This window comes from Thermobia domestica, chromosome 2 (genome assembly GCF_964235325.1).
Source record: "Thermobia domestica chromosome 2, izTheDome1.hap1.1, whole genome shotgun sequence".
Lineage (NCBI taxonomy): Eukaryota > Metazoa > Arthropoda > Insecta > Zygentoma > Lepismatidae > Thermobia > Thermobia domestica.
This window is the reverse complement of record NC_137455.1, coordinates 368,751,532-369,039,889: the sequence shown is the minus strand read 5'-3', so window position 1 is coordinate 369,039,889 and position 288,358 is coordinate 368,751,532. Positions and strand designations below refer to the sequence as shown.

At 36.6% G+C, this 288,358-nt stretch overlaps 2 protein-coding genes across 2 annotated transcripts; one reads left to right on the top strand and one right to left on the bottom strand.

Moving 5' to 3' along the window:
* The first annotated feature begins 9,831 nt into the window (after positions 1-9,831).
* On the top strand, positions 9,832-62,870 carry LOC145679893 (uncharacterized). Its single transcript, XM_081750409.1, has 3 exons — positions 9,832-10,031; positions 35,848-36,784; positions 62,637-62,870. Exon 2 carries the CDS (start codon positions 35,854-35,856, stop codon positions 36,775-36,777), a length of 924 nt encoding a protein of 307 aa, XP_081606535.1. The 5' UTR covers positions 9,832-10,031; positions 35,848-35,853; the 3' UTR covers positions 36,778-36,784; positions 62,637-62,870.
* Positions 62,871-75,334: 12,464 nt separating this feature from the next.
* On the bottom strand, positions 75,335-265,171 carry LOC145679616 (immunomodulatory peroxidase-like). Its single transcript, XM_081750192.1, has 13 exons — positions 264,601-265,171; positions 258,560-258,803; positions 215,098-215,303; positions 211,071-211,244; positions 195,704-195,900; positions 175,610-175,799; positions 172,256-172,453; positions 163,403-163,547; positions 129,435-129,597; positions 125,361-125,531; positions 84,909-85,107; positions 79,511-79,616; positions 75,335-75,675 (listed from the first exon to the last, which is right to left on the bottom strand). The coding sequence occupies exons 1-13, from the start codon at positions 265,169-265,171 to the stop codon at positions 75,606-75,608; spliced, it is 2,634 nt and encodes an 877-aa protein (XP_081606318.1). The 3' UTR covers positions 75,335-75,605.
* Between the last annotated feature and the right edge of the window lie 23,187 nt (positions 265,172-288,358).

Here is a 288,358-nt window from a genome sequence, read left to right as displayed (position 1 = left end):
GATGGACCTAGTAAGAGGTCAGGAAGTTAGGTGGGAAGGAAATGTATCTGTGAATTCCGGAAATTTTACGTTTTTTTACGGGGAAGGAAATAAAAATACCCGTTAGGAACAGGGTTTTTCGTTCATAAACGTATATTTGCCAGCAATTAAACGGGCTGAATTTGTTATTGACAGACTTTCTTTTATTACTCTTAAAGGACGGTGGTGTGATATTATTGTTTTAAATGTACATGCCCCAACTGAAGATAAGGATGATGATATAAAAGACAGTTTTTACGAAGAAGTGGAACGGATATTTGACCAACTCCCTCGATACCATATAAAATTCTATCAGGGGATTTCAATGCGAAGGCAGAACGAGAGGATATTTTCAAACCGATTATAGGGAACGAAAGTTTGCAAAGGGAAAGTAATGACAACGGTGTTAGACTCATGATCTTTGCAACATCCAAAAACCTATTCGTGAAGAGTACAAAATCGCGACGTTCATAAATACACTTGGACATCACTAAACGGGAAAACACATAATCAAATTGATTACGTTTTAGTAGATAGAAGAAGACAATTTAGCATAATTGACGCCCGGTCGTTTAGAGGGGCTGATTGTGACACTGATCACTACCTGGTAGTAGCGATAATACGGGAGAGATTATCGTTGAATAAAGGTAATATTCAATGTCCGAAAACGAAGAGATTTAATTTAAAGAAATTAGAAGAGAGCCAGATAAGAGAGAAATACCAGATTGAAGTTTCGAATAGATTCTCGGCTTTAAAAGATTCGGAGTGCACTAGTGTTGAGGATACCTGGATTGAAATTAGAGATAGCATTAAAATTTCAGCAAAAGAAAAATTGGGACACGCGGAAATACGTAGGAACAAACCATGCTTCGACCAGGAATGCATAAAACTAGCAGAGAAGAGAAAACAGGCAAAATTACGCTGGCTACAAAATCCGAATCAAATAACTACACAAAATTTCGCAGATATCAGGCGGGAAATTTGCAAAACTTTTAGAACAAAGAAACGCGATTTTTTGAAAGCTAAAATTAAGGAACTTGAAGATAATAGTAAAAATAAAAACATCCGGGAGATGTATAAGGGAATCAACGAATTTAAGAAAGACCTCGTGCTTATATACAAAAGAAATCTGACGGTACAGTTCTCACTGACACGGATAGCATATTAATTAGATGGAAAGATTTATTTGACGATTTGCTTAATACGCAACCAAAAACTAGTGTGCTTGGAGAAAAGGAGATACACACCGCAGAACCGTATATTCCAGAACCCAACCGAATAGAAGTGGAAGCCGCTATAAAGAAATTAAAGAAACACAAATCTCCTGGTGTAGATGAAATTCCGGCTGAGTTAATTTTAGCTGGAGGCGAAAAATTGTGGAACAAGATACACAAACTCTTCTCCTTATCTGGAACAAGGAAGAATTGCCACAAGAGTGGAAAGAATAAATCATTGTTCCAATTCACAAGAAAGGCGACAAAAGTGTCTGTAATAATCATCGAGGCATTTCTCTTCTGTCAACATCCTATAAAATCCATTCAAATATTTTATTAGCAAGACGGACCCCGTACGCAGATGAAATTATTGGAGATTATCAGTGAGGATTTAGACGAAATCGATCAACTATCGCCCAAATATTTACCATTCACTAAATACGCGACAAAAAGTGGGAACAAAATACCCCAGTACATCAACTATTTATTGATTTTAGAAAGGCGTACAACTCGGTTAGGAGAGAAATAATATACAACGTTCTTACAGAACTTGGAATACCGAGAAAGCTAATTAGATTAATTAAAATATGTTTAAATGAATCCCAAAGTAAAGTCCGGGTAGGAAAATTTTTGTCCACGAACTTTCACGTCAAAAATGGCCTGAAGCAAGGAGTTGCGTTGTCGCCATTATTACTTAACTTCGTTCTGGAATACGCTATAAGGAAAATCAAAGATAGCAACCAGGGCCTACTGTTGAACGGTATTCACAGGTTATGGCATATGCTGAAAATGTAAATTTAATAGGAGAAGATAGGAGAACAATAAAAAGAAATGCAGAGATCTTATTAAACGCTTGCAGGGACATGGGTTTAGAAGTAAATGCAAAGAAAACTAAATACATGGAAGTGCGTCGGGACCGGAATACAGCAAATTATGGACGCGTTAAAATATTAAATAATACTTTTGATAAAGTGGATAGTTTCAAATATCTAGGATCAATATTAACAGAAGAAAATCATATTCACGGAGAAATTAAATGTCGACTAAGACAAGGGAATTCGTGTTACTATTCGGTTCAAAATTTCTTGTCGTCACGAATTCTGTCGAGGAATTTGAAGCTTAAAATATTTAAAACGATAATCATGCCTGTTGTTCTGTATGGTTGCAAAACATGGTCACTTACTCTGAGGGAAGAACATAGACTGATAGTATTTGAGAACAAGATCCTGAGACGAATATTCGGACCCAAGAGGAACGGGAATGGGTAATGGCGGAAACTTCATAACGAGGAACTACATAATTTATATGGTTCATCCAACATTGTTAGGGTCGTCAAGTCTAGGAGGCTTAAGTGGGCGGGTCATGTAGCTAGAATGGAAGAAAGTAGAAATGCTTTCAAAGTCTTGACTGGAAGACCAATCGGAAAAATGAAATGAAATCTTTAAGTTTTACGTCCCACGGTTATGCCGGTTAGGCTAAAGGAGACGGTGATGATGAGTAATGAATGAAATGGTGGAATGAAGAAAGTGGGAGTAAACGGGAGAACCCCGAGAAAACCCACGCACACGGTGTTTGTCCACCACAAAGTTCACTTGGCAGGGGCTGGGATCGAACCCGGGACCCCAAGCACCAGAGGTGAACGCTCTACCACTGAGCCACCGCGGCACCAAAAGAAGACCAATCGGAAAACGACATTAGGAAGACCTAGGCGCAGATGGGAGGACAATATTAACTAGAGATTACTAACCCTTTTTACATTGTATTACTAACTATGCGTAAAACTGACGCATATATCCAATGTGTGTTAAATATAAGGCAAAATGGAATAATAAAAAGATATTAATATTGAATGTATTTTATTGCATTACAATACTAACGTAAACAACTTACTGTGAGATATGCATAAGCAGTTTCTTTGATTTATTGTTTACACTATGTTGCCATACAAAATTGTGCGTTGAGTTTAGAAGCTAATTTAATTTTATGCTGATATCACGTACACAAAATTTTCTACGAAAACAGAAATATTTGTTTTACATTAAAATGAAGATTTTCAGGCTACCCATACATTGTTATGAGTTTCACTCACTCTTCACGGTCATTTTAACAGTTTGGATAACATTTCCTTTGTTGCTCACCACATATTGGCTTCTTGCATTTTGTGTATGTTGGAGTGAATCGCCGTTTCGAGTAATGACACAGAAAGCAGTATTTGAGGTTTCCTTTTCCAGTGACTGGCTCGGCTTACTGTTCTTCTGTTATCCCCAAGAACTTAGTTATTGTAACTTTAAGTTCTCTGCTTATAGACGGTGTAGCAAATCTTTGCTCTTGCCAAGGTGCAACCAATTGCTTGTGTAATTCTATCATGAAATGCAGTTTTGAAAGAGGACTTGTAGTTTCTTCTTTGGGTCTTCGGAAGAACTGATGACAATGTATAACATAAGTATTAATTCCTGCAATATTATGTGGTCAAATGTGTCTACTGACCATTTTGTTTGGTTATATGTCAGTATTATTTCAGGTTTGTTTGATGTCTTATCTATGGACGGTCCGTTGTGCATAGTTGACAGTTACCTATTGATTCCTCTTCCTGAAGGCATAGAACCGTTGAAGGACTAACTCCATCCAATTGTGTTGAACTAGAAGACTCGTCTTTAGAAATTTTCTTATTCTTTACATTGCCACGAGTTTCTACACTTTGCTTCATGGATCGCTCTGCCTCACGAATATTCTCCACAGTTATGTTTTCAGTTTCTGATTCACTCGGTACGTAAGTCGGATCCACATCAGTATCGTCAGACAAAAATTATTCTTCAAGACAATCCTCCTCGCTTCCATCACCGTCATCTATTTCATCAAGCATACGAATTATTCGTTCTTCCTCACTCATAGTCATTCGGTAATCTAAAAAATTAAAAATGGAAAGGCCTCATAATTATAGTATTCTTTTCAACTCATGTGAGGATGTTGCGCCTGTTTTACGCAGAAAGATTCACTGTTAATCATATACTTGCATAAACATTATGTATTATTTATAACCTCTTAGAACTAACCATGAGTAAACTATACATACAACATTTTTCTATAAATACTAACCATGCGTAAAATCGACGCATTAACTTATAAATAAGCTCCTGTTGCGAACTATCCCGCTGCAAAAACGAACCATCACTTGCACGAACAGACAGCCAAATGAACGGAGGTAGCATTGCTAAGAGGTTAGTAAATTGAGACATCAGGGTGGGAAACAACACTAAAATTTTAGTGACTATGCGTAAAATTTACGCAGTGTTAGTAATCTCGGGTTAAGATGGATCTCGCAGAGATTGGAATACAAAGAAGAAACTAGATGCAGTTAGCTAAGGATAGAAGTCAGTGGAGGACTTTTGTGAACGCGGCATTGAACCTCCCGGTTCCATAGGCCATAGAGTTAGTTAGTTAGTTAGAGTTAGTTATACATATAGTATATAAAAGTGCAAACGATAAGTTACTGGTAACGACCAGAAGGCTCATTACAAATCGGGAATTACAGATGTGCTCACTGACAAAAGGAGAAGACAAAAGGAGGATATATTTGAAATAGATTCAGATAGCCTGTCGTATACTAAAGGCACAGGAACAAGTCACTAGATAAGAGGAAAGGGCTATTAGGTAAGATCTAGTCCTTTTTCTGATATCACATACACTTAGACAGAGCTACATTCGGACATGGATTCCGCGAAATTTTAAGCTGAGTTTGAGTTTTTAAGTGTTAGACAATATTCATATTTCATTACAAAAGTTAATGGTTTAAGCTTAAATTACGAGCATTTATCTGTTACATTTCTTATCCTGCACTGTACAAAATAAAATACCATTTAAACACTTTTAGCACAGATGCTGAGGGGAAAATTGATAAAACAGTGTTTATAAAGTGTTTTGCTTGTGTTCAAAAGCGTTAACTCTCAAACAATAGTATTTAGTATCACATATTTAAAACACTTCTTCTCGGCAAACAGTTCGAAAACAAAGTGATGACATATTTTGCAAATACATCTGGAACATACTTGAAAAAAAAAGTATCTAAAAGGGGTTAATATGTGTAATCTGGAGGTGTTCAAAGAGCGTTGGTATTTGTAAACTGTCGAACAGTGTCCAAAAGTAGTTTCTTTATTTTTTGCAGTGAATTTATATGACATTCATTAGTTTTTCATTTAAAAAGCAGCCTACTTTCTACGTTCTAATACATATTTTTTCTAATTTTTGGTTAATTTCATGTAGACATACAATTATTTTTGCTACATTACTTACACCTGTAAGAGGACACAAGCTTAGTGGGAATTTTGCATTTCATTTATACTCTGAAACTTTGCCTTGGTAAAATCAGTCGCTAGTAGTTGTGTTCAATGAACGATTCTTACGTACGTGTGTAAGCTGGTCCATCCCAATTAAGCACATTTTTTCAAAGCAGTACCGAAAAATGTGCTTCACAAAATACATTTAAAAAATGTGCTCTTCATATTAGCCAGAAATTAGAAGATTAATTTGTGCTTCACGCTGGCCCAGCCTAACCAACACTGGGCCACCAAACTAGTGCCGTAGAAGCAGGGTTGCCAAGTTGGGGGCAGAGTGTAGCTAGTTTCGCTCACCCAATGGGTGGCCACCAAACTAGTGCCAAACAGCAGTGCTTAAAATGTGCTCCCAGAAAAACATCAAATCAAGAATTGTGCTCAATTTTTACTTTAGAAACAGATTTGCCAAATTAGGGACCAACGTGAAGGTAGCCCAGGCCAAATTAATAAAATTCCTCGCTAATTTAAAGCGCACATTTTTAAAACTTTTGCATTTTGTGAAGCATATTTTTTGCTATTACTTTTAAAGAATGTTCTCAATTGGGATGGACAAGCTTCACGCACGTATTTTATGCTCATTTGGATAGGGACATTTGTTACCAACCTCGGTAATATGTATTTTTTAATTACCTCTAATTATTCGATTGTAATCCCTATATAGCATTCGAATTTACTATTGCTAGGCACAAAAGTTTACTAAGACTACTTCCAAAAGTCAAGTATATAAATATGCGACACAAAAGTAAAGATGATACATTTTTGAGTCAAAATGAGAAAGAATCTCTCAAGAATTCAGAAGAGACCTATAAAATTTGCGACTCGAGATGAGAACCCTTACCCCATATCACTACCGACTAACACAGTAATGTGATATGTTACTAGTGATGATGCCAGCTAGGGATGCGCACGAGACGAGTCGAGAAAGGATTTTCCTGACAAAATTCGAGTCGAGACACGGCTCTTCCAATAGAGAAATATACCTTTTTCGAGTCGAGACATCACTTTTACAGCACATTTTCGAGACGAGACAGACACAAATCTTGTCTCGTGCGCATCCCTAATGCCAGCCTTATTTTCATGGTAGGGGCAATCGGAGGGGCAGACATTTCGGGAGGGGCAGAGCTTCTTTTTGCGTACCGAAAATAGTTTTGTATTAACTCACATTACAATGCAACATGCCTGGGGCAGATCCGTAACTAGGGTGAGGCACACGGGGGTGTTCTACCCATCAAAAATAATAGATTGATCGTGCTCTCCAAATAAAAGATCAAACACAAATTGGTTGACAAGTTTTTTTTATTACTTTTATTAATTTGCAAATATCGTTCATCGATCGGTGCTAGTTTTCATCATTTCGGAGCTCAAACAGAGCGGACAAAAGTTGAAGTAATGGGGGAAGTGGGGGTGCAGCAAGAAACCAAAATCTAAATAAGACGGACTTTTAACCTAATTTCAACATTATTCACTGATATTTACACCAGGAGTGGTTTAACTGATGAAAGCCTTTAGAATAAATTGTACAATGTGTTACATTAGAACAGTATATAAATATTCTGAATTAATCATTTTATATTTTATTTAGCTGTCCCTTCGAATCTCAATAGGTCACATTGAACATGTAGGTAAAAATATTTTTGGTGGTAGGGGTGTTTCTAAACCAACCTTAAAAATAACTTCATTCCTGATTAGGCTACTGAAAATTTTTCCTTTCATTTTTAAATGGATATCCCACATTTATTTCTGCATAAAGATAATGTGTGATTAAAATTATATTACAAATAGCTACTGTTTAGTAGTTTTATTAGAGCATATTAGAGGGCGCAATAGTGTAAACTTTTGGTTGAAATGTACCGGTATTTTAACTCTTTAAATAAACAGATTTTTGAATTAATAGATATTACTGTCAACAGAATTGTGTACCAATTTAGAAAATTCTTAATTTGGAATAAAAAACTAATGTTATCTAAAGAACAATTCTTTCAAATACCCATGGTATTTTATTCATATCGGTGCTTATATTAGTCCGAAGAAGGTAAATATTTGACAGTTGTTGAATACTGGACATTTGATAAAGGGTGATACACACGATGAGAGAAAACATAGAAGTTCTTTTCTCATGATATTTATAATAACACATTTTTCTATTTGAAATTTTCAGTGGGCTCCCCAGTTGAGAGAGAAAAGTGTATTATCAATTCACTGCGCTCTTCCACAATTCACTTTTTTGCTTCATTTGCCTATGTTCAACCGTTTAAAATGTACAGGCATTGGACGTTTTATCTGCCTGTGAAACAACTGACATTTAAATGGTGACCATTCCGGAAGCGGTGCCTCACACAAAAGAGTTTCTCCTACAAAAGTATTTTTCTCGTGGTCTTCCAATCACATGCCTTCTTATTTAAAATTTTCGACTGACCTTCCCCAATGCTCCATGATAGGAGACTCTGTGGAAAAAATACTACTCTCCATTGAATGTGCCCTATGGCTTTCCCTAGTTCACTTTTGTCTTTCATCTTTGTATCTTGAACCATTTATAATTTGCAAACACAGGACGTCTTATCTGACCATGCAATGGTGGACTTACATTTAAATGCTGGTCATTTCGGAAACGGTGTCTGACACACAAACAGATGTGCCAAACTTGTTTCTTTTTCGTTATCTTTTTAATGATATATCAAATAACATAATTACATTTCCATTAAAAATTTTCGAGTGACTCCCCGGTGCCCCATGACAGGGGCCCTGTGGAAAAAAAAACTATTCTTCAATTATTGCGCCCTATGACATTTCTCTGATTCACTTTTGTTTCGTATATCTTGAATCTTCGTCAGTTTATAAGCTAACCTAGACGTGTATATGGGTAATTGTTGGACACACCCTACTCCCGGAAACCAAAATATACTCGTTTTATTATTATTATTATTATTATTATTATTATTATTATTATTATTATTATTATTATTATTATTATTATTATTAGAAATTGAGTCTTTTTGGAGTTAACTGCTGTATCGCCGGACCAATTATAGGAAATTTACGTGGCTAATTGGAGAATTTATTTTTTTTGTGAGGAAAATTGAGTGAATATCAGGTAAGAGGAACATTTGAAGTTAAGAAGGTGGTTGTTATTATTGTTTTTCTTTCTTTCTTTCTTTTCTTTCTTTTTTTGTTGTAAGCGAAACTATATGTGCAGACGGAGAGGAATATTTGATGGAAAGGTACACTTGTTATGATTTAGTAGAGGGAAAGGCAATGTGGAAATGCTCCATAGATCAAGTACAATATTCCAGCGCTGAGGAGGAAGGAAGAGCATTTCGAGGAATATTTAGCGAAGTATGCTTAAGGAAACCGGAGTACCCTTCCCCGAAACTATTCTACACGATTTTTTACTCTAAATTCGAAAAGTTTACACGCCTCTGTTTTGAATGTAACTTCTAACTCAACCTAATCTAACCTAGCCTAACGGAACCTAACGAACCTAACCTATCCTAATCTAATCTAACCAAATGCAGTACATTTTGGTACATACTTTTTCTCGATTTTCCTGTGGTACGGCGATAGAGTAGAAATACCTTCTTTTGTGCTTGGAATCCTTTGTCAGTAACCGTGTCACTGCACTAATTATCCAGAAAGTGTTGTCAGGTGTGACTAGATATACAATAAAATTCAAAGCAAGAAGCAGATTGATAAATCTGGAAGATAAAATGAACTTTTCGCAATTATTGGTTAAACCAGATATGATACTTTTGTGCTTTTGCATGAATTAACTTTTACAAAGAAACAAAGACCCATCTTCCATCAGGATTATCTAGTATGATAATTTTATGCATAAAGTTGACTGATAATGACGTATTGTCTAACATTGTCATTCATATATCATCTTCGTCGTACAATGCAGTAAAGGAACTTCTAGTTTAGCCCACTGGATGATTACACGAACTCTGTTTTATTTTTGACATCATTAAAAGATACACAAGATTTACGAATTCCAATTGCAGCTTTCATCATATTCTCAAAGCCATTATTACTTTCCACAAAAAAAGGACTTTATAGCTTCATTAAGTTCACAGACTATTAAGAAAGAATAATGATTCCTGATGAAGATGTTGTCAACGAGAGCTATTTTGTACGCGTGGCCATCTTGTAGACTTCAATTCGAAATAAAACATCACAATTATCTGGTAACGCTACGATTCGCCTCTTCTTAAAATCGTTAATACGCTTTTTTAAAAAATAAGCTTTCACATGATTAAGTTCACGATTAAGATTTGTGACCAGTTAACACTTGCCTGCAAAGGATATATTAAACGTATTAGAGGTCATACGTTAAATTGTTTAACCGTATTTTCATCTATCGACTGCTAGAAAATATTTTGACATTTCAACGTTAGGTGTTACTGTTTGGAGAAAGAAGATTTAATGAAGCGGATTTAATTGTCAACTGAGAAGTTCAAGTTGAAAGACATTGGTAAGTTCTTGTATTATCGTTTCATTTATGTAATAAGTTGCAATATCAATTTTATTTGTTCAAATATCTATATATCAAAATGCTTGTTTATATGTTTGTGGTCAAGAAAAGTCTATATATTTGTGGTCAATCTTTTCGACAATGAGATCTCGAAAACAGCAAGTGCTAGAAACGTGCCGTTTTCGCTGGTCGATTCCATATTTTGTAGGTTTGCAAGTTGTCATTCAAAGTTTTAAAAAACTTGTCTTTATTTTTTCTATTCCACATTTAGGCGTCGTTTTGATCCTATCAGTTTAATATTGCTACTAGGACGTTGATACCCTTGTGATAGGCAACCAACAGAGGAGCTACGTATAGCGGGTTGATGGACATTTCAGGCGTTTTGTTTCAATCTGAATGACAAAACCTATCGCAAGCTGGCAACTTCGAAAGCTTGTGGACCCACAATGAGGCGTACTCGGATATGGAATTGTAAGAAAAATATTTGCATTTGGTATCATCTATTACTTATCCAAGTTTGCCGCAAACTTACTCCAACATTCTGTAATGGACCCGTTTGATCTCCATTACAGTATAAGATTATCTTTCATTTTATGCGCCCTTATTGCTTATTTTTACCATTAGTAAGAGCTTATTAGTTATTGTTAATATACCATTTATGCAACTATTTCCCTAATTTCGTTGTAAAAGTTAACGTTGGGTTAAAATGAATCTGTACTACCGTTGTACTGGCGCTAATGGCCGAGAAATTATAGCTAGTTACCTTCGTTTTATTTTGTTGAATTGAGGCTTTCTGCTGTTTATGCAGCCGAACGAGTCGGCTCAGACCATCGGCTCAATTGAGCCGAGCCGATGGCTCATCCCAACCGAGCCGGCTGGAGCTGTTTGCTCAGTAGAACCGAGCCGAGCCCGTTGACATCAGTACCCGGGTTGGGCTTCTGCTTAGGTTCAGAAATACGATCGTGCAGGTCTCATCCTTGATGGTAAAAACTAGAGTATATACATATATTGGTGCTCACGACATTTGAGGCTGTCCTTTTATTTAAAAAAAAAATCTATTGTGGTCTCGTTATCGAGACGAGATGAGATGCAAACAGTGTTCCCTCTCGTGAGCAACACTAAAAGTATTCCACAGTACGGCTTACATTTCTCATGGCTTTCGCTTTACAGTTTAATCAGGCCATGATTTCAAATCGATCTAAAACGAGCTAAACGAGCGAGCCATGTACCAGACTCGACTCGACTCGAAACTCGATCTCAAAAACAGTAACTCGGCTCGAAACTTGACTCGAGAAAACAACCTTTGGCACCCGAATTCGAGTCGAGTTTCGAGTCGAGTCGAGTTTCAGCTCGACTCGTGCCCATCTCTAGTAAAAATGATCGAAAACGATCGATGTTATTTAAGAAAAAAAATCAGATACAAAAAAATACAGTGCTTGGCTTCATATATCCATTGCTTTCTGTTATAATAATTGCTGAAGCTTATGTTTACGGTATTGTATGGAGCGCTTACAGCACAGGGCAATCAACCCATAAAGTTGTGAGAAAAATAGGCATAAAATTTGTACTGTAAGCTTAATTACACGGAACTTTTAAGTTTGGATTGTACGCATAATTGTATGGAAAATTTTACACTTTTTTCCCCTTTACGTTGGTCTACTTACTCTGATTTGGAACTTTGAAATTTCATCCTTTTTTCAACTGAAAATTATTGATAATCCAACAAGGAAATAATTATATTATGATAATTTAATTTAAATTCATCGTAATTTGGAACATGGCAAACAGCAGTGTGGTAATTGAAGGGGAAGGAGGGAAATTCCCATTCACCTCTGAACACTTTCCAGGAACCTCGTTTCCTTTCGCTTTCTAGAAGAAGGAGGAAACTTGGTAATGGTATCAAACCTTCATGTGTAACTACAAATAATTAAATTTATAAACAAATAAGAAATCATCAGTTTATCAGGCTTTAATTGATAATTTATTCACAAGATTCCCTATCAAAGGCGTGGTAGATGAAGTTTCTGTTCTACATGGGTCGACATTGCCAACTGACATGGTCGATATGGAAAAGATGTTGTATGGTAATGGGGAGATTATACTTCTTGCTGAGTATTTCAAACCTGACCAAGAAAAATCGTTATCAGACTTAAGTCTAACAAGTAGATTGTCGATGAGAAGTTGCAGAAATCGGGTAGAAGTATTATCAATTTCCACGACAGAGTGCGAACAGGGATTTCCCCTTATGAATTTACAGATTACTGATATTAGAAATAGACTAAGTGCTCAAACATTTTTCTAACTTGTTGCTCATCAATGTTAATGACCCACCGCTAGACAAGCTCGAAATAGACCAGCTAGTTATTTTTTGGCTGAAGGATGGACATCATTCCGCTGCGGACGATTTACCACGAAAAAGTTACCAACAGGAAATAAATCCGATTTCAGATTTGTTTTAAGGTGGAAAATTACGAGTTACGGAAAATGTATACTTGTATTACTAATGGCTTATTTATGTTATTCAACTTTGTACCTAATTTTTAATAAGTTTCTTCTTTGCTTTAGGTAAACTACTTTTGAATAAATATTCATAATAATTAAAATTATGCATATTTGTAACTTAAATTTAACGTTGTGTATTAGTGATTACACAAATTACAATTATGAGCATGCTTTATGGAAATGCTTTCACATAGGGTACCAGAGCACCTTTATACACTATGAAAAACTGATTTTTCAAGTTTTTGGTGAGAAAAATACTGTAAACTGAGAAACCATAACCTTTTCCATATTGTACAGGGAGATTTTCCTGCGAATAGAAGTTTCTTGGGGGATGCGTTCAGAAATTAACACTTGCAAGAACACTCTCTTAGTACAAGTATATTTTAGGCACACACTAATTTCCCCCCACCTCGAACTGTTTCAATTTCCTTACTGACAAACACTTTAGCATTTTATATTGTAAAGGTCAGATCCACCGTTATTGTATCAGAGTGGTGCTTGAGCGATTGACTAGAAATTCAAACTCCGATTAGTGACAATTTCACAGTCTTGTTTTATTACAAGTGTAAACTCTTTAGTCAGTTCAGAAGAGGCCGTGGATCGTGTTCAGAGTTGATGACGATGGATTTTGGTGAGTGAGAGTAGGTCAAAGTTAATGAGAGTGGTTCATGGTGGGTGATAGGTCACGGTGGGTGGTGGGTCAGTGGGTCGTGGGTCAAGTTTTCATTGACCTACGCCAACTACGTGATTAAAATAGAAATAACTATGTATATAGTAGTGTTGATTAAGAGAAGAAAACATGAATTTGTCGTAGTAGTTTAAATAGTCTGGAATCCGTGGGGATTCCGTAACTCGATAGTCTTCTCTCCTGTTTATATATATATATATTATAACGACTCACCAAAGGTAGTCATCAACCCGGTTCGGCTAATAATATCAGTAAGTCTTGAGTGGTAGTATCGTGATTACATTTACTGGTATTCTCACCTTTTATATTGAAATTACAAAATGATGATACGTTTTAAACAATTTTATTCGTTGATTCTCGTTGAACGAATATGCACATAGACTGTATTACAATCGTACATGTTAGCTAGGTATCTATCAACAACAACCTAGCAACCAACTATATAATAACGTCTATTTCTTACATATATTAAAAACATTCTTCTTTTTTATTTTTAAATTAACATTATATCTGGTATAGTGCTTATGTAGAAGCACTTTCTGCCCAAAAATACAACTAATTATCAATTTATACAAAGTATCTCGTTGTATAAAAATGTCGCCCGACGATGGGACTGAATATAAAAGTTACAAGGGAGCTTGGTTTTTTATATTTAAGAACCACTGGTCCGTTTATAAGAACGATATTCCATTAATTATATTCTATACATTTTGATCGATCCTCGTATGTATATATAACATTATTTAGTTTTCTTTACATGAATACATTTATACTAAATCTTTTATTCCATCAATACTTATTTTTGACAATAAAGTTTCAACACAAATTAATATAATGTAAGCAATTTTTGTGTTTAATCAATCATGAATTAAATTATAATCCTTCACATTAATAAGAAAGAATTAAAATCATTGGAAAATTATCGTTGGTTAATGAAAATCAAAGAAAATTAAATTGAATAAAAATCAAGAATTAAACGCAACCTACGTTCGAGCGAACAAAAGGAAGAAAATAAATCTATTTCTACACAAACAGAAGACACCCTTTTATATATATATATATATATATATATATTTTTAGTTTCCCTCATTCTTATGTATTTGAGCAAGAATGTCAGGCGCGACTAACTTTTTCACTAGACGCATCCATTTTTCTTTTGTATACTGGGTAGGTTTCCAAACCTTCAACTCATCTATATTACGAAGTCCAATTGACGTACCCGTTTTAGCGTTCAACAATTCAAAAACTTTAGGGTTTATTTCCTTAAAACATAAATAAGGACCTGAGAAAATGTCACAAAATTTGTAAATCTTCTTTAACAACACATTACTTTGTGGATGTTGTTTAACAAAAACTAAGTCATTGACCTTGATCCGATATTTTCCTTCTTGCAAAGACTCTACTTGAGAATTACGTTTGAGAAATTTGTTATGTCTTCGGATTTTTACCATATTCACTAAATTGGAAGAATCTACGATTGTTGAATCTTCTAACTTGACATTAAAATGTCGTTCCACAGGGAAAATCAAATCAGAACTGTTATGTACATTAGCAGGAGACACGCCTAAAGTGTCTGATATAGAATGATTCAAAAGGTACGTGATTTGACTGACATGCTTGATCCATTCGGCGTGTTTATCTTTACAAAAGTGTCGAAACAACATACCAAAATTGCGATGTACATTTTCTACAACAGAGCTACTAGGATGGTACGGAGTTACAAAATGAATTTTAATATTAGCCTTGTTCATAGCTTTGATAAACACATCACTTTTGAACTGTGAACCATTATCACACAATATGTGTTCGATAGGACCACAATGTGGAATATATACATTCAAGATTTTATTTATGATAGCAGCGGAAGTTGCTCTACGCAGAGGATAAGCTACTACATAACGTGAAAAGATATCCATGGTTGTAAGTAGATAAGTTTCTTCAGTAGCTGCTCTTGGTAAAGGTCCATATAGATCGATAGACAGAAACGAATGTGGTCTCTCTGGCGTTATTGAGAGCATTAGTTTTTGTACAGCCTGGTAGTTATGTTTAATTCGCATGCACTCAATACAGTCCTTGATATGATTCTTGATTTGAGCTCTCATTCCTCTCCAATAAAAGGATTTATTAATCAAGGCACATACCTTTACATAACCAAAATGACCGAAATCGTCATGATAGGCCTTTAATATGCGTGTTGTCAGCGTAGGTGGAATGCAAATTTTGTTTCTAGATTTGAATTTAAAATCTTTAATAAGGAGAATTCCGTTGGATAATTTAAATCTGGAATTCCAATGTTTGGGACAATTACATCCCTCACTGCATGAAGACAAATGTTCCATGATTTGTTTATATTCATGATAATTCATTTGATGTTCTCGTAGATCTTCTATTGAAATGGTAGCTATTTCATCCTGTAAGATCTTAAATTCGTTGATGGACAAGATATGTTGTTCTTCTCCAGGAAAAAGACGTGACAAGGTATCTACGGGTCCATTATCTACTCCTCTTATGTGTTGTACTTCAAAGTCATAAGATTGAAGCTCTAACGACCAACGAAGTAGTCTGTTATTATATCCCTGTATGCTGTTAAGGTATCGTAATGAATTATGGTCGGTAAGTACTGTAAAATGGCATCCGCTGAGATATGGAGCAAATTTTTGTATCGCAAAACGTACAGCCAAAAGTTCGATTTCAGTCGTGGTGTATCCTTTCTCAGCTTTCTTTAAAGTACGGCTAGCGCAATGAATAACGGCCGGTTCCTGAATGGTTGGATTAGGTTGCCAGAGTACTGCAGAGATTCCAAGTTGAGAACCGTCACACTGAACATAGAAAGGAACGTCATATCGAGGGTGATTCAAATGGATGTTTCGCTTCACGCATTCCTTCAACTTATTAAAACTGTGTTCTTGAATCGGACCCCATTGCCATGGTACTCCTTTCTTTATAATCATAAATAAAGGCTGGGCTATCTCAGCAAATCGCGGGATGGCCTTGCGAGACCAATTGAAGAGCCCTAATACTTGCCGTGTCTGTTTCACATTTAATGGGGCAGGCAGATCTTCTATGGCTTGTACTTTAGATTGACTGAATTGTAAACCAGAGGCATCAATTTGGTATCCAAGAAATTCTATAGAATTCTGCAGAAATTTTGATTTTTGTAGGTTGATAGTAAGGCCCGAACTTTCCAACCTGTCTAAAACTAACAAACACAGTGTGCGTGGGTTTTCTCGGGGTTCTCCCGTTTCCTCCCACTTTCTTCATTCCACCATTTCATTCATTACTCATAATCACCGTCTCCTTTAGCCTAACCGGCATAACCGTGGGACGTAAAACTCAAAAGATTTCATTTCCTGTCTAAAACTATATCTAAATACTTCAAATATTCATGCGGATTTTTTCCCATGATCAAGATGTCATCGGCGTAGGTTATCACGTTACTGCGTAAGTCTTAACCCAAGACTTTATTTAAGCAGGATGCTAACGCCGCACTGCCATTGATAAGCCCAAAGACTACACGGTTGTATTCGTATAAGTGACCTTCAAAACTAAATGCTGTGTACGGTTTCGAATCTTCATGCAGTTCGACCTGATTATATGCCATTACTAGATCTAAATTTCCGAAAACTGCATTCCCTTGTAAAGAGGCTAGTATTTCTTCCACTGGAGGATACCTCACTTGTTCCAGATCAATGTGACAATTCGTGCGTCTCAAATCCAAAACCACACGTAGAGAACCATTTTTCTTTGGAACAACATGTAATGGATTAAGGTGAATGCTTCGTGAAGGCCTAATGATCCCATCTCTTAACATATCTGTAATTTGCTGACGTACATTTTCCCTGTATCTATATGGAATTATATAAGGCTTGGTTACAATGGGTTTGTCTGTTTTAACCTTAAAAGAATAAACAAAATCCTTGCAACGCCCAGGACGTTCTGAAAAGATATTTTTATGTTTACATAGGATATCCTTAAAGTCAGCTTTTACTGTATTATCTGTAAAATCAAGACTACTTTCGAGGGACATAACACGCTCAGAAAACAATACATCGTCTTTTGAATCCATCAAATTTTGGATGTCTTTCGTTCGTTGATCATTTAATTTACCACTTTCTGAACTAACAGAAACATTATTCAATACATTAGGAACATTATTATATTGACAAGCAATATCATCTAATTTTGGAAGCAGTTTCTGAACGATTTCCTGAGGTAGGCCAGGTATAGTCAACGTTTGGTTTCTAAAATCGAGCATGACACGCAATTGAGATAATAAATCTAAACCCATAATTAATTTTTCATTCAGTTCCTTTATTACTAGAATAGGGATTGATATTTCAAAACCTTGAATAGCTATTGTCACACGAGTAATTCCAGCTACTCTCTTTTTATGTTTACCGGTAAAATCAACTATAATAAGATTCTCAGCCTTTTGTAACTTAGGATTCGAATAATTACTAGTAATTGTTTTCCATAGCGAATACGATAATAAAGAGGCGTTTGCTCCTGTGTCAAGTAAAGCTTCAGTGCTTAACCCATTGATTTTGACAGGTATTTTAGCTGTACTGTATGATTTTAAAAATACAAAATTTTCTTCAACTTCAAAACCATCATTGACAGTATCATCTTCGAACCAACAACGATTTACTACAGGCATAAATTGGTACTGACATCTATTAACTGCTATTTTCGAATAATTATTTACAGATACGTCATGTAAAAGGTCGTTTTCATCATTAACATGAACATGTAAGTTGGAAGATAAATGTTCATAATAGCTGACGTGTGTTTGACGTTATCACATAAATTTGAAGATAAATGTTCATGAGAATCTATAGCTGATATGGGTTTAACCCCTACCACACCAGCTGCAATTAGTTTAAATTCATACTCGTGTATGGTTCCAATAAAGTACATTGTACAGCACAATCGTGGTTATGTCCCGTATTACTGTTCTGTACAGGAATTGCATCGATATCTGGATTTTGATGCGAAGTGCCATCTCTTGACCCCCGATTACGTCAACCTTATAATTTACTGTATTCCTGGAATTTCGCCATGTATTTCGTCTATTTTTTAACCTATTTTGGGTATATGGTCTTACATAAGGATTGCCACGACTAATTAGGTTAGGCAGATTCCCTACATAGCTTTGCCTATTTTGCTCATTCTGATGGCTTGAATTTACTCGGTTTAGGTTGTGTTCCGTATCGTTCACACTACGGATATTTAAGTTCCGAACAGGTACAAAATGATCTGAATTATTTTTACTTTTACCTACTCCAGCTTGTTGATTCAGAGCATGGTATTGAGTTTCATAGCATTGAACAAGCATTAATAAATGGTTAAAACTCATACACTGGGTAGAAAACAGGATCTGTTGTAACTTAAACGGTAGTAAATTTCGAATTGATGCTATGATTCTAGATTCTGATTGCAATGGATTTACGACTTTTAATTCGTTGTATGTATTTACAACAAACTTGACAACAGATTTGTGCAAACGAGGATTGAAATGTTGATTTCTAATTGTGGCATCTCTATTTGCAAGCAAAAAGTCATTTTCGTAATTTGCGATTAGCGCTGCTTTGAAGTCGTCATACGTATTGACGTGATCTCGCACTGCTTTAAACCATAAAGAACATGGTGGGAGTAATAAATGAGGGATTAGTTTCATATATTGTGATTTATCTATACACATTATATTGCATTCGTCCTGGAATTTTTCTAGGAAAGAAGTAGCATTCTCATTACATTTACCACTGAACTTACTCATAGCACGTATTTCACTCATCTTTACACTTAACTTTACCTTCCTTTTATCATTCCGTGTTCTTGTTGAGTGACAATTCCTACCTATGGCGTGATGTGTAGTTGCACCATCTCTTTTCTGTACATCGGTACTCCTCGAATGAATTTCTTCCAAAATAATGTCCTCATCAGATACGGGTGAAGGCGAAGTCATCTCTTGTGAACAAGGGAATTCTACACGATCATTAACCATGATGTTGTGGTATGTGTTGTCCTTGATCTGTAGTGTCCTGATTTTCTCTTGTAAGGTAGCTATCAACTGAGTATTCGCGCGTATCTGGTTGGAGTTATCCGTGACCTGAAGCTTTTGTTGCTGTACAGAAGATTCTATTACTTCCAAATCCCTTTTTACACCACTGACTTCTTGGATGAGATGGTTTTGATTATCCTGGCAATCCTCAGATATTCTTTTTAACTTTTCATCAAACTGCGCGGTGATGTCATTCATCGCCTGTATAATAAATTGTTTCGTCTCTTCTGACTTCTGCTCCAACCGTCTGTTGGATTCCTCGGACTTCTGCTCCATCGTCTGTTTTAATTCCTCATATTGTCTGTTGAATTCTGTGGACATCTGAACCAAATTTTGTTCTAATCGCTTCATGGCTTCCGAATCATCTTTTCGACATTGTTCTTGCCGCTGTAAGGCTAGCAAAATTCGGTCTTCTAATGTCATTCCTGGTGCTGCACTTTGTTCACCGCTATCACAATCACTGGTTTCCTTCTCCATGGCCTCACAGTTCATTTTTCGTGTGATTATTCTACCACTTCTAAGTCTTGTCAAGTTCGTAATCATTAACCTTATTACAGAAGTAAATTCACCCTTACTTTACTTCGGGATATGAATTTACAAGATTCCCGGGTTCCGGCAAACCAAACTTTTATAACGACTCACCAAAGGTAGTCATCAACCTGGTTCGGCTAATAATATCAGTAAGTCTTGAGTGGTAGTATCGTGATTACATTTACTAGTATTCTCACCTTTTATATTGAAATTACAAAATGATGATACGTTTTAAACAATTTTATTCGTTGATTCTCGTTGAACGAATATGCACATAGACTGTATTACAATCGTACATGTTAGCTAGGTATCTATCAACAACAACCTAGCAACCAACTATATAATAACGCCTATTTCTTACATATATTAAAAACATTCTTCTTTTTTTATTTTTAAATTAACATTATATCTGGTATAGTGCTTATGTAGAAGCACTTTCTGCCCAAAAATACAAGTTATTATCAATTTATACAAAGTATCTCGTTGTAATATATCTATATCTATATCTATCTATCTATCTATCTATCTATCTATCTATCTATCTATCTATATATATATATATATATATATATATATATATATATATATATATATATATATGACATCTTTCAGATCAGGATGAATAGAACATCTTAGAAGTTAATTACAAATAACAATTCGGATGCCTGTACAGATACGATAGCGTAGTCGTTTTATTATTATTGTGTATGCCATGTCAAATGATTTAGTTTGCTTCGTGTGCTGAGTAATTTTGATATCTTGATTGCTTTTCTGCAATACTTCAAAAATCAAAACCTTTAAAGAACAAACGTATTCAAAGATTTTTTTCTTATTTTATGAAACTAAGTAGTCTATTAATGTTATCAGAGCAACTTGCACCATATGCTACCTTTCTAATACTGTCTGGTTCCAGTATATAATAAAAGTTAAGAACAATAATTTTTGCTATGAAACTGTGCAATTAAAATCCTATGCAATATCCTCCTTACGGGTCAGAGTAGAGCAAAGAGAACTAGTCGATCTCGGGGTCTTCTTCAAGTCGATCATTTGAAGTATCTGGAAAGTATTTTGACGAGAGACGCTTACTGCTTAAAAGAGATTAGGTTAAGAATAGCCATAGCCACAGAAGCATTCAAAGTAACACCACTCTTAAATAGCAGGCTTACTATCGGACTAAGAAAAACGTTGGTCAAGTGCCATAAATGAAGCGTTGGACTATATGGTTCAGAGACTTGGAAGTTAGAGAAGAAATATTCAGAGAACTTCAAAATGTGGTGTTGGAGGAAGATGGAGAAGATAAATTTGACAGAGAGAAGAATAAACGAAGATGCTTTAAAACGGATAGGAGAGAAGAGGACACTTTTAGCCAGCTTCCTTCGTAGGAAGGCCAATTAGATTTCACACATATTGTGAAGTAATTGTCTTCTTCATACCGCCATAGGAGGAAAGATGGAAGGAAAGCGAGGGATATGAAGAAGAAGAAGAACACAAGTGATCTATGATTTGAAAAATAGAAGAAATATTGGGAATTAAAAGGGGAAGCTGAAGATCGAGAAACATGGAAGAAATATTTCCTGGCCTAAATCTAAAATTAAAAAAAAAAAAAAAACAACTCATTAGTCCCGGGATCTGCCAAAAGGCATAATAGTTAATAACAATGTCATATTAATTAAGAATAAAAGTATTGATGAGATGAATGATGATGCGGAAATGAAAAACATGGGTGGAAACAGGAGAACACCAAGAAAATTTACGCACATGGTGTTTGCCCTCCAGAAAGGTTATTTGGCAAGCACTGTGATCGAATCAGATAGGGATGCACACGAGACAAGATTTGAGACTGTCTCGACTCGAAAATATGCTGTAAAAGTGATGTCTCGACTCGAAAAAAATATATTTTTCTATTGGAATAGCTGTGTCTCGACTCGAATTTTGTCAGGAAAATTCTGTCTCGACTCGACTCGAATGCATCCCTAGAATCAGATACTCTACGCACTAGAGGTGAGCGCTAGGAAAAGTAAAACAAATTGTAGAGTGTGTGTGTATGTGGTGAGAGTTCTCTTGTTTTGTTTGTAGAAGCGTCACTTAAGTAAAAAAAGTTATAAGATGGGTACAAAGGTATATGATATGTACAAAGTAATAAATATGATAAAGTAAAAAAGACGTGAAAAAAAGTAAGGTCACAATCGAAAAAAAGTCAAATCAGGAGAGACGTATGACACAATAGGGTAAAGGTCAAAATCGGGAGAGAAGTTCGAACAGTTAAAGAGAGCTGAAGGCCAAGATGGACAAGGGAAAAGGTAGAGAAAAGTGGGAGTGTGAAATGAATGGGAAAAAGTATTGAAAAAAGAAGGGAATGTATGAACGTGTAAATGGAAAAAGAGTGTAAGTGTAGTGTAAATGTATAGAAAGGCCCTCTCGTCCTCACAGAGCACACAAAAGACGATGCACTTGCTGGAACGGCCACTGACGAACTCCGAGAGTTCTCTTACAGAAAACACTATTAGAAAGTAGGTGCGTGAGGCCAAAGCAAAGTGAACGACTGCGAAAGCTGAGTTCTAGACGTCCAAAAACAGCATCAACTGACACTAACATTGCCCATGTTGAAACTTTCATCATAAAACATAAACATGTCGCCGGAGATTTATAATATACTGGGGTTAACAATGAGATGTTAAAACTTTCATTATAAAAGAGAAACGTGTCGCCGAAGATTTGTAATATACTGGGGTTAACAATGGAATGATGAAACTTTCATCATAAAAGATAAGCGTGTCGCCGGAGATTTGTAATATACTGAGGTTAACAATGGGATGTTGAAACCTTCATCATAAAAGATAAGCCTGTCGCCGGAGATTTTAATATACTGGGGTTAACAATGGGAAAAGCAGATCCAATAATTGAAAAAGAAATTAATTTAAGGAAAGTTTTTTCTTGCTGAGTTCCACGAATGCTTAACGACGACCAAAAGGAGGGAAGGAGTCGATTAAGTATTGCAAATTTGACCCACTTCAGAACAAAGGAACACTTTCTCGGAAAGTGCTGTAACAATGAATGAACTATAGATGCCATTATTTAACCCAGCACAAAAGGGCAGTCAATGAGGGGAAAACCACAGATTCAGCCCCACTCAAAAGTATTCCGTTAGGTGGCACCCAATGTAACTGTATGTTATTTTCTTAGATTTCCAGGGAGTGATATTGTCCCACCTTGTTTCTAAAAGTCATACAATTACGGGCGAGTATTTCTGTACACTTTTGGACACCGAAATTGACTGAGAAACGACCACAAATGGCAAATGGTAGTTTCATCATCCATATATACAATGCACCGCCACAACCTGATAAAATTGTGATTCCATTTTTAGCTGACCAAGGAAAAAAAAAACTTCTACTATACCCACAAACTCACCAGATTTATCCCAGAGTGACTTTAGGTGTTTCCAAACCTCAATGATTCTATTCGTAGACACCATTAGATCATCTCTGGGAAGTACTATTTTCCAGCCACTGAAACATACCCCCCAAAGATGGCTATGCATATGCTACACAATATGGACGGAGTGATGACAACTGTGTATCAATAAAGAGGAAGAGTTTGTTCAGAAATAGACACAGCTTGGTTCCTTATATCTCTATCACTAGTTTTTATTGGGGACCCATAAAATGAGTAAAAATTAGAAAGATCGAAACAGGAAAGATCATATCTGCAATGCTAACCTTAACTTCTTAAAGAAACCTTGTATGGAAATTCTAAGAACTCTCTTTCTCTTCGCAGGCATATACATATATGTTTGTATATGTGTGTGAGTCGTCTGCAATGAAATCACCTAGAACTCCTTATACGGCGAAAAAGAAAGAAAATCGTTTCTCAGTGCATTCCAATGAACAGTTTCACTGTTAATTGTAGCCATCTTATTAGTCAGTTGCGCTGTAAGTTAAAACTGCAATTTTCCCTTTGGACTGAAAAAGCAAGTCAGTCGGGCGACTGGACTCAAGCGAAACGGGAGTGCGAAAACGCACCCATAGCAGACGCACCCTATCAGTGAAAATTTGGTGGGTCAAACGTCTTAATTAGTATTGATAGTTAATAACCGTCTGGACTGCATCCCTGTTGAAAGCGAGTGATTAAGTACCGTTCTTTGATTGTGAAAGTGTAAAAAAGAAACTTTGCCGATTAATGCTACCTAGAAAAGTTCCGAGTGCATTGATGTGATTGAAATAAGAGACATCAGCTCAGAGTGCATTGATGTGATTAAAACAAGGGACATCAGCTCAGAGTGCAATGATCTGATTAAAATAAGGGACATCAGCTCAGAGTGCATTGATCTGATTAAAATAAGGGGCATCAGCTCAGAGTGCAATGATCTGATTAAAATAAGGGACATCAGCTCAGAGTGCATTGATCTGATTAAAATAAGGGGCATCAGCTCAGAGTGCAATGATCTGATTAAAATAAGGGACATCAGCTCAGAGTGCAATGATGTGATTAAAATAAGGGACATCAGCTCGGAGTGCATTGATGTGATTAAAATAAGGGACATCAGCTCGGAGACGTTTCGCGAAACTGGCGCTACTCTGGATTTCGTATTACAGGAATGGTTTGCGTTCCTCTCCAACCGCGTATAATCGTCTAGTGTGAACAATAATGGATTCCAAGTTTAGTACACAACTAGACCTCATCGTGAGTATAATACGGATAGCATGTAAAGCCACCAGTTACTACAAAAAAAAGAAAGATAGTATGTTGAGCTTTAGATAAAAAGTGCAGTATTAATCCTTTTCGTACATTGTAAAACTTTGTAATATGTAATTATTTGTATTGCATGTCCAAGATTGCATGCAATCTATACTTTAGAAATCTATGTATAATTTAGAAAATTTAATCTAATCTAATAAATCTAATATATTATCCAACTACGTCATTGGGTATGACTGAAATGCCGAGCAAAATTCTGAGTACATAATTTATAGTGATTTAAACACAATAGTCGTTAAATATTGACTAACGGTGTTTATATCGAATTCATTGTGCCCCAGATCTCGGTGGAGAAGATGTAAATATGTAATGAGAAATAGTTCGTTGTGGCAAGCTGGTAGGCCGGTAGCCAGCCCAAAAATGTAGGGGGGCCCGGCTGAAGTTAGGGGGGGTGACCCGAAAATATTATAGTTCCTCACCATATTATAGTTTATTTGCAAGCCTACCGTGAAAATTTTAGGGGGGCCCGCAAAAATTTAGCGGGGCGGCCCCCCTAGACCCCCCTGGATACGGGCCTGCAAGCTGGGAATATCTGCCCTTCAGCAACACGAGAGAGAGATAATGAGAAAATAAAAACAAAGCGGGATAGATATTTTTTACAGTGTTCGGAGTTTGAGTATCATTCCGTTCATTTATGTTAATAGAAACAGTCACAACAAACTACGTAAAACGGTGCTAGACAGGTTTTGGACTAGTTTAGATGTGTACACAGGACACTTTCTGCAACCAATGAATGATACTATTCTCATCATAACAATAGGTATCTAGGCTATCACATCCACTACTAAACCTAAGTCTCTACAAGTAAGTTTAGGCGGGAATAAATTAAGAAATACCGGTCAAAGTAGCCCCGGGGGTGGGGCTACTTTGACATCTTATGTATTTGCTGCATAAGGTCAAAGTTACTCAACGTATGGAGTTATTTTGACATGGAATTTATGGAAAGTGTATAAAATACGGTTTTGGTCATATTTAAGGTACAGTATGGTACCTCGTCTCCTTGTTCTTGGAAATTAGAACGAAAAGGCACATGCAACTCGTAAATAGTTGTTTTTAGTGATGAATTATTGAAAGCAAATTTCATAACACAAATGATACCATATTATCTGAAAAAGAAAAACTGTTCTATGTAACACTCTACTAAGGAGGAGGGCGGGAGGAAAGTCTGATCCGAATCAGTCATCATGCTACACCACTAATTGGTAAAGTTTTCCTACCAAGTGAAAGAGGAAAAATAATTTAACACTCTAGTAACGAGGGCGGGAGGAAAGTCTGATCCGAATCAGTCATCATGCTACACCACTAATTGGTAAAGGTTTCCTACCAAGTGAAAGAGGAAAAATAATTTAACACTCTAGTAACGAGGGCGGGAGGAAAGTCTGATCCGAATCAGTCATCATGCTACGCCACTAATTGGTAAAGTTTTTCCCACCAAGTGAAAGTGGAAAAATAATTTGAATATGTCCTGGGCATCACCGCACCCAATAGGCAGAGAAGTGTTTGCATCATATAAAAACTACACACACTTACATGAGTGAAGAATCTTTCATGCATTATATTGTATACTAATCTGATATGAAATTAATATTCTCTAGATGACTCTTAGTTTGTTACCTTTATTTATTTAGCAATACCATACGGTAAAACACACTATTGCATCTTAATTATTTATTAAAGTACAGTACAAAAAGCTCGTTTACAGATCACATGCGGAATTACATATACTGTTTTACGAAAAAGTGTTGTTTAAATGATCTCTTCACGCGCTTGGAGAGACACACACAAGTCTACATAAAGATTATATAAGTGTAAACCAAAGAGTGGAACCTACATATCCGTTCTGTCAGATAAAACGAATCAGTGAAATTTAATCAACATCTAGTTGAAATTAGTTCCTGTCAGTCAAAAGTCGGATAACATGAACTTTTTTTCGAAATGTTGAAGGGATTTTTTGGTTCGTACTTTTGATAGTAGTTTCTCGCAGAGGCGGATCTAGGAGGTGAAACGGGGGGGGGGGGAGGTGTTCAGCCAGAAGCCAGACTATGATAGTTATTCACAAGTTTACAATAAACTTTCCAAAATATATAAATAATAGCTTCAATTATTTCTCCCTCAAAAAACTGTGGGCCAAGGCCCACCGGCCCCAGGCTAGGTCCGCAACTGGTTTCTCGAGAATTGAATAGAAGATTGAAGAAGAACATATTGTTTTTCAAACAAACAAATGTATATTTTATGATTTTATGACAGAATATACATATTTTATATTTGTCCAAAAATGCATTAACTTTACATCTCAGCAGAGATTGTTGAGTTGAGTTGAATTTGGGTTTAACGTCTCGTTCAGCAACGAGGCTATATGAGACGTGGACCTACTGATTAACGTGGAGTCCAAACCGCTTAGCCACGGAGGAGCTTTCAGCAGAGATTGTGTCCACTTTTTCGTAGACACTGTCAAACAAACCAACCCAATTGTGATTTCCCATCACTACATACATCCCAAACAGAAGTTTAATGTTCCATAAAAAATGTATGTAATGTTGGTAGCGATATATTTCATATTTTGAGGCTAACGATTTTTTCTTTTAACTTGGGAATCGTAAAATGTTATAATTATTGAAACGAAAGCCGTTGTGCACATCGTGCTTAAAGCATGTTCAGTACCAAGTTCACAATTTCTCCAATAGATGGCAAGAGCTTCACTTTCTCTTTATGCCCTCTCATGACACTGGCAGCACCTTTGAAGAAATCATTCTTGACAGACATTTCAAGGAAAAACATAAGGATTTGGTGTCATGGTACAAAACACTAAGCAGGGGCGCCGGAACCGGGGGGGCAAGGGGGGCAGTTGCCCCTCCTGAAATTTTCAAAGGGGGCAAGATACTCGTTTTGCCCCCTCACTCTCAGACTGTAAAAACATCACACAACACTGATTATATGAACTAAGTTTTGCTTTTTATAGTAATGTGAAAAAAATATCTATTCCAGATTCACCTTTCTCTTTGAAACAAGGGACCGGGCGCTTTTTCTGCCCCCATGTTAGACAGAAAGATTAGGAAAAAGAATTGAAAATTCTCTTTATTTCCATTGGTGTACATTCTCAAAACACTGTAAATTTTATAAAAATTGTTGTTTAAGTAATCGTAAGTCTGCAATATGAAACGAGTAGTCAAGCGAGATTTTAAAGTTTAAAAAATATAACAGTTTAAATGAGTAACAGGACATTTAGGGCCTAAATACATTTTCCATAAAGTTAAATTAATGTTCTTACAAACAATATGCAGAGTGCAGTAAGTTTTATAGTGAGGAAGAAAAATGTATAAGGCACGATTAATAATTCAGAACATATGAAAAATGCGAAATCTATTGTCGTTCCGTTCGTTTAATCCTTTCACTACCATTTTTTCGGAGTGAGAGACATTAATATATGGCTATTATAAGTTGTTTTCAAACTTATATATATATATATATATATATATATATATATATATATATATATATATATATATATATATAAACATTTTCCACCGTTTCGTTTTTTGACGTGGGAAGGCTGGGACATTATGTACCCCTCTGATATTTTTACGTGGGACCTATATGTCCCAGTGGTATTTACATGAATGATCATCTTGTATTTTTAATTATGAAACGTATATTGTCAGAAAAACAATTGGGTCATATTTATGATTACAAATATTTTACATTTCGGCATCCTTTTCCAAATTACAGTACATGAAACCACTGCTTTATCACTAGCACATTGTTCCTCACTTTCATCTGTTCCATTATCACTTTCATTGTTTACGTTCACTTCCACTACTGTATATTTGATAATGTTAATAAGAATTCTGTGAACCATTAGCAGGCTTCTCTTTACCAGTGGAACATCGATTCATAGCAATAAAATGTGGTAAATTACCAGGAGTCCTCTGAGAATGTATCGTGGGACACATATGCCCAGTGGTAGTGAAAGGGTTAAGATATGAATGCAGAAACAGAACACCTGTTTCAGCTCTCCTTTCAGACCAAGTTTGTAGACATGAATAAGGAAGACAGACAATGTTTATAATAACTAGTAGTGTTAGATATTTAGCTCGCAGTGGTCAAGCAATCAGTGGACATTTGCATAGTACGGATAATTTGATGTCACTCCTGGATGAAGGAAAAATGGATGTGCCTGTTCTCAATCAATGGATTAATCGACAGGATAACTGGCTTAGTGCTGATTGAAAGAATGAATTTTAAAGATTATGGGACATGCAATATAGAGAGTCTCCATTTTTATGCAATCATAGCCGACTCCATGACTGATATTTCAAAGGAAGAACAGTTGTCTCTGTGTGCGCTGTATTGACTCTGATTCATCAAACCCAACAAAATATTTATGGAAATGGTCACCCCACACAGCACAAAATCGGAAACAGAATTCAGGATCAAAGATATTCTAACGAAACCTAACCTGAATGCAGAAAATATACGCGAACAGTGTCATGATGGCGCAGCTAATACATTCATTGAAATAATCATGCATTAGATCTTCTATTGCAGGAAGTAGCACGAAAATGCGAACCTTTGTGTGACGTGCGGGTCATAGTGAAAGACGTTTGAAACATCAACCTGGATTCTGCAAAACGATGGACAACATACGCACGCCCACATTGTTCTTGAACCCTGTAAAACTATCATCGAAAGTAATCCTAAACATTTGCTGCCTATTTGCCCTACACGCTGGAGTGTTAGGCGAAAATCTCTAATCAGATTTCAATCTACTACAAACGAATTCAAATCACGTTGGGAAAAATTAACAGTAATACAAGTGGTCCAAATGATGATCAAAAAATAATTCTAAAAGGGTATTTGAAAATAATGAACAAATTCGGAATGATATTTTTTTCTGATAGTATACATGCTTTTGTACCTTGCGGACAACTGGTGAAAGTGCTTCAAAATTCTGAAGCTTCTGCTTCTGGAGCTAAAAAGCAGCAGCGACTCTATCTAGAGGACACTCTGGGAAACCTACGAACGGACAGTGCATTTAAAAACATCTATAAGGAAGCAAAGGAAAATGCAGACAGACTACACTTAAAATTGCCCACTTCATCAAGATCAAAGAGAACACCAATTAGGTTGGAGGAGACTGATAATCCTTCTATAGCAGCTACCCTTCTATAGAACCTGTATCAGATGTTCCAAAAATTTACTTCGAAATCATTAACTATTTGTTGAATGAAGTGCACCGTCGTTTCAATCAGTCAGGTCTCAAATAACTCATAAACTCTAGAATATACTTTCTGAAGGAGCTATATGTGCTGGTGGGCCTCGCTCAAGAGAATATTTGAAGCAGAAATTGGGAGTTCACTCACCGGATTTTAACCTGGATAGATTATGAGCCCAGCTCAGGCTGCTTCCACCTACTTTGATGACGACTGAGTCGCTGACGACCACCTGAATATTAAAAACTATTAGTGCTGAAACCCCAACTGTTCGCAGCCTTCTCGACCAAGTTGTTCGTTTAGGGACTTTCGTTCTCACTATGCCAGCTTCTTGAGCATTTGCGAAAGATCATTCAGCTATTTGCGTCGTCTAAAGAAATATTTGAGGACATCCATGACGCAGGAAAGATTGGCTCATCTGCTGTTGTTGCGTATGTGTAGCGACCAGACTTAGATTTAAACACCATTGCAAGAGGATTCATATCAAAGACAAGCGAAAGAAAAAGATACTATTGGTCAATTTTGAAAAGAAATAAATGTAGAATTACGTAAGTGAAAATATTATGCGTATTATAACCAATTATTTAAATTACAAAATAGCACTTAAAATTCAATATAAACTTGAATTATTTCTTATTAATTGTGTCGTACTTTATTAGTGTGAAGTGAAGTGAATATAATGAGATTAGGAAGCGAGGTGAATGTAATAAACTGGATATACTGAATTAAGTGTAGTAAAATATATAAATAACTCTGGCTAATTAGTGTAATTGAATTTTATATGTAAATTTTATGAAGTCTTTAGTGGAAATTCCATTTTTCCATTTCTGGTACGAAGTCAAGTACGTAGAAAAATATTTTTTCTTATTTTTTTTTTTACTTAATTATGTGGCCTGTTTTATAATGTACAAATTAATTTCTACTACAAGGTGCTACAAAGTTTGTAGTTCTAAATAGCAATTTCTAGTATTACAGTGTACTGCAACATCAGAACTGGATTTTTAAAAATATAATTTATTCATTTCCAAGTGATTTAAGTAGCTTTTAGATTCTTTAATAGTGTCCGTGTGACTATGTCCAATACAGTTAAAAATATGTACCAGTATATAAAATGGTAAAATTTGTACTTACAGTCATTGTGAGCAGTACAAATTTTACAATTTTATATGTTTTTAATTCTGATTTCAGTGGTTGAAAATTTCTGCACCAGACCAAAATCCAGCACAGAACTGACACGGAATTAATTAATCTAAAGATGTAAACTAAGATGCCTCTAATATATGGAAATTTCACTCTCACGAACTGTTTACAGCTTCATTATATTATTATTATTATTATTATTATTATTATTATTATTATTATTATTAACCAATCAAATCAAATTATTGTTACATTACAAACATATATTCGTATTATCTTACCTATGTTACATTCCCGTGTCTGTTTTCAGTTTGCCCCCCCAGCTGAAAAATACTTCCGACGCCACTGACACTAAGGCACGAAAAGATGGCGTAAAGTTTTGTTTGCTGATGAGTCAAAATATCAGTGTTTTCCTAATCGAATACACGGGCTTGGACGACCACCGACTGAGCATTCTTGCCAGAGTGTCTTGCACCTCGTGTTAAAGGTTTGCACGGGCTGTAAATTTTAGCCCGAGACCGGTTCAGCCCGTGAATTTATAATGTGAGGCCCGGCCCGTGTCCCAAATATGTTTTAGCCTTAGGCCCGAACCCGACCCGAGTTCGTGTGAAAATCAAATGAGCCCGAAATAAGCCCGAACTACAAAAACTTCATAATTAACCCAAAATTGTATTTTTTATTTACAGCAATTTGAGGTTTAATTTTGCAGTTCTCCAGAAAGAACAGTACAATAAACATCGTTGTGTAGTATATTAACATAGTAAGGTCCGAGAAAATGATTGTATATTTAAATATTTACGACCCTGGCCGGAAGCAACATATGCCTTGTAGGCCCGAACCTGTGAAGACCTCTACCTCGTGTTCAAGTAAGTGATGATGTAGCAATAGTGTTGGCTTATTACGGTTCATAGACGGTTCCATGGATTCCAATGAATACAATTCTGTAATGACAGAAAATATGCTTATTTCTTCCCAGATATTGCTCAATGATTCCTTTCTATGTAAGCAGGACATTGTGCCATGTCACAAATCTGGACGATCAATCAAGTGGTTTGATGACAATGAAATTCCTTTGTTACCATGACCAAGTAGAAGTCCCGACCTGAATCAGATTGAGACCCTCTGGAACATGATCGGAGCAAGAGTGACAGAAGACCGACAAGCAAACAAGAGTGAATTAATGGAGAAAATAGAAGTGTGGAATGACATCACATTTCAAGACTGTTAATAATTGGTTGGAAGTATGCCTAACCGTTTGAATATGTTTGAAAACCTGTGACGGTACTACAATATATTGAAGTATATATACTGAGTGCATTACGTTGCAAACTGTAAATACGGAAACATTAATATACAGGTTAACTTCACAATATGATTTGTTTCTTCATGGTCAAACTTTTCACTGCCATGGTCAAACTACTTGTGCAATATATTTTCTTTAAGTTGTATCCTTGGTCTTTTAAACTTTCATAATGGTATAAGATATTGTTTAATATTAAAAATTCAACATTAAAAGAAGGAGACTTCGGAATGACCCTATATTGATAGAACATAGAAAAGATGGAAATGTAACATCATCAGTGAGGAAACTTTAAATTCAGTCCCCTTTCCCGCCAATATTCTTCTCATAGTATCTTATTAAAAAAAAAAAAAAAACAGTCCTTTCAGGTTTTTTCCAACACAGACATTTGAAATCTGTCGATGACAGACACGGTGTGAACTAGAGACCTGCACGGACCCGAGTCCAATCCAGCCCGAATGTACCTAGGCCCGGCCGAGCCCGGGCCCGAAAAGTTTTGCGGATTTTCAGCCCGAGACCGGCCCGGCCCGATAAGTTTTTTTTAAAAATTCTTGGCTTAAGTCCGGTCAGGGTCCGATAAATTTTAAAAGTTTTTGGCCAGACCCCGGCCCGATAAATTTAAAAAAATATTAGCTAGAGCTCCAATCTTTCTCAATTTAGTATTAAATTTGACCTAACCCTCAGAAACATTTTCTAAACTCTGGTTCACAACCTGACGCTTGCCTCCCGAATGGTATCATTGCCTTCTAGAACTTTGCCTGCCATCGAGAGAACAAAAACTCCATTTACTGTAACAAAAATCTAACTTAAGTGAAGATAGCAATATTGTTTAGCGTGAGGCAAAACTTTCCCACCCCTTCTTGTCATATTTGGGGTTCAGTGTAGGTCATGGTCAGAGCTCAATTTACCGCTCAGTGCCTGCTCTATAGTAAAAGTGGAGCCGCTAAGCAACACACACTGTTCACGCTAGGCCCAAAGGGTTTTTCACTTGTAGTTCCTACACTAATGAAGCACTAACGTTAGGGTTGATACACTAAGAAGTACTAACGATGCACTAACCTTTGCACTAAAAGAGATATTTAGTGCTTTTGAATTTGGCGGTAATTTAACGCAATGAAAAATTCCCCATGCATTTCTTATGGGAGTTTCGTGACTTACAATTGGCTATATCTACACTAATAGTGAAGCACTAACGAAACTATTAGTATTTTCTAGAAGCACTAACGATATACTAGCGAATGGCACTAATCTTTTCGTTAGTGCTCAAAGTGGGGGGGGGGGCAAGTTCACGCTAGGCCCAAAGGGTTTTTCACTTGTAGTTCCTACACTAATGAAGCAGTAACGTTAGGGTTGCTGCACTAAGAAGTACTAACGATGCACTAACGATTGCACTAAAAGAGATCATTAGTGCTTTTGAATTTGGCGGTAATTTAACGCAATGAAAAATTCCCCATGCATTTCTTATGGGAGTTTCGTGACTTACAATTGGCTATATCTACACTAATAGTGAAGCACTAACGAAACTATTAGTATTTTCTGGAAGCACTAACGATGCACTAACGAATGGTACTAATTTTATCGTTAATGCTTGAAGTGGGGGGGCAGCGTGAACTTGGCCCCCCCAAAAGTTTTTTTTATTTATAACTCTTACACTAATGAAGCACTAACGTTAGCGGTTTTTGCAGTAAGAAGCACTATCGATGCACTAACGATTGCACTAGCAGAGGTCAATAGTGCTTTTGAATTTGGCGGTAATTTGACCGAATGAAAAATTCTCCATGCATTTCTTATGGGAGTTTTGTGACTTATAATTGGCTATATCTACACTAATAGTGAAGCACTAACAAAACTTTTAGTATTTTCTAGAAGCACTAACGATGCACTAACGAACGGCACTATTCCTTTCCTTATTGCTTGAAGTGGGTGGGCCAGCGTGTACCATTGTCTTGGCTCTAGAGCCTACACTAATAAAGCACTAACGCCACGGGTTGGTGCACTAGGAAGGACTAACGATGCACTAACGAATGGCACTAGTTATTTCGTTAGTGCTTGAAGTGGGGGGCAGCGTGAACTTGCTCCCCCCAAAGGTTTTTTGCTTGTAGCTCCTACACTAATTAAGCACTAACGTTAGGGGTTGGTGCACTAAGAAGCACTAACGATGCACTAACGATTGACACTAATTTTATCGTTAGTGCTCAAAGTGGGGGGGCCAAGTTCACGGACGTGATTAAAATGTACGCCAATTCCATGAATATTCGTTAGTTTCCTAAACACTTAGCAAACATAATGCTTCGAGAATCTACTGCAAAATTTTCTCATCCTTGAAACAATAAAAGTCGGTCTTTTCACCGAGAAAAAACAGAAAAAAATCGTTCCGATCTTTCTTGTGTGCAGTGTGTAATAACTGAGAGGTTCAACTCTGTTTCTTCCCCTCCCTCCTGTCGCACATGCTACTTTCCAGCCTATTTAATAAGCACAAGCTTCACTTGGAAAGTATTCATTTTAGAATACTAGGAAGCACAAGTAGGAACACAACTTCTCTTCAACGTTCAGTGTCACAATGACACAGTCAGGATGATGCTATTATCGTTAAAATACTTGGGAAAAATCCCAATATATGTCGCTGGCAACCATTAAATCAAGGACAATTTCGTTGATAGTATTTTTTCCCCTGAAAATTTAGTTTCTTTCTGGACAGATCTCGAGTTTCCAAAAGCATTCTTTCAGCAAATGTACCGAAATGCCTTGTTGATGGAGGCAGCAAATGTACCGAAACTTCTAAGTAAATACATTCTAGCAAAGAAGGATACTAAAATTTACGCACCCATTGTACAATAGCTACATATTTGCTTCCTTCACAAGCGACACTTAAAATAAATAAATAAACTGCAAAAACGGCATTAAAATACTGAACACTACTTTTGAATGAGTGGGTCGTTAACGAGATCCCAAAAACATCGAAGGAAACTGAAGAGAATTTAGGCTTATCGATTCTTCTTAATAGAAGGTACAGCCTTGTTCAAAAAAATCCTCATCACCCATCTTGATTCAAAGTTCCATATCTTGGTAACCGTTCGTTGGAAACGCTAATACTTATGGTCGAAATAAAGATCTGAACTGATCAATGAAAATTCACATTTGTTTCATTTAGTTCAAACTATATTTGAGAGTGCATGGCTTTAAAAAAGAGAGATTGTGGACCAGAGTTTCTTTCTTTTTTGTAAGAAAATTGTTCAAAGAAAATACGTGAAATTCGGTCTGAAACATAACCCAACGCATAACAGTGTTTCATAAAATTTCAGTGTTTTACTTTAAAAATTCCCTTTTTCCTTATTTTTAAATTGTTGCACAAAATTCCCTTATATGCGGGAAACTTCTTCTACACTAGAAACACTGCCCACATATCTAAGACTTGACCCATCCTTTTAACTGCAGACACCACAGTGAAAAAACTTATCAATCATTGCTTTTTTTAATCTTTTCATGATCTCAATAGTTGTTTTAGAGATTATATTTACACAATTCTCTTGGCTATTTTGATGAATATTTTATTGTATTTTATAAAATAGGAACCTTATGTCAATACCTTGTGTACTGAAGAAAAATAAATATCTTTCTCTTTGCAGGTCACCATGCATCTGATTTTCGTTGGAATTATAAGTTTCCTCTCCGCACGGACATCATTAGGATTTGACTCTAATACTTTCCCCTTCTCTATGTCCCTTTTCCCTAATCCTTTCGATCCTAATCTGTTCAACCAAGCAGGAAATCTTCGTACGAATACACAAGTAGCTGTTCAGGACAATACTCGTGGTGGAGGGAGTAACAGACTTGTACAAACCAACGCTGGACCTCGTTCCTTCAACGTTCCAAATGCTTATCCAGGTAACAGACATAATGTTCAAGTAGCACAGCAAGTTGGACACGGTAACGACATGGTGCAAGTGAACAAAGGACGTAATGGTCAGAATAGGCAAGACGGTCGCCAAGTTAACTTGGGTGGGGGAAGAAACAGAGTTGTTGATATCAATCCTGGAGATATGCCTAATAGATCTTCCTTTGTAGACCAACTCAGTTATCCTGGTGGTGGACATACTTACAAAGAAGTCAATTACGGAAATGGACGGCATAGAATAGTAAGGAAACATAATCCTCCTCTCCACCAATCATTGTCTCCACAAAACGCGGGAATTAGAACAGGTGCTTCTGTTGTCCAATTAAATTCTGCCAGCGGTCCAAGTGTACAGAGAGCGACTCAGACTGGGGGACATGGTGGAACTAACTTCATGGTTCAAAGCAGCACCGGAAATGGACCTAGCGTGCAAGAAGGACTTCAAATTAACAGTGGCGGAAATAATGTACATATACGTGAAAAGTTAGGAAGTGGGCAGAGCCTTCAACAGGGATATCAATTGAACTACGATCCTTACGGAAGTAACTACGCTTCTGATATTTACCATGGATATCCTGATTATTATCAATCACAGGCTCAATTCCATGGACCTGGTGGTGGTTCTGTATACGACAATTGGTACATACCTTATTATGGTTACTAGGATATTGGTAAGTTTTCTTATTTATTTTTGTGACATCATAACCAAGTAGAATATTCCAAAAATATTGGTTCAACCGTTGCAAGCTTTAACATCTTTTTTAACACCCTGGTTATATGAGGTAGGATATCTTGTTTTTAGTTGGATCCAAATCACTCTTCAAATTTTGTTCGGGCAAGAACTCCCGCCGAATCTAATACAAGAATTTATGCACAGCTTATGTTGTTATTTATTGGAACGTCGGCAGGGGGTATCTGTAACAGTAACGAATACATGCATACATCTTGAGGCGTAAGTACATATAATGCTTCACGCAAACCAATGTTTACTTACTTATTGATCTAACATTTTAGTATTTAATGTAAATATCTTAGTTTAGCATTTGATATGAGTACACTACAGTCACGTTTAACCCCCTCCCCCAACATAAAACTCGTGCTTTAAATTTTTACAAGAAAATAAACCCAGATAGCACAAATACTTGCGGCAAATTTTTGCTTCGTTTAGTGGAGCAAAGAATCTGAAAGTTTGCGAAGGCAAAATTTCTTAATAATTATTAAAAGCTTTCAATATGATCTGCAAATTTTCGCTGATTTGTAAAAATAAATTCACCACTGCAATTAACTTGCATCTTTTTTGAAAATATAGCGTTGAAAGTTTGCCGTCGCAAACAGTTTGCAACTCTGTAAAAGACTTGTTTCGAAAAACTTGCTGAAAGCAAATATGTGATGATATTACCGAGTGCGCGCGCATCGTACCCAGAATTCACTGCGCTACATCAACTATGACAAAACAAGCGGGAAGTGAGAATCGAGAAAAACCAATACACCAGAGGACTCCAGAATAAACTCACTGGTCTCTTATCAGATGTTTTTATTGACCCAGGCAGCCTGACGTTATTTTGTGAATGTGTGTGAGAGTAAGCACAGGGATATGATTGTTGAGGAAGTAGATAAATTGCGATATCCTTTGTCTGTGCGTTTATCGTTCGTAAGTTTCTTATCTTTGGCCAGTAGCTAAAGATGTTTAATGCTTGCCACTAAGAAAAGACGGATCCACATTATAAAAATTTTGATGTTTCATAAAGTTAGGTTTCACTTTATAAATTTGCAGCAAACATTACCTGATACATTTGCAGCAAACATGATCTTGCGATTGTGAAAACAGTTTCTGCAATGTTGCTGCAAACCTTTTAATATTTTCACCAAATTTATCAGCTCATTTTCGGAAATTTTGTCAAAGAAAATTTGCACAAAATATTTGCAGCAAAGTCCTGGCAAACTTTCTTGCTGTGCAGTCGCAAACATTTCGTTTGTATTGGCAGATGTTTTCATTTTCTGAGGCAACTTTGCTGCAAACTCAGCCAGCGTCAACTTCGTTATTTGCATTGAACTTTCGGCAAATTTTCTCATTTGAAAAGGCAAGTTTTTTGCAAACTTTTTAGTTTGCCTTTGCAAATTTTTAAACATTTTTAAAAAATTTTTCTGTGCTATCTGGGAATCCTCGAGGGTGTTCAGGTATCATCTTTGTTGAACCGTACAAATGTAAAGGCTCGAAAATGATAGTTTGCCCACATTTCTGACGAGAATACTCGATTTTTTTGTTAAAGAAAGATTTTAAGGTTACGTATATCATTGTTGCCTTCATTAAAAATAATTTCATTATTGCCATTAGATTTTTCCGTCAGTGACTGTTAGAATGTAGGAATAAAAAAAAAAAAAATAGATGAAAATTGAAACGCTCTTTCAGCGCGTTAACCAAATCGATAAATAAAGGAGCCTTTACTATGGCGTGACTTTTATTTAAAAACACCAACCATGAGTACCTAAAGATTTTTTTGTTATATATATTCCTGATGTGTGAACTCGACAAGCGCCAATAAAACACACAGAGGGAAACGAAAGAAAATAAAATAAACTTATCGGAAAAAGGACGAACGTGCCACTATCGAAGGAGAGAATTGTATATTGAGTTGAGTTGATTTTGAGTTTAACGTCCCGTTCAGCAGCGAGGCTATATGAGACGTGGACCTACTGATTAACGTGGAATCCGAACCACATGAGCTCCCGCCGGGAGACTTGTATATTGAATTACATATATTCACAGAATCTTTGGTAACTGACCAACTATCGTTGCCATGGTAAAGATGGAAACAATACTTTTAAAAGCTGCAACAGAATCAAAGTTAACAACAATGAAAAGTGTCAGAAATCCTAACTATTTGTATATATAAAACTACATACACTATGTGATCAAAAGTATCCGGACACCCCCTAAACATACGTGTTTCATATTAGGTCATTGTGCTGCCACGTACTGCCAGGTACTCATTATCAGCGATATCAGTAGTCATTAGACATCGTGAGAAAGCTAAAGGGGCGCTCCGCGGAACTCACGGACTTCGAACGTGGTCAGGTGATTGGGTGCCACTTGTGTCAGAAGTCTGTACGCGAGATTTCCACACTCAAAAATATCCCTAGGTCCACTGTGTCTGATGTGATAGTGAAGTGGAAATGTGAAGGGACACGTACAGCTCAATAGCGTACAGGCCGACCTCGTCTGTTGACTGACAGAGAAGGCCGCCAGTTGAAGAGGGTCGTAAAGTGTCGGAAAAGCCCTGCAGCATTTGCGGACGTGCTGCACGAACATACAATCTTCACCATAAACCTCAGTCAGTTGCCGATGAATCTCAACGGGCGGTAACTTCCTTGCGTAGAGAAACCGGATTACTGCATGAACCTCGCACTTGGCGGGAGCGACGATCAACACTTCCATCTCTGACGGCTGCCAAGCGAACACTGAGCGACCTGAAAAAATGGAGATTATGTTGAAAAATACGTGTAACATGGGTTCCTGTCACCACGGCATGGCGCGTCCTCAGGTTGCGGATCGAAGAGAAGACCTCTAGATATAGAGGTTAGCTGCGAATATACTGAATAAGCAGTCGCGGACAGACGACTAGGAGTGGCCCTCCAGCTTGGGGGTTTGGATAAGGCTAACAACCTCATCCTGTAAAAAAAGGCACTTGTTCAGAAATATTCATAAAAGCCTCGGACAAGGACTGATAACTTGGCACGACCTCAGCAAAAAAGAAAATGGACATGAGATTTGAAACATGGAATATTAGAAGTCTTTATAGGGCAGGCGCGTTAAAATCCGTAACGAGTGAGTTAGAGAAATACATGATGGACCTAGTAGAAGTTTAGGAAATTAGGTGGGAAGGAAATGGATCTGTGAATTTCGGAAAGTTTACGTTCTTTTACGGGGAAGGAAATAAAAATCACCAGTTAGGAACAGGGTTACTCGTTCATAAACGAATATTACCAGCAATTAAACGGGTTGAATTTGTTACTGACAGACTTTCTTTTATTGCTCTTAAGGGACGGTGGTATGATATTATTGTTTTAAATGTACATGCCCCAACGGAAGATAAGGATGATGATATAAAAGACAGTGTTTACGAACAAGTGGAACGGATATTTGACCAACTCCCGCGATACCATATAAAAATTCTCTTAGGGGATTTCAATGCGAAGGCAGAACGAGAGGATATTTTCAAACCGATTATAGAGAACGAAAATCTGCATAAGGAAAGTAATGACAACGGTGTTAGACTCGTGAACTTTGCAACATCCAAAAACCTAATCGTGAAGGGTACAAAATTCTCACATCGCGACGTTCATAAATACACTTGCACAGGAAAAACACATAATCAAATTGATCACGTTTTAGTAGATAGAAGAAGGCAATCTAGCATAATTGATGTCAGGTCGTTTAGAGGGGCTGATTGTGATACTGATCACTACTTGGTAGCAGCAATAATACGGGAGTCTATTACAGATACAGGATGGCGGGGGCGCAGTGGCTCAGTGGAAGAGCGTTCACCTCTGGTGCATGGGGTCCCTGGTTCGATCCCAGCTCGCGCCATGTGGAGCTTGTGCTGGACAAACACCGTGCTCGTGGGTTTTCTCGGGGTTCTCCCGTTTCCTCCCACTTTCTTCATTCCACCGTTTCACTCATTTCTCATTATCACCGTCTCCTTTAGCCTAACCGGCATAACCGTGGGACGTTAAACTTAAAGATTTCATTTCATTTTTCTTGCAGAATAATTAAATGAATGTGATTTTACAAAAAACTTGTCTGCCAATGCACACTTGAGATAAAATGTTTCTTGAAATTAAATTAGTGAACTGAATTAGATTTTAAAAAAACTAAAATAATTCGACTTTAACAGCAATTTAAATAGTTCAGTGAATGTGTAGTGGTAATTACTTCAAAGTAATTTGAAAATTTTGTACAGTACTCCACAATTAGTATTTTTATTTTTCGATTGCCAGAAGATATGAAAATGAATAATGTTGAGTTTTAGATTTAATCTGTGTTGCTATGGAATACTAGCTAACAAATTTTCAATTTTTCAAAGACATTTGTTACTTTACTAAAAAGAATAGTACTTTTGCACTATATAGTCGATAATACTAAAAAGGTTTGATTTCGGAAAGGTTATGTAATATTATGTCCACTTTTGTGCGTCATATATTTTATATGATGAAGTCACACGTCTATCATCATAAACTTTATCATGTGCAGTAAAAAAGCTGGGGTTCCCAGAGAGTCAGGAGGCATTGTGTTGTTGAACAGCCTCGTGTGAAATGCACCATGAAGAACACCAGACAGTCAGGAGACAGACTTGAGTGAAATGGACGATGAGGAACACAGTCAGGAAGTAATGGGTTGTTAAACATCCTCGTGTGAAATGCACCATGAGGAACACCAGACAGCACGTTGTTCAGCGTAGTCGTATGAAAGTATATCATGAAGAACAAACAATTGTGAGAGATTTTTCTTTACGAATTCAAACTGTACTATTTTGCACAGTGATCCGCAAAAAATAAACAGTACGTTTGGGCCAGAAATGGCGATTAAACTGACCATATGTTGTCAAATTCCGTTCCAATGTAACATTGCAAAATTGGCCTATGAGCACTGAGGAACATCGTGCTCGGATAAACCCCTTCTGAAACACAACGGAAGGGGACATTCAGGAAATTGTTCGTGCCACTGTAGACGAGTTAGGATCTTTTCTTTTTCATTTTCTAGCCTTCCACTTACCCTTGCTGTTGCCTGTATCTTTAGGGTTTATTATAGAGCAGAAGTTGGCGTATCTTGTTGTTCTCTCTCTACCATTTTTCGTTTTACCTCCTCCCTCTTGTTCAATTTATTCCCCTTTAGCTAGGGCAGGTTACTTTTCTTTTAGTTACCTTAGAGTTACATGTTAGAGACGCCTTAGTTACCTTAGTTATACAGCAGATGCTACGCCCTACTACTCTCTATTGTCTCTTTCTACTTTCGTCTGCTTTATCTATCCCCTGTTTTTCGATATTCCACCTTTAGATAGGAGATAAGCATCTTTTATCGCACGTTACCTTAAACTTTAATACCTACACTTAATTCACTTTTTATGTTATTTACAACTTTTATTTCAACTTCTTTTACCTCATAACAAAAACACATAATAACATTAAATTATAATGTTTAATCTTGTGTGTCTTAAATCTGTCTAGATCTTAATTTCATTATTACCAATTGTCTTAGTTTTCACTTAATTATTTAATCTCTTCTCTTTTCCCTTGTGTCTCTGATATGTCCCCTCATCTATATACACTTCCCTACTTTAATTTTGCTTCTTCTTCTTCTTTTTTGATGTTTTCATGATTTCCTGTGGTGGTTTCCTACTAACTTTGATTTCTCACCTCTCATCATTTGTTGTTTGTTTGACTTTTCACCTATTACTTGCTGCCTTCTTTGAAATAATTATTCACTACTTGTTCATCTTATTCACTATACTTTGACATTTTTATTTTTCACATGGTTTTATTTGCAAATATTGCTGTTTATTTTCACTATTTGTAACTCACCATTACAATTATGAACTATTTTTGAGGCCACTTTGACTTTCCACTTCTTTTTGATCATTTTCATATTGTGCTTTATTTCTCCATTCTTTCACTACTCACTAAACTACTGGTTTACAAACGTAATACTAACATTATTTCACTAATATCACGAGCACTACTTCACTAAACAAATTAATACTAACGCCATATGCGGTTAGTATTGCTAATAATTCTTGATTAACATAGAATTATTACTATTTGTTAGCCGAAGTCCTTTTATCACAGGTTTACTTAACTTGTTTGTAGGCAATTTAAGTTGTACAATAAGCTTTTCATGTTTTCCCATACTGTTTCGATTATTTGCTTTACTATGTTCTCAAATCTGTCGAAAGTCGGTCTGCTATACGTATAGTATCCATGCTCATTTCTCGTAGATCGTTTCTTGTTTCATTTCGTCTTTTTTAAGTAAATTAATCACAGTTTGTACACCATTGTTCTCGATCTTGGGTTTTCCCTCAGGCACAGCTTTTCTATATTTAGTCCTGTGTGACCACCCATCAAAATTATCTCGTATTAATCTACGCAGAAAAAAAGTACTAGATTTGGGGAAAAAGTACTAATATTTTATCTACTACCGTTTGATCCTATTTATGACATTTTACGATATTAATATCTTATTAGAAGGTTTCCAGCGGCTCACCCTCTCCTATGGGCACGGGAGGGATCCCCCCATTCTTAAAACAACCCTCAACTTTAAATTTTTTACTGTGAAATTCCGATACAAACCGTGTAAACCACTTAAACTCTCCCAATTTTGACTTTACACCCGCAAACTAAAATTCCTGGCGGAATCCCTTCTTAACTGTCGTATTAGAACTCACTGTAAAACCACTAAAGTAACACAAGCATGACAAATATAGAGGATGTCGGCAGAAAACAAGGAATATCATAAAATCGGCTTATAGAGTAATTGAGTTTTAATTACTATTGTTTAGCCTATTATATAAATGGATCACCAAACATATAGCCTAATATTGTTTACTGTGGTCATTTATTTGTTTGAACCCTTCGTAATTTGACACTTTTGTACTTCGTATTTTCCCCAATAGAATGAACTATAAGTTACAGCACAAATCGATATAAATCAATCTGTTTCCTCCCGACACCCTTAATATGAAAAGCAAAACTCAACACTCAGCTCACTGCACGAATCGAACAGCTGATCCATCAAGCCTCAGTTGTCCATGTAAGTCCCAGAATTATTTAAGATTTGTGTTAATTTGTCACTTAACTTATAGTCTCACTATAAGTTATAGTATCACTTTACTTGTAACTCATAGAAAAGAAGAGGGGGAGAAAAGTACTTGATTTGTTGGTGAACTTACTAGAACCACTAAAATATTATAAAAGGTACTAGATGTAGTACGAAAGTACTAGCAGTGATCACACTAATTTAGTCAGCTGAATTATGTTTTAAATAGTTTATGTCTTTCTAAGAGTTCGAATATTTCCTTTTGCATGGGATTTATTTTCTATTGTGGATATACACGTTTTAATTATATATTCCAATTCGAGTATTTATCCATTCCTTATTCCATATGTATACCTTCTATCAATTTATTAGATTCTTATTCATTTTCTTGTATTTTCCCTATGAGTACAAGAATTTTATTGGTTTCTCTAAATTTTATTTATGATGTTATTTAGTTTTATTTATCAAAACTAACAAATGTACAGAGTCCTCTAATGTTAGAATATGTAAGCTTCCTACCGGAGTTATCTGATAATTTTATTATTTCCTCTTAACATATTTAAGGTCTATTTATCATATCTCTTAATTTTTTCCTTTGTCCCCATATTTCGCAACAGTAATTTATTATTAACATTATCACTGTTTTATTGTACAGTTTTGTAATTCTATCAGGTATCAGGGGCGAATCCAGGGTGGGGGCGCGATCGGGACGATCGCCCCCTCCCAGAAGAGGAAACTTTCTTTTTTATATATAAAGAAAATCCATCTCAGAGTTTGGAGCTCTTAAAAGTAGCTCTAAGCAGCAGTATTACAACCCATCGCCCCCCCAGAAGTCCGCCCTGTCAGGTATGCTATATTTTTAAAGCTAAATTTAGCAGTTTGTTTCATAGCTTTTCGGCTTTTTCTGTTACCTCTGTTATGTTTTTGGTAGTTTAGATTTTCATCCAACCTCAAACATAAAGTTTTAAATTTTCCTATATTTTCAATATCATCACTATTTATTTTAAGATTTAATTTTCATTTTAGTTTTGTACCCAATATCTATCCATTGTGCTTGAGAGTTTATTTTTGTTGCACCACTGAATTAAATTCTCTAACAATTCGTTTTACTTATTTTTGATTTCCCTTCTTGATGGCTCTTCTTAACTATCCTTGATGATTCTAGACTATTGCAATATTCTCAGTATATCTGATTGATCCAACTTTTTCTTTTATGTGTTCTATTAGTTCTAAACAATGTTATATTACTATTTCTCAAATTAGTGGTCCATAAGTCGAACCATATGAGCACAATTTTGTGATTTACTGTGCTTCGATACGGTAATTGCAATATAAGTTTCCTTTCTGTACAATAACTTTTCATTGTTTCATATAGAAGATTGTTTGTTTACAGTTTTTTCTTAACTGGATTGAATAAAGGTGTTCACTGTAAATTGTCAAATGTGCCACTTATGTCTACTAATAAAGTTAACTGATACATTTTGGTCTTTTCTTCTTCAATTAATTCTCATGATCTTTTAATAACTGTCTCTGTACACTTCGCTTATCTGATACCACGATGTAGAGTACGATTGCCTATTTCTTTAGTTTTGTTTATTACCATGTATGGTTGCGAGGCATGGTCGCTTACTCTGAGGGACAAACATAGACTGAAAGTATTTGAGAACAAGATCCTTAGACGAATATTCGGACTCAAGAGGAACGGGAATGGGGAATGGCGGAAACTTCATAACGAGGAACTACATAAGTTGTACGATTTACCAAACATTGTTAGGGTCTTCAAATCTAGAAGGCTTAGATGGACAGGTCATGTAGCTAGGATGGAAGAAAGTAGAAACGCTTTCAAAGTCTTGAATGGGAAGGCCAATCGGAAAACGACCATTAGGAAGACCTAGGCGCAGATGGGAGGACAATATTAAGATGGGTCTCGCAGAGATTGGAATACAAAGTAGAAACTGGATGCAGTTAGCTAAGGATAGAAGTCAATGGAGAGCTTTTGTGAACGTGGCATTGAACCTCCTTGTTCCATAGGCCATAGAGTTAGTTAGTTTAATTGTTTATTTTCTGGATCAAGTAGTCTCCCGATTACGTTCAATAGCCATGTTGGTTCATATGGTTTGAAATCTTCCTTTTTCTTAAAACTACTGGGTTCACTTCTTTCCATTTGGTAGGTATTTGCCTTTTTTACAGAATAATCTTAGGGGACACCGTGGCTCAGAGAAAGAGATTTTAGCTCTGGTGCGTGGCGTCCCCGGTTCGACCCCCGCCCAAGTAAGTTTGTTGTGGACACCACAGTGTCCGTAGGTTTTCTCGGGGGTACTCCCGTTTCTTCCCACATTATTATTCCACCAAATCTCCTATCATCATTCACTTGCCTTAATCATCGTTTTCCGTAGACTAAAGCGCATAATTATGGGACGTTAAACTGAAAGATTTCATTTTCATAGTAACCTTGCTAGATATGGTGTCAATTTACTTATATTATTTTTATAAATTCCTTTTACGTTATCTGAGCAAGATTATCAACGAACTTAAAAAGTTCGTTACTGAATTCTCTGTCTGTCAGTCAGTCTGTCTGTTATTTGTGATTTTTTTTAAAAAAAATTGAACCCTGCATTCGATAGAACATCAAAAACTATCAGAGCAAGTGATTAAAAGTAGCTCTTACCGTTCCCGTGATATTGGCCAAAAATGGCCAATTTCTAGATATTTAAGAAGCTATAGCTCGGGAATCAAAAGTTGTATAAAGATGATATTGATCTTGATCAATACCTAAGAGGATGGTAAATATTTTGGTATCAAATAGTAACCGGTAGCCACTCTTCAACTGTTCACTGGTTTGTCCAATGTCTAGTTGGCCAGTGGTCACCTATTATTATTGGTACTAAAATGTTTAGCATACTCTTAGGTATTGATTAACACCAATATCATCTCTCTATGACTTACCGTTCCCGTGATATTAGCCCCAAAATGGCCAATTTCTAGATATTTAAGAAGCCATAGCTCGGGAACCATAAGTTGTATAAAGATGATATTGATGTTGATCAACATCTAAGAGGATGGTGAATATTTTAGTACCAAATATTTACCGGTGGCCACTGATTAACTATTTACTGGCCAACTGGCCATCGTTCCCCAGATATTGGCCAAAAAGTTGGAATTTCTAGATATTTAAGGTGCCATATATCGAGAACTGTAAGTCATAGAGAGATTATATTTTGCTATTTTTTGCGAGAAAGAAATTAAGGTGTGGATAAAAAGATTTACCTTTACATCTAGGAACAATGACAGTTATCCTTCCCTCTCCATCTCTCCATTCTTTTAAGTTCGTTCTGGCAATGCTCATGGAGCATTCTCAACTGGTTTTAGTTTGCTAATTTTTCTTATGTATACGTCGATTTTCTGACTTCCTAAGTTCTGTTTGTGCTTCATGTATTATTTCCATTTGTCTTCTTAATTTCTTTTGCTCCTCAGTGTTTTTTGATGTAGAATGAATCTCCTACAACAATCGTAAATGATCAGTGATTGGTTCTTGATCAAAGTCCAGGACATTTTCTACCATATCTATATGTTGTTGCTGGTATTGTGATCTTTAGTTTTAGTACTTATGGTCTCCCCGTCGAGGCGAAACCATAATTGAAGATCGTTCTACTGCTGAACTCCATAAAATATATCTCAATATTACTCACAAATGTCTAAAAACCTTTAAAAGGCATAGTGTCTTCATGTTGCGCGGCAATAAACTCGCAAATGTCGCTGAAAGTATGCGGCTGATTCCCCATGATTTGCAGTATGAAACCAATCCTCATTTGCCGTATTTTCCGTACGCCTCTCTCATCGGATGGGAGACAGTAGTAGGCCCCCGCGTTGGCCCGAATGACTCATCCTCACTCTCTTTCATGACCGGGGTGAAAGGTCAATGACCTGGCCCGGAGTCAATGACCTAGGGGTACATAGGACCACCCCCTCTAAATTTTGGCAGGGGTACCATGGCCCACCCCCTAAATTTTGGCAGGGGTACATAGGACCACCCCCCTTAAATTTTGGAAATAGCCAAATATAAAAATTTGGTATGGTAGCTTAGGACCATAGTTTGTACCTCTATCAGTATTGGGTGTCTATGTCGTTCCCTTTGATGGGTAAAAAATTGCCAAAAATTCAAATTTCGGAGGTTTTTGACCTAATTTATCCCCTTTGATGAGATGTTATTACCTTATATGGTTATATGGGCGTATACAGGGGTCCATTACCTTTCATAAGACATGGGTATATTAATGCACCCCTTGAAAAATTTGGGAGGGGTACCTTGGCCCACCCCTTAAATTTTGGAAATTGTCCAATTTCAATATTTGGTATTATAGTATAGGACCCTAATATGTATTATGATAAATTTGGATGGTCCACCTCGTTCCCTTTTAGGGGTACAAAATTGCCAAAATATAAACGTAAGCAATACGTAGTACCACGTGTTTGGTTTTGACCTAAGTTATCCCCTTGGATGAGGTCCTATTACCTTATATGTTTATATGGGCGTATACAGGGGTTCATTACCTTTCATAAGACATGGGTATATTGGTGCACCCCTTGAAAAATTTGGGAGAGGTACCTTGGCCCACCCCTTAAATTTTGGAAATTGCATAATTTAAACATTTGGTATTATAGTATACGACCCTAATATGTATTATGATAAATTTGGATGGTCCACCTCGTTCCCTTTTAGGGGTACCAAATTGCCAAAATATAAATGTAAACAATACGTAGTACCACGTGTTTGGTTTTGACCTAAGTTATTCCCTTGGATGAGGTCCTATTACCTTATATGTTTATATAGGCGTATACAGGGGTTCATTACCTTTCATAAGACATGGGTATATTGGTACACCCCCGGGAGAGGTACCTTGGCCCACCCCTTAAATTTTTGAAATTGACCAATTTAAACATTTGGTATTATAGTATAGGACACTAATATGTATTATGATAAATTTGGATGGTCCACCTCGTTCCCTTTTAGGGGTACCAAATTGCCAAATTTTAGTACAACCACGTGTTTGGTTTTGACCTAAGTTATCCCCTTGGATGAGGTCCTATTACCTTATATGTTTATATGAGCGTATACAGGAGTCTATTACCTTTATAAGACATGGGTATATTGGTGCACCCCATTAAAAATTTGGGAGGGGTACCTTGGCCCACCCCTTCATTTTTAGAAATTGCCCAATTTAAACATTTGGTATTATAGTATAGGACCCTAGTATGTATCACTATAAATTTGGGTGGTCCACCTCGTTCCCTTTCATGGGTACAAAATTACCAAATTTTAGTACAACCACGTGTTTGGTCTTTTGACCTAATTTATCGCCTTTGATGAGGTGTTATTACCCTATATCGTTATATGGGCGTATACAGGGGTCCATTACCTTTCATAAAACATGGGTATATTAATGCACCCCTTGAAAAATTTGGGAGGGGTACCTTGGCCCACTCCTTAAATTTTGCAAATTGCCCAATTTAAACATTCGGTATAATAGTATAGGACCCTAATATATATTACTATAAACTCGTTCCCTTTTAGGGGTACAAAATTGCCAAAATATAAACGTAAGCAATACGTTGTATCACGTGTTTCGTTTTTTACCTAATTTATTCCATTGGATGAGGTCCTATTACCTTATATCGTTATATGGTCACGTATGGGGATTCATTTCCTATCATAAGACATAGGTACATTTGTGCACCCGGGAGGGGTACTTTGGCCCACCCCTTTAATTTTGGAAATTGGCCCTTTTACATGTTTGGTATTATAACATAGGACCCTAATATAGATTAGTATAAATTTTGGGTGGTTCATCTCGTTTCCTTTCATGGGTACGAAATTGCCAAATTTTAGTACAACCACGTGTTTGGTTTTGGCTCAATTTATCCCCTTGGATGAGGTCCTATTACCTTATATGGTTATATGGTCATGTATATATTGGTCCATTTCCTATTATAACACATGTGTACATTGATGCACCCCGGAAGGGGATTCGGTATCGTAGTACATGCCTCAACATGTATCATGATAAATTTGGGTGGTCCATCTTGTTCCCTTTCATGGGTAAAAAATTGCTAAAATATAAACATAAGCAATATGTTGTACCATGTGTTTGGTTTTTGGCCCAATTTCACCCCTTTGATGAGGTTCTATTACCTCATATGGTTATATGATCATGTATATGGGTTCATTTCCTATCATAAGACATGGGTACATTGACGCACCCTTTAAAAATTTGGGAGGGGTATCTTGGCTCATCCACTCGGTTTTAGAAATTGTTTAATATAAGCATTTGGTATCATAGTACAGGACTTCAATATGTACCACTATAAATTTGGATGACCCACATCGTTCCCTTTCATGGGTAAAGAACTACCAAAAATCAAATTTCGGAAGTTATTGCTAGTGTACAGGGATTCATTTCCTTTGTTGTGGTACTTCTTAAATTTGAGTACACACACTTTTAGAAAACAGTTGGTTCTACTCAGGTAAACAATTGACGGACATTATTGACCTTATTAAACATATAATGATATGATTAATTCTAAGACTTAGGTATATCAAGAGAAGTATTCTTTAAATTTGGGAATGGTGATAAACAGAATTTTAAATAAGGCGCGAAATTTGAAACAATACATTGAACTTTAGTCACAGCTCATAGTCTAAGATCATTGGTGGTGATTGATTTGAAATCTGATAGCTAACCTTATTGAATCTTATGACTCATAGACGAAAGACAATACATGCTACAACAGTTTGAAATTTAATCATAAGGTGATGTAATCTGACACTAGCAAAGTTATTGTTAATGCAATTTGATTGGCTGATCACTATCTTTCCTGCAATCTGATTGGTTGATCACTATCTTTCGTGCAATCTGATTGGTTGATGATTTTCAAATCTTTGCTGCATTCAGTTTTAAGTTTTGTTTAACATTTAAAAATCTTGGTTTCGTTCAACATTTTGCACTCACTGATAAATATGATCAAAACCGTTTATTTGTTAATCGAATAGTTAAAACCGGATAAAGTTTGACGGTTAACCGTGAAACGTAAAATTTTTTGAAACTTTTTGTTTGAAAATTCTTGCTTTCAAATTTTTGTTTGAATTTTTTGTTTCAGAATTTTATTTGAAATTTTTTTGACAACTTTTGTTTCAAAATTTTTTGTTTAAAAATTTTTCGTTTGAAATTTAAAATTTTTTTTTCGTTTCAAAATTTTGTTTAAAATTTTTTGTTTGAAATTTTTTCGTTTCCAAATTTTTTGTTTGAAATTTTTTTGTTTCAAAATTTTGTTTGAATTTGTGTTCGTTTCAAAATTTTGTTTGAATTTTTTTCGTTTGAAATTTTTTTGTTTGAATTTTTTTTCGTTTCCAAGTTTCTTCGTTTTAAAAATTTTTTTCAAACTTTTGTTTCAAAGATTTTTGTTCGAAATTTTTGTTTGTAAACTTTTTGTTTCAAATTTTGGTTTGACATTTTTTAAGTTTGTGCACTCATTAGTAAAGAACCGGAACTGTTTAGAGCAAAAATCTTTGACAACATTGTTTTTTCATGATGCAATAGTACACGTCAGAATATGGGGCTAAATTTTTCCGTTTCAAAAATTTTGTTTCAAAGTTTCGTTTGACATTTTTAAAAGTGTGTGCACTCATTAGTAAAGAACCGGAACTGTTTAGAACAAAAACCTCTGGCAACATTGTGATGCAATAGTACACGTCAGAACATGGGGTTGTACTTGAAATTTAAAAAAAACAATTCATTGAAATGGATCATTTTATTACACTCCACATACATCCATACTAGATAGTGGTTCTGGATATTATCGATACAATGTATTTTGAACTTCTTGCACTAGTTTGTCTTTAGCATATAATTTTAATTCCAATTGAAGTCTTTTAAGGTCTATTGCAATATCAATTGGTGGAAACTCAATGTCCATTTGATCACAAATAAACTGTTTATCAATACAGGTATGCACCCACGAACGATGATGACAACCATCACAATATCTAGATACATGTTGTACAATATGCATAACACATTTTTCAAAATAGTACTTTTTCAGGAATATACTTGTTTATTTGCACACTTCCACTGCATGTTTTACACACTGGAATACGCTGATGAATTTGTTCCATTCCGTTTGTGTTAGATACACCATGTTGCGAGGGACATGAAATGTACTCCTTTTACGTAACAGCACCATCTTCTCTTCGAGGACTGTACGCAGCACCACTTCATGATTTGAGCCTAATGATTTGACTATGGTCACATTTAGCTCATCATGAAAATAATCGTTCATTTGGTCGATTCGTGCCATTCTTCACAGGTCAGTTGTACACCAAATTGTTCTGCTTTGCCCAATCGAATCAGTGGTTCAAATGTTCTAGCACTGATACCAATCATCACATGTTTTGTTTGAAATATATTTATTGGATAATAGCTTGCGAAGAGGAATTCTTTATCGTTAGAAGTACACATCTTTCCTCCTGAAATGCACTTGCTCAAATGATTTCGTGGGATGACAGTGTATTGGTTGATTTATAGTTATTGCTGACGTCATTGAAAAGAAATGTACTGACGTTTGAATTCATGATTTCATCACAGTTGCTGACGTCATGCTGACCAACCAAATTCATACAACTATGTCTAATGTGCTGACGTTTGAATTCATGATTTCATCACAATTGCTGACGAATCTGGCTGTGTACTAAATTCAAATTGATGACTTCGACCCAAGAATCCTTTGTAACATAAAGATACAGATCCAGTATTTAAGAAACGCAGCAGTTCTTCTTGTTTTGATGCTTCCATGGGAAAATATCTTGCTGGTAAAATTATATTCTTATCATTTTCAAGCTTCACTACGATTCTTAATCCAAACTTTGTAGGGACTTTTTGGCTAGCTAAGATTCTATAAGGTACATGCTGTTGTAAATCAGTAATCTTGGTAAATGATTTCATCACATCACGTGTGTTTAGAAACTGCAGACAAGTAGTCATGATGATGTTATCATGAATACTAACTCGAACGATACTTATATAGGATGCAAAACATGACGTTGCATTATCATGTTTTGACGTGTACTATTGCATCATGATAAACAATGTTGCCAGAGGTTTTTGTTTTAAACAGTTCCGGTTCTTTACTAATGAGTGCACAAACTTTTAAAAATGTCAAATCAAACTTTGAAACAAAAATTTCAAACAAAAATTTCGAAACAAAAATTTTTAAACGAAAAAATTTCAAAGAAAATTTTAAACAAAAATTTCAAAACAAGAAATTTCAAAAAAATTTTGAAACAAAAATTTCAAAAATTTTGAAACAAAAATTCCAAACCAAAAAATTTCAAACAAAAAATTTTGAAACAAAAATTTCAATTTTTTTAAACAAAACTTTTGAAACAAATTTTTCAAACTAAAAATTTCAAACGAAAAAAATTTCAAACCTGTTTCAAACAAAAAAATTTTGAAACAAATATTTCAAAACAAATTTCAAACAAAAACTTCGAAACAAAAATTTTCAAACTAAAAATATCAAACGAAAAAATGTCAAACCAAAGTTTCAAACAAAAATTTCAAAAACTTTTTTAAATGTTAAACAAAACTTAAAACTGAATGCAGCAAAGATTTCAAAATCAGCAACCAATCTGATTGCACGAAAGATAGTGATCAACCAATCAAATTGCATCAACAATAACTTTGCCAGTGATGTAGCATGTATTCCCTTAAGACTATGAGTCATAAGATTCAATAAGGTTAGCTATGTATCCCTGTACACTACCTCATCTTGATCAATCTAAAGGTCAATCACGTGGTACATCGTATTGCTTACGTTTATATTTGGCTGGAATAATCGAAACCAATGACGCAATTTCATTTGACAATTCTCAAATTATCCTACAAAGTTTAAATGTACCACAGTCCTGGAATCCTAATCCCATCATAGGTCAATAACTGATCACGTGATCATACTCATATTTGACAATGATTTATCCAATGAATGAGATAGTATCCAATTTTAAGAACAATTACCAATTATTAATATGACAATAAGAATTGTACCTCTCCCAAAATTTAAGATTGGTACACAAATACACCTATGTCTTATGAAAAAGTAATAAATCCTGTAGTTATTCAATAATAAAGCCGTATCAAAAGATAGGTCAATAACCATTAAATTTTGAATATTTGGCCATAAAGGAACACCAACATTTACAATGGGTCCTAGAAAAACGTTTACCGAATTTTGTTATTTGATAATTCCCAAATTTAAAAGCGCACATACACATATAAAGATAATAAACCATATAACGTGCTAAATACTTATCAAAGGGGTCAATAACCTCCGAAAAATTGATTTTTTGTAGTTCTTTACCCATGAAAGGGAACGATGTGGACCATCCAAATTTATAGTGGTACATATTGAAGACCTGTACGAAGATACCAAATGCTTATATTAAACAATTTCTAAAACTGAGTGAATGAGCCAAGGTACCCCTCCCAAATTTTTAAAGGGTGCATCAATATACCCATGTCTTATAATAGGGAATGGACCAATATACATAACCATATAATCATATAAGGTAATAGGACCTCATCCAAGGGGATAAATTGAGCCAAAACAAACACGTGGTTGTACTAAAATTTGGCAATTTCGTACCCCTAAAAGGGAACGAGGTGAAACACCCAAATTTATCATAATACATGTTAGGGTCCAGTACTATAATACCAAATATATAAAATGAGCAATTTCTAAAATTTAAGGGGTGGGCCAAGGTACCCCTCACAAATTTTAAAAGGAGTGCACAAATGTACCTATGTTTTATGATAGGGAATAAACCCCTATACATAACCATATAACCATATAAGGTAATAGGACCTCATCAAAGGGGATAAAATCGACCAAAAACCAAACACGTGGTATAACGTATTGCTTACGTTTATATTTTGGCAATTTTGTACCCCTAGAAGGAAACGAGGTGGACCGCCCAAATTTATCATGATACATATTAGGGTCCAGTACTATAATACCAAATATATAAAATGAGCAATTTCTAAAATTTAAGGGGTGGGCCAAAGTACCCCTCCCAAATTTTTAAAGGAGTGCACAAATGTACCTATGTCTTATGATAGGGAATAGACCCCTATACATAACCATATAACCATATAAGGTAATAGAACCTCATCCAAGAGGATAAATTGGGCCAAAAAAACGTGGTTGTACTAAAATTTGGCAATTTGGTACCCCCAGAAGGAAACGAGGTGGACCGCCCAAATTTATCATGATACATGTTAGGGTCCAGTACTATAATACCAAATATATAAAATGAGCAATTTCTAAAATTTAAGGGGTGGGCCAAAGTACCCCTCCCAAATTTTTAAAGGAGTGCACAAATGTACCTATGTCTTATGATAGGGAATAGACCCCTATACATAACCATATAACCATATAAGGTAATAGAACCTCATCCAAGAGGATAAATTGGGCCAAAAGATCAAACACGTGGTACAACGTATTGCTTACGTTTATATTTTGACAATTTTGTACCCCTAAAAGGGAAGGAGGTGGACCACCCAAATTTATCATAATACATATTAGGGTCCGGTACTATAATACCAAATGTTTAAATTGGGCAATTTCCAAAATTTAAGGCGTGGGCCAAGGTACCCCTCCCAGAGTGCACAAATGTACCTATTTCTTATGATAGGGAATAGACACCCATACATAACCATATAAGGTAATAGGACCTCATCCAAAAGCATAAATTGGTCCAAAAGACCAAACACGTGGTTGTACTAAAATTTGGCAATTTTGTACCCCTAAAAGGGAACGAGGTTATAGTAATATATATTAGGGTCATATACTATTATACCAAATGTTTAAATTGGGCAATTTCCAAAATTTAAGGGGTGGGCCAAGGTACCCCTCCCAAATTTTTCAAGGGGTGCACCAATATACCCATGTTTTATGAAAGGTAATGAACCCCTGTATACGCCCATATAACCATATAGGATAATAACACCTCATCAAACGCGATAAATTAGGTGAAAAGACCAAACACGTGGTTGTACTAAAATTTGGTAATTTTGTACCCATGAAAGGGAACAAGGTGGACCACCCAAATTTATAGTGATACATACTAGGGTTCTATACTATTATACCAAATGTTTAAATTGGGCAATTTCTAAAAATAAAGGGGTGGGCCAAGGTACCCCTCCCAAATTTTTAAAGGGGTGCACCAATATACCCATGTCTTATGAAAGGTAATAGACTCCTGTATACGCTCATATAAACATATAAGGTAATAGGACCTCATCCAAGGGGATAACTTAGGTCAAAACCAAACACGTGGTACTACGTATTGCTTACGTTTATATTTTGGCAATTTGATACCCCTAAAAGGGAACGAGGTGGACCATCCAAATTTATCATAATACATATTAGGGTCCTATACTATAATACCAAATGTTTAAATTGGGCAATTTCTAAAATTTAAGGGGTGGGCCAAGGTACCCCTCCCAAATTTTTCAAGGGGTGCATTAATATACCCATGTCTTATGAAAGGTAATGGACCCCTGTATACGCCCATATAACCATATAAGGTAATAACACCTCATCAAAGGGGATAAATTAGGTCAAAAAACCCCGAAATTTGAATTTTTGGCAATTTTTTACTCATAAAAGGAAACGACATAGACACCCAATACTGATAGGGGTACATACTGTGGTCCTAGGCTACCATACCGAATTTTTAGATTTGGCAATTTCCAAAATTTAAGGGGGGTGGTCCTACGTACCCCTGCCAAAATTTAGGGGGTGGGCCATGGTACCCCTGCCAAAATTTAGAGGGAGTGGTCCTAGGTACCCCTAGGTCATTGACCCCGGGCCAGGTCATTGACCTTTCACCCCGGTCATAAAAGAGAGTGAGGATGAATCATTCGGGCGAACGCGGGGGCCTACTACTGAGACCCAGGCCCGTAGCCAGCCCAAAAATTTAGGGAGGGCGGTAGAAGTTAGGGGGGCGACCCAATCATATTATACTTCATCACCATATTATAGTTAATTTGCAAGCCTACCGTGAAATTTTATGAGGGCCAGCCAAAATTTAGGGGGGGGGGCGGCCCCCTCTTGCCCCCCGTGTATACGGGCCTGGGGAGACCCGCTTTTGATTCACGGCAGGAGCTCATGTACGGATTCCACATTAATCAGTAGAGCCCGCCTCATATAGCCTCGGTGCTGAAAGGGATGTTAAACTCAAAATCAACTCGACTCAACTCAAGCTTCTCTCATCGACTACCAACTCTTCTGGCAACTGGAGCCCTTCTTGGGACGGAATTCCTTCCCTGATGATTGAGGTGTGCAACTCACAGTTGAGAACTTTTGAAGTTGTGCAGACTTCAGACTTGTTCCGCCATGAATTCATTCGTCTGCTGAACGATGGCGCAAGTATTTGGTTGCAGATGACAATTATTTTCATTAATCAGGTATTTTAGTTTTCAATTTTTCGCCTTTATAAATTACGCACGGGGTTCAGATATTTTACTAACTCGAATCTAATACGATTATTCTAGCGCTGATAGAAGTGAAGATACGGTGATTGTTCAAAGAATCGAATTCAAGTTTTCAGTTTAAACGTTTCAAGACTCATATGTACTTGAAAAGTTTTCTTAAAAAAAATATATATGCCTGTTTATCTGTCATTTGTTTGCACTGATGTTTATACACTAGCCTTATAACGATACTGTTTAACATATTCAGACCGAATTTTAAATTTTTAATAATATTCTCTACAAGTAATGTTTTTTTGAATTTTCTTCCTACTCCCAAAAATAAAGTTACTTTACTGAAAGGTGAAATGACAATCCTCTGTTTCCTCAAAAACAGCACTTAACGAATTTCGTGGATATTCCTTAAGCAAATATATCATTAAGACCCATATAAAAGGAATAAATCGTTTTTCTTTAAATTTAAAAGACGATAGGGATAGTTTCTTCTTGAATTAAATTGTTATTGCAACGATAGTGTCAAAATGACTCAGACAATTTTGCTTATAGTTCATAAATATATGAGGCAAATACATGATATAAGCCTTATCACTGGTCATTTCTCCTAAAAAGCCTCACAAGGGGTAGGAGTTACTTTTTGGGATACGATTTGTTGAACATGTTTTCTGAAACATCTCAGCCAATTTTGTTATCTTTCATAAATATAAATTTTATCATTAAAACTACAATTTGATGTAAGGGTTTTCTCATTCAAAGATCCACAAGGGATTATTTGCTACTACGAAGATTTTCCTCAATGATTTTCTCGAAACCACAGACGCGATTTTGTTCATATTTTGTAAATAAATATTTCATTAGTTACTTTATAATGTGGCATAATTTTATCTCCTGTGAAAAAATTGAAAATTGGTAACTTATTTGAGGATAATATGTTATCGGACCCTTTTCTTAGACACATCTAAGACAATAGTGCTTATACTTTACAAATATCTATTTCATTAACAACACTCCAATATGACTTCAGGAATTTCTTCTGAGAAAGTCACAAGGTGTCAAAAGGTCCGCCTCTTTTCGATATGTTTAATTCAGACGATTTTCTCAGAAACTGTTCTGCTGATATTATTCATATTTTCTATAAATAAATATTAAGAACCCTATAATATTTTCCTGGACGGTGGCTCAGTGGTAGAGCTTTCAATCTGGTGCTTAGGGTCTCTGGTGGTGGTTCAAATTCTGCTCCCACCAAGTGAACTTTGTGGTGGACAAACACCGTGTGCGTGAGTTTTCTCGGGGTTCTCCCGTTTCCTCCCACTTTCTTCATTCCACAATTTCATTCATCTCTCATCATCATATTCTCCTGTAGCCTAACCATGGCATAACCATGGGAAGTAAAACTCAAAGATTTCATTTTATTTTTCATATTTTCCTGGAACTATTTATTGTTGAAAACTCACAGGGCACAATCTATCTTGGGTTAGTTCATCAGAAGGTATTATTGAGATCTGGTCGGACCATTTTGTGCACATTTCATAAATAAACATAATAGTAAACACTTAAGATGGCTCGTGACGTTCTTAGTGAAAATTAACAAAAAGTTCTTTATTTTTGGAAGAAATTTATCTTTGAAGGTTTTGAAAAATACCTATCATGATTTTGATTATATTTTATAAAGAAATGTTTTAGTAATAACTGTAGAATAGTTTGTTTTCCTTTACGAAATGAAAGCGAAAAAATTTAGTGCGAAGGTAAGTTCGTTTTGTCAAGAACTGTTCCTATTTGAAGGTTAGCCATGTTAAAAATAGTCGACTTTGAATCACTTACCTGGCTAACAAACCTTTTTTCACCACCATCGATTGCTTTTGATGTGACAGCTATGAATTTGAATGATCTATGATATTGTTAATTTCAATGTAGCAAACTTCTGTTCAGAAGGAGAATGTCTCGCCACATCTCTTTAGCAATACCCTGCAAGGTACAGTGACGGCACCAAGGAAGTACCGTTTGAGAAGTCAAAATTTAAAAGTAAACCATTGCTGAGGCGTCCGAGGATTTCATAAGAATGGACGAAAACGGCACTACTCGAATTTTTGTCTTCAGAGTTGCGTAGAATGTCTGAAATGATCGAGCGTATGGTCTTTTCTGTGTGGATCCAGAACTTTGTCGCCTCGTCACCGTACTTTGAGAAAGTGTGTGTCATACAGACGTTCATCTTTATTCTCTAGAAGTGAGTTTCATCCGCGTTGGAAGGCACTTGGAGGAGTATTGCATTCCCCTACTGCAATATCCCGTGATTACCATAAATAGCTTCTAAAACTTTTCCTTGCACTGAAACACGAAGTCAGAACGACTCTTGTGATCTCTTTCACCACACATGTGTCAAACTATGTTGCGCTCATCTAGGTAAAGCCATCCATCATCCACGATACACATCTATTTTCACTTGTACCATGCGTGGAATGCTTCATAAAATTTTCTGTACTTGTGAACCTTTCCTGGATGTGGCACTCTGTGAGGGGTGTCCACACAGTTTATGATGTCTTATCACTGTGAGGTTCTTCTGTATGACGTTGGATACTGTGCTTTTCGAGGTATTTATCCTGTTGCCCAACTTATCTTCGTTACAGGATTTGCCTGCTCTGTTAATGGTGCACACTGTATTGGAGATTCGGCGATTAGGACGGTGTTCTTTTCATTAGTTCCCGCCGACCACATATCAAAGAAACCTGTGAGGACATCGTTAAATGATGAAAATCACACTTGCTTTATGACGGTAGCCCAATTATTTTTACCAATTCACTATTGTTGCTGGAAGACCAATCGGCAAACGACCATTAGGAAGACCTAGGCGCAGATGGGAGGAAATATTAAGATGGATCTCGCAGAGATTGGAATACAAAGTAGAAACTGGATGCAATTAGCTAAGGATAGAAGTCAGTGGAGAGCTTTTGTGAACGCGGCATTGAATCTCCGGGTTCCATAGGCCATAGAGTTAGTTAGTTAGTTAGTTTATTTCACTATTGTTGAGTACATATAACGGGTGACGGAAGGACAACAAGTGAATACCTCCGCGAAGGTTGTCACTTTTACCTTCAACGTTCCACAGATCGTTCTCAACTCAACTGCTATCAACTACAGACACCAATGTAGCCAGCAACGTATCGGAATATAATAACGATTAGATACGTTATTCAGAATTGCCAATGAAAGTAGAATATTTTTATCGTGGGTAATCGTCTTTATACAACATTTTAATACATTTCTCCGATATTATCATCTAAGTACTTTTAAATAGGAAAGAGTATTATGTTTACTTACTCTAATCTATTTTTCTGCACCTTATAATTACTATATTAACAAAATTATTATCAAAAATCCGGACACTTGCCTTATCCAAAGTTAAGAAAAAACTGTTCAATATTTGGTGCGGAAGGAAATGTGGTAAAAGAGAAATCTAATTGATTCATAAAAAATAGAAAACTTTCATTACACAACTAAACTGCTGAGCAATATACAACATTCTTCAATAAACGTAAAGGTAACAAAGAAAGTTCTGTCTTTTTGTCATCCACCATATTCGAACATTGATATGTCACCTAAGGCGTACCTGGAAGATCAAAATTAGTCCCCATCAGCATTGATGACCTTCTTCCAACGTTCTGGAAGGCCATGGATTCCATCGCGCTAGAACTTGCTAGACCACGAATTGAAGAAGGTATCAAGTGCATCTTGCACTTCTACTAGGAATTTGAACTGGCCTCCTCTAAGGTGACTGTCCAAGGAATTCAACATGTGATAATTGGACGATGCAATGTCCGGGGAGTATGGCGAATGCAATAGTCTTTCCCATCCAATGGTGTCCCTTGCCATTCTAACCACGCGGGGCTTAGCGTTGATCTGTAACAGGAGGACCCCTTTGCGATTTGGGAGTGCTAGTTCCAGAGTTTGAGTTTTTTTTTTTTAACACGACTCAACTGTTGACAGTACACAGTTACGTTGATACTTTGAGCATTTCGTAGTAGTTACCGATGCACGATGCCGCGAGCAGTACACCAAAGACAAAGGAGGACCTCCTTCTGGTGCAGTGTGGTTTCGGCTGTTTTGGAACCGGTTTATGGGATGTTAACCAACGATGACGGCGCTGTGGACCTTCGTACAGGAACCTCTACTGATCACATGTCAACACTCTATCCAGAAACTTCTCCTTCCTCTGACGAGACAGCAGACACACATATGTCTGCTCGCGTTGCCGTCTGGTCCGGAGTTAAAATGTGGGACCCATCGACCCAACTTGTAGTGCTTCCTAAGTTGATGGAGGTGCGGCCGAATTGTTTCTGCACTCACACTGAATTGAAGTTTCACTTCCTCACATGCCTGGCCACTGTTCGCCTCAATTGCTGAATGCTAATCTTCATTTTGTATATGTTTTGGTCTTACGGCACATGGTACGCTTTCGAGTTTTTCGTTATTGTCCTTAAACTTTTTAAACCATCGCAGCACTTTCTGCGTAGTCATGGCAACCCTAACCGAAGGCCTGGCATATCTTTCGCCTCGCTGCAGCGGCGTTTGGCCCCAGTTTGAACTCGTACAACATACACACCCTTATGACGCTTTGTGGAGGTCCTATGCTCACTTTGTTCTTACGCAAGTTCACGGTGTAACTGACCTGCCACAACCAGGTAGTATGTTGGATATACCAACACTAACAACTGACATTCGCCTTATCTGCATGCGCATTCAACTGAGGCAAATTGAACACAGGGCAAATTGAGGGCAAATTGAACACAGACCTCCACAAAAAGCGACAGAACTTTCTTGGCTACCTTTATAGGTAACCTCTAAGCCATCCAATAGGAGTGTTAGTTTTCGTGCATTTCATATGTTTAGTAGGTTAGTTAATGTTTCTGAAATATATTATTATCATCATCGTAGTGGGGACGTACAGTGAAAAGATATAATGAGACTGTATGATTGCCACACATACAAATTCTGAATAATTGTTTATGTAGAACGGTTTATTTACAATTTGCGTCCTTCCTTACGTATAATCCAATAAACTTCTGTGACTGGCTGCGAACCTGTGTAAATAGCTGTCAAAAATAAATATCTAAAAACTATTCTGAGACCGATGAAGTTATATGATATTATATATATTTTTATATTTTATTGTTTTAGATGAATCTCAAACATGACTGCTGATTTGGAGCGCCATCAATGTGAAGTAGTGATGTGGACTCAAAGTAGAAAGGAAAAAGTCAAAATCCCTAACCTCTCATGGCCTCTTGAGAAACATAATCAGACTATGACGTTTTAATTTTCCAAAGCCACTAAGATGAAATTAATGTGAACATAAAATTGTAGCAGAATAAAATATGATTAATTGTATTTCTTTGTAAATATAAATATTAAATGCAAGTGTACTATTCAGGTTCGTTTTATTCAATTTTATTTTAAACGGTACTTGTCTTTGTAATACTGTCAAGCAGATGGGTAGTAATATTGATCTATATTTTCATATGAAAGGCTTCATTGAGAAGTTCTACGAGTGACGTACAAAACAACGACTTACCTCTTTGAAAATTGTGTTTATTTTTCACCGAATTTCGTTGACATAGGCACACTTTGTCCAGCATGAGCAAAGCTTTTGTAGTATTACAGAAGCAAGATTCCTCCATGTTTGTAAAATATTAACTCATCAGCTCATGGATTGAATAAAATTGAAGTATATACATTTTTCAGCTTCCGGAAATGGTTACGTCTGATTTAACATAATCTGATGAATATGGGAAATGTTGGTCAAACCTTGCTCCAGATAATTTGTTTTGGCCATTCCAGTGACGCATAATTGGTGTAATGAGTTTCTGATTTAACAAATATGACATATTTTTGGTCATGTAAGAACTTTAGCACATTACTTAGTTCTGATTCTTTTACCACATGCAAGAAAATCAAAGAAAATGATTGCTATTGGACTTTTGCCATTCAGCAGACTGAAAACTAAACACACGGTTTCTCTCGCAGACTTCACATACAGTAAATGGCCTTCTTTCTAGAAGTGTTCACTGCTTTAACTGCTATTCCGTCTTTTGAATGTAGCAAATACAACGTTTAATTGATAGCTATAATTTGAGGATAAAATAAGTTGTAATTTTATTAATGGACTAACTTTCCCTTACTGGTTTGAATTGTAATGTATTGCATTGGCAAATATTAGCAGTCGTGGCACCCATCTAGTAGACACTTTCTTTTTGCACAATTCTTCGGTAATTATATTAAATTCTCGTTCATCTGAAATATACAATATGTGCAATATTACTTACCTTCAATTGGTGATTCTCAAGTACCATATTGTGCAATTTTTGAATGCCTGACATAGTAGCAGATATAGGACTAGCTCAGGAGAGTAATGCTCCCGGAAGTAGGAACGGAAAACACACTTCTGATTGGTTGGCGTTATCTATAACTTGCCATGTTGCATTCAAATAGCAGAATAGCAGAATAGTAGAATAGCAGCGACTAATGTTGTCGGTCCTCGTGGCCGAGTGGGCTAGCGCACTATACTAGTAACGGAAATCTCTTTTGGCGTGAGTTCAAACCCGGACCGAGGAAAGTTTTTTAACATTTTTTTTTACATTTTTATAACACTTTTTAAATTAAAATAATACGAAAATAATAATCAAAAATGTGATTTACTTACTTTTGTTCAGATAAGTGGTAGTAGTAGTAGTAGGAACGGGTTAGAAGCCCCGCAGGGCTCGTTTTGTTGCCCTTGTACTCCATGATATAAGGCTCGTTTTTTCCCCTTGTACTAAATGATATAGACTTTTGGACCAACTTAAAACAACTGACTAGGATAGCGCGTAAAACAACTGGCTAGAGTAGCGCGCGAGAAAACTATTACTCTTCCGAGGGGGTCGTGCAGATTTCGGTCGTCCATCTTGTGGATCACTTTCAGACTTTCACAACCACGTTTTATATTCAGATGTTTACTTGAACAACTGGAAACGATTAAGTCGAGACCCGCGGAATATTGTTAATATCATTATGATTTGGTGCTGTCTTCATATAATCCTTCACTGAATTTAAAATAACCATCCGCTCATTTTAAAAATAAACACGATTTCAAGAATGAAATCAAATTACGTATTTCTTCAGATGTTGTATAGTAGTATAATAAACAAGGTAAAAAGGGAGATCGTTAGTAAAAAGCAGCTTTGTTTCAATTTTTTCTTCGGGTGGGCACAAGTGCGCCCATCAGGGGGAGGGGCAAGGTGGGGCGCTTGCCCCCTAAAGGAAATTGTACTTTAGAATATCGAAAACCCAATAGAATTTTTACATTAATTACAGCAAAATTTTAAACTATATTTGGAACGTCGTTTATACTTGCCCCCCTTGGAATCCACAACACGGGCGCCCCTTGGTGGTCAGAAGATTCTCCAGCTATAAACATTCCACCTTATTCAATAGTAGATAGGGGAAGGTCATCTGGTATCGGACAGCGGGCGGTATCGGACAATAGCAGTTTTCGTTATTTCCCGTTTAAGGCGGCACCAGCATACTGTGAGTTGATCGGAATGAATTAGCCAAACCCACGCCATAGTGGATTTTTCCGATGAACGGTGTATGTCGTGTTTCAAGGTTTTTGTAATTTTGCGAGTGATCAGGTGCACGGAGACAGAATTGTGTGGCTGTAACGTATTACAAAATAAGTGAATTAATATATTATTGCTATCACAACATTTATTAGGATGTATATATTGTAATTTAGACATATAGTTGCAATCGTGTTGTTCCAAGCCGGTAGATAGCTTTTCATACGTGCAAGACGTCCCGCTGGTATCGGACAAACTGGAATCGGGTGGTATCGGACATTGCACTGGTAAATAAACTTGGCGGTTTTAAATGGTTTCTGGCTTTTTCAGAAAACCATGGGGAAAATACATGGCAATTGTGATGAAAAAAATATAAGGTTGGCCATGGACAAAGTTATTTCTAAAGAAATGGCAGTACGTGGAGCCAATGTTCGGTATGGTGTTCCTAAAAGTACATTAGGAGATCGTGTCAAAAATCTGTTGAAGGAAAAGAGGTAACTCGGCCTTGCTGCTCGGATAACAAAGGCAGTAGAACGTTTGATCGTGACCAAGAGGAAATACTATACAATCATGTAAAGGCTTTGAATAGTCAATTAATGCCACTAAGCAAACCAGAATTTTTAAAACTAACTTACAAACCTGCTGAAAAACATAATCTGCGGGGAGTCTTTTGATGAATATTTTATATAGTGCAACACCTGTAAAGACAGGGCCCATGAACAATATGCCAATGCTAAAGACAATTTTATGATTGTGATTTATGGCAGAATAAAAAATAAGTGGAGATGAGACTAAGAAGTTTCAAATCAATTTTTTACTTTTATTTTAGGCTGTATTTAATAGCCTAATAAAACTGTATTTTGTGTGTAAGAACTCCTGTAAGTAAACAGCTAGCAATTGTAACTTGTTCCGTTATTAAATTACCTCAAAAGACCGATTATCTATAGTTTTGTGTTTGACCGATACCACCCTCCATTTTTTAAGGACGCTAATTTGTGTTACCTTTGATGTTTTACAAAAATGAATATTATTAGCTTTTACCTGTCAAGTCGATTTTAACATGTGTATAAGATACCAAGGTATCATGTTGTGCGTTAAGTAATTGGATACAGCTATTTTTCAGCCTGACAAACTAAACAAAAGCTAAGGTGTCCGATACCAGACGACCTTTCCCTATCTCAAACTCATCAGGAATGCTTTGTAAGTGTAAAATGGGCTTTGACTAATATGAAAATAGATTTAGATAGCAATGTAACACATTCCAAAATTGCAGTTGCTAATAAGCATGAATAATAAAGTTTTGGCAGAATACAGTTTTGAAGAACGGGAAACCAAACGATGGTAAATTTTTAGGATAAATTTAGATATCTTGAAGTGTACTTCAGCAGTTTGTTGAGGAATTTTGGTAAAATATACGTACTGTATAAGATATCTAAAAACATTATTAACAACACTGTAAGAAATGCGGTGCGGTCAACTCGATATTATCAATTTATTTTCTAATAACATTAAGTAAAGTTGTTAAATCTCCAATTAGAAATGTGTTCGTGACCTATAATTATCAGGAATTATCTATCTTGTGTAAGATTTTATATTTACTCGCATATTCCTATCACAACATGCCAGTACTACTTTAGATTGATGCCCTCTTGCTGCTGAAATTAGAAACTCTATTTCTTCATGATGCTGGGTAGGTTGGTTGGGTCTGTATAGGAGATTTAACTCGATAAAAACCACAAAGAATAAGCCGAGCCGCTTACTAGAACCAAAAAGTCTTAGAGGAATAGAAAGTATGTATAACTGATAATATGACCGAATCTTGGGGCCCCATTTAATAGTAATTTGTGTCTACGCAACGCAAAATTTGCCGTTTAGTTTGCAATAATCGTCAAAGCAGGCATAATGGCTCGTGGCTTTCTTTGCGCTGCGTTTCATTGCATTGCTTTACGCAGCACTTGACGAGGTTTGATATGAAATGTTGCCGTTGGTCACAGACCCCTCATGACAAAAAACAGATAAAAAGGAAAAAGTAAAGAAAGAAACCGATCATATTTGAGCCACTGGGCACACATGTTGCTAATCATATAATTTCCTAGTCAAAGATACCAACCGTCATTACAGTCACGTTTGTATGAGAGATCAATCATAGGATCCACATTGCAAAGAAAGTTAAGGGTTGATCACAGAAGCGACAGGTCACTGACGCCACTGGCCATAGACGACACTGCTACATGTATGTGCAGTATTGCTAGAGTATAAAATTTATTGTTTAATTACAGAAAAAATCTAATACTGTAAAAAGGCTTGTCCTATTAGCGACTCTACATTTCTACTTCCATCATGCTGGCATCAATATACAGTGTGAGTGTTCCTGTATAACCACTATAATCAGCTTACGTAGACTCTAACGTTAGAAACAAATCTTCATTTGCAAGCTTTCTCGTAGATATGTGTTTAACTTACGTGGTTTTTCTGAGGAAGATCTGGATTCAGCTCCCCCTGGGAAATAATCTGGCTTGGATCCTACACTAAGCTACTAGCACATCTCATATAGAGTCGCTGTTGAAAAGAACGTTAACCTCTACTTAACCAACCAACCAAAAGAATCCTTTACTGTCTGACTTACAGCTACTTTAACACATATTCAACCTCGGACTTTCCAGGTTCATGCTAACTAGAATCGGAGTCTGCGCTGTATAGTAGTGACCATGATGGCAACTCTCGAAATTTGCTTGTCTGATAATAAAGTTCAATCACAAAATACGTAGTGTACCTCCCAATGATTGGAAAGAATATAAACCTATATACTACTGAATCAAAACCAGTTATATAGAATTGCAGAGGTTTTAGCTTTTACGCAGCCTAAGGAAAGAGAGCAACCCCGGGACCTTCGTCGACTAAATGATACAAGATCAAAAGTAAAAGTGTCAACTACAGGATGAGTTGCTATGGATGTCAAAGACAAAATACCAGTCATCTAACAATACTTTCTATAGCTTTTAGAGATGTATTTGTATACAAACCTAAAGTTGAGACTGTTAATCACGTTAGTTACGGTTTTCCTATTGGCTACTGATCTGCTTGAGTGCGAGAAGATGAACTGAATGATAACTGGACTCATTAAAATAACAGAAATTAGGTCTAAGTAATATTTTACTCACGATGTTCTACAGATTGGCGACTTATAGAACTGTAATCGGTGTGATTAATGCAGATTTTTTCTAAACTTCAGAATTTTATTGGATGTTGCATAATCTGTTGTTCCTAAATTAAAAAAAAAAATTAAATCTTTGAGTTTTACGTCCCACGGTTATGCCGGTTAGGCTAAAGGAGACGGTGGTGATGAGTAATGATTGAAATGGTGGAATGGAGGAAGTTTGAGGAAACGGGAGAACCCCGAGAAAACCCACGCACACTTTATTTGTCCACGACAAAGTTCACTTGGCGGGGGCTGGGATTGAACCCGGGACCCCAAGCACCAGAGGTGAACGCTCTACCACTGAGCCACCGCGTCATAAATATTTTAACATATAAAGAGTACTACTCTGAAACGCTGGGATCTGTTTAGTTGTCTTGTACAGAGGCGGCGTAAACTGTACTATGGCCCGAAACATTTGTTATTCGTAGATGTAAGCTTGCGAAAGCAATTTGAGCTCAACTACGTCTATTTGCCACATCCGTCGTTACCGCCCATCACTCTGGTTTTAGGTTAGTAGTTAGATTGTGTATATTGTGTATGACGGGCATTTATTATGTATATTTTATACCTTTTTCTAACATATATGGGCGTATGTATATTATATTTTTATGCGGCTTATTTGTAATATGATCCACATAAGTGACTCCTTAGTATCTATTGTTTAATGATATATATCCAAATATCGTACTGCTACCTTGCTAGCTTGTTCTTGAGTGAAATTTTATTTTTTTCTATTTTCTATTTTTTAATGAAGTTTGTGTGCTATAAGCATCAACTACATCAGCGTTTCCCAACCGGTGTGTCTCGGCACACTGGTGTGGCGTGAATGGACCGCTGGTGTGCTGCGAGGAATCGAAACAAAATTATTAATTTTATAGCAATCAAATTGCAAAACGTAGGGAAAAATGTATATTTGTATTTCACATTACTATGAACCTCTACTATGAATCTACAATTTTAAGTTTCCTACCGGCTTACTGTTCTGTACATTTCTAATGTTGAAAAAATATTTTTTATCATTGTTATGACCATTATTGCTTCTTTATTGTCGCAGACTATTTCGTAGCTTGAAAAGTTAAAATGTCATTCAATCCTTTCGTCAAATTACCTACTTTTGTGTTTTAAAATTAAAAGAGATTTGTTTGTTCGTTCGTTATTTAGTGATCTTCCTTCTTAGTAAAAGGTCGGATACAGTTTTCTAAAACAAAAAAAAAAAAAAAAAAAAAAAAAACCTGAGTCCAATATTTCATTGCAATTGTTTTCTATTTTTAAATTAGAATGAAAAATAAGCATAATGATTTACCAAGGGGGAAAACAGTGAAAGAGCTTTCTTCTCTGGGAGGAGATCAATAATCACAGAAAAAATACCACTGTGTTTTATATTTACAAATAATAATATCTATAAGTGTGCCGCGAGAATCCAGGTAACACCCGTAGTGTGCCGCAAGTTGGAAAAGGTTGGGAAACGCTGATCTACATAAACGACTTCTCAGTATTATACTGTTACACGATATGATATTTCCAACCATCGTACTACTATCTCGTTAGCCACCACTGGCTGTGAAAGGTTCAAATATATCCTCAACATCCAATGTGAGATTTGTCTTTTCTAGCTCATAGTGGGACACACGTACGAGTTTATCTTGCTGAAATACTTTTCACATAATGCGAAACGAAAAGACAGGGCAAGGAAAATTTGAGGTGCAGTTGCCAAATTCTTATAGACTTCAAGCCACATGACCGACATGTACTTCAGAATGCGTTGTGGCGAAAAGTTCAGCTGTTCTTTAGCTTCATGTGTGCATCTTAGTGAACGAATGACGTCCTTATAATCCAGATATGATTTCACACTGTCAGAGTCATTAGGATACAATAATGCCAAATAAGAATAACATGTTTTTACGCTTTTTGGACTTTCATCTTATTTTTGTTGAACGTCAGTTGGCAACAGAACAGAGGAATCCAAATCTATCTATCATTTAGGTCTCGCATCTGACAAAAAAGCCACATATTTGTTGTCTCATTTTATCAAGAACTTCATTGTTAGAACACTTCATTTCGGCTTATGCAGTTAAAGATTTATCACTTGTCTCTTCTCTAGGCATGCACTTTCTTCACACCTTACTTCCACTTTTACGTTCCAGTATCTGATTCTTATTTTTCTGCATGTGTGATGTGCTCAGGAAGATTGAGTCTCCAAGTATCAATTGTACTCACTATACTCTTTAAGTGAGTAAGATCATGATGGGAAATCTTATTCTTAGATTGCAGAATATTTGAATTCGATCAATATATTGCCGATCTTCAGATCAGAAATAAAGCAAGACAGTTTCGCTAAATGATGGGTGTTTGAAAGAAGAAGTCCCGCATTTACTCGGGTACTAAGTGATTCAGTGGAAGTGTCACGCAGTTCTTGTAGTGCATCAATAACCTGATAACGAGACTAGAAAGGATAATACCTTCACAGGTTTTTCGGTTTGAACTCGATCTATCATTGGCGTTTCAGAAAAATGCGGTTATTATAATATTGCGTAATCATGTGCATCTAACTATTATAATATATTATTATTTCTTGATGAATTATTCCTAAAGTAAGCTCCTGGCGTCAAGATTAACCACTGCCTCCACAATATGAAGTGAAACATCTTGAGATGAGTGCGCATAATTGCATAAGTTTAGATGGCAACTGTTAGAGGTCATTAGAAAGTGAATATGGGAGAGCTGTGAAATAAAATAAGCAGACATATATCATTTTGTTATAAAATTACATGGCGAACGCTTTTTATCTGATTCCAAACGGTTATCGTCGAATATACGCAGTTAAAAAGCACTCTGAGTGGACAAAATAAAAATACTTCAACGATTTATCCCTGTAGAAGCGCGATTTTGTTCATCGCCTCCGTGGCGAAGTCGGAAGAACACACGCCTAATAATCATAACGTTGGTGGGTTCATGCCCACCCCAGGGTACTTTTTTTTTGGTGTTTTTTAAGATTCACCTTAATGTAAACAAATCACGCATATGGGCGATTTAACATATTTTGGGGGAGTAATTTTGTGATTCATTGTCCTTTCGTCGCGTCTTTGCCACTGATGGGCCACTGGTAGTATAATTTTCAAAACGGAAGCGGGACCATTGCAGATCGTCGCTGCGGGGCCGCCAATTTTTGGCGAGATGTCGCTTGTTGCCCATCATTGGTCCACCGATGCATGGGGTGTATATATAATTGTATACCCATACCCATATATATAATTGTATTATATTTTAACTGGAGGGGGTAGGGTGTGCCAATACAAAACGGTATACCAGTTATTCATATGGTGGCAATAACCATATACTAACTGTTCGATTTATACTGGCTCCTGGAATTAGAGTGTGCCAAGTGTTAAAACAGTATTGCTGAGATGATGACAACAATAGAGTACCCATATCCTTGCGAGACGTGGATCTAACCTGAGGTCAGAGGAACTAGCCCTTTGTTTCTTGAGTGACAAAAGTAAATTTTGTTTATATATTTTTGAAACTTTATAGTTAACTCATAATATACCTATCACAAGTTGGGTTTTGGTTAGCTCCCTGAATTTTTACCTTCTAGATACGCTGCTAATTCTTTGCCTTGTTACTTGAAAACTACAATGTTTAACACCAAAGTCAAATGTGGTAAATTTAAATGTATATGATATGATAAAAGTAAAATATAGTTTTTCTCATATGCTTCAGTTTATTTCCAACGTAAGCATCATTTGCTATTATTGTATTAGAAAGGCAGAGCGGGGAACCCATTGGTCGCCTTTGTCATATTTGCCAATTTTCATTACGCTTGTGATAAAATGTGGCAAAATCCAAGTTTAGTTGAAGATCGACCATTGTGATCACGGATTTAAGTACTTGGCACAAATTTGTAATGTGTATTCTTTCGGTGGTCTTAAGAGAGATTTGTCAGTTGGTTGTAGCCAACTATTTAAAGTCAGACACAGGCTTACTTTGAAGTAAAATATAATTTTTTTGCTTACAATATTTTTCAAAACATTCTCTTTCAAGATGAAAAAGGTGTGTATAATATGAAAATGTTTCATTGTTTATCTTGTAAGTGTTCAGTGCATGCTTATTATAATTGCCCATTTTATACAAAATGAATGTATACGTAACTGCCTATATTATACGTAATGATAATGTTTAGTAATTTGCAACATTGGAATTAGAATGTAATTGGGCAACTCCATTCTTTGCTGTGTAGTGATAATGCAATGTTTGTAGATTACAATAAATGAGCTGACTTTGTACTCAACAGATTATAGTGCCTGAGTTCCTTATATCCATGATACTGAAATTTACAAACAAGAAAATGTGCGAATCAAATAACGACAACTACTTACCTTTGTTTTTCAAAATAACACAAAATAACAGCACAATCGTCGTACACATTTGTATCCAGCTTTTAACTTGTGTACACAATGTCCTCAACTAACAAATTAAGTTTTAGATTAATTCTGGTGAGTAATACTCTGAAAACCTTAGTTCTGCACATATTATCCAAAATTACCCTATTAATCCAGTGGTGCCCACCTTCCCTTATATCCATGACACCCCCCCCCCAATTGTCTACCCGTAGGTGTTCTTCCGTGAAAAAAATCTTTTTTTCGATTAATTTTTACACTCCCTCAAACATATTTATACAGATTTTTTAACCCCCCCAAATATTTCAATGACGCACTTTGCGTCATAGCTCCCCCTTGTAGGCACCCCTGATTAATCATTTCTCTGTCACTAAATTTTGCTATCGTTAGTCTATTTTTTTAAAAAATAATTATGTTATTTTAGCAAGAAGCAGGTGGATACCTATGAAGAAGTTATACTCTAAATTTTCATAAGTTTCCGAGATCTTAGTATAGAAATATTGGAATCCTGATCTAGTGGAATGTGGGTTCACATTTAACGCATATGGTTCCGGCTTCAAACTCCAGAGGGAGAGTATCAGACCCTTAGGTAGAACACTAAGACAAGGAGCTCGTGTTGATTTTTGACGGTTATCTTGAGTTCATCTAAAGTTCATACAAACACACCAACGAAGAAGTAAAAGTTTCTTGAGAAACTGAGGTGGTCGTAGGAGAACTCAGTCGCTTTAGGTCTTGATACAATTATGTCTGAACGCCTTGCAGTGGTTCGGACTAACGTTAAATTGTAGCTCTACGTCTTATATAGCCTCGCTGCTGAGAATGGACGCTAATCTTCCAAAAAATGTCATTGTTAATGTTACCGTAGTAAGAATAATATACATATCTTTATTCCAACTATAGGGGATTCAATATAACTGAAAAACTGTGGATATCTGTGGAACCATATTAACAACATCACTTTAAAGGTCTTAGTCGTGCCAGTACTTTCTCAACTTAATCAGGGGTGTAATTAATGGAGAATATATGAACCACATGCCATAAATGTTAGTGAATCACCAGTGGCCAACTAGCGATCTCTCGCCAAAAATTGTCGGCTCCGCAGCGACGATTCACGGTGGGCCCACTTCCGTTTTGAAATTTATACCACCGTCGGCAGAGATGCGACAAAACGTCAATGAACCACAAAATTTTCACCCAAAATATTATAAGTCTTCTATATGCGTGATTTGTTTATGTTAAAATAAGTCTAAAGGACACACACACAAAAAGTACCCAGGGTTGGCGAGAATCTTATGATTACTAGGCACGTGTTTCCCGACTTCGTCACGGAGGTGATGAACAAAATCTCGCTTGTAGACGGATAATTCGTTGAGGTCTTTTCATTTTGGCTAATCAGAGTGCTTTCTTAACCGTGTATATTGGACCATAACCGTTTGGGATCAGATAAAATGCTTTACAATAAATTTTATAACAAAATGACACCCGTCCATTTACTTTGTTTCATAGTTCTCCCATATTCACTTTCTAATGATCGGTGACAGTTCCCATCTCAATTCATACAATTATACACACTCATCTCAAGATTTATCACTTCATAATATAGAGGCCGTGGTTACTCTTAACGCCCGGAATACACTGTAGGAATAATTCGGCAGGAAAAATAATATATAATAATAATCGCATGCACATGACTGGTGATAGTTCGTGTTGGTTCCTTTGCGATTCTCAACGACAAATCGAAGAAACACGGACCAAAATGAAGACTTCGCTTCTACCCGGTGGTAATTCCAACACCCGACTCTAGGTATCTGTTTCGAATCGACGAAACCCTGCCGCCAGTGGCACACTAGCGGCAATCCTTCGACTCATGACTGTATCGACGATCGACATTTACCGGCAAGTGGGTCACAAGGTTTTGGCGACGCGACGTTTACGGCATGGGGAAGACATACGGTGTATATGTACCTAATAGTTTTATACTTAACCTTGCAACCCTCGCGCGGAGTAAATATGACCTCAGAGGGATATTTTTTGTTTGGCTCTCCTAGACAGTAGGCAATTCTGACCCGGCCACCCTACTAGCTGTCTGTTGTATTGTCTACTTCAAGGCCAACAATTAGTTAGTTGTTTACTGCAACATTTCTTGTGCACAAAAATACGTTTAATATAAAGTGGGGTCACTGTGACCCCACGCGAGGGTTGTTGATACCTAACACCGCGCAAGTGGTGAAGGGTTAAGTATATATTGACTGTAAATCAGGTATAAGGTATTTAACAGGCGGTATAATAGTAAATTCACAATATACTTTTGAAACAGGTCGAATACCTAGCACACATTCCTAACAAAATATCACTGAACGTAACATATTCTTTTGTTTCAGTTGGTTATTTCAAGAATTATTCAACACTGTCTTTAAGACAATAAATCCTGGTACATATTGACAGAACATTTTGGTTAATGAGGTATCCTATATAAGTACGCTATCATTTTAACAAATTTATAAATACTGTAATAAAATGCTTCATGATAATTTAATAAATTGTCATAAATATTGTTAATTAAATTTAAGAACAGAAGGAAAAGCATGTTTTATTCTTCGTCTGTTGTTATACATAGCATAAAAACATGATAAATTAATTGCTGAACTAAATAGTACAATTACAACATATGTAGTTTTGAAGTAATGCGTATAGTTTTAAAAATTAAGTTCTTCTAAGTCAAATATGGCTATGTAACTTAGGTCGCTGAAGCACTGACGGTAAACCGTGTAGATTGTGGTGACACTGTATGTATCCGTATTAAAGTATAAGAATTTAATAAACAATCACTTTTTTGTCAACGATTGTTTGCAATTGTGTTTCGTCTAAATTTTTCTTGAATAAGAGACCTAAGCTGTATCCCCTCTGTATTGGCGATGTTCCAAACACTCAGTTGTAATAAAAATATTTTTAGATTCTAGTTTTCTTGCCAGAGATTTAAATTCAATCGTGGTATACTTTTATGGTTGCAATCGACGAGCTGGTTCCTGTAAAAAAATAAAGAAAACATTTACGTCAGTATACAGAATTCAAGCAGGGGCGTAATTCGGGGAAGGCAGGGGAGAATAGTCCCACTCTTGTGTTTGACGGGCACATGCCTTTCAATGAATTATATACTAATAAAAACAGGAAAATTTTGTCGGTGGACAATCTCTCCCCCCTCCTCCTTGTAAACATCATAAGGCTCTAATGGATACAAGACAAACGATCTAAACTTTGAGATATCTTTCGCTTATTTTTAACTCTCCATTCTCCTCTGCCCTTGCATTTTTGTCAATACCTTATATCATGCAATACAGCCCCAGTTCTTGTCAAAAATATACAAGGTGTTTCAGACCTATGGATATAACTTTCTGAAAACAAGACTTTATCAACGTATATCCGACAATAAGTAGTTTACTAGTTTTAGGCTTCTGAAACCCCCACAAAATGCACTTTCTAGTTTAATATTGGCAAAAATTGTCCCCATTGAATACTTGAACTTATGAAAAGAAAGATTTTACAATCACACGGTGGCAGGGCATGTTTTTTTTCCTATAAGGCAGAAAACGTTCCTTTCAATCCTGTATGAGTAATTGACCTCGATTCTGCAACCACATGTCTTTGGACACTCGTTACTGCTGTGTTTTGTGATCATACTTCGGGTTGGAAAGTGCGACGAGTCGGTTGAATAGCCGCAGCTGTTAGCGGATCGTTGCGGGTTACGGGGATAAATAAAGAATGATCAATACATTCCTCAGCTCAACGTATGAGACATCAACATCCTTCAAACGAATTATCGTTGGTTAGCGATCAGTGATGCCACGCATGCTCATTTATACACACGTTTACTTCCTACAGTTACGAGGAATCTTTTCCTCCCTGCGAGGAATTCCTATGCCCCGCCATTGATTGAGATTTTGGATAGAGTTGGTTATAACCTTCAATCGGCACATATTGAGACAATATTCAACTCGAAAGTTTATTTTCTGAGAATTAAGGAAATTTTAACTGCTAAAGTTCTCATTGTCGGACATTACTCGACTGAGGCTTTGTTATTGATTCTTTCCATTTGCTGTAGAATCATCTGCTCCCGCATTCTCATTCCGTCAATGTTTTCACACTCTCTCATTTTAATTAAACATCCATTTTCTTCAGCCTATATTTATGGCATAACCATGGAACATAAAACTAGAAATTTCATGTTTTCCTTAAACATTTTGAATAACTTATTAATTTGTGCAATTTGGTAGAAAGTTGATGATCAACGAACCATACGGTACCAACTGTAATGTTGAATAGGGTAAGTTTGCATATGTAATGATACCAGGCAAGCTCTCCGTTTTCTATAGAATCCATTTCTTGAACAAATATGAAGTATATTTTGGAGAGGCTAGGAGTTGGAGTTAATAGTTCATGTAATAAGGGAAGAAGTGAAAGTCTTCATTTGTGCAATAATAGATGGATGAAGCCAGGACCATAGCCAGCCCAAAACTGTAGGAGGGGTCGGTAGAAGTTAGGGGACCCTATCCACCATATTGTAGTTCACTTGCAAGCTTACCGTTAAAATGTTAGGGAGGCCAGTAAAAATTTAGGGGGGGGGCTTAGATCCCCGTGGATACGGGCCTGGATGGAACAGAAGTTCTTAATTCGTGAATTATTGAATGGCCGAAACGAAAGATTTTTATGCATACTATAGGTAGCAGAAGCGGAAGTTCTTTATTTGTGCAATAAACGGGAAAAGTTGAAGTAATTATTACATTCGCACAATGAATGGTATGAGCAGATGTTCTTCATTCGCGCAATAGGTACCAGAAGTGAGTCGTTGTTATTATTTCACGTAATAAATGGCAGGATTTAAAGTTATATAAATTTGCTTTCACCGGAGTCGGTCTTGAGTTTCTCGCAACAGTATATACAGGGTGCTTCAAAACTATACCGACGACGTTTGGGAGATGATTCCTGACACCAAGATAAGACAAAAAGTATGGACCAACCTGGGTGCACAAATGTTTCCTTTCGGAGTTATAGGCTGCCGAAAACATGAAAAAATGAACTTAAATGTCGATAGCTCCAAATCCATGGGACCTACCGTAGTCGGGTCAAGATTTCACTTAGGAACTAGGATGTGCCCTATCCAATTATCCACGTTTCAGAATCCTAAGGTATTCACATAACGTTTTTTATAGAAATATTTGGTTATGGACATGCTATTTGAAGTACTTACCAACTACCTCAATAAAAGTTGTTGTATTGTAACTGGATATTTGGATAGGGCACATACCAGTTCCTAAGTGAAGTCTTGACCCGACTTCGGTCGGTCCCATAGTATTGGAGCTATGTACGTTAAAAAGTTCATTTTTTCATTTTTTCGGTAGCCTATAACTCCGAAAGGAAGCATTTGTGCACCCAGGTTGGTCTATATTTTTGTCTTATCTTGGTGTCAGGAATCACCTTCAAAACATTGTCGGAGTTGTTTTGAAACACTCTGTATATCTTACATTTAAACGTTTATATGTAAAAAACATATAATGTATGGCAAACACGTGTGCACTTATTTATTTCACTGTTCTTTATGCATTCTAATTTTTCGTGTTCAATATATACAGAATGTTTCAAAACAACTTTGACCACATTTAGTAGGTGATTCCTGACACCAAGATAGAAAGAAAAATTCATATTGATCTAGGGGACATAGTGCTTATCTTCATATCTAAGATTGCCCAAACACGTGGAAAAGCTACACTACAACACTTATTTGGATTACTTTTACATACCACAACTCTGAAACTTCTGGAGTAATTTCAACCAAACTTGGTAGACATATGACGTACTATCTGAAAAGAATACTGGGAAGTAAGATACCCCAAGGGATGAGATATGGAAAGGTTGATATGTAAAAGTAATCCAAAACGACCAATATTAGAGTGAAATCCATAGTGTTTGAGATTGCTGAAGTAAATAGTGACTCTTCCAATACCAATTAAGACCAACTTCAGCCGAGGGCGGAGGGGGGGGGGGTAAAGGTGAAATGTAATATCAAAATTGACTGAAATTAGTGTAGAATTCATAGAGTCCGGGATAGAGAAAAAGGCTTATCCTTTTGAAATGAATTTTAGGGCATAGTTAATAGCCATCTAACGCTGTTTCTTAAAATAATATCAACTTGATTAAAGGACGTATTTTATAGGGCATGACGTTACAAAACTTATACCAAACGTAGAGTATATTTTGTACTTTTATCATTATATTTTCACTGAAATATGTATCTTATGTTGAAGATGACTCAAATATTTTTAATAAATCTATTTCTTCCATGCGAAGAACAGAGTTTGCAGCTAGTAAATAAATAAATAAATAATGAATCGTTAAAACCGAACATTACAAAAACACCTTTTCGTACAAATACTTAAGAGGCATAATCACTGTGAAATTAGAATACTGCTAATTTTACAGTAATTATATGATATCTTCAAACAGATAAAAGATAATCAAAATGTGGAACAAGAGCTCGCTAGACAATATTATTTTGCATGAGGTACAGTTATCACGAGTCACTTACCAGCTATCCGTTTGCAGCCATTTAGAAACGCGAAAATAAATGCCGATTTTCTACGTGGCTAGAAATCGAAAGCAGATAAGTAAGTCGTGATAACGGTATCTCATATAAAATAATATTGTCTAGCGAGCTCTTGTTCCACATTTTGATTATCTTTTATCTATTTGAAGACATCACATCATTACTGTAAAATTAGCGGTAATTTAATTTCGCCGTGATGGGGCCTTTTAAACTATTTTCTGGATGACTTTCTAATATGCTCCAAAAGTTTTAATGATACCTACCTTGTACTTGGTTTTTCAAATACTGACGACTGTATAGATTTTATGTTTTCTCCATTATCACAGAATATACGAGATAATTTGATATTCTTTAATTCTGTCAGTTGGGCTGAAAAACAAACAAACACGAAAGTAATACTTGAGTTGTAATTGCCACACAAAGTCATAGTTGACCATACTCGTTGAAAATAAATAAATATATAGAAACAATGTTTTGGGATTAGAAACGAAAGAAGCAATTTTCGGTGGGATAAAATATGAAGTTGAGGAATAAAGAGTTATTGATAAAATATTAAATGAGAGTAATACTAAAAACATTGGGTGCTTTTCCTAAAGTTGAAGAATACAATTTTTATGGATTAAATGTTACATGGAACTAAAACTATAAACATTGAGCGCTTTCTCTAACGTTGAGAGATGAAGTGTTTATGGACTAAACATTAAATGGGACTAATTTAAAAACATCTGCCATCTTTCCTAATGTTGAGGACTTAAATTTCTAAAGATGACACATGAATTGGGGATAAGAGTAAGAGCATTGGGAGTCCTTAAGTTCATAGCCAAAGTTTTTATACATTGGATTGTATTAAGGTAAAAGCACTGGGCTTCTCCCCAAGGTTCAGGGTTAATATTTTATGGATACTGTAGATTATTGTCTATAACAGAGATGTCAGTTAAACATTAAATAGCGTCCTATGCTTTTAGCCTTAATTCAATTTCTTCGTTTCAGCATACAAAAATCTATTTTCACTGCAGTTTATCAATTTACTGTTTATGAAAGTTCTTTTCTTTTTTTACAGTTACTACATTTTTGTTCTTATTAAATGTCTCGCAATCAATTATTGATTCCGAACTCTTTTATCACGAAAATATTACATGATTTCAATTTTTGGGTTTACGTTTTCCATTTTCTATAAAATAAAACATTTTACAAAACTTTTCAGATTCTGGGAATCGAATATGTGAAACCAGAAGTGGAGGCGATTCCTGGGACGCTATCCTCAAATACCGGTACTTGCACAAAAGGTGCCTTAAGAGATGTGTCCCAGGCTATGTAACTGTATTTGCTAAGTGCGAGAAAGATAAAATCTGAATGTGAAGAAATTCGTATAATCAGTGTTGCCAACAGCTGCCTTCAGAAAATAGCCAAATGATATACAGAATTTAGTTTTAAAAAATGGCTAAACTTGCCTAAAACTAAAGCTAAATTTGTAGTTAGCAGAATTTAACAAAAGGTCAATCAAAACATTTCCGAACTTTACAATTCTAATTTTATAAAGCTGTATTGTTCTTCGTGATAATCTGAAATCAAACACTTTTATAATTCACATTTAAAGTATTTATTGTAGAGTTTTGTCCGTCAATAACGAGAAGCAATAAGACCATCTAAATTCTTCCCTTCCTTTGCAATTCTTGGAGTAACTCTGGCTGCATTTTGATGGCATTATTCGTTTAGCAAAACACTATAAGACCCATATAAGTAAGAAATATTCTATGGTGTAGTAATATAAATACTGCATCAAGCAGAAGGATTAGTAACATCAAGCCATATTTCGTTTCAATTCATATTTTTCTAAAAAGAACTGTTGATTGGAAAACAGATTCAGCTACGGCTAGAAATCGGCCCTACGGATCCAGAATTGACCTATATTGTAGCAAATAGCTAAGGAGAATTGTTACTAGCTAATGTGGATATAAAAGTAGCTAGGTTTGGCCATAAAATGGGTAAATGTTGGCAGTGATGCACGTAAAACGATATACCGTATTGCTAACATATTTCCTGGTTCTGTGCTAATGTGATGTCATAACACACTACAATTGCAGTGAAACATTGATATTAACTATTAAATTAAAGCTCATTATCTTATGAGCAATGGTGTTCGGAAAGCCACTTACAGTCTGATCTAATTCATTTAAAAAAAATCAGATACATAGTAAAAATGTCTCTATAAATCAAATCCTTATTTCGAACATTTGATGTATTAATTACGTACTTGCTAAGTTAAGGATATATTCTATTGTAAACTATGACACTCAACATCGATTTCCTTTCTGAAATCCAATCATTAGTATCAAAAAGAACAAATCAAATTTTATGAAATTATCTTCCATATTAAGAAAATTATTCTGTGCATGCTCTTAGAGGAGATTTGTTTAAAGAAGACATTACGTATGTCTTCTTTAGTGACTTAAAATTCTTCCGCTATTGGCTGTGCTTCTGCTGTCTGCAAAACACTCGTTCGTCTAAAGCTAGAACAGGAGGCCAGAACGCTCCTTCCCCACCATGATAGACACGAACTAAGAATATGTAATGTGATCTACAGGCGCGTCCTTCTGTACATATTCATCACTTCTCACATTTATCGGGCAGTATGTTTAATATCATATGCAGGGCCGTGCCGTGGGGGGTGGGGCGAGCGGGGCGACGGCCCCGGGCGCCGAAGTAAGGAGGTTAAAAATTCGGGAGAAAAAAGGAAAAATGATAGGAAAAATTGCTTGGAATATATGTATGGGGGCGCCGTCGTATACTCTCGCCCCGGGCGCTGATTTTCCACGGCACGGCCCTGATCATATGCACTGAAGTCTACGGAGTTGGAAGCAAACCGGGTTTCCACCGCATTAATTACTTTTCCATCGTTCTCAAAACGCCTATCTGCAAGTGTTTCTTCTTATTTGGGAAACGCAAGTAATCGGACGGAACGAGGTCGAGTGAATGTAGTGAGTAAGGCAAAGCTTTCGTAGCCACAATGGTGCACAAATGTAACTGTTTCTGCTTCTCGATATGCTGGTGCATTGTCCACTTGCATCAACATATCTCTCGAGAGTAAACTGCCTTTCTTTGCTTTGATAGTACCAGAATTTTACCAGCAGAGGTTTGTAATATGTTCCAGTTGTTGTAGCTACTTTTTCGTAAATAATCAAAATGCGATCACATCTTTGTGCTCCCAAGACCTTCCTGGATAAATTGTACATTTTAACTTTTTTCTCGGTATTGGAAGATACGTGTTTCCATGTTTTACTCATATCTTTGGTTCAAGGGTCAGATGAGTACACCCTGCATTCATCCATAGTTAATAATATGTTTATCAAAGCATCCTTGTCCTTGCATAGGACCAAAAATGCTATGTGTATATTGTACACGCTTCTCTGGTTGAAAAGGCGTCAATAATCGGAGAACCTATATTTCTATCATTTTGATCATATGCTGAATCTCACGTAATATGATGTGAACAGATACCGAACTAATGTTCACCTCTCAAGCTAGAAAATTATAAGTCGTATATTTATCTTCAGGCATTATCTACTCAACATTTGCTATTACGCTTAGGTCTAGTCGTTGATGGATGAACTTCTTTTCAGTCATTCTATAGACTAGTGCGACTACATTTGAATTCTCTCATTCCAGCGTTTTACTATCGTAAGATAGGCATTCCTCGTTATTCATAGTTGTCAGTCTTCATGTATCCTTTGTCCTGATTTTCCTTGAAGACGAAGGAACCTTACCTTAAGTTCGGTATTCGATTTTATGCAACATAAAGTTCTATTTAGTTTTCTGATTGTATCATCAATTCAACAAAAATTATAAATAAAAATTTGTAGACGTATTAGTAAGAAGCCAACCTACCATTTTTGAAATTTTACATTACTAATACACCTGTACCATGATGAGAGGGCAAACTTTCCGGTCACTTCTTGCGACGATAAAGCACATAGTAAAGATATACCGTCGATATTTTCATGAATTGACGAATATCTCATTTCCAATGCGTGAGGAACAGGCAACTGTGTTACATTTTAATTTAGAAAATAGTGATGATCGGAGTCATACATTTTGTGTTGCTTGCGAATTACTGAGAAAAATATCGAGGCAAACTTAATGGAAGCATCAGACATTGACAAAACAAAATATTAATTATATCCACATAAACAGTAACATAAAACTCAACATGTTACATTTTGCCCGTGGCACTGATTCATTATGAACAGGAGTTACGATATTCACTAATTCGTGAAAACATGCAACATTTTGGGCAAGTGATTGAGGAAACTTTGCTTCACAGGTGGCATAGTGTATCTTGTTAAAATAATCACTTTTTACAGAGTGTAATAGTAAGAATTAAAGCTAAAAAACAGATCAAATATTGGTTTTAAATAATGTTGTGCTGTAATCAACTACAAGTGTATGAATATAAAAAGGTATTCACATTTAATCTACCAAATATTGAAATATCTAATGTTATTAAGAAAATAATTGAAATGACATCCCTGTACCAAATTTAAGTTTAACGTTTTGTTTTCATTATGGCAAAATTTTTTTCAAAATTTTCTCTACTTATATTAATTCACATGATGTCTGAAAGTGCGTATTAAATTTTAATTAATGCGTATATTCAGAATTCTTTCTTTCATATGAGTTTTTGGATCAAAAGATCCAATATATTTCAATCAAAAATTTTCTTGTAGGCCTTATATCTGGAGAATTACATGCAGTGTAGCCAAACCCAAAGTATTACTTAACTCAGTGTGATATGCTTACAATATTTCGTAGAAAATACGAAAACTCGATTTAGGATCCGTTCAAAAATTTTGTGGCTCCTGATCCAAAAAGTAATTATTGGCCAAGATCGTAATCTTTTGATCCATTTTTTGGATCATTTCTAAAATTCTTGTTAATTCATTGAGCTTACATTAAATAATAAATCAGTTGAAACCAGTGATGACAACCTGAAACATCAAATCCCGTCTCAAGAGTCGGATATTCCCATTTTGCTCTTGAGTTTCCCACGTTATACTAAAAAATAAATAAAATTTAAGAAATATGAAAATTATTGAATGCCACTCATTTTGTTCAGTAAATGAGCAAATTTCTACATTTATCAAGTATTTGATAAATAACTACTTTCATTAATTTGAAGAAACAGCTTAAAATGTTGCCAAAAAATTAAATTTTGCCTTCGGGATATTTTTTTTGTAACATCATATTTTAATGAACGTAAGGACACTGGAACAACTTTATTCCACAGTTGTTTTGTGTAGAGCATTTTAGAAGTTGGTTGTTTCTCATTTTACTTTTTTCCATTAATTATATTCTTTGTATTTAAAAAGTAATTTTATTTTGCTTAACACTTTGGGTTTTATACCACATTCGATTGAATAAATAAGTCCCAAGAAACTTCAGGCTCGGTAACTCCTTCTGATATCACAAAATGATGCACATTCGGAAACAAATATGGCTTCCACTCGAAACTTACTACCAGAACAAGTAAACTAATGATTGTTTTGAACCAACAACATAATAGGGTACCTAGATACAATACCTTTACTTTTTGTTTTAAAAAGAAACGTTGTCGAGCATCATGATTGAACCACTTGGCATGGATTTCCCAAATAGGAAACTTACCGTGAGTGAAAGAATGTGGTTGATCGCCTAATTCATAAAAGAATCGATCTCCCCTCCTTAAGCGTGCAAATTGATCTCCAATAATAAATCTAAAAGTTGGACCAACCATGGAGTCATCCACTGGAGTCTCTGATGTTCCGGCTATAAACAAATCAATGTCATCTACGTGTCGGTACAGCTTCTTGAATTTATTCACTATCTAAAATTAGAAAAGAAAACAACGTGAAATTAACGTTTATTCAAAATATATGCAAATATGTAAGTAAAGGCCTAGGGTAGGTGCTTTGAGCTGGTCGGAGAGTGCAATCAGAGAATGAATTTCTGTTTGGAACAGGCACATGAAGAATCAGTATGACTAAAAATGAGGTAGCTCTACTACTTCAACTGGGTGCAACTTACTTTGTGTTGCGTTTACTGCTTACTCTGTATTCTATTTGTAGAATTTGCTGTGCAAGGAAAAGAAAACTGTAACGTCCCAGAGCACCAAGAACAAGTGTCTATTTTATAGGTTTTTTAATGCATATATTACGTTTTGCTTCCAAATCAAAATCTAATGGGTCGAATAACTAATGTTAAGTGCTGACTTAATTATTTGACAGAAACTAACTTTGAAAGCCCTAGATTCAAACCTTCTCGGACTGTCAAAAGGTGAATGAGTTGAGTTAATTTAACTTAAGAACTTACACACTAAATTCGGGGAATAGAATACCTAACTCAAGTAAATAAAATAATAGCTAGTTGTTTCTATATGATTCTTTTAAAGGAAAATAATTATCATTACGGAACAATGTGAGTGATGAATTCTATCGTAGGTCACTCCAAAAGAGAGACCAAGTTGCATTCTAATATTACTACTGATCTAGGCTGCAAATGCTCAACAGCCAGAATGGCTTTGTATGCACCATATGTACCCAGTATCAGAACAAGAATATGATCCAGCATTGAGATACCTAATTTGATTTAAGCTATTAACGTTTCCAACGGGTTAGCGATGGTAAAAATGTTCAAAACGTCCCTTCCACACTCTTTAATCACACATCGCAAAAATGTGACACACAGAATAAAGATCTACTCCTTCACGCTACTTAAGTCCGCGTAATACAGGTTCGACACTCACTTATTCGTTTCATGCGTACTTTGGTAGCGTCGTAAGCGAAGAGAGAACATATGCAATTTCTTACTACAATTAGGTGCGAGAATTGAGATTTTGTAGATGCAGCTTTCTTCCTCGTTTATGATATATCGCTATTCATGTCCCAACAACTTGGAGTAAGAGATCATCACAACGCTGGCGATGACTTCCATGTGTTACAGATAAATCTAGCACACATTGTTAGCCGAGTGTTTTATCGATCCGAGAACTGTCCGGTAAAAAAGTGAACTACCTACAGTAACAATGATGTCAAATACTTTGGAAGATACGAGCTGTATGATGAAAAATCTCCGTTCTAACACAGTAGTGTAAAATTGCGTTTTGCCCTTTCAGCCAAGATCTTTTGTGTACTTACCGATTTTATTTTTATTTTCTCTTATTATTCTTTTTGACTTAGCAAATGAAATACAACCGTCATTTTACATGCAGGTGTCATATTTAGAGAATTATACTGACGTAAAATTTGCGTGCAATAGGGTTGAAATACGTATATAAAATACAAAAAGGCATTAATCGAACACATCATTGTGATCTAGAGAGTTTAGAAATTCAAAACACATCGCTAAAGCAGGAGGAGGATTTGTTGCAAATAGTTTGTTTCGCTAAGAAAAAAAAAAAAAAACAGCCTACGTGGGTGAGCTTTGTCCATTGTGATAGCCCCTGTAACTATTCTACAAGAAATGTGCATTGCTTCCTGACAACAGATTAAAACGCCACAGAAATAGTGGAAAGTGATTTAGAAAAGTTCAAAGAATTCTGACATAAAAACCCAGCCATTTAGAATCCTCCAGAGTAATTATATTAAGCTTAAAATATGATGTACACATATGTTACCGCCAGGGCCGAAAGGGTTAGAATAGTAAGATATGTCTCTAAGCACAGCAAGGTAAAAACTGTTTGTCTCTCTGTGTAGATTATCTTTTGTGTGGACTATTTACGCTGACAGAGGCTTGGGTTTGCGTCTGTTTTCAATTTTGAACTGTCTCTTTCCTGTAAGACGATCAAAGCTGAGTAAGGTTGTAAAATAAATGCATCACTGATTCATAGAAACAAAGCTCCTGAATAAAGTTGAATCTACGTTCAAGTTCCCTCAAATTTATTATAAAATCCATACTACTGAATACAATTACAGTAGAGCCAGGATTATCCGATGAACTTCGGTTATCCAAATCTGAACAATTGAACGTGCCATACAGCAGTTATTATAAGCCTATTTAGTTATTACACTGTATCTCATGCTTTTACTATTCTATGTCTAGTATATCTCTTCATTTTGTCTGTATTACACGAGCCCTGATTATCCGAGGTTATTCATCTCCACCATAGCTCGGATAATCGTGATTATACTGTAATTATATTTCTATGTACTTAATTTTCTCTATCTTAGCAAGCGATAATTTCCTTTTGTGCTTTTAGCTACAGAAGAACAAAATAAATATAGACGGATGAAATGTTTGATTTAAGTATCTTTGTCTTTCATTTACTCTTTTTTTCATCTTTTCTTGTTAAAATTTATTAGAGAGGTTCTATTTATAGTAAGTTCATTGAAGTAGAGGCTGCCTATCTTCACGTTTATATTCCAAGGAAATGACCAATCGCGTAAGAGGTGGAAGAAGATACGTTATATATCTAATAAACCCATTTCTTTTCCATTTATACTTCTAGGTTGCATGAATTGGGTTGAATAAATTGTTTCTGTGTACTTTATAGCGATTTAAGTAGAACAAGCCTTTTTGAAAAATAAAAATCATTGAGTTGTGGCTTGTGGAAAATCAGATTGTGATTTCCATGAAATTATCTAATTTTACCGTTTTCGGAAAGATAAAAGGGCTATCTTTGTCCATAGACGGACGGCTCCTTGTGACATGAAGTTCTGTTTACTGTCGGAAGTTAGCATTTTTTTTTTTTTTTTTTTTTTTTGGTGTCGTTGGGTACATAAACATTTTTCTGCTGCTGTCGCGTGTCCTTAAAGTCTCCAAGAGCCTCTATATTTCGTTGTCTTGCTGTTTCGTTGCGATGATGATTTTACGGTGACAAGTATTTCTGTAAATGTGTTGTAGGGGATTACGGTGCTTTCTATTACGAGATATTAATGGGAAAAGGCGAATCTTCCTACAGAGGGTTGCACATCTTTAGCTATATCCTAACTTCCTTCAACAAGAGAAGGAATAAGTCTTCATGGATTTCCTGGATACCGGAAACCATTTAGTGACTAATGATAGTCCTGACGCCTCTGTTTTGGCTTTCGGAGAGCCTGGAAGGACCTTCCTACTGCGTCTTATGAAGCTGGATGTGCATACAAGAGGACTGGGCAAATGTTCATGGTGAGAGTGTGATGTTTTATTTATAGTGACAGGAAAACGGTGATTAGGAGAGCAACATAGCTTTGATGTCTTTGAGCTGTTTTCTTGGCTACTCGTTGATGTGTGGCAAATGGATTCAAATAGTCCATTTTATGAAAATGACGCACGGATGACCTTATTGTGAAGATTAACATAAAATTTAATTTAGGAGAGGCTTTGCAGACATAGACGTTTCGAACTCTAGCTTCCGCTAATAAGTTCTTTTAATAAAAATATGAATGTTAGATATATTTGGACGAGGTATAGTTACAGAGGTGTCTCTCATATTTGCTAAACGAAAGATTTAGACACAGAAAGCAGATGTAGAAAATCTAAATAAGAGATTCATTCTATTGCAAAACAGATGTAATCGACAGTTCTAGTGATAAAGGAAACAGCTGTTTGGTTCCCGAATTTATTACAGTAACTTTTGCGCCTTTTTTCTAGGAAACAAAGAAAATGTTTCTTAAACCGATGTAATTTTTAACACTTTCGATCCTGGGCTAATCTGATCGTGTTTATTCCAGTGTCCTGGGGATTTTATGCATTTTTTTTTAAAGAAAAGATATAACACATTGCTAAATAACAATGGACGCACTGAAAACATTGCAAACAAGACATTGAATTTTAGATTTTATTATGAATATATAATTTGGTGATGTAAAAAGGGGTAGTTCGCTACACTGCTGTTTGAAATCTATACCTTTTGAACAAAGGAAAAAAAAAATTGCAATAAAAAAATAATATTCCCGCTGTGTGTGAAGTGCGAGCAGTGACATTGGTGTCTAATAAGGAGAAGGAAATATGTGGGAACTGACCGCTGAGTTCCGGTATGCTGAGAAATTATTACATGCTGAGAAATTGATTCCATCGTAGTGCTGCGATCACTATAGCCCGGATATTCATGCACAAACTAACCCCGAGATATGCATGCAAATATGCTCAAAAGAAAACCAAAAATATGCTCTGAAATATGCATTAAAAATTTAACTTATGCACTGAAATATACACTAAGAAAATAAAATTTCAATTTCTTACAAAAATATCTTACCTCAATGTTCTGTTGTAATCGAAAGTTAATTAACTAGGATTTGGAATAACAAACTTAACGCTTTAAAAAATGAAAAAAAAAATATTCTACATGTACAATGTAAATATTCCATGTACAAAGTGATTCAGTTTTTCTTTAAATATATGCTGTTTTCTTGTGATATTTTCTCTGAAATATGCTAGTATGGAGCAATAAAATTGGGACCAGTTTAATAATGACAGTGAAAGAACCACGAACAGTGCTGAGGCTTGGCACTCGAAGTTTAATAGGAAATCGAAAGAAAGTCATCCGAACATATACAAATTCATTTTACGTTTGAAACAAGAACAGTCCGAGAATGAGGCGTCAATGTGGCTGCTGGAAGCAGGCATTTTAACATTGAGGAGAAGATTGTGGAGAAGTTTAGACATTCATATTCGTGTTCTTAAAAGCAGGTTTAGATCTAGTGAGATTGGCATTATTTAATACTTTAATGCAATATATCATTGCATTCGTTTCGGGTAGTTAAAAGTTATACTGCAATGAAGACAAGGCGATATTAAGAGTTGCACATAAATATTAAATCTATTAAGGCTCATAACATCATTATTCAATGTATATTTATTATTAATTTGTGTGAGTTTGTGTATGTTGTTCCCATTGCAGTATATCATGATTGGACTTGCGCGACAAGGCTCTATTCCGAGCTTCACCTGTCTTAGATTTTTATTTTCGCCAAATATTTCTAATATTGAGGTGCTATCAAAACTCTTCATACACTTCTCCGAAACAAAGGTAATCGAGTTGAAGTACTCGTCGACATTTAGCCTCTAGAACATTTCTGCGAAACAGGAATGCGTAAACTTGGCAACGCTGCACGCTGATAATGCATTCTGTGAAACAGGAGGTAACCGGCAGAAACACTGCTCACGTTTGCCAAAGACTTAGACACTATTCACTAGACTGGCGGTGAGGACGTTTGTCCTTTGTTCTTCGTACTACTTACCCAGACAACACGTACGTGTACGACACATGTGCACTATCCATGCATAAGCCGTACATTTGCACATGTGCATTTGTGTGGATGATGAACACATACATAATCTGTGCATAAGCCGTACACGTGAATTTGCGTGGATGAAACACACATACATAACCCGTGTATGTGCACATGTGCATTTACGTGGGTTATGCACACGTACATAACCAGTGATTAAGTCGTGCATGTGCACATGTGCATTTGCATGGATAAAGTACACATTTACATAATCCGTGCCTAAGCCGTTACATACACATGTGCATTTGCATGGATGAAGCACAAGTACAGAACCCGTGCTTAAAGCCGCTATGTGCACATGTGCATTTGCATGGATGAAGTACGCATTTATATAACCCGTGCTGTAGCCGTTATATACACATCTGCATTTGTGGGGATGCAGCGCACGCACGTAACCCGTGCTTAAGCCCTTATGTGCATATGTGCATTTGCGTGGATGCAGCGCACGTACGGAACCCGTACTTAAGCCGTTATGTGCACATGTGCATTTGCATGGATGAAGCACATATTTATATAACCCGTGCTTAAGCCGTTATGTACACATGTGCATTTGCATGGATGCAGCGCATGTACATAACCCATACTTGAGCAGTGGATGTGCACATGTGTATTTGCGTGGATGAAGCACATTTAAATTACCGGTGCTTAAGCCGTTGTGTGCACATGGGTATTTGCACGGCTATTGCACGTGTGTATGAGACGTCCATAATACCGTGCAAGTATATACTTTTACTTTCATTCTTTTACTCTCATTCTCATCAACAGAAAGTAACCTCCATTTTTGGTAGGTGTCGTTTTAACTCCAGGCGGTGTTATAGAGACTTTTCGACGAATAACAGCTGAATGGTTGTAAAAACTCCATAACGTCCACTGAGCTAGGATACAAGATCTACAGATGGCAGCATTGTACTGGTGTAACTACTGTCAGACAGTTCATAGGTTTACAAAATTATTTTCCTGACCGATTACAGCAGAATATGTTGCGTTATTAGTTACTTGGCAAACATGTCAAAGATACTACCTAAAGCTTTGCTCGTTGCAAATAATAAACTCCAAAACTAAAATTCTCACTGACAATTATTAGTTACTTGTTATATACTCTGAAGGTGATGTTTTTGCAGTTCATCTTTCAGGTCGATAGTCATATCGACACCATCAGCTGTGACGTACCAAACGTCAGTACGGCTGTTTTTTGTATTCCTGTCCTCGATCCTGGGACTTGCTCGTCAGATATTCGCTGAGCAACAGCTATCAGACTTATCTCAGCCAAGGGTAGCTTGTTGCGACACGTTTAGACTGGGGCATTTCCTCACCTAGACCACTATCCGAATGGGTGGTCTTCAACCTACAACCTGATACCCTTATTCGTTGTATCATCTTTGTGGTCTCGCTATGTCTTCTACAGGACGTACCTCTGCTGATGCAGACACTTCTGTTGTATCCACTAAGGTGGATAAACGAAAAGAACGTCGTTCTAAACCAAGTCCTGAACGTTCACGATCGCCTCATTCTAAAGAGGACCCCCAGTCGCATTCACCACGAGCTAAACGACATCACACACTCAGTGAATCACCTTCATCAACTACTTCTGGACACTTCAACATGGATACAGACTTCCCATCACTACCTATTCCGCAAAATCGACCTCCAGTCACAAATCTACAGGCTCCAGCAACTACTTCTTTCTTACTCACAAATTACGACCCAAAATATCAAGATCTTAAGCAGCTCTACTTTCGCCTTACCAAGTACGTTCCTCGCTCACAGATCACTCAAATCGTCTCGACCCGTCAGGGTATCATCATTAAGTCTCCTGATTCCAATCTGGCTTCTTCACTTCTTAACACCCACTCATATGAGGTCTTTGGCAGAAACGCAAATCTTTCTAAGCTGGCTCCATCTCGCACCAAACAACCACCACCACCTCGACGTTCACCAGCACTCTCTGTCGTTATTAGAGGAGTTCCCCCTGACTACACAGATGAGGAGATTGCAGAGGAACTCAAACTCGACGGGCACTCTATTCTTAAATGCATCCGCATCAAAAACGCTTCTGGTAACACCTACATGGTCCGTGTGCTTACTAACTCATCAACAACTATCGACAATCTTCTCTCGCACGGAGCCTATATTTATCGCAAAAGACACAGAGTTGAACCATCTAAATCTCCGGCGCCACTCCCTGTCAGATGCGAAACCTGTCAAACGTACAACTCGCATCATACTTCTCAATGCCCGAACACACCTAAGTGCGGTTTCTGCTCCGGACCTCATACTACCAAAACCTGCACGAATCTTCAGCAACCTCCGCTCTGTAGTACCTGTGGTTCTCATGAACATCCCACATACAGCTACAAATGCAAAGCCAGACCCACAGCCGAACCTTTCAAGCCAGAACTCGTTGTCCCTCTGCGTCCTCACGGGACTCAAGATACTACTGTTCCTCCGCCATCATCTGTATACCAACCGATCACTATTAATCAATTCCTGTCTTTCATTACTGTCACTCTTCAGAATATCCACCCTTTCCTTCGACATCACATCTTGCACCAGGTTCAACAAACAGCTAAAGCCATCCTTAACGTTGACTTCCAAGCAACCTATTCTGGTCCAACTGTATATTTTCACTCTGATGTGCTCCAGACAGCAGTGTAACCATTTTAGGTATCCCCACCAGAAACTCAAATTTCTCATTGACTTCATCATGGCATTGAATTTTCTATTTTTGAATATTCGTTCCTTGTGCCAATACCAACCTCTCTTTGAACAACTGCTCAGAGAAGAACATGTTAGTACGTTTCTCCTCAACGAAACTTATCTGACTCCACGTCTCCATCCCCGCATCTCTGGCTATCAGATAGTTCGCCATGATAATGCACTCCCGGCACGCCGTGCAAATGGTGGGGTTGCCATTGGTTTTCCTCCCAGCATTCCTTTCCGACAACATATTTCTGCTGTTCCCAATCTTCCTGAGCATCTCATTCTCACTCTCTATTTTAAAAATATATCTGTCACTGTCGCTACTCTCTATGTTCGCCCTGGCCATCCCATTCCGCACGACTTTTTTCAATTCATCTCTGCAAACTTCCGCTCTTTCATTATTATGGCCGATATCAACTTTCATAGCCGCTCAGCCCAACAACAGCAGGATTTTCGGACTTATATTACCACTCATACTACTGGGTTTATTCATACTCTCCCGAAACCAACTCGCCCTGTCAGTAATACCACACCTGACGTGGTGCTCACATCATCCAATCTCTCTCACCGTTGCACGATTTCGGTCTTAGATCCGCTTGGAAGCGATCATCTTCCCATTAAACTGTCGCTGCTCCTGCAACGCTCTCCTGTAAATTATCAATCTCTTCCCGCTCGCACCTCCCCTCGTTTCGACAAGGCCGATTGGGCTAGTTACCGCTCCCACATTGATACGGCTCTTGAACCTGTTCCGCCCCCAACAACCGAAACTGAACTTTATACAACTCTGGACACTATCACAGACACCATCCATCTTGCATCTACGAAATACATACCTCAGTCTACCATTCATCCACACAAACCGCCCCTGCCGCCTCAATACCTTCCTTTAATCAGGCGTTCTAGACAACTCTATCGTGATTTCACCCGTACCGGCAATCCTGAATCCCTTAGGCTCCATCGTCAATACCAACGTACTGTCCATAATTACCTAGTAGCTTACAAACGCCGAAATTGGATCAAAACTTGCAATTCTCTCTCTGATAACTCCCACCCCACCAAATTCTGGAAGCGTTTCCATCAACTTACCGGCAAATCCACACGTACTACCTATCCACTTTTAGATGATGCACTACCTCTTCCCGACGATACTGCTAAAGCCAACGCTTTTGCCACCTACCTTCAGGATATATTCACTCCTTCTGCACCAGATCCAGTATTTCGCCGACATCCCACTGACACTTTAGATCTTTCGTCACCGGACCTTCAACCTCACCCCGATCATCCATTACCTCTCCACAATCCACTTACAGCTCCTATCACTGTTTCTGATATACAGCATACCATCTCCCGAAAGAAGAACACTGCTCCTGGCATAGACAAAATCACCTACCGCCACATCAAAGAAGGTCCCTATGTCTTGCTTTACCTTCTCTCTACCATTTTTACTTTCATTCTTCGCACTGGCTTCTATCCTCTACCCTGGAAAACTTCTACTACCTTAATGTTTCTCAAACCTGGCAAACCCCCACAATCTGTCTCTTCATACCGCCCTATCCAACTCACCCTTGTGTTTAGCAAGATTCTCGAACGTATCCTCGTCACTCGCCTTCACACCCATCTTTCAGCATATAATTTACTCCCTCTCCATCAAGCAGGTTTTCGTCCTTCATTTAGCATTTCCGATCAACTCCTCCGCCTTACTACCTTCATCACTAATCAGTTTAACACATCCAAACCTTCCTGCCTCATCTTATTTGACCTCGAGAAAGCTTTTGATAAAGTCTGGCATCTTGGCCTCCTCTATAAACTTTTCTCCTTTCACTTGCCCTACTGTTATATTCGCCTCATCTATCAATTTCTCTCTTGCAGACTTAGCTATATATCAATTAATAATCACCTTTCCTATCCTATCTTCCTTCATTCCGGCGTCCCCCAAGGATCAGCCCTATCCCCTCTGCTCTACCTTTTATATGTCGCAGACTTTCCCACACTTCCCCCGAACGTTACCCTCTTTCAATATGCTGACGACACTGCCTTTTTCGCCACAGGAAGTACGATGCAACGCGTTAATTCTTCTCTCCAACCTGCCATAGATTCCTTTCTTTCTTGAAGTTACAAGTGGCGTCTTACCATCAATGCCGCTAAAACGCAAGCGATTATCTTCTTACCACCTGGAAAGCGCTCCCGTGTTCATCGCAATCCTACCAATCTCCATCTCCGTATATTCCATACTCCTGTCACCATCAGCAAAACAGTCACTTATTTAGGCACTACTTTCGACCAACATCTTAAATGGACTCCATATCTCAAGTACATCTGTACCAAGGCTTACTCACGCCTTAACCTTCTTCGCCGCCTTACAGGCACTACTTGGGGTCTTTCTGCTGTCACACTTCTTAATACATACAAATCCTTCCTCCGACCAGTCCTTACATACGGCTTTACAGCTTGGATCGATGCTCCCTCTTCTTTCTATAAACGCCTCCAAATTCTAGAACGCCACGCACTCCGACTTGCCTTTCGTATCCGTCTTCCCAGTCCTACTCGAGATCTGTATGACCGTACTCCATTTCCACATATTCTCTACCACCTTGAAACACTCCGCCTACGCTATATTTCTCAACGCTTCCAGAACCACCATCCCTTACTTTTTGACACCATGCACGCCGACGCCACTTTCCCAAAACGAGAACTCCTTCGCCATACACCGTTGTCTCTGCTTTTCTCCCTGTATCATTATTCACTGCCACCTGACAGCATTGATCTTCCTCTCGTTGCCGATTTCATCACTCATCTCGATTCACCTTACATTTTCCCATCTACTGCACAGTAGTCCTACTGTCTCAACAGGCCTCCCACTGTCTTCATCACGATCCAGAGTAGCCCTGGATCAGAAGATAATCAGCATTTGTCGCACTAACCAAATACCTTGTGTTGTGACGTCTTCTGCACTTCATCCTCATCTCATCATCACCTAATAGTATGATCATGGTTAAAGGCCATGATGTCCTGCAGCTCCTCCAGTCAATACCAGAGCTGAAAATTGATGCTTCCCCCCTAATGTTATTATGATTTTAAAATAAAATAAAGATTTAATAAATAAATTAAACCTCACTTAACCCATCTATCTTTCTCCTCACCCGAGATTTCCTTAATTCCTCATCCCCTAATAAAGGGTATGACCCTTTGGGCGGGGCTAGTCGTGCGCGGCTAGCAAAAAAAAAAATTTTGCAGTTCAATACTTTACCAGCTGGCGCAGTACAGCTTTCGTAACAAGTCTAGACTGTTTTCTTTGCGTACGTGTGGACGCACGGCGATCGGAATTCAGTTTCGGGCGACAGGTTACGAGAGATCGAGGGTTTCATCGAAGTGGAAGCCTGCTGAAGTACACTATTATTGTGTATTTTTTGCTCATCAATTCTGAATCCTTCGTTTCGCTTCGCTTCAATCACTTCACAGTTAGCAGTGTATAATTTCACATCGCTTATGGTATCTGGCTATGGATACCGGACAGGCTTCAGGACCATCAGTTTCAAGACCTTCTACTATCTCAACGAAGACGGAAAAGCGGAAGCCTCGTAGGGAAAAGTCTACAGCAGAAACAAGCCCAGATCGATCTCGCTCACCTCTTAGCTGCCCAGTACCGTCGTCAAGATCGCCACCATCCAAGAAATAACATACAGATGCCCACAGCATCTCTAGTTCAGACGATGACCGTCTCATCATTGACGAGGAATTTCCTCCTCTGCCTCCTCCAAAGCTGAAACCGGACATTTATAGCTATCTTCTTCAAAATTACGATCCGAAGTACCGGAATTCGAAACTTCTTCTTCAACAAATTCTGAAATACCGACCACGCTCTGAGATATCACAAATAGTAGAAACCAGGAACGGCTTCATCATCAAGTCATCATCACCAAACTTTGCTACAACCATCCGAGATAAACATAGCTTCGAAATCTTCGGAAAAACCGCAACACATTCTCCACTCGCTAACAATAAGCAGAAACAGCGCCCACCCCCACGCCAACCACCTACCATGTCGGTAGTGGTCCGCGGGGTTGATCCGTCGATAACAGATGCAGAGATTGAAGATGAACTACGAGAGGAAGCCTATTCCTTCAAAAAATGTATCCGTATTCGGAATAACCAGGGGCCTACCTACATGGTCCGGATCTTGACCACTTCACAAGAAACGATCAACGATCTACTAGATAATGGAGTATTCATCTTCAAAAAGAGACATCGTGTAGAACCGTCACGATCACCAGCACCACTTCCTCTTAGATGCGAAAGATGCCAGGAATACAATACGCACTCCACTGATCGCTGCACAAACCAATTCAAATGCGGCTATTGCTCTGGACCACATCCAACTCGCACCTGCACTAATCTTCAACAAGCTCCTACTTGTAATACTTGCCACGAAAGATCTCATCCAACTTACAGTTATAAATGTAAATCTCGGCCTACTCCAGAAGAGACTAAACCAGAGCTAGTAGTACCATTACGTACTCACGACGCTCAGAATCAAACAGTGGATACACCACTGGAACCCAACCAATATGTCACCCTTCATCAATTATTAGCATTCATCACTTTGACCCTTCAGAACGTCCAACCTTTTGCACGGCCACTCATGTTACAGCATGTTCAACATGCCGCTCGCAACCTTTTCCATCTTGACTTCCATGCTACCTATAATGGCCCCTACGTACATTTCCATGCAACTCCACTTACAACTGCTGTCTAAATCTATCTTCACTATGGCTTTTATCATGGCTGTCATATTCTTATTCCTCAACATCCGCTCATTTTTCATTCATAAAATTCTGTTTGAACAACTTCTATTAGAAGAAAAAGTCAATACTTTCCTTCTGAATGAAACTCATCTTACACCCAAGCTCACTTGCCGCCTTTCAGGATATCACATTCTTCGCCATGATAGTACCATACCAGCCCGCCGTGCTAATGGTGGCGTTGCCATAGGTTTTTCACCTCATATACCTCATCGTACTCATTCCGCTCCGATTCAAAACCTACCAGAACATCTCATTACTACTCTATATTATAAGTCATTATGTGTAACAGTAGCCACCATTTATGTTCGTCCCGGTCACACAATTCCACTATCATTCTTTCACTACATCTCTAACAACTTCCGTCATTACATCATTTTAGCAGACATTAACTTTCACAGCCGCTCTGATAGAGATAAGACAACTTTCACGAATTTCATTGTCACAACTACGACCGGTATAATTCATCCTTTATCTAAACCCACCCGCCCGGAATCCAATACTACTCCTGACGTCGCCATAACTTCATCCTCTTTATCACACCGTATTCACATTGATATTTTAGATCCAATAGGAAGTGATCATGTCCCAATTAAACTCAGCCTCCGAGTATCCACTACCTCTATCACCAACACACCACCCCCTCCCAGACTAATCCCCCGCTATGATAAAGCAGATTGGTCGAAGTATCGAACTTACTTAAGTCACTCTCTTCAGCAATGCATTCCTCCCACTACGGAAGATGAGTTATACTCTATGCTAGATCATATCACTAAACATATACAAGTTGCCTCCGAACAGTTCATTCCTAAATCTACCTATTCACCCCATAAACCTAAACTACCCCCACAATATCTTACTCTCATACAGCGCTCCCGTCAGTTTTATACAGAATATGTGCGATCTGGTAACCGTGAAGCTCTTCAACATCACCGAGCCCTCCACCGTACAGTTTCTAACTATGTTAAAGCTTATAAATTACAACAATGGATCAAGGCTTGCAATTCTCTTTCTGATACATCCCACCCTACCAAATATTGGAAGCGTTTCAACGCCCTCACCGGAAAATTCACCAGAACATCCTATCCACTCATTCATCATGATCAAGCACTCCACTCAGACCAAGATAAAGCTAATGCCTTCGCTACCTATTTACAGGATATCTTTACGCCTTTGTCAGCTACACGTCATTTTCGTCATCATCCTACAGATCACTTTAACTTTTGGTCTCCACATCTTCAACCAAACGTGCATCACACAGTCTCTTCTCACAAAGCTCTCACTGCCTCCATCACTCCTATCGAGATCAAGCATGTAGTTACCCGCAAACGCAACACAGCACCCGGCATCGATAACATCTCTTATCGCCATGTGAAAGAAAGCCCAACTGTTCTGATAAATATTCTTGCCCTGATCTATACTTTTATCCTTCGTACTGGCTATATACCCGCTCCGTGAAAAACGTCTAAAGTTCTTATGTTTCTTAAACCAGAGAAACCTCCCGACCAAGTATCCTCTTACCGTCCGATTCAGCTAACCCCGGTTTTCACTAAAATTCTGTAAAAAATCATAGTACAACGCCTTCATCTCCATCTTTCACGGTACAATCTCTTGCCAGTCCACCAAGCAGGATTCCGCCCACAGTTCAGTATTAACGATCAGCTCATGCGTCTTCTAAACTACATTACTAATCACTACAATACGGCAAAACCATCCTGCCTGGTTCTTTTTGATCTGGAAAAGGCATTTGATAAAGTTTGGCATCAAGGACTTCTCTCTAAGTTACTCAATTTTCGCCTTCCCCTCGCATACATACGATTCATTTATAATTTCTTGTCTGGACGCCTCGCATACGTTTTCATTAATCAACAATCATCTCATCCTATCTTCCTACATTCCGGTGTACCACAGGGTTCTTCGCTCTCTCCCCTACTCTACCTGCTGTATGTTGCAGATATGCCTCCACTTCCTCACAACGTTCATTTATTTCAATACACCGACGACACTGCCTTTCTTGCCGTAGGTCACACTGTTCACCTACTCAACACAGCACTGCAGGAGGCGATAGATACATTTGTCCTCTGGTGTGATAAATGGAGGCTTAAGATCAATGCCAGTAAAACACAAACTACAATATTCCTACCACCCAATAAACGCTCCAAAGTCCACCGCAATCCATCTCTATTAAATCTCACAGTTAAAGACACTCGTCTTCAGCTTTCTAAGACAGTCAAATACCTGGGACTTACATTGGACAGACACCTTTCTTGGAAAGCACACCTGCAGGATGTTACAGCAAAAGCTTACCGTCGACTTAACTTACTTAAACGCATAACTGGTACCACTTGGGGTCTTCATTCAAAACTTCTTTTAAACACCTACAAAGTATTTCTTCGCCCAGTGCTGACTTACGGCCATCCTGCCTGGATTGCAGCTCCCCCTTCCTATTATCACAAACTTAAAGTTCTCGAACGACACGCCCTTCGTATAGCATACCGCATCAAGCTTCCCAGTCCAACTCAGATTCTATACGACCGAATGCCTTTTCCTCATATCTAATTTCCATCTCGAACAACTTCGCCTTAAGTACTTTCAGAGACGTCTCACTCTTCATCACCCGCTTCTCCGAGATACTATCAACGCTCATACCAACTTCGATCTTCCACATCCCATCACACATTCTCCTCTTTCCCTCCTTTTCACACTGTATCATTACTCTCTACCACCCGACCACCCTGATCTTCCATTGACTCGTACTTTTCTCATAGACCATCCTCCACCTCATATCACACCGTCATATTCAGCACAGTAGTCCTCTGTTACTAACAGAGCTTCCCATTGTCTCTCATCAATGCTTGGAGTAGCCCCCAAGCGAGAAGATTAACTTGCATCTGTCCTCTAACAATCACCCTCGTGTTGTGTTGTCTAGTGCACCTCATCTCATAGTCATCTCATTCTTCTCTTCTCCCATATAGAAAGTATTGTCCAATCTCACAATCAATCATACAATACCGACATTCCCCTACCTCATGATTGCTATCGCAAAGATAGCAATATCCACCTGATGAATAATAATAAATTTTATGAAATAAAGTGATAATAAAATAATGAAAATTCCCTTAGACCATCTCCCAGTCCTTTCCTCCCAATTCCCAAACTTCTCTTTCCCCATGGAGGGCGTAACCCTCGGGCGGGTAGCTACCCTTGGCTAGCAAAAAAAAAATTGCAGTTATAGATGCTGTTACTGCGCAAGGCACCAAATATATAAACTTCTTTTTTTCGTTGCATCTCGAATTTGCTTTTACATCACCTCTGTACTATGAAGAAATCACCTGTGCAGTATATGTAAGTCATCTGGGTACTGTTTCAAATCACCTCTATGGTACATGTAAATCATCTGGGTACTGCGTGTAAATCACCTCTGTCCTACATGTAAATCACCTGTATGTTACGTGTAAATCATCTCTGTCCTACATGTAGATCATCTGGGTACTGCGTGTAAATCACCTATGTGCTACGTGTAAATCATCTCTGTCCTACATGTAAATCATCTGGGTACTGCGTGTAATTCACCTGTGTGTTACGTGTAAATCATCTCTGTCCTACATGTAAATCACCTGGGAACTGCGTGTAAATCACCTGTGTGTTACGTGTAAATCATCTCTGTCCTACATGTAAATCACCTGGTTACTGCGTGTAAATCACCTGTGTACTACATGTAAATCACTTGTGTGGTACGTGTAAATCACCGCTGTCCTACATGTAAATCACCTGTGAGCTACATGTAAATCGAATACGTGCTACTTGTAAATCACCTGCTCGGTAGGTGTAAATCACTTCTGCAGGACGTGTACGTGTGCATTGCACATGTTCTGTGCACGTGAAGATGTTGAATAGGACCTGGCATGTACATGTGCATCACATGTACAGGCGTGCATTTATACAGATGATGCACATGTTGCATCCGTGCAATTGTACATGTACTATACGGATACTGTACGTGCATTGTGCTGTCTGGGTAGTAGATGTTGTTATTGGGAGGAGTAAATAGAAAGCTATCTACAGAATAGCGTGGTTTTGTGCAGCGAAAGTGGTGGAGGCATGACCATAATTACAGCGGTGTTGTTGCAATCTTTGTGAATCTTACTTCGGTTCACTTTTCCGCCTAGGATAAGGAGAAAAAAAATCTTTCTCCGTGAATACTGAAAAAAGGAAAATTTGAGAGGGCGAATTCAATCTGCACTTGAAACCAACAATCTGTGTAAATTTCAGGTAAAACTTCAGCGTTAGTGTTTTACGAAGACTTGAGCTTTCATCCAATAGAATAAAAGCTATTGTGAGCATCGTTTGTAGGCATTTCTTGAACATTTGAAATTCATGGCCGCCCAGAAAGAGAAAAGGTACAGTTTGTCCCAAGATTTTCAAACGATGTTCAGTTTATGGAAACACATGCCAATACATAATAATTTACTCTATGTATTTTGAGTACTTAATTTGTGTTTATATTATATAATATAGTACTATGTTTTATTTAGTATAGTTTATAAGGATATGAGCTTGAATAATTGTTGTTATATAATACGTATTCTGTGTAAAGTGTGTATTCACAACTTCCCTTGTATGTCAGTGTTTTGCTCTCTGGAATCGGTATTTTCACAAAAGACAAACAGAGGGCCATTGGTAAGGGGCAAAAGACAGACAATACTTGCAACTTGATGCATATATTTCAAACACAAAAATATTTTCGAACATTGCATAATCTCATTAACTGCCGTTAACATATTAAATACTGTACTAGGCGAATTAGGGAATCTAATACATTTTGACATGTTAAAAAAATTGGACTATGTTGTATCAAATTGCATTTTTTTTGCGACATTCATAATCCAATTCATATTTAAATCATTAGTCATGGAAGCAGCTTAAGTGTGTCCTGATACATGATTGACTTCACCTACAAGGGTGGGAATTAGGGAGTGGCGGTGGCACAGTGGTAGAGCATTCATCTCTGGTGCATGGGGTCCTAGTTCGATCCCAGATCGAGGCAAGTGAGCTTTGTGGTAGGCAAACACTGTGTGCGTGGGTTTTCTCGGGGTCCTCTCGATTCCTTTCACTTCCTTAATTCCACAATTTCATTCGTTTCTCATAATCACCGTCCCCTTTAGCCTGGCCGGCATAAATGATTGTGGGACGTAAAACTTAAAGAGTGAGAATTATGTGAAAACTTCCATAAACACATATATACATCATATTGTCTTAAAGTCGAAGCATATTTACGAAATGTATCATAAAACATTTTGTAAACTTAATAGGGAAAGGTTCACTCTCTCGTTCTCAATTGATTTTAAATCCAAATTGTGTAAACGATTCTGAATCCTCAAGAATTATATGCAATACCGTATATCATAAAACTCTAATATTTTTACGAAAAATATGTTGAATCATAAATTTTAATGGACGGGTGGGTGAGTAATCCATACCCCATTAGGATTCACGGTCCATTTGTGACTGATTTTAATTCTAAGCACAGAGGATTACAGGAAAAGAGTTTTAACGAAATTATGCGTAATGTTGTATCAAAACTTAATGTTACTGTAGTGGGAAAACACATACCAAGTTTCACCCAAACAACATATGTTTTACGAGAGTTATCGTCGAACAAGCGGAACGACAGAGACAAATGCCAATTATATGGGAATTAAATCCTGGAGAAAATGGATGACAAAGAAGAAGTGGATCATGGGAACCTCTTTGGTATGATGGACCTCAACTACCTTCTAGTGAAATGTTTCTGCAAAAACCCGAACCTGAAGAGTAGCATGACTTCAGTGGTGATGATACAAGAGATAATATCTCTGATTTTATTTACTCAATTACCATCCGAAATGAAGTTATAAATAATAACACATTCAATTGTATCTTGTGTAGGAAAGTTGGCATCATCGCTTGGCATCATCAGCTAGTCAATTAAGAGTAACAAATAAATAAGTAGTGGTAAGTAGCAAGGGCGCCCATCAGGGGAGGCAAGGTGGGGCGCTCGCTCCCCTAGAGTAAATTGTACTTCGGAATATCGAAAACTTAATAGATTTTTTAGAATAGTTACATCAAAATTTGAAACTATATTTCAAATGTCGCTTATACTTGCCCCCCCTTGGAAACCACAACACTAAATCGTGGCACTCCTAAAAGTGTTTATTCCTTTATTGAAGTTAGTTATTATATGAAGGAAACAAGTCTCAAACTAATCACCTTCCACAGAATTGGAAGGTGATTAGTCTTTAAATTGGATTCATGGAATAATTGACAATTTTCTTATGCAAGTGAACTCTGCTTTTATAGATGTATTAAGATTATTATGTGATTGTAGGAGCAGGTTAAAAATCAGATTGTGGAATATAAAAGCGGAGATAAATGAATATGTCTACTGAAATTTGAGAGTTAAGTTTGGTTCGTTAGATGACTATGCGTAAGTCAGAATTAAGAAACATGATCTGGAAATATATGGATACTCTTTCAGAATTTATCGATGCAATCCTATTTTAGACGTTTCCTTGGAAATTATCTAACCAGCTGTATACCCTTATTTGCACTTTTTTTCTAAGAAGTTCTATCAACAAGAAGTCATAAACAAGTCATGTTCAGGATTTAGTTTAACTTGTACTAACAGGACATTTTATACTCCCACAATCACTCCTAAGAAAGTTTTCACAGGGTCCGGAGAGAACTTACTTTTACGTTCCATAAAACAAACTAACATTAAATGTCATGGAAACGATTGAAACAGTTTTCCAAAGTATATTTAAAGGGCTCTAAAATAATTTTGGTAATAGGTGTCAACAAAAACGGTTTGCAAAAATTATGACTAATATAAATTGATTTCTCAAGCGCGTGAAATGGAATTTATCGAATTTATTGATGATTATTACATTTATTTCCCAGGTATATTTTAACTGCCTTAAAATAAGCTTTTCGAGAGTTATTACCTAATGGTACTCTTCTTTTACAGTCGAATATGAACTTTCAATGTATTTTATACGCTTGTTAAATATGGTAAGTGAAAATTCTGATTTTGGGATATTATGGGTGTGTATTTGTTAGCTATGTATTCAGATCAAATTTTATATATAATTATAATAACCAACTCAAGTACAGAAAAATATATTATGATCGAAAATTCCAGTACACGAGTCTTGAGCCACATGGAGTTATTCCCTTTTTCCAATAGACACAAAAACGTGCTACGTTCAAATGAAGGTGGAAGAAAAGATTTGTATTTTCAATATACTATGTTATATACTATGTATATACAGGGCCGGACTTAGGGAAAGGGTGTGCACTGGAGCACATGCACTTCCTTCACTGTAAATATACACTATCTAAAATGAGAACTTAACCGTGAAAAAGCAACATTTTCCGAAACTTTCTGCTGTCATGTGTCCATTTGAGGCTTAAAAGAAAGCTTAATTTGGAAAAGCAATATAGTCCAGGATCTGATTATGGGTCTGTGTGAAAGTTTGAGTATGGAGAATTTTTCATCAGAAGTCGTTTGTAGGTATCTAACTAATTACTTTTTACTTGGGTGGACATCCGTCACCTGGTACATTTTCCAAGTCTCACGTCATCAAATATGGCGGCTGCTTAATTTTTTGTTCTTTTCTTTCAGGATTGCTTAGCAGGGGTCCTAGTACTTATCTTTTTAGTAAGCTGAACACACTATATTTGTCTGGGATAATGTTATCTAAGATGACGGCTTCTTAATCACAAAAATGTTCATATCTCGATTAATATTGGACTGATTAACATACAATTTCCTTCTTTCTTCAAGATTGTTTAGCAGGGGTCCTACTAACTATTTTTCTTACACATTTCCCTAGGATGGTATCATTCAAGATGGCGGCTGCTCAATTACAAAAATATTCATACTTTGGTAATAGTTTACTAAAATTAACAAGGCATTTCGTTATAATTTTTCATTCCTGTTAAATAAATGTTCTTTAACTAGTTTCAATTTAGGTGATCCGACAAATTCTCCACAGATGATATCATCCAAGATGGCGTCTATTCAATCATAGAAATCTTTATATCGGTGGAAATATTTGACTAATCAACATGAAAGTTTGTTCCGTTTATTAAGGAAAATTAATAGGTGACGTAGTAAGTACTTTCAACTTAGGTGAACATTCAACACTTTTTATAGGCATGACGTCATCAGATATGGCGGCTGCTACATTTTTATTTGTATCTCTGCCAGTTGTAAGTATAAATCTATAAAACACTTTAAGGTCCTAATTCAGATTTTCTTTTTTCTTTTCCCTCAGGCTTTTGAAGTGAAAATACGGATGCCATAAAATTCTCGACAGTTCCAAAAACTCCATACTGAAAGAGTTTAAGACAGGTGAAAATTCATGCATCATATGCAACGTAAGTGGCAATAATGTATTAACTTCTGAAAATGGCAGTGAAAATATCAGACCAGCTGTCCAAGTGCGAAATGGTATTCTTGCTAAATGTTTGTGCTCTGTAAATGTGTAATCTGAATATGCATGTTTTAAACAGTATACTCATAAAAAGACACTTTTGCAGCTTGAAAGGGAGAGGGAAAGATTAACACAACAGATACCTAAATGCATTTAAAAACTTAAAAATTTAAATCAATTGTAGTGGTAGCTATTGGTGCACCTGCTTTAAGAAATCCTGGATCCGGCCCTGTTTATATATATATATATGGAACATTTCGCTCATTTCTATGTTAAATCATTATAATTGGCGGAATTGGTCAATATGGTGAGTGTACTGGAAAGTGATTATTACAAAAGTTGTAAAAAAAAAAAAAAAAATCAAATATTGATCGTAAAGAAGGAAAAAATATTTTTTTTTTATATATTTCAGTAGGGTTTTATGTAATCATAAGATATTGTACGAATGCTTACTATGGAAAACATATTTATAGGTATAATTAGGATAAGCAAATCAAGAGGAATGCATATAAAATATTAAGTACGGTAAATAGTGGGATGGAGTTCACATAGCATCGATGAGAGCATTGTGTCAGTGATACTAAACGCAACATTGTAGTCTGTTTCGGTTAACAAAGGGCACACATCCGTTTACGGGGGGAAATGTTATGCGCAAATTATCCTAAAAATATGGTAGGGACGCTAAGATGGAACACACTTCAATCTTTGTTCAGTTTTGACTTGACGGATCCAAGGAAAACTAATTACTAGCCATCTGTACAATCACACTATTACTAACCCCGGTGTATTTTCATCCTATGTTCTATGCACTAGTCAAACTCCAGACGCCTGTACACTTCCACTGACACTAGCACACTGAGTGATAAGAAAAAAATAAAATACACCAAAAGATAGTTTTGTAGGTGCTAACCTCTTTTGGCGGTAAACGAAAATAATTCTTTTAGATGTTTTTCTCACCCTGGGTTAGTAATTAAGGGTTAATATGCCCATAGCGATTTAAGCTTGAAGTGATGCCACTGTTAGAAGACTCTGTGGTGTAATCTCACAAGGAACGGACATGAAGGTTTCATCCGAATCAAACCTAGCCCATTCGATAAACGTAACAAAGATATGTTCATGCACAAACAATTAGGTGCCATGGACAGTGGAGTAAGCTCCTGGGGCCCATTAACCCTGTTAGTATAAAGAAAATCGTATACTCGTAGTGAAATAGCTATAGCATCAGCACTGTTCATTGGAAAGTCGTGGTTTATTGTTCATTTTCTTCAGCATGAAACAGGTTTTCCACTGGTGCTATGTATTGCGGCCATACTGAACAGGGAAAATTGGAAGAATGTCAGGAAAATTTCCTCCAGAAATCCCTCCCATCAACTTTAGACCCCTCTGGGATGGTCCCGGGTAAAAGCATACAATCCAAATGTATCTAGAAAAATACTATAGGGGATAAGAAATGTGTGTACCAAGTTTTCTATTCATAGAATAGGTATGAAGGAAAAGCATGTATTGATACTTCATTGTTCATGGGACCTAATTTTTTGTTCATGAACATATTTTTGGTACGTTTATCGAATGTGCTAGATTTGATACGGATGTCCAGATGACACGTTCATGTCCGTGCCTTGTCAGTACTTCCCAACAGATGTCCGGCATGTCACTAGGACTGGATATGTAGATAGTTGTGTTATTTTGCAGTTCGAGAGGAGGGCAAAGCAGTGTTACTATTCTGTTTTTTTGTAGGCATATGTGTGTGAAAGAGAGAGAGTGTGTGTGGGTGGGTGTGTCAGTGATGCCAACATTGGAAAATCCTATATTGTGGGATTTTTTGGATCATATCTCGAATTAGGATAAAGGGAATTTTCGTAAAAAGTGGCAGGATTTATGGGATTTTTCATATACTCGTTTCTATTCCATTGACGCCAGCAAAATTGTCCATGGGAAATGTACAAATGAGTTTAATACACATGAAACTAATGATTAATTTGTTAAATATTGTTACTATAAAATGCATGTTAGTGTTAAAGTGGCTTATACAGTGACTTGAGACTCTCAAGAAAACAAATGCCAAGAAATGTTAATTGTATACAGGTATTTAAAAAGAAAATGAAATAAAAATGGTATTGGCGGAGAAGGTAAAATGACAAATGTCAACTTCCAAAACGTTACTTATGAAACGACTGAAAAACGGAGTTCATATGTTCAGTGAAACAAAAGCGTGATGCAAATGCTAAACTCACAATAAAATGTACTACTTTTCATCGGCATTTTCAATTGTCTCTTTTAATTAATGAAAATATTATGTTCATAAGCTGTTTTATAAACGTAGATAATCGGAATCTTTGGATCATTCACGCAATAATTAGGAATTACGGGAGGAAGTTAAATTTACTTCAAATAAAGTTTCTTCGGATTGGAGTTTATCATTAGTTCATAACGAAATACTTTGGATAGTTTAATAATTACCTGCACCTTAGGCAGAAAGTGCTCATACACAGGCACTATACCTAATATAATGTTAATGTAAAAGTAACAAAAGAAGAATGTTTTTAATATATGTAAAAAGAATATATTATGGGATAGTATTATCTAATGAGTTACTATGTAGTTGTTTATGGATACCTAATCATCATGTCTGTGTGCATGACAGTTTGAATGAAAATATATTATAAAGTGTATCAACTAATAAACCGTTTTAGTACCGTTCATCGACTTTATAATTCTTATAGAAAAGGTGAGAATAATAGTATATATAATTATTAAAGATAATTTTACATACAAATGATTACTACCACTCAAGATTCATATATCATCGATCGAACCAGGTTGACGGCTACCTTGTCGTTGTAAGTTTCAACCAGAGACGGTCATTTTTCCTAACCCTCCCTCACTCTCACCCTCAATTGACGCCCCTCACCCTCCATTGACACCCTCACACTCACCCTCCCTCACACTCACCCTCAATTACTTTATCGCCCTCACCCTCCAACGCCCTCACCCTCAACTACTAAAATGAGGGTGAGGGCGGCCCTCATGAGGGCAAAATGAGAGAGGATGACCATCTCTGGTTTCAACACCACAGCTATGAGGCATGAGCCTAGGCACGTACGCAAGAGATGAGTCCTGGAGATCCGGACTCCTAAAATGGCGACTTTTCCGTAAATTTAATCTAATTTCAAAACGTGATTTTACAAATTTTAATATATATTTTTTTCATATTGAATTTAGACACCCCAATAAGTTTGAACCCTCCCAAAATAAATTCCTGCGTACATCCCTGTGTGGACCTACAATTGAAGGTGGAATTCGACCACCTGAACTCCCACTGTGAATCAAATCCGCTTTTCCAGAGCCAAAGTGTCAGTTCTGTCAGTTTAATGGGTTTGTAGATATATGGGACAGCTCACTGAAAGTAAAGACAAATTCAAAGTCGGTGACTATGCTTTGGCTTTTACTCTTGTACCTTTAATTTAATTGTGCGATAATGCTACTCGCGGGTTCAGTTTAGCAAAAATGATGTAGCAGATTGTTAAACTACAATTTTTACTTGTGGTAGCAGTAGTGGCGTAACTAGTTTTACTGCGCCCTGGCTCGATCGATCATCAATTTACTCCTACCAGCCCCACGCCTGCGTTATGTATATATATATATATATTACAGTATAGACAGTTATATATTTTTATTAAGAAACCTAAAGATTTTACTTATCTTTTTCCTAAGTTATCACCACATATTTAATATGAATTAGATCTATGTTCTAAGGAAATTAAATTAAAATTGGTTTACTGTAATGCAATGACTCATTTTGTAAAACTTTCACTAGGCAGCTAGGTAGACAAACATTGCAGTGACGATTTTCCGGGTATCGCCCAGTGGGGATCCAGAAATTGGGCGCTGGGCTCGCGCGCCCCTTCCTGAGGAGTGAAATATATGAATTACTCCCTAATGAAGCACTTGTTCAAAGGCTGTGGAAAAAAACTTTTTAAAATTTCTCTCAAAACGAAGATTCTGAGTGCGTTTTCCACTCATTGCAGATAATGTATGTATTTCCAGTTCATGGTAATCCTGGATTCTCTCGTGTTGAACAACATGGCTTTCCTCAATGCTGCTTCCAGAAGGGCGGAGATAAACATGTATTATGAAGCACTGCAGTAAACATTTTTAGTTAGCGAACCAAATATTGAAAAACGTCTCAAGTTTATTTTTGAGACCTTCGCAACCCCCCTCAAAAATTCGTGGATCCGTCCCTGGTATCGGCTGTTGCCAATTAACTGCTAATAGTCATAGCGTATCTTCTGAAATGTTTTCAAACTTTCTTTGCATAAGGAACAGTTTTCCGGTTTTTTTTCCCTTGCACCCTTTTACTGTATGCCCTCTAGCAACTACTCTACTTGCTTCATTGTAGTTACGCCAAAGGGTTAGTAGTAGGCTTACGCGAACACTCGTTGTCAATGCGTGTCAGAGATGGAAACACCGTACGGCACACAGAACTCTAGCGGCAGATGTGAACGTGATGACTGTACTGACAATTGGTGACATTTTCAAAACAGAACAAAGGGTAATGATTCGTTTTTTTCCATTTGCGTGGAGTGACACCGCTTCAAATTCATCGTCAGTTGAGTGAGAAATGTGATGATGATGTCATGGATGTGTCTGATGTGCGTTCGTGGGTAGTATACTTCAAAGAATGCTGAACGTCATGTGACAACAAACCAATACAATCTCGGCCTCGAACAGACGGTCTAACGACATAATCGATCAAGTGGAGGTCCTTATGCAGGACCGTGTGCACAGATTCCACGGAGATACCAACTTTGGAGGTGATGTGTTCCACACTCATTCGGCAATTTTCGAAAAAAAAAAAAAAAAAAAACTTTCACCACTCGATCGATCATGTCGGCAGGCCGGTTTGTGCGGGACCAAGATTATATTGATTTATTGTCACAAGACGTTCTGGTTTCTTTGAATTGTCACATGCATACAGTGTAGCCATCTCTGTCACGCATTGACAGTAAGCATTTGCGTATTTTAAAACAAACAGCACGTTTGTACCTCTTACCAGTCCTGATAAAAAAAATGAATGTGGTATAACTTGAATGCACTTCGTACATATGGGAAAACGATAGCACATCATTGTTAATTCAGGTAAACATAGAAACCAAGATATTCCAAAAAAGGAGTATTAAGCTGGCAAAACAGCTGCATAGTTACTCAGTTTCACTGGCTTGGGACTCTCAGACGTCCTAGTTTAGCAGGGACGGACCCGGGTTTACATTTCTACAATGCAATAAAATGTATTTACTTCGTAATACGCAAGAAGCTAAATGCCATGTCATGTATTTTGGAAATTTCTTCGAGAAAATACATGAAGTTCCAGTGCTTTGAAATTTAAGTTTCTTTGAAAAAGGTTTGTTAAGATATTTATCGATATTAGTGTTTCTTTATATTCAGTGTTGCTTTATTTCTACAGCTTTGCAAGTTTTCAGGGTAATTAAGTTAATATTGCCCATAATGTCGTGAGAGAAATAATGTTCTATAGTCATAAAGTGTTCAAAGCAAAACAAATGAAAATCGCTCTAATTCAAGTGTGTATATAGCCTTACTTGCTACTTCTTTCGAACCAAACTACTCTAGCAACACCATTAAATGGAATAAAGTCCCAGCACTTAGTGTTTAAAACCTTAGGCCATACCTATTAGTTTGATTAAGATTCTGACGAGTGTGAACGTAGCAGGACCACTTTTGAAAATTGTAAATATTAGCATCCCATATATTTATATTGCATTTGTACCGGTTTGTACCATCAAAATTTGGTTTGTACCTGTCTCAAATTCGAAAAAAAAATTGAAACATAAAGTGGTCCTGCTAAGTTCACGGGAACAGAGCAGGACCCGAACACACATTTCTACAAATCTGATTTTATTTTTTATGTACGAGTCGTTTATACTGCGTTTGTGTCGGATTATACCGTAAGACGTTTCGTATGTACCGGTCTCAAATTCGAAAAAAAATCGGAAAATAAAAATAAAATGAAAGATTTATACACAACAAATAAAGGGAATCGTTTATTTTTCAATTTTCTCGAATTTGAAGCCGGTACAAACGAAAATGGTTATGGTACAAGGGGGTACAAAACCAGTCCAAACGATTCGTAGAGAAAAATCTTCAGATTTGTGGAAATTTGTATTCTGGTCCTGCTAAGTTCACGTGAACTTAGCAGGACCATTTTACTTTTCGATTGTTTCAAATTTGAGACCGGTACAAGCGGAACTTTTTATGGTACAAACCAGTACAAATGCAGTTCAAATGTATGAGATGTAAATATTTATAATTTCCAAAATGGTTCTGCTAAGTTCACACGTAAGATAGTGCTGATTTAGATGACGAAGTTAGATTTACAAAATGTCTGCATTGGCGCCATCAAAAATGTGTTACAAAATTTTCTGAAAACAAGAAATGGATTGATCGCGGCATTTATTAACTACGCAGCAGATATGCAAAATATGAAGACTCTATCAATTTATCAATTTCTTCTGTGTCTTCAGATTGTGCTTCATTCAATATGTGAGACTTAGAAGTGTTTGTATATCACCAGTAAAATAGTATATACTAGATTTGTATTTGACATGCGCACTCATTTTCTTACATTATTGTCTGCGCAACAAGAGGTGGCCTTTGACAGATAGCTGCATGTGTTGTAAACAAAACGAAAGCAAGAATTGTTCGCGAATCACTGTAGTATTCTTTCACGCTGTTTCTAGGCAGTGGTCGATCTAGAAGGTAAAAACGGAGGGTTTTGCGAAACCCCAGACTATGATAACTATACCATGAGTTTACTATAAAGTTTAAAAAATATATAAATGATAGCTTAAATTATTTTCGTCACTCTGAAAACTGTGGGGCCTATTCTCCCCCGGCCCCGGGATAGATCCGCCACTGTTTCTAGGCAACGACCGCACTGTTGTCATAGTTGTGTTGAATATTCTGTAAAATAGTTGTTTCAGTGCGCGGTAGTGTGTGCTCTGTTAGCGTTCTTCCAAGTTAATAATGGTTGTTGATTGTGAATACGAGTAGTTTTTGTGTGTGTTGTACTTACAAAATACATATGACAACTGAAAGCTTTGGACCAACATTGTAAAAGAAAAGTGGTTCAACATATAGAAGTCAGTCATGGGAAATGAAATACAACCCTCGGTGCTATTTCGAACATGTGAAAAGGAATAAGGGACCCCTTTTATACCACGTTAAATTCTCTCTTTACGAGTGGCAAGTCAACTTTGAAAAAAAAAAATACCTATAAAAAGAGTTTCAATTTTATAAATTTTCAGGAAGATTTTGTTCAAGAGCGGGGATATAGTTGTTATGCGTTTTTTTTTTTTTTTTTTTTTTTTTTTTTTTTTTTTTTTTTAGGGAAATGGCAAATATCGAACTCGAGAAAATAGAATGCCTTATCAAAATTTAGGCCAATCCTAACCATTTAAATAGCAAATGTTGGAATGACTCGACACCTCAAAGAGCTCCTGCGTGGCTAAGCGGTTAGCGTATGACCTTTTTGCATGGGAGATTGATTTTATTGCATGCAGGCACATATAAAGGCTTCATACATCACTTAAGACAACAGGTATTTATGGAACGAGACAAGAATACTTTACTTCTCATCTCGTCTGGTAGGTAACACTGTTCACCTTCAAACTTCAGGATTTTGGTTGGCTATGGGCCTGTGCACGATAGATAAAATATAACAAAAATGGAACGAGACAAGAATACTTTACTTCTCATCTCGTCTGGTAGGTAACACTGTTCACCTTCAAACTTCAGGATTTTGGTTGGCTATGGGCCTGTGCACGATAGATAAAATATAACAAAAATGAAACAGCTAATAATTAAATTTCTGAGAGTATAACAAGAAACTAGGCCTAGTAAATCATTTGCTTTTGATAGTTTTCTGTGCTAATGTCTGTCTTGCAGTTATTCTAAAGAAAAAGAGAATCTTGTAGTTGCCTGTTAGCACAAGAATTTATATTCGAAGTATATTACGAAATTTCTTCGGTAGAGCAATAAAATGTACTGGGGATTTGGAATTTCCCTTCACCTTTTTATTATAAAAGTCTTTTATGTACACAAATTATAATAAGTAATTCCTCTAATCTTTAGGTAAGATTAAGATAGGAGCCCGGTGACCAAGCGTCGTGGGCTTTGAGGTGAGGTACTCTCGGTGACCGTGCGTCGTGAGAGGGGTGTAGATTAGCTGTCTCTCTCTCGGTGACCGAGCGTCGTGAGAGGGGTTTTAGGCGTTTCGACACACATGTAGTTCACACGTGGTTATTGCATGACATGTAGACATGCGGAACCTTACAATATAGAAGCAATAATTTTCTATATTTTGGGAAATCCATTGAGTAATTGATCTAACTTTGTAAAAATTCAATGAAAATTTAATTAAAATACTTTTTGATGTTCCATTCAGTATTAGTAGAAGACTTTCAAGTCTCTCCATTAGGTTAATATAAAATGTATTTAATTTTGAAGCTGCTAAAGTTTAGAAGTTGACGTAAAGTCGAGGTAAAAATAGTTCATTGATATATTCTTTACTTTTCTTGTAGAATATCAATACTCCAACTACTATTATTCTCATTATTTGAAAATTATACGTTCCTGTTACATTTTTATTATTTTAAAATTATGGCTTGTTAAACGTCTGTTGCAGTACCTTTGGCAATAGCGCCTCCAATACTCAACTCGCTCTACTCAACTGTTAGAAATCAGCTTCTGTTGCGCAGCTCATTAACCAATCTTAGGATAAAACACTCACTTTGAGTACTGCATTTAAAAACATTATTATTTACCCTATGTTACAAGTACTTACGAACTATGCACCAATTATGATGAAAGAAAGATCAACGTATAAGGTGTGTAACTTTCATGTAGATTTCTTTTCTCATCTTGCATCTATGCTAATTTGTTCCTTACTGTAAATTTTTTTCCAAAACAAATTGTCTTACTCCACATTTTTTTCGTTTGTTTCTTTGTAAAAAAAAAAATAGTCAACCTAAAATATTAAAGTACTATACCTTATCGTCGTATTTTTTTTAAAATATTAGATCAAAATAAGTTGAAGCATATTTATCGATGTTCTCGAATTGCCTTATCAAATGCTACAAAGAAGAGGAAAATTCTTCGTGGTTATTTCCTTGCTTCTAAATTTTCCAATTGATAAGTCTTTGTTGCTTTTTTCTTAATGAAATAAAGTTGATCTAGTGCATTTGAGTGTAAAAAAGTTATTTAACTTGGTCTGCGAATTTTTTTTAAAAAAAACAATAACTTAAGTGCTATTGTAGTAAGTCCCACTTAGGGGAAGGGAAACAAGTTTTCAAGGAATGACTGAACGTTCGAATATGCACGGAGAAAAATGCATAATCCAGTCGCCATGTAAATGTTTTTACCAGGTTACGCGCGTCACCACATTAAGTAATGTTGTTTCATCAGTAGTACGATCTACACCACTGTCCAGCGAAAATTTTGTATTGTGGGACCACCATTTCAAATCTAGAATTAACACCATACCCATTCCTACGGTGGTAACGTAGGTGTATAATGTTGTTACTATCTTCCTACGAGTGTCCCCTCTTAGTTCTTTCTAAATCTGTGACTCCCTACCTTACGAGAGTAATAGCGAAATCAATCATGTGAATAAAATTATCCAATCACAGCGAGTCTAGTTCGACGCCGAACTCCAGACTTGGCATGGTGTTCCCACCTGCTGTACTTTTATACATGAAATTACATTACTTAAGGAGCGCACCCGCGTAAATACGATGTATCCACAAGGAAATCCTAGTCCTTTTTTTCTCAGTGTGAGGTCAATCGAACTATGTCTGAGCATTGAGAAAAACGGGAATATAGACAGACTTTGGGGGATACGGGATTAAAACAAATGGTAGAAAGACAAAAGCAATGGTGATTGAGTCGAAGCGGTCGGCATTAAATATAGGGGACAGGAAGGGAGAAAATAGAAAATGAAACTAGTTTTTGATACGTGAGTAGCAGTGGCGTATTTACGATTTTGTTTCGGGGCGGCTTTGCTAACTTTCGGGGGGATTGTATGAAGATGTGAAAATTCTGCAAGATATTTCATATACTTTACTATAGTAAGTAAGATTTGGTTGGGCTTAAGCCCGGGAGCCTCCCCCCCTCCCCGTAAATATGCCACTGCTGAGTAGTATTATTACTGGCGATATGAAGTATGAACTTGAAATGGAAGCAGAATAGGAATGGTGAATGAAGCTTTTCACTGTAAAGAATTACGGTCACATTTCCTGACCGATTACCGTTAATTCTGTCTGTCAATCGATTACCCTAAAGTCTACAGTATTAGTGTCTGTGTTCTGTCTGTGCCTGTGTTGTGTCTGTGCTAGCAGTGCCTCTGTTGTGTCTGTGCTCGTTTATAATGATTAAACGGATTGAGAACCCCGTCAGTTGTGAAGTGAGGGCCGTGATTAAATTTCTTAATGCACGAAACGTTCGACCTTGTGAAATTCATCGCCAATTGAAGGAGGTGTATGGAGACAATGTGATGGACGAGTCGTCTGTTCGGCGCTGGTGTCGCAACTTCAACCTGGGGAGGGGAGTACACACGACGAGGAGCGTTCAGGGAGACCATCTATCATTACAGACGAACTGCTGAGTAGACGAATGCGTGAAGAACGATCGGCGCGTCACAATTGGTGAACTCTGTGAACATTTTCCTAATGTGTCTCGAAGAATTGTTCATGAAATTGTCAAAGACCATCTGCATTATTCAAAAATCTGTGCAAGGTGGGTCCCTCGCATGCTCACAAATGAGTACAAAACCAAGCGTATGGCTGCAGCACTGACGTTTCTGGGACGTTATTCCGATGAAGGAGACTCTATCCTGAATCGCATCATTACAGGGGACGAAACATGGGTTCGTTATGCATCACCTGAGAGTAAACGACAGTCCATGGAGTGGCATCACGCTCATTCACCAACCAAACCAAAAAAATTCAAGACAGTTCCGTCCACCAGGAAAATCATGGCAACCATATTCTGGGATTGACGAGGTGTACTGCTCATTGATTTTATGGCCCGTGGAGACACAATTAATGCTAATGCGTATTGTGAAACATTAAAGAAATTACGGCCGGTAATACAAAATCGACGGCGAGGTCTGTTGTCTACAGGCGTCATTCTTCTTCATGACAATACCAGGACAATGCCATGCAGCTGCGAAAACACAACAACTTCTGCACCAATTCAAGTGGGAAACCTTCGACCATTCAACGCATAGCTCGTACTTGGCTCCTTCGGATTTTCATCTCTTTACAAAGCTTAAAGACTTTCTGGCGGGAAAAAGATTTGACAGTGATGAAGAACTTAAACGAGGCGTGACTACGTATCTCAATACGCTGGCGGCGGAGGACTATGACGCTGGAATACAAAAACTCGTCACGAATACAATACCTCAATTTGTTTGGTGATTATGTGGAGAAGTAGTGTAAAGTATGCTCTTTCCAATAAAAATATGTATATTTGTTAATTTGTACTGCTGTGTCTTTATTGCACAAACGGGTACCACTTTCCGGATGGCCCTCGTATGCAAAAGCGATTGAAGATAGACTAGAAGATTTTGAAATGGAGTGTGAAGAAAACATGAGAGAATAGCTGGGTCGAGTGGAAAACGAATAAGAGAGTGTTAGAATTGGCAGGAGAGAAAATAACAATTTTATATACTATTTAAAAGAGGAAAAGAAACCTTTTAATTAATTGGAAATGAAATGAAATGAAATCCCACGATTATGCCGGTTAGGGTAAAGGAGACGATGAGAGAGATGAATGAAATGGTGGAATGAAGAAAGTGAGAGGAAACGGAAGAGCCCCGAGAAAATCCACGAGCACGGTGTTTATCCACCACAAAGTCCATATGTCGCGAGCTGGGATCGTACCAGGGACCCCAAGAACCGGAGGTGATGGTTAATTAATTGGCTAAGAAACTGTCTCATGAGGAACGTGACAGAGGGGATGGTGACCGTAAAGACAGAGAATGAGGGAAGAAAACTAGAATTCATGGACGATATTAAAACAGAAATATCGTACGTGAAGACAAAGAGGTTAACTGAACATCGTGGGGCATGGAAACTTCTTAGTTGCGGCAAGTAACCTCCCAATAGCAACGGAATACATATAATAATGATGATGATGATGATGATTTGGGGAAAGTACCGCGGAATGATAGTCCATGAAAGGAATGCAGCAGACTAAACATATTTAGGTGTGAGAAAATTTGGCTTCCATCATTGTAATGCCGGTTTTGTAGGTCATGTACCTTACACACACAAAAAAAAAGAAAGTAAAAAATGAAGAAGAAAACGTAGGTAACTCAACGTATCTATCTGTCAATACAAGATTTTTAAAGAATGCAAATTATTAAAGGGTTTTATTTACCAAGAAGTCTTTTTTGTATATTAACTCTGTCTGTTTATCTGTCAGTCCGTCCGGGAGACACAAAATCTCAAAAAGCACTTGGTGTATCATCATCAATTTTCATCAAGATATAGAGTGTCAAATGTTAGGAATTTTGTTAGTTGACAGAAGCGTCTACCTAGTTTATCCCAAGGTATCATCATCAACATTACAAGAAGTCTGAAATTACAAGTAGGTCACTTGCCACAACTGAGGATCTTCCATGCTCCACGAACTTCCGCTAATCTCTTCGTCTTCATGTATGATTTTGCTGTTTTAATATCGTCCATTAATTGTAGTCCCCTTCGTCCCTTCCCTGCTTTTCCTGTCACTGTATCCTTTAGCACATCCCTCATGATATAGCTCCTTCTTAACCAATGTCCAAACTATTATCTATTCCTCTTTTTAATTATATATAAAATTGTTCTTCCTCCCCCCACTATTTCTAAGTCTCTTTTATTCGTTTTCCACTCGATACATCTGGTCCTCTCCATTCTTCTCTCCACCCCCACATTTCCAAAGCATCTAGCCATTTTTATTTATTTTTGAGTAATATCCATGTTTCTGGCCCATACAGTCAATACTTCACACGAGGTATTTTATGAGTCTTTTTGCTAATTGTTTATTGAAGGGTCCTAAGATATGGATAATCAAAAATCGTTCCCCATGTGTTCCTATTGGAGTAGGTACCCCATGCCGTAGGCGTCGGAGGACCACCGAACGGCAACTAGAGATTTCTCGCCAAAAATTTGCGGCCCCGGAGCAATGATCCGCGGTGGCCTCACTTCCGTTTTGAAAATTGTACCACCAGCGGCAGAGACGCCAATGAACCACAAAATTACTATCCCCAAAATATGTTAAATCGCCCATATGCGTAATTTGTTACATTAAGGAGAGTCTAAAAACACTTTTTAAAAGGTAAAAAAAAAAAAATAAAAAATAAAAAATAAATATGAGCCCCAAGGGACCCGCGAACCATCAACCTTTGGATTACTAGGCGTGTGCTCTTCCGACTTGGCCACGGAGGCGATGCAAGAAACGTCGCTTGTAGTGACATAAATCGTTGAGGTATTTCTAATTTAGCCAATCAGAGTGCTCCTGTAATCGTGCATATTCGACGATAACCGTTTGAGATTAGATAAAATCCCATATAATTTTATAACAAAATGACGCGCGTCTATTTACTTTAGTTCATGGTTCTCCCAAATTCACTTTTAAATGATCGACTACAGTTGTCATCTAAATTCATATAATTATACGCATTCATCTCAAGATTTTTCACTTCATGATGTAGAGGCAAGGGTTATTCTTGACCCCCGGAGCTCACTTTAGAACAATTCGTCAGGAAAAATAATATATAACAATAACCGCCTGCACATGACTGGCGATAGTTCCTGTTGGTCCCTTTGCGATTCTCCGCGACGAATCGAAGAAGCGCGGACCAAAATGAAGTCCTCGCTGCTACCCGGTGGTATTTTCAATACTCCGACTCTAGATATCTCTTTCGATTTAACGAAACCCTGCCGCCAGTGGCATACTAACGGCAGTCCTTTGACGCGTCGCTATATGGACGATCGACATTTACCCGCCAGTGGGCCACCAGGTGTTGGCGACGTTTACGGCATGGAGGATATATATTCTATCCTTACTGTATAGACTATCTATGGTATCATCGAGATAGGTGGGTTAGCATAATGCTCAGGATGCTTTGTACTAATTTGTCTGTGGCATACAACACTAAAATGAAACTAATGACAGATCTATTCGACAAACCTAAGGACTTAAACAATTTGTATTTTCAAATGTATGTTCATCTTAAAATATGATTGACTTAATTTGAAGTAGACTGTTGTATTTACGCCTACACTTGGTAATATCAAGTTATTTAAAGAGCCTTGATTTACCAAAAATAAAACCAAACTCCTTCACGTGATGTACATTGTGAAGTTCCTATTTTTTTTTTTAATTTTAACTTCCAGACATTCTTTAGTATTGTCGAATGTGTTTCCACCTCTGTTAAGATTCCCGGTCGAGCGGAATGTACATAATATGAAAGATCAGCTGAAACTTCCTGCCGCTACAACAGCTAACATGTTAAGCTTAATGTCTTATATTCAACTCACACGGGAGGGTCCCACAAGTTGTCGCTAAAATCTGATTGCCACATAACACATCTAATAAAGCATCATGAGAAATGAAAATTAGCAAAATTTAAGGTGCTATGGACCACAAGGATAGGAGATAGGTGGCTTCAAAATTTGAGTATCCGAAGAATTATATCATGGAATTAATTATGTACGTTTAAAGTATATATCTTGAACACCGTTAAAGCAATCAAAATAAAAGTTGCACAATATAATGAGAATAAAATGTCCTATCGAAAGCCATAGGTGAAGCAGTGTTGCCAACGTAGCATAAAATATTTTGTTTGAAATAGCACTATACACAAGTTTTGGGTTAGGTCAATTAGTCGGGCAAGTTGTTGTTAGTAAATAATCGGACAAGGTGTCAGAAATTTGTAAGAACAAATGAAGAGCGTAACTATGTAATTCAAACAGTGTGTATTTGTATTGAAGTTGGAATGGAGCCATAAGTGGCTGAAGTTGTTAGTAAAGTGGACATGAGCCAAAAGTGGCTGAGTGCATTGTAAACTTGTTGAAATGTAGTATCTCTGAACCTTGGTGGTTGTAACCAAGTATGTAAATGTATGTTGATGCAGTCAGGTAGTGCATTGTAGAACACTAGTAAGATTTGGAAAGTTATTTAAGGTAAATAACCTTGCACTGATTTCTGACTATCATAGCAAGTATGCACAGATTTGAAATGCACTATTATCTCTAAACATAACAGTGAAGTGTAGTGGTACAGTGTTGCACACAATTGGAGCTACATGTGCTGAAAATGTACAATAGAGAAGTCTTATATGTGGCGACAAAGGGTAATAAGAGAATGCATTAGAAAAATGTGAGGATTTTGCAATATACTTCTGTAGTCCGATGAATAAGCAGACAACTTGCGAGAACTAAATGATACACAACTCGTTGCAAGAGTACTTTCTTGGTTTGGTCTTTTGTGTTAAATAACACATTCTTTTACTTCCTCCTTACATAATAATTATAATTATGTTTGTAAACCGTAATATTACCATATTCACATTGGAAATATAATTATTTTGTTACTACCTCATTTCGCTTTTAGTCGGACCGGATAGCGGTGCGGTCTAGAAGGCTAGACAACCGATATATTAGGTATCGCGGATTCCAATCCAGCCTCGGACATGTTTCTGTTACATTTCATTGTCATCTTTCACTTTCATAGTGATTCGAATCCCACTTTGCACTCCTATATAGCTTCGAAGCTGACACAAGACGTAAAAATGGCATCACTCAATTTCGTTTTTCAAATGCATCAATATTTTGTGACACTGTTGACATTTTGCTATGTTATACTATCTGTGTTATGCATTTGAACTAAATTCATAGTATGAGACCCAGATTCCTTTATTACCATCTGTTGACACATATCAGATCTCTCCACTCTACACTTTCAGGACACGTAGCTCCAATAGTGTGTAACATAGTACACTACACTTCGCTGTTATGTTAAGTGATAACAGTGCATTTTAAATCTGTGCACACTTGTATATGATGCTATTTATAATAACATATTTTTATGCTGAGTCGGCAACACTGATTCACTCATGTCAACACTGTTTATGGTCTTCCATAGGGCATTTTGTTCTCATTAAATTGTGCAACTTTTGTTTTGATTGCTTTAACGGTTTTCAAGGTATTTACTTTAAAACGTATATAATTCCATAATAAAATTCTTTGGATATTCAAATTTTGGAGCCCCCTAGCTTCTATCCTTCTGGTCCATAGCACCTTAAATTTTGCTCATGTTCATTTCTTATGATGCTCTATCAGATGTGCTATGTGGCAATCAGGTTTTAGCGACAACTTGTGGGACCCTCCCGTGTGAGTGTTTTGGAGTCAGTGCACATTTTCGTAACATATTTTTTCTGGGTTTCTAAACTTGTATTTGATTCGACTTAGTTTTAGTGATGTCATTAGAACATTCAGGAGGCAATTGCTTTTCTTGAGTTTGGGATAAGTATACATTTTATTGAATAATATTATGATATATTAATAACAAACGTGAAAATCAATTTATATTGGGGAATATATATCTTCCCTCCCCTTCCCTACGCAAAATATGAAATGACAACGCTTCTGTTAATCAACGTTGAAAATTCTCTTCTTCACCGGGAATCCAATCTTCAGCTACATTGAAATTATATGGTACAAGTAGCATTAAAAGTTAAAAATTATCTTTGCTCAAACTCTGAAAACAAACTCGTCAGTGTCATTAATAAGTTCTGCAAGCCCTCTTTGCTAATCACTGGTGTTGTGCACAGCACCATGGTGGGAGAGTTTCGAACGCGATACAATATTATCCAGATACCCTTTAAGGTTAATGTTACAGTGTTGGCAATCGCACAACAGATGGCAGCAGGTTTTCCCCATCTTTCCAATGTGTTTTGTTTTGTGCGACAACATTCACAATAGTCCAATCAAATTCAAGACTAATATTTAGGATTTGTTCAAAAACAGAGTAAATAAATAATCAAAAGATGATTCTGACACGTTTGTAATTATTGTAATGGTTCTCCCTCAGCAATAAAAGAAAAAAGTACTAAGAAAACACTACACGGATTATTGTCTGACTATTTCAACTTATATTTGGACATTTTTTGAACGATCATAACTTGACTTTTATTGAAGTATCTCGAATGTAGTTTCTTTCTACAAAGTACATTGGAAATATTGGGGAAACATGCCCCTATGTATTGACACTTAGCGCTCCTTGAAACACACATTAAACTGTAGATCTCGTTGTATATGGGCGGGTTGAAGTTAGAATGATGTTGGTGCATATTTCAAAAAGGAGGGTTTAAATGCACATTAAACTGTTGATTTCCTCCTATATGAATAGGTTAAAGTTACAGTGATGCTGGTGAATGTTTCAAAAAGGAAGGTTTAAATGCGCATTAAACGGTAAATTTAGTCATTTATGAACAGGTTAAAGTTCCAGTAATGTTGGTGAGTATTTGAAAAAATGGAAGGTTTAAATGCACATTAAACTATAAATGTCGTCATGTATGGATAAGTTAAAGTTACAGTAATGTTGGTGAATATTTGAAAAAGGAAGATTTATTAAACTGAAGATGTCGTTATATATGGATAGGTTAAAGTTACAGTAATGTTGGTGAATATTTCAAAAAGGAACGTTTAAATACACATTAAACTGTAGATGCCGTCATATATGGATAGGTTAAAGCTACAGAAATGTTGATGAATATTTCAAAAAGGAAGGTTTTAATGCACATTAAACTGTAGATGTCGTCATATGTGGATAGGTTAAAGTTACAATAATGTTGATGAATATTTCAAAAAGGAAGGTTTAAATGCACATTAAACTGTAGATGTCGTCATATATGGATAGGTTAAAGTTACAGTAATGTTGGTGAATATTTCAAAAAGGAAAACTTAAATGCACATTAAACTGTAGATGTCGTCATATATGGATAGGTTAAAGTTACAGTAATGTTGGTGATTATTTCAAAAAGGAAAGTTTAAATGCACATTAAACTGTAGATGTCGCCATGCATGGATAGGTTAAAGTTACAGTGTTGTTGGTGAAATTTACCAAAAGAATGACAGACCCAGATACCAGATCTAGACAAGTCCATCTGTTAACAGGAAAAGTAACTCAAAGCCTTGTTCAACTGTCAGATGTTAAATCCAAAATCAACTGAACTCAACTCAACAATTCAAGTAAGTTCTGTGGGCTCTTCCAGTGGAAAATGATTACCTTATACGTACTCGCTGTATTAGAGAAACAGGAAAGAAAATTATATTTTACCAAAGCAATTCAACCTTACTTGTAGCACGAATGGAGAATCCTTTGGAGGGTCATTTGACAACAATGGAGAAATTTGACTATTTCATAATTATTATTCAGTATTATTAATAGAGAAAACAAAAATGGAGAAAAACACGCAAAACATATTTCACAAATGGTAGCAGATTCTTTTGCTAATTTTCCCAAATCCCTCCCATTATATCAGTTTATTGCTAATATTTTGTAATAGATATCACAATTTCTACCTTCTTTAGAAAAATAATATAAAACGATAAGTGACAGATCTAGCCCAGGGTCGAGGGCCAGGCACCCCAGTTCTTTTAATATCAAAAACAATTTAAGCTAATTTTTTATATTTTTTGAAAATTTACAGTAAACCCTTGATATACGTATCATAGTCACAATTCTTGCTGGCCCCTTCTCACGTTTTACCTTTTAGAACTGCCACTGTAACCAATCCTTAAATTATGAAATTTAAAGAAAATTTAATTTTACCTCTGCAGGAATTTCACTTTCTAAATCCTCGAATTTATTTGCTTTGGGTAATCCGATAAGTTCTCTGTAAGCATTGTAACCAGGTAAACCATGATCTCGTCCTCTTTGAATATTCAAACTTACTATGTCCAAACCAAAGTTACCAGTTCCTTGAAATAAGTTTTGAGTCATCTGGAAGAAATGTTTATTTCAAATATTAAAAATATTGATTTAAAAACATTCTGAAGATTTATGGATTATAATAAAATTTGATACAGAACTAGGTTATCTTGATAATAGATAAAATAATGGCACTAGTACTGTATCACCGAACCATATGAAAATTTTAAAACAGTACCAAAATGTACTAAATTAGGAAAGAAATATACAAAATTAAGTCAGGTTAGACCTTCAAAAGTTCGTATAAATACGCCGTCCAGATATATAGCATGAAAACTACACTGTAAAAACAGAAACCAACCTGTCCTAGGTAGTCATTAAAAAGCACGGGTACTATGTAACCGAGTTAGGGCAGGGTAAAGCTGTTGAACAAGCGTAATAGTGCGGGTGTGCTTCCAAAGGAGCAGACGCGTCAGCGATGGTGAGTATGCACGTAAGCAAGAGTTTTCACAAGTGGCTTTTGAAAATAGTGTAACTGACGCTTGTAATTTTTGAATGATTTTATAAAACTCAAACACAATATGTTACAACATGGATATATACGCGCCATTTTCACACTCTCTTTCCCGCCACTAATTCATAAGAAATATACCTCTCCTCAAAATAGTCCCTTCCACCTTAAAATACAGTGCAGTTTACAAGATCAAAAACAACCAACAGCACCACGACCTTCTTCACTACAACTATTGCCCTCACCTTACTTTCACTTATCCTGCCTCGCAAACCAAAATAAATTATCCAATTCACCGAATACATTTCCTGAAATTGACCTGGCGATACAGCACTTAACACGCAATAATTTTACTTGCAGTATTAAGCACACAGCTCCAAGTTTAAGCACCCAGTAAGTAATTGTTAATTATTGCCATCTATATTTTTTTTAGAAAAAATGATAGAACTAGATTATTTTTATAAGAAAAGAAAGAGTACAGATGAAGCGTAAACTCAAATATTTAGCCTACATCAATTATTTCTCTGCTAAAAAAGTATACGCTTCTTAAGAAATTCTATACTTGTTAGTCGAGTTACGATTATTTTGTGGGGGTAAGGGTACGGACCCAGTTGACCCCCCGTGGGTACGTCATTCGAAAACAAAATTTATTTCCATTAACCATTCGTCTCCTTTAGTCTAAAGAACATACCCGTGGAGTATTAAAGCTAATAAATAAATAAAAAAAAAATATAAATTGAAATCAAAATCTTAGGAAGCTCTCTGCAGTCAAAAGTGATAAATAAGGATGACAGGAGAAATCTACATAACCTAGAATTTAGTTTAAAAGTAAAAAAAGGAACATTTTTCGACTTTTGTTGGGATATGTGATATTCGGATTACATACTTATACAACAAAGAACAAACACACATAATACATAGAAACGCAGAATAATTTTAATTGAGATCTGTGAAAGTTTCATAAAATCCCTGATGTATGACCCACTTTTCCTACAGCAATGCATAACATGGGTCTTTCAGCCGCACATTTAAAATTAATGGCAAATATGTACATTTTTATTAAAGTTTTTGTACTACCTTCAAGATCAACAGCAAAGCTCATTCATGCAAAAAGTCATTTCAATGGTTTCAGTTTCTCGTCACAGACATTCACATACAGAAACTTATTAATGTAATAGAAACACATTAAGAAAGTGCCACTTACATTATTAATATCTCGTTCAAGAGCCTTAAATATACAAAACAGCTCTGATGCGACGTGGAATGGAGTAACAGATTGTTATTGATATGATGTTGGACGTCCCTTTCAGTAGTGAGACTATATGAGATGTTGGCCTATAGCTTAACGTGGAATCCGAACCACACGAGCTTCCGTCTGGAATCGAATTCAGGTCTCCCACGTCAAAGACGCATATGCTAGTCGCTTAGCCACGAGGGAGCTCTGGGGGTAATTGAAATCGTGAACGGTAGCAAGAGATATATTACATCATTCCTTGTGCACTTATTCCGTGAGAGAGGATGCAGGCGAAAATAATATAATTCGCATTTCATAAAACGGACCAGAGGTGTTCGATTATGTTTAGCTCCGTTGATTGAATGGGCCAGGAAACATGCTCAGTTTACCCGTGTTCATGTCTTTCTTGACATATTGTAAAGCATTTTGAAGGCTTCCTTCTCACTTTCGCGGAATTCTCCATCTGTTCTGTACCAACGATGAGAGACATGTGACTTGATTATTCATCACTATTGGTTATCTGGTGTTGTTAGTCCGGGTTTCGCGGGGGCCATTATAACGTAAATGGATATGTTGGAGGACCATGCCCAATTCAGTGGCCTGGAAATTGTTCAAAACTGAATTGCTCCACGTTATCTTGAACGCAGGAATACTACACAGTACATACAATCTGGAATTACACATAATTCATTCTGCAAACATGAAAGCAATATTCTCAACACCACAACTCAAGTCTAGCGAAACGGGGACTTCTCAGATACTATGTAGCAGTGTTTCTTCCAGGCATGTTTCTTGGAGGAGCATTGCCCCCCAGGGAGCTCTCAGAGTGCCCTCCCGGAAAAGACCAAAATAATACATTTATAATATAATAACAAATAGAATAGCATCAGCAGTGCCCCCCCCTGGAATACTAAGTGTGCCCCCGCAACATTATGTCTGAAAGAAACACTGTTATGTAGAGTACTCTTTTGCACCTCGACATGTCAACAAATATTTATGTTTCGAATTTGGCAATACAAACTGCAATGTTGATTTTTGTCATGATACTGAAGATACAAGGATGGTATACATACGTAACTAAAAAATTGCTACATACTTTTAAACACATTAAGAGTGTCTCTATAAAACAAACACACAGGGAAACGCAAGACTTCAAATAATTGTTCAACATTTACAATTATTGATTTGTCTCTTTAATAATTTGGAGTTTCTGCCAAAATCGTAGGTATCGCGGTTAAGTATCAAAAGTTGTAAGTGACTAGTGAAGCAAAATTCTCATATTAAATTAATAAGGATGCAACCGGCATTGGTGTAAGGAAACTAAAATTTGGATACACAAACCGTTGTAGACATCACACGTGTCTAAATTTGTATTAACCCCTGTCAAATTTGTAAAATGAAATATTGTCAATTTTTGGGAGGGTCCTAATATCACATTTGGGTGAAATAACTAAATTTTAGTTATGTATGCCGTATATTATAACATATTTAGATCTAGAAGGCATAAAAGGGGAAACATGTCCGGTGGGTTGTAGACTCCAAGATGTACACTCATGTCCAAAATTATTGTCGCATGTCTATAAATATGTTGTTGTAGGAATATAGTTTCATAACAAATTCGCTCTGTATTTCTTACAATGTTAGTATGTTATGTGTATAATCGGCAAAGACATGTATGTGGAAAATTTCATGTCAAAAGAGCAGTAAATAAGAACAATAGAACGAAACTGAAATTTTCTTGTTCATTTAACAACATTTTGTTTTACTCATTCTAATTTTCGTATTTATAACTCTTTTCCTATGAAATTTACTACAAATATACATTTCCCTATTACACACATACTATCAGTATTAAAAGTACCCTGCAAAATCATTATCAAATTATATTCTTACAATAAAACAGTTATAGATATGCGACAATCATTTTGAACATGAGTGTACCTTTATCAAATTTCATCAGGGTACTAAGTTTTAATAAAATGTAAAGTTAAAGAGGAAAGTGGGTCTGCTGCCTAAATTGAGGATTTCTTGAGGTAATTTAAAGTGATGATCTTTTTTGACTCAATAGCTTCCTCTTTACACATATATTGCCACCAATGCTGTACCGTATACGTAATTTCAGAACTCGTCTTTCAAATATGTTCCTCAAATAGCGCCTGGAGTAAAAGAATCTAGAAACACCAATTTCTAAGCATAAAACTCGGTTATTTTAACACGTATTTGTACTTACATCTTTGACAAAATATCTATCACATTGTTGTGCATGAGAGTTGGCCATTCCACGAAGTAAAGCATCAAAGTTTCCCTGGACTCCCAGAAGATGAGGATTGTTAATTTGTTGCCAGAGTTGTGCATAATCAGGTATATAGGGGGTATTATTCTCACCAAACATCCTGAATTAAACAAAATAAAAACTAAGAATGGAAAGAAATAACAAAAAGGAACTAAGATAAGTATAGATGTTTATCTAAATAATCTCATTCTTTAAAGGAGGCCAGGTCAGATCATTTGAAAATAAAATATATAAAGTTGTTTCAATACGTGTGTATACAGCATGATTCAATTAAATTTAAGAGTTAATGAATTGAAGATAATAATTGAGAAAGAAAAAAGATTATTATCTTGCTTGATACATCATTGCTACTAGCAGCGCCAAAGGTGGTGTTTAATGTAACTATTATTCGAACTGAGCAAAAAGGGAAAGACTAGTGCCTCTTTCGGACTAATCAAACCGTTAGAATCTGGCTTTTGTGAGCTAGAGCTTATTAAATGATTGTATATTAGGAAAAAACATGTATTCGGAATTGAAGGAAAGTCACACTCAGGCCCGTGCTGGCCCACCGGGACATGTCCGAAACATCACATTATAAATAAAGGTACGAGTTTTTTGTATAATAAATTCTTAGAGTAGTTATTGGTAAAGAACCTGTGGTAATTACACTGCACCCTTTATATAAGGCTCCCTAGCGAAACCACATCAAAGATAAACTGTTGTATTTATTCTTTTATATGGGACAGTTCTATACAATGAATACATACTTTTACTGTTGGTAAAGAACCTGTGGTAAGTACACTGCGCCCTTTAGATTAGGTACACTTGCGTAACCACATCAAAGATAAACGTTTTTATTTATTCTTCTGTATGGTACAGCTCTGAACAATGAATCATACTTTTACTTTTGGTAAAGAACCTCAGAAGGGTACACTGCGCCCTTTATGTAAGGCGCCCTTGCGAAACCACATCAAATATAAACGGTTTTATTTATTCTTCTGTATGGCACAGTTCTGTATAATGAATACATACTTTTACTGTTGGTAAAGAACCCGTGAAGGGGCACTGCACCATTTACATAAGGCGCCCTTGCGAAACCTCATCAATCATAATTGGTTTTATTTATTCTTCTGTATGGCACAGTTCTGTACAATGGATATATACTTTTATTGTTGGTAAAGAACCTGTGAAGGGTACACTGCGCCCTTTATGTAAGGCGCCCTTGCGAAACCATATCAAGTATAAAAGGTTTTATTTATTCTTCTGTATGGTACAGGTCTGTACAATGAATACACATTTTTACTGTTGATTAACACTCATTTGAAGGATACAGTGCGCCCTGCAAAATATCACTATATATTAGTGGCTTTAGTTGTTCTATAGCATACCATTTCAACATAGTGAATTCATATAGTGACTGTTGGTAAAGAACCTGTGAAGGGTATAGTTCGCCCTTATAAAAGAGTCTACGAAATATCATATTACAAATATTTTTTAAAATTCTTCTGTGTACTAGTTTTGTATTATGCATTCATACAGTTGCTATTGTGGGAGAACAGGTAAAGAGTACAATCACTTTTCAAATTATGTATAAAGCCAGTAAAGCAATTAACATACAGGTCTATTTGATAAAATAATGTAGGGGTTTTTCGTGCTGCTAGTCATTTATTGGCAAAATAAAGTTTCAGAAGTTAAGCGTAATCGATATAGCACAGTTTAAAGAATTCAAGTTTATTTTATGCTCTTAATTTACAAATTTGATTGTTCCTGTGATTTTAGAGCGGTGTTCGAACAATCAGTGTCTACTGTATTTCTAAAATAAAACTATGTTCATTTATTAGTATATGTTTAGCTTCAGTTTGTTGGACAAAACTTTATTAGAAGAAATAACAATGTTTCTCTAAAAAAGACGTTTTCACGGTTTAGCAATTTATGTTACTAAATAAATTGGGAGAATTTAATACATAAAATGGAGCCCTATAGACACAGAATGCAACTTAATTATTATAACAAACCTTGGGCGTTGATTCCTGACACCGAGATAAAACGAAACATGTGAACCAACCTGGGTATAAAAATGCCTCCTTTCGGCACCCGGATTACCCAAAAATTTGTCGAAAAATGTAAAAACAGCCATAATTCAAGAACAAAACGTCGGATGAGAGTCAGATAAAAGAGAATGTCCATTAATTTTAGATTCAGTTAGTGTGCAATGGGATATAGTGCAATGGAGTCGCAAGGGTGACTCCCAAAGAAAGTGGAGTATTCCTTTGAGTATTTTATCAAACGTTGAGTGAGGAAAATGGACAAAAAATCAAATGTATTCTTTGTGTATTAGTATATCCTTTCGTAAATTATCTTCATTTCAATTTTGTTTCTGATTGTACCTTCACCAAATATGAAATCAGTTAATAAATATTTGGATCCGGTGAATAGACTTGTTCATTGTAATGCTTATGAAATGCTTCAGCCCCATTCGTCGATCGAAGAGCTACTGAGGGTTCTGAAGCCCATATTCTAGGTGGAAACCTAAATAAAACGAAGCAAACCATTACGATGACATTCCCAAAGTTATTATTATTAATAATAATATAGACGGCACACTTCCCACTACTAGCCAAGGACGATAATCTTAGCTTCTTCATTTGCAAATAGAAACTTTTTCTCCATCATGACTTAACTCATCTTCTCTTTCAACCGTTTGCTCAACAGCCTCTGTAATATTTCTCGGACGAACTGGTGTGAATTTTTTTTTCGAATACAGTACATCACTTCTCTGCACTTCTTCATATGCTTGTGTGTTAATTCCTCTGTATTTTCAAAATTAGACTTGTCAATAAAGTCACACACACATATACAAACATGACAAAAGAGAAAACATTGTCCATCTGACAAGCTTGCTTAATATTTTTGTGCGCAATCTTGTACATTATGACAGCTTGTCAACGGTTATCAGATAAAACTGATAAAATCGGAAAAGTATGCGCAATTTCGTTGCAGCCGAAATAATAGTATATCGTTCAAGTTAGAAGAATACTTATAATTCGAAAGTAAGAGAGATAGACATGTGTAACTGTTGTATTTTCTCTCAGCACAAAACAAACTCTCGGAAGAAAAATTTAAATGAAACGAAATCTTGAACGTATCACAGTTATGTCTTCTAGGATAATTTTGACAGATGATAAATGAACAGCTTCCTGTCCAAGTTAAGAGTATGTGAAAATGAAAAAAATAACCTTGATTAAGATTTAAAACGACTGTGCATATGACAGTCAGGTGGCATGTAAATAAACACAACATGTAGTATCCAAAAATGCAAAGATCATAAGCGATGAAGGAATGTACAATGAATTCTCCACATAACACAAGGATTCCCAAATATTTCCTGAATATATATTTGTCAAAAGTAAGCTGGATTAAAGGGTTTTCTACTCGTAATATGTAATTCCGTGGTCTATATTATTTATGTGCACAGAAGCAACAAAAATAGACGAAACACGAGATGTTGTACACATTACATATCGATACGAAGAAATGAACTGAGACAGCATATTTGATTTATCCGGAAGGTAAATATTCTTCCAGGGATACTTTCGAGGGGCTTTCCCCCTCCCTTAGAGTTGGCAAACCGCCCCTTACCCATAAGCTTCGAAAAACTACATTGCTATTGTCAATATACCAAAATCGCGTCCTAGTGTAGCTCACTTACATTCTGACTTTGTCACTGCTGTAGAAAATTTCTAGAAGAAATGAATTACATCAAAGAATTGGGGAAATCTTTTTTTTCCTTTCTAATGTACCTTGTAGCTCGATGGAATATCTGCATGGAAGAAAGCGAATGGGGCACTTTTCCGTACATGTAGCAGTACACACGTAGCTTATAGTACTTTCACTAATGGCATGATGCTTTGGTCGCACACTACGGAACTATCGTCCCTTGTGTGTGAATTGCGAATGGCTCGCAGAAGATTGTCTTGCACTTTTGTTGTGGAATAGCGTCAGTTAGCGTGGCTGTGTTATAATAACCATCTACGCAACTTGAGTGATATACATAGTCCGATGGAATTGCTGTATAACAGAATAGGAAGTGATGCGTTCAACGTTAGAGGGTTGTATCTAGGTATTCACGGTCGATTAAAAGTGTAGACGTTGGTGTTTAAGTAAAATTGATTATGTTAATCTGTATGTGCCTGCGCAATGGCAGATTACCCTATCCATGAGCTGGCAGATATGCACCTCATTTATGGAGAGGCAAAATAAATAGCCCAGAGGTGATTCGTTTATATCGTGACCGTCGCCCTCAAAGGAGACATTTTCCTTGTATTTTTTCCACGCGTCCATATTCGCATTCGAGAGATAAGGTCTCTTCAATTTCCCCTACGTGAAATCGGAATCGCCCCATGTGGCCAGTTGAATTTGAAGACAGCGAACTTGGCATGATCTGAGACCGTCCTGAAACTAGCAGTAGCCAAGTGTAGGGCGTAAAAGTAAACATGTAATTCTAGTGAAGGATCAGCAGCAGAGATTTAATGCAAGCGTGCTGTGCAGTATGGTGGATAATTTTGTGGTAGGATCTTATTTATTACGAACTCGCCTTTGTGGAGGCCAAGTTGCGTATCTTTTATTTTTACGTAATCTTCTGCCGAAATTGTTAGAATATATGCCCTTGAACATAAGACAGCAGATGTGATCCCAGCATAACAGAGCGCCTGCACATTTTAACAAAAATATGCAGACCTACCTAAATGAGACATTCCAGATCTTTGGACTGGAGAGAAGGACCTGTGCTATGTCGACCTCGTTCACCCTACCTCACGCCCCTTTGATTCCCTTTTAAGGGGGTGATTGAAACGCGTTTTGTATGCAACACCAGCTCCGACAGCCGGAAAACTTGTTGCTCGAATTAATATAACTACAGCAGACATCTCCGAAATTTCAGGTGTGTTTTTGCGTGTGGTATGCGTAATTGGGTGTGCAGATTTTGAGCCCTAATGTTACGGGGCACGATATCGCCAATAGTTTTCGATATATTGACCTATCAATATGTGCTACAGATCATGGAAGCTAAATCACTGTACAGGAAGGATGTTAAACACTATTATAAATTAAATATTTTTCATCGAATAAATACTTTAGTTGCAATTGAAAATACTCGAATTAAAAAATCGATTAATAGCAACATCTAGTATAATATTAATTCTATGAAAAATATGAAAGGAAAATATGTTTATGTTTACTTTATTGTAGTGTTTTAACACCGTTCTTCTACATTTCGAAATGCGGAGTCGTTTAACTTTTACTCTTTCTTTATACATAGTTGGAGTTTTGTCAAAATATTTATTTTCTGTTTTAGTTTTAGCACGCAATGAATATTTTATTTTACCGGATATCGCAAATTGATTATGATATCTTTCTTACAATGGAATCGATTATGATAATCGATAAAAGATAACTTTCCTACTACATAATCTACCTCCTGATTTGGGGACTACCATATGGATTATTTATTTTAATCTATTATTATTTATTTCTCTTTTCAGACTGTTTCAGGTAATTTCCATTTTCAGTCTATCCAAAACGATATAAAATCTTAGAATTTATAATACAGGAATGGTACAAAGGTAGCAACACAATGCATTTCGAAGATTTTAAAATGTTTGGCCTCTGTATATCTCTTTAAGTCACGAAATGTACACCGTTAATGGGATACTAGCTGCATAATAAAATGTTTCTGTTCTTTCTTCTTTGTCAACACAGCATTATAGATTGCCATATGTCTCACTCCTCTTTCTGCAGAATCATTTACAACTTTCACGCTCTTCACAATGTTCCTGCCCGATTGGTACCTACTATTCGATTTCCAAACCGAAGGATCTTCCTGAAGAATAATGTGGTCTATACTGAATCGATGGGAAAATTACACGGAATTTGGATATGTGTTCCAATCCTTGTTTGGCAAGCATTTGAATATTCTCTGGCTTAACCGTCAATTTCTTTATTTCGAGCGATAATGGGTTCTCTTGCCTACAATTATTGCAGTGTAATGCTTTCACCGTCCATCTTTTGGTATCTGTAGACACCTTGCTATCGAAAAATGCTAAGGCAACTGTTTCTGGAGACAGATACCACAAATGATTACAAACAAAACTTACTCAAAGTTGCAAGGTTTATTTCAGGATTAATTATGCTGTATTAGTGAAAACTTTTCAAGAATCTGAAGTCTTGACAGAGAACTTCGGTGGCACTAGCCCTTTCGGCATCCGGGGTTTTTTGGGTATTTTTTAGACTTTCAGTCAAGCAGCTACTGTGTCGTCACTATTTATCCTAGGATCATGGTTCATACCTCATTCTCTTCAGCTGACTTTCAAATGGTACCACTTCCATGCTCATACCATATACCAGGAGAGGGAAAAGTGATGTCAAAGAGAAAATTTAGGGGAAAATTTTTTTCTCACTTTGGGCCCCTCTGGAACGGCCCTCTCTGAACGTAGAGATCTCAAAACATCTGATAAATAGTACTTGGTAAATTGAATCTGTGTGTCAAATTTCAAGTTTCTATCTTGAATACAAAGGGCGGGAGAAATTTTATCAAGAATCCCCACAATGCCCCAAATTACCGCAAAACACCATGATCTCAGGTAAAAAATTTCCTGAGACATCTCTATTTACCCTAGGACTATAATCCGCCAATCATTCTCTTCAGAATAGAACTGCCTTTCAGGCGGTACCATTCACATGTCTCCATCAAGTATCTAAGGCGGGAAAATCCCGAAAAATGGGATTTTTTGGTAAAATATCCCTTTTTTCAACTTTAGCCCCTCTGGACCCCCCTGTTTTAACGCAGAAATCTGAAAAAAGATCTGGTAAATACTACCCGATGGACTGAATGCTTGTGCAAAATTTCAATCTTCTACGTGCAAAAATAAGCCTGCCAAAAAATAATGAACATAGGCTTAATAAAAGAAAATATATATTTTAGAATTATGACGTCAGCACCTCCTATGTCTCGACGCAGGAAGGTGTGAAACCACACGTAACGTCTTCTACAATGCCTCTGGACTTGAGAAAGAAAAAAAAACGGACGAAAAAGCTCAAATAGGAGAGTTATACTATAACGCAATGTACCATGAAACACCCGCATGGTACAAATTGTACCATCGGATGCCGAAATGGCTAGAGGCGTTAAGCCAACCTCTTATGTATACACGACTCCAAAAGTGCATTACCACCTGCAATTCTCCTCTTCCTGCAATAGCAGGCAACCCAAAATGCTCGGCGCTTCGGTTGGTTGCGAATTCAAAAGGCGTTGGACCAAACCTCAATTTTGTTACAAATATATCAATGTGGCATACTGCAAATAAGAGAATAAAACAAATTGTTAAAAATGACAACTTTATTATTGTGACGGAGTTGGATGACATCAAAAGTTAGAAAATAATCTTACTTAAGCAGTTCAAACAAGATGAATGGCAAGAAACAGATATCAGAGAAAACCATTTCCATCTTTCCATCCGGAAGAAGAATTTCATAAAAAAGAAAAAATACATAATGTAAAGGTTTAATATAAAAGACAATCCCAAAATTTTCAAAGCTGACACCCGAAAGGCAAGAACAACTGAAACGAAATGAGTGAAATTGTGCACAGATATTGCAGACGTAAAATGAAGGAATACGGGTTTCGTACTTTAATGAAAAAACGGTTGGGTGGGGCATGGGCCCCTCCAAACATTTGATCACGAAACTCAAAAGTGCTGGTAACAGGATGTCAGATGTGTGTAAAGAACATAAGGAATTGCAACGAAACTTTACGTATGGACAATACGAAAAATTAAACGAATACGTTTTTTTATTTTCTGCGGAATAACGGTTTTAGGGGGAAAAAGCCCCAACCCAAAATTTTGAAAGTTGACTCCCAAAAGGCAAAAAGAAGTGAACCGAAGTAAACGATATTGTTGACAGAAATTGTAGACGTAAAATGACAAAAAAAGGTTTTAAATTTTCCTTGAAAAAAAACGGTTGGGTGGGGGACGAACCCCTGCAAACTTTGATCACAAAATAACAAAAATGCTAGTAACAGTATGTCATATGTTTGCAAAGGATATGGAGAATTGCAACATAATTTTGTGTATGGATAATACGCAAAAATAAACGAACATGTAATTTTTATGTTCTGCGGAAAAAACATTTTAGGGGGCAAGATCCCCAACGCAAAATTTTGAAAGATGACACCCGAAAGGCAAAAACAAGTTAACCAAAGTGACTTAAATTGTGCACAGATATTGTAGAAGTAAAATGACAAAAAACGGCTTTCGTATACTCCTGCAAAAAAGGGTTGGGTGGGGCAAAGACCCCTCCAAACTTTTGATCACGAAATATCGAAAGTGCTAGTAACAGTATGTCAGATTTGTGTCAAGCACATGAAGACTTGCAACGAAACTTTGTGTATGGACAATACGCAAAAAATAAACATATACTGCTTTCTATTTTCTAAAAGAAACGGTTTTCGGGAGCAAAAGCCCCTACCTAAAATTTTGAGTGATGACGCCCGAAAGGCAAAAAGAAATGAACCAAAGTGAATGAAGTTGAGCACAGATATTGTAGACATAAAACGAAGGAATACGGGTTTAGTATATTCGTGGAAAAAGGGTTGTTTGGGGCACCGACCTCTCCAAACCTTTGGTCACGAAATATCGAAAGTGCTAGTAACAGTATGTCAGATGTGTGTAAAGGACATGACGAATTGCAAGATAACTTTGTGTATGGACAATACGCTAAAAATAAACGAATACTGTTACTTTTATTTTCTGCGGAAAAACGGTTTTAGGGGGCTAAAGAGCCCACCCCACAATTTTTAAATTTGACTCCCGAAAGGTAAGAAGATGTGAACCAAAATGAATGAAATTTTGCAGATATTGCAGATATAAACTGAGGGAATACGAGTTTCGTATTTTCCAGTAAGAAACGGTTAGGTGGGGCACGGACCCCTTCAAACCTTTGATCATGAAATATCAAAAGTCCTAGTAACAGTATGTCAGATGTAAAGGACATGAAGGATTTGAACGAAAGATTTTGTATGAACAATACGCAAAAATAAACGAATACGCGTTTTCTTATTTTCTGTGTATAAATGGTTTTAGGGGACAAAAGCTCCCACTCAAAAATTTGAAAGTTGACGCAAGAAAGACAAGAAGAAATGGACCGAAATGAATGAAATGTGCACAAGTATTGTAGAGGTAAGATGAGGGAATATGTGTTTCGTATTCTTCCTAAAAGAAAAAACTGTTGAGTGGACCGAGGCTCTGAGGGGCGAGAGGTATGGACCAAACCGAATGAAATTGTATCTAGATATTGGGTGTGTAAACTATGGCCCTTCGTGTTTCACATGTGTCGTGTCTCCATCCGATTTCTTTAAATTTTTCAGATCAACTACAAGCCCAAACAGTATAGCGTTTTTAATAAAATTTCAGGAGGCACTTTTAGCCCTTATAATGTTTTTCGCATAAACAAAAATACGTGTCGATTTATTTCCAGATTGCTCTTGATCTGCCAAATTTGAAGCAAACCGGATAGGGAAACTTGAGAAACACTAAATTTCACATAGGGTGTATATAATATCTACACACAATTTCATTTGTTTCGATCCACTCCTTCCTGTGCTATTACGGAAATATCTACTTTTTTCAGATGGGGCCTAGGCCCCAACAATGTTTTTCCACTCAAGGTGAAATACGATTCATTTATTGTTTTGGAATATGCGAAGTTTCGTTGCAATTCGAAATATTTTTTAAGAACGTCTTACATATGCTTATTTGTAATTTTGATATTTAGTAATCAACGGTTTAGAAGGTCCGTGCCTCACTCAACCGCTTTTTCCAGCATAATACGAAACCTAATTATCTCATCTTACGTCTACAATATCTATCCACAATGTAATTCAATTCGGTGCAGTTTTGCTTGCCTTTTATGCCTCAAATTTAAAAATTTTGGTGGGGCTTTTGCCCCCTTAAAACGGTTTTTCCGCAGAATAAGAAAACATATTCGTTTCTTTTGCGCATTGTCCCTATACAATGTTTTGTTCCAATTCTTCATGTTTCTCAAGTACTTGTGACATATTCTTATTAGCACGTTTGATATTTTACGATCAAAGTTTTCGAGGGGTTTGTGTATAATCTAAACTGTTTTTGTTTTCAGGACAATAAGAAACCTGTATTCCCTAATTTTATGTGTACAGTATCAACGAACAATTTTATTCACTTAAGTTAACTTCCTCTGGCCATTCGGCCTCAATTTTCAAAATTTTGGGTGGAAGCTTTTGCCCCTAAAATCTTTCTTCCGCAGAAAATAGAAAACCAGTATTCGTATACTTTTTCCATACTGTCCCTACACAATGTGTTGTTTCAATTTTTCATGTCCTTCAAGCACATCTGACATACCGTTATTAGCACTTTTGATATTTCACGATCAAAGTTTTGGAGGGGTCTGTGTCCCACCTAAACGGTTTTCTTTTTTTTTCAAGAAAATCAAAAACCGGTATTCCCCCATTTTATGTCTACAATATCTGTGCACAATTTCACTCACTTTGGTTAACTCCTTCTGGTCTTTCGGGCCTTAATTTGAAAAGAATTTGGGTGGGGCTTTTACCCCTTAAAACCCTTTTTCCGCAGAATATAAAAAACCCGTATTCCTTTATGTTTTGCGTACTGTTTTTACACAAAGTTTCGTTGCAATTCTTCAAGTCCCTTATACACACCTGACATACTGTTACTAGCATTTTCAATATTTCGTGATGAAAGTTTTGAGGGTTCCATGCCCCACGTAACCGTCTTTTTAAGGAAAATACGAAGCACGCATTCCCTAATTTTGTCTGCAATATGTGTGTAAAATTTCGTTTACTTCTGTTCAATTTCTTTGCCTTTCGGGCGTCAACTTTCAAAATTTTGCGTGGGGGCTTTTGCCCCTTAAAACTGGTTTCCCGCAGAAAATAGGAGACACGTGTTCGTTTATTTCATGTGTAATATCTACCTCCCAAATTTTATCAAAATCGAAGTGTTACACATCGGAAGTGTTACTTGTTAGTAACTAATAATTCTTTAAAATTTTGGAGGCGCGGTGTCTCAGTGGTAGAGCGTTCACCTCCGGTGCTTGGGGTTCCATGTTCAATCCCAGCTCGCGCTGTGTGAAATTTGTGGTGGACAAACACCGTGCTCCTGTGTTTTGTGGGGGATCTCCCGTTTCCTCCCACATTTTCATTCCACCATTTTACTCATCTCTCATCATCACCGTCTCCTTTAACCTAACCGGAATAAACGTGGGGTGTAAAACTGAAAGATTTCATTTGATTTTTTCTTTAAAATTTTATGAACAAATAGTGGGAATTAAAGATTATACAAGAGAAAAATTGAGATCTATTGCAAGTTTCGGCTCCTTTCAACATTGAAGGAAATGACGGCACAGTTATTTGGATTCAAGGTAGACATAAAATTTGAAACTGACATTTCACTATATTTCTGTCATCATTTTAATGCACACTGTAAAGTTCTTAAATTCTAATTTTGTATCCAAATTGAGTTGCAACATAATAATTGTTAGAAAACCCGAATTGGCAATGCAAATTTAAGATTAGTCGATGCTTTAGATAACATGGGAAAAAGGTGAAGAGTGTAACCTAAGTGTGTGGCCAAGTAGGTTGCGAAGCGATGTAATAAATTGCATGTCTTCTACTTGCCAGAGTCCAACTCAACCGTTTCATTTTGTTTTAAAACAAAACACTTTTATCATGAATTACATTTGCATACAGTACATGAGTGACAATTTATATTATGATAGAATATACTATGAGTTTTAATAGATAGAAAAATGCAGACACTCGATAATTATTACGTAGTAAGATTTCAATAGATTCAGTGCTTGATCGTGCCGTGTGTGAATTTATGAAATAATTATCGCCTTTCCCTTGACCCTCTGGTATACATGGGATAAAATGGGTTTCGATCCTACTTTATTCACATTGGATAAAGTTGGAAACTATGCTTTAGTCCCTACCTTGATCATATCCTGGTTCGGAGGGTAGGTTTCCGAGACGAGACGAGACGTCTCTTGAAATGCCCCGTCTCGTCTCATGTCTCAAAAATGCAAACACAGTTTTTGAAATTGTTTAACATTTTATTAACTCGGAATAAATTATTGCTTTCGAAAGTATACCAGCGTTTATTATTTCAAATGAGACCGTTTATTATTTCAAATCCGTTCTGTATCTTTCTAAAGTAATAAATACTGGAATTGGTTTCAAGGCTGTTCTGAGTGAACACTTTCTTCAAAATAATATTAAAAATTATAAAAAGATTTTTGAGACATTCGAGTCGAGAAATACATTTGTCTCAACACGTCCCGAATTTTACAAAGTGTGTCTCGACTCGAATTCCAGTCGAGGTTCGACACATGTCGACTCGTGAGCATCCCTAAATATTCACATTTTAAATGTGCAATACTACCTCACGAAAAATGACACCGAAGTTAATTTACCAAAGTCTACTTTCTTCTTGTTAGATTAGTGATCGTTGTTTAGGATAGATTATGCAGTCAGATATGGTTATGTATGTTTACACTTTCCTTTCTTTCTTTCAAGGGGGCGCGGTGGCTCAGTGATAGAGCGTTTACCTCCGGTGCTTGGTGTCCCTGGTTCGATCCCAGCTCTCGCCGTATGGACTTTATGGTGGACAAAAACCGTGCTCGTGGGTTTTCTCGGGGCTCTCCCGTATCCTCCCACTTTCTTCATTCCACCATTTCAATCATTTTTCGTAATCACTGTCTCCTATAGCCTAACCGGCATAACCGTTGGACGAAAAACTCAAAGATTTCATTTTTTTCTTTCTCTCAAAATGTATCCCTAACTATTCCCATTTATTATTAATAATTTATTTCTTGGATTTATTAATAACTATCTGAAAAACCCATTATTCGCATGGTGGCTGTATTTGGAAGTCAACGCCTGTAGTAGTATCACCGTTGACTTCAGCGAGTGCGAAAACTATGGATTTGACATGTATATCGGTCATTTTCTATTACTTTTACATGTCCCTGTAAACGTCTCCTGAAACCCTCTGGTTCGATTAAAACAAAAAGAACGTTTCATCTTGATCTGGGACCAAGACCAAGGTACCCGAGATCAAAATTTGGTAACTCTCGGTGCACACGCCTGGTCTCCAGGCAGCACACAGATAAATACAGGGATGCACACGAGACGAGTCGAGACAGGATTTTGCTGACAAAATTCGAGTCGAGACACGGCTCTTCCAATAGTGAAATATACATTTTTCGAGTCGAGATATCACTTTTACATCACATTTTCGAGACCAGACAGCCACAAATCTTGTCTCGTGCCCATCACTAAATACATACATACAGACAGACACATAAACACACTTTTTATTTTATTTAAATTAGAAAAAATGAAATCTTTGAGTTTACGTCCCACGGTTATGCAGGTTAGGCTAAAGGAGATGTTGATGATGAGTAATGAATAAAATTGGTGGAATGGAGAAAGTGTGAGGAAACGGTAGGAACTCGAGAAAACCCACGCACACGGTGTTTGACCACCACAAAGTTCACTTGGCGGGGGCTGGGATTGAACCCGGGACCCCAAGTACCAGAGGTGAACGCTCTACCACTGAGCCACCGCGACCCCTTATTTATGTTAGATTAGGTGTACTTCACACTGTGTTTCTTCCAGAAATGTTTTTAGGGGGCACTGCCCGCCCAGAGCTCTGAGAGTACCCCCGGAAGAGACCAAAATAATACGTGTAACATATAATAATAAATAGAATAATATCAATAGTGTCCCCCGGAATACGAAATGTGCTCCCGGAACAAAGTTTCTGAAAGAAACACTGATTTCAAACACAACAGATAGAACCAACGGCGCCGACTTTCCAAAATGTATGTGGGTGCATATCAATGGCGGGGATTGTTATATGTTTTCTGTGGAGTCTCGATATTGTTTTTTTTGATTGATTGATTTCTTTTCAGTTAAAATCTTTTATGAACACTGTCATAAAAGGCTGTGCTGTGATAAAGTAAAATATACCGGTAATATAAGGATAAGTTGGGGCTGTCCTAGCTCAGTCGGTAACACGGCTGGCTTAAACCTAAAGAAACAGGTTTAAACCCGTGTTGAAGTTTAATTACTGTAATGCATATTCCCAACATATAGAATCGTGATATTTAGTGTATATTTTCAACAACTTACATGATAAAGAATGAGTGCAAGAAGCAGTGCTATTATTAACACGTTACTAAAAGAAAATACTACATTCGTACAAATTAACATGAAAAAGTCATCATAAAAGAAAAAAAATATTTTAATGTTATTGGAGAAAGAACTGGCAAGGATTTTGTTGTGGACATAAAATATAGTGACTAACTTAGTGTGTTCCTTGGTTGCCTTTGCACAAACAAACTTGAAACAAACAATTATGCTTTAGAGGTTAGAGATTTTCACTTCCATCTCGTTGTTTTAATTGTTTATTTTTTGATAGTGGCAAGTGAGAAATATTTATTCCATTATGTTTCTATGAACCTGACAAACTTGCCTGCAGCGCCCTGACAAGGTTATTTTTGTGAGTGGTTTAGCCAGGGAGCACCCACGTTGTCGGCGCGCATGGACAAAACAACTCCTAGCATTTCTTACACAGTACATGGTTGTTTGGCGTAGAACGTTGCTACTATACTAGCGAGTTCCAGCTAGTTAAGCCTTTTATTAACAGCCGGAGGCAGCATTCTGTTATATCGTTGTAGTGAGTCGCGTGTTAAAATACTCCTAGTACCAGCGTTTTCATTCTTCTATTGACCTTGAAGAACAAAACAAATGCCTTTCAAGGAATACAAGTTCCCTTTAATTTCATGATGTTGATATAGAAATGACCTTCCAACCTATGCTGTGCATAAATGCTGGAAGTCTTTCTAAGACGAGCGGAACGAGCGAGCCATTTATCAAACTGCTAGACTCGAAACTCGCTGTCAAAAACAGTGACTCGTCTCGAAACTCGATTCGAGAAAATTACCTTTGATTCGACTCGAAACCCGGGGGGCGCGGTGGCTCAGTGGTAGAGCGTTCACCTCCGGTGCTTGGGGTCCCTGGTTGGATCCCAGCTCGCGCCGTGTGGACTTTGTGGTGGACAAACACCGTGTTCGTGGGTTTTGTCGGGGTTCTCCCGTTTCCTCCCACTTTCTTCATTCCACCATTTCACACATTTCTCATTATCACCGTCTCTTTTAACCTAACTGGCATAATCGTGGGACGTTAAATTTAAAGATTTTATTTTTTTCTACTCGAAGCCCGACTTGAATTTGAGTCGAGTTTTAGCTCGACTCGTGCCCATCCCAAGGCATTAGTAAAAATGGCAGTTTATTATTATTCTGCTAAACTAATTATATAATAATAACAACGTTGTTATGTAAAATTAAAAATATAGAATATAGAGAAGCGTAGGATATGCAAACTGATCTGAAAGAACTCCAATATTACATACCATCAACAAACTATTTTCTAGTAGTATAGTAGGCCTGCTCATCAGAACACCGTTTATTCATATTAACCCTTTACTGTATATCGTTAATTATGGTACCCTTGTTTTCAGGGTAGGAATTACCGGAGGAATGAGGGGGATTTTCCCCCTCAATCACATTTTGTTCTAATGTCAATCTAATTTCCCCACTATTTTCACCGTTGCTTAATTTAACTATAATATTATGACTACAGTTGTTACTTGCAACGGTATCCTCATACCCTTCAGTTCGTCGTCGTTCGTGAATATTGAATGTACTAATCATAGGTGTCCAAACTCGCGATCCCGACGCTCGTGAGCTCGGCACTCACGCTCAAGCGGGCTCGGGCTCAATAATTGAGCGCGAGCCCGAGTGAGCCCGAGCTCCAATGAAATAAGTAAGCGCGAGCCCGAGTGAGCGCGAGCCCACTTGAGATTAGTGAGCGCGAACCCAATCGAGAGAAGTGAGTGCGAGCCCTAGTGAGCGCGAGCCCAGTTCAGAGAAGTGATCGCGAGCCAGAGTGATCGTGAGCCCAGTTGGGAGAAGCGATCGCGAGCTCAAGTGAGCGCGAGCCCAGTTGAGGGAAGTGATCGCGAGCCCCAGTGAGCGCGAGTGCGAATGAGCGCGAGCCCAGTTCAGAGAAGTGATTGCGAGCTCGAGTGAGCGCGAGCCTAGTTGGGAGAAGTGATCCCGAGCTCAAGTGAGCGCGAGGCCAGTTGAGGGAAATAATCGCGAGCCCGAGTGAGTGCAAGCTCACTTGAGAGAAGTGAACGTGAGCCCGAGCGAGCGCGAGTTAAATTGAGTGCGAGCCCGCGCTCACTTCACACTCACGTGGACTCATTTGCTTTAGAGTAAAAAAAAAATAGGAAACTTATTCCATGTGCAGAATTGTAATGGAAGAATGAATCAACTTTACAAAAAGAAAAAGCACATTTTTGAGGTCTGAGCTGTCATTATATTGTCCAGAGGACTTCAAACACCTTTCGATAGAGAACCGACTTTTTCATGGTTTTTATGAGAGGATGGTGTTTCTTTGAGGCAGGTATTTGTTTTTGTTGTTTTAGTAACAACTTCTATGACCCAAGTTTTTTTTTTTTGTGAGATCATAGAGTAAGGAAACTACTTGACCTTGAGAAGTAGGAAATTTATTTACTAGCAACTAATGAGGCTGTGCGTTCATAGAAAAGTCGAGGGAAATAATTATGTATTATTTAATTGTAGCTTCTTTAAATCCCAATAAACAAGAGTAGCTCTTAAGAATGTTGATAACTTGCACCATAATGGTTATTCAGTTCATTAATTTATATGAGGAAACATTGTTTTATTTTTTTGAAATAAAAGAGTTTTAGCCTGCTAATTTTACTGACTACTTCTTCTTGGGATCTTTAAATGTATTCTATGCGAAATTTAACTACTGTATTATGTAATATTAATATATACCGGTATAAATAAAAACTAAAACATTACATTGAATATTTTTAAAGCAAGGAACTCTTAAATATGACAGAAGAAGAAATTAGTAAAATTGAATGATTAATATCTCGTCTATTTAAAAGAAAAATACTTCCTCATATAAGTCAATGGGCTATTAAAAAAGAAAGATAGCAATTTAACATCCAAAAAAATAAGACACACAGACACACACAACACACACATACACACACACACACACACACACCTCCTTTCATTAAAGTCTTTTTTCGAAAGCTACCCTGAGACGATGCCGTGTCGTTTGTTACAACTAGAGTTAAAAGTGAGGGAAAACACGGGGGACATCATCTCCCGCTTCCAAAAATATCTATGGCTTCCCTCCACTTCCTAAAAAATATAGTGGGCAAAGATAGGCACAAGGGACGGCATGACGTCATGCGTTCCCCAACCTTTCCAGATCCATTTTTACCCCTGGTTATAACTCGATTTTGATGTTGTTTGACACAATATTTTCATTGCGGATTTATCAAATCTTATTACCGTGAAGATTAACACATACCTGACGAAAGAGCTAAGGGTTGCCAGCAACACATTTGCTGCTAAGATGGCACTGGATAGTAGATTACACTCTAGCGCGGGACCCGACTGGGAGCAATCGGTCCAATCCGCTGAAGTTCGGCCCTGATTGTTGTATACGACAATTAATATAGTAGGAAAGTTTTCTTCTTTTAGTTTGAAGCAACAAAAAGTCTTTTAATTTTTATCCGTGTTACTTCTCTTACAAGCCCCCTCCGATTAAAAGTACATTTTAAAAATTAGAAAATATTTTTTCTACATTTCCTTCTCTCTATATATAAAAGTTATTCCTCTAGAGGTATACACTACCAAAACTTCTCAAAAATCGCTAATTTTTAATGCTTTTATTAGCACGTCCCTGTAGGATAGGTCGGAACTCCTGCAAGTATTACTGGAGCCTAAGAGACCATTTATATTGCAATACCCTCTCAAGTACTATTATTTTGTTGTGTTACATTCAAACCGATATAAAGGGGTCAGAGAAAGCTCCCTTTTCCTTTTGGTTTGCTTTTAGCTTCCACAGAGGTAGCTGTTTCATTATAAAATGGTTTTAACCAACACTTATAGTCACTTATATCAGATCCTGTTACTTCCTTTAACAAACGTTTAGCAGACCTTCGGGAAACGTTTAGCTCTTGTTATTATAAGGTCTGAAATTTCACGAATGTTGAATACCTGTAATGTCTCCTTAAATTTCTACTTCTAATTTCACTTCTAAAGCTGTCTTCTCACAAAAATATAAATAAATAAAAATCAAAATCTAAGAATCTGTGTGTTAGATAAAAACAAGAGATATCTATGCGTAATGTGGGTGTCGGACATAAGCTCACCGGACATAAGCTCATGACAGTCTTATATTATAGGGACGGACAAAAGCTCACCGATAGCAAACATAAGGTCCCTTGAGGGACTTGTAATAAAATTCACCGAATATTGAAATTCAGGTGTTAGTTACTTCCTAAGCAGAAAATGGAGCTACTATCTTATATGATTTACCTATCAGGTATAAAAAAGTAATAAGGACGTTGCGGAGTTGCGTTGTATTAAACTTGGGCAGACCTTGAGGAACTTGTAATAAAATGCCCTGGCTATTAAAATCTAGTTTTGGCTACAGTTACAAATAGACCAAATAACTCGGTAGAAAGCAGAGCTACTAATGTCATATAGCAGTTATCAGATATCAGAATAAAATAGGGATGTTGCAAGTTTAATGTGTGAAGCATGGGCGACAGTAAGTCTAATTTTTGCCCTGGAAATTTTCGAACCAAATTTTTCTTATAAGCCTGACAGTTAAAATAATTTCATGATTCGGCATGAATACTTACATAATAGAATTTGCTTGCTAACAGGACTGTTTTTCTTAAACGAAATCATCATACTCAGATATATTAGGGCTTGCTTCTTAATGCTGCAATCGTGCTTGCAGACGAATACTCAAAGAAATCTTTTTCTTATTTCCTAACACTAAGCTTTTTTTTGGTTCATAAGTTGTTTTGATCTTAGTAAATAAGAAAGAGATTAATTTGATGAGTATTGGTCTGCAAGTGTGATGACAACCTTAAGACTTGAACTCTGCAACACACTTAATATTTTATTCTGATGTCTGATAACTCCTATATGACGTTAGTCATATAGCCTATTTTCTATTGAGGAACTAGGCCTACAAGCAGTCAAAGCCCAGATTTAAATATCAGGAGCATTTTATTTCAAGTTCCTTAAAGTCCGCCCACGTTTAATACATTAAACCCTGCAACAACCTTATTATTTTATTTTTGTATCTGACAACTCATATATAGCATTAATAGCTCTATTTTCTACTGAATTAGGACTACTGCTAGTCAAAGTATAGATTTTAATACCTCTTTAATACCTATCATACGTTTTTCTAAAGCAAAATGAAATATATCTCAGATACTTTCAGCCATAGCGAAAAAAAAGGAGATACCCTTTCCCCAAAATCGTGTTCCGATATTTCTGTGCTGCAAAATTTCTTGAAGCAGCTGTTTTAACGAAGTTTAGTATTAACGTGTCAGGTATTTCTATGAGATAAGAAAAAAATCTTATTTTGTAAGTAAATGATAGCTCTATCCACGTAGATTCTGCAAACAGAAACAATGATTAATCGATATAAAAGTGACTCACATTATTTCAACAAAAAATCGATTTAGATAATAGTTTGGGCTGCCGCAAAAATAGGAAAAGTAGAAATAGGAAAAGAAAGTAGGAAAGTAGAATAGGAATAGTAGTAGTACATTAATTGTAACAACTCCATCAGGGGTTGAAATTGGAGGGGGCATATGCCATTAATCAGCCCATTAAGGTGTACAAGCTCGGAGCATGGCTCTTGCGCTCAACTGGGCTCGGGCTCAATAATTGAGCCCGAGCCTCAATTAAACAAATCAGTGCGAGCCCGACTCAGAGAAGTGAGCTCGAGCTCCAATGAAATAGGTGAGCGCGAGCCCAATTGAGGGAACTGAGCCCGAGCCCGAATGAGCGCGAGCCCAATTGAGAGAAATGAGCCAGGGCGCGAGCGCAGTCGAGAGAAGAGAGCGTGAGCCCAAGTGAGCGAGAGCCCAGTTGAGACAAGTGAGCGTGAGTCCGAGTGAGTGCGAGCTCAGTTGAGAGAACTAAGCGCGAGCGCGAGTGAGCGCAAGCCCGGGTGAGTGCAAGCCTAGTGGAGAGAAGTGAAAGCGAGCCCGAGTGAGTGCGAGCGCGAGTGAGCGCAAGCCCAGTTGGGAGAAGTGATGCGAGTCTAGTTGAGAAAAGTGAGCGCGAGCCCGGGTGAGTGCATGCACAGTCCAGAGAGATAAGCGCGAGCCCGGGTGAGTGCGAGCCCAGGTAAGATTAGTGAGTGCGAGCGCGAGTGATCACGAGCCCAGTTGGGAGAAGTGATTGCGAGCGCTAGTGATCGCAAGTCCAGTTGCGACTAGCAAGCGCGAGCGCAAGTGATCGCGACCCGAGTTGGGAGAAGTGATAGCGAGCGCTAGTGATCGCGAGTCCAGTTGAGACTAGCGAGCGCGAGCCCGAGTGAGTGCGAGCTCAGTTGAGAGAAGTGAGCGCGAGCCCAATTGAGACAGGTGAGCGCGGTGAGCGCGAGCCCGAGCGAGCCCAGTAGAAAATGACCACCTCTGGTACTAATTGCGCTTAACAATGTAGAATATGGATCTATAAATGCTCTTAGTGGTTGGCCAAGAAGTAAACAAATAGCTTCTTCCATCATACTCGGGCATGTCATATCCATCCTCTACATTTGTATCGATTACCATCTTGTTTAATTTTTGTTATAGTTCATTTTAGTTTGCAAGTTTGCATAATATTTGTAATATCCAATAAATAGAACAAGTGGATTTAATAGAACATAAGTGGACTATTATTGCGGAATATAAGTGGACTACAGTTTATGGAAATGAACCTTTGACACTGTACTCAAAATCTGAGTTCGGCCTATATATTCTCTCGTGGCTATATGTTAATGTATATGCTTACGATCCGTCCGTAGTGAGCAGACACGTTAGTGAAAGTGAGTAAGAGCATAAGATTTGTTTTAGCATTTGCTAATACGACTGATTCTCCGTGTCATTCATTGTCTGTCCCCCTCATCCCCCCGGTAATTCCCACCCTGAAAACAAGGGTACCATAATTAACGATATACAGTAAGGGGTTAATATGAATAAACGGTGTTCTGATGAGCAGGCCTACTGTACTACTAGAAAATAGTTTGTTGATGGTATGTAATATTGGAGTTCTTTCAGATCAGTTTGCATATTCTTCGCTTCTCTATATTCTGTATTTTTAACTTTACATAACATTGTTATTATTATATAATTGGTTTAGCAGAATGATAATAAGCTGCCATTTTCTAATGCCTTGGGATGGGCACGAGTCGAGCTAAAACTCAACTCGAATTCAAGTCGAGTTTCGAGTCGAATCAAAGGTAATTTTCTCGAATCGAGTTCCGAGACGAGTCACTGTTTTTGATGTCGAATTTCGAGTCAAGCCGTTTGATAAATGGCTCGCTCGTTCCGCTCGTCTTAGAAAGACTTCCAGCATTTATGCACAGCATAGGTTGGAAGGTCATTTCTATATCAACTTCATGAAATTAAAGGGAACTTGTATTCCTTGAAAGGCATTTGTTTTGTTCTTCAAGGTCAATAGAAGAATGAAAACGCTGGTACTAGGAGTATTTTAACACGCGACTCACTACAACGATATAACAGAATGCTGCCTCCGGCTGTTAATAAAAGGCTTAACTAGCTGGAACTCGCTAGCATAGTAGCAACATTCTACGCCAAACAACCATGTACTGTGTAAGAAATGCTAGGAGTTGTTTTGTCCATGCGCGCCGACTACGTGGGTGCTCACTGGCTCCACCACTCACACAAATAATCTTGTCAGGGCGCTGCAGGCAAGTTTGTCAGGTTCATAGAAACATAATGAAATAAATATTTCTCACTTGTCAGTATCAAAAAATAAACAATTAAAACATGGAGATGGAAGTGAAAATCTCTAACCTCAGTAACATTAAAATTATTTTGTTTTATGATGATTTTTTTCATTTTAATTTGTATGAATGTAGTATTTTCTTTTAGTATCGTGCTGATAATATCACTGCTTCTTGCACTCATTGTTTATCATGTAAGTTGTTGAAAATATACACTAAATATCACGATTGTATATGTTGGGAATATGCATTACAGTAATTAAACTTCAACACGGGTTTAAACCTGTTTCTTTACGTTTAAGTCAGCCGTGTTACCGACTGAGCTAAAACAGCCCCAACTTATCCTTATATTAACGGTATATTTTACTTTATCACAGCACAGCCTTTTATGACAGTGTTCATAAAAGATTTTAAGTGAAAAGAAATCAATAAAAAAAAAAAATATCGAGACTCCACAGAAAACATATAACACGCCCCGTCATTGATATGCACCCACATACATTTTGGAAAGTCGGCGCCGTTGGTTCTATCTGTTGTGTTTGAAATCAGTGTTTCTTTCAGAAACTTTGTTCCCAGGGGGCACATTTCATATTCCGGGGGACACTGTTGATATTATTCTATTTATTATTATATGTTACACGTATTATTTTGGTCTCTTCCGGGGGTACTCTCAGAGCTCCGGGCGGGCAGTGCCCCCTAAAAACATTTCTGGAAGAAACACAGTTTGAAATACACCTAATCTAATATAAATAAGGGGTCTCGGTGGCTCAGTGGTAGAGCGTTCACCTCTGGTACTTGGGGTTCCGGGTTCGATCCCAGCCCCCGCCAAGTGAACCTTGTGGTGGACAAACACTGTGTGCGTGGGTTTTCTCGAGTTCCTACCGTTTCCTCACACTTTCTCCATTCCACCAATTTCATTCATTACTCATCATCACCGTCTCCTTTAGCCTAACCTGCATAACCGTTTGACGTAAACTCAAAGATTTCATTTTTCTAATTTAAATAAAATAAAAAGTGTGTTTATGTGTCTGTCTGTATGTATGTATCTAGGGATGCTCACGAGACAAGATTTGTGGCTGTCTGGTCTCGAAAATGTGCTGTAACAGTGATGTCTCGACTCGAAAAATGTATATTTCACTATTGGAAGAGCCGTGTCTCGACTAGAATTTTGTCAGCAAAATCCTGTCTCGACTCGTCTCGTGTGCATCCCTATATTTATCTCTGTGCTGCCTGGAGACCAGACGAGAGGACCGAGAGTTACCAAATTTTGATCTCGGGTACCTTGGTCCAGGTCCCAGATCAAGATGAAGCGTTCCTTTTTTTTTTAATCGAACCAGAGGGTTTCAGGAGACGTTTACAGGGACATGTAAAAATAATAGAAAATGACGGATATTAGTGTCGAATTCATAGTTTTGGCGGTCTCTGAGATCAATGGTGAAACTCCGATTGCATTAATTTCCAAATTCACCCCATTTGGTTGCGGGTCGGGGTACCGGAGGGTATACCCTAACATGTAAAAATAATCCAAAATGACCGATATACATGTCAAATCCATAGTTTTCGCACTCGCTGAAGTCAACGGTGATACTACTACAGGCGTTGACTTCCAAATACAGCCACCATGCGAATAATGGGTTTTTCAGATAGTTATTAATAAATGCAAGAAATAAATTATTAATAATAAATGGGAATAGATATAAATACATTTTGAAAGAAAGAAAAAAATGAAATCTTTGAGTTTTACGTCCCACGCTTATGGCGGTTAGGCTAAAGGAGACGGTGATTATGAAAAGTGAATGAAATGGTGGAATGAAGAAAGTGGGAGGATACGGGAGAGCCCCGAGAAAACCCACCAACACGGTGTTTGTCCACCACAAAGTCCACACGGCGAGAGCTGGGATCGAACCAGGAACACCAAGCACCGGAGGTAAACGCTCTATCACTTAGCCACGCGCCCGTTGAAGGAAAGAAACGAAAGTGTAAACAAACATAACCATATCTGACTTTGCATAAAACAACGATCACTAATCTAACAAGAAGAAAGTAGACTTTGGTAAATTAACTTCGGTGTCATTTTTCGCGAGGTAGTATTGCACATTTAAAATATGAATATTTAGGAATGCTCACGAGTAGACATGTGTCGAATCTCGACTGGAATTCGAGTCGAAACACACTTTGTAAAATTCAAGACGTGTCGAGACACGTATTTCTCGACTCGAATGTCTCAAAAATCTTTTTATAATTTTTAATATTATTTTGAAGAAAGTATTCACTCAGAAACAGCCATGAAACCACTTCCAGTATTTATTACTTTAGAAAAATACAGAACGGATTTGAAATAATAAACGGTCTTATTTGAAATAATAAACGCTGGTATACTTTCGAAGGCAATAATTTATTCCGAGTTAATAAAATGTTAAACAATTTCAAAAACTGTGTTTGCATTTTTGAGACATGAGACGAGACGGGGCATTTCAAGAGACGTCTCGTCTCGTCTCGGAAACCTACCCTCCGAACCAGGATATGATCAAGGTAGGGACTAAAGCATAGTTTCCAACATTATCCAATGTGAATAAAGTAGGATCGAAACCTATTTTATCCCGTGTATACCAGAGGGTCAAGGGAAAGGCGATAATTATTTCATAACTTCACACACGGCACGATCAAGCACTGAATCTGTTGAAATCTTACAACGTAATAATTATCGAGTGTCTGCATTTTTTCTATCTATTAAAACTCATAGTATATTCTATCATAATATAAATTGTCACTCATGTACTGTATGCAAATGTAATTCATGATAAAAGTGTTTTGTTTTAAAACAAAATGAAACGGTTGAGTTGGACTCTGGCAAGTAGAAGAGATGTAATTTATTACATCGCCTCGCAACCTACTTGGCCGCACACTTAGGTTACACTCTTCACCTTTTTCCCATGCTATCTAAAGCATCGACTAATCTTAAATTTGCATTGCCGATTCGGGTTTTCTAACAATTATTATGTTGCAACTCAATTTGGATACAAAATTAGAATTTAAGAACTTTACAGTGTGCATTAAAATGATGACAGAAATATAGTGAAATGTCAGTTTCAAATTTTATGTCTACCTTGAATCCAAATAACTGTGCCGTCATTTCCTTCAATGTTGAAAGGAGCCGAAACTTGCAATAGACCTCAATTTTTCTCTTGTATAATTTTTAATTCCCACTATTCGTTCATAAAATTTTAAAGAAAAAATCAAATGAAATCTTTAATTTTTACACCCCACGTTTATGCCGTTAGGTTAGAGGAGACGGTGATGATGAGAGATGAGTGAAATGGTGGAATGAAAAATGTGGGAGGAAACGGGGGAACTCCGACAAAACACACAAGCACAGTTTTTATTCACCACAAATTCTACATAGCGCGAGGTGGGATTGAACATGGAACCCCAAGCACCAGAGGTGAACGCTCTACCACTGAGCTACCGCGCCTCCAAAATTTTAAAGAAATATTAGTTACTAACAAGTAACACTTCTGATGTGTAACACTTCGATTTTGATAAAATTTGGGAGGTAGATATTACACATGAAATAAACGAACACGTGTCTCCTATTTTCTGCAGAAAACCAGTTTTAAGGGGCAAAAGCCCCCACGCAAAATTTTGAAAGTTGACGGCCGAAAGGAAAAGAAATTGAACAGAAGTAAACGAAATTCTACACACATATTGCAGACAAAATTAGGGAATGCGTGCTTCGTATTTTCCTTAAAAAAAACGGTTACGTGGGGCATGGAACCCTCAAAACTTTCATCACGAAATATTGAAAATGCTAGTAACAGTATGTAAAATGTGTATAAGGGACATGAAGAATTGCAAGGAAACTTTGTGTAAAAACAGTACGCAAAAAATAAAGGAATACGGGTTTTTATATTCAGCGAAAAAAACGGTTTTAAGGGGTAAAAGCCCCCACCCAAATTGTTTTCAAATTAAGGCCCGAAAGGCCAGAGGAATTAACCGAAGTCAATGAAATTGTGCTCAGATATTGTAGACATAAAATGAGGAAATACGCGTTCTTGATTTTCTTGAAAAAAAAAAAAGAAAACCGTTTAGGTGGGACACAGACCCCTTCAAATCTTTGATTGTGAAATATCGAAAGTGCTAATAACACTATGTCAGAAGTGCTTGAAGGACATATTTATAAAAAATTGAAACAACGCATTGTGTAGGGATACTATGGAAAAATTTACGAATACGGGTTTTCTATTTTCTGCGAAAAAATCTATTAGGGGCAAAAGCTCCCACCCAAAATTTTGAAAATTGAGGTCGAATGTCCAGAGGAAGTGAACTGAAGTGAACAAAATTGTTCATTGATACTGTAAACCCTCAATAGGGAATACAGGTTTGTTAATGTCCTAAAAAAAAAACAGTTTAGATTATACACAAACCCCTCCAAAACTTTGATCGTAAAATATCAAAAGTGCTAATAACAGTATGTCACAATTACTTGAAAAAAATGAAGAATTAAAATAAAACATTGTGTAGGGACAAACGCAAAAGAAACGAATATGTTTTCTTATTCTGCGGAGAAACCGTTTTAAGGGGGCAAAAGCCCCACCAAAATTTTTAAATCTGAGGCATAAAAGGCAAACAAAACTGCACCGAATTGAACTACACTGCGCACAGATATTGTAGAGGTACGACTAGATATTGGGTTTCGTATTATCCTGGAAAAAAGCGGTTGAGTGAGGCACGGACCTTCTAAACCGTTGATTACTAAATATCAAAATTGCAAATAAGCATATGTCAGACGTTCTTAAAAAATATCTCGAATTGCAACGAATCTTCGCATATTCCAAAACAATAAATGAAACGTGTTTCACCTTGAGTGGAAAAACATTGTTGGGGCCTAGGCCCCATCTGAAAAAAGTAGATATTTCCGTAATAGCGCAGGAAGGAGTGAAGCGAAGCAAATGAAATTGTGTTTAGATATTATATACAACCTATGTGAAATTTAGTGTTTCTCAAGTTTCTCTATCCGTTTTGCTTCAAATTTGGCAGATCAAGAGCAATCTGGAAATAAATCGACACGTATTTTTGTTTATGAGAAAAACATTATAAGGGTAAAAGTGCCTCCTGAAATTTTATTAAAAACGCTATACTTTTTGGGCTTGTAGTTGATCTGAAAAATTTAAAGAAATCGGATGGAGACACGACACATATGAAATACGAAGGGCCATAGTTTACACACCCAATATCTAGATACAATTTCATTCGGTTTGGTCCATACCTCTCGCCCCTCAAAGCCTCGGTCCACTCAACAGTTTTTTTTTCAGGGAGAATACGAAACACAGATTCTCTCATCTTACCTCTACAATACTTGTGCACATTTCATTCATTTCAGTCCATTTCTTCTTGTCTTCCTTGCGTCAACTTTCAAATTTTTGAGTGGGAGCTTTTGCCCCCTAAAACCATTTATACACAGAAAATAAGAAAACGCGTATTCGTTTATTTTTTGCGTATTGTTCATACAAAATCTTTCGTTCAAATCCTTCATGTCCTTTACATCTGACACACTGTTACTAGGACTTTTGATATTTCATGATCAAAGGTTTGAAGGGGTCCGTTTCTTACAGGAAAATACGAAACTCGTATTCCCTCAGTTTATATCTGCAATATCTGCAAAATTTCATTCATTTTGGTTCACTTCTTCTTACCTTTCGGGAGTCAAATTTAAAAATTGTGGGGTGGGCTCTTTAGCCCCCTAAAACCGTTTTTCCGCAGAAAATAAAAGCAACGTTATTCGTTTATTTTTGGCGTATTGTCCATACACAAAGTTATCTTGCAATTCTTCATGTCCTTTACAAACATCTGACATACTGTTACTAGCACTTTCGATATTTCGTGATCAAGGGTTTGGAGAGGTCGGTGCCCCAAACAAGCCTTTTTCCACGAATATACTAAACCCGTATTCCCTCATTTTATGTCTACAAAATCTGTGCACAACTTCATTTACTTCGGTTCATTCTTTTTGCTTTTCGGGTGTCAAATTTCAAAATTTTTCGTGCGGGGTTTGCCGCTAAAATAAATTTTCCGCAGAAAATAAAAAACAGTATATGTTTACTTTTTGCGTATTGTCCATACACAATGTTGAAATTCTTCATGTCCTTAACACACATCTGAAAAACTGTTACTAGCACTTTTGATTTTTTCTGATCAAAGGTTTGGATGGTTCGGTGCCCCACCCAATCGTTTTCTGAAGGAAAATACGAAACCCATATAATCTTTTCACGTCTACAATGTCTGTGCAAAATTACATAGACACTGGTTCACTTTCTCTTAGCATTCAGCAAGACATTTGAAAATTTTGGGGTGATTTTTTTGCAACCTAAAAACCGTTTCTCCGCAGAAAATAAAAAAATGTAGGCGTTTATATTTGGCGTCTTGTCGATACACTATATTATGTTGCAATTCTTCATGTCCTTTACACACACACACACATCTGACGTGCTGTTACTAGTACTTTCGATATTTCGTGATCAAAGGATTGGAGAGGTCTTTGCCCCACCCAACCCTTTTTTGCAGGAGTATACGGAAGCCGTTTTTTGTCATTTTACTTCTACAATTTCTGTGCACAACTTCATTCACTTTGGTTAACTTTTTTTTGCCTTTCGGGTGTCATCTTTCAAAATTTTGTGTTGGGGATCTTGCCCCCTAAAATGTATTTTCCGCAGAACATAAAAAACCCGTGTTCGCTTATTTTTGCGTATTGTCCATACACAAAATTATGTTGCAAGTCTCCATATCCTTTACAAATATCTGACATACTGTTACTAGCACTTTTGATATTTTTTGATCAAAGTTTGGAGGGGTTCGTCCCCCACCCAACCGTTTTTTCAAGGAAAATTCAAAACCCTTTTTTGTCGTTATACGTCTACAATTTCTGTCCACAATATCGTTTACTTTGGTTCACTTCTTTTTGCCTTTTGGGAGTCAATTTTCAAAATTTTGGGTTGGGGCTTTCCCCCCCTAAAACCGTTATTCCGCAGAAAATAAAAGAAGTATTCGTTTGTTTTTACGTATTGTCCATACGTAAAGTTTCGTTGCAATTCTTTATGTTCTTTACACACATCTGACATCCTGTTACCAGTACTTTTGATGTTTCGTGATCAAATGTTTGGAGGGGCCCATGCCCCACCCAACCGTTTTTTAATTAAAATACGAAACCCGTATTCCTCCATTTTACGTCTGCAATATCTGTGCACAATTTCACTCATTTCGTTTCAGTTGTTCTTGCCTTTCGGGTGTCAGCTTTGAAAATTTTGGGATTGTCTTTTATATTAAACCTTTACATTATGTATTTTTTCTTTTTTATGAAATTCTTCTTCCGGATGGAAAGATGGAAATGGTTTTCTCTGATATCTGTTTCTTGCCATTCATCTTGTTTGAACTGCTTAAGTAAGATCATTTTCTAACTTTTGATGTCATCCAACTCCGTCACAATAATAAAGTTGTCATTTTTAACAATTTGTTTTATTCTCTTATTTGCAGTATGCCACATTGATATATTTGTTACAAAATTGAGGTTTGGTCCAACGCCTTTCGAATTCACAACCAACCGAAGCGCCGAGCATTTTGGGTTGCCTGCTATTGCAGGAAAAGGAGAATTGCAGGTGGTAATGCACTTTTGGAGTCGTGTATACAAACTGCAAGGAAAATTCAAATATCGCGGAATCTGGATTCTTCAGTGTGTATCAGTGAAAATGAAATCACGGAACAGTAAAATCTTCAAGGAACCATCCATCTCCTGGCAATTGAAATGATAGTCCTCTGGCTTGAACTATTCCGAAAAATAACAGCAAATTCAATAAGTTCAAAGTAGTTTTCTCTGTGTAAGTTATTCTGCATATTCTGCATGGGAAAATGTACAATATGATTGGCCGTCTCGTACAATTTTTCTTGAATGCGATTATTTTGTATACCGGGCTTGAATTAGTTATGCCAGTATCACTCCAAGCTTGTCACAAACGCTTGAAAACAGAAAAAAGTCATATTAAATATGACATTTGTCCAATTGTAATAATTTATTTTCATAGCACGTTTTAACTTACTACTTTTAAATTGAAAACTACAGGAAACAATTTGAAAATGTCGCTTGTAAGTGCTTCCTGCCATCTATTGGATAATGTAAAAGCTCCCATTAAATGAATAAAGACTTTAGGCTTTATGCGGCGCCATTTATTTTCATTCGATTTAAATGAAATTTTGCACAGGACAGTTTTTTTTGACAAGCGGCACGAAATGAAGGGGTGTCCCGAAAAAAATTACAATCTTGTAAAATATGGACCACCCTAGAGAGAGAGAGAGAGAGAGTCCGGGGGCAAAAGTCCTTTTTGGGGTAGTTTTTGTTGGAGTTGTGCAACACTGCTTGTGCTGCAGAAAGATTAAATGACGTCGGTGTACTGTCCATGTTAGTAAAAGTGAAATTTGTTAATACAATGAGGTACATTACATTTTGTCTTACTTTGAAGTAATATTTTGTTTTATGGGAAGTAGTTCTACAGTCTGTGGGAGAAGCCACGACTTATTTTATTGTTGTTTCATATGAAAGCACTTCTTGAATAACAATATACACTATCTTCCCTTTTCCCGGTATCAGTTATTACGTCAGCATTTCATTGTAATTAAAACAAGTGCGAATCTGGCAAAAGTCCGATATTTTTGTGGGGCAAGAATCCGAACGCGGACGTTTGTCCCAGCTCTCAAATTTGTAAATAATTTTATTTTTAAATTTAAATTCCAGTTTCTCACAGTAGACCTATTGAAATTCGTTTGCTACGTAGGCTTTCTTTAGCTTAACTAAAGCTATGTAGACCTGTATGGAGTTTGATCTTTAAATTTGGGCAAGCCACGCTCAACACTGATTAGAGCACCGATGGCATCAAGGGCACTACTCACATTTCAGCGGTGTAAACAGAGCCTAGGATTAATAGTCAGTAGTGCTTGCACATACCTGTTTGTATTGCTGAATCCATCTGTTGAGGTGTGAAAAGTGCTCTTGGAGTCATTTGGTTCATCGGTACAGAGGGAGATTTGTCCTTTGCCATTAGAAACACTACGAAAAGAGCTACGTGCTGTTCGAGAACAAAAAGAGAAGAAGGGTCCTAAGAAGTGAACCTCAGGGAAGAAATTGTTTGCATCCGCTGAAAGTTCAACTTCAAAAGTAGTGGAATATGTATGTCCATTGTGTAAAGGCAAATATGTCGATCCACCGGATGAGGACTGGATATGAATAATTCGTGCGAAGAATGGTAGCATCATGATTGCACAGCTTATGAAGGAGGCCAGTTCGTATGTGACAAACGCCTAGAGCCAAGCCTGGTTTTTGTAATTATTTCACTTCATAAGTTTATGTGCTTTTCTTAATAAGTGGGATAATTTCTTCTTTTACTCTAACTTTGTTGATGAAAAGAAACGTTTTATTCGTTGTGTGTCTATTGAGCTTTTCGCAAGTAAGAAAGACTTTTTTCTTTTAGTATAACTTGACAGGAACAAATACACACGTTTCGTATGTTTTTGTGTTTTTCTTTAAATAAATAACTGGGATAGCTTAATTTCTTCTTTTAGTGTAACTTTCCAATACGAGGAGAAAAAATCCATGTTTTATATGTACTTGTGGTATTCGTAAATAAGTGGGATAATTTCTTTTTTTTTTTCTAGTTTAATTTTGTCAATACGAAGAATAACTTCATACTTTGTATGTTTATTGATTTTTTCTCAAGTGAGATAAACTTACCTTTTTGCTTAGTCTAACTTTTTTGTTAATACGAAGAATCACTTCATGCTTCGTATGCTCTTTGTTTATCTTAAGATTCTTGTAGAAAACAAAATAATTCAATAAAAATACCTGTATGTTGATTTCTTACTTCGTGTATTTCAGCGGACTTTTGCCCCATTGCGATAGGACTTTTCCCCACTATAGGGGGCAAAAGTCCGAATGTGTCCATCCTTTTTAAATTGGTGTATCTTATTAAGTAATAAATTAGTAGGCTTTCTAGCATCTTCACACTATAGAGGAATGTTCACTTATACTTCTGTGCGAAATTCGTTATTTTGCCGTTATATCTTTCGGCTCCAGAGCAACTCAAACACCAAACTGCGGTTTTTTGCCCCCGCTTACTCTATATATGATTACCATGGAACGTTTTCCGTTGTATTATCTTTATCCTACAATGCACGTTTTAATTAGACAAATACAAATAAAACTGCGACTTTAATAATACAGACTTTAAGTTAATAGAGTACTCTTAAATTTGAATTACATTTTTAGAATAAATCATAGAAGTAGGATAGGCGGATGGGGAATATCCGGAAATCACTTAAGATATTGATCGATTAGTTGTAACTAATTCAAAACTTCGTTCTCGTTCATAGTAACCAGTGGCGTAACTAACTGGCCCACAGTCCTAAAGGCACTAGGTAAAAGGGGTCCCTGCTCAATCTGTAGCGATATACACCTCAGCTATTGTTGAATTCACTTTAATTATTATTTACGAATACAATCCATACAATGGCGGCTATTGAGGGAAGTGACTTGATAAAATATCAATGTTATCGTTATAGACTAAGAAATGAAATCTTAGTTCATGAAATACGAGAATTAGTACATGTTAGCTACCTTCTCTTAACTTAGAACTATAAAATTGAATTATTACTTCCCTCAAGAACCGCCACTTCCATAACTTCTCTCTAAGTAAGAGGAGACATTCAGTTTATTACTCTTTTTTCCTGTAACATGATTTCTTTACTTATTACTTGAGTGTGTCATTTTAATGTTAACTGCGTGGAAACGTGTCATTGAAATTTTAGTAGGTCCGTGAAAAATTGTGTTGAAACATCGCACTCCTATACGAACTGTTACCATTTATCTGTTTTAGAAATCTTATTCGGTGACTTTTTTTTATAGAAAATGTGTGCTCATTGGGAAAAAACATTACAACTTGGGACTATCATATAAGTGTCTTTGTGATATTTAAATATTTTACAGTCAAACCATTTACACAAAGAAATTTACACATGTTCACACAACCTAGAAGATATTAATTGATGATGCCCTCAAGTATTTTGCCTAAGGAACACCCTTTTCTAGAGTCCAGCAGTAATCGACCAGCATATGTATGCATCACTGCCCTTGGTATCTTTTCATCATTATTTAAATTCTGATGTAAGCATTCCGCATGTTTTCCGAAAAATATGGAGTGATAGTAGAAGAAGTGGATTTTGAGATACATATTACAGCCGAAATCTTTACAAGTTTTTAGCAGCTAGTTTACTAGATTTCTTATATTTCTTCTTTCAGATTGTGTCTTTTTCCAAACCATTGGAACCATAAATGACATATGACATAAAACTGTCTGGTTACCTTGTTAAAATACTTGGGCAAATAACACAGCAAATGGGGTGGATTGAACTTGTTTTGATTTCCTCCCTGCAACCAAAGTAAAGATGATAACATTTTCTAATTAAAAGAGTAAATTTAACTCACTACAAGTATAGCAAAAATTATCGAAATGGTATCAAGCACTTGCTTGGGATATTTAAGTTTCCATTCACAAACCAAATTTACTAATAAAGCACTTGTTGGGATATTTAAGTTCTCATTCACAAACCAAATTTATTAATAAAATACTTGTTGGGATATTTAAGTTCTCGTTCACAAACCAAATTTACTAATAAAGAAGAATAGCCCTACTATCATTTTCGGAGTCAGTGAACAATTGAGGTAGTTGAGCAGTGGAGTGGTCAGCAAGATAATGCTCAATTCTCCATATACAGACAGAGTCAACAGGTAAGAATTTTTTTGCTAAACAAACTCCTTAAAAATGAGAGCAAATAGTACTATAGGCGTAAATAGTGTATTCTTACTACAATAACACTAGGGAAATGGACATTTACTTACTTGATCTTGCCACTTATAATAGAATGTAATCGAAATCCTGCAGCACCAAATTCATTTGTGATCGAAGGATTTATGGTTGGGTCATAATCATTAGCAAATCCACGGGGGTTTGGCAGGAGTACCTCTCTGAACATAAAGTCATGGCCTGCAAGTACGTGAAATCAAAAAAGTAAATTAATTTTTATTCTTCACATCTCGCATGATAGTACCGAGTGTTCACAAAGTAACTATGCAGTGCCATGTTGTGGTGTGCTAAGTGATGACTGATATGATTGTCAATTAGTAATACAATATTTTCCATTGTTTAACATATTTGAACTATATTTGACCAGGTATTTGTATTTGTTCACAGGTCCGGTTTGATTGAAGACCAATGACTTGTGTGACACCATTGTGATCCAAGTCATCATGCTGATGATTGAACAAAGTGTGTTTCTTGTGGAGCATGTGTTCCGCAATGGAGACAAGTTTACCTCAGCAGTAGAAGCTGCATTTGCAGCAAAGTTCCCAGGAGTGAAGATGTCTAACCGCAATGCTGTACGGAATGTCATCACCAAGTTTAGAAAGAACGGAAATACTCCAAAATCAGGTAGGTTATCCACAGCCACATCCGCATAGAAGGTGGCGGAGGTGTAGGACGTGATGCTGCACAGTCCAAAGAAATCGATAGACGACTAGTTCAGCAGACCCACGTGTCCGTGGGTTCCGCTCACAAGATTCTCCCGAAGTCACTGTCCATGTACCCGTACAAAATTTCGGTCGTGCATGAACTGAGGGACACCAATCACCCGGCGCGTGTGAACTTTTGCAATTGGTTCCTGTCCTTCCTGCAGGACAATGGTGCGGGGATTGTTGACAAAACGTTTTTCACGGATGAGACATGATTTCACCTCTTCGGTTACGTGAATATCTAGAATAGTCGTGTGTGGAGTACGGAGAATCCGCACGAATTTTATGAGTTCCCAGTGCATAATCAAAAGGTTGTGTTTGGTGCGCCGTGACTCTTAAACGCATCATTGGGCCCATCTTCTTTCAGGACACCATAAATACAGAACGGTACTGCATCTGCATTTTGGAGTCCTTCCTAGGTGAACTGAATAAGGACGAAATTGAGAATACACGGTTCCAACATAATGGGGCGGCTGCACATACCGTCCACAAGGCCATGAGCTTTTTACAGGACATCTTCGGTGACCGCTTCATCTCTCGAGGACTCTGGCCTCCGCGTTCACCCGACTTGGGTCCGGATTACTTTCTATGGGGTACGTTGAAGGAAAAGGCCTATGAAGGCAATCCGCACACCATACAACTCCAAGCTGCACTGACACGTCACATTCGGAACATCACTCCCGATATTCTGCACAACGTCTTCAAGTGCAAGGGGATCACTTCGAGCATCTCTTATAACTTCCATGACATTAAAGTTTAGCTTCGAGTTAATTTCAGTTGTTTAAAGAGGTTTATGGAAAATAAAATATGGCAAGTTATGAAAAGCGTAGTTACTTTCTGAACACCTTGTAATTTGCAGTTGGTAGACCTATAGCGTAGGATAACGACTTTATAAGAGAAATGACAGAGAGAAACCGAAGAGAAAGGAGAGAAAGAGATGATGTAACAGAAATGGATAGGGAAAGTAGTGGTAGTGTAGGCGTAGTCATCGATCCACCGATAAAACCATCGATAATGCTATTGATGTAATTTTTTATCTGCCAATTACCACTGTCTTTCAGTAACATCATATTTCTTGATTCTTTTCCTCTCCAGAGGGGAACAACAAACTGTAACGTCACAGACCATTCAGTTAGAAATGACTTTTATAGTATATACAAATATTTCCGTTAGGAAGGTTTATAGTTCTTTGTGTGACATTTTCGTAGGAACATTTGTAAATCATAACTAAAACTGTACTTACAAACAAAGAATACCTTGACGTTTAGCAGAAGGCAGCATACAAACACTTGTATGTTGTGACATGCGTTTCAACGCGGATATGATGGTAAACTAGCGGAACTAGGGTATATACTTTAGCTTATTTCAAACTAGATTAAGCTCCACTGGATTTATTATCAGTGAGGGAATACTCGAAAGTACTTTTGTCGAAATGATTTAAACAAAATTTGCATTAGTAAGTAGGAATTCATTAAATCATATAGATATGGGACAATATAATACGATACGTAGGGTTTTCACAGCGGCGATGGTATGCTTGGTAAGGGCTATTTACAGCAACCCAACAACTTGCGTTTGATTTTCGATGTAAGCTAATTTTGTTCTCGTTCTAATATTGTTCTCAATAATGGCTTGGGTATTTATCCAGATCCTATCAACCGAAGAATTTTCAACTAATACTGGGGATGGATTTAAGTGTGACTGGAACTTAGGTTACCCTATCACCTCATATATATGCTGAGGTCTCAAAGGTACGTCTAGTATTACATTTACACCGCCTATAAACCACCGATCTGTTCCGACTTCCGAGTGAGGGACGTGCCTTAAGTTTTCTGACACCATTTACTATGAAACAGTAATGAATATTCAGAATAAAAAATATATATACATACATTTTGTTTCTGTTTATCACGTACACAAATATACACCGTTTGCGTGGGAAATTTTAAGGTAAATATAGCGAAGAGATCGTAGTATAGAAGAGACTCCAGGCTGTTTAAAATTGTTGATGTACTACATTTTAAGTGGAGGAGAGAGTCGTTTTAAATTGCATACCAAAAATAGAGTATTTCCAAATCTCTTCAACATAGGGAGATAAAACTACGTATGTTAACTGCTCATTACAAATATTTGGACACGTCTATCTGCATTTCCGAAAATTTTTCTTCTAAGGGTAGGGGGTAATTTACTATTACTTTTTTTTGAGGTTTCTCACGTATAAAAATCCATATCAATCAACGATCGAAATGAACTTTGCAAAGTAACTAGTACTGAATAGAAAATGACCTCTCACTCAAAGATAAATATTTCCTATGAAATCCATTATTCCTTATTAATATATCTTTTATTCTCTCTGGCATGCTATGTAGGAGTTTAGCACATTTCGACCTCAATTCAGCATCATGATTCCAAAAATTGTTGATATCCTCGACCAATTGATGTTTGGTTGTAATATACTTCTTCTTTAGCTTTTCCTTCATGAAGCTCCAAGGGTTTTCAATCGGGTTCATATCAAGACTATTGCCCGGCTACGGAAGAACACTAATTTCGTTGTTCTTAAAGAATTTTGTCACAGTTTTGCCCCGGTGGCATGGGGCTCCATTATGCATAAAGATGAAGTGTGCGTCATCAAACCAGACAGCAGTCTGAGGATGCAGTTCTTCCTGAAGAATTTGTAGGTATTGGTCGTGATTCATTGTTCTCTATATTATATACAGTTTCCCAAGCCAGAAGACGGACCTCACACCCTAGACTATGAAAGAAGTAGGATGCTTCACCTTCTGTTTGAGGCATTCTAACTTTAAATCCCTCCAGGTCGACGTCGCACATATTGTGAACATTCATCAGACACGAAGACACATGATTCATCACTGAAACACCTATTCTTCAATCATGAGCAGTCCAATGTTGTAGGCCTTGTGCCAATTCGAGGCTCTTCTTTGCCGTGGTTGGAGTAAATTTTGCTTTCTTTTTTGGCCTGAGTACTTTTATTTCCTCAGCACAAAGAATCCTTCGAACATTTTCAGGCGAAATGTCTACACCATACTCAGCCATTTTTATGCTTAAGTCTCTAGGAGTTGCGTTTCTGTTTCCCAGAGCCAATCTTTTTAGTTTTCTGATACCTCTTAGCGATAGTTTTGGCTTTCGAAATCACTTTCCAACCCTATTTTGCTGATACAAATGCAGCTACCTCATCGCAACGGAGATTTTACTCACATATTTTTGTCCTACCTCAAGTCTACTAGCAATGTGTCGTTGTGTATATCTTCCTTCCGCCAGAAGTGTTTTGACAACTTCCACTTTACACGGAAAAAGGTCTCTGGCTTTTCCCATTATGCCGCGACTTCACAATATAAAAGATTAATACAAGAAGCACGTAACGATCATTTTAAAGTGGCTCATTCGAACTGTTGAATGCTTTGAATGTCGTAACTGTTTACGACTGCAACCACAATACTTTAGATTGTTACTTGTTGATAGTAACCACAATAGCTGTCTACAACTGAAATACCACTTTCAGAACTCCCTCCCCCCTACTAATGCTCTCTGGTGTTCAATGGTCATATAATCACTTCAACTGTACAGAAACAAATGAAGGATCCTATATTAGTGGTTTATTAAATTACATGTTCTAGAACTCCGAAATTAAGACTGCAACATCAACTTTGCATTTCTCGAGCGTGTGTCTAATAATTTGGACACGTCTTTATTAGCAAGATACTCACTATGTATTAATCCAATTTTCTCGGGATTGCTGCCAGAGTGAGTGTTGCTGTGCTGAGCTTTCGTTACCATACAGCGGCAACATCTTCATAGCTCTGAAGATGTTGCCGCTGTATGGTAACGAAAGCTCAGCACAGCAACACTCACTCTGGCAGCAATCCCGAGAACATTGAATTAATAGTAGACGCCAGCAAAGCTTCAAAATCACTCTCACTATGTAACTTATTTCCTAGAATGGACTCTAAAACTCTTAATGCATTTTGTTTCCTTCTTTGCGATAAAAGGTTTAGTTTAGAAACCTCTAATAATATTACGTAGTTACAATAGTACTGGTACAAATTTAAATGAAAATATACATATTTTATAAACCTCTTTTGGACCCTTTCTATTTTGTCATTATTTGTGATGCTAATATTTCACCAAATCGCACTTGCGAATTCAAGTTGAGGTTTGATAAGAGTTTTACATAATCTTATATACGTGTTTTTATTTTAAATAATAAATAATAATGATTAAGAAGAAGAAGAAAACATACGTAGTAATGAATAAATAATGATTGCGTATACCATTGCTAAATTTTGGTTTCCAGACAATTAGTTGCTTGACTAGATTGGAATTTAGCTTTCTTTTCAGTATCTACATGAGGTATTTGATATATGGACCTACAGCTTAAAGTGTGATTAGAACCACAGGTGCTTCCACCGGGAATTAAACAATGGTCTACAGCGCCGAAAGCACGTGCCCTAACCATATAACCACAAATAAGCAATTCTGAATTAAACAAGAATTATGAAAGACATTAGAGCTCTAAAGATGATTGGACGGTAATGGTTAATTTCACCCAAGGATTTTAAGAAACCTAATCACTGCGAAATTAAAATACCGCTAATTTTATAGTAATTATGTAATATCTTCAAATATATAAAAGATAATCGAATTGTGGAACAAGAGCGCGATAGATAATATTATTTCGCATGAGATATCGTTATCAAGAGTCACCTAGTAGCTTTCTGTTTGCAGCCATTTAGAAACGCGAAAATAAATGCCGATTTTCTAAATGGCTGGAAATCGAAAGCAGATAAGCGAGTTGTGATAGCGGCATCTCATGTAAACTAATGTTGTCTAGCGAGCTCTTCCACTTTTCGATTATTTTTTGTATCTATTTGAAGATATCACTTAATTACTGTAAAATTAGCGGTATTTTAATTTCTCCGTGATGGTTCCTCTTAAATGTTAATATAACTCCCTTAATTATGATACTCTTTACTCAGATCGTGATCCTCAAAACACTCCACATTTAGTAATTCAATAAAACTTTCCATTTGTTTTAAACAACAACAATATGTTCACATTTTATTTAGCTTGTTTCTTATGTAACTGTGAGTAAAGTTTGCATTAACAAAAATTTGCAAAGTTAGTGCTGCTGGAAATATGTCTTCCATTTGTCATGTTTCGGATTTCAAGTGCAAATGGAGTTCAAGTAAGACTTTTCTTTTTATTTCGACCACATATTACGTTTGCTGCTAAATAACACGGTTAACGAAAAAAAAATCGATAATTACAGCTATCATACAAACAACTACGTTTACTATATAAAGATAAAGAAAAATGATATGAACACTCGCATTGTTTTCTTCTACATTAATAACCGTTAACAATGGGATGGTAATGTAATCCGGTTCTTTTGATGGAGGTACTGTAGGGGAGAATGCCTTATACTATGAGCAATGATGATACATTGTGTTCTTTGCACCCACCAACTTTATCAAATTCAAGTACCAGTCATGACGTACTTTGCACCCACCAACTTTATATCAAATTCAAGCACCAGTCATGACGTACTTTGCACCCACCAACTTTATCAAATTCAAGTACCAGTCATGACGTACTGTGCACCCACCAACTTTATCAAATTCAAGCACCAGTCATGACGTACTTTGCATCCACAAACTTTATGAAATTCAAGCACCAGTCATGACGCAAAGCTCAGTTTAATAGTACATCCCAGGACGCAAACACAAGTATGCAAAATTCACCTTTTACAATAATAGATAAGCCTGCATTTAACTTTAACTCAGAAGTTGGCCTAAGCATTTTTATAATTTAGATATTCTACTTGTATAATTAATGTTTAAAAGACAAATTTAACCCTGGAATATACACTGCTGTGCTGGAGCACCCAAGTAATTATACCAATCGCCTTTGTGGCGCTGTTTTCACGGCTATTGGTTGGTACTTCCATGCACTCTCATTTTATATAGTGATATTCCCAGTGGTAGTTGACAAACCATATCTTTCCTTTCATAATAGAAGCTAAATCAGGAGTGGGGTCCTATAGCACCCAATGTCCGTGTTTATGTTTGTGAAATCCAGTATTATCGAAGATCGTTTTAGGTACTTTGCGTGTGTTTATGTGATGTTTTCTGATGGTGAAAGTAAATGCAGATCGAAGTAAGTCTACAAACTTTGTACTGAACACACTAAAACGAGGCACTACTTTGATCTGAACACGTTGCAGACCACTACAACGACCACTACACTACAAGGAAGTATTGTCTGTTTCGATCAGTTATTTCACATATATAGTGTCAGGAAGAAAACACGACGATCACCTCTATGTGTTCTTTACGGTTTGTTGGATCAGGCTGGTGTTAACGCAATAATTCTCTTCTCTAATAATGTAGGTCAACAGAAGGAAATCCTATGTAAGGAGTTTCTCGAAGAACTGGGAATGCAGTTACATAGACCCTACTTGAAGGAGCGACGGAAGATTAATCTTTCCACGTATTTGTCTACTGGTATTTAAAATATTCTTGATATTGAAGAGCAACTATCATCTATACGCGGGTCAACACTTGGTCTTCTGAAACAAGCACGATGTCGAATGTAGGGATGCGCACGAGACAAGATTTGTGGCTGTCTCGACTCGAAAATGTGTTGTAAAAGTGATGTCTCGACTCGAAAAATGTATATTTCTCTATTGGAAGATCCGTGTCTCGACTCGAATTTCGGCAGGAAAATCCTGTCTCGACTCGTCTCGTGCGCATCCCTAGTCGAATGTGTCCCAGAAACAACGACAGAAAATCAAAATTTCTTGTACCAGTTGCAAGATTATTGATTGTGCTGAGCATAAAAACGAAGTATGCATTTCATGCAATAAGAAGTAACTATGTTTGTGAAAAATGCAAAGAAATTCCTATTGTGTATTCTTGAATATGATAAAGTGATATAATTGTGTTAAAGTTTCTTATTATTGCTTTTAGTAGTATTTAATTAAATAAGATACTCTGGCACCCTACGTGTGTATTCACATTAGCATTTTATGTGTTTGTATTCCAGGGTTAATAACATTTTTGCACCCATTGTCAACAGAAATCCCTCCCGAATCTTGTACATTTTTTAAATCAATATTACTTCAAAGTAAACTTGATTGAAGTTCCTACTTTTCAATAAACCACTTTAAAATCAACGCCCTTCTAATCAAAGAACTCACCATTCAAATACTGACGCTGAAAATTCACGCACTTGCTTTTTCTTAAGCTTCAAACATTGAAGGAAATATTTTTCCGATTTTATTATTTAATCCTTATTTCCACCGTTGTCGTGATGATTTTTAGGCTTATAAATTAATTGCATGCAGTTACTCTATCACGCAAAAAAATACTCACCAAAACAAAAATTAATGCACTCATATATTTTTATTTTTCATATTTTTATAAATTTCGTCTAGATGTAAATCCATGTGCACATCCATGGATATCTGAGAAACCTGTAAGTCTATCGGCAACTGGCCAACCTGTCAACTCATTAGAACATTGGTAGGAAGATCAAACGTGAATTTTTGTACAGGCTATAATTTCCGTTGTCAGCAGCCAGTGGTTTCTACATCGTTGTCACATCTCCTGTCTAGAAACCTTCGTATAAAGCAAGATAGAATACACACAATAGTCTGTCAGCGGTTGTAGCTTATTAAGTATTCAAGTTTGGGTGAAATTTTCTGCGACTTGTACCATTAAAAGAAGAAACTAAACTGTAAAATTATTAATCCAAATCAGATTAAACGAATTAGAATAATTTCCTCTCGCAATGTTTTAGGTCTGCAGCCGGTAGGCTCAGTTGTTCACAATACACACCTCCGCTTAAACCCTATTTCTCCTGTGCGAAAACCGAGTATGTCAGCTATCGTTTTTTTTTTTTTTTTTAAATAAATAGACATATCACATTAAATCGTAGCAAAATACATCCCTCAAAGACAGTGCAGTGTGTCGAGGGAAGCATATTCCATGGGTTGGAAGAGTATAGCGGAATCACTTTAATACACTTACCATAAAATTAAGAGAATTGTCATCAAGTTATAAGGATTATCTTGAAAATATAAGAATATAGGTTCGTAATTACAAACCAGTAACTATCCATAATCAAATCAGTATAGCAAAAGCAATATTAAAATGTAATACTTGCCTATAATTTGCGGCAGCCACTCATTATAAGTAATGTGCTGAATTTCTGCAATGACAATGCGTCTTGCTTCTTGATACAGTTTCTCGTCATCCCAATAGGAATTAAGTCTGGAGAGCTCGGAGGCCACTCTGTTGTGTTCTCGAAGGAATAGTGTATGTAGAATTGACAGACCAGGTTGAATATTAACTCGTTTGTCACCTTTAAAAGAAGTAACATAACAGTTAGTTTTTTTTTTGTTTGTTGAGTATCTAAAACATAACATTTTTTGTTGTTAATCCCAAAGTTTTGGTATAAGGAGAGTTGGTTCAGAATTATGAATGGGGAAATAGAATTTTAGTCTAATATAATGATCAGAAAAACTATCCTTCATAAGGTAAGTAAGAACCACTTTTAGTTTAATAAGCATTCTTCATAGTAACACTTGGTAGAAACCTGGAGTGCCCAACGGGTAGACTGCTGTCTACTTGTCAAACGGCAGATCGTGAGGGGTAGCTAGCTCGTAGTTTGTTTTTGCACCACACCAATGTCAATAATTCTGGTGTATTAACTCTTTTGAGGTTTTTGGTACGAATTCTTACCATGGAATAGTGTTGTGTTTAAATGCTTATTAAGCTCACATAACATTACTGAACCCGGCTTTCTTTATTGCTCAAGTCAGGCATGGACCAAAGAACAATCCAGATGAGTTTTGGAACCGGATTGTCAACTTGATGGCGCGAAATGGGGGCGGAGGGGAATAACATTGTTTTCTATTTCTAAGGCAAATTTCAAAACATTCTTGACTCCCTTAGTTTTCAAGATATCAGACTGTAACTTTGCATACGGATTGTCTGCATCTTTGAGTATTTCTCATTTTTTTGAGATCCGTACGTGAACCCGAACCCGGGACCGAGGGGCGCAAATAGACTATTCCGAGGGGGTGAGTTTTTCAGAAAAATCGGGGGCGCGGTGGCTCAGTGGTAGAGCGTTCACCTCTGGTGCTTGGGGTCCCGGGTTCGATCCCAGCCCCCGCCAAGTGAACTTTGTGGTGGACAAACACCGTGCTCGTGGGTTTTCTCGGGGTTCTCCCGTTTCCTCCCACTTTCTTCATTCCACCATTTTCACTCATTTCTCATCATCACCGTCTCCTTTAGCCTAACCGGCATAACCGTGGGACGTAAAACTTACAGATTTCATTTCATTTCATTTTCAGAAAAATCCGGTTTTTTCCTAATTTCCCGGTTCAAACGGACGATACAGACATGTGAGGGGTGCCATTAGAAAGGGCGCATTATACTAAAGAAAATGGTGTTTGAACCATGACGCTAGGCCAAATAGTAATGACGCAGTAAATGTTTAGAATATGGATCACCTTCAGACTTTCAAAACATTTTGCGACCTTTGCTTTAAAGATACACGATTGAAATTTTGCACACAGATTATATACATAACTATGTACGTTTCAAGAAATTTTCAGATCATTACATGAACCCAGGCCCGGGCTCAAAAACTTTCAATTTTTTTCGAAAAAAACTCCCGGCTTTCTCTGATTTTCCGTTTCTAGTGTATAATATGGATAAGCGAGTGGTACCGTTGGAAAGACTGCTGTATTGTGTAAAAAAAGAGGTATGAACGATGATTCTACGATAAAAAGTGAAGAAGCAGTAGCTCTTTGACTCAAAATCTAAAATTTACCTCAAAAAGTGGAAATCCCAAAAGGGTTTAAAAAAAACAGTTGAAATAACCGGTGGAAAGTATATTTCTCACTTTGTGCAGTTTAAAGTAACAATAAATACGGCTTTAAGTAATAGGCTAATCCTTACACTCTGCAATTAATTTACAGCTGTTTACAATGATATAATATTAAGTCTAAGCACATGTTGTTAATTCATAATAGCCGTAAGGTTGTAAGAAAGTCTCCCTTACTTTACCAAAAACAACAACAAAAAAAAGCCTTTCTTTAAAACAATACACCTTGCTACATATTATTTACAGAAAATCATATTGTTAGAGGCACTGTAGAAGCTTTTGTGAGGAAACTCAATGTTGTTTATGTCAATATGGGTTACCTGAAATTCATGAATATGCATTGTTGTATAGGGCTCAGGCTAGGGGAAAAGTGAAGGTAAAAAAATAGAGAAAAGGAATTACTTTTTTCTGAGGTTACCGCCCATTTGCTTAATATAGAATGTCCGGAAAGTCACGCAATCCGAATTTCAGAAATCAGAACTTTTGAACCATTGGAACTAATGAAGTGTAACTGCAACCCAGGGAAAGCTTGTCTGTGTAGGTACTTTACAAGTATTTATCTTGGAGAGGGGTTCCATATTTGTCTTCACAGATGCCAGAAAGATATAAAGGTGATGACATTGTTTTTTTTATGAAAGGTGAAAAAGTAGAAATTGGAGGCAGTTGCAGCATTGTTTCTGCACAAATGGGAATGTTAATAGGCAAGCTAGTTGACAATGTGTCGTTCTGAGGCAAGAAGACACAGTGGTACTCAGTCCTTGATAACGACATATCCTAAAAACACTTGATTTCCGATATTATGGCTTAACATAGCAACAATGACATATCAGATGGTGCCAACACGTGCAACCGGTCACCTACTATCGTATTATAAACAGACAAGAAACTTGCACATCATTCAGGAAGCCATGCTCAAAGGGAGTTAGGTTATTACCTTTCTTCAGAGATTTGCAAGTTTCTTGTTTGTTAGTAAAAATCCATCTATAGGTGGCAAGCCACACGAAAACAGATGCTCTTTACAACATTGATTTTCACGGCCGTGAGATATCTGTAATTATGGCATGGTATCGTTCTTGTTTTGGAATGATACATTCTCAATCATCCTAGCCGTTTATATTCCATTTGTACACAGTCAAAACTGCCTCCAATTTGTGATCTTTTTATGTTTTCTAAAGAAAAAATCATAACCTTCGTATGTTTCTGACATTATTGAGGATGAATGTCGAATCCTCACCCTGTGGTTTATATCACAAAACTATCACCACATACAGGCCCTCCCTGAAAAGCAGGTTAATTTCATTTGAACTTATGTTTCAAAAATTCTGATGCTCCAAAGGTCGGGTTGCGCGACTTTCTGGAAACTCTGTAGTAGCACCATAATTTATAGGCTTCGTATTGGTTCCCATCTTTGAAGAAAACTTTTCCTGACGGAGCGCTTCAATCAATCAACAATTGCTATAGTACACTATGACAGCTATCCTATGTATTATTTCCTATGGCAGTATTTTATAATTAATGGTCTTTTCCTGATGGGTGTAGAATTTTCCATTCACTTCTAAATAAAATCGATACCGTGATGGGAAGAGTAGTGATCAAATTAAACAAGAAAGATTTGTGGTACCTCACCTGCTACGAAACATGGCTCTTCTTTGGAATTCAACTCACAGAATTCAGGTTGTGCCTGTGGGAGATATTCTTTGTTAAAAACCACCTGAGTTCGAAGCCTTCCTCCGGAAAACTCTCTCAAGTTATTAGCCTGCTCCTCATCATTTCCGTACACCATTGAGGCATCCAAGAAAGATGTCAACTGGTTAATCTGGAAAGCCAGAAAAACAACAATAACTTTTAAATATTCATTAAGACAATTGTCATAATCAAAACTCAATTGATATCTGAGAGTTCCACCCAGTAATTATTTAAGATTCTCTCGAGGTTAATTTCAACACACTGAAGGTGAGAAGTAGTAAGTATTATGAGATACTGGGAATCCACACTTTGCACGTTAGAATATACAACCCCGGGAAAATATGGTTTTGGGCATGATGGCTCAGTGGAAGAGCGCATACCCGTGGTGCGTGGGGTCCATGGTTGAATTTCCAGTCAAGTAAGTTTGTGGTGGACAACACTGTATCCGTGGGTTTTCTCCGGGTATTCCCGTTTCTTATCATATTCTCATTCCACCAAATATTCCAATATCATTCATTTGCCTTAATCATAATCTCTCCTAGTCTAAAGGACATAATTGCGGTAGGTTAAACTGAAATATTTCATGACATTTTCATTCTGGAACAGTCATGAGATCCCTCATGGTCAAGTGGTTCGCGTACCAATCTTTAACGTGGAAGACACAACTTTCTTACTATAGAATAATAATTAAAACGGAGCTTTAAAATTATTGGTTAAATTATCGTAGAATTACACTATTATTAACGTATAGCAATTAATTACGATTAATTATCTACATATTAAACATACCAATCAATAGATTTCATAGAAGTGAACGAAATTATTTGCGTGATTTCAAAATCTGTATTCGTAATTTTCGATATAAAAATATTTGTTTAACGTAGAAGTTGATACTGCGTACGATATTCATGCCTTGTTTTAAAATGAATCTAAAACTGAACTGTGCCCTCATAAATCGTTTCATTCTACACTTACAAGACAAGAATTCACAATATGGTTGATGGATTAGGATTATTAATTAGATTTCTGGGCTTTAAGCAACTAAGGCTATGTTAGCCTATCGCGTATTAAGGATGATATTCTTCGGCGATCACACTATCCGGAAAAAGGGAAGAAAGAAAGCGGCCTGGGACCTATAAGTTAGGTACCATCCTATCATTTGGCTGGTGTGAGTGAGGAAAACCCAGGAAAACCTCTCAGGATGCCGGGCCTGAAAATAGCTTTTCACTTTTTCTTTTCGACCGAATGACCTCACAGGAAATTAGTGCTCTCAACGGGTCGGGTCGGGTCGGGTTGAAGACCGACCCGTGACCCGAATTGGGTGACCCGATCCGATGACCCGACCTTACCCGAGTGACCCGACCCGTGATCCGATCCGATTGACCTGACCCGACAACCCGACCCGAGCTGACCCTACTGACCCGACTCGACAACTCGACCGTAGTTGACCCGAGTTGACCCGACCCGTAACCCGACCCGTTTGAGAGCACTACCGGAAATCGAAAATACGGTTAATGAAATATTGCCCAGAATGAAAATGAAATGAAATATTTAGTTGGGCCTCCAACGATTACGCACCTAGACGATGATAAGGGAGACGGTAATAATGAGAAAAAATCAAGTGATGGAATGAAGAAAGTGGGAGGGAACGGGAGAACCCTGTGAAAACCCATGCACACAGTGTTTCTCCACCACAAAACACACTTGGAGCGAGCTGGGATCGAACCAGGCAGCCCAAGCACAACAAATGAACGCTCTAGCACTGAGCCAACGCGAATCCCAGAATTGTGAAAAGTTCTTCAAATTTAATTACATCTTTCTCTAAAAATGAGGTAGAACTTTCTCCAAAAGTGTCCAAGATGATTGTCGCATATCTATAACCAGCCTGCTACCCTGCAAATGCAGGGTGGGCCCCACAAACAGGTGGGCCTCCTCCATCAATTTTAAAAAGATGTGCTCAATTAAACCTACCAGCATCAAACATATGGCAGGGTAACTCCCGCAAACTTGTGTTTTGTATGAAAAAGACGTAAAGTTAAACTTTCATGAACGTTATTCTTCTTCACGTTTATCGACTTGAAAAGGTTCCGTCTATGTTACAATCAGGCCCGAAAACATTGCGGGGTTTGCTATACAGCAGCTGTTAAAAACGAGCACGTTAACTACTACTTTTTTTAATATAAGACACACAGTAGATTTCAGGCTGTTATTGGATTTGGATACCATTGCCTACTCCGGTCCTTTTACAAACCTGCGAGTGGCGATGTCTTAAAGAAACCATAGTTTCGTAGATATTGTTATTGTGGAAAGTGGAGGTGGAGCCGGAACGCTTTTGAACTGCATTGTCCTCAGACCAAGCTTCGAAGAAAGAAATCGGATCAGGCTTCGTGTTTTTTTTTTTTTTTTTTTTTTTTTTTTTTTAGTGCGGTAAAGCGAAAAGAAATTAATCGACACTATCAACGATTGTTTTATACAAACCTCAAACAATTACTATGAAGTTGCTGCCCTCGGCTCGTGTTTTATTTGTATATTACATCGAAGAGCAAATCCGATAGCAGCAATTCAATTATTGGAACACCAGTTACGTGCCGTTTGTCGTGGAAGACAGATGTGGTTGTGTCAGTATGGATGGTAGGAGTGATTGTAAGATTACTGATTGTAAGGAAAAATATAAAAGTGGTGCTAGAAAGCGAGAACACAAACGAAGATGTGATTTACAAAAAGCTGCATTTGACCGAAAACAAGGTAGGCTATTTGAATCTGTGAGGCCCCAAGAAACAAATGAGCATGATGTGACTCATTCGAGTACTGCAGGACAGTTGCCAGGTATTTTTTTTCTATTAGTCAATTCCCAGTAAGTGTAACTGGGGCATAATGAAGATATTAATATTAGGATACATTTCTGGCATTCATATTCTTATTATATTATATTAGGCTACAGTATGCAATTCAGTAGAAAATTTCAACCAATTTGATATTAGAACTGATTTATGAGGAAAGAAACTTACATTATTTCTGTCAGTGCCTTAATTATTTAGTGTTTCGAAGTTGACTTGAGATTAGTTTTTACTTATTGCACATGTATATATTTTGGGTTTTCTAAAACATGACACTCATTTGTTTAAATAAATGGTTTAAATTTATTACATAAAAAACAATAACACTATATAAATAACTGAAAGCACCAATTCCGGTATTGTGTGTGTTTACAATAAAAAATGATAATGCCAATTACACACTATATGAGTTACTATTAAAATGTTCCTACTTAAGATTTTTTGTAATTAGTGTTTTCCTTTTGTATAAATATATGGGATACTATTTATGGGTTCGAAGATGGACTTTTATATATGTAATACATATGAAGAATGCTACGTATATTTTTTACATTTTCATACAGTGGGCCCTCATTTCAGTTTAGCAGGGTAGGCCCTATTGTTGCCAGTCCGCCCTGTCTATAACTTTCTTGTAAGAATATAATTTGATAATGATTATGCAGGGTACTTTTAATACTGATACTATGTGTACAATCAGGAAATGTATATTTGTGTTAAATTTCAAAATAAAATAATATAAGTACGAAAATTAGAAAGAGTAAAACAAACAGTTGCTAAATGGAAAGGAAAGTTTTATTTTCGTTTTATTGTTCTTATTTACTGTTCTTTTGAGATGAAATTGGCCACATACATGTCTTTGCCGAAATACCGGGCGAATTCGTTATCAAATTATATTCCTATAACAACACATTTATAGACATGCGACAATAATTTTGGACATGAGTGTATATATAAGTGAATGGGTCACACATCAAGCTGAACAATATTACATGTTTGAGGAGAAATTTCCCTCCGTAGAACTTTTCGAGTAAAAATCGAGAAACTCATTTTTATGAGCCTAAATACCTAGTAGAATTTGTTTTGTTACAAGGAATAATTGTTAGTTTTTTTTTTTTTTTTTTTTTTAGATGAAACATTGTTTATGTACGTAAAGGGGTGACCCATAGAAAAGCAACTTTTGAAATGCCCGCCTTTTTGTTTTAGCACGTTGGCAACACTGAAGGTAACACGATTTTAATTTGTTCTCTTCGTGGTTAGTAGTCATGGAACACCGAATAGCGCATGAGTGTTGTGTTTTCTGTACGGGTAGGAATGGAGCGCGTATTGTCATATTGAAAACTTATTGCAAATATAGTGAGCACTCCATTCCTACCCGCACAAAAAACATATGACGATTATGCGCCATTCGGTGTTCTGTCAGGTGTCGCGGTGGCTCGGTAGTAGAGCGTTCACCTGATACTTAAGGTCCCAGGTTCAAACCCTGCTCCCGCCAAGTGAAATTTTTGTGGTGGACAAACACCGTGTGCGTGGGTTTCCTTGGGGTTCTCCCGTTTCTCCCCACTTTCTTCATTCCACTATTTAATTCATTACTCATCATCACCGTCTCCTTTAGCCTAGCCGGCATAACCGTGGGACGTAAAACTCAAAAATTTCATTTTTCGGTGTTCTGTCACTACTAACCACAAAAAACAACAGACGAAAATCGTGTAATGTTCAGTCCTGCCAAATCATAGAACACAAATGGCAGGCATCTCAAAAGTCGTGTCTTTTTTGGGACACCCTTTATATGTAAAAATAAACTGTTAATTGTAAAGTTGTATAAGTTACTATTTTTATTCTCAAATCGGTGATACTTTTTCAGTAGTGACGCAGATTGAACTTATAAATAAAATTCATCTTTGTTACAGTAGAATAATATTTTGGCCAACTCATAATATACGACATTCCAATCTTTATATTCAAAGTATTGAACATCTCCCTCAAGATGATTTGGAAAATGTGGCATCATTGAAGGGTCAAATTTTGAACAGTTCATGCACAATGATACAACACTGATTTTCTTGTTTACGACCTACGAATTGCTCTCTTTATTGTACTTGATTAATTAAAATCATGCTAGTGGGGGTTATAAGATTGTAATATTATTAGGATCACGCTAGTGGGCGTTATAAGATTGTAATGTAATTTAGGATCACGCTAGTTGTCGTTATAAGATTGTAACGCTATTAACATCACGCTAATGGGGATTATAAGATTATAATGTTACTAGGATCACGATAGTAAGTGTTGTAAGATTATAATGTTATTAGAATGACGCTATTGAGCTTTATAAGATTGTAATGGTATTACGATCATGCTAGTGGGGGTTATAAGGTTTTAATGTTATTAGGATCACGCTAGTGGATGTTATATAAGATTGTAATGTCACTAGGATCACGATAGTAAGTGTTGTAAGATTGTAATGTTATTCGGATCATGCTAGTAGGGGTTATAAGATTGTAATGTTACTAGGATCACGATAGCAAGTGTTGTAAGATATCAATGTTAATCGGATCACGCTAGTGGGTGTTATAAAATTGTAGTACATCCGTAGGCCCGTTACTCCACACAATAATACTTGAAGGACTATGTAAATTTAAATTCTGTTCCTTTGCAATTATCTGAGCTAGAACAAATATCTCAGCTGAACTCCTTAAGTAAGTCAATCCGTTAATATCTACACAGGTAACGGCGACTTTAACTTTGGCTATCCATATCATATTCATTCATAAATGTATGTTCGTGTGATTCTCTTTACTATTTTAACACAGTTTATTATCTTCTACTACAATCTTTCATATACCTCTGTGAGAACTCACTTCTCGTATAATCTCCTCACAGTTCGTACGACTCCCGCCAAGAGCTCATATGGTTAGGATCTTACGTTAAACTGTAGGTTCACGTCTCATGTAGCATCGCCACGATTTTTATTTTTTTCTCTTTTTTTTAAAAAAAATTCTTTATTTATTTTATTGCACGTTTGTGTTTCGTATTTTCATTTTCTTTTTAAGAAAAGCTAAAGTGAGCTGTCTCTTGGGTAGCCAATTAACGTACGTAAGTTTGGCATGGGAAAAGAGGGGTTAGATTTTGATGGAGGATCATGTGGTTTGGATTCCACGTTAAGCTGTAGGTCCACATCTCATGTACACTCGATGCTGAAATGAACGCTAAACTCAAAATTAAATCAAAACATTTAACCAATTTTTCCTTTTTGTAATCTCCGGTTTGGAAAAATGAAATGAAAATTTTCAGTTTAACTTAGTACGATTATGATCTTTAGCCTAAGGGAAACGATCCTTAAGAGTCTTCATCCCGGCCAAATTAAAATACCGCTAATTTTAGAGGCCGTTTAGACGTTATGATAAATCATCAAGGGTAGAGATAAATTTCAGAAATCATCACATCTAAATTAGTTTATCTCATGATATCTCTCCTGCATATGATACGATGCGATAAGTTCGACATGTTCAACTTATCGCATGCAAGCCAGGTATAGCCCCCCGTAGAGAAACAAAGGAATGAATAGGTCACCGCTTCCAACCCTTCTTCGCTGCCAGCTTCTTGGAAGGAAAGCGGAAAAAACAGGTTTTGCTAAGAATTTGCTTATACCTGTCGTCCTGTGATCTGTTCTGTTGACAAAAAGGAAAGAAATATCTTTTCCCCATTTTCTGTTCATGAAATGCGAATAGTTTTCCAAACTACGAAAACTACAACAAATTAGCCGTTCGATTTGGTTTGCTTTGATTTATGAAATTTAACCTCGGCTAAAGCAAAGGTAGATCCATAGTTTAAAATGAGATAAAACCGACTAGCACCGAGAATTGAAACCTAGACCGCATACATCAGAAGCGGCACGTCCTTGATTGAAACCTTTGTCCATATCTTCGAAACAAGTCATTATAAACCTAAAATTAAATACAGTATTTGCAATAATTCTTCCACATAAATTTATTGGGGACCAGAGATGGACACATCAACCATGGTCTACTAGTCTACAAGTAATTGTGAGAGGTAGCCCACGTTGGTCTGTCTTACTGTTTGTATCAATCAAGCATACCAATCTCGATGGACTGATTGCTAGTTTCTGATACGTTTCTGAGAAAATCAAAATGAATTAATTATTTTTTTAAATATTTAAATAATCTTAATTTTATGAATCGTATTTCCTTTTTTTTTTTTTTTTTTTACTGTCCATTACGTCCTCATTATTAGTCTATATTTTAATCAGTAGATCGCTAGTGATTTCAGAAATGAAAAGTAGCGCTCAAACTTAAGAAAGGTTAGCCACCCTTGTTCTAAAACTATTCAATATTGTTTTATTTTTCAGTTCTTACTCTGGTTTGTCAATCAAGCGTTTTAGTGCTTACCTCCTGTTATTGCTGAACGGGACGTAAAACCCAAAATCAACTCAACTCAACTCAATTCCGAATTCAGAAATCGTATATAGATACTTCATAACTAGAATTTCGAATTTTCATATATATGCTTCATACTTATTTCACTTCTATATAAATTGTATTTTAATTTACAATGTCAGATTAAATATTTTAACCAAAGGCGAGCTCTTTAACCAATAGTAACCATTAGGCTAGAAAGGTTTATCTTCTTCCAAGAACACTTAAGATTATTATAATATAAACTATGGGTGTTCTAAAAATGGTGCCTACGGACCACAGAGCACTCTTCTGCAGGTCACAATAAAGCGAAAATGTTGTATGATGAAATGCCCACCGGGGCCTCCTTCAGGCTCTATGGGGAATCAAAATTTTACTATGTGGCAACGTCGCAGAGTAACTTGAAGCCATTAGCATTACTCTACGAATACAACAAAGCGTTAAATCGATTGCTTCACTAATAAGAGATGCCAGTATCAATCAATATCGACTTTAGTTGCCATCTGGAAAAGAATCGATTTAACTATTTGATAGATTGATACATCTAAATCTATGGTTCTTTATTTGCGACGTTGCTACATAGTGCAATTTATGTCTCCAGACGACGACTCGAAAGGTATACAAATATATATATATATATATATATATATATATATATATATATATATATATATATATATATATATATATATATATATATAAGGTATGGGTCGCGGACATAAGCTCACCAGTAATAATATAATTGTATTATGAAATAATTAATGAAAGGAAAAAATACAATAATGATAACTAATTACACTTATACGTTAACTAATTTATACTAATTGCAAAGGAAAATAAACATGAATAAAATAAATACAAGTAAGCAATGGAAAAATGGTAAACGGAAAATATGACTAAAATCCAAACTAGACTTTGAATATTAATAATCTGGCAAGATAGCCCCGACTTTAGAAAATTGAAACAATAACTAGGTCATTCGTTTGTACTATGTTTGTTTTTGTCGATTACAGCGCCATCTATTACGTACCGAAAAAATGTTCAATACAGAAGTTACGTATTTTTTCACGGAGAATCAGAATATGCGATAAAAATGGGGGTTCCTATTTAAGATTTCAAAGTTGCCCCTCCCTCCCCCAGGTGGTGGGGGCAGGGGGTCGCGTGTGGTATCTTTGGATGTTCTCCTTCGAGGCGAACAACTTTTGTTGCAACTTTTTTAAAATCCGATTTGCAGTTTTCAAGATATTCCCAAAAACAATTTTAAATCTAAAACGTTTACAAAAGTGTGAAAATCATACCTAGTATGGTGTGCGGCCTCTTTTTCCGTCCAAAACAGATTGGATCCGACGTGGAATGGACGTATAGAGCTCCTGAATCGTGGTGTGTGGAATTTTGACCGGTGACCTGTTAGCCCAACCATGTAACAAAATTCGATTGGAATTGAGCCAGATCGTTGGATCGTCGTTTGATCGCTAAAAATTATCGTTTGATCGCCACGCGTAGTGACGTAATAAAAGTAATTAGGTAGGGGGGGCTAACAGGTTAACCTGTTAGCCCCCCCATCGAACCAAATTCGATCGGAATTGGGTCAGATCGTTTCATTGTCGTTTGATCGCGTTTGATCGCCAAAAATTATCGTTCCATCGCCACGCGTACTGACGTAATACAAGTAATTAGGTAGGGGGGCTAACAGGTTAAACTGTTAGCTCCCTCATCGAACCAGATTCGATCGGAATTGAATCAGATCGTTTCATTATCGTTTGATCGCGTTTGATCGCCACGCGTAGTGACGAAATACAAGTAATTAGGTAGGGGGGCTAACCTGTTAGCCCCCTATCAAACCAAATTTGATCGGAATTGGGTCAGATCGTTTCATTGTCGTTTGATCATGTTTGATCGCCAAAAATTATCGTTTGATCGCCACGCGTAGTGACGAAATACAAGTAATTGCTTAGGGGGGGCTAACCTGTTAGCCCCCTATCAAACCAAATTTGATCGGAATTGGGTCAGATCGTTTCATTGTCGTTTGGTCACGTTTGATCGCCAGAAATTATCGTTTGATCGCAACACGTAGTGACGTAATACAAGTAATTAGGTAGGGGGGCTAACAGGTGAACCTTTTACCCCCGTATCGAACCAAATTTCTATCGGAATTGGGTCAAATCGTTTCATTGTCGTTTGATCGCGTTTGATCGCGAAAAATTATCGTTTGATCGCCACGCGTAGTGACGAAATACAAGTAATTGCTTAGGGGGCTAACCTGTTCCTATCAAACCAAATTTGATCTGAATTGGGTCAGATCGTTTCATTGTCGTTTGATCACGTTTGATCGCCAGAAATTATCGTTTGATCGCAACGCGTAGTGACGTAATACAAGGAATTAGGTAGGGGGGCTAACAGGTGAACCTCTTAGCCCCCGTATCGAACCAAATTCGATCGGAATTGGATCAGATCGTTTCATTATCGTTTGATCGTCACGTGTAGTGACGAAATACAAGTAATTAGGTAAGGGGGCTAACAGGTCAGCCTGTTAGCCCCCCCATCCAACCAAATTTGATCGCAATTTGGTCAGATCGTTTGATTGTCGTTTTAACGCATTCAATCGCGAAATATTATTGTTTGATCCCCACCTGTAGTGACGTAATACAAGTAATTAGGTATGGGGGCTAACAGGTTAACATGTTAGCCCCCTATCGAACCAAATTTGATCAGAATTGCGTCAGGTTGTTTCATTATCGTTTGATCGCGTTTGATCCAAACCCGTATTGACGTAATACAAGTAATTAGGTAGGGGGGCTAACAGCTTAACATGTTAGACCCCCATCGAACAAAATTTCATTGGAAATGTGTCAGATTGTTTCATTATCGTTTGATCGCGTTTGATCGCCACCCGTAGTGACGTAATACAAGTTATTAGGTATGGGGCTAACAGGTTAACGTAGTGGCGTAACACATGTAATTATAAAGGGGGTTAACCTGTTAGCCTCTGTCCAACCAAATTTGATTAAACTACATCCCAATACGCGTGGCGATCAAACGATAATTCTGGTGACCAAACTCGAGTAAACGACAATGAAACGATCTGACCCAATTCCGATCAAATTTTGTTCGATTAGAAGCTAACAGATTCACCTGTTAGTTCCCTACGTAATAACTTGCATTATGTCACTACGCGTGACGACCAACCGATTTTTTGGCAATCAGACGTGATGAAACAACAATGAAACGATCTGACCCAATTCGGATCAAATTTGGTGCAATGGGGGTGCTAACACGTTAACCTGTTAGCCCCCCTACTCAATTACTTGTGTTACGTCATTACGCGCGGCGATCAAACGTTTTTTTTTTTTTTTTTGGCAATCAGACGTGATCAAACGACAATAAATCAATCTCACCAAATTCGGATCAAAAGAGGTTCGACAGGTCGAGTTGATTTTAGCGTCCCTTTCAGCAGCGAGGCTATATGAGACGTAGACCTACTGATTAACGTGGAATCCGAACCACATGAGCTTCCGCCGGGAATCGAACCCGGGTCTCCCACGCCAAAGGCGCGTACGCTAACCGCTTAGCCACGAGGGAGCTCAGAGGTTCGACAGGGGGCTAACAGGTTAATTCGCCTACATAGTTACTTGTATTACCTCACTACGCGTGGTAATCAAACGATAATTTTTGGCGATCAAAGGCGTTCAAACGACAATGAAACGATCTGAGCAAATTTGGTTCGATTGCGGCTAAGTGTTAAACCTGCTAGCCCCCTACGCAGGGGTATAGCCAGCAGGTTTATGTAGGTTTTTGAGAAGGGCCAGCTGCAATGTACAAAGACAAAAAAATGTTTTGCTGTTAGTGTTTTTGCGGCCTGAAAAAAGGCAAATTTTGGTTTCCTTCTGTAAAACTAAAAACACTATTTTAGCTTCTTTTTCTTCTTCTTCTTGTTATTATTATTATTATTATTATTATTATTATTATTATTTATTATTATTATTATTATTATTTATTATTATTATTTTCTCCATAAATTACATTCAAGGTAATTTTTATTATCCTTAATGAAGAACTTCTGCCCGGGACCAAACGGGACCCACTTTTGTGCATAACTATAAAGGTAACCAAGAAAATTCTGTCACTTTTCGTGGAGGTCTATGTTCAATTGGTCCTCACACCGTGACTTAAATGAGAGTGGAAATAAGGCGAAGGTCAGTTGTTGGTGTGGGTATATCCAACATACTACCTGGTTGTGGCAATTCAGATACACCGTGAACTTGCATGGGACATCCACAGAGCGTCATAAGCGCATGTATGCTGAACGAGTTCAATTGGAGGTCAAACGCCGCTGCAGCAGGACAGAAGATATGTCAAGCCTTTGGTGAGGGTGTCGTGACGACGTGGACTGGGCAGCGATGGTTTAACAAGTTTAAGGACGATGATGAAACACCCGAAAACACCACGTGCCGGAAGACCAATACATGTACAAAGAGGAACTGAGACTACAATTCAGTGTGAGTGGAGAAACCATTCGGCAGCACATCCATCAACTTGGGAAGCACTACAAGTTGAGTCGATGGGTCCCACATGTTTTGACTCCGGGCCAGAAGGCAACGCGACAGTCGCCTGTGTTTATTTACTGTTTTGGAGCAATTTCTGGACAGGGTGTTGACATGTGATAAAAAGTCCTATACGAAGCTCCACGGCGCCGTCACCATTGGTTAGCATAACATGAACCGATTTCAAAACAGCCGAAACCAGCACTGCACCAGAAGAAGGTCCTCCTGTGTGTTTGGCGCATCGTGCATCGGGAACTGCTACCAGCTGGTCAGAGTATCAATGCAACCGTGTAGGGTCAGCAGTTGAGCTGTATTCAAGAACTCAAAACTCTGGAACCATCACTTTTGAATTGCAAACGGGTCCTCGTTTACGGTACAACGCTAAGTCCCACGTGGCTAGGATGGCTCAGGACACCATTCTACGCCTTGGATGGGAAACAATATTGCAACCACTATATTCCCCGGGTATTGCACCGTCCGATTGTCACCTTTTCCATTCTTTGGACAATCACCTTAGAGGACAGCAGTTCAAACCCGTAGTAAAAGTGCAAAATGCACCTGATACCTTCTTCGTTTCACGGTCCACCATGTTCTAACGCGATGGAATCAATGGCCTTTCAGAATGTTGGGAGAAGGTCGTCGATGCTGATGGAGACTATTTTCGATCTTCGAAGGTGACATATCAATGTTCGAAGGTGGTGGGTGAAGAAGCAACAAAACTTTTCTTGGTTACCTTTGTATTTAAATTTAAGACCTTGTATATAGAACCTATCTACACAAGATTGATTTTCTTTGAAATTTCACTTAATTTCTTTACGGTTTAGTGACAAAAATATTTTTTTATTATTCGTGACTTTAAAAAAAACATAAATATTTTATTACACTGAGTAGAAATAAAAGAGTGAGCGAATGAAATCCAAACTGAATAAAAACATTGTTTCTCACCAAATTTTCCATCCTCTATGTCTTTTAAAATACTTGTTAAATGATATAAAAATATACTGTACTTACAAATCAGTTTAGTATCTTTGTTTTATGGCTGTATTTATAGTACCTTGTTGAAAAGTTTGTCTTCAAACTGTCAAATATAAATCGCAGTAAATTGTGTAATCTGCTGTCACAAAAAAGCATCCTATTTTTCGATCGGTATGGAAAAACAATATTTTTCCATACTATTTTACGGCAAATTATTAATTGTCAGCAAACTTTACTTTTAAATGAATGAAGCGAGATAATTTTACTATGATGTTTTTAAAGCTGTTCATTTGGGGGGCAGGAAATCACTTGGGGGGCCTGGCCCCGATGGGCCCCTCCTTGGCTACACCCTTGCGCCTACGTAATTACATGTATTACGTCACTCCGCGTGGCGATCAAAAGATAATTGTTCCTGATCAAACGCGATCAAACGACAATGAAACGATCTGATCCAATTCCGATCGAATTTAGTTCTATGAGGGACACGTTAGCAACCCCCTATGTAATTACATGTGTTACGCCACTACGTGCAGCAATCAAACGATAATTGTTGACGATCAAATTCGATCGAACGGCAATGAAACGATCTAACCCAATTCCGATCAAATTTGGTTTGATTGTGGGCTAACAGGTTAGCCTGTTAGCACCCTTACTTAAATACTTGTATTACGTCACTAGGGATGTGGATCAAACGATAATTGTTGGCGATACAACAATAAAACGATCTGACCAAATTCCGATTAAATTTGGTTCAATGGAGTTTAAGAGGTTAACCTGTTAACCCCATAAAGTAATTACTTGTATTACGTCACTACGGGTGACGATCAAACGATAATTTTAGGCGATTAAACGCGATCAAACGACAATGAAACGATTTGAACCAATTCCGATCGAATTTGGTTCGATGAAAGGTTAAGATGTTAACCTCTTAGCCCGCCTACATTATTACATGAATTACGTCACTATGCATGGCGATCGAACGATAATTTTTGGCGATCAAACGCGATCAAACGACAATGAAACGATCTGACCCAATTCCGATCGAATTTGGTTCGATGGGGGGCTAACAGGTTAACCTGTTAGCCCCCCTACCTAATTACTTGTATTTCGTCACTACGCGTGGCGATCAAACGCGATCAAACGATAATGAAACGATCTGATTCAATTCCGATCGAATCTGGTTCGATGAGGGAGCTAACAGGTTAACCTGTTAGCCCCCCTACCTAATTACTTGTATTACGTCAGTACGCGTGGCGATCGAACGATAATTTTTGGCGATCAAACGCGATCAAACGACAATGAAACGATCTGACCCAATTCCGATCGAATTTGGTTCGATGGGGGGGCTAACAGGTTAACCTGTTAGCCCCCCTATCTAATTACTTGTATTACGTCACTACGCGTGGCGATGGAACGATAATTTTTGGCGATCAAACGCGATCAAACGACAATGAAACGATCTGACCCTATTCCGATCGAATTTGGTTCGATGGGGGGGAACCTGTTAGCCCCCCCTACCTAATTACTTTTATTACGTCAATACGCGTGGCGATCAAACGATAATTTTTGGCGATCAAACGCGATCAAACGACGATCAAACGATCTGGCTCAGTTCCAATCGAATTTTGTTACATGGGGGGCTAACAGGTCATCGGTGAATTTTGTACCACCAGGGAACAATATTTGGGCAATGGGTAGAACCTGGTCCCTCAAAATGGCCTCATACTCCTTAGTATTCATCATTCCATGCAGGGCTATGATGGGACCTGCAGAAAACCACGATATCACTGTCCATACTGTAACAGAATCACCCCCATGCTTTACAGTTGGGAGCAGACAGTCTGTATCCTAGGCCTGCGACGGTGTTCTCCATACGTAAACACGACTGGTTGTTGGAAACAAGGTGAAGGTCGATTCATCGGACCACATTACGTGTTTCCACTGCTCGTAAGTCCACGCCTTGTGGTCCTTGCACCACTGGATACGCCTCTTCGCATTTACTGCTGTGACTAGGGGATTGGCGATAGCGGCCCTGCCATGAATTTTCATTTTATGAAGTTCCCGTCGGGCTCTGTTTTCGATGAAACCAGGTTCTATAGGCCGGAATTGAGTTCAGACGTAATTTTCATTGCAGTGGTATTCTTTTTTAGCTGCTACAATCCTTTTTAATGCTCTCCGGTCCCTATCTGACAGTAGCTCCAACCAGACGGGCACCAACGATCATGCCTCTTTGGAAGTCTGTCAGGTCGCCCATTTTACCGCACCACTTTCACACCACGACACTCACAGGTGAACTGGTTACTGCTAACGGAAGAGGAAGGTCCACATGACACATTGAAAACAAAAGAACGATCGGTTACCGGAACACGTGTTGTACAGTGGAGGGCCAAACTTACGTGTCCTGTATGAAGTGTTTTTAGATTTTTTGTCCACCTCTGGCCCGGATATATATAGGGCCCGATCCAGGAATCTCTGAGGGGGGTACACTAATAACTACCAGTACATTTGAATTAAATTTGAGTTTTTCAAATGCCTTTAGGCATCTGTGATGTGAATGAGGAATTCCTTTGGAAATGCCAAGTGTCTGGTCTCGAATTCTTTTCCTTCAACCTTCAGAAAATTGACTTAAACTATTGATTTTGCAAAACTCTCTGCAGCTTCTCACTTTAGGTAGTGTATATTTACAACGGAAGGGGGTGCACGTATACCCTAAATCCGGCCCTGTATATATACTGTATATAGTAGGTGACTTGTGTATCTTATTCCGTAGCTCATTGGGTCCCACTTTTTTTTATTTTTATTTTTTCATTGATCAGACAGGACTCCAGTAAACAGGAAAATATAGTTACAGTTTAAGATGTGATTCGATATTCTGCAAGTATTTATATATTTATTGTCAAGCGAACAAAATGAAGTAGAATTTTACAAGCGTAAAACTGTTCTAGATTTTAGTATTAATAAAAACTACGAATATATTTACAGCTCAAAAATAAATTGAATGCTATTCAATTGTAGTCCTTAATTAGCTATGGTCAAGAAGATGGATTTAAGTTGTTTTGTGTGTGGTCAGCTCATTGGTTTCCATCATCTTTAATTCTGGAACTAAATATAACTAATTTTATTTTTCGTTTAGAAATAAAATAGTCACCTTTAGCTCGTAACGAAAGAGAGAGCATAGTGCAAAATGTCACTATGGCATTACATTTCGTTATATAAAGAAATGAAAAAAAAAAAAACATTTATAGTTGAAAATGTCGGAGGTAATTTGACAAATATTACGAACAATTCTATAATATGTAGAATTAAGTAATGGTTTATAATAAAATAAACTGCAATGAAATGCAGGGTATATGAAGTTAGCAAAAATATTTGCCTCTATGAGCTGAAATACAAGTTTATTGAATAGATGGGGAAACTTCACCTTGAAATCGACACCATGAATTTGATATTCGATAGAATTTGAAATATGTTAAGATCATGGGATCATTTATCATAGGATCATGTTTTATATCTCATTTTGTTCAGAATAGAACATCCTTTCCAACTGTACTACTCCTTTGTCCGTATTATACACCAGAAACTGGAAAATCGAGGAAAACTGGGAGATTTTTCGATTTTTTGAAATTTTTGCACCCCTCTAGTTCGAGCCTGGGTTCACGTAGGGATATAAATTTTTTATGAAAATACGTAGTTATGTACACAATACATGTGCTAAATTTAAATCCTGCAAAATTTACATTATATATATAATTTACTGCATCGTTACTATTTGGCCTAGAGTCATGGTTCAAACGCCATTTTCTTCAGTATAACAAACCCTTTCCAACGATACCACTCACATGTCCGTATCATACACCTGGGCCGGAAAATTCGGGAAAACCCGGTTTTTTAAAAGGATCCCCCCGAAACACTTCACCACTTTGGCCAGTGGCGGCTCTAGCCCGGGGGACCTAGATCTAGGATTCTCTGAGGGGGTGCACCAATAACTACCAGTACATTTGAATTAAATTTGAGTTTTTTTTTTAAATGCTTTATCTGTGATGTGAATGAGAAATTCCTTTGGAAATGCTAAGTGTCTAATTTCGATGAATTCTTTTCCTTCAACCTTCAGAAAATTGACTTAAACTATTTATTTTGCAAAGCTCTCTGCTAGCTTCTTACTTTAGGTAGTGTACATTTACAACGAAATGAAATGAATTTTTTTAGTTTTCAGCCCCACGGTTATAACGGTTAGGCTAAAGGAGACGGTGAGAATGAGAAATGAATGAAATGGTGGAATGAAGAAAGTGGAAGGAAATCCACGTACACGGTGTTTGTCCACCACAAAGTTAACTTGGCGGGAGCAGGGTTTGAACCAGGAACCCATGCACCAGAGGTGAACGCTCTACCACTGAGCCACCGCGGCCGATATATTTACAACAACGCGGGGGTGCACGTGCACTTTTGCACCTCCCTAAATCATGCCCTGCCTAGGACCCCAGTTTTTTGAGTCAAAAAATAATTTATTATTTATATATTTTTGAAAGTTTATAGTAAAGTCATGATATACCTATCATAGTCTGGGGTCTGGCTGGCTCCCCGATTTTTTACCTTCTACATCCGACACTGACTCTGGCCCGGCCCTGGGTTCACGTAGGGATCTGATAATTTCTTGAAAATACGTATTACGTACACAATGCGTGTGCTAAATTTCAATTTTGTATCTTGAAAACAAAGGGATGAAAATTTTTTTGAAAGTCTGAATTTAGGCCACACACGCACGTATAACTAACCGGTTAGCGTACGCGCCTTTGGCGTGGGAGACCCGGGTTCGATTTCCAGTGGGAGCTCATGTGGTTTGGATTCCACGTTAATCAGTAGGTCCACTTCTCACATAGCATCACTGCTGAACAGGACATTAAACTCAAAATCAACTCAATCATATTATAAAAATTTACTGCGTCGTTACTATTTGGCCTAGAGTCATGGTTCAAACACTATTTTCTTCAATATAACAAGCCCTTTCCAACGGTATGACTCACATGTGCGTATCGTACACCTAAAGCGGAAAAATTGGTAAAAATCAGATTTTTTTCTGAAAAAATCGCCCCTCGGAATAGTTGCGACCCTCAGCCTCGGGCCCGAGTACACATAGATCTAAAGAATTGAGAAATAGGCCTACTCAAAGGTGCACACAATCCGTGTGCAAAGTTTCAATCTGGTATGTTAGAAACTAAAGGCTTGAAAAAGTTTTGAAATTTCCTCAAGGATAAGTCACTTCCCTCTGTCCCCACTTGGCGCCACCAAGATGACCATCTGATTCCAAAATGCATCCTTTTTTTGACCAATGTTTTTGACCAATTTCGAATATCTGTTATAGAACCTAAATAAGCGGTCAAAGACAACACTTACGCCATGGTATCTAAAGATACCATGAATCCTAAAAGATTTAACGAGAAGTTGCGTAGTTACGGATTAGTATACAAGGTATATATATATATATATATATATATATATATATATATATATATATATATATATATATATATATATATATATATATATATATATATATATATATATATATATGGGGGGGTGTTGTATGTTTAAATACTTGGGACAAGAATGTATATTTTATCTTTTAATTTAGATATATTCTGTGGACACAAATACAAAAAATGAATTAAAAACCCCAGCAATAAAATGACACTCGTCTTTCAGCTTACTATTAACGATTCTTAAGTGTCTAAATAGGCAACACCGTTCTATATTTCTTTTCTTTTTTAAACATAAACACAATTATATCATTGCTACGGACATGATAATTGCAAAAGCCGCATAATAGTTCTTTTCCATTTCAAGCTCTTTATTTTACTACGGCGGGAACACAAATTACCAAGAAACAGGAATTGTCCTTTCACAAGTGGCAGGTAGAAACGCACACACACACACCACAAGCAAACATCGTGGCCCTGTATTTTTCTGAAATAGTTCACATAACCTCCGAAAGATGTCAGACTCTATTGACCTCTGTGAGGAATATCTCCGAGCGATATCGCCGTGTGTGAATAGAAAATATCTCTCTTGCATATGATAAAAAAATCTCCACCCTTGATGATTTATCATAACGTCTAAAAAGGGCCTTACAGTAATTATGTGATATCTTCAAATAGATAAAAGATAATTGAAATATGGAACAAGAGCGGCCTAGACAATAGTATTTTGCGTGAGGTACCGTTATCACAATTCACCTTGTGGCCTTCCGTTTTCAGCTGTTTAGAAACGCGAAAATAAATGCCAATTTTCAAAATGGCTCGAAATCGAAAGCAGATAAGTGAGTCGTGATAACGGTTTCTCATGTAAAATAATATTGTCTAGGGCGCTCTTGTTCCACATTTCGATTATCTTTTATCTATTTGAAGATATCACATAATTTCTGTAAAATTAGCGGTATTTTAATTTCGCCGGGATGAAGACTCTTAAAGGAACAGAATTATGATGGAACATTTAATGGAGTGAGAAATTAAAAAAAAACGGAGTATCCTGAAAAATTCCACGTACAAGATGTACTCCATCGCAAACTTACTCCTCTGGGGATTGAACCAGGAACTTCACGCACCAGAGGTAGGAATTCTACCAATGAGCCACCCTGCCAGATGTCTGGTTTACGTATATCACTCTGGATATCATGCTATTCTAATACACTTCCATGAAGTTTGTAATCTCTGATGTATAGATCACTAGGAATGTAAACGTAATGTCACAAATTTATAGCAACTTCTTGCTTGATATTTAGAAAAAAAAATGAAAAGAAATCGTTGAGTTTTACGTCCCACGATTATGCCGGGTAGGCTAAAGGAGACGGTGATGATGAGTAATGAACGAAATGATGGAATGAAGAAAGTGGGAGGAAACGGGAGAACCCCGAGAAAACCCACGCACACGGTGTTTGTCCACCATAAAGTTCACTTGGCGGGGGCGTTTGATATTTAGAATGTTTTTGAAGAAAATTCATTACTCAACAGCATGTTTTCCAGCTTAAGTTACTAATTAAATCGTGAGCTATTAGGGTAATGACAGCAAAACAGAATAATAATCGAGGAATACTGCTTGAAAAAGGTAATAATTTTTACAGAAATTATTTATAATTCCTTAATTAATGTGCTGAAAAAATAAAATAACAAAAAAGATAAAATTAGAATTAGAATAGCATAGGTTATTAATATGAATAATAAGTTATATAAAACAATTAGAATAAGTAAGTTTTACCTGTTCTCCAGGACCAAAGTTGCATCCTTCTGTGATACCAGTCATGGATCGTACAAAATGCATGCACCGTTGATTATATTTAGAATAGAAAGAGTCATTTTGAGGGATAGAAATAGGCATACAGGCTGGATGAAGATGATTGGGGTCTAACTCCTCACCATTGGGACCACAGCAAACAACACCACTTTGCTGTTCACCTAAAATTAATTATAAAATTTCTTTTATAAATTTGTTTATCAATTGTCAATAAAGGAAGTTTAAGCGTTGGGCATAGAAAAACCCAAGTGCACTTGTAAATACTTGTAAGTCTGTTCTACAACATCGTCCATGAAAATCCGGTTTAGCATAAATATGCTGTGTGTTTTCTGTAAAGGTTAATTCACATACAGTGTGCCGTTCCCATACCGTGCCGTGGTCCACAAAGTTTGTTTTCAGATTGTGACATTGAAAATTCATTGAGTTGTATTTTTTATTCACACATGAAGTGCTGTTTCTATGCCGTGCCCCATCCGTACCGTGGTCTAAAAAGTTTATTTTCAGACTTTGACAATGAAAATTCATTGAGTTGTCTTTTTTAATTCACACATGAAGTGCCGTTCAATGCCGTGCCCCATTCGTGCCGTGGTCTAAAAAGTTTATTTTCAGACTTTGACAATGAAAATTCATTGAGTTGTCTTTTTTAATTCACACATGAAGTGCCATTCCCATGCCGTGCCCTATCCGTGCTGTGGTCTAAAGAGTTTATTTTCAGACTTTGATAATGAAAATTCTCTGAGTTGTCTTTTTAAATTCACACATGAAGTGCCGTTCCCATGCCGTGCCCCATTCGTGCCGTGGTCTAAAGAGTTTATTTTCAGACTTTGACAATGAAAATTCATTGAGTTGTCTTTTTTAATTCACACATGAAGTGCCGTTCCCATGCCGTATCCCATCCGTACCGTAATCTAGAAAGTTTCTTTTCAGACTTTGACATTGAAAATTTATTGAGTTGTCTTTTTTAATTCACACATGAAGTGCCTTTTCCATGTTGTGCCCTATCCGTACCGTGGTCTAGTAAGTTTCTTTTCAGACTTTGACATTAAAAATCCATTTGGTTGTATTTTTTTCAATTGACACATGATGTGTCGTTTGACATACCGTGCTCCGACAGGCCGCTGTCTTGAAGAGAAAGTAGCCCGTTCGTTGCTCGTCGGCCGTGATCCTTTGGCTTTCTTCGGAGCACCGAAGCGACACGAAGTTGACCAGAACCATGGGAAATGCTGCTGAAAGAAGTAGCGACACTGCACAGCACGGTATGATATCTGCGAAAGATGTATCCGGACTTGACACGGATGAATCATGGCAAGTATATTGTACTGGAACGGCACACTATGTTTGAATTAACCTTAAGAGCCTGCCATACTAAAAATAATACAAAATTTTACCATATTTCTTTTGCTTGTTTTTCATAAGCGAAAGGAGATAATGAAAATGCAACTTATCACAATCATAGATAATGTTATTCTACAAAAGAAAAGATGAACCTGGGGAATTTTCAGTATTGCCATGCATAGAAATTACAGTATTGCCAGAATAGCATTTCCTCGAAAATCTAAGTTAAGGCAGCGACTAGAGGAACGAACTCAACTGCATTTGATTATACGTATAAAGTTGACTTGGAATCCTGTGAACTACTTTTAAAATAATAGTTGTATTTAGTTTGTAATAAAAAATAGTTTAACATACAGTTATTAAAATTAAATAATAGTGTTATTTAAAAAGTCTTTCATAGGAAACCAAAACAACATGATACTTAATCAAATCTTTCTTCTAGTCGCTCTCTTAAATTAGAATTTGGGTGAATGTTATTCTGGCAACACTGAAAATTCTTTAGGTTCATATTTTCTGTTGTAGAATAACATTATCTGGGATTGTATTTCATTATCTTCTTTCACTTATGAAAAACAAAAAAAATAAAATGGAAAATTTTGTATTATTTTTAGTAAGTCAGACTCTTAAGGTGTCCTGGGAAACAATTCTTTCCTCTGGAGCTACGAAATTCCCGCTTGAAGCAAATTTCCATCGTGTTCAATACCAGTATTTTCGTAGCACTACTTTAACCCCCCTCAGTATTGCAATTTCCCGGGAGAAATAATCGGAAATCATCACAGCTTGCAATATATTCTTGTTTGTTGGAACTGACATCAGTCTTATTAGATTAATATATAAATTTAACCCGTACTTGGGAATTTGTGGATATTAGTTATGAGGTAAACTGATTTATAGTTATTAAGCTTGAGTTCTGTGTTTTACGTCTAATGCAACAATGCGCTTATGAAAAATAGGACATTACCAGTTTGATACACGGTTGAAAAAGTGTAACAGAATACAGAGATATTTTCCTGGGTTTTCCTCATTCACACCAGGCAAATGCCGGGAGGGTACCTCACATAATGCTCCCAGGCAACTTTCCTTCTTTGCCCATTTCTTTGTTCCTCCCCAATTACACGGGTACTGTTTTTACCAAGTGACATCATCCCTCATACGTGACTTAGCTAATATTACCATAGATACCGGAAGCCCATAAATCGAATTCCTAATCCTAATCCTAATGAAGAACAGGACTTAATATTACCATAAATATTGAAAGCCAATAAATCGAATTCCTAATCCTAATCCTAATGAAGAACAGGACTTAATATTACCATAGATACCGAAAGCCCATAAATCGAATTCCTAATCCTAATCCTAATGAAGACCAGGACTTAATATTACCATAGATACTTGAAGCCCATAAATGGAATTCCTAATCCTAATCCTAATAAAGAACAGGACTTAATATTACCATAAACATTGAAAGCCAATAAATCGAATTCCTAATTCTAATCCTAATGAAGAACAGGACTTAATATTACCATAGATACCGGAAGCCCTTAAATCGAATTCCTAATCCTAATCCTAATTAAGATCAGGACTTAATATTACCATAGATACCGGAAGCCATTCGTCCCGGAAACTCCAAGATCGTCACAGAATCGAGATCTGCGTCCCGAAAATATTTCTCGAGATGATTAAATATTCTGAATTTCAGCGAAGAAGGAAAGAAGGGAATATTATAGTTTGCTTAGAAGGGAATATAATATAACAAATACCGCCGGAACATATTTCCAATGAATTAACCGTTTTGTATGTTTTTTTTTAAAAAAAAAAGTGTGAAAGGAAACATCATATCTTGAATAAGCTGAAATAGATTCAGAAAACGATGAAACATAACAGATCCTGAGGGGAAAAACAAAACATTTTGCTTACGAGAGGGAAAGAGTAATCAAATGCTAATGTTTGCTTAACTAGGAAGAAGGTCTAATGAAATTACTAAAAATGTGATTACGTAATACTACGCTATCTAATGGAAGAAAGTAAATCCGTATATAACACTTATTTTCATTTTAAGCATTTCAAAGATTCTCGTAATTTAGTAGCGTCCCGGATTTGTATTTTTGATATACACATATACAACATCCACAGTATAGGGCACTCCTTGCAACACTATTTCATCTAAACAAAAGATCTAGGTTATAGAAGCGCGTAACCAGTCTTTTCGTTTCATTGGTTTAATTTACGTGGTAAGGCTACTGATCTTTGGAAACATCAGTGATAGGTATACAGTGTAATATCCGAAGTCTAATAATACTTATTGTTAAGTATACGGATTGGTTATTCAGAAATGAAAGAAACACACATCTCTAGAAACTTACTGAAATGCAAACTGTAGGTATTCGCTGTTATATAATTTCCTAGAACTTTGTTTTGAAAAGATCCTTACAATTTATGTTTTTAGGAATTTTCCAAATCATCATCATCATCGTAGGTATTCTGCTCTTATTGGCAGGTCACTTACCGCAGCTGAGGAGCTTCTATGCTCCACGGTCCTCCGCTAACCTCTTCGTCTTCACGTATGATCTTTCTGTTTTATGTCATCCATTAATTGTAGTCTCCTTTGCCTCCTCTCTCTCTTTCTCGCCACCATACCCTCTAGGATGTCCCTCATGATACAATTTCTTCTTAGGCAATGTCCCAACCAGTTTCTCTTCCTCTTCTTAATAATATCTAAAAGTGTTCTTTTCTCCCCCACCATTTTTAACACTTTCTCATTCATTTTCTCCTCGACCCAACTAATTCTTTCCATTCTTCTTCACACCCACATTTCGAGGGCTTCCAGTCGTTTTTCATCACTTTTACGTAATGTTTTCGTTTCCGTTCCATACAGTATAACACTCCACACGAAGCATTTTATGAGTCTTTTTCTCAACTTTTTATTCAAAGTCCGAGAAAACAGACTTTTCTTCCTCTTAAAGACTTCTTTCGCCATTCCTATCCTTGCTTTTATTTCACGTTCGCACTTCATGTCATTATTAAGAACCCAGATATCGAAAACTGTTCACTTGTTCTATTTTCTCCCCTACCACTTTTATATTTGACACAGATCCCTTCATTCCAATCACCATGGCTTCTGTCTTTCTAACATTTATTTTCACCCGATATTCTTCAAAGTCCTTCCTCTTTCTTCTAACATTTTATTGATTTTTCTTTTCAGATTCTGCAATAAGCGCCATATTGTCTGCAAATCTTATGCATCTAATCATTCTGCCTCCCTCCGAAATGCAGTCATCATCATATAGGCTCTTTTTCACTATCTCTCCTAGATAGACATTAAATAGTGTTGGCGAGAGGCAGCATCCGTGTCGAACTCCCCTTCCAATTGTACTCTCCTCCGTCAGTTCTTCCCTATCCTAACACTTACTTGTTGGTTCATGTATAAGTTTCTTATGAATCTTTTATCTTTCCATTCCAATCCTATCTTGTATAGAACTCCCAACAATAATTCCCAATTCACGCGGTCAAAAGCCTTTTCTAGATCAATAAATACAACGTACACCTCTTTCCCTTTTTCTATAAATCTTTCACCGATCGCCCTTAATAATCCAATAACATCTCTTGTGCTCTTATCTCTTCTGAACCCGAACTGCTTCTCGTCAACTTCTACATTTGTTCTTCCATATAACCTTCTGTTCAGTATTCGGAGCAAAATTTTAGCTGCATGAGATATGACACTAATAGTTCTATAATCCTCACATCTCTTTGGGTTCGATTTCTTAGCCATCGGTATCATGATCGTTTTCAGAAAGTCTCTTGGCCATTCTCCTGTTTCATATATCTCATTGCATAGTCGCCACAATTCCTTCTTTCCCTTGTCTCCTATATTTTTAATGAATTCAATTGGTATGTTATCTATTCCTGTTGCCTTTCCATTCCTAATCTCGGATATAGCCTTTTCAAACTCATCCCGAAGAATACTAAATTCTTTATCATCCTCGCCTACTTCATTTTCAATTTCAACGTTTAGGTTACACGGTTTATTCCTACTCTCATATAAGTCTTTAACGTACCCTTTCCACCTTCCTATAACCTCATTTCTCTCGCTGACTACCTTCCCATTCCTATTTTCTACTGCCATCTTAATACCCCCTTGTTTCCTCCGAAATTCCATAGATTTCACCCCCTTGTACATTTGCTCATATTTCCCAACACTTTCTAATTCTTCTATGTCCTCGCATTTTCTTTTTTAAAACTCTTCCCTTGCTCTGTCTGTTTCTCTTCGTAATTCATTATTTAACTTTCTGTACATTTTCCTGCCCTCTTCTGTATCAACACGTTTCCACGTCTTCCTCTCCGTCATTTTCTGCAACATCTGCTCTGTAACTCATGGTTTCTTAGCCTTTTTGTGTTCGCGGTAACCTACTGCTTTCTCTGCAGCCTGCTGTATGCAATGTTTAATATGTTACTACCTGCGCCTATCCTTTCCTCGTTTGAACATTTTTCTTCGTATTTTTCAACGAAAAATTTCTTATTTCCTCGGTTTTCAACTTTTCAGTATTCAACACTTTGTTACCTACTTTTCTTCTGCCTACATTTTTCAGTTGAATATCTACTTCGGCCAGCACAAGATTATGATCAGAGAATATATCAGCCTCGGGTAGGGTTTTCGCGTTCTTTAAGCTATTCTGAAACCTGTCCTGAATCATAAGATAATCTATCTGATATCTTCCGCCATTTATTTGTGATTTCCGTGTATATCTTCTTCTCTTGTGCTGATTGAACAAAGTGTTCCGAATTACTAGTGAATTCTCTCTACAGAAATTCACCAGTCTATCTTCCCTTTCATTTCTTTCGCTTAAACCATATTTGCTTACGATACTACCTTCCTGTTTTTCTCCCACAACTGCTTTGAAATCTTCCATTACAATTGCACATGCATCCCTCTTCTCCCTTCTATAATTTCTTCTATTTTCTCATAATTTTTATCTACTTCTTCAGTTGTATGCGAAGTCGTCGATGCATATGTCTGTATTCCCACTAGATCCTTCGTTTTCCCTTTAAGCCTTAACATCATAACTCTATCATCAATAAATTGTACTTTCACTACCTTCTCCTTTAATAGCTTTTCAAGAATTATTCTTACGCCATTATGACCACCCTTTTCATTACCAGAGTAAAACATTCTATATCCTTCGCTGTTTAACACCCCATTACATTCCCATCTAATGATTTTCGAAATCAATACATGGATAATTGGAATTCGGGATTTCAACACACCAGGCCCAGGTTAAATTCTGTTTTGATAATATAGTGTTTAATTATAAAGAATGAAATACGAATTATAAAATACAAATAAAGCGTAATTTTCAGTTATATAGAAACCAATATTAGCGTAAGACAATCATCTATCTTATAAACAGTTGAGATGTAAGCAACGATTTCATGTTTAATAACTTATGCACGTAAACACCTACCAAGGGAGGGTTACGCAGTGGTTCCGCTGAAAACTGTACGAGACAATTGTCTTTGCATTTGATATGTTATAACTAGACGAATCCCAATTTTATACGTACCACCGGGCTAAATATCGTGAGTTACAACATATTTTGCAATCTAAAAGCTACAAAATATTACTTGGCAGATCGTTTGAACCAAGCTATTTGTTCGGAAACGATTGGGTAAATGGGAAACTCGGCCAACACGTATTCCATCATTTTCACTGACACACTATTTGGGGTAAAATACTTTGCCCATGGTCTCCTGCAGGGTCTCAGAGGGGTCTAACTCAAAATTTTCAAATAGCTAGAAGGTTTAAGTAGCACATCGTTTGAAAGCTGCTGTAAAATAAAAGAAAATGGAGCAAGTCTCGACTCTCTATGGCAACACTGTGCAAAATGGGGACTGGTCAAAATGTAAACATAAACTTAATTGAAAAGTCCATGGTCACCCCTATAAATCGGAAACGGTGAGACAAATTTGAAAACACGAAAGGAAGTGTGGCATTCTTTTCAAAGTACAACAATTTAAGTTAAAACGTCGTGTCCCAGGGCACCGACAGGGTCCCAGGTAGGGTTCAACTAAAACGTTTGAAATGGGAAGTGAGGTTAAGTAACACATCATTTGAAATCTCTTGTTAAATAAAAGTAGATGGAAGAAGTCTCGACCTTCTACGACAACCCTGTCCAAAATTGAGGCGGGTCAAAATGTAAACCAAAACTTAATTGAAAATCCATGGCCACTTTGAATCCAAGATGGCAGCTTAAAACCCATGTCATTCATAACAGTACAAATCTAAATCTATATTTTCTCTATTATGTATTTAGAAACAATAGGAAGATTAAAGAACAATTGAATTTCGATTCACTTGAACTATTATTTCATCCGGCAACAACACATATATGTTCTGTTCCTCTTGCACGTTCGTCACGGTTCTCTCGATATTATTTACGTGAATATATCGAATAAACGATGAACACACAACTCTGACATCCTACTCATACTGCTAAACAAAAGTTGAATATCTTCGGATATTTTTCTACTTTTGTCACACGTAGTTCACACTTAAAGGACTTGCTGTAGCAGTCAGGTTGGGGGCTCTATTGTAACGTACTCGCGATGGTTACATTTGAATACCATTCGTTGGTTTGATCGCAATATTTCAAGCAACAGAAATATCAAAAAAAAAAAAAAAAAAAAAAAAAAAAAAAAATAAAGGAAGAAAAAAAAGAACGTTCATTTCAAGATTGGCGAGTAGTACCAAACATGTGTAATTCATGTCTGTACATCGAGCTGCATCAAACTTTGTTGGTTTGGTCAAAGTATTCCACGAAATAACATATTTATATACAAACTCATTTTTCACGCTGGCAGCCATATTGGATTACAAATGATAACTTGCGGATATCTACTATTAACCCCTTACCGCATACTATGCCATATATGGCACATCCCCTTTATTCACTTTAGCTTTTGTGTGATTTATCAAAAACGCCAAATGACTCTTTCTTCTGTTGTGTGAGATACGTACTGACGTGTATGAATAAGAGACTTTTTGTCATCTGGCATGTTCTTTGTGAGTTTTATTAGGCGAGGAACGTTGACATGTGGTGTTTGTGAAGTAGTGAATTTTTGTCAATGAAAATAATTTTTGGCCAAACATTGTGGGCACTTTTCCCAAACAAAAAATATGAGCAAGTACTGTGAGATGTATTTCCAACAATATGATTTTCATTTTGTATATTCGTATTGGAAAAATGTGGAAAAAGACGTATATGCCATATATGTCACACCATGCGTTTACGGGTACTTTTATGTCCTTGAAGTGCGGAAGTGAAATCTACTGTAGTCGTTCTGCAATTCTGTTACAGCAATGGCTCCAGAGCTTTTTTAATGATGGACGTTTATCAGTAGCTGTTAGAGAACTTCCAATGGTGTAGTCAGTGAATTATCATATTTATCGGAAGATGAATCAGCACTAGATCCAAGAAATATCAATATTTTGTTATTGGACTCGGATGAACATTATGTTGCTATTGCTCCTGAGAGGATCGTTATACTCAATTCTGATGATGCAATGAATTCAGATGCTGATGATGTCCGATAGTAGTAACGTCGATGTTTGGTTGACTCAGTCTGTACCTCGAAGTATAAATCACAAAATATTCTTCGATAATTGTTTTGCAAGTGTACCCTTAGAATTATATCTCAAGAAGGAAGGCATTCTATCCCTAGGCACAGTGCGTACGTATTGTATCCCAAATTGCGACGTTCCTCCTGAATCTGAAATCAAGAGAGAAAAACTGGGTTCAATGAAAGAGAAAGTGGTTGTAGCGAAAGATGTTGAACGTCCACGTGACATTGTATAATAACAAAACTGTAAACACATTGTCGGCATACGTAGGGAGCAAATTTACAAGTGAGAAAAAGATATTTCAGAAAAGAGAAAACTTATATGGTTCCATGCTCATACTCAATTTGGGTTTACACTAGTCATATGGGTGGTGATGATCTCTTAGACATAATGCTATTGTACTATAGGATCAATATTAGATCAAAGAAGGGGTACCATAAAATAATGTTCCACTTATTTAATTTACTCTGCGTCAATGCCTGGCTTCTTTGGAGGAGATATACGAAAGAAACAATATCTTTGATGGACTTCATTTTATTAGTAGCACAGTTTACAAAAAGGTAAATAGTCAGGTTCAAGAAAACGTGGAATACCAAGCAAAGAAGTAGAAAAGTAGTTGAATAAGAAGTAGAAAAAAGGAAAACTTCAGTTGTTCCTATGAAAAAATATAATCAAAATTGCAAAAAGTGCAGTAAAAAGAAAGTTTTATACTGAAAGCAACAAATATGACAATTTATTTCCTAAACATTTGTAATGAGGAAGTATATATATGTATATGTAAGATACTTGACGCATAGTATTAGAATTCCAAAGAACTGAGAGTATAGTATAGATATAGTAGCCCTATAGTATAGCATAGGTATTACTGCATGAAGTGATATATATAGCACGATCCATTGCGTGTACACTTTTAGGAAAGTTTACCTTACTACCGTGTGTGCCATTGTATGGCACGTACTTATTTCTCGTCTGAATTAAGTGAAAAATCTAAAATTCAAGTTTTAATTTATTTTTCAAGTTCCCATATAAGGATTTTCAATACTGATGATTATGATGATGTTTTTCTTTTGGCTAAAAGAAAAAAATCATGCGGAAAGGGGTTAACCATAAACGCAAATACCACATTTTGCTTCTCCAACACCAGTGGTTTGAGCTGGACTGCGTTCGATACATAGTGCGACATTTTGAACTCAAGATTTGCGTTTTTGAATATTTCGCATATTTTCATCACCAACTGATCAATATTAATGCAAAAATTTGGTTTTCCTAGTTTCAGCAGTTTGGTATGCCTATCCTTTCCATATAAGTTTTAAGCTTCCATCTTTTATTTAAGCTGTCCATAGATTTTCAATTAAGCTTCTGTTTACACTTTCACCAGTCGCCATTTTGCATAGGGTTGTCAGAGAGTCGAGACTTGCTAAATTTTCTTTCATTTTACACAAGCCTTGAAACGATGTGCTACTTAACCCTCCTTGCTATTTGAAAATTTTGAGTTAGACCCCCTCTGAGACCATGCGGGGGACCCTGGGGCAAAATATTTTACCCCAAAAAGTGTGTCCTTGAAAACGATGGAATACGTGTTGGCCGAGTTTTCCATTTACACAATCGTTTCCGAACAAATGACTCGGTTCAAACAACTCTGCCGAGTAATGTTTTGTAGCTTTTAGATTACAAAATATGTTGTAACTCACTATATTCCGCCCGGTGGCAAGTATACGTTTGGGATTCGTCTAGTTATAACATATCAAATGCAAACACAATAGTCTCGTTCGGATATCAGCGAGCCACTGTGTGACTCTCTCTCTTAAGAACCATCTTGCAAAAATATTGTATGTGAAATTTATTTCTATTAGAAAATACAGATCCATTACATAAACATTACAGAAATACATATTACAGATATATTACAGAAATATTGAAAATACAGGATGTCCAATATGCAATGCAACCCGGAGTTTGGGATACTAGAACATTTGAATGTGAAGCGATACACAAATAATGGTTATGTCAAAACGAAGCTTTGGTCATGCATATATTTTTAAACTAGGAAGCAACAATTGAAGTACACTAGGAACCATTCAGTGTTGCCAAATGTAACCGAACGTTAAATCATTTTTTTTTTGCAAGACGTGTAAATTGACTCATAACTCATACGTATGTATCTTCTGAAGTTAATTTTCAGTTTGTTTAGTTGGAGTAGCTGCAAAATTACGTAGCAGAAAAAGAATTTTCCATTTCCACCGATAACTAATCGAATGAGGCCATTGTAAGGGGGAATTGGGGAAATCGTAGTTTTCAGAAATGAACACTCCGAATTGGCAACTCTGGTGATGTTTCAGTGCATCATAAGGTATGTTAGGTATCTGTCCACATTATGCAATTCCTCAAAACAATGAAAAAGAAACTATGAAATTATCATGATAAAACGTTTACTTACATGCATCCGGCAACACCGCTACTATCAGAAAAGAGTTACCAGCTCTACAGCAGATGCTGAAGTCCACCTGTTTTGATTCAAACAATGGTTCACGTGTTTCAGCAGGTTGGCAGCAACTTTACGAAGATAAGAAGTGTTAATATTCTCAATGGTACTGCGAATGTTCGTTTCCAGGTCTTGAATAGTTCGAGATGTCCTTGTATACCTCTTGCTTTAAGTAGTCCCATAGAAATTAATAGCAGAGTTGCCGAGTGCATATAAGTAAAAGTTTTATCATGATGATTTCAAAGTTTCTTTTTCATTGTTTTCAAGAATTGCATAATGTAGACAGATTCTTAACACACCTTTTGATGCACTGAAACATCAGCAAGATTGCCAATTCAGAGTGTTAAGTTATGAAAACTACGATTTCTCTAGTTACCCCTTACAGAGGCCTTATCCGATTAGTTGTCGGTGGAAATGATTCTTTTTATTTCAAAGTTTCCTAGCTACTCCAACTATACAAACTGAAAATTAACGACAGAACATACATACGTACGAGTTATGTGTCAATTTGAAAACAAAAATATAATTTACACTTTCGGTTACATCTGGCAACACAGGTTGTTTTCTAGTGACTTTCAACCGTTGGTTCCTACTTGAAAAATATGTGCAACAACAAAGCTTCATTTTTGTATAACCATTATTTGCTTATAGCTTCAGGTTCAGAAGTTCTACTATCCCAAACTCCGGGTTGCATTGTATGTTGGACACCCTTTATATTAGATCAATAGCTATGAAGAAAATTTTGAATTAATTCACGTCTCCTTTTTAATTTACTTTTCTATTAAAAACGTCATATAAAATTAGCTGTGTATAAAACTTATAGAAAATTTCTTTACATTTTGAAAGATATTTCATATGAATTCTGTGTATTTCCAATTATTGGAAATTCTGTACTTTTTATTAGTAAAGACAACACGTGTCTGAACTTCCAAAATGAAGTGTTCAAAAATGAACGTGGAATACATGTGATCTATAATTTTGACAGGTTTCTAAGTCAAATTGCTGTTGTCCATGAATAATGAATATTAATTTTTAATTTACGTTAAATTTTGCTTTTTAGCCTTTCTAGAGATATATCTAACATCTGCTAAAATGGCGGCCCAATTTATCATTATTAACAGGACATATACATTTCAAACAGGAAATAGTAAGTACAAGGAAGGGATGTGCAAGTTAACGAAACGTGTGTGCTAATGAACTTATCAAGATACCGGAAGATTACAGAAATGAACTAATACCGAGTCTGTTCATCACTTACATGGACAACTACTGTGAAAGAGTAAAGAGTCAGTATTACGGCTCACCCAGCATTGGAGGATAATTTAGGAGAAACCCGAAAGAAGGACGAAGCGAAATCTGATCAAGAAAGCTAGCAAAAGCAATTATTCACGAACCTTTGGTTTTCAATGGAATGTTCTTGTTATTGTAGAAAAATGTAAGAATAACTGACGTACCCACAGAATTTCCCTTGGATTTTCAATAGCACGTGCCTATCCAGTAAACACTTTAAGGATAGTGATTATATTGACGGTATTTCCTTTGGATTTTAAGGGGACGTGTTTGGCACAGAAGAAACTTTGTAGGATGATGAGAATATACATGTGATTTCTCTTGGGTTTTAATGGATGTGTCTGTCTTAGGACAAACGTTAAGGGTAATGGAAGTATCCATATGATTTCTCAGGGTTTCAATGGATGTGCCTGTCTTAAGACAAACGTTAAGGGTAATGAAATATCCATGTGATTTCTCTTGGGTTTCAATGGATGTGTCTGTCTTAGGACAAACGTTAAGGGTAATGGAAATATCCATGTGATTTCTGATGGGTTTCAATGGATGTGCCTGTCTTAAGACAAACGTTAAGGGTAATGAAAATATCCATGTGATTTCTCTTGGGTTTCAATGGATGTACCTGTTTGAGGACAAACGTTAAGGGTAATGGAAATATCCATGTGATTTCTCTTGGGTTTCAATGGATGTGCCTGTCTTAGGACAAACGTTAAAGGGAATGGAAATATCCATGTGATTTCTCATGGGTTTCAATGGATGTACCTGTTTGAGGACAAACGTTAAGGATAATGGAAATATCCATGGTAATTTCTCTTGGATTTCAATGGATGTGCCTGTCTTAGGACAAACGTTAAGGGTAATGGAAATATCCATGTGATTTCTCATGGGTTTCAATGCATGTGCCTGTCTTAGGACAAACGTTAAAGAGAATGGAAATATCCATGTGATTTCTGATGGGTTTCAATGGATGTGCCTGTCTTAAGACAAACGTTAATGATAATGAAAATATCCACGCGATTTCTCTTGGGTTTCAATGGATGTGCCAGTCTTAGGACAAACGTTAAGAGTAATGGAAATATCCATGTGATTTCTCTTGGGTTTCAATGGATATAAATGTATTTAGTACAAACGTGAAGAGTAATGGAAATATCCATGTGATTTCTTTTGGGTTTCAATGGATGTGCATGTCTTTAGTACAAACGTTAGGTATAATGGAAATATCTATGCGATTTCTGATGGGTTTCAATGGATGTGCCTGTCTTTAGTACAAACGTTAAGGGTGATGGAAATATCCATGTGATTTCTTCTGGGTTTAAATAGATGTACCTGTCTGAGGACAAACGTGAAGAGTAATGGAAATATTCATGTGATTTATTTGGGTTTCAATGGATGTGCCTGTCTTTAGTAAAAACGTAGGGATAATGGAAATATCCATGTGATTTATTTTGGGTTTTAATGAATGTGCCTCTCTTTAGTACAAACGTTAAGGGTGATGGAAATATCCATGTGATTTCTCTTGGATTTCAATGGATGTGCCTGTCTTTAGTACAAACGTTAAGTTTAATGGAAATATCAACGGAATTTCTCTTGGATTTCAATGAGATGTGTCTGTCACAGTAAATGCTTTATCGAAATATCCACGGAAGATAATCTGAGATGTACCTGTCGTAGTAGTAACTTTAAGGATAATGAATATTAACTGTATTTTCTTTGAATTTCAACGGAAATATCTGTCACAGTACAAATGTTATGGATAATGAAAATATTCACGAGATTTGCTTGCATATCAATGGGATGTGCCTTCACGATATAAATGTTAATGATAATAGAAATATCCACGGAATCTTCTTTAGATTTCGATGCGATGTGTTTGTCACAGTAGAAGGTTTAAAGATAATAGAAATATCCACGTATTTTTTTTTTTTTTTTGTATTTCAATGATACTTGTCTATCACACTAGAAACTTTAAGGATAATGAATATATTTAAAATAATCCACCTGTTGCGCGACGATGTTTGGATGCCCAAAAGTTGTCTTTTGATTGCATCACAAAGAGCGGAAACACGTTCCAAAGAAACCCTACAGAAAATCCAGTATTCAGAAAGACACCAGAAAGATGTATTTTTAAAAAGTTATCCACAGAATGATCACTGAAAACAATCTTAGGACTGACGTCTGGACGTCCCTTTGCCATCTCAGTTAAGACTGAATTTGTTTTTAAACAATTATAAATAAACTTTAAGTAAGGATGCACAAAGCGTGTTGAATGTCGTTGTAAAATTCAATAAGTTGTTTCATAATCCTAATTTATTTCGATCATAGTTTTCAAGCTACTCTCCGAGTTACTTCAAATGATTCGTGACCTAGAGTAACAATTGATCTTAAATAAATGTACGCATTCTACTGATAACTTAGTATTTGTTTTAGTCAATGCAACCTTTTTATTTATTTATTTATTTATTTATTTATTTTATTTTATTTTATTTTATTTTATTTTATTGCAAATAGGCAAAATTTTCAATGACTAAAGTATTACTCGAACGATCACATTGAACGTACATAAATCAAACCAAATGACTTAATTGAAAATGTTAAAATGACGTAATACTTACGTATTCTGAATGGCGGTGATTGTATCAGATCGTGGTCAATAAACTGCCCCCAATGCATAGCCAACATAGTAATGTCTTTTGTAGGGTTGTCACGTTCAAAAGCCACCTCAACACTAACGAACCTTGCACTTGGAAGTTCTCCACCATCAACAGCTACTTTCGGCTTAAACACACCTAACAAACAAAAAGACAGGATTTTATTTTAACACTTTTAAATGTATGATATTATGAAATTATCCATAGCGCCTATATGTTCTGCAGAGCATTTCCAGAAATAACAACTTCGAAGCAAACGATTTTAAGTATTCTTGTGACAGCAGTGACTCCAATTTCTGCTTAACTTCGAAGAGGGTGGTTGCATTTCTCATCCAGTGAGACATCAACGAGAACTTTAGTATTAATACTTAGCCCCTAGTAAACTTCAGAGGGGCCCAGACTCCCTCATTCCTCAGGATCTGCTCCCATGTAATGAAAGTATGGTATACTTCCAAACTAGAGAGTAGTTGTTAACATTATTCGAATATAAGGTATTCAAATACAAGTTCCGACTTAACATTAAGTTAGGACTGTTAAATTTAGTAATTGCTGTTAAAGATTGCGAAACAGATAATAAGATATGATATTTTACTCACCGTATTGCTAATTATGCTTACAATAAAAAATTTCCTTCTTAGGATATAGTGTAATATGACTGAAGCGAATTACCCCCACGCTAACATGGTTATTATTACATGAGCTATATGTGGATATAAAATTGTGTATGTCGACGTCCGGATTTCGATCCAATAAGTTGGCAAACGTTTATAGCGTGATACAGACAATGACTGACATTGTGAGCATGCTTCAATCACTCCACAGACAGTCTCATGACATTTTTCAATTTGTACATTCACTGGTTGTTCACGGATTTTCTAAAAAACTCTTCTCAAATTTGCTACTTTTTTAGGGATAAGCACCGTAGTGGTGTAAAACTTGAGGTTTGTTCAGGGATTAGCAGGGCTACGTAAAATAATAATAATAATAATAATAATAAAAATAATAATAATAATAATAATAATAATAATAATAATAATAATAATAATAATAATAATAATAATAACTAGCGAATCAATCGTAACAATGTAGACCATACGTTATATATATATATATATATATATATATATATATATATATATATATATATATATTTAAAAACAGGGAATTGATTTCCTCAAATAATTAGGCGGATTCTAGACTTCTATCGAGCCACCAATTGCTGTAAGAGAATATTCTTGGATAGAGGGATGTTGAAACACAGTGACGATGAAACCTATATTATGTTGGGGAGTTATAAGGGAAGAGGTGGGCGATGCCATGAGTAAGGTTGTCTTGTTCTCACTAACGTCATTACTGTTGATCAGTGTTGCCAACAGTAAACCAAGTACATTCGCTAGATAGATACAAGAAAGTTGCTAGTTTGACTTCAAATGAAATTGTTCTCGCTGAACAAGACAATAGTAAGGAAATACATGTTAACAGGGTCGTAATAAGGTCCTATTCAGAGTCAGAGAAAACCTCAAATCCTTCAACACCTTTTACTGTGTGTAACATCTATGTAGATTCGGGCTTCGGATAATACGGGTTATATGCTGTAATCATTCAAATTAATTTAATGTCTTTGTTAAGGTTTATAGGTGTTGACATTCTTTTTCGAAGTTCTTTGATTTTCAGGAATGGCGTGCTGTTAAAATGGCCTTTACCATTGGCCGCTCAAGCCAATTAGGCCTACCTAATTTTGATTTCACCATATGTATACAGTGAAGTGTAAAGTAATATGTATATCTATTCTTTCGTATATCAATATTTAAATAAATTAGTATCGTATTTCAAACTGTGAATCTGAATTTCAAAATACATGGAATCCATACCCTGTCGTCCGGTTCACATAACTTCTATTTGTGTGTGTGTGTGTGTGTGTGTGTGTGTGTGTAATTAAACACGTCTTTCAGTGTTTCTTTAGTTTTCCAAACTATGATACGTCTAACAAAGAACGCCTTGAGTGCGAGATCCCAAGTGCAATCTCTAGTAAAGCTCATTGGAAAGTGTAGTGTGAACAATTATGACAGGAAATATATTAGCTGCTAATGACTCAACATGTGTATCAGGAGGCTGGCAAAAAAATACGTGTCCAAGAGGTGCAGAGATCAACTTTGTATGGGATTTATGTTTTACACTTCACAAACTGGACAACACGGATATTCACGAAATGGTCGAAACAAACCATTAACTTGCACCATGAACACCGAATGAAAAATGACGCGCTACAGTGATCACAAACGTTCGCACTATCAAGATCGAAGATGAACTTGTTGCGAGTTACAAACCATTCAGAACGTTCAGTTAGGTATCCACTCTTAAAAAATGCATATAGAGTCGTATTAGTGTAAACGGGAGATAAGAACTGATGGAAGTGTTGGCAGCCGTTACACTAATATGACTCTATATGCATTTTTTAAGAGTGGATACCTAGCTGAACGTTCTGAACGGTTTGTAACTCCCAAGAAGTTCACCTTCGATCTTGATGGTGTGAACATTTGTGATCACTGTGGCGCGTCATTTTTCAATCGGTGTTCATGGTGCAAGTTAATGGTTTGTTTCGAACATTTTGTGAATGTCTGCGGTGTCCATTTTGTGAAGTGTAAAACATAAATTCCATAGAAAGTTGATCTCTGCACCTCTTAAGCACGTATTTTCTGTCGCCCTCCTGATACACATTTTGAGTCATTAGCAGCTAATATATATCCTGTCATAAATGTTCACACTATACTTTCAAATGAGCCTTACTAGAGATTGCACTATCGACATCGCACTCAAGGGGTTCCTTGCAAGTGTTGAAAATTTTGTAGGATGGCTTAGTCCGTCTGTCTATCAACAGGTATCAGAGCAGAAACGGTAAGAGATATTGAGATGCGGATTTTTACAATCGATTCAGAGTTTAAATGCTAGGTTTCATCTTCTCCATTGACTCTCTATTCAGGAAGAGATTCAAATTAGTAATTTCCGGTCTCACCGTTTATCACCATAAAAGGAAAACCTTATGCTTAACAAGTGTAAGAGTTATTGAAAAACCTTTTGACAGCAATTAGTCGCACCTAAACGGTTTATTATTATTATTATTATTATTATTATTATTATTATTATTATTATTATTATTATTATTATTATTATTATTATTATTATCATTGATAAATTTATTCTAAATATTTCTTTTCAGACCTGAATTCGTTCGTGGCTACGCAGTTAGTGTACGCGGCTTTGGTTTGGGAGACCCGGATTAGATTCCCTGCAGAAGCTCATGCAGTTCGGATTTCAGGTTAATCAGTAGGCCCACGTCTCATATAGCCTCGCTCCTGAACGGGACGTTAAACTCAAAATCAACTCAACTCAATTTTTTCAGATTCGGGACATAAAGCCGAAAGACACAACCTACTTTTCAAAGTTGGATCGGAACTACTACTCAAATTTGTGTTGCACTTTTAAATTCTATAGTAGGCGTTATATAAAATAATTCTTTTATTCGTTAACATTTCAACTTAAATCTTGTGGTTGAATTGTTATTAAAATAACATGAAGGAACTCAATATACTGTATTAATAAGTTTTTATAGTAGCTTTTATATTAAAATTATAGAAAGAGCAAGGTCGCTTATGTTGTGGTTTCCAAGGGGGGGGGGGCGGTATAAGCGACGCTTCAAATATAGTTTGAAATTTTGCTGTAACTAATGTAAAAATCCTATTGTGTTTTCGATATTTCCAAGTACAATTTCCTCTAAAGGGGGGAGCGCCCCACCTTGTTCCCCTGATGGGCGCCCTTGAACAAGAGCTTTAGAGCTTTCCTCTAACAACGTTGCCAAGATATTACGTGCCTTTTCAACTTGCAATGTTAATTCAAATTCAACCAAACATCTGCTACACACATTTGGTTGCAACTTTTATAATATCGAACTGACTAAATAGGTAGAGAAAGTAACATAACATACATTACGTACCATCAGAATATTGTGAAGGTAATAATCGTATGGTTGTACTCCTTGATTTGCCCCAAGTGGTATGTTTCAAATTGTTACACGAGCCATCTATATTTCTGTATTTGGAAGATTTACAAACTGGTGGAGATGGGCAGGTATCAGAAGCGTTTGTTTCTTTCAGAGAGTGTTGCTGCAGCGAATTCAGTACTTGTTGAGTCAGAGTTAATCTAAAGTAGACAAAAGACAAGAACAGAACATAAATTACTTCAGAAGATACTCACTGTTTTAATCATAAAACAGTTCGAATTTTGAGATTTACTTGCAATACCCTAGCAGAAGTAAGTACGCCAGAAATGTTTACTTAGCGGGGTGTACAAAATAAAAGGGAGATTCTCTCAGAATAGTGATATACATTTTTAAACAAACTCAAAGAATACAATATATTTTGTTACGCAACTATTACCAAGAATAATTGGCTCCATATTCCCCCTCCCTCGCAGCTTTCATTTATGGAGCTCAATCCGCTAAAAAAAAATCTACACTTTGTAATACACCACTTGCAGAGTAGCAATTACCAGCTGAATCTGGTATAGGCTTATTACTAAATTTTCACATTTTTCCTTATTGAAGAGGAGGTAGGTGAATGATCAAGCTGTTGCCAATTTCAGTCATCTGCATCTGTCCATCAATCTCTTTCCTCGGAAACGACCGCGGAGCCCAGGAGGGTAGGTACGTATAAAGCGGGTCTGTTTTGTCAATTGTTTTGATCGAAACACCTCCCGAAACAATGAGGTCATGTAGTTCTTGAAACCGTACATGAGAACGAGGTCGCTTCGTATTTTGAAGTGAAATATATAAATAAGAATATTGCCTTCTGTCCTAAACGCTAAACCTTTTTTTAACTTGATGTAATAAATAACCTATATGATACTGATTGATACAATTGGATTTGAGGGAGTATTCCTTTTCCATCCAGGGATATGTGTAAAGAAATTTGAGGGTGTTAGGTGATGTTGGGGTAGATTACTCCCTGAGTAGCACACTTCGTAGGGCGTATATCTAATAGATGGCACAGATGGAAAATGGTACATGCAAAAGTAAAGATTAAACGACGTTTATAATATTACAAATTCTCCGTACTCAACGGTTTGTAGGTGTTATAGATCTGCAACCCAGAAGGTGGGGCAACTGCGCCGTGGATTTCGAATAGGGTGTATTTCTTGATTCTTTAACATAATAATTCATGTGTACCGACATATTATAGAATTTAATATGTTTAGACTAAATACTACAGTATTATTGTATATTTACTGCAGTTAAGAAAAGTTATACAACATATATATATAATTTTTGTGATACATAATTTAGGCTCTTAGGCTTTCAGACTGAAAAAGGTGGGACATGCTATAAAAATCTACATTAAGTATTGAAGTGTAATAGGCTTACTAATAATTATACATATGCTTTTTTGCTAAAATATAAAAAGTGAATGAGAAAAAGAATTATTCATATTAGTTGAATATCTACGACTAACAAATGAAAGCTTCTTTAAATATCGCACGCGTGCTACTATTATTAGTATTATTATTATTGATAGATTTATTCTAAATGTTTCCAGATCTGGACCCATAAGGCCAAAAGTCTGGATCGTTAAGGAGAAACGACTGGTATGTTTTGGTACGCACGACATAAATTTAGAGAAGCGGTTGGTACTTTTGCAATTTTGAACAATTTTAGGATGTCAATGACGTAAATCCAGGACTGTCCTTCCTATACCGGGACGTCTCGGAGCATTATACATGACTCAATGCGCGTACTCGGGAATGCGGTTATGCCAATCTTGGCAAAACTCCTGCGTGCTTGTTTTTTGTAGAATGCAGGTTATTTAGGGTTGCCAAAGGCCCGGTATTTTATCGGTCAGTTACGTTTTTGATCTCCTTTTCTAGTGTCCGGTACGACTTCAAAACCGGATGTTAAATGTCCGGTAATTTTTGCTCTTACTAGTCCTACACTTTGTTCTATTGAGATTATTTTTAGAGGAATCGTTCGTTTTCGAGGAATTATTTTTAAGGGAATGAACATGGCTAAAGTATAACTTATAATTCGCTTCGATATCTACCTGTCGTGCGCGGAATTTGCTGAAGAGTTGAAGGCAGAAATATTTACAAAACTTATGAAAACTGCTAAAGGTCAACAAATGTACGTTTTCAAGAGTGCAACTATGCACTGTTTCATCCTCAACTACATCTTCCAATTAAATAATGCATCCAGACCCAGTAAAAGTATGTAGGCATTATGAAACATTACCAGCCCCAGTGAAGCCGGTAGGACTTATTTTTCAAGTATGTATTTTGCATGTCACAATTATATTTGATTTTCTGTTTTAAAGACGATGTGTTATTGATTGTAGATTATAAAATGTACATGCTGACAACCAAAACTGGAATAAGTACGTTTAATAAATGTTTCAAAAGTAACAGAATTTTTTAAATTCGGACTCTGAATCGCTCCATTTCATGCGAAGTGACCACTTTCAAGATTTTTTTTAAGGTTATGACATCATCGCTCGTCAAAAATACAGAGTATACGTATTCCAGGAGTATACGTATTTCCAAGTTCAAAAGTTGGCAACCCTAGATTGTTCTGTTGTTTCTTCGGTATTCCAGAAACGTGCCCGGTATTTCCATGTTCAAAAGTTGGCAACCCTAGATTGCTCTGTTGTTTCTTCGGTATTCCAGGAAGGTGCCTGGTATTTTCATTTTCAAAAGTTAGCAACCCTAGATTGTTCCGTTGTGTCTTCGGTATTCCAGAAACGTGCCCGGTATTTCCATGTTCAAAAGTTGGCAACCCTAGATTGCTCTGTTGTTTCTTCGGTATTCCAGGAAGGTGCCTGGTATTTTCATTTTCAAAAGTTAGCAACCCTAGATTGTTCCGTTGTGTCTTCGGTATTCCAGAAACGTGCCCGGTATTTCCATGTTCAAAAGTTGGCAACCCTAGATTGTTCCGTTGTGTCTTCGGTATTCCAGGAAGGTGCCTGGTATTTCCATTTTCAAAAGTTGGCAACCCTAGATTGTTCCGTTGTGTCTTCGGTATTCCAGAAACGTGCCCGGTATTTCCATGTTCAAAAGTTGGCAACCCTAGATTGCTCTGTTGTTTCTTCGGTATTCCAGGAAGGTGCCTGGTATTTCCATTTTCAAAAGTTAGCAACCCTAGATTGTTCCGTTGTTTCTTCGGTATTCCAGGAAGGTGCCCGGTATTTCCATGTTCAAAAGTTGGCAACCCTAGATTGTTCCGTTGTGTCTTCGGTATTCCAGAAACGTGCCCGGTATTTCCATGTTCAAAAGTTGGCAACCCTAGATTGCTCTGTTGTTTCTTCGGTATTCCAGGAAGGTGCCCGGTATTTCCATGTTCAAAAGTTGGCAACCCTAGTTTGTTCCGTTGTGTCTTCAGTATTCCAGAAACGTGCCCGGTATTTCCATGTTCAAAAGTTGGCAACCCTAGATTGCTCTGTTGTTTCTTCGGTATTCGAGGAAGGTGCCTGGTATTTCCATTTTCAAAAGTTAGCAACCCTAGATTGCTCTGTTGTTTCTTCGGTGTTCCAGGAAGGTGCCCGGTATTTCCATTTTCAAAAGCTGGCAACCCTAGATTGCTCTGTTGTTTCTTCGGTATTCCAAAAACGTGCCTGGTATTTCCATTTTCAAAAGTTAGCAACCCTAGATTGTTCCGTTGTTTCTTCGGTATTCCAGGAAGGTGCCCGGTATTTCCATGTTCAAAAGTTGGCAACCCTAGATTGTTCCGCTGTGTCTTCGGTATTCCAGAAACGTGCCCGGTATTTCCATGTTCAAAAGTTGGCAACCCTAGATTGCTCTGTTGTTTCTTCGGTATTCCAGGAAGGTGCCCGGTATTTCCATGTTCAAAAGTTGGCAACCCTAGATTGTTCCGTTGTGTCTTCGGTATTCCAGAAACGTGCCCGGTATTTCCATGTTCAAAAGTTGGCAACCCTAGATTGTTCCGTTGTGTCTTCGGTATTCCAGAAACGTGCCCGGTATTTCCATTTTCAAAAGTTGGCAACCCTAGATTGCTCTGTTGTTTCTTCGGTGTTCCAGGAAGGTGCCCGGTATTTCCATGTTCAAAAGTTGGCAACCCTAGATTGTTCCGTTGTGTCTTAGGTATTCCAGAAACGTGCCCGGTATTTCCATGTTCAAAAGTTGGCAACCCTAGATTGCTCTGTTGTTTCTTCGGTATTCCAGGAAGGTGCCCGGTATTTCCATGTTCAAAAGTTGGCAACCCTAGATTGCTCTGTTGTTTCTTCGGTATTCGAGGAAGGTGCCTGGTATTTCCATTTTCAAAAGTTAGCAACCCTAGATTGCTCTGTTGTTTCTTCGGTGTTCCAGGAAGGTGCCCGGTATTTCCATTTTCAAAAGCTGGCAACCCTAGATTGCTCTGTTGTTTCTTCGGTATTCCAGAAACGTGCCTGGTATTTCCATTTTCAAAAGTTAGCAACCCTAGATTGTTCCGTTGTTTCTTCGGTATTCCAGGAAGGTGCCCGGTATTTCCATGTTCAAAAGTTGGCAACCCTAGATTGTTCCGTTGTGTCTTCGGTATTCCAGAAACGTGCCCGGTATTTCCATGTTCAAAAGTTGGCAACCCTAGATTGCTCTGTTGTTTCTTCGGTATTCGAGGAAGGTGCCTGGTATTTCCATTTTCAAAAGTTAGCAACCCTAGATTGCTCTGTTGTTTCTTCGGTGTTCCAGGAAGGTGCCCGGTATTTCCATGTTCAAAAGTTGGCAACCCTAGATTGTTCCGTTGTGTCTTCGGTATTCCAGAAACGTGCCCGGTATTTCCATGTTCAAAAGTTGGCAACCCTAGATTGCTCTGTTGTTTCTTCGGTATTCCAGGAAGGTGCCCGGTATTTCCATGTTCAAAAGTTGGCAACCCTAGATTGTTCCGTTGTGTCTTCGGTATTCCAGAAACGTGCCCGGTATTTCCATGTTCAAAAGTTAGCAACCCTAGATTGTTCCGTTGTGTCTTCGGTATTCCAGAAACGTGCCCGGTATTTCCATTTTCAAAAGTTAGCAACCCTAGATTACTCTGTTTTTTCTTCGGTGTTCCAGGAAGGTGCCCGGTATTTCCATGTTCAAAAGTTGGCAACCCTAGATTGTTCCGTTGTGTCTTCGGTATTCCAGAAACGTGCCCGGTATTTCCATGTTCAAAAGTTGGCAACCCTAGATTACTCTGTTGTTTCTTCGGTATTCCAGGAAGGTGCCCGGTATTTCCATGTTCAAAAGTTGGCAACCCTAGATTGCTCTGTTGTTTCTTCGGTATTCGAGGAAGGTGCCTGGTATTTCCATTTTCAAAAGTTAGCAACCCTAGATTGCTCTGTTGTTTCTTCGGTGTTCCAGGAAGGTGCCCGGTATTTCCATTTTCAAAAGCTGGCAACCCTAGATTGCTCTGTTGTTTCTTCGGTATTCCAGAAACGTGCCTGGTATTTTCATTTTCAAAAGTTAGCAACCCTAGATTGTTCCGTTGTTTCTTCGGTATTCCAGGAATGTGCCCGGTATTTCCATGTTCAAAAGTTGGCAACCCTAGATTGTTCCGTTATGTCTTCGGTATTCCAGAAACGTGCCCGGTATTTCCATGTTCAAAAGTTGGCAACCCTAGATTGTTCCGTTGTGTCTTCGGTATTCCAGAAACGTGCCCGGTATTTCCATGTTCAAAAGTTGGCAACCCTAGATTGCTCTGTTGTTTCTTCGGTATTCCAGGAAGGTGCCCGGTATTTCCATGTTCAAAAGTTAGCAACCCTAGATTGTTCCGTTGTGTCTTCGGTATTCCAGAAACGTGCCCGGTATTTCCATGTTCAAAAGTTGGCAACCCTAGATTGCTCTGTTGTTTCTTCGGTATTCCAGGAAGGTGCCCGGTATTTCCATGTTCAAAAGTTGGCAACCCTAGATTGTTCCGTTGTGTCTTCGGTATTCCAGAAACGTGCCCGGTATTTCCATGTTCAAAAGTTGGCAACCCTAGATTGTTCCGTTGTGTCTTCGGTGTTCCAGAAACGTGCCCGGTATTTCCATTTTCAAAAGTTAGCAACCCTAGATTGCTCTGTTGTTTCTTCGGTGTTCCAGGAAGGTGCCCGGTATTTCCATGTTCAAAAGTTGGCAACCCTAGATTGTTCCGTTGTGTCTTCGGTATTCCAGAAACGTGCCCGGTATTTCCATGTTCAAAAGTTGGCAACCCTAGGTTGCTCTGTTGTTTCTTCGGTATTCCAGGAAGGTGCCCGGTATTTCCATGTTCAAAAGTTGGCAACCCTGGATTGCTCTGTTGTTTCTTCGGTATTCGAGGAAGGTGCCTGGTATTTCCATTTTCAAAAGTTAGCAACCCTAGATTGCTCTGTTGTTTCTTCGGTGTTCCAGGAAGGTGCCCGGTATTTCCATTTTCAAAAGCTGGCAACCCTAGATTGCTCTGTTGTTTCTTCGGTATTCCAGAAACGTGCCTGGTATTTCCATTTTCAAAAGTTAGCAACCCTAGATTGTTCCGTTGTTTCTTCGGTATTCCAGAAACGTGCCCGGTATTTCCATGTTCAAAAGTTGGCAACCCTAGATTGTTCCGTTGTGTTTTCGGTATTCCAGAAACGTGCCCGGTATTTCCATGTTCAAAAGTTGGCAACCCTAGATTGCTCTGTTGGTTCTTCGGTATTCCAGGAAGGTGCCCGGTATTTCCATGTTCAAAAGTTGGCAACCCTAGATTGTTCCGTTGTGTCTTCGGTATTCCAGAAACGTGCCCGGTATTTCCATGTTCAAAAGTTGGCAACCCTAGATTGCTCTTTTGTTTCTTCGGTATTCGAGGAAGGTGCCTGGTATTTCCATTTTCAAAAGTTAGCAACCCTAGATTGCTCTGTTGTTTCTTCGGTGTTCCAGGAAGGTGCCCGGTATTTCCATTTTCAAAAGCTGGCAACCCTAGATTGCTCTGTTGTTTCTTCGGTATTCCAGAAACGTGCCTGGTATTTCCATTTTCAAAAGTTAGCAACCCTAGATTGTTCCGTTGTTTCTTCGGTATTCCAGGAAGGTGCCCGGTATTTCCATGTTCAAAAGTTGGCAACCCTAGATTGTTCCGTTGTGTCTTCGGTATTCCAGAAACGTGCCCGGTATTTCCATGTTCAAAAGTTGGCAACCCTAGATTGCTCTGTTGTTTCTTCGGTATTCCAGGAAGGTGCCCGGTATTTCCATGTTCAAAAGTTGGCAACCCTAGATTGTTCCGCTGTGTCTTCGGTATTCCAGAAACGTGCCCGGTATTTCCATGTTCAAAAGTTGGCAACCCTAGATTCCTCTGTTGTTTCTTTGGTATTCCAGAAACGTGCCCGGTATTTCCATTTTCAAAAGCTGGCAACCCTAGATTGCTCTGTTGTTTCTTTGGTATTCCAGGAAGGTTCTCGGTATTTCCATTTTCAAAAGTTGGCAACCCTAGATTGTTCCGTTGTGTCTTCGGTATTCCAGAAACGTGCCCGGTATTTCCATTTTCAAAAGTTGGCAACCCTAGATTCCTCTGTTGTTTCTTCGGTATTCCAGTAAGGTGCCCGGTATTTCCATTTTCAAAAGTTGGCAACCCTAGATTGTTCTGTTGTTTCTTCGATGTTTTATGGTATATTGTATATAACCATATAGGTATTTCGAATACTAAATGGGATTTTCGTTAAAATCATCAGATTAAATAATGTACATGGGAAATTGTAGAGTAACTGCTGGGTAATTGTTGAGGAACTGCTGATATTACGCTAATCGGCATTAGTGTGGGACTTAAAACTCGAAAGATTTTGCTGGTGTTATGGAATAACCGTTTGATATGAAACACTAGTTGATCTCGCTAGAGATGTGATGCTTCCAAGGACAGGAACTTCTGTGCCACATTCCTATGATATTCTAAGGTTATCTCTCTATGATTGTGGTCAGAGTTATATTCCTGTATACTAAAATCAGATTTTGAATTCGTATTCAGTTTTACAGATAAGTGTTTTGAAATATGTATTGTCATGTTTAAATGTAATAAGAGACGTAATACTTCTTAAGGATTTTCTTTTAAACAAAAGCTCTTTTAAACACAGTGTTCCGGGAGGAAACCCACAAAATTAGTATGCATGTTTCTTACATCTAAACAAGAAAGAAGTTTACTCTGGATTTTGGAGAGAAGTGAATAGTTTCGGAGATACAGGCCGTTTTAAACAATTTGGTGATAATGGCGACAAGTTGGCTACATTAGAGAGCTGTTTCGAATAGTAGGATATAATTTTCTGAATTAAACCAAACGCCACAATTGAATCGTTAAGTTCGAAAACCGCACATCTCCATCGAAGCTGATTTGAGAGGAACGACAAACAAAACTAACTTAGTCAATATTTATCCGACATATAGGGTTGATTTCATTCTCGGACCGTAGAACTGTCATTTTCCTACTAACCAAAAATGAAAACAGTCCTATATGTCAAATGTATATTGTCTAATTTAGTTTTGTTTGTTGCTTCTCTCAAATTAGCTACGATGGAGATGACCGGTTTTCGAACTCAACGATTCAATTGGAGATTTGGGTGTTTAGCTTAGATTAATGAACGTGTAAAAAGATCGGGCGGCGCATCGTCTTGAGATTTTAGAGCTGCAAACAGCATGCATGATTTTTTGTAGACACCAAATGAAGTCGGTAGACATTTTTTTGGGGGGGAGGGGGGGGGCAAGACAGGTTATCAGTTTGGGAAAGATAGAAATTCAAGTTCTGCAGGAAATTATTTTGGCCATATCTGCTTGGGCAAAGTTGCCTTCTCGACGTCAAGTTTCAATGGTAGTCGGTCCACTAGCTAAGGAATGTATCCTGACCTCTGCAGAGAACTGTCCAGTCCGTAAGTAGGCGAGGGTAAATAAAGGATCCATTTAGACTCGTAGACAGCCGGTTTCGTGGAAAAATGGGCAAGGCATGAGCGTGAGGTGGGTGAAGAAGGTAGAGTTAGGGGTAGTACTCCTAGTTTATACATGGTAATAACAATTTATTACATAAAGTTACACGAAAGAGCAAAAAAAGATGAATAAGTATAAGACACATTAGATGTCTACAATTTCACAAATGAAAAAGTTCCTTGTTCACCTCCATGTTAGAGTACACAGGAATTAACACAGAGAGAAAAATAACGGGAGTTGGCTGAAATTTCTGTCCTTATCAGTTCCGAGTAATAACTACTCAACAGACGAACTTAGTTCACAAATTAATACATAATACTCACAGAAAATAATAAATCAAAAAATAGATCTCAAGTCACAATTTAGTGGAAATTGATTATTATTAGCAACATACAATAATCAATCAATACTCTATAAGTTCATGGATATGAACCACAGATTCACCTAGTATATTTACAATTTTCCACTTTACTAAGAAGTGACTAGATTTGGAGATACAAACTCACATCAGATTGGCTACACTGGACAACCAACAAACAATTTTAGTCTACATATTCATTACATCGAAACATGAGTCAAGTTTATCTTGCACTTTGCTGAGATAAATTCACACATATTTCTTGTTTTACCGTGACAAACACGTTGACTGAATTTGTTTGTTGATGGTCGCATTGTAGCCAACCTGTAATAATTATCACCAAATTCCCTAAACTGGCTGTATCTTCCAAACAGCATTTCTCAGTGTAGTGCAGAGTAAATTTTCTTCTTGTGAAAATCAGAGATGGAGTGGGTCAGTGGGTCGGTGGGTCAGTGGGTCAAGTTTTCTGAGTGGGGCAACAGCATGTGATCCACCGTGACCCACCCCCCACCGTGACCCACCGACTCAGTATGATCTACCGACTCTCTCTGCTCACTGCATTGTAGACAGTATCTTCTGAAGACTTTAAATTTGTCTCCGTTTTACTATCAACACCTTCATTTCCGTTCCTTTTCCACTTGTTTCTGTCTACTTACCTGAGGTGAGTATATCTAACCAAGTGAAAAAAGAACTTCAGGGACTTTTGGATATTGATATTTTTATTAGTAATAATAGCAATAGGATTTACGCTACAACTTGGCTTTTGAGACCTGTGAGTTTTTAGAGCTAACTACTGGAAAAAATACATTGTTGAATCACTGTAACATATAAATTATTATATAAAAAATTGAATGTAACTGTGTGCGCCTGATCATCACGGTCAAATTGCAAAGTCAAATGAAATTACTTTTGGTATATAGTTAGGCCTTAATCCAAATTGGGATGTTATATTGCTTTTATTATAATGCATAATATCCTAAGGAGGTAGTGAGGATCCGAATTTTTGCGAAAAAAATGAGTATCTCGCAAACCGTTAAACTTACGGAGCTCAAAATCAGTGTATTAACTCTTTATTGAAAATAAACAGTGTGTGTTCTAGCATTTTTTAAATTCTCCTTTATGTGGGGGGGGGGGCACTTTCTATATATGGAAAATTGGTAGTGAGTTTTTTAGTAAAAATGATCGAAAACGATCGGTTTTATTTAACAAAAAAAAAAGAAAAGAAAAAGAAACAGAAAAGAAAGTACTTGGCTTCATATATCCATTGCTTTCTGCTATAATAATTCCTGAAGCTTATGTTTATTATATGGGACGCTTACAGCACAGGGTAATCAACCCATAAAGTTGTGAGAAAAATAGGCATAAAATTTGTAATGTAAGCTTAATTACACGGAAATTTTGAAGTTTGGATTCTACGCATAATTGAATTGAAAATTTTACACTTCTTTTCCCTTTACGTTGGTCTACTTACTTTGATTTGGAACTTTGAAATTTCATCTCTTTTTCCGCTGAAAAGTATTGATAATTCAACAAGGAAATAATTATCCTATGATAATTTAATTGAAATTCATCGTAATTTGACCCATGGCAAACAGCAGTGTGGTAATTGAAGTTGAAGAAGGAGGGAATTTCACATTCAGCTCTGAACACTTTCCAGGAACCTCGTTCCCTTTCGCTTTCTAGACGGGGGAGGGAACTTGGTAATGGTATCAAACTTTCATGTATAATTACAAAAATTAAATTTATAAACAAATAAGAAATCATAAGTTTATCAGGATTTAATTGATAATTTATTCACAAGATTCCCTATCAAAGGCGTGGTAGATGAAGTTTCTTTTCTACATGGGTCGACATTGCCAACTGACATGGTCGATATGGGAAAGGTGTTGTACGGTGATAGAGAGATGATACTTCTTGCTGAGTATTTCAAACCTGACGAAGAAAAAACGTTATCAGACTTAAGTCTAACAAGTAGATTGTTGATGAGAAGTTGCAGAAATCGGGTAGAAGTATTATCAATTTCCACGACAGAGTGCGAACGGGGATTTCCCCTTATGAATTTACAGATTACTAACTAACTAACTAACTCTATGGCCTATGGAACCCGGAGGTTCAATGCCGAGTTCACAAAAGCTCTCCACTGACTTCTATCCTCAGCTAACTGCACCCAGTTTCTACTTTTTCCAATCTCTGCGAGATCCATCTTAATATTGTCATCCCTAGGTCCTCCTAATGGTCGTTTTCCGATTGGTCTTCCAGTCAAGACTTTGAAAGCGTTTCTACTTTCCTCCATTCTAGCTACATGACCCGCCCACCTAAGCCTCCTAGACTTGACGACCCTAACAATGTTGGGTGAACCATATACATTATGTAGTTCCTCGTTATGAAGTTTCCGCCATTCCCCATTCCCGTTCCTCTTGGGTCCGAATATTCTTCTCAGGATCTTGTTCTCAAATACTTTCAGTCTACGTTCTTCCCTCAGAGTAAGTGACCGTGTTTCGCAGCCGTACAGAACAACAGGCATGATTATCGTTTTGTATATTTTAAGCTTCAAATTCCTCGACAGAATTCGCGACAACAAGAGATTTTGAACCGAATAGTAACACGGATTCCCTGCTTTTAGTCGACATTTAATTTCTTCGTGAATATGATTTTCCTCTGTTAATATTGATCCTAGATATTTGAAACTATCCACTTTATCAAAAGTATTATTTAATATTTTAACGCATCCATAATTTGTTGTATTCCGGTCCCGACGCACTTCCATGTATTTAGTTTTCTCTGCATTTACTTCTAAACCCATGTCCCTGCAAGCGTTTAATAAGATCTCTGCATTTCTTTCTATTGTTCTCCTATCATCCCCTATTAAATTTACATCATCAGCATATGCCGTAACCTGGTGAATACCGTTCAACTCTAGGCCCTGGTTGCTATAATTGATTTTGCTTATAGCGTATTCCAGAACGAAGTTAAATAATAATGGCGACAACGCATCTCCTTGTTTCAGGCCATTTTTGACGTGAAAGCTCGTGGACAAAAATTTTCCTACCCGGACTCTACTTTGAGATTCATTTAAACATATCTTATTTAATCTAATTAGCTTTCTCGGTATTCCGAGTTCTGTAAGGACGTTGTATAATGTTTCTCTCCTAACCGAGTCGTATGCCTTTCTAAAATCAATAAATAGTTGATGTACCGGAGTATTGTATTCCCACTTTTTTCGAGTATTTGGCGAATGGTAAATATTTGGTCGATAGTTGATCGATTTCGTCTAAATCCGCACTGATAATCTCCAATAATTTCATTTGCGTATGGGGTCAGTCTTGGTAACAGAATATTTGAAAGGATTTTATAGGATGTTGACAGAAGAGAAATACCTCGATAATTATTAGTCAGTTTTGTCGCCTTTCTTGTAAATTGGAACAATGATTGATTCTTTACACTCTTGTGGCAATTCTTTCTTGTTCCAGATAAGGAGAATGAGTTTGTGTATCTTGTTCCACAATTTTTCGCCTCCAGCTAAAATTAACTCAGCTGCAATTTCATCTACACCCGGAGATTTGTGTTTCTTTAATTTCTTTATAGCGGTTTCTACTTCTATTCCGTTGGGTTCTGAAATATACGGTTCTGCGGTGTGTATCTCCTTTTCTCCATGCACACTAGTTTTTGGTTGCGTGTTAAGCAAATCGTCAAAGAAATCTTTCCATCCATTTAAGATGCTATCCGTGTCAGTGAGAACTGTGCCGTCAGATTTCTTTAATATATAAGCACGAGGTTGATAGCCTTTCTTAAATTCGTTGAATCCCTTATACATGTCCCGGATGTTTTTATTTTTACTGTTATCTTCAAGTTCCTTAATTTTAGCTTTCAGAAAATCGCGTTTCTTTGTTCTAAAAGTTTTGGAAGTTTCCCGCCTGATATCTGCGAAATTTTGTGTAGTTATTTCATTCGGATTTTGTAGCCAGCGTAATTTTGCCTGTTTTCTCTTCTCTGCTAATTTTATGCATTCCTGGTCGTACCATTGTTTGTTCCTACGTATTTCCGCGTGTCCCAATTTTTCTTTTTGCTGAAATTTTAATGATATCTCTAATTTCAATCCAGGTATCCTCAACACTAGTGCACTCTGAATCTTCTAAGGCCGAGAATCTATTCGAAACTTCAATCTGGTATTTCTCTCTTACCTGGCTCTCTTCTAATTTCTTTAAATTGAATCTCGCCCTTTTCGGACAATGAATATTACCTTTATTCAATGATAGCCTCTCTCGTATTATCGCTGCTACCAGGTAGTGGTCAGTGTCACAATCAGCCCCTCTAAACGACCGGATATCAATTATGCTAGATTGCCTTCTTCTATCTACTAAAACGTGATCAATTTGATTGTGTGTTTTTTCTCTGGTGATATCCAAGTGTATTTATGAACGTCGCGATGTGGGAATTTTGCACTCTTCACGATTAGGTTTTTGGATGTTGCAAAGTTCACGAGTCTAACACCGTTGTCATTACTTTCCTTATGCAGACTTTCGTTCCCTATAATCGGTTTGAAAATATCCTCTCGTCCTACCTTTGCATTGAAATCCACTAATAGAATTTTCATATGCTATCGCGGGAGTTGGTCAAATATCCGTTGGTCTTTTATATCGTTATTCTTATCTTCAGTTGGGGCATGTACATTTAAAACAATAATATCACACCACCGTCCCTTAAGAGTAATAAAAGAAAGTCTATCAGTAACAAATTCAACCCGTTTAATTGCTGGTAATATACGTTTATGAACGAAAAACCCTGTTCCTAACTGGTGACTTTTATTTCCTTCCCCGTAAAAGAACTTAAAATTTCCGGAATTCTCAGATCCATTTCCTTCTCACCTAACTTCCTGAACTCCTACTACGTCCATCCTGTATTTCTCTAACTCACTCGTTACGGATTTTAACGTGCCTGCCCTATAAAGACTCCTAATATTCCATGTTCCAAATCTCATGTCCATTTTCTTTTGCTGAGGTCGTGCCAAGTTAGCAGTCCTTGTCCGAGGCTTTTGTGAATATTTCTGAACAAGTGCTTTTTTTTTTACAGGATGAGGTTGTTAGCCCTACCCAAACCCCCAAGCTGGAGGACCACTCCTAGTCGGCTGTCCGCGACTGCTTATTCAATATATTCGCAGCTAACCTCTATATCTAGAGGCCTTCTCCTCGATCCGCAACCTGGGGACGCGCCATGCCATGGTGACAGGAACCCACGTTAATTTACAGATGACTGATATTAGAAATAGCCTAAGTACTCAAACATTGTCTAACTTGTTTCTCATCAATGTTAATGGCCCACCGCTTGACATGCTCAAAGTAGACGAGCTTGTTATTTCTTGGCTGAAGGATGGACATCATTCCACTGCGGGTGATTTACCGGGAAAAAGTTACCAACAGGAAATAAATCCGATTTCAGATTTGTTTTAAGGTGGAAAATTACGAGTTATGGAAAATATATACTTGTATTACTAATGGCTTATTTGTGTTATTCAACTTTGTACCTAATTTTTAGTAAGTCTCTTCTTTGCTTTAGGTAAACTACTTTGAATAAATATTCATAATAATTGCAATTATGCATATTTGTAAGTTAAATTTAACGTGGTGTTTTAGTGATTACACAAATTACAATTATGAGCATACTTTATGGAAATGCTCTCACATAGGGTACCCGAGCATCTTTATACCGTATGAACAACTGATTTTTCATGGTTTTTTGTGAGAAAAATACTGTGAACTGAGAAACCATAACCTTTTCCATATTGTACAGGGGTATTTTACTGCGAATAGAAGTTTCTTGTGGAATGCGTTCAGAAATTAACACTTGCAAGAATACTCTCTTAGTACAAGTATATTTTAGGCACACACTAATTTCCCCCCACCTCGAACTATTTCAATTTCCTCACTGACAAACACTTTACCATTTTATATCGTATAGGTCAGATCCACCGTTATTGTAACAGAGTACTGTTTGAGCGATTGACTAGAAATTCAAACTCCGATTAGTGACAATTTCACAGTCTTGTTTTATTACAAGTGTAAACTCTTTAGTCAGTTCAGAAGAGTCCCTGGATCGTGTTCAGAGTTGATGACGATGGATTTTGGTGAGTCAGAGTAGGTCAAAGTGGATGAGAGCGGTTATGGTGGGTAGTGGGTCACAGTGGGTCATGGTGGGTGGTGGGTGGTGGGTCAAGTTTTCATTGACCCACGCCAACTCTGGTGAAAATCATGTGTGTTGTTTCTAGGTATCCTCCCGGAACATAACCTGTCAGTCCATCTGACCAAGGATCACTCCAATGTTGAATCTTGAATCTGGTTATAGCCTATATATTTCCTTAAGGGGTTTGTCGAGTAAGTCTCAAAACAAGTTTCAATTCCTTCCCGAAAGTGACTCCAACCCGGATATTCACAATTCTTTTTCCTATAATCTTTGTATTCGATATTACCCGATTGTTTCCCATTATCTCCAAGATGACAGGTATCGATATGTTTATTCAATTCATCCACACTGAACTCAAACACATAAAGCTAACCAAATGAGGCATATACTTTGTATTTATTACATAGTACACTAGCTACTGCTTCCAGTGTGGACCATGAACGAATTATCGCGGGGTTAAGTTCTATTTAATAACCTAAACGTCTTAACTTTTTCTGCACTGAGATGTAAATTTTTATATCTTTAACTATCCGCCATCATACTTCTAATACAATAAGCTTACATTTTCTTGCTCCAAGCGTTACTACGAAGTTAACAAAATATTAAGGAGGATTAATTATAAATCTTAAAATAATATCCAGCTATGATAAAAATTAAATTAACATTGAGCCCTCTTGTGGTATCATTTAGAGTAAATTCTGTAACGAGGTATCTATTTACACACGGGTCAATCCATCTGAAGAGGTCCAAAAATGGTGAAAATGGTTGCTCGACCATGTCCGAAAATTATAGGAATTGGAGTGTGACGAACTGTGTATATGAGAAGGTCAATAACATCATTCACTTGTTGTGGTGGCCATCTTTGTTGTCGGTGGAGTGCCAAGTTTTGCATTTGCAAGCCCAACGAAAACTACAGTTGCTCAGGACGTACGAATTACACGAACACCAAACAAAAACGAATGTTTACAGGAGAGACTGAGGTACCCGGATAATATACATTTTTGTTTCTAAATAAATATGCAGAGTTGCAAACCAATACATGAAATCATCAGAAAAACTACAGAAAATTATACTTTTAAAGGGGCTCATAAGTTGTCTGCTGAATACCATTGCATGTAAAGAGTGTGCAGAAATATCCACAGCTATGATACTACTAGCATCGTAAATTTATGAGAATCAGAAAGTTGAAGTTTGTGATTTTTGATGCCATTTTTATGGCTTAGAGTCTAATATTTCAGGAGGGCAAAAAGCTAAAAATTGCTGCTTAGGCCACAAAGTAATTCTAAATGTGAATAAACTATTGCAAAAAATCATGACTGATATTACATGGAGAAAAAGTGAGGATATGGTAAAAACGCGAAGAAAGTACGTATGTGACGATGGTCGTAGCCCTGAAAGATTTAAATGTTTGGATAAATTTCATACTAGATCTCAAAAACTACGCATTTTGCAGCAATTAGGCCTCTCTTTGTTTGTGTTCAGTTGTGGAAAAGTTTGGGAGTGGCGTTTGTTTCATCTTTCTAGCTTCAAGATCGTTGCCACGTCTATATGGTAAGTGAGTTAGCTCCCTCTTGCTCCCACGACACCCAATGTCGAACTGGACAGCGGTATTAAGGTACTTAAAGTATGAGCAAAGTATCATTGAAATACAATCCCAGTAACGGAAGTTAATATGTTCACAAGATTGCGTTACCTCTATCCTAACTATATATAAAACTACATGAACTGACATAAATTAAAGGTCTACTTTCGATTGACGTGAAAAGTTGAAATTCAGCATGATTGTAGCTTTCAAGCAGGCCCGTGCTGGCCCACCGGGACACCGGGACGTGTCCCGGTGCGCCCTCCGAAACATCACATTATAAATAAAGGTACGGGTTTTCTTTTATAAAAAATTTTACAGTTGTTATTGGTAAAGAACATGATGTGAGTACACTGCGCCCTTTATATAAGGCGCCCTTGCGAAACCACATCAAAGACAAACGGTTTTATTTATTCTTCTGTATGGCACAATTCTGTACAATGAATACAAACTTTTACTGTTGGTAAAGAACCCGTGAAGGATACATTGCGCCCTTGCGAAACAGTAGCGTCATTTCAGATTTGGCTTGGGGAGGCAAGACCCCTTGACATAAGTAAGATTTCACGTTTTTCACTGACTTACAACAATTATATTGATAAAATCTATATAAATCTCAAACTCAGGGGGTGACAAATGCCCCTACGTGCCTCCCCTAAATGACGACCCTGTTGCGAAACTACATAAAAGAAAAACTGTTTTATTTATTCCCCTTTATGGCACAGTTCTGTACAATGAGTACATACTTTTACTGTTCATAAATACCATTTGAAGGGTACAGCGCGCCCTGCGTACAGAGCGTCCTGCGAAACATCATATTATATATAAGTGGCTTTAGTTGTTGTTCTGTAGTTCTGCATACCATTTCAGTATAGTAAATTCATACAGTGGCTGTTGGTAAAGAGCCTGCGAAGGGTATAGTGCGCCCTTATAAAAGACGGCCTACGAAATATCATATTACAAATATTTAAAAAAAAAAAAACTTCATGCATTCATACAGTTGCTATTGACAGAGAATAGGTAAAGATTAAAAGCACTTTTCAAATTATGTATAAAGCCAGTAAAGCAATTAACATGCAGGTCTATTTGATAAGATAATGTAGTAGTTTTTCGTGCTGCTACTAATTTATTGGCAAAAAAAAGTTTCAGAAGTTAAGCGTAATCGATATAGCGCTGTTTAAACAATTCAAGTTTATTTTAAGCTCTTCATTTATAAATTTGATTGTTCCTGTGTGTTTTAGAGCTGTGTTCGAACAATCATTCCATTGTATTTGTAAAATAAAGCTTATATCACTATATTGGTATTGGTATATATATTTAGCTTCATTTTGTTGGACAAAAAATTTATTAGAAGAAATGAGACTGTTTCTCTAATAAATACGTTTTCACGATTTAGTTATTTACTTTACTAAACAAATTAGGTAAATTTAATACATAAAATGGCGCCCTATATACACAAGACACAAGAGTTTACTTAATTAATGTAACAAACGTCCTGAGGTGATTCCTGACACCGAGGTGAAATGAAACGTATAAACCAAGCTAGGTGTAAAAATGCCTCGTTTCGGCACGTTGATCACTCAAAAATTTGTCGAAAGATCTAAAAACAACCATAGCTCAAGAACAAAACGTCGGATCATAGTCAGATAAAAGAGAATGTCCATTAATTTTAGATTCAGTTAGTGTACAATCGGACATAGTGCAATGATGGTGAAAGGGTGACTCCCGAAAAAAGTGGAGTATTCCTTTGAGTGTTTTATCGAACGTTCCGTGAGGGAAATGAACAAAAAGTCAAATTCAAGATTTCCACAATCAGAAATAATAGTATATCGTTCAAGTTAGAAGAACACTTATAATTCGAAAGAAAGAGAAATACACATGTGTAATTGATCTATTTTGTCTCAGTACAGAATAAACTATCGGAAGAAAAACTTAAATGAAACGAAATCTTTAACATATCACCGTTATGTCTCTTAGGCTAATGGTGACGGATGATAAATGAACAGCTTCCTGTCCAAGTTACGAGTGTGTGAAAACGAAAAAAATAACTTTGATTAAGATTAGGTTTAAAACGACAGTACATAGGACAATCAGGTGGCATGTAAAGAAACATAACATGTAGTATCCAAAAATGCAAAGATCATAAGCGATGAACGAGTGTACAATGGATTCTCCACATGGCACAAGGATTTCCAAATGTTTCCTGAATATATATTTGTCAAAAGTAAGCTGGGTTAGAGTTTTCTACTCGTAATATGTAATTCCGTGCTATATATTATTTCTGTGCACAAAAGCAACAAAAATAGATGAAACACGAGATGTTGTTCACGTTACATATCGATGCAAAGAAATGCACTGGGTGAGTATACTTGATTTACCCGTTAGGTGAATATTCTTCCAGGGATACTTTCAAGGGGCTTTTCCCCTCCCTTGGAGTTGGCAAACCGCCTCTTTCTCATGAGATACAAAAAAACTACATTGCTATTGTGAATATACAAAAATCGCGTCCTAGTATAGCTCACTTACATTTTGATTTTGTCACTGCTATAGAAAATTTCTAAAAGAAAGCTCGGAATTATATCCAAAAATGAGGAAAATCTATTTTTTTTAGTTCTAATGTACTTTGTAGATGAATAAATACCTACATGGAGGAAAGAGAATGTGGCACTTTTCGGTACATGTACCAGTACATACGTAGCTTATAGTACTTTCACTAAGGGTATTATGCTTTGGTCGCACACTAAGGAATTATTATCCCTTGTGTGTCAATTGCGAGTGGCTCGCTGAAAATTGTGTTACAGTTTTGTTGTGGAATAGCGCCAGTTAGCGTAGCTATGCTATAGTAGGCATCTACGCAACTTGAGTGATATACATAGTCTGATGGAATTGCTGTATAACAGAATAGGAAGGGATGCGTTCAACGTGAGAGGGTTGTGTATAGGTATTCACAGTCGTGCAGAAGTGTATATGTTCGAGTTTAAGTAAAATTGATTGTGTTAACCTGTGTGTGCCTGCGCAATGGCAGATTACCCTACCCACAAGCTGGCAGAGATGCACCTCATTTATGGAGATGCAAAGAGAAATAGCCTAGAGGCGATTCGTTTATATCGTGGCCGTCGCCCTCAAAGGAGACTAATTTTAAGTGTATTCTTTCCACGCGTCCATATTCGCATTCGAGATGCAGGGTCTCTTCAATTTCCCCTGCGTGAAATTGGAATCACACCATATGAGCAGTTGAATTTGAAGACATCGGACTTGGAATGATCATTGACCTTCCTGAAACTAGCAGTAGCCAAGTGAAGGGCGTAAAAATCCACATTCAACTCTAGTGAACGATCAGCAGCAGAGACTTAATGTGAGCGTGCTCTGCAATATGGTGGATAATTTTGTGGTAGTGTGAAGTAACTGTATATTTGATATAAAGAAAAATGAACTTTTGAAAACTCATTGAAAGAAAACTTTGATTAGAACTGTACATTCTCAGACACCTGTTGTAAATGCATATTTGTTAAATAAACTCGACTAGCTTCCTTCTTTCCTTTCCGCATACCTTCAAGCACAGCCTGAAACTTCCCGATTCATTGGACTCTTAGGTCATCATTCTTGAGCTGAACAAAACTACGAGGAACAGAACAACAAGGGGTATTCAACACACGATTGGGACAGGTGCAGGATCATCAGAGAGAAGCGGATCCCACCGTTGGAGGACCACCAACTCCACAAGTCAAAGAGTACCATTCTGTTGGTTTATCACCGCAGACTCATCAAGCTCCAGCCTAGTAGAATGAAGATGTAGAAGCACATTATCGTAAAGAGACATTATCGACGCCCCTTGCAGTTCAACAGGATCTAGATCCAGATGTTGACTGTCTCCAGCTAATCCAGACTTCTCCAGAGAAAGATATTCATCATTCCAGATGACCAGGACGACGCCAACCACGTTGGATCTATCAGGCTAGTGCTCATTCCTATTCCTTAATTACAACTTTTCTCTTTCTCTCACCCTTTCCCCCAACTAGTCATTTTCAAAATTAGAAACATTCGAATTTTATTTAAAATTCAATCATAATTTAATTGTTAAGTACCGTGTTGTCCATCAGTTCCATTCCCAATAGTTACTTTATTCTATGAGTATTTTTAGAGTTTATTTTGAGCTACAACTGATGGGACAGCACCTACATATGGATGGAGATGCTGTGAGGCTTACGCCATTGTAACAATTCCAAAAAATATATTAACGTTTCATTTTGAGTAATAAGTACAGTGTCGTTTATAGTTTTTTTTTCTGAGAGAAATTAAATAGTTATTTTTAGCTCACCCGCCCACCCTCTCTACGTTTATTCATTTGCTCTGTTAGAGTAATTTTTATTTTGTTGTTTCTTAGTTGAATGATTAAGTAGGTGACAAGAGAAAATTTTGCCAAGTTACTATATTTTGTTTTTCTTTCTGTTAGTATATAAGAAGTGTCATTTACATTTTGGTGTTCGATATATATATATATATATATATATATATATATATATATATATATATATATATATATATAGTAGTGTAAGATATTTATTGTAAGTGTGATTTTGAAAATAGCAATAATGGAGAATACTAGTTCTATCTTCTGCCTTAGATCGTTTAGTAGAGCACCCCAAATTTTCCGGCAAATTGAACGAGTCAGTTCAGTCATTTTTTAGTCATTTTGAGGATTTTTCTGTACTTCATAACCTACGTGATGTACAGAAACGTCATTTGTTGCCGTATTGTTTAGAAAACGGGGCTCGTGCTTATGTGCTAGCTTTACAATCAACCGCAGAATATGATAATCTCATGTATATTCAGATTAAGAAGAAATTAATAGAGGCTTATGAAGATAATATAGTTTCGCAAGTTTTAGAGCAAGAAATGAGAAATAGGGAACAGTCAGATTCTGAATCTGTCTTAGGTTACATTTTTCATAAATGGAAATTAATACTCGAGTAAGATACGATGATGCCAGTGACCGAACAACTTAACTTTATAATCGATGGGTTATTGCCTTCGTTTTATTCTGTAGTTGTAAGAAAATCATATAAGACTGTTATTGAGTTAGCAAAGTCCTTAGGTCTAGAGGAAAGAGTTAATTTTCTTGTCAGCATGGGTAGTCAGCAATTTAAGTCCTTGGCAATAACAAACGAATACAATATACATCCTGTTAGTAATAATGCTATACAGCAAAAAGAAAATACTTTAGATGTTAATATTCAGAACGAAAATGAAATTGTAAGTCAGCCGGAAGAATAAAATACATTGATAGCTCAGTTAGACGGTATCAAAGTCCAGTTACAACATCTGGTGCGAAGAACAGCGCTCGCAAAAGTTTCTCACGCACACAAAGGAAAATCTGTGTGTATACAATCTTATGAGCATTCGCGTTTGGAGCAAGGAAATCCATCCATTCCATCCTTCGCTTCCTCTCATTCGCAGGGTCTTGCTTCTGTCAATGCAGTCAATTTAAATGAGAATATTAAATCAAATAATAGGAATAAAGTAGACAATAATATGTGTAATAATGTTAGAAATAGTAAGGGATATTATGTGCCTATTCAATATGAAGCTGATTTGCCTCATGTTAAAGCATATATAAATAATAAGCCGCATTTATTTCTATTGGATTCAGGCAGCACTGTTAGCATAATTTCTGGTAATAATTTAAGTAATAAGCATAAAATACTCAAAGGAACGACTTTTATTCGTGGCGTCACTGGAAATTCTCAAGAAAGTGATCAAATCGCTTTAGTGAAATTTAAATTAGGAGGTTAGTATTTTACGCATCCTTTTCGAGTGTATAAAGATTTTCCCTATAGTAGTATAATTGGCCAAGATTTTTTTGAAAAATCATCTTGCAATGGTTGATCACAATAAGAATTCTTTTAGTTCTATTAAATTTGGTATTCCTCCAAGAGTTGAATTACCGCCATACGTATCTTTTGATGAAATTTCTAACCATATAGCAAAATTATATAAACCTCAATTTTTAGTAACTCGCTCTGTCGCTTTGCCTCCAAGTTCAAGTGTTCGAATTACATTGAAAAAAATAAATGATCTTGCAGGAAATCGCAATTTATGAGTTCCTAATGAGTTAATAGATACGCAGGCAGAAATTTTTGTGCGTAAATCAGTTGTAGACGAAATTCATCCGGTAATTTCTGTGATTAATACTACAAAAAGTAAACTTTACTTGAAAAAAGATGTTGTTTTGGGTTCTGCCGGAAATGTTATCAGTGATACCAACTTCAAGAAACAAAATAACACTAACAATAAGGTTCATCAGGTTAATGCAGTAGATACAAAATCTTTTCCTGAAGGTTATGATAAATATAGAGTAAATGTTAACCCTGAATTGTTGCCACATCAACAACAGCAATTATATGATTTAGTGGAAGAATTTTATTCTAGTTTTTCTTGGAATGAATTTGATTATGTTTGTGCTAAGGGATATAAGCATAAAATTGAATTAGTAGACAATATCCCAGTAAATCGACCCCAATTTTCGATATCATTTCATCTACGGGGTGAGATCAGAAACAAGTAGATATTTTATTGAAAAGTAAGATCGTTGAGCCTAGTATTAGTCCGTATAATTCTCCGGTAATGCTTGTTAAAAAGAAGAATGGAGAGTATCGATTTATACAAGATGCCAGATATATAAATCAAAAAATGGTTCATGACCGCTATCCGGTCCCTTTTATCCATAATATTTTTCTAATTTGGCAGGACGCAAATATCCATGTTCTAGCGCCGTTTTTGGAGCATTCTTTAATATTCCCCTCACTGAAGCATCTAAACCTATTACAGCTTTCTCGATCCCGGGCATGGGATCATATCATTTTAATTTTTTGCCCCAGGGGTTCAAGACATCTACTAGTGGTATGAACAGATTAGTGAAACTCACCTTAGAAGGTCTTCCTCAAGATAAAATATTTGCCTATGTTGATAATTATTTTTGGTCTAGTGATAGTTTTGATGAAATTCTGCAGTTAACTCGGATGTTGCTTCAAAGAATAAAATAAATTGGTTTGAAGCTTTCCCCAGAAAAAAACAAAATTGGGGTATTTTTCATTAGATGTTTTAATTCACACTGTTAGTAAAGATGGTTTGTCTATTTCGAAACGAATAATTAACTCAATTTCCAACTACCAACGTCCCAAAACAAAGAAACAAGTCAAAAGTTTTTTAGGATTGGCTTCTTTTGTTCGTTCGTATTTACCTAATTTCAGTCAATTAGCAGAAGCATTACTTTCTTTGCTGAAAAAAGACGCTCCTTTTCGTTGGAAGGAACCACAGGAGACAGCATTCAATAATATCAAACAAGCTATCATTTCAGCACCTTGTTTAATGACATACAAGCCTGATTATCCTCTGTATCTCTATTTTCATGCCAGCCAAGTCGCTCTTTCTGGACTAATCAAACAACCTCAAAATTCACCTGACGACACAAATCTAGTTCCTATTAGTTATTTTAGTCGTACAACGTCTCCTAGTGAGAGAAAATTACACCCATATCAGCTTGAATTACTAGCATTATTGTACTCATTGCGGTCATTTAGTTATTTTCTTTTGGGACTTCATTTTTATTTGAAGACAGATTGTCATAGTTTAGTTTATTGAAGCAAACAAAGAATGTAAGTAAAATTTCTAGATTGTTGAGTGAAATTGAATCGTACAATTTTACTATTTCACACATCAGTAGCTCCAGTAATATAGAGGCAGACGCCATTTCACGTTTTTCTAACCGTCCTAGAGATTTGGAAGATGAGAAAAATAATCAAGAAGATTCGAAAATGTTGTTTACTCAGACCACAAATTCATTTTAATTTTTAAATGAGCCAAACCTGGCAACAGAACAGCGTAAAGATCCGTTTTTAAAGATATTTTTTGTTGGTTGGAACAGAAAGAAAATAGAAATCCTAAAATAGAACGCCAAACATTATATTTTGCTATTAAGGATGGAATTTTGTATAGAGAGCAAAAAACTTCTCAAGGTATAAAATTTTTGGTTGCAGTTCCTACTTCCTTGCGTTATAAAGATTTTAATGCTTGTCATACGACTGCATTGGGATCATCTCATTCTGGTTATTCTAAAACTTATGATATGTTAGTAAAAACAGTGTATTTTCCCAACATGAAGAAATATATATATCAAAAGTGTAAAGAATGTACGATATGTCAAGTATCGAAATCGAAAATTGGTTCTCCGTATGGTACATTGCTTACTTATCCCTCAGTTCCCCCCTTTTATTGAGTCCACATAGTTGTAGCTGGAAATTATTCCCCCAATAATATGTTAAATCACAAATATTTGGTAGTTGTAGTAGACAGTTGTACTAGATACATAATTGCAGATTCCCTTCCTGATGTTACAGCAAGTACTTTGGCTTCATTTCTTTATCATAAAGTAATTTTAAAGTTTGGAATTTTCTATGAAATTGTCTTAGACAAAGGCAGTGCATTCACTAGTGGACTATTTAAAGAATTATGTGCTATGATTGGTGCTAACATGCGTTTTGTAAATGTACATGGGCATTACAGTAATGGTGTTTGTGAAGTTAGTATTAGGAACATAGAACAACGATTAAAATCAGCTTTATGTGACAAGGATTTAGGAGAATGGATTGACTTATTACAACCTATAGTTTTTTCGCTTAACGTCACCAAAAATTTATCGTCTCAAATTTCACCATTTGAATTTCTTTTTGGCTTTAAACCTAGGTTACTTCATCAGGCAATATTAAATACCCCATGTCAATACGAAGACAATGCCGTTCGTTTACAGCAACTACAAGAGATTAGAGATAAAGCGCAAGAAAATCTTTACAAACCTCATAAAACGGCGACAAAATTTTTTGACAAGAGACATACGAAACCTGTTTTTAAAGAAGGAAAAAGGTTTGGATTTTAGACACCACAAGAAAAAAGGTCACGCCAAAGCATTTAGCAGAAAGTTTATTGGTCCAGGCATAATTGAACGTGTGGAAAATCCAAATTCGTATTTTGTTAAGTATAAGACCGCCTGAGGATCTTACAAGGTAGACAGCATAGCAGTTCAGAGATTGGAGAAGTTTTATGAGAAGGAAAACCCGGAAGAGGAAAACCAGCTTGAAGACTCTGACGAAGAGATGCCTATCAACGTCTGCACGGAAGATCATACGATTAAAAAGAAAAAGACGAGATGCGAAGACCATCAAGGACCACCAACTGAAGAGATTTTCAACCCCAGGAGACAATGTTTAGAAGAAGAAATTTTCATCCCTTCTCTTCATATTAAGGATGTTGTGATTGCCGAAAATCTACCAACGTGGGCAACTATAGGGGAGAATTCCACAGAAGAAAAACCAAAATTTGCTTGTAATACTGACATCAATCAAAAGATCAGTATTTATAAAGGTAACATAGTGGACATAAAAGCAGATGTCTTAGTAAAACCGACGAATGAAACCTTAACTCCTTTAGGTGGTGCAGACAAAGCCATTCAAGACGCAGCTGGATCTGAATTTTTAGTATATCGTCATTGTTTGTTTGACTATATCATCATTGAAGCCAGGAGAAGCGAAAATTGCCAAACGTTATCGTTTACCAGCTAATTATGTAATTCTGACATGTGGACCACGGAATTCAGACAAGAAGATTTTACGAGAGACATATAAAAATTGTTTTAAAGTGATGTTGGAGAATGATCTTTCTACAATTGTATTACCTAATATTTCGACTGGAGCATTTAAATTTCCGAAGTTAGAAGCTGCCAAAATTGCCTTGGCTACAACAAGAATATTTTTAGAGGAACATCTTGATGACGTAAACCGTGTAGTATATTGTGTTTATGATAGAATTGGGACATTTATCAGCGATTACTCTCCATATATTTTCCCATTTGGATTGGGGATAGGAACACCTTGTAGATGGTTGATGAATTTTCTTTTAGCACTGGCCACGCTTAAAAGTTAGTTTTATCTTGGTTTTGAATAGTGCATCCAAATCCACCGGTGGAAAACTTCGAAAACTTGGAATACTTCAAAATTTGGAACACGTTAGTATCTTCAAGAATTGTACCATTTCATTTGATTGGACAGCGAATCACTATAGAAGTTTCTTACTTTTATTTTTTTTAATGTATGTGAAGAATGAAGAAAATCAACGACACGTATATGGATAGATATTTTGATAGATACATTAAGAAGATTGAAATCAAGATCGCAATAACCATGCTCCATCCCTTCAGATGTCTAAGATTCGATCCCATGATTGATGCCCAGCATTCGATGCCCGAGGAGGACAAGATTTAAGAAGAAAAAAGATGAAGATAAGAAGAATTTATATGTTAGGGTTGTAGGTTATATGTAGTGAATAGTTCTCTCGTGCTGATTTCATATAGTTTGATTACAGAAGGTATATGGGGCTATAACCATATCTTGGAATTCTTTTCCAGTCTATGGACATTTTAAGCCTAAATAACTTAAAGCTCATTTTTCTCAAACTGAAATCAGTACCCTTCTTGTGCAGTCTAACTTTGGTTAGCTAGATAGTAATACACCGTTTTTTTTCTTCTCGCGTATTAGTCACGTTTGATATTGAAGTTATTTTTTTTTGCATTAGAGGTACATACACACACATATATAGAGAGGTCTACATTAGATTATACTACACTCATGAAATATTTATTTATTTGATTATGATTTTATTTTATTATACGTATCTAAGTTTTGATAATCTGCATTAGTGATAATTAAATTTAGTATTAATCCTACCTTTCATTTCCCTTCCCTGAGCACTAACGGGATCCCACACTAACACCTTAAAACACATGTCACTCACAATGATATTATGCAAGCACTAATGTTTATTTTTATTTTTCTTACTTTCCATCTTCCCAGAGACGCTGTCGTTACATATCACAAGGTAACCTACTGAACTACATGGACTGTCTCAGAAATGCACACTTAGCATTTTGCAGTCAAGGATTAATTCAAAACAAACAATATGTTATACAAAGAACTCTTTTATCTTCAACAAACATTTTTTTCCGGAATTTCTTCAAAAAAAATTTTTTTGTACTACGGAAAATTAAAATTTTCGTGTATTTTTAGTTTCGAGGAGGGGGTGTGAAGTAACTGTGAATTTGATATAAAGAAACATGAACTTTTGAAAACTCATTGAAAGAAAACTTTGATTAGAACTGTACATTCTCAGACACCTGTTGTAAATGCATATTTGTTAAATAAACTCGACTAGCTTCCTTCTTTCCTTTCCGCATACCTTCAAGCACAGCCTGAAACTTTCCGATTCATTGGACTCTTAGGTCATCATTCTTGAGCTGAACAAAACTACGAGGAACAGAACAACAAGGGGTATTCAACACACGATTGGGACAGGTGCAGAATCATCGGAGAGAAGCGGATCCCACCGTTGGAGGACCACCAACTCCACAAGTCAAAGAGTACCATTCTGTTGGTTTATCACCGCAGACTCATCAAGCTCCAGCCTAGTAGAATGAAGATGTAGAAGCACATTATCGTAAAGAGGCATTATCGACGCCCCTTGCAGTTCAACAGGATCAAGATCCAGATGTTGACTGTCTCCAGCTAATCCAGACTTCTCCAGAGAAAGATATTCATCATTCCAGATGACCAGGACGACGCCAACCACGTTGGATCTATCAGGCTAGTGCTCATTCCTATTCCTTAATTACAACTTTTCTCTTTCTCTCACCCTTTCCCCCAACTAGTCATTTTCAAAATTAGAAACATTCGAATTTTATTTAAAGTTCAATCATAATTTAGTTGTTAAGTACTGTTTTGTCTATCAGTTCCATCCGCAATAGTTACTTTATTCTATGAGTATTTTTAGAGTTTATTCTGAGCTACAACTGATGGCACAGCACCTGCACAGTAGGACCTTTTTTATTGCCGACTCACCTGTGTGAGAGGACGTACTTTTTATTTTTACGTAAATTGTTAAAACATATGCCATTGAACATGAGACAGTAGATGAGATGCCAGCATGACAGGGCACCTGTACATTTTAACAAAAATATTCAGACCTACCTAAATGAAACATTCCAGATTTTTGGATTGGGGAGAAGGACCTGTGTTATGACGACCTCGTTCACCCTATCTCCCTCGTTCACCCCTTTGATTCCCTTTTTAAGGGGGTGGTTGAAACGCTTTTGTATGCAACACCAGCTACGACAGCCAAAGAACTTAATGCTCGAATTAATATAGCTGCGGCAGTCATCTGCGAAATTTCGGTTGTGTTTCACCGCATGCGGAAAATTTTGCTTCACCGATAACTTTGCAATACGGTAAACGATCTACAATATCAGACTGTGAACTTTTTTCACAGCTGTCTCGTGTTACACACACTGCATTGCACAAATACTGTAAGAGGTACCTCTGGGTATTTCATAGTTTTCGTACTATGTACGAGACAGAATAAATTTTTAGTTTGAAACTGTATTTCCTTGTATCATTGTGCAACACGCGCAACAGCTTGTGTTTCGTCGGGTTTCGTTACTTCTATGCTCCGAATTATTATCTTTCACAGAATTACGTATTACAAGGAGGAAATTTTTTAATGCAGCTTACTTTCGCCCAAATTGTGTTGAAATCATTTGCGACAATCGTTGTTTTCATGTGAAGAATCCCTTGTACTTTCGTTCATCATATATGATCTTTGCCACCTGACTGTCTTATGCACAGTCGTTATAAACCTAATCTGGATCAAAGTTATTTTTCTATTTTCACACGCTCTTAATTTGTACAGGAAGTCGTCAATTTATCATCCATTACCATTAGCGTAGAAGATATAACTGTGATGCGTTAAAAACTTCTTTTCATTTAAATTCTTCTTCCGAGAGTTTATCTAGTGCTGAGACAAAATGGATCGAATTCTTTTTTCTAATTTGAACGCTGTACTATTACTTTTGATTGTTGAAATCTTCTACTTGATTGCTATACATTTTGCTCATTCAAAGTTTGCTAAAATACTCGAAGGAATACTCCAGTTTCTTTGAGGGTCACCCTTGCACTGCCATCGCACTACGCCCGATTGTACACTAATGAAATCTACAATTAAATATAATGGACATTATCTTTTGCCCAATTTCGATCCGACAGTTTGTTCTCGAGTATGGCTGTTTTGCATTTTTCCGAGAATTTTCGGGTGGTCATAGCTCTGATGCATCTCTACATCCAGGTTGGTCTATGCTTTCCATTTTATTTCTGGGACAGGAAACACCTCCCGACGTTTACCACTTTAATTAAGTTATACGAGCACGGCCCTGCTTTCAAGTACTATCCCACAAGAAAATTGCTGAAAGTTAATATTTTTAATTATTAGGGGGTCTAAAGAGGGGTGAAGAAATTCTCCATGTTGTTTAAATGGACCCTTTTTTGGAGTTATAATCTCATATTTTAGGTACTTGGAATTGGAATAAAAACTTGAAATGCGGTATGCTTATACGTTTCCGTTAGCTTTACCTTGGTAAATCACCAAAACTATAAATATTTAAACGTAGAGAGGTTTTATGGGGAACTGACAAATCTTACCAATGTTATTTATATGGGACATCTTCTACACCCCACAATGTTTAGGCACTTCCAACATTATTAAAAAGATTAAATTTGGCATGATTGTAGATTTCCGGGACTAACTCACAGAAAAATTGCTGAAAGTGAGTATTTTTAGTTTTTAAGGGGTCTAGAGGTGGGATGAAATATTATTTAGATAGGTGTTTTCTTATTATACAAAATCTTATCTTTCAGACACTTGAAATACGAAAGGAAACTTGAAATTTGGTAGAATTGTAGGTTTCAGAGGTTCGAGCCCGTAGCCCTAGCAATCGCGGGGTGTGGGGGCGAAGTCCCCCATTTAGTCAAAAGCTAGTCTATCCTATACAAAGAACCTTGTGATCATAATAACTTCCGTATTCAGCACAAAAGTTATGAACCCCCCACTTTATACCATTCCAAAATACAGCACCTTTAAAATTGTAATTTCTGTAGTTTTTCTGGTGATTTCATGTATTGGTTTGCTACCATGCATATTTATATAGAAACAAAAATGTATATTATCCATGCACCTCAGTCTCTCCTGTAACATTAGTTTTCGTTTGGTGTTCGTCTAATTCGTACGTCCTGAGCAACTGTAGTTTTCGTAAACGTTTGCAAATGCAAAAATTGACAATCCACCGATAACAAAGGTGGCCGCTATTTAGGAACACTTTGTACAAACGGCAAAGGGAATGATGTTATTGACCTTCTCATACACAAGGTTCATCACCCTTCAATTTCTATAATTATAGGAGATGGTCGAGCAACCACCTCTGGACCACTTCGTATGAATTGTCCCACACCTAAATTAGAATTTCTTCATTGATCTTGAATAAGAACCAGTCATTTATTTTCATATTTCAGTCAGGACCGAATTAACACACCTAGACATAGATGTTATCGAGTATATACGGATGTGTACGGCGTATAACAGTATTTTTTATAGTCCAGCTTATATTGACCACAAATTTATGAAAGGAAAGTATAAATGGGCTGGGTATGCGCTATAACTTTTATGGTATTTATTCCGAAGTTGGTTTTCGACAGAAAGCATAATAACAACTACGAAAATTAAAAAAATCAATTTTTAGGACCGCTTTGAAAGGGCATAATAGAGTAGGATAGGGTAGAGTAGAGTAAGATAGGGATAAGTAGGGGTAGGGTGCGTCGGATTAGCTTAGGGTTAGGGATGTTTTGACCCATTTTGTTAAAATTAATAGTGTGTAATTTCTTGTCTCTGTGTAAGGATACCAAATGGAGCGTCTCTACACACCTTCAGTCATGTTCATAATATAAATACTCGTCACTCTTCCACAATCCAACCATGCACTAACCTTTCGACAAGCAGTTTCCTCTGCTTGCCAAATATTTCCATGTTCATAACTCCTTATAAAAATAAATAATAGCAACTTTCCATACCTATTATCAAGCACACAAACGAGCAAATTATCCATTTCTTCCCGGTACATTTTCACAATTTTAGTAGAAACGCACGACAACTTTGAAATTTAACCCTTTTTAAGTCTATCTACTTGAAAGTTTAGCATTACTTCACTGAAGGCTGTACTTCTGAACAGTGACGGCACCAGGTTTATTTTTTTGGGGAGACAAGCGCAGGGGCAAACACATTTTTGAGAAACATATTTTTTATGTATCGAAAATAAAGGTTTATAATACTTTGCCTATATTGCCTTACCCCCCATGTTTGGGAGGTAATCGAGATGGGGTATGATGTCACTAGGTGGACCTTCTCTTTACTCTCTCTACCGTCGTTCCTGCTTTCCGATCTACTTCTTTCTCCTACCGAGGGAAAGAAATAAGTAATCATTATAATCTGAATAAATATTATAATCTGAATTTTAGAAATGTCTGCGTGGGAAATTTCTAGTTCAATAAATAGATTTACCTTGTAATATATATGGGGCAGAACAGGGATCCAAATATCCCGTCCAAAGTTCCAGCTTACTCAGCTTAGGAGATAATGCTTGTCTCCTTTGGGTACCCAAGAAGTTGGAGCAAAATTGATACAAAATTAAGTTAAAAATGAGTAATTTCTATTCATATATATTTAATTATGATATTTCTGTAATCATGTTTACTTTGTTTTTATTATTAATTATCGAGCAAGAAGTCTGGATATGTGCAGGGTATGCCACGAATGAGTAATAAGGCTCCGTTTTCCACGTTTATATACATATATTGTTCATTTGTGCGTTTCCTGTGATATTACTCTTATTGTCAAAAAGAGTTAAGCACCTGGAAGATATTGTCCGATGTCCACATAATATCGTATACGTGTAAATTATGTGTGATGGCTAGAACGGCCGCCGGAGGACATTAGTGCCAGCTTCCATGTGAGTACGATGTTGCATCCTTTCCGGCTTCGATTCATGCATTGATTCGGTTGCGATGTTGATGTTTTCGTATCCTCTCATGAGGCAATTATGCTACAACTTTTGTAGCTGCCCCGTCTGGATATTCTAGATATTGAAACTGGGACAGAGTTGACGTTCGAGCTCTACCGACACATGTTTTAACAGGGATCGATCGGGACTTTGAGTTGACCATGAGCGTACCTTCACATCATGCAAGTAGTTAATAGAGACACGTGACCTGTGTAAACGAGTGTTGTCCTTTTAAAAGTTGGTACGACGATACTGTCTCTTGAGGGTCAATCCATTGAGATACAGGATGTCTCTGACGCACTGTTGTGCTGCCAGACTTCTTTAAATCACTACCAGAGAAGATGTGAAATCATATATGGTGGTTCTTCACACAATGACGCCAGGATTAACGCTGATGTATCTCTCCAAAAGATTTGCAAAGTGTGTCGTCAGGACGCGTCTTCGCCACCCGGACAAACCAGTCACTCGTAGCAAAGCAGAATCGAGATTAATAGCTGAAAGCGATGTGACATCACTCTTAAGAAGTGCATGGATTCTCGTACGGCACCACTCTAAACGAAGACGTGTGTTGTGACCTTAACGGGAGGCTAGGTATGGGACGGCGACTGAGCATTCCGGCTGCTGCTAGTTTCAGACCAATGGTGCAGGATTCCACTAGGTGTTGTAGTGAGTTTATTATTTGTGAATGGTTTCAAGCGCAGATGTGAAAGGGTTCCAGTGTGCTTGGAGGAAAATATGACGTTTGTAGTTTAACAAAAATGACAACTACTAATAATTATATAGTACCCTTTATACCCTTTATAGTACTATTACTACTAATAATAAGTGAATTGAAATTGGGTTAATATTTATTAGTTTAAGGCCGCTACTGTAGCAACCATGGGGGAAGTTGCAGGAGGATTTTAATATTGCAGGAATATTTTTGAAACATTGCAGGAGCATTTTAATATCTGGATGTCTTTTGTTCGAAATAATTATTGGAAAATTGATGTAAATATTTTTGTTTATATCTCGTTGATATTTTTCTTGATAATATCTTTCCAACATCGTATAAACCGTTTATATTATATATAATATGTTTATATTATATATTTATATAACATCTTTATTTATGGATGATAGTTTCCTATATGAGAATTTTGAGAACGTGTAAATAATTTTCTTCATGTGTGTATATGTTGGACGCTTGAATTCCAAGTGACTTAACCTGTAAAATTGAAAATTTCTAGGAGTGAAATTTGAAGTTTATCATCTCATGAACTATTAATATTTCTGTTATGATGATAAAAAACTTGTTAAAGTATGAAGTTACGGTTGTAAAATATTATTTACTGTTTACGATTTAAAAAAGTACACATCTATACTTGGGAATGAATACATTAGTCCACTTTCCCATTCTTTGAAGTTTGGCCACTAGTATCCTATGTAGTCCAATCTAAAAATGAATTCAATGTTGTACGTTGCTTTTTTTCTGACAAATCAGCTCAATTCTTTGAAATGATTTTTTTTTAACCCGACACTTGGCTCAAGCTGGAATTTTGTGGTATAGTTTCAATTAAAATGAAACTCTAAGAGGAGAAAGAGTTCAAATTCTGAAAAATAGAGAATATCACGAGCCCTTCAAGCTAGACAGATGGAGTATAGCATATATACTAGGGTCGCCGATAAAAAGTCGTTTTTTCAATTGGTAGTACCGCTGAAAAGTCGTATATTGGGAAAACTAAAAAAGAGTAAAAAAAATCTGTTTATATCTTGCGGTTTCTCATGTGCTCTAAACTTCGCTGAATTTGGAAAAAATCACATTTTTCGATAATTTATAATATTTTTAAATTAGGTTATTTGCCAATGTAAGAGCTCAAATATTTATTTATTTGAATTACAGAAAATAAAGGATATTTAAATGTATCAACATCTTCTGGTCGCGCATTGCCTTCAAAGTTAATGAAAGTTTGAAATAAAATTTACAAATAAAGCTAGATCACAGTTCAACATAACATATATATATATATATATATATATATATATATATATATATATATATATATATATACTAACAATCTCTATGTTTTATTTTTACTTTTTTCTTTATAGAATACAAGTTTAAATGTTTAAAGGCAAATTTTTTTAGACCATTAGTAATATTTATAAACCTATTTTTTATTGACAAAACTAAATTTTTGTGTGAAGAGTCGTAATTCGAAGAAACTCGTGTGGAACAATTGAGTAGATCTACGCTCATTCTTAGCTGAAAATATTTTGACATCAGATTTACGAGTGAGTGGAATGTCGTGCTCATTAATCCGAGCGCCTGAATTTCTTTTTTCTAAATCATTATCGGTTTAAGTAAGATTCGAGTAGAGTTACTACATTTAAATATTAACAAGTTAATTAAGGTAAGGAAATATCATAAAAAGATTAATTTTTCTAAATATCAAGAGAAATTTAGTGCACATGCGCGATCGGAAAATATAGACTGATTCTGTTTCTTTTCTTTTTTTTTTTACTCTTTTTGGTACCTTTATTTCGCAAATGTTCCGCGTTATTACGACTTGAAAAATAGTTTTTTGACTTTTTTCGGCCTAGCCTACTATACTACTCTTTTACACAACCGAACACATGTTTCAACATTCTCAAAAATTTTGCTTCTAAACAGAAAAAGCTACACTTTCTATAATCTTTTTAATTCCAATTGTGAAGTCATAATAAATTTTCCTAACAATTTGGATAAGTGGTGTTAATGTATTCGTTTCGGAAGTAAGAAAATGATTTGACTTGGTCTTAATGTTATGAAAAAGAATAAGTGCACCCCCTTTTTAATTTCTTTTGACCCCTCATAGGACATGAATATATTTATTTGAATATTCTATTTGAGAATGAAACTCATATGCGTATCTGAATGGGTGTCCAAAGTTATACAGGAATTGACTTCGCTGATTCCATATGTCTCGTTTTTGCAATCGTCGAGGAATCGCCTTACCTACTGTATAATTAAGTAACATTTTATTTTATTTTTGTATGAAGACCTCTTGTGAATGTGTAGTATCTTGGCTTTCCTGCGCATGAGTTTAACGGTGAATTCTTTTCTTTTTTATTCTTTAAATGAAAACAATTTTTAATACTTTGATTGAATTCATTTCTTTCTCAAATATATTTAAATTTATATTCTAAATGAGATTACTTAATTTTTCGATTCTTGGTTTTAGTAACAAATAAATAAATAAAATCAATTTTTAAAATATTATGCTAATAGAAAATAAATTAATATCGTAGAAAGGACGTTTCACTACACTTGAACAAGAAATTTGAGCACTGGTAGAGGGCTTACCTCTCGTGCGTGACATCACTGGCTCTATTCCCCCTAAATAAGTTTGTCGTGGACAATATCGTGTCCATGGGTTTTCTCGGGGTACTCTCTTTTCGTACCACATTCTCATTCCACCATTTTTTCTATCATCTTTCACTTTCCTTAATCATCCATCTCCTTTAATCTCAAGGGCAAATTACCAATTTTTCGATCATCTTTCACTTTCCTTAATCATCCATCTCCTTTAATCTCAAGGGCAAATTACCAATTTTTCTATCATCTTTCACTTTCCTTAATCATCCATCTCCTTTAATCTCAAGGGCAAATTACCAATTTTTCAAACATCTTTCACTTTCCTTAATCATCCATCTCCTTTAATCTCAAGGGCAAATTACCAATTTTTCTATCATCTTTCACTTTCCTTAATCATCCATCTCCTTTAATCTCAAGGGCAAATTACCAATTTTTCTATCATCTTTCACTTTCCTTAATCATCCATCTCCTTTAATCTCAAGGGAAAATTACCAATTTTTCTATCATCTTTCACTTTCCTTAATCTTCCATCTCCTTTAATCTCAAGGGAAAATTACCAATTTTTCTATCATCTTTCACTTTCCTTAATCATCCATCTCCTTTAATCTCAAGGGAAAATTACCAATTTTTCTATCATCTTTCACTTTCCTTAATCATCCATCTCCTTTAATCTCAAGGGCAAATTACCAATTTTTCTATCATCTTTCACTTTCCTTAATCATCCATCTCCTTTAATCTCAAGGGAAAATTACCAATTTTTCTATCATCTTTCACTTTCCTTAATCATCCATCTCCTTTAATCTCAAGGGCAAATTACCAATTTTTCTATCATCTTTCACTTTCTTTAATCATCCATCTCCTTTAATCTCAAGGGCAAATTACCAATTTTTCTATCATCTTTCACTTTCCTTAATCATCCATCTCCTTTAATCTCAAGGGCAAATTACCAATTTTTCTATCATCTTTCACTTTCCTTAATCATCCATCTCCTTTAATCTCAAGGGCAAATTACCAATTTTTCTATCATCTTTCACTTTCCTTAATCATCCATCTCCTTTAATCTCAAGGGCAAATTACCAATTTTTCAAACATCTTTCACTTTCCTTAATCATCCATCTCCTTTAATCTCAAGGGCAAATTACCAATTTTCTATCATCTTTCACTTTCTTTAATCATCCATTTCCTTTAATCTCAAGGGCAAATTACCAATTTTTCTATCATCTTTCACTTTCCTTAATCATCCATCTCCTTTAATCTCAAGGGCAAATTACCAATTTTTCTATCATCTTTCACTTTCCTTAATCATCCATCTCCTTTAATCTCAAGGGCAAATTACCAATTTTTCTATCATCTTTCACTTTCCTTAATCATCCATCTCCTTTAATCTCAAGGGCAAATTACCAATTTTTCTATCATCTTTCACTTTCCTTAATCATCCATCTCCTTTAATCTCAAGGGCAAATTACCAATTTTTCTATCATCTTTCACTTTCCTTAATCATCCATCTCCTTTAATCTCAAGGGCAAATTACCAATTTTTCAAACATCTTTCACTTTCCTTAATCATCCATCTCCTTTAATCTCAAGGGCAAATTGTGGGACATTACACGGAAAAATTTCAAAAATTTTGAACACCAAATCAGAAAAATAAAGCTGTTAAAGTAGTAGTTTCGTTCAAAGCACAATACACATGGCCTACTTAGAGCTATAAAAGATCATGCACCAGAGGGTAGTAATACGTGTGCCATAGTCGAAACTTGTGCATGTATGAAAAAACGTAAAACTGTGTTGTACAGATACGCATGGACACAGTTGTTAAACATGGTGGAGTAGAATCGAAGGTCGTAGTATGCACATTCCATTGTGAGTACAGCTTGAAACGTCGAGACAAGGTAACGACATACATGTGATCATTGTGAAGCTGAACAAACAGTTAAGAGAAATCGGTAATGTTGTGCTCCAGTGCGAAGTATTAAAAGAGTAAAGATTTCTAGAACAACGTAAAGATAATTCGCACGATCTTCCAGAAAAAATTCAATAAATTCATATGTAAAAGCAAGTTACGAACTTGCGACTCTATCTTTCACTGTGCATGATGTACTAAACGAATACCTTACGTTTACAGCTCTACGTGATTCAGCTGGGCTCTATCCTGCTGACAAACAGAAGAGACAATCATTTATCGAGGCTATGTTATAGCAAATGGAAAAGAACGATAAATTCCTGACACACACATGTTTCTCAGATGAAGCTACATTTCTGGTTAGTGCAAAGTTGAAGAGTCACAATTGTCAGATCTTCGATCGAACGAAAGCAATTCACATATGTACCTCATTAAGTTGAACGTTAGCCAGCAAAATTGAATGTGTGGTTTGATGTTATGAAACACAAGGCACATTTCTCATCCATGAGCAGCCAGTAAAATCGGGAAATTATCTCAGTATTCCAAAAATTTTTTTTCATATATTTTCTTCCTCTAGGTACCACTTTTCAGCAGGATTAGGCCTCATCATATATTGCAAACCAGATGCCTGCCTTTCAGAATACACAATTACACGCATATTTTACTTAATCCAGGAGTATAGCATATTTTGCCTAGTTTTGGCTATAGTATATTGCACGCCTTTGTGGAGTCTAGACTATAAGAAAACCAGAATCTGTCAGGGAATTATCAGGTTCATGATGTCTAACGCTTCATAAACTTTTGCCATGCTATGAAAAGTCCCCATTTAGAATTGTATTGACGTTGTTAGAGACATAGAGACGAAGCCAGTGTCTTTCATATTATTATGTGGAATGACAAGGAATTAAACATCAACATATACGCTCTTTTGCAATAAATGCTTGGATCAAACACAGTTTGGGATTGCTTTGTTTTAGTTTTAAGCAGTATCTTCCCATACGAATCAATTGACCAGAAATTTCAAAGATGGGGAGCTGCTCGACACTTTGAGGTATTCAATAAAGTGATTTTCCTGCGCGTCTAAAAATAAAAAGTTTTAAAACTTTTATCAGATTTATGAGTTGCAAGTTCTAAAATAATTCAGTATATGTGCTACATAGGAGAAATGCAATAGCAACTCATAGTAAGTGCGGAAGTAAACACGGATAGAAGGTATTGGATTATTATTTAAATAATGACAGAAAACTGTGCGTTAGCTGAATGTGCATTAGTGAGGAGTAATAAGTTGCGAAGCTAGTTTCCAAGATCTGTTAAATGTAAAATTACTTAACAAGAACCCCCCCTCCAAAGTCCCATTAGTATATCATTTGAAGACACGAATTTTTTTTACATTATACTTAGTTACAAGAACACGTAATAAATTTGTGGTAGAACACGTTTTGTAAACTGTAAATGAAAACAATCATGTTTAAAAAGCTAAATAGAAATATATCTGAACACTTGGAGACAATGAACGAGAAACTTTGGTAATATGTGAATGCTCTACAGACTATGAACAAAGAAATAAATTATGTTAAGAGCAATAAAGAGTTCACACGGAACGTACCTGCATTTAGGAATGAATGGATTTGCATTTTTAAAATAAGAATTAAGCTCCTAAACGTTTATGCAACCCGTACATTCTTATATGTTGTGAGGTTTGCATATTAACATTGAGCGAAACGTACATTAATGAGTGCATAGGATACGGGTAACCACAATTAACCATGACGATATTAATAGATCGACAGCATTGACGAATTCGGCCGAGATATTTGAAATAAGAAAAACTACTTATCCTTGTATATAGGCAACTTACATTTCTATAATACGGTGCAGGTTGCATAATAGCTAGGGTTAGGATTTTAAATAATATATGGATATCCACCGTTACCAATGAAGATCTTAACGGATCGATTCTATTTACGAACAGGACCAAGATAATCATTCTAGCTATCGATTGTAAAACACAGAATTCAAAAATTTTATTACCGTTCAAGAGATATTATGTTCAGTAACGGACGAACGGATGGACGTAATAATATTACAGTCTTATAAAGTATATTAGTGTGATTCTAATAAACCATTGAATAATTGACAACACAGCAAATGTTTATTTATTCACGAATGGATCTGTGTGTCAAATTATCTTCAGAAAAAAAGATTTTAAAAAATATTTTATTTAGCATCATTCTGAGATAATTTTGTTTGTCATACACGAAGCAGTATTGCAAAATTTTAGGAAAAAAAATGTGAAGATATATTGCCATACCTACAAATTACAAATATATGATTTTGCTGAAGGTAATTTACAATAGAATTATCCTACGCTCTATCATAGAGAAATAGGATGACACGAGACTAAGCGTTTTCGAAAAATTTCGCTTCTAAAGATGAAAAGGAGGAAACTTCTATGTCTTCATTTCCCATTTTATGTTCATAAAATGGCAAAAGACCCGGGTTCGATTCCCGACGGGAACTCATGTGGTTCGGATTCCACGTTAATCAGTAGGTCCACGTCTTATATGTCATCAGTGCTGAAATGGAGATTTAACTCAAAATCAATCAATCAATCAATCAAAACGGCAAAAATAAGAATTCAAAGCTGTATCTGAAGTCGCAAAAAGATACGCCAGGTAAACAAGGCTGGGTAAATGTTACTAATAATAAGCCATATTCAGTTAGATAGTCTCGCCATTGCTGATAGTAAACAACGTTAGTCATAGGAATGTATTTTGTACTATAAGAAAGGGTAAGAGACGTCGTGTGTATCCAGTAGCGTACTTACGATTTTCTTTCGGGAATTTATTCCTGGAAATGTGAAAATTCTACAAGATATAAAACAGTAAATAAAATTTCGGGAAACTTAAGGCCAGAAGCCCCTCCTTGAATACGCCACTGTGTGCATGACTTGTTATTAATGTACTACTATTGTACTGTAACAGGAATCAATACATTGATTACTTATGTGGTGCCAATACAAACGCATATATTAATCTCATTTAATATATGACCATTTTTCATTTTATAATCTTGGTCGTCTTACATGTTAATCTTTTTAATAACTTTTATAAATTTATAGTCATGCTCTATGTTCTAACAATACCTATTCATATTCCCTTTTGTTAATATTATGTTTCTCGTTTAATTTTACCGTTTAATAGAGCTATCTAGCCATTAACCACTATCTTACTCGGCATGTGTCAATATCTGTGATATTTATCACTAACACTATAGAGTTGGACATGTTGAAGGAAAGCAAATGATCAGTAGCTATCTTTCAAAGCATCTGATTTAGTAACTTTCTTTGCAAGTCATAACATATCACGAAATAGAAAAAGTAGAATAATAATAATAAAAGAAAATAATTTCTAAATACTATTGCTGGTACTTCTAATTTGTCTTGGTTTCATAGTATATCCAATTGTAGAATGTTTCACTCTGACATGAGAAGATTCACACTAGTATTACTAGACTAGTAATTTTAAGAAATATGGCCCAGAAAAAATATAAGTAAATACTGAGTTTGTAACAGGATCAAAAGTTTAATATTTTTGCTATACTGAAATTTCGGGAGGAGTGGAACCTCTAAAATTAGCTTCTATAAAAAAAGCTGATAAGCTGTGAGAATGTGGTGGTGGTTCTCAGCATTGCAAGAGAATTCAATCTGGGAGCAGATCAGTACAGCAACCAAACAAAAAACATTGTGGATGACGATTAATGAGACAATCGAAATTATTAGTGGAAGAGATTCAAGAGATGCAAATAACAGTATAAATGTAAAGCCCTACTGTAACTCAGTCATGATGCGTTATAGACTTTTGTAATCAGCTGTCAAGGTTTGAGACAATCCTACTACTGTGACACTGAGAACATATGTCGATCGATGTTGTCTCACAGTAGTTCGAACCTGGTCTTCCGGTGTAGACGTCGTGGCTTCTCTTAATTTCACTTTAACATGAAGGAATTTGGAGCTTTCGGGATGGAAGATGTTAACGGTTACTTGCTAGTTTAACACCTGTGACATGCAATTGGTGGCAAGGCTATAATTGGCCTGTTTGGTAACACTAGAAGCACCAAGCGGTTTTCCAGACCGCTTCCAGATAAACATATTGCCCGTTCGTATACTATTGTATTGAACATTTTTAACCTTTATTAATTACAATGATAACTTGAGATATGAAATGTAACGTCAGTCATAACTGATAACTGAAAATTTTCATGAGCTTGGTGTCTCTCGCGGTTAAAATTTCCGGTGCTTCTAGTGTTAAAGGAACTTCTTTTCGAATCAATTTCGTATTGTATTCTTCGTCAACTATTTGATGAAGGGTTGCATCTCAAAATCTTACTTTTTCAGACATAAAGAAAGAAACAATAATTCCATAGAGAGGAAAGCAATTGAATATGTAATAACCTGTAACCTATTCCAGATAATAATTATGTGTAATACATGATCAGTTACTACATAGATACTACTTGTATCTAACTTTCTCTTCTCCTCTATTTAATTATGTTTTGCCTTTATGTCTGAAAAAATGAGATTTTGGGATGCTGCCTTTCGTCAAATAGTTGACGTCTTAATCTTCTGTCGCGTTAGTGTCTCGAGAGGCCTTTAGTCCAGGAGTTTTCTTCGACGTTTCTTAGAACTTACTTTTACGGGAAAACGTGTTGAGTCAAGAGCTCAATAACTGGTTCACTGGTGCTATATTAGCCAACAAAAATTAGACTTTAACTTCGAATAAATTCCAATCAAACTCAATTTTTGTGGACACCCTTAGTTTTGATTTTCTCATTATATTCTGAGACACACCCTTAAACCAAAAGCTTTATGTGTTGGAGGAAAAAGGGATAAATCTATTTTCTGCAATTCTGTCGAAATTTATCTATTTCTTGAGGAAAATAGCTATGAGAAAAAGACTAGTCTATAAAAATCCTCACAAAAATAGTCCTTACACCCTTCATTTCGCAGTATCAAACATTAACCAGATATTACGAGAAAAATGTTGAACTTGTTGGGTCGAACCATCTGTAATTTCTAACTGTTCTTTGTCAGACTAACGGAAGTCTACTGTACTATTTTGAACCTGCGTGTTACTGCAAAAGAAACTATTTACTGTTGAAACTAATTTTACTTATGTTTAGTTTAAAATTAACATTTGCTTATAGCACTTACCCATGTGTAATATAGCGAGATGCTTCTATTAACATCCAAGACTGGAGACATAGGTTAATCGTTGTTGGATCAGTTTGGAAGAATAAGAAATGTCCGTGAGCAACTGTATGGGGTTTCACAAATGTACCTGCTTTCAACAATAAAGATTCCAAATCTTTAAGTTTCTTCATCACTTCTTGAGCAAATGCAATAGCTTTATTCAAATTTGCAGGGCTGAAATCTGGTGTATTGCCATTATATTGAGCTTTTAAGAAAAAGAAACATAAATTAAAAAGATGGAAAGAGGTAATAACACTATCTCAATGTAGCTTGGCTTAGCCTAATGTAGGTTAACAAAGGTTCGCGTACTCACCCAAAGGCAGTTAAATAAATAAATTTATCTTGCTTGTACTTCGCTTACGTTACCGAATCAAAAATTAATTTAGTAAAGTAACATTATAATTACCCCAGGGATGCAAATTACTACTCGCCCACTCACCCGGTGCTAGTAGTTCATCGGTGCGGTCGAGTTTTAAATATCACTATTATTTGTTTCAAAGGTAAGTAAATTATTTATATTGTGGGATGTGGGCTAGCAGGTTTTCTTTTGAGCTAGTAACATTTTATTTCTTATTTGCATCACTGAATTACCCCAGACGAACTTTAGCTCTTTAACGTTAGATAGGGTTTGTTTAGTTACTTAAACTTAGCTTAAACTAGCTTTGTTTACCTGTTTATAGAACAAGTTACGTCAGCTTGACTTAGCTAATCAAACATAAATTTTGCTAACAAGAACATGATAACCAAGATTGAGATAAACTTAGAGAACGTAAATTAAGTTCAACTAACCTAAGCTAAGCTAATTTAAGCACAACTAGGCTAAATTATTTTAAATAAATTAAACATTCTTACGTTGCGGTAACTATTGGACCTTAGAAATCTTACATGATCCGAGTTCAGAGCGGCGTGAGCCATATCGGTTTCTATCCTTTAACATACCTAACTTAAAGTTTACTAAACTCATGTAACCTAAATGAAGAAGCTATACTAAAGTAAGTTGTGAGAACTTTACTAGAGCAGACTAATGCCTTGAAATTCTAAAATTCTAAACGAATAAAACGACTGTTAAAACCGTAACAAATAATCTTTATTGTGTTTTTCAGATGTAAAGCATCACGGGCAGTAGCCAATGCTGTGCGATATTCCGCGCGGTGTTGCCGGATTTCGGACTCCCCTTTCCCTTCTCGCTCTTCCTCTAGTTGAGATTATTACACATACATTGGCAACATTATTCACAATGTAAATATACTATTCCAGGAAACTCAAAGATTTTGGCTGTGTATCCTAGAAGTATATATAGCAACTGAATAACGTACCTATTAACTTATTCCAGTGGAACTGCTAAACGTTCGTCTTCAATACTACTTTCACTATCGTCTATGTCAATTAATATTTCGTCATTGTCTGAATCTGACTCTTGTAAATTTTTTATTATGAGTTCCAAAAATTGTAAACACAAAAAATAATTCTTCGAGCTTCACTTCGTAGCACTTTTTTTTTTTTAAAGAAAATTCCGCACTTGTACTCGGTTTCCTTAAATACATTGTCAACTATAATTTTGGAGAACAAATGAACTACCACGAAAGAAAGCAACCTAGACACTGATGAATTCTGTTTATGCTAGAAGAAGAGAAGTTGCGTTCCTACACACACAATCAGCTCCTTTGCTTCCATGTAATAACATACTCTTATACTTGATGTAGGTCTCACAACAACAATCCATCTGATTCGTAAGCAACACGATATGGTCGAGTTTGTTTTGGGTTACAATAATTTATGACACCACTCAGACGCCTGGTGCTTTTGCATCCCTGCTAGAGGAATAAAGAAGGAGTACGTAATTGGCCACACATACGTAAGGTATTGAAACGAAGAAAAAAAAATCATACTGCGTTTCTTCTGTCGAATAAGGAAGAATCTTGCATGAAGGCAATTTCAAAACAATATTACGAATGTCCCATACCTTCTGTTCTTCCACATGAGCTCCCGCCGGGAATCGAATATATATATATATATATGAATCAAATTGCAGAGGCTTGTTATTTAATTCGATCGCTTACTATTCTCAAGGGTGTAGAAACGGGGGAAAAGCGGGTCTTGACTTTCCAAACTATTTCCAGCCCCGAAATGAGGTTCATCTAGTATATGTTTAGTAAACTTATTTAATAATTAATGCAAATTAGGAACGTTTATAATAAAATAAGATTTTTAAAAAAAGAAAAAAGAAAACATCATCAATACAGTTTCTGTACCTAATTACAAGGACGCTGATTTCTCTGTAAATTGAGGGGGGGTGCATTCAGATGCAGAAAGCATATATGATGATTTTAAGACAAATTGCATTCAAATTATGCCTAATATTGCACATTTACAAATAAAATGAGGGGCCCTGGCTCCCTCAGTCCCCCCAGGATCTCTCACTACTATATTATTGCATAATAATATCTGAGTTGATATTTTTTCGAGTTTTTTCCTTTTAGTATTTTAACCTACATAAACACAAAGTCGGATAAACAGACTGCTAGAAACAGCATTTGTTTTCTTATGAATAGCTTATTGATTTATCTCTTACAATCCGCTTTTCAACTTCAGTACTATTAAGATCCGTCTTTTGTTAAGGTAGCATCGAGAAAACATAATATGTGTATAGTATACATGGTGAGTTAAAATGCTTTCATATTCTGAAAGAGGTCATTTGTTCTGTTTTTAATGTGTGAAAAGCTTTCCTCCCCCTGAAAGTAATGTTCCCCTAGAACAACCTGTTGGTTACACCCCTGATTATCCTTTAATAAAAGTTGAGTTCCATTTCCAAATCGAAGAAAAATCCACTCGAAATTAGACGGGACTCAATGCTCGTTTTACTAATTGTTTTATATGGAAACCTTTCAAAGCGTGTATCATGACAACCAGTTATCATAAAAAGATGTAGTTTTCACGTATGTGTTCGTAATTCTTTTCTCTACTTCGTAAAGTGAGCAGTTAATGTGCTAATACAATATTTCTAATAAGCGCCTCTGCTATTGTCAAGATTCGCAGTAGCGTGAGAAGTCAGCGTGCAGAACTGCTTGTCGCGAATTGTCAACACCGCTCAAAGCCAATTGGACGCCGCGTAAAGCCAACTCAAGGCCATGCCGCTTCTCATCTGAAATCTGCTGTAATTGCTAAAACGTGCATATTCTGTTGTAAAAGAACGCACTAAATCATTTTGACTTAGTTTAAATGCAACCAATAATTAAATAGATAACGAAATTCACCGCGAAATAAGAGTAATAAAAGACTACGTAATTCTAATATGGGTTATTATATTACAGCGGCGATGCCTTGATCGTTAGTAGAGTAAGAAATTAAAGTTAATCAAGCATTAACACTTCGTCATGTTGTCAAATACAGAAGACATTACCAGATCAGATTTATTTTAGATATATATATACATATACAGTGTTTCAATAATAACATAACTCCAGTTATATTAGTGTCGTAGCTATCAAGTTATTGTAGAAAGGCTACTTATCACTCAATTCAAAGGCTTAGGTCGTGCAGAGACCCTAAAGTTGGTTGCAGCTTTACAGAGATCACCACTGACATATTCTAAGGCCATCGTAACCTGAGCTCTGACAGATCTAACATCGTGCAAGTTGACGACAGTGTTGCGAACTGTCATAGCAAGAAGAATCAAAGCGACCACTTGACAGAACGATGAAGGAATCGAATTACTTTATCACTGATTGAATAAGATTATAAGTTGAAATATTTACAAACTAGATATTTAAAAAATAATCGTAATTCACATTACTCCTCAATATTCCAGCACAACGTAGTTCCACTAGGCCTAACGTTATTGCCACAATAATGATTTTTTTTCTTTTTCCACTTATTGACACAACTCTGTCCTTTGACAAGTTTGCTACGTAAATAAAAGTGGGGTTACATGGAACAAACAACCGATCCACCTCTCTGTCGCTACAGGGAGTAGGTTTTCGTGGAATTGAAAGAGAAGAGGGTAGCGAGTGTGTACGGCTCTTCTAAAGTTCAAGGTCAATGAACCGTGATTTGGAATGTCAGGCTGAAATTAGTAGAATTTCTAATGCTCTTTCTAGGAAATTTGTTGACATCGAAAAAAATGTACATAGTCTATATTACAGAGACCGTTATAATGAGGTTTTCATAAGGACTGATTTAGAAATTGAGTAGTTGGAAAGTAACGAATATGATCCAGCTATTTTTGTCTTTCCGTAGAAGACATTTTTTCACCAATACGTGAAAGGGATGATAGGTTTAGACCCACAAAAATACATTTGGAAACACTAGGTTGTTTCCATGGTAACAGAACAGTGTTGTCACATTTATACCTACTCATTACTGTGAAAGTTTTTGTGTTGTCAGGTTGTTTTGATTTTTTGTGCTATCATCTCAGTGCATTGGTGTGGATATTGTGATGTACTTGTTATTTTCATTCATCAGTGGAACATAGTTTGCATTCGTATTATTCACATAAACCTAAAATATAAATTTAGAATGTGTATGTGTGTGTGTGTGTGTGTGTATTTATGAACACAATGCCTGAAGTGCGTAAGAAGTGAGGAAAGGGGGTGCCCTTGACAAGTCAGGTACGGGAATTTGTGTTTAATCTTAGGGAATATTTGGAAAAAGAACGTAACTACGGTACTGTATTGCCATTGAATAAAGTGATTGAAAGAGTAAATTCAGCTTTATACATTAGCTCTACAACTGTGAAAAGAATCACAAAAGTGAAGTGCCCGAAATACCTCACTGAACCGACGGAAACTTTATCCACCCTAGGAAAAAAAGCGTAAGATTTCTACAGTAAATGTAATTAAACTGTCTACAATTAAAAGCCATTCTCTAACGTAAATAGTTTTCATTAAAAAAAAAAAAAGATATAACATTATGTGTCTTACGCAGAGTCGTTGTGACGCGTGTTTAGTGTCATACTAAAGAGTTGAGTTGATTTTGAGTTTAACGTCTCTTTCAGCAGCGAGGTTATATGAGACGTGGACCTACTGATTAACGTGGAATCCGTACCACATGAGCTAACGCCGGGAATCGAACCGGGAGCTCCCATGCCAAAGGCGTACCCTAACCGCTTAGCCACGAAGAAGCTCGATGTCATACTAAAGAGTTCGACTAACATATGTTTCATGCAGTAGTCAGACATTTAGTATGACGTCAAAACGTCTTACATCATACGTCAATCATACGTCAAAACGATTCTGCATAAGGCATGTGTTTAGAAGTAACGGTTGTTTTCTTTACGATTCTGTAAACTATCTTAACGCAAACTAATTTGTTTGTTTCTTTTGACTAATACTTTCGTCAGGCATAATGTTAAATGATATTTGTTGTTGTAATACATAGGTGATTCTTTTCCCACAAAATATGTCCCTTGTTATATTGTATTGTTACAGAAGATAAACGTGGCAACCGCGCTTGATCGCACGTGAGAGTTGTCAGAGCTCTTCTTAGCGCGGCCTTACTCTAGTATCATGTAAAGCAAAATCTCCAGGAAAATATTCGAAGTAAATATTGACAACAAACGGGCATCAAATAGAGCGAGAGTCGTAAAATCGAGAGATATAAGAATGAATTGAAACAAATCATATTTTAGCTGGTTTAGAATTTAGCATCGGGACTATGTGAATGATACACATAAAAAGTTAACGAAAACTGCAAAAATATTGGTTTGTTTAGAAACCTATAGGAAAATGAAGTTTGTATAATATAATATTAATGAGACTATACCTTCAGTGGGCTTACAGTGATTCCATAAAAGAGAGGTTCTATAGGGAGGCTTTTATTTCGGCGGATATCAGTATGTAAGATGCGTAAGTTACAGAGTAAGTTGGAGATAAATTAAACTTATACAAAGATTTAGATCTACGTTAAATTAATTACTTATATGTTAAGTATCTAACCAGAGAACTTTTGTGTCCTTTTAATATTAAATGGCAATTGCTAGTAAACCTTATAATTAATACACTTACTTGATTGGACATTGGCACAGCAGTATCCAGAATTGCCATCTGAAGCTTTGCAAGGGGATCTATTAAAAACGACGGCATCCAAAGATGTTACTAGGCATTTGTTCTTCGGCAGACAAACCCCTGAATAGCCAGTCACTCCTTGGCAATGATCCCCTTTATAAGGAGGTGGAGCAGGTTTAACAGCGGGTTGTGCAGGTGTAGGTTTTGTATGTGAAGGAGGAGATGAGGCGTGATAAGATGAAGGTGAACCGTATTGGACTGGAGGTGGTGCGTGATGACTTGGAGGTGGTCCGTAGTGTGCCGGAGGTGGTGCATGATATGGAGGAGGTGGTGCATAAAATGGCAGAGGTGGTGCATGATATTCAGGAGGTGGTCCATAAAATGGCGGATGTGGCATATAAACGGGAGGATGTGGTTCGTGATGGTAATGAGGAGCTGGAGGTCCATGATGATGTGAATGTGGGCCATGATGCCATGGTTTGCCATGATGTCCCCATCCTTTGCCTTTTCCTCTGTGGCTTACAGTTACAGCAGACAGAAAGGCCAGAACAGCATATAGTAGAAGTTTCATTGCAGTACTGTGAAGAAACAAATTATTCTTCAACGAACTGTTTTAACGTTGTACATTCACTTACTTATGACATCTACCATTTCATTTCAAACTTTGTAATGTGTTTGTAACATTATATGGACATTATATAAACATTATATGAAAGAGTTGAATTTTATGTTTTAACTTTCTTGTTTAAAGCAGTCTTAATCTAGTTCATATAATAAGGAAGGGTAGGGAAAATTAGGATAACGAAATGAATTGAAGGGGTAATTTGGATTCGACCTATTTCCTGTAAAATGACATATACATATTTTCTGCAAGTTTGAACACGTCCGCATATGTCTAGGTGGTGTTAAGGTAACATCTCTGCTCCGTAGCGAACACATGCCTCAAAAATAGTGTGTGAATAGTTGGTTAGTTGCGTAAGGACGTTTCTTTTTGTGCTCTCCTGAAAAATTGAAGAATTGCTAGTTACGCCCATATCCAAATTTACCCCTCAATTATATATGAGTCATTCAACAGACTTCTTTTTATGCCCTACTGAAAATTACTTTCAATTTTAACCTTATGAATCCATTCCAAAGTATATATTTTCTGTGGTTTGTCTTGTCCTTAACTGACTTCAAAAAGGTGGGGTTTCTGAATTCGACTGTTTACATATATTGTGTATGTGTTACCTTACACATGTATTGTGTAAGGTAAAAATAAACGAACTTATAAGAAAAATTATTAAGAAAGTAATAAAGTAATAAAATATTAATTATTAACAATAATAACCGACTTCAACAAAAGCGCTAAAAAGTAGAAAATAATAAAGTGACTAAAAGCAGAAAATAATAATAATAATAATAATAATAATAATAATAATAATAATAATAATAATAATAATAATAATAATAATAAGGCTCTAATAAGTAGAAAATGATAATAATAAAGCGCTGAAAAGCAGACATTAATTCGTTACTGTTACCTACCAAAAAACTGAAATATGTACCAAGCCAAAGAATTTAACACATAATTTATAACTAATTGCAATATTAATTTTAGGAGGCACAAATTTGTTTAGCTTGGCACAAACTTTACTCGTTTTATAGATAATAGTAATGATTTTTCTGCTTTTAAATTTATTATTATTATTTGCTACCTACCGCTTTATTATTTCCTACCTTATAGTACTTTTGTTAAAGCCAGCTTATACAGGGAGGGCTTTTTTCTAAAAAAATAAAAACGATTCTATATTCTAGTTGTTGATTTGTTTTTGAAGTCGGTTGTCTATATTTCTTCCTTATTCCGTTTTAGTGGATGAAATGTTTTAGAAGCTCACTGATCAAATCATAGATATTTCTCAATTTAAGGTTTGACAACTTAGTTTCTTCAGGTATCAGTATCAAAAATATTTTGCAAATTATACGCTGTGTACAACAAAGCTCTAAAGGAAGAGAACTAATGTTAATGACATCTCACATAAAACTGAAATGCAGAGAAGCACAACAGAGTCGCATGTATTCTCTTGTTTGGTTGACTCAGAATACATAACTGTTGCGCCATCTACTTTCAATCTCGATATATTTTTTTTAAAATTCAAGAAATTCCTAAAGCACTGAATTTGGATTTATTTTCCGTACAAAGTATGTTACTTTAATTAACCTATGTTGCTAAAATTGTATATTTCCAGAAATAATATGGAGTGCTATATTCTAGTTTATTTCTTACTACTTTTGGGTGGTTTTGTACAGAAAACAATATCGCATTCATTGCGACATATCCAGTAGTTACCCTTACAAAAAATGCCTTAATTTGGTAGAAATATGGAAAACAAGGCAGAACAGAAGTTCCTATTTAACTCTGGAATGATTCTGAATGGGGTGAAATTAAGAGTAGGTCATACAGACTTCTATCGGACATCATCTAGAACATTTCATTCGTTTGTAATTCTTCCTACTTTTTCTGAGACAATAATACTGGGTCTAGCCTGGGTTCACAATCTTCCGACACTTGCTTATCCGTACAAAAGTCAGACGAGTGCTCTGTTCACACTTTTCTCGGCTTTGCACCACTGAAAATTTTTGCGGATAGTGTCTGTCGCTCCTTCTAGTAAACATTTTTATCGTAAATATGCATAATACTGTCTACTTTTTTTTTAAAGAATAAAAGAACATTCCTGCTTAGTTACGTCGATAACCACAGTTTTTCTGAATATAGTAACAAATGGATAGATGATGGTTTAGTTCCAGTTTGAACCCATTCTTGGGCTTAGTTGTGACATCCAGCAGGCCCGTAGCTAGGACGTGTTATAGAGGAGACACAATTCAATTTGTTCCCTGACACACTCACACATACAAACGAAGCTCAGCTGACCAGCTGAATAGCCGAAAGCGATCAGCAGCGTCCGTTTTGATATCCGACACTGGAACAACCTCAAATGTGGCAGCGAGTCGGAAACTAGCGTCTTTTCGTTCTCCCCATACCCACAATGCCCGAGGGGCCAGTCTGTCGTCAGAGATACAAGCCCTCAACAAGTAAACAATCTGTGCTTGTGAGTCGGTTCCTACCACTTCTTATGAGTATCCTGCTTGATCTCTAAGGTTTCATGGGTAGTGCTCTGCACAGAATTACTTAGCAGACTCAGGAAATGAGGACAGAGTCAAAGGTCGTCACCGGAAGCCTCTCTAGTGACGCAGCGTGGCTCGAGAAGTGACTACAGCACTGTCGGGACGGTCGATCGGTTTTTAGACTGCTGTTCGAACACGCTTCCCTTTGTGACATCAAAACCAACGCATTCGTAACCTACAAACCCCACCGGTTCTCTACATATCCATGTCGAACGTGGTAGTCACCGGTCAAGAAAGTAAGGAGTTATTGGCAGTGGTCGAAGTGACACGGTATGCGGTGGTATGCCATACCGGCTCTGGTTTTTCAGTGATGAAGGCATACAGTCTCTGGTGTTTCAATGATTAAAACATGCCGTCACTGCAAAGTAGATGGTAAGTATCCTTAATAAAGCCATTTTTTATATACAGCAATTGAAGAATAGCTTTGCATGTAAAAGGATTTTATTTCTTATGTAGAAATAATTTCTAAGTTGACAACACCGACATTTTTGTTCTTTCTCTTATGTTTTGTTTTTAAAACTAGGTGTCTTCAAAGAAGTTCATCTATAGTTTATACTGTATTTTGATGTGCCATATTGAATTGTTTCTTTGTATACCTGTCTATCTTCTTGCCTTAATGCATATAAATGCTATGTTTTGAGTATGGGTATATTTTGGTGTTGACTGCTGTGGAGAGCGGACCTTTCGGAGGTTTGGAATGTCTCACAGTCGAGTGGGGAACCTGGAGTTTTCAAGCAAGAAATTGTTAATATCCGAGGTTTTTGAACATTTTCGTGTATAATTCTCTATAACACAACGTAAGGGATATTTATTTTTTTCCAGAAAGTTGTTGGTGAGGGATCAAATTCTCTCCATGTCTCTCATCCGTTACTACAGAAGAACTCTCCAATGGTTTTCAGTCATTATGTAAACATAAATCTTTTAGGCAACGTACCTTCACTGCATTCCAACATTTAGATAACTGATATGTCGAGTCAAAATCGTAATGAGACATAACCGTCACCTTTTTTCCAATTAGAACACTGGCCATTGGACATACCTTTCCCTTTCATTCACTTTCACTTTTACCAAATTGGTTGAACTCAAATTTATTTTGCAACTATTTGAAAAGTGGCTTATATATATATATATATATATATAATGGCACAATCAGTGATAAAGTAACAAATTTAAGAAATCTTTTATACAGTTTGAAAGATCACTGACTAGGTTATCGGTAGCTTGACGTAAAGCAATAGTTAAGTTCTGATGCTCCTTCCAAATGAGTTTATATGTTTCCCCTTCTTGTGGAGCACCGAGGGTCCTGGCCGAGCTCAGAGGATCTACAATGAAAGTGGACGTTGACTTCTAATCAGGATTGGGGCGTAAATCCTTTAGAGTTGGTGGGTACACAGATCACCATACAACATTCACAATATAGGCCTCTGCCCACTTACAGCTGGATTACAGAACTATGCTTCTGGCCTCAGTTGCTTATTCTAAAACAATGCACTACTTGCTTGTAGACTCTCGTGGCTTATGCTTCTGGTTCTCAAACTTTTTTGATTCATTACATACTTCACTGAAATCCCACGAGAAAGTGACACACTTCTATGATTCTTTAATAACAGTATAATAGGCCTATCAATCTTCTACATTTTTTTTCAGGACCACAAACAACCAGTAACTTGTCCTTATAGGAATTTCTGGAACCTGAACACCTCACTGCCTTTTAGCTTGGAGTCACGAATATAATTACATTGAACACGTAAAACAGACACCATAGAGTTATGTAAGGAAATGAATCAATTACATTGGCAGCAAGTAATGGTCTCATGATTCGCATGAGATGCAATTACTGGAGTTCTAAAGAGAGGTAGTGAGAGACAAAGTAAATTATATTACATATTTCCCTGGGGAAAACAATGATGAAATTCCGAGAACAAATGGAGGAGGTTGGCAGAGTGGAAGGCTGTAGTTGGTGTGAGAAATTTGGCTCAAAATGTGTGGATGAAGAGTAAGTTACAGAAGAGGAGACACACCCTCGGAACTAACTTCGTTACGAAATTTTGAAATTCTTAAAAGCAGACATTTACTACGGAGCTAGTTTTTCCTCTGAATGCTGTTTCCATAAATACATACGTATTAATGTATGTACTACACAGTGGCGTATTTAGGGGGGTGGCTTCCGGGCTTAAGCCCCCCCCCCGAAATCTTACTTAGTATAGTGAAATAAATGAAATATCTTGCAGAATTTTCACATTTCCAGGCAAAGCCCCCCCGAAAGTTAGCAAAGCCCCTCCCGAAACAAAATCGTAAATACGCCACTGGTACTACAGTTCAAGTGTTACGTGTTTAATAAACTGCTAAGGTAATTATTGCATTGTACAGTGTGTGCTGTGTATTGTATCGCATAGTGCAATTCAAGAAGATGTGTTTCTACTTAAAGACACTCTAAAAGTATTTATCAACTTAAATATGATACGTAAGTACTGTTTTGCATGTTGATACATGTAATAATGTTGTATTGTTTTTTGTACATACGTAACATGACTATTATACAAACCTCTACACATTTGTCTTGGACACTTTCCTAACTTGAGACAGTTTTCAAAGAAACCACTGATCTCGAACTTAGAGACTCACTGTGTATACCGAATTCAATTTTGTGCACACGAGCATATCAGTAGTAAATAATTCCCAATACGATCACAGTCTATGGGATTCGTAGACGTTCCACCAAGGGCAGTCAATATACTTATTTTGCATTTATTAAGATTGTCATAAATTTAATTTGATAATTCTAGTCTACCTATGTTACCAAATTAAATTATTAACAAAGGTGCCATATTATTAATAACAATACACTAGAATCAAACTGAGGTCAATACGAAAAGAATTGTAATGCCACTGCTCTTCAGCTTGACCAGAATTCAACTTTCAATTCGGAAAATAGCCTGGGTCGCCACCACGCTGATATAAACGTGGACAAGTTCGAATCTGACTATAGATTACACGATCAGAAGAATCAGATAAGTGCATAGGTAATAAAAGCAAGCACAGCTTGATTACGGTCACATCGCACGGGACATCAGACACCGTGACTTATTAATTTATATGGAAACTCTCATATTGACTGCGTTATTATTATTAATCTGTTTTGTGTACAAATCCAAAAGTTTAAAGCAAATAGAAACATATTTATAGAATGTTTTTCCAAATCGTCCAAATTTGTGTTTTAAATACGGTATATTGAAAGTTTACTGTATTTATTATTAGCAGTACAACAAATAATCCTCTCTCTACATTCAGCTAGTTAACAAAATTATACAGCTTGCTAACGATCTTCTATTATGAATAAAACAGCATATCGACTAGGTACCTAACAGTTAATCATTATTATTATTTAACTTTCCACAAGGTTCAAAATTCATTTCATATAAATAATTACTCCATTAAATTAACGTTTCATTGTATAACTACATAATCATTTTCATTCAAATTCGTAATATTCATCTTCATTAAAAGTAACCATTTTCATTCAAATTCATAATATTCATATTCATTAAAATAACCTTGTGTCTTTCATATTATTATTTTAGTATTCAATATTAGGTGTTTGGTACCTTCTTTACAACGTTGAATATGCTGATATCCCAAAATATAACATTGAAAGAAGAATGATATTGCAAGAATTGTGTTGTGATATACTTATCGGTTACACAAGATAATCATTGAATATATGTTGTTACTGCTAAGATACTTAAATATAGGATTTTGTTTGTATTCAAAATTTACTAGCACAAGAATTTTGACATTATGTATGAATCAGATTATATATACATTTTAAGCTATTATTCGGTGGCTGACGACAGAAAGAAGGGCCTAAGCCCCTAGAATGAACTGTCTAGCTTGACATATTAAATAGTATCATTTCACCGTCAAGATTCAATCTTAATCCTTAAAATAGTTGTTATTAGTAATAATTACGTGGTACTTCTCAGATTTACTTAATTTTTTAAATATCTTTTCAGATATTTAGAAATTTTGTTAAATATTTTCCTTTTTTAAAAAAATAACTTCAAGTATTACATCTTTCTCGTTTACAATGTATATCTTAAAACTTTCTTTTTTATTTATATTGAATTTCTTCATTTTTATATCGATTTAAATCTTAAATCTTTCTTCTTCTTCGGACAATTAAACCTTTTTATTAATTAGTGTTGAATAAATAACTAATTTTCCGGTGCAGATAAATATTAACACAACCACTTAAATAACTGAGAATATGCCAGCTTTAGAAAATTAAATAAATATGAACTGCAAAATATAAACAGATTAACTTATGAAATGAAATATTTTTGTAAGTCATAATGAACTCATGATTAACAAATAAAACAGAACTGTTAATGCCAGTAGTGGGGCATAACAGAATAATATGTTTTATGCACTCCAATTTTTCTTTGCCAAAATCAAATGATCAAATAGAGTACAATATTTTGTGATCGGACAAAGTCTTAAATAAAACATTATTTTAGATATTATTTTTTTTTTTTAAAAAAAGGGACGAAAACCATATTAAATATTAATTTGGTTGAATACTACCAGATATGTTAAATTAGCAACCAAACGAATTATAGAAACGTGGACTTGACAACATTACCTAAGATTACTCCTCAGGTTTTGAATGTCCGAGCAACGTGTTGTTAACCGGGATTCTTGGCTATTTTAATGACTTTCTAATTGGCGTTATTTAAGATTTAATTACGCAGTTATTAAACCCATTTACGGTGGTAATTACCAACTTTGAAACGCAATTAATACGCCAAAATTCGTTGTTGTCAATATGAACCACGTATACGGTATTTTAGGTAATGATTAAATGATAATTAAAGAATTAGAACAGTTAAAGATGGCTCTCATTAAAGTATTATCTGTTACACAATAAATAGTGACATTATTATTGCTGTTGGTTCCAGCTTATTTGATTTTAATGTATTTCCTATAATGTTTTATGACGCCAGATAAAAGACGTGATAAGTAATGTCCAAGATTACATTGTAATACAATTTTTGAAAACGTTTGAGAATCATTTACGTATGATATCAGTATATAGTCTATTCACTGTATTTCTATTAACTATATACCGACCATTTTTTAATTTGTTTTTTGCACGGGAATGAAACTGCATTAAAAATAACTATATTTGTCACATTTTCACTTTTCCTTAATACAAATAGTTCATTTATGGTAAGAATGAGCTTTTTCGTATGCCATAAAAGTGTAGTACAGTAAAAGCTCTTTATTCGCGGGGTATATGTTCCATAAATACGCCACGAATACCGTGAATACGGAATGATAATTTATATGGGATTATAGGGGATACGTTCCTAGGTGTCAAAACAAAAAAACAAATACATATATATATAAAATCAATTTACTGTAATTGAAGTTTTTGACCATATTGATTAATTATTATCTTCAGGCTTAGGCAACGGTTTGAAGAATTTTGTAATTTTTTCTTGCTTGGCAGTTTTTAAAAGCTCCTTCAATTCAGACTGATATTCAGAAGTGGCATTAGCAATTTGCCTCTTAAATATAAGACTTCGTTCCATAGACGGATCAATTTTCATAAAGAAATCACAAAGCTCATTTGCCATTCTTAAACCTTCACTAAGATTTTTCAAATTAAATGTCACGTTTCCAGTACGTGTTGATGCATCTTCTTCAATGGGCTGTGAATTTAACATTTCCTTCAAGTCGGTTTCAGTCAAATCTTCATCTTGCGATTCAAGCAATTCCTGAATGTCACTTGATTATTTCTGTTCGAATCCATCTCGTCCTATTCCATTCGCAATTTCGGCTATGTTCGCAGTCAAAGTTTGAATTTCCACACATTCTTCGTCATTTTCTGCAGTCAGAGCAGGCCACATTTTTTTCCAGCATGACTTCAATGTGTGTAGCTTCAGTTCTTCCAATGATTCTTTTATGTTTACGATGCATTTTGCTATGTCAAATTTCTTCCTGCATTCCATAACATTCATATCAGGATTACATTACATATTATCCAATACGATCTTGAAGGTTCGTCTAATGTAGTAGAGCTTAAAGGCCTGTATTATTCCTTGGTCCATAGGTTGAAGCACAGCCGTCGTGTTGGGAGGTAAAAATGTCACTTTTATATTTGGATGCATAGTTTCAAGTTCGCGAGGATGACCTAGTGCATTGTCCAAAACTAGAACTGCTTTAAAGTCTAAATTCTGTTTTTAAAGTAAGTTTCAACTTCAGAAACAAAACAATTCCGAAACCAGTCACAAAAAATAGCGCTTGTAACCCACGCTTTCTTTTCAGCACGCCAAAACACTGGCAGGTCGTCCTTGTTTTGATTTTTTAAAGCCCGAGGATTTAACGATCTGTAAAGCATCAGTGGTTTAATGACACAATTTCCAAATGCATTAGAACATAGCAGCACTGTAACTCCATCCTTTGCTGCCTTAAATCCAGGAGCAGACTTTTCGCTTTTAGAAATGAATGTTTTGTTTGGCATTCTCTTCCAAAACAGTGCAGTTTTGTCTGCATTAAATACTTGCTCAGGTTTGTATTCTCCACCAGCTACTAAGTTTGCAAATTCTTCTAGATATCGTTCTGCTGCAGCAGTACCTGCAGATGCAGCTTCTCCAACAATTTCAATGCTATGCAATGATTGCCTCACCTTAAATTTATTGAACCAACCTTCCGATGCTTGAAATCTTCCATCTGTACATTCGCCACTACAACTACCATCAGGTTCTATAAAATGAGCGTAAAGACGCTTTGCCTTCTCCCGGACCATTGGACCACTCAGGGGCACCCTTTTTTGGTTGCGATCTTCGATCTATAATGACAACGCCACTTCCATTTTTTCTATTGCTGAATCACGAACAATTTTCGCTGACAGTGAAGTTGAAGCTACAGACGACCTTATTTTATCTTCGGATTTTTTTTATCGATCGTACAGTTGCTTCGTTGACATTGAATGAGCGTGATATGGATGCAAAAGACTCTCCAAGGCGTAAACGATCAAGCATTTATATTTTCACTTTAAGCGGTAACACAGTTCTTTTTTTGTCGAAACTCGTTTCGATCACAATTTTTGTAACGAATGGAAAGACGAAACAATAAAACATGCAAAGCGGCTCTTACCAAAGGACGGAACGTCTAATAATGTGGCGGCATTTAAAAATATACTTTATTCATTGAGTAAAACGGTTGCTTTCATTCTGTTTGTTTACAATCTCAAAAACACCGATCGCGGCGAAGGCGGCTTATGTCCGAACCAATACAGCGGCCATATCATTTAACAACATACTTTAGGCAATGTTGTAATAAGGTCTATTTTACATTAGTCATTTGACGGCGTTTACAAAGGATATTGGGTTGGATACCTAATGGAATCCTTTTTATCGTTATGTATGTACGTACTGATTAGATCCGCTATAAAGAAATCTTTAGCCGCAAATATAGGAATTGGGTCGCATTTTTTTAATCCGTGAATAGTGAAAACGCAAATGAAGGAAGCGCGAATAAGGAGCTTTTACTGTACCAAAGTGTTGCTTGAACATTACTTATTGGCATTTATTCGCTATACACAACAAATATTAATATGTCACAGGTTTTGTGAGACCTATATGTAGTTGATATGTTGATATATCCTCAAAAAGGGCGAAATGGACACATATGCTAACATGAAGGGACACTGTTTTTTTTCATTATTATATTTTTATTATCACTACACATGTTACAAATTAATGGTCATAACCATTAGAAATAAGTATTACATGGAAGCAAACCAAACATTTTAAACAACGTACACAGTTTTTCGCTGCATTGTAAAAACAAAATCATCATTACGCTCAGAATGATAGTTCCATGTTATTGGTTTCGAACATCTGGAATTCAACCCACTTTTTTCTTAATGCTATTCTCATCAGTGAGAATCCCGATTTTCCTATTCTATTATACTCTTGTTGTTAAATTCCGCAGTAGGAAAAGGATTTAACTTTTTCTGACCCAGTTCTGCCTAATTTCATCTTCATAATAGGACAAAGCAGAATCCATATCATATTGCAGCATCCTTGTACAAATTTTTCCTATCAAAGACTATTGGGTAAAACTGTTTCCAGATTTAGATTATTTCTAATAAAGGAGGGAATTGAGAATTAGGACAACAAGATGAAAACTTCTTGGATGGCATTCGATAGAGTTCTTGATTGTGAGCTAGGAAATACTTTAAATTTCACTCTGTTTGATTCCATCCTAAAGTTATTTCGAATCTTCTGATTGGCCTTATTTTCCATATTTCTTTTTTTTCGCATAAAACCGTGAATAAGATTATGAACAAATAAGGTTGCGAAGAGTTTATCAAGGACATATACAACGAAGCAACATCAGGAGATTCCAAAAATATTTTATACTTTGACCATGGGCGCTAGCGTGCGAATTAAGTTATTAATATTGGAGGAGGATAAAATCAGATCCAATACTACAGTGGTCTCAGAGTGTAAGAATTCAAAAATAATAAATCCTTCCAAAACAGATACAAATATGATTTTCTTACAAGATTTATAAATATGAAATGTATAATAAAACGAATAAATTTAACAATAACCAAATTCCCCTTTGCTTTTTTTGTTATTAATGTTAAATAATCAAGAATAGTTAAGCGTTTCAATTTCATTACACAACACACATTAACAGCATCATAGAAACTGCACACAACTTCAATCCATCCTCAGGGCCAAAAGTTATTGACATTTGCAAATTTTGTATCACGTCGTCATACAGAATTAATAGTCCAAATTCTTCTCTGACGAAGAGTTAAAGAGTATGAGAAACGGCTGCAAGTGTCCCGACGAAGAGTTAAAAGAGTGTGAAAAACGGCTGCAAGTGTCAACTGTAAGTGCAATAAAAAAGTTAAATTAGTGACGTTGGAAATAGGGGGAAATGTATAGATTGTGTTTTCTGCGAAAATGAAATTAGAAGGCCAAAAATAAATAGTTTACCTCTTTTATTTTGGAATAGATATGAGATTAAGAGATTAAAAGTTTATAAAGCAACAATAATCAGAGGAATTTGACAATACATCACTAAACATAGTTGAAAACCTTTAAATGTCCCACGATTATGCTCTTCGGGCTAAGGAGATGGATGATTCAGGCAAATAAATGATAATGAAGAATTGGTGAAATGAGGATGTGGGTGGAAAAACGGAAATACCCCGAAAATATCCACGGATATGATGTTGTCCACCACAAACATACTTGGTCTGGGATTGATCCAGGGACCCTATACGCCAGAGGTAAGCACTTTACCACTGAGCTACTGCGCCTAATCACTATAAACATGATTTGGGAAGAAAAACAAACACCACCGGTAGGAATGTTTCTTTTTGAAGGATTACAATGTGACTCAGGGGGAAATTTCCCTTATCCCTACGGTCCATTCAATGACATGGGAACTCTAGTAGTAAGGATAGTCGCTGGTAGACCTGCTAGTTGAAAATGAACAAAGATTACGACCCCTTTCTGCAAGCCATATTTTCGGTTCGTAGTGCGCTTATTTAATATGCTTTCATATACCTTTTAATTTGGAGCAAGAACCAATCGCAATTTTGAATGATGTGTTTAGAGGTATTTTCGTTAGATGATACAGAAAATTCTGTTAACTTGGTTACGTCTCTAAGTGGACCACCGGCTTAAAACTTTGTCCCAGTTTTGTAAAACTTGTATTTTCCCGTGACATTTGCATTACTTATTACTTTCTAAGTTAGTCACCAGTCTATTTTGGTACTTGGTTGATCACCCCCCCCCCCTTTCTTATTACTTGATTGTATCTTTCTCGGTACTTCGTTAGTCACTTGTATTTCTTGCTACTTGGTTGATCACTTGTCTTTCCTGATACTTGGTTGGTCACCTGTCGTTCTTGTTAATTGATTGTTTCCCTGTCTTTCTTAGTACTTGGTTGGTCACCTGTTTTTCCTGATATTTTGTTGGTCACCTACGTTTCTTGTTAATTGGTTGATTACCTGTCTTTCTTAGTACTTGGTTGGTCACCTGTCTTTCTTAATACATGGTTTATCAACTTTCTTTCCTGGTACTTCGTTGATCATCTGCGTTTCTTAGTACTTGGTTGGTTACCATTTTTCTTTGAATTTGACTGGTCACTTGTTTTACTTGGTATTTAGTTAGTCACTTGTATTTCGTGGTTCTTGGTTGGTCACTTTTTTTTTTTTTTTTTTTTTTCTTGTTACTTGGCTGCCTTGAAACCTTACTCCTATGATGTTAATATTACATTTATATCTATATGTTGAACATTTAAACATCCAACAGCATAGTGAATGTTTTCGTTTCTTGGAAAGTGTTGCACAATATTGTTAATGTTGTTATATTTTGAGAGATCAATAAACCGAAGGCAGGGAAAGGGGGAACTTACACATTGAAATCGCCCGCACATACACCCACACATGATATATATATATATATATATATATATATATATATATATATATATATATATATATATATATGTCAGCTATATGTATATGAGTGTGTGTGAGAGAAAGCGAGTTTGTTTAGATGTTACGCCATTTATATTGGTACTCCCTTTGTAACTTTAAAATTAATGAAGAGAATATGAATAATTTTTGTATCATGAAAATGGCGGCAGAAGTACATTGTTTTGCGAACTCCTGACAAGGCAAGGTTAACAGTGTTTCAAACCCAATTTAAAGTTTTATGTTTTTTAAATAGTACTATGGTATTAAATATTTCAAATCTATGTGTAAAATGAAAATTTGCGACTCTACATTTATTATACAAAACTGCAAACTAAGGGCGCAGCAGTACCGCAAAAATCCCAGTTTGGTGCCTCTATAGTAGTAACAACGCAAATCAGACACACGGGACAATACACATTCAAAGTACGTTCGTGTCTAGTAGTATGATCATGATATGACGGATTTGGAATGAATATGAACAAAGTTAGAAGTGATTGAAAATTGGATTTTATTCATAATGATTTATTTCGAAAAAAATGTTTAGATAAACACACCATTTAATTACAAAGATGGTCTTTAATAGATCTGAAGATCACAATGTCAGCTATAGATCTTTGATATCTAAAACCGTTCTGGAGATATGGTAAAAACTGTTAAAGTTTAGAACATTGCTTAAGATTACGTAATTGTAAGAACTCATTGTAATTACGCTCACAAAAATGGATTACTGCAATGCCATTGAAGCAAAGTAACTTTGAAAGTCTTAAAAAGATTCACACGTACACCATTTTAAGAAATATATAAAATTTTTCCACTTTTCCATACCTTCCGAACAATTTGAGATATCGAATTCTGTAAACTGCATTATGATCTTTACATCTATTGGAAACCATGTACGTAATTTGAAGTGATACTTATCTAAACACTTCCCCAAATAAAGTCATTTGGAAAAAGGAGCCAAATTTTCAATCTATTGTTCTCCAAATATGTTCTCATTTATTCGAAATCTATTATATCAGGATCATAGTATTAGACGCTAAACTACATTTAGAGTGCCTTGCCCCGTGTCTCTTTTGCGTTATTATTGCTGTAGAGGCCGCCAGAATTTGGCTGTTTGCCATACTCTAGCACCCTAGTTTCCAACACTGTATAGTAAGTGCGGGATCGTAAGATTTCGTTTTACATTTAGATTTGAAATACGTTATAACTTGACGTAGTGTTATTTAAAAAAAAAGCTTTAGATTGCGTTGGCAACCTTTTTAAGCCTGCGGTATCGCATAGTATGCCAAATAAGGCCCCTTTGTCCATATTTGAATGCTATGAAATTTATGCAGTTTTTCACTAAAAGCCCTGTCTAAATACTGCATGAAAACAGAAGAACCTGTTTGACATTGTATACGACCAGTATGGTATTTGACAGGGTGCCAATAAACTACACATCCCAATCTCATCGGGTGTTCGACGTAAATAGTATGTCACATAGTTCTCATTTCATCCATCGTATCTCCCAACCTTAACTGTATTTTTTATTACATTCATTATTATGTCAAAATAACTCGTGTCTGCTTGCTGCCACTACAACCAGAATTTCTTCCAGAAAATAGTGACAAGGAGGGCAGAATCGAAATGTGATGAGCTTTACGGTTTACTATTAGCTAAAGAACATATTCTGAATACATAATCTCAAGAGATTCTTTGTGGCTAAGCGGATAGCGTACATTCTTTTGAGAAGGTTTGATAAACGAAATGTAATTTTCTAAAGTACCTTAATACATGATATATGTGCGTATATCAGGAAATGATACATCTAGATACTCGTTTAAAATGTTACAGGCAATTCTTGAAGTATCAATAATTAACATCACAGGCGCGTCATTACCGCTCTTTTCTGATTAATGCGAATGTTGTCACGGAACTTTTCATGTAAACATTTTCATGAAACAATACACCCAGGGCCGGATTTAGGAAGGGTACACCGGTGCACATGCACCCCCTTCCTTGTCAATATACACTATCCAAATTGTGAAACTAGCAACACTTACCGAAACTTTCTGCCATTAGTTTTCCATTTGGGGCTTAAGAGAAAGCAGAGCTTTCTAAAAGCAATAGTTTAAGTCGGTTCTTGAAGGTGGAAGCAAAAAGATTCACCAAGCAAAACAATACATTTGTCAAGCAGGGATAAAAACAGAACCCAGGAGGAGAGAATATTATTCCTGCTATCACTTGATACTCTTTTTAAAATACTCCTCCACCCGCTCAATACATCAGCGTTGTCAGAGGTAATGAATACTGTCGTATGCCACTTTGAAGAGTTTCAGTGTGATTGGTTATTTTGGTAGATACTGGTGCACCCCTCCGTCAGAAAATTCTACATCCGACCCTGAATACACCTATCAGTAATCAATCTCGTCTGACACGATCACAATGAGAAATAATAATAATAAACAACATCCGTCAGAAGAAGCGAAAATTGCATTTCTCAACTCACATGTTTCTCTCTTACCACATAACATCATTAGAACATATTGGAGGCATTTGAGTTATTCTGCCATTTGGGCAAACAGTGGAGACGAAAGAGGAAATTCAAAATGTCCTGATAAGATGCCGATACACACGTAAAACCCTGACTTTGATGCAATTAAGCTTTAAGTCATTCAACTTTCACTCTTGCAACCTTTCGACAGTTTCTTCAACAAATCTAAAGGGTACAACTTAGAAACAAAATAGATCAGTTCCAATTACTTGTTATGTAATATCATAGGCCTATGTTTAGTAGAAGGGGTCTAGCTCTTTTCACTAAAAAATGTTACAATTTGGTAATTTTTGTTCTCATTCGGTTAGTTTAGGGTAGGGTTGGTTAGTTTAAGTTAAGTTAGGCTAGTTTAGGTTACGTTAGGTTAGTTTAGTTTATGTTATATTAGTGTAGAAGTCCCGCATAATTTTCCAAAAAAAAAAAAATGATAGAATTTCGCTTATTTCTACTAATATTACGTTAGTTTAGGTTAGTTCAGGTTAGCTTACGTTAGTGTATGTTAGGTTAGGTTAGATATGGCTACGTTATGTTACGTCTAAGTACTTGCATCACTCATTTCTCCTGTAAATTTTGTGTTTTTTACGTGCTTCTGGACCCCTAAAAATACCCCATATCATAAACCGTACATATCACTCAGTTGTTATCTGCTATGTATTGTTTGATTAGTGCCATAATTAACATATATACAGGGTGTTTCAAAATAACACAGACAACGTTTAGGAGGAGATAAGACAAAAATTATAGACCAACCTGGATGCACAAATGCTTCCTTTCAGAATTATATGCTGCCAAAAACATGAAAAAATGAAATTTAAAGATCCATAGCTTCGAAAGTATGTGACCTACGGTAGTCGGGTCAATACTTCACTTAGGAAATAGTGTGTGTGCCCTATCCAAGTATCCATGTTTCAGAATACTACGGTACTTCCGGAACAATTTTTGTAGAGGTAGTTGGTGAATACTTCAAATTATTTGCTCGTATCCAAACTCCCTGCTGACTTCAACATTCAGCAGTACGATGTGTCATGAAACTTCAAAGAAAGCACAGCATGTTATATCTAATAAAAATGACTTGTTTTGTTTGTGTTGTAATTTAAATTTAATGATAACATTTTAAAGACGACGTAAAATAACCATTCCCTTTCGATCCCTACTGATTTTCATGCAATATACCACATTGTAAACTTGAAGCAAATATGTCCAAAGGAACGTCAACATTGGATATCTTCTTCGAGAGTTAAAAATTTAAATATTTAATCAACTCCACTCTTTGAACCTGGCCAATTTTACTTCGAGCAATCGGAAGTAATTAGTACATTTCAAAGAAACTGCAGACTATACTTCATGGAAATGTGAGAAATTTTAGGAAATTTATCGTAAAATACCATTTGTTATAAAAATGGGCTAAGTCGATGAGTTTATTTTCAAATGGTCACACTTCCATCTCCAGTGTTCTGCTAAATTGACCTTTAACGTTTTCTAAATATATAGGATGAGCTATACCGGATTACTCTATACAATTTATGTGATTGACAAAAGTTTTTGTTAGAAATCATAATGCAAAATTGGTCGTATGTGTATAAAAAGAAATTTATCCACATCGCCTGTTGACTTCTACTGTAAAATTAGCAATTGTGGAAAAAAAAAAGTAACCCGAAAAACTTAGATACCTTGAAGGTCAATTTGGCAAAAATATGCAGATGGAAATATTCCCTTTTGAAAACAAATTCCTGAATTATCCTTTCATTCGTGAAAAATTTTGTCCTCAAACAATGAGGATGGTACGGAATCATTATAGAAAATATAATCCATATTGAAATAAAATTGATAGGTTTTCGATAAAAGTTTGTGAAAATTAATTTTGTTTCATATTTCAAACATATTGTAATGTCCATATTGTGACCCAGTTTATACCCCTCTAAGCCTTTAAGAAATTTAAGCTTAAACTAATGGATAATGTGTTTCCTTAATTTCAGAGTGGGTTTATGTCGACTTTTACTAACAGCTGATAGGCTTAGTGAAGTTATTGTGAGACAAGTACTCTGAATGTATAATAACTTGAATAGTAGAAATTCTCTTATGCAAGGTCATGAAGAAATCATCTATTGTTTTCGGAACTGCTATCATGCATGCTAATCATTATGACAAAGATGCTTTAACGTTGAAATCAAATGCATCATGCGACGTTAAAAACATGATGTCATTTAGTTTAGACTCATACCAATATAACAACATAAATGTTAAGAGTACTCGGCACGTACTTCTTCGGAATAAATATAAGATTGAATTTCAATGCACATATAACTTTTGTAATACATTTAGGTATAATGCATTTTATTGGCTTTTGTTAAACCTACTGCACACCGCATAATGACATGAAATTTTCAAATACAATAGCAAATTTCAGGGTAAAGTAAATTTGCTATAATTTTATAAGATTTGGTTGCTGTATATTTCGAATTTCATATTCTTTCCAGTGCGCCATATTAGTCATTTTTATGTTTGCGTTGTATTAAGAAGGAATTTGTTTAAGAAGGAACGCCTTGGAGGGCAGACATAACACATGGGTTTCAAAAAGTTTCTAAAAAAAAAAAAGTTGTCATCCTTTTGTCACTTTTATTTTAGTAGCTATTTTAAATGTTTGTGGAAATAAATACATTTTTAGAAACATTTGTTTTCCACACATGCAACCATCACGTAAATTTTCCTTACCAAGTACCATATAATGATTGAAGATATACTAGTTATGAAAATTATTATTGAAAAATTAATTTACAGCTATTTAAGATCTTTACACATAAATTCAACCAACTTTATAGCTTAATGTGAAGTTAATACTTGTTCACGAATATTTTTAGAACGAAAAATTATGAACCTCTTATCAATACTAGTGACGTAATAAACTAACAGCACAATTACATAGCAGACCTATTCCTATCATGATCTCTCAAGTACATTGCGAATGTGTCCAGTATGTGTCCTATGTATACTCATGTCCAAAATCATTGTCGCATGTCTATAAATATGTTGTTAGGACACACTTATTTATAACGAAAATTGCTAACGCGTGTAATTTGCTAACGAAAAAATGAAATGAAATGAAATCTTTAAGTTTAACGTCCCACGGTTATGCCGGTTAGGCTAAAGGAGACGTTGATAATGAGAAATGAGTGAAATGGTGGAATGAAGAAAGTGGGAGGAAACGGGAGAGCCCCGAGAAAATCCACGAGCACGGTGTTTGTCCACCACAAAGTCCACACGGCGCGAGCTGGGATCGAACCAGGGACCCCAAGCACCGGAGGTGAACGCTCTACCACTGAGCCACCGCGCCCCCCTAACTTGCTAACGAATTCGCCCGGTACTTCTGAAAATGTTAGTATGTGTAGCTATAATCGGCAAAGACACGTATGTGGCAAATTTCATGTCAAAAGAGCAGTAAATAAGAACAATAAAAGGAAAATAAATCTTCTAGTCTATTTAGCAACATTTTATTTTACTCATTATAATTTTCGTATTTATAGATCTTTTCCTATGAAATTTATCACAAATAGGCCTATACATTTCCTGATTATACGCATAGTATCAGTATTAAAAGTACCCTGCAAAATCATTATCAAATTATATTGTTACGAGAAAGCAGTTATAGATATGCGTCAATAATTTTGGACATGAGCGTACCTCTGAGAGAGAAATCACATGGATGGCAAGTAATAATCACAGTCTAAGTCCACCCATAGGCACATGCCTGACATGTACCTGAAGAACGTGCTTAGTATGTTTTAGGTATGTTCCCCATGCAGTAAGCGATAATGAACCGCAAAATTACTCCCCCAAAATACACTATGTGATCAAAAATATCCGGACACTTGGCTGAAAATGACTTAGAAGTTCGTGGCGCCCTCCATCGGTACTGCTGGAATTCAATATGGTGTTAGCTCACCCTTAGCCTTGATGACAGCTTCCACTCTCGCAGGCATACTTTCAATCAGGGGCTGGAAGATTTCTTGGTGAATGGCAGCCTACGCAGCCTACGGAGTGCTAAACTGAGGAGAGGTATCGATATAGGTCAGTGATGCCTGGCACGAAGTCGGCGTTCCAAAACATCCCAAAGATGTTCCATAGGATTCAAGTCAGGACTCTGTGCAGGCCAGTCCATTACGAGAATGTTATGGTCGTGCAACCACTCCGCGACAAGCCGTGCAGTATGAACAGGTGCTCGATCGTGTTTAAAGATGCAATCGCCATCCCCGAATTGCTCTTCAACAGACATCATTGTAGGTCTGAGCTGTAAGAGTGCCATTCAAAACAACAAGGGTTGAAAACTCCCTCCAAGAAAAACACGACCACACCATAACACCACCACCTCCGAATTTTACTGTTGGCACTACACATGCTGACAGATGACGTTCACCGGACATTCGCCATACCCACACCCTTGCCATCGGACCGCCACATTGTGTTGTGATTCGTCACTCCACACAACGTTTTCCCACTGTTTAATCGCCCAATGTTTACGCTCCTTACACCAAGCGAGGAATCGTTTGGCATTTACATGCGTGATGTGTGGCTTATGAGCAGCCGCTCGACCATAAAATCCAAGTTTTCTCACGTCACGACTAATTGTCATAGTACTTGGAGTGGATCCTGATGGAGTTTGGAATTCCTGTGTGATGGTCTGGATAGATGTTTGCCTATTACACTTTACGACCCTCTTCAACTAGCGGCCTTCTCTGTCAGCCAACAAATGAGGACGGCCTGTACGCGTTTGTGCTGTACGTGTACCTTCAAGTTTCCACTTCACTATCACATCAGACACAGTGGACCTAGGGATGTTCAGGAGTGTGGAAATCTCGCGCACAGACTTCTGACTCAAGTGACACCCAATCACCTAACCACGTTCGAAGTCCGTGAGTTCCGCGAAGAGCCCCATTCTGCTTTCTCACAATGTCTAATGAATATTGAGGTCGCTGATAATGAGTACTTGGCAGTAGGTGGCAGCACAATGCACCTAATATGAAAAACGTATGTTCATGGGGCTGTCCGGATACTTTTGATCACATAGTGTATGTTAAATCGCCTATATGCGTAATGTGCTTAAATTAAGGTGAGTCGAGAGAAAACATTTTGAATAAGTAAAACAAATGTTCCTTAGGGATCCTTCCAGCGATCCACCAACCTTTCGATCACTAGTCGCATGCTCTTCCGACTTGGCCACGGAGGCGATGAGGAGAACGTCGCTTGTAGACATAAATTGTTGAGGTCTTTTAAATTTGGCTAATCAGAGTGCTCCTTTACCCGCGTATATTCGACAATAACCGTTTGGGATCAGATAAAATCTGCTCACCATGTAATTTTATAACAAAATGACAACTGTCTATTTCCTTTACTTTTTAGTTTTTCCATATTCACTTTCAAATGATCGGAGACAGTTCACCTCTAATAAAGTTTATGCGTTTGTTGTATCTAGTACACAATCGCTTAGAAAAAGAAGCAACAAATGCATCAAAATGTAGGAGATGAATTTAGAACACCTAAATGGCGTATGCCTAGTACATCTTGTGCTGTTAGGATATCTGAAACAATTTTGTACCTAAAGAACGTACCTAGAACATGACAGATATGTGTCCCATGAAACGACATAAAAACAAATCACTGTTAGAGTGCGAAACTCATCCAGGTATATAAATGCTATATTCGTGGTATATAGTTGCAAACATCAATTAGGTGTAACAAGTAGGTACCTGAAGTACATGCTTAGCACATGAATATCATATGTACCAAGTGTCGTGTACCTAAAAATTACCTGGGACACCTAAATGACACATGCCTAGCACATCTTGTGCTGTTAGGATATGGAGGTGGTAAAATGGGAAAGGGAAGAAACATTGTAATTCACGAACGATTATATGGGAGAAAATTGATTAGCAGGTTGGAAAATAAAATCTCTTTGCTTCAAGCACTACCAGTTGTGCCAGAATATTGATGCTTACAGCGATACTATAATTAATCTGTACCCATTTTATCAACATTGATCAGAGGCGCAATAATTAAACAGATAACTTAGATATAATTAAAAGAAAGAACGTTGTTATTGACTCGTTGTCATGAGTAAGATTATTGTTTTATGATGGATAGGACATGTTGGTATTATCAAGATCATTACTTGCTATGATTGCTGCTGATATTTTATGTACGTATACTACAGAGGAATAAATCAAAGATTTCTGGATGCAATTCATGTTTATGGTCAGTAAATTAGTAGTTGATATGTTTACTATAATAACGTAATAATTTAAAAGATACGTAAAGCGAATCAGGGCTAAAACGAAGTGATATCGTTTTATCTGGTGCCGAAGACACGGGACTATACTATTTAGTTCCGAAGAATAGTAAGAACTGAGTTTATGTGCATAAGTACATATACCTTTTTATGAGTTTCACTATTTTAAGAAGCGGGAAGAGAATACAAAGAATTGTTAATATGCAGGATTCTGAGATTGAAGAAGTACCCAGTGTTTCAAACGAAACCATATCTGGAAATGCAACAGCTTTGTCTGAACATTCCTATTCTAACCTTATTGATATGTTTAGTCGACTACTTGATGAAAAGCTAGAACAGAAATTTGATCAACAAGATGAAAAACTAGAACAGAAATTTGATCAACAAGATAAAAAGCTAGAACAGAAATTTGATCAACAAGATGAAAAGCTAGAACAGAAATTTGATCAACAAGATGAAAAGCTAGAACAGAAATTTGATCAACAAGATGAAAAGCTAGAACAGAAATTTGATCAACAACAAAAATTGTACGATGAAAAGTTAGAACAGATACTAGCGCAGCATAAATCTCTTGCAGATAAAGTACAAGGTGTGCAAGAAAATTTTGATCGCTTGCAATACAGTTTGAAAGAAAATTTGCAAGTATTAGCTAATGAAGTTACCGTCAAAATTACAAATGATATGACGCGAGAACTTGATACTAGGTTTCAACAATTTAGTAACAAATGGCAAGATAGACAGGATCAACTAGCTCTAGAAACAGAGTCGATAAAGAAAGCCGTTGAAGCGGTGGAATCGACGACAGCCCAACAAAAAAATCAGATAGTGAATATTACTGCCCAGGTTAATTCACATAGCATACTGATATCCAACTTACAAGAGGGAATCAGATCGTTACAAGAGAGGGAATGTGGCTACAATGATCTTATGTATAAGGAGGCTTTGGGTACTCCCAATCAACAGGAAATATTGCATCATCAACAGGAAGCATTGCATCACCGCCCGAGAACTCCATTAATAGAAACTGACGGGATATTTTCTTCTAAGAGTTCTGTTGATGATGGTTTAGTTGTGGAAGATCACAGTAGGCGATTCCAAAGTCCAGATCGCAAAAGAAGAAGGCAGATGAATGAGAGCGAAAGGGTTCCAGACCATTATCAACGCCAACAAAATCATAATCATAGTAAAATAAACGTTAAGGTCAGTGAAATTAAGGCCATGACTAAATTCAGCGGTAAGTGTGACGAAACCGCAAGCTCGTTCTTAG

Coding starts and splice junctions, on each gene's coding strand:
- LOC145679893 (XM_081750409.1), top strand. CDS start 35,854: ATGCATCTGATTTTCGTTGGAATTATAAGTTTCCTCTCCGCACGGACA.
- LOC145679616 (XM_081750192.1), bottom strand. CDS start 265,171: ATGAAACTTCTACTATATGCTGTTCTGGCCTTTCTGTCTGCTGTAACT. Junction 125,532..129,434: donor ATAGATATTTTGTCAAAGAT/GTAAGTACAAAT, acceptor CATTTCTTCCAG/ATGACTCAAAACTTATTTCA. Junction 75,676..79,510: donor TTTGAAAAACCAAGTACAAG/GTAGGTATCATT, acceptor ATTTTTTTACAG/GAACCAGCTCGTCGATTGCA.